General features: G+C 37.9%; 5 protein-coding genes across 8 annotated transcripts in view; 3 read left to right on the top strand and 2 right to left on the bottom strand.

Moving 5' to 3' along the window:
• Positions 1-73455: 73455 nt before the first annotated feature.
• Positions 73456-195773, bottom strand: OXCT1 (3-oxoacid CoA-transferase 1). Its single transcript, XM_032415250.1, has 17 exons — positions 195612-195773; positions 187355-187463; positions 186202-186292; positions 178188-178323; positions 174979-175128; positions 170520-170626; positions 168282-168342; positions 137690-137797; positions 136325-136439; positions 133810-133904; positions 132108-132156; positions 126040-126112; positions 125361-125436; positions 95071-95160; positions 85749-85829; positions 79358-79459; positions 73456-74691 (listed from the first exon to the last, which is right to left on the bottom strand). Exons 1-17 carry the CDS (start codon positions 195687-195689, stop codon positions 74650-74652), a joined length of 1563 nt encoding a protein of 520 aa, XP_032271141.1. The 5' UTR covers positions 195690-195773; the 3' UTR covers positions 73456-74649.
• Positions 195774-214174: 18401 nt separating this feature from the next.
• CUNH5orf51 (chromosome unknown C5orf51 homolog) lies at positions 214175-231677 on the top strand. Its single transcript, XM_032415204.1, has 6 exons — positions 214175-214459; positions 217981-218087; positions 220413-220556; positions 223718-223849; positions 224732-224846; positions 229796-231677. The coding sequence occupies exons 1-6, from the start codon at positions 214360-214362 to the stop codon at positions 230089-230091; spliced, it is 894 nt and encodes a 297-aa protein (XP_032271095.1). The 5' UTR covers positions 214175-214359; the 3' UTR covers positions 230092-231677.
• Positions 231678-238611: 6934 nt separating this feature from the next.
• Positions 238612-288358, top strand: part of FBXO4 (F-box protein 4) — a 509956-nt gene continuing 460209 nt past the window's right edge. Inside the window, exons 1-7 of one of the 4 annotated variants that reach the window (XM_032415200.1) lie at positions 238612-238909; positions 240179-240414; positions 242792-243012; positions 246455-246530; positions 246640-246815; positions 250173-250348; positions 283853-284069. In XM_032415200.1, coding sequence (XP_032271091.1) covers positions 238721-238909; positions 240179-240414; positions 242792-243012; positions 246455-246530; positions 246640-246815; positions 250173-250348; positions 283853-283987 — 1209 coding nt within the window. In that variant the 5' untranslated portion in view covers positions 238612-238720 and the 3' untranslated portion in view covers positions 283988-284069. Of the gene's footprint in view, positions 238910-240178; positions 240415-242791; positions 243013-246454; positions 246531-246639; positions 246816-250172; positions 250349-251302; positions 251672-283852; positions 285060-288358 lie in introns of those variants that run through there. The other 3 variants (XM_032415201.1, XM_032415203.1, XM_032415202.1) reach the window with 3 other exon arrangements.
• LOC116639093 (thymosin beta-4, Y-chromosomal-like) lies at positions 282896-283030 on the bottom strand. Its single transcript, XM_032415205.1, has one exon. It carries the CDS (start codon positions 283028-283030, stop codon positions 282896-282898), a length of 135 nt encoding a protein of 44 aa, XP_032271096.1.
• The window catches only part of GHR (growth hormone receptor), a 603240-nt gene continuing 598846 nt past the window's right edge, over positions 283965-288358 (top strand). Inside the window, exon 1 of the mRNA XM_032415198.1 lies at positions 283965-283983. The gene's annotated coding sequence lies outside the window, so the exon portion shown is untranslated. The remainder of the gene's footprint in view (positions 283984-288358) is intronic.

Here is a 288358-nt window from a genome sequence, read left to right on the forward strand (position 1 = left end):
ATGATACTAATAGCCCCATGAATGCGTAAAACATATTACAGTTTACCAAGAGCTCTTACAAACAGATTCCTGATTAGTCTAACCAGTAATGCTTTCAAGTCAATGTTAGCACTCCCATTTAAGAAGAGTGTCAGAGAAGTTTAGTAAACTGTTCAAGGTCACGGTTAATAAGTGGAAGAGCTGAAACTTCCACCCAGGACTTTTGACTGATCTTCAAAGTCAACTGCTCTTCCTCCACAACAGGGTATGATGGATAGTACAGACAGAGAATTTCCTAACACCTCATAAACCTACATTTACCTAGAACAATATTCTCAGGTCTCAAGTTGTGCTATTCTAAATCCGGAATATTGGGATATCATTTAAATCTTCATATTCTCCACTTTGATACTATTCAGGAAAAAATGTAAAAAACAGCATTATCTTATTAACCCAGGTAACCCTACATAAAATCTTACAGAAGATTTCAGAATCTTGAAATCTTAAAGCCAGAAGTGATTTTGATAATCAGCACGTAAAATTTCCTCATTTTACAAAGGCAGAAAATGAGATTAAATGATATCAAGTGATTTGCCCAAGGCCTTGTCAGTTAAGGGCAGAGCCGGCCTAAAATCAAATCTGTGAGTTTTCAATCCTTTCTTCAATCTACTCTCCCACAATACTTCTCTCAACTTGCATTCTGGTGATCTGTGAGAGGAAAGAGGAATAGATCAACCCGGAAGCTTATAAAAAGACAGTTACAAGTTGTCAAATTATCAAAGCATTAGTATCAAAATCATCAGGTTGGATTGTGTTCCTCTGTACTGGGGAGGAATTATCCCTAATCACATCTGTATCCTGTTAGGACTGGGGCAGGAACACGAAAGAGATTTCATCAGAAGGCCCCCTTTTCCCATTTGAATTTTTGACCTCCAAGAAGGCTGCTATCCTCCAGGACTGGGGGGCCCAGGATCTGCATCGCATTTAGAGAATGTGATGCCTTTGGGCAAAATAAAAAATGCATCCCTTCCTCAAGACTCTTTCCTCCCATCTTCTGGAAAACTGTCAAAGTAAATATAAAATCTATGTGCATGATGGGAAAGGCACCCCCTAGACTTGGCCAATGCACAGCATGCACAACCATACACAGTGCCCCTGTGCCCAGGAAAGTACTTGGTCCTTAAAGTGATCAATGATTTTCTTTAGGCTCATCCTATTCAGGAGCTCATAGCCCTCCTAGTAACCCTAACCTAGTGTTAACTTTGTCTAAGAAGTAAATGCTTTTTTTCTTTTTGAGGGTGATCTGTGGCCTCTCTCCAGGCTCAATCTTACCTAGGTGGTCACTGCATTAAATTGCCACAAAAACATACAAAATTGCATGAAAAGACCACCATTGTTATCAGGTAATTCCAGGTAGTAAAGAAGCCAAGAAAGTCAAGTAAGGGGTATTGTGGCATTCAGAGGTCCAAGCAGGGTAAATAAGCATTGAGTTGATAACTTAGGCTTTGTCTTGAGTTTTTTCTCCTCTTTATAAATACTCTCTAGGGGATCCCATTTGATTCCGTGGCTTTAAATCCTATGCACACACACTTTTATGTTCTGGACCAAACACTCCACTGAGTCCAAAGACTCCACTGCAGTCTCTTATACAAGTACTGATTCAAAGTAGAAACTGCATGTATAAAAAGCAAATCAAACTTATGTCCAAACTGAATGCTTTATTTCCCGCCTGCAAACCTCTTCCTCATATAATCAATCATTTCTCAGTAAATAAAATTCCAGCCTTCCAGTGTTTAAGTCAAATGACTAGAGGTCATCTCTGACCTCTATATTGATCTTCCACCTCATATGCAATTTCTCAGCAAATCCTACCTACTCTATTTCGAAATATACCTAGAATGTGACCACTTCGTGACATTTTTGCCCCTAACACCCTGAGTAGTTATCCTGTCTCCTCCAGGTTAGTACAAGGACTTCCTAAACGGTCTTTCTCCATCCACCCTTGCTCTCCCCAATTTATTCTTCACACATCAGCAGGAGCATGCAGGAGCATGTGAGTCAGATCATGTCACCCTTCTGCTCAACACATAAAATAGTTCTCCATTTAATCAGAATAAATTCCAAGTCCTTACCATGACCTACAAAAGGCTTACCTCTGAGCCCCAATACCTCTCTGATCTTGTCTTTATCACTCTCCTTCACTTAGGTTTATTCCATTCGTACTGGCTTCCTTGTTGTTTCTTGAGCACATCAAGCATGTCTCCAATCAGGGATTTTGCAATTAAAGTTCCTTCTGAAAAAATTTCTTTTTCTCTGTACAAATGCTGGCCTTGCTCCCTTATTTTGACAGGATTCTGTTCAAGTGCACCTTTTCAGGGAGGCTTTTCCTGAACATTCACATAAGAAGGCACCACACCTTCATCTCAACCTTCCTTCCAACCTCTTACCAGACTTTATTTTCCTTCACAGCATTTACCAACACTAGACAATTCTATTTGCTTATTGTCTGTTTTCATCCTCTACACTGGCACTATCCAATATTTAAGCCACTAGCACACTGCTACATAAATATATTAGTTAATTAAAATTAAATAAAATTTAAAAGCCAGTCCCTTAGTCATATTACCCACATTTTTATTGCTTAATAGCCACAGCAAGCCTTGAGATAACCTCAAGCTTCCCAAACTTTATGTGTAATTAGAGTCTCCATGACAGAGGAAAAACAAGTGACAAAAGAGAAACAATGAAAGAATATTTTTATATTTAATGCAAACTATAAATGCACAAGTCCAAAAAGTTCAATGAACCCTAAGTACAAGAAACATAAAGAAAACTACACGAAGGTACATCATAATCAAATTGCTTAAAAACAGTGATAAAGAAGAAACCTTAAAAGCAGCCAGAGAAAAAATACATGTTATATACATAAGAACAAAAATGATAATTACTCCAGATTTTCTATAAGAAAAGCCAGAAAATAGTAGAGCAACACCTTGAAGTACAGAAAGAAAGAAAACAAAAGCTATCAACCTTGAGCTCAAAAATGAAGGTGGAAAGAAGACTTTTTCAGATATTCAAAAGCTGAAAGAATTTATCACCAACAGACCTGTGTTACAAGAAATGTTAAAGGAGGTCATTCAAGAAGAAAAAAGATGATGCCAGTAGTAAATCTGTTCTATAAAATGAATGAACAACACTAGAAATGGTAACTCCATTGAAAAAGAGAAAAGGATGTTTTTCTTATTATTTAAATCTCTTTGAAAAATAGTTGTCCATTGAAAGCATAAATAACAATGTGTTGTGGAACTTATGTATATAAGTTAAATGTCTAATAACAATAGGAAAACATCTGGAAGTAGTGAATGGAAGCATTCTGCTGTAATGTCCTTATACTACATATAAAATACCACATGCAGGTAAACTGTGACAGGTTGAAGATCTATACTACAAGCTGAAACAAAACAAAAATATCAACACAAAGAGTTACAACAAAAAAGATAAAGCAGAATCATTAAAAAATTCTGTTAATCCAAAACAAAGCATAAATAGAGAAAAAAATAAAGATGGAATGAATAAAATAGAAATAACAAGACAGTATATTTAAATTCAAGCATATCAATCACATTAAATGTAACTGAAACTAGACTAATATTCTTCATGAACACAAATGCAAAAATTCTTAATAAAATGTTAGCAACTAAAATCCAATAATATATCAAAAAGATAATATATCATGACCAAGTAAAATTTATCCTAGGGTTGCAAGTTTGTTTTAACAAATGGAAAATCAGTATAATTTAAACTAATAGATTTTTTAAAAAATCAAATGATCATTCTAGTAGACACAGAAAAGTATTCAACAAAAATCTGACAATGATTAATAAAAATTCCCAGCATAGTAGCAATAAAAGCAACCTTCCTCAACCTGATAAAGGACATTCACAAAAATCTACATCCAATATTGCGCTTAATTGTGAAAGACCAAATGTCTTCTCTCTAATATTAGGAAGAAATTGAGGATGTTTACTGTCACCACTTCTATTCAACAACTTCTATTCTATTGAACCTAGCCAGTTTAATGAAGCAATAAAAATAAAAAGCTACTCAGATTGTAAAAGAAGTAATATTGTCCTTATTTACAGACAACATGATCCTCTACGTAATAAAGCTTATGGAAACTCAACAAATCTACTAGAATTAATCAGTGAGTTTGGGGAAGTTCACAGTACACAAAAGCCAACAGTACTTCTATGTATTAGCAACAAACAACTTGGAATTGAAATTAAAAAAACAATATGATTTATAATAGCATCAAAAATATGAAATACTTAGGAATACATCTGACAAAAGATGTGCAAGTCCTTTACATAAAAAATTATGAAATATTGTTAAGAGAAATGTCTTTAAAACTTAAAGGAAAGAGATATAGCACATTCACGAATCATAAGACAATATTGTTAAGATGTCAGTTCTCCTTAAGATGATCTATAAATACAATGCAAATACAATTAAAATCTTAAAAGGCCTTTTGTAGAAGTTGACAAGCTAATTCTAAAACTTGTATGGAAATGCAAAGAATTTGCTAAAGCCAAAACTTAAAAAAAAAAAAAAGGAAATTTTAAGGACTTATACTACCTGATTTTTTTTTAAGTGGGCTCCACACAGGGCTTGAACTCATGACCCTGAGATCAAGACCCAAGCTGAGATCAAGACTCAGACGCTTAACCAACTGAGCCACCCATGTACCTCTATACAACCTGATTTCGAGACTTACTATAAAGCTACAGCAATAAAGACCATGTGTTATTGGTATCAAAATGGATAAATACATAAGTGGAAGAGAATACAGAAATAGGCCCTTACATTTATAGTCAATTGATTTTTTTTTAATGTGCAAAGACAATTGGGTAAAAAATATTCTTTTTAACAAATGGTATTGGCACAACTGGATATAGAAAGGCAAACAAAGAAAAAAGAGCTTGAATCCATATTCATAGCACATACAAAAATTAACTCAAGACAGATCATAGACCTAAATGTAAAATCTGAATCTGTATAACTTCTAGAAAATAGGAGGAAATCATTTATGATTTTGAGCTAGACAAAGATTGCCTAGGTACAACATTAAAAGCATGAGTTTGATAAATCAAACTTCATCAAAATTAAGAATTTCTGATCATTAAAAGACATGTCACATATTGGAGAATATATTTGCAGTTGCATATCCAAGGACCTTATGTACAGAATATATAAAGAGTCTCTTATTATTATAATAAGAAAACACATGACCTAATTTTTTAAAGGGGGCAAAAGTTTTGAACATGCATGTTTCCAAAGAAGATATTTGAATGACAAATAAATGCATGAAAAGATGTTCAAACTCATTAGCTATCAGGAAGGTGCAAATTTAAACCCCAATGAGCTACTGCTACATATCTATTAAAATGTCTAAAATTTAAAAAGACTGATAACATCAAGATTTTTGAGGATATGCAGCAATTTGGAATTCTCACATGATATCAATGGGAATGTAAAATAGTACCACTATTTTGGAAAAACTCTGGAAGTTTCTTAGAAGTTAAATAGATCTACCATATGATGCAATGATTCCACTTCTAGGAATGTAGTGGTAGTGAAATAAAATAAAATAATATGTTTATATAAAGACTTGCTCACAAATGTTCATAGCCACTTTTGTAATAGTCAAAAACTGGGGACAAATGTCCATCAACAGGTGAATGGATAAATAAATTGTGATATATCCATACAATGGAGTACTGTTCAGCAATAAAAGGGAAATGAACTACTGATACAAGTGAATGACTGACACAATATCGATGAATCTCAAAAATATCCTGAGTTAAAGAAGCCAGACAGAACTGAGTACACACTATGCAATTCCTTCATATTAAATTCTAGAAAATATAAAACTAATCAATACTAACGAAAAGTAGATCCATGGTTGTCTAGGCACGTCAAGGTGGCTAGGGGTTGGAGGGAGTAATTACAAAGGGGTGATAAATATGTTCATTATCTTGAGTTTGATTATGGATTCGTGTGTGTGTGAAAACTATCAACTTGCACAATTTAAATATGTGAAGCTTATTGTATACAGTTGTAACTCACAAAGCTATTACAAAATAAATTTAGAGACCATATGCAGTATACAACTATGCCATTGAGAGTTTTGCCAGACAGTTTTAAGGCAGAGCAATAGAGGGACTATATATAATCACTTCAGGTCACTTCCAATTTCTTGCCTAGATGATCTGGTCTCCTATGCATTTTGGTGGACAGAAGTGGGTGATTTCCAGGGCTGACAAGATTAACTGATGAAGGTTGTTGAAAGAGGCTTATACAGGGTGCATGGGTGGCTCAGTCAGTTAAGTGTCTGCCTTCAGCTCAGGTCATAATCCCAAAGTCCTGGGATTGAGCCCTGAGTTGTGCTCCCTGCTCAGCAGGGGCTTGCTTGTCCCTCTCCCTCTGCCCTGTTCGTGCTCTGTTCGTGCTCTCTTACTCTCTCTCAGTCTCTCTGTCTCTCATAAAGTCTTTAAAAAAAAGAGGCTTATACATTATTTAAAGTAGGAAATAGCTGAGTCTGTGAATAAATGACAGGTTGAGAACCTCAGTGTAATCATTCTGGATCCTACAGCTTATCCTCCATCATGCCAAGAGTCAGCCACTGGGCAATGGAAAGACCATGGAGTTGTGAATCAGGTGTGGACTAAAATCCCAGTTCTGCTACCTACCATCTCTGTGATTTTATTTTAGGCAAGTTAATTAAACTCAATTTTTTATATCCATAAAATAAGGATAATGATAATGTTTACCTGTTAGGATTTTGATAATTAAATAAGATAGCAGACATAAAGACTTAGCTCAGTTCTTAACATGCAACATGTCATTTCCCTTCCTCCTTCCCCACCCCCTTCAGCAAGATCCATTTCCTTCCTATTCTCCAGATAAGCCATGCTCATCTCTGTCTCATCTGCTCATGACCATAGTTATTCATACAAGACACTTTGAACCTGACTTTAATAGGATAGAGTGTATAGATGACCAAAATATACATAGGCTAAATTGGGCATGCTATTCATATGACAAATTGGTGCTCACTTAACAAATAAATTGGTTAAAAGTTTTCTCAAGATATCCAAAATCCTCAGAGTATTTAAAATGCCAGTTGATTAACAAACTTTTATTTACATGTGAAATCAAATCTAATCAATATCTAATTTTTCCAGGAATCTCTCAATTTCTTAATCAGAATAATATTTTTAAAATGCAAAATTTGGGGACGCCTGGGTGGCTCAGTTGGTTAAGCGACTGCCTTCGGCTCAGGTCATGATTCCGGAGTCCCGGGATCGAGTCCCGCGTCGGGCTCCCTGCTCAGCGGGGAGTCTGCTTCTCCCTCTGACCCTCCCCTCTCTTATGTGCACTCTCTCTCACTCATTCTCTCTCTCTCAAATAAATAAAATCTTAAAAAAAAAAAAAAAAAAAATGCAAAATTTGCCCTCTGATATGTTGGAGGAACTAATAATTTGATGTGTCCCTGAAAATAACTCCACCATGGGACTCATGTACACTCTGAATGCAGAAAACCTGATCCAATGGGAAAAAATAATTTCCTCTCTCACTGAATTAAAATAGGAAAGAGAGATACAGAGACCAAGGCACAAAGAGACAGAGACAAACCTCTCAGGTTGGATAAAAAAGTCTTACTTAGTTCATAAGAATTCCATTTACATCCTAACCACTACCAACTATGTTTTATTCTGTAGGATTTTAATATGAGAAGGGTAAACATGATAAAGTTTTCTTTTCCTTTAAATTTTTGCTTAAATCCAATCTTTGTTGAAATGAAAGTTCTGGTTTAAAGTTGACTTTGTGCAGGAATGTTTAGATACATATTTTTACATCTTAAAAATTCACTCAATATAGTGATAAGATAGTGGCAAGATTTTCTGGCATTCTGCATTTAGTTTGCTTTGGTTTTGTTTTTTAAAATCCTAAAATGGAAAAAGTGAAATACATCAAAGCAATGAAGCTGAAAATGGATTCAGATATGATATAGTCACAGATAGCTCCTCAAAGTCGAGCAGCAAAGGCTAAAAGGTTTCTCTCAGACTATAGGCTGAGGACTCCTGCACCATAATTTTCTCTTATTAAAAATGCTAATTCTTGTACTTACTCCGGATCTTTTGAAGGTAGGTCCCGAGCATCATGATAGTTACCAAACACCCCATGTGATTCTTCACACTGGAAATTTTGAGAACTCTTGGACTTTACATTGGAACAGAGACCAGGAAGTAGGTAGGAAAGAGAAAGAAAAGAATTAAGAGAAAATTTCCTGTCACTAAATAAAAGAAAAATTAGATGAAGTCATATGAAGGACCCTTTTCCAGAACTCAGGAGATGCTATACTGAGCCCATTTTAAAGGAGCTAGGGAGCTGGCTTCGCAAAATGCTCCAGTGCCAACTGAAAAACAGTTCTCGAACACTATGGCACTGGATTACTGTCTCCCCAGGGTGGGTGTATCGTGTTTACTGTCCCACAGAAGCAGGAAGTCTGAAAGAGCCATCTTCGCTTCTGGGGAGGATGAGCGCTTCAGAGAGTAAGCCCAGGATACCTCTGTGGTCACAGCACCCTGAATGGGATGAAGAGGGGCAGAGGTGGTAACAGTGTTCCTAAGAACCAGTGGGTTCTTTGGACCACTTCTTAGTCATTCTTGGTTGACACTTTGTTCTTATCTACAAATGCCAATGTAAGTGACCGTGCATGGGAAAAGGGTAGACAGACACGGTAAAAAGGAAGGTCTTGCCCAATGGAGACCCCACTGTTTATTGCTGACTAACAATGTTTATTCAAATCTCCAGAATATAAACAGCGTTCCTGCTGATCTCCTTGTGCCCCTGACCTTGGCCACACTGCCCCAGGCCACTGCAGGCAGAGGCCCCCCTCCCCGGATGCCAGCTTCCCGCCCTGTGGATGAATCAGAGTGGGGTGTCTGGGGCAGTAGTCCCCACAGACACTGGTGTCCAGAGGCTGATAAACTCAAATTCCCTTGTAACTCATCTCTCTTCTTCCTGTTTGAGAGAATGAAGATATAAAGCAGGCACCTTTAAAAGGAAAAAAAAAAAAAAAGCCTGTTAACGTGATCGGTGCTTGCACTGTATGGGCAGGATGGATCACTGTTAGCGGGTTCTGGGAGGACTGCCCTTGTGATGGAGGCAGGGGAGGCGACCCGAATAACACATGAGCATGTGGGAGAGGCTGGTACGTGGGCACGTGGCCGGGATTGTGGAGGAGCCCCAGAAATTAGGGCCCCCTTCCCGGGGAACCAGGACAAAAAGTAAGAGTGGAAGAGTCAGAATCCACAAAGACTTTCCTCTTGCAGAGGTCCTTCATCTCCCCCCAATTTCACCTCTCCGGCCTAGAGAGGGTTTGAGGCACAGTCACTGCAGAACTTGGATCTTTCCTGCTGTCTCCCAGACTGGGTTACCTGTCCCCAAGGCTGAGAGGGGAAGGAAAACCGTTTGTGAGAAAGAGGCGTGGAGGCAACCAGAGGAAAGGGCCCTCAATCTCTCTGGAGGCCATAAACCCCATTTGTAGGCCAATTCTAAACAAGTACAAACCGTCCACAGCATCCCTGTTTCTTTCCCTTCCTCACTCTCCTCTTCCCGCCTGTTCCTTCCACAGAGCAGACTATTTCTAGGTCCCGGCACAAGGGGCAGAACACTGTCAGGTCCTCTGACAAGCTTCAGACCCTATCTGCCTGACTGCAGGGGCAGCTGTCATGAGCTTCCGAACATCTGAAGAAGAGCCTCAGGCAGGATGCAGACCCTGCGCCGCATGTTAGGAATTTTCTTCCTGTACAACACTAGACCATGTCTATGTCTAGCACTTGGAAACGGAGAAGTATGAGTAAGTATATACTCTCTCTATACACATATATTTATATATATAAACATATAAGTATATAAGAAACCCGTAAGTATGAATCAAAGAAGGTTAACCAATTTCAGTGGAAACGAGATTGATTCCTGTATTACAGTTCTCCAGAGAAACGGAACCAATAGGATATGCATATCCTCCGCTTTTCAAAGTTCACATTATACCACTTCACTTTTACAAAAGACCTATATTAGTACCTAGTTTTGCTAACTGAAAAAATCTGAAGATTTTCACTTTTACAAAAAAAAAAAAAAAAGCAAAAAGCGGCAATGTGCTCAGCGTGGGTTTTGTAGGGAGCCACGATGGTGGGGGAGCCCTTACAGAGGCAGCCTGCATCCGGAGCAGCCAGAGTGTGGCCAGGCTCCTCCCCCAGGAACTACACTCAGCATCTCGGCATTAAGCCCCAGAGCTCTGAACTGTGTCTTTGAGCATCTGTGTTTTATCTTGACTTTTCTGTGCATCCTTCAGCAAGATTTATCCTAAAGTATCAGAAAAGGCTAACAGAGGTTAGTTTTTGAGTTTGGGAACACTAAAAAAAAAAATTTCCGTATAAATTAATGGCAATTGCTTCTTTGCTCTACAACATTTTGGTTTACAAAAGATGTCCTAGGAATGCTCTACTTTTGGATAGTGGGAGAAACTCTATATGTCTATATATACACATAAAATAGGGAAAGAGAGAGTTTTATTTATTATAAGGAATTGACTCATGCAAATTATGCAAGCGGAAAGGTCCCCAGGTCTGCAGGGTAAGTCAGCAATCTGGAGCCCCAGGAAAATCAATGGTATAGTTCCCGCCAGAAGACAGGAAGAGCCAATGTTTCAGTTAACTCTGAATGCAGGAAAACCAATGTCTTAGTTCAAAGGCCATCTGGCAGGAGGAATTTTCTTTTACTCAGTGAAGAGTCAGACTTTTTGTTCTATAGAGTCCTTCAGTTGATTGGATGAAGCCCACCCACATTAGGGAAGGCAATCTGCTTTACTCAATCTACCACTTTAAATGTTAATCATCCAGATACACCCTCAGAGATACACCCAGAAGAATAATGTTTCCCCAAATGTCTGGGCACCCCATGGTGCAGTCAATTTGACCATAAAATTAACCATCACAGTTCCTAACAGCTGGGATCTCATAAACTTGACTCTTAGGAAATAATAAGTGCACCATTAGTAAAGATCCCAATAACCTTACTCTTTATCAGTATGAAATCCTATCTCAGGAGCTGTTCACTGGAATTGTAAGAAAAATAGTTGCCTGGGACACCACTGGTCCAGAGGTCATAGCCAGTGTGACATTCTTTTAGGAGAGGATTATTGGTTAAGTGGTAAAAGCTTCCCAACTATCATATAAATGGGAGGAGGGGCCTATTTTCTTCCTAGAGGTATTTGGAATTGAGGAGCTTTGCTATTAGAATGTCCTTCTAACCTCCAGAGAGCCCAGTGGCCTCCAAGGGTAAAGAATGGAGTGATAGGCCCATCTGTCCCTGTCATTCTTACATTCTATGGCTCCTAATTGGTTATGTTAGACTGGGAGTGTATCTCAGCTCAGGGTTATGCTAGTCCCACAGATTGTTTTGCTGGTGAAAGTCCTCAGGACTTTCCTATAATGGTCCTCTCTAGGGCATATTGATCTTCATGGGAACACTACTTACACGCTGATACACGCTGAATTTATGGTTTATTTTTATCAGTGCCCCTGGATCCCAAGCCAATCAACCTTCACTACGCAAACAGGACAAATACACTTAAGTTCTTTGACCATTAGCTTTTCCATGTCAGTCTTGGAGAAACTTTCAAAAAACGGGATCCACTTTCAGTGACTGAAGATAGAGGGAGGCCACTCGGGTGCTCCCTGGTCTCCACTTGGACCTGGAAAGGTCTAAGTCAGTTTGACAATTTTGCCTGCATGTATATCAAGGATGCCAGCAGTACAATGGGGGAAAAAAAGGAATCCCAGGCAGTGATAGGAGAAAGGGCATTATTAGACAAGCATGCAGCTGCCAGAACAACCCTATCTACCGGAGACCATGCTATTTATATACCCTAGTCAACCCAATAAAGGAGGAAGGCAATGAAATTGCTTAAAGCCACCTCCAAGAGTTAAGCTTGAGCTCCAGGGACATGCGAAGGCCTGGACTCTCTTACAATTGCATAATAAAGTGACAAATTGATTTATTTAAAAATTACCTCACTGGTAATAACTACTCTAATATTAAAAACATTAACCTGAAGAATGGCAATAAATTCCCTTCAGCGGGACATGTTGTGGCCTCTTTGTATCCTCAGTAAAACCATGCCATTTGCTGCTTAATGTAATAACACACACCCAGACGCCCCTCCCCAACCCCCGTACACTTAAACTACTTTTGGAGGATCTGAGGAGCTTATCTTCAGAACAATCAGTCGATAAGATTCCACTCTAAGGATCATCAGCATCCAGAGGAGCAGCTCATCCCTTTTGATTCAAGTTTTAGATATTTATAGAACAAGACAAAGATTCATTGCTTAGGTAGAGAGCTGTTTTTGGTTACTTTTTTCCCCTTTCCTTTTTACTCATTTAAACGAAAAGCAGCCATCCTTTGACAATACAAATTTTTTTTTATTTTTTAATTTAACTTAAAAAATAAAGGATTAAAAAAGCCAAGATTTTTTCAAGGATGTGGAGAAAAGGGAACCTTTGTGCACTGTTGGCGGGAATGTAAACTGGTACAGCCACTATGGAAAACAGTATAGTGGTTTCTCAAAAATTTAAAAATAGAACTACCCTATGACCCAGCAATCCCACTTCTGGGAATATATCCAAAGGAAATGAAAACTGAATCTTGAAGAGATATTTGCACCCCATCCAAAGGAAATGAAATCAGTATCTTGAAGAGATATCTTAACTCCCATGTTCAATGCAGCATTATTCACAATAACCAAGGTATGGAAACAACCAAAGTGTCTGTTCTTGGATGAATGGATAAAGAAAATAGATTAATTATATATATATACGTGTGTGTGTGTGTATGTGTGTGTGTGTATATATATAAATAAATATTTTTGTCCATAAAAAGAAGGAAATCCTGCCATTTGCAACAACACGGATGAATCTGGAGGACAGTATACTAAATAAAATAAGTTAGAGAAAAATACTATATGATCTCACTTATATGTAGAAGCAAAAAAAGTAGAACTCATCAAAATAGTAGAATGGTGGCTGCCAGGGGCAGGGTTTGGGAGAAAAGGGGGAATTTTGGCAAAAGAGTACAAACCTTCAGCTATAAGATGTTCTAGGGATATAATGTACAGCACAATGACTGTATTGGATACTTTCAATTTGCTAAGAGAGTAAATCTTAAATGTTCTCACAACACACACATACATACACACAAATGGTAACTATGTGAGGGGATGGATGTGTTAATTAACTTGATTGTGATAATCATTTCACCATATATATATATATATATATATATATCAAATCATCACATTGTCCACCTTAAATATATACAATTTTATTGATTATATCTTAGTAAAGCTAGAGAAAAAAAAAGCCAAGATGCTTTTAATGCCATTTTGTTATTGGGCATCAGGTAAGAAAACGGCAAACACGGAAGTCTGCTGAATAATGCAGAGAGCTGGTTGTGCAGTGAAGATGTGTGGTATGAGCATGAAAAGAAGGACCACTGCAAATGGATTGGCTAGAACATGTCTTTGGTGTGGTAGAGGAAGGCAGGGACACAGCAAAGGTTATAGAAAGAAGAAGGAAGAATTGTCTGGAAACTGAAGTAAAACGAAAACAACCAAGAACTCTAGGAAACACACACACATACACACACACAGAGTGGTTGCAAAGTAGGGGAAAAATGAGATGCAGAATGGTAAAATGACAGTTACTACTTGAACACCTCTGATAATAAAAATTTATTCAAAAACTTGAGTTAAGGGGTGCCTGGTGGCTCAGTCGGTTAAGGACCAACTCTTGATTTCACTCAGGTCATGATCTGGGGGTCATGGGATCAAGCCCCACGTGGGGTCCACACTCAGCAGGGAGTCGGCTCAAGATTCTTTTCTTCTCCCTCTCCCCATGCCCCTCCCCCCTCAAATAAATAAATAAATCTTTAAAAAAAAACTTGAGTGAAGATATCTAGTATTTGATCAAATCCATCAAAATATGAAACTGACTCTGGTTTTTTGTCAGTCAGAAACAGATGTAATTAAAAAAAAAAAATCTGTCCTTCAGGGATGCTACTATCCTAGCAATGTTGATCCACTAAAAAAAAAAAAAAAAAATCATTAATTAAACCCAAACTGAAAATGTCATTGGCAATGAAATCAGTCAAAAAACTTCATGGGTTGAAAACCACATAATATGTCTGTTTTAAGAATGTGTGCTATACTTAGACATGTTTGGAAAAATAAAATCTAAACATGGCTGAGATTTTACATCTCATATAAACATGAAACAGAAACATGTTGTAGAGAGGAGAGACATACTTCCACAGCTAGAAGGATTTTTATGTAAATTAAATGTAAACCCCAGGAAGGAGATGGGATGCTCTGAGAGGGAACAAAGCCATCTTGAGATCCTCTAACAATACAAGAAAGACCATATCAATAATTATTTCCAAAATCCTATTCTAAAAATTTATACACTTTAATGGTTACACAATATATATATTTTTTAAGTTAACTATTTCAATGAAGGATTTACTATATTTTTGTTGAGACTGCTCATGCTCTACTCATGAATGTGACTCTAACGCAGAATGATATCTGGTGGCCACATACCTAAGTTACAGGTTCCATATTTTGGAGAAATGAGTACATTAATTCCATAAACTGAAGTAATTAAAACAAGTAATAGGAAAGCAAATAAATATCCTAAAAATAAATGTTTGCATAATTGGTCTCATTGTAATGAAGGTTTTTTTTCTTCTAATTTTTTTAGCTTTATTGAGCTATAATTAACAAATACAATGGTAAGATATTTAGAGTGTACAACCTGATGATTACACACACACACACACACACACACATACACACACACACACTTGTGAGAATTCTCCCTGTGGAGTTAATTGACACATCTATCCCCTCACATGTATACCTTTGTGTGTGTGTGTTTGAGAACATTTAGCTACTACTTTCTCTAATTTTCATTATACAACACCATGTTATCAACTACAGTCATTATGTTATACATTAGATCCTTAGACCTTATTCATCTTATAACTGAAGTTTGTTCCCTTTTTACAAACCTCTCCCTATTTCACCAACCCCCAAGGTCCTGGTAACCAACTGGTTCTCTATTCTCGGCCTGTATGAGTTCAACTTTTTTTGTTTGTTTAATAAGTGATACCATGCAGTATTTGTCTTTCTCTGTCTGGCTTAGTTCACTTAGCCTTTGCCCTCCAAGTTGTAAGTTTGTGATCCACTCATCATAAACACATTTCCTTTGTAGTAATGGTGGGATTTCATAACCTTTCAGAATTTGAGGTATAACCAAGGATTGAATAAGCAATGCTTTTTGCCACTTCATCCTGATTCATATTGATCCACCAAAAACACGGAGATATTTGTCAGCCTCTCTTATAAAACCCATTTTAGTATTATCTTCAAGGCCTCCAGCATCAGCTGAGGCCTACATCCTGCCTGTTCAAAAGCTACCTAGTTCCTAAATTCCCATGATTAAAATCATTCCTCTGATATAAAGTATTGGTCACTAAAAGAAAGAGGTAAAATTCCAACAATTACATTGAAGACCATTAATATAAGGCACAGATCTGTTTATCATACTAGTATAACAGAAGGAGTATTAGACTTAAAGCCAAAGGCTGGGCTTTGGGTTCCTGCTCAGCCATGCACTCTGTAACTTGAAGTAAACCATTTAACTTCATTAGGCTTCCGACTTTTTCTGTAAAATAAACCTAACTGCTATAAGATTATTGTAAGGATTAAATGGGATGTTATGTTTTAAAGCATTTAGAACAGATTTTCTGATGCCTTTTAGGGACCAAATTAGTTGCTTTAAGAACAGAGCACTGAACAGTCAGATTTAATGAAGTGTGTGGCAGATGCTACTATTTGCCTAACCAATAGTTATTTTCCTTCTTTCTTTTTTTTTTAATTGATCCAATTTTGCTTGGGGTGACAATAGGCCTAGATTAAAATAATCCTTATCAGTCATGAACTCCTTTTCACTGGATGTGAGAAAATAGACCCATATTTGACCAACCTAGTAGAGTTGGGGTTCTATTACCTGCAATCAAATGCAGTCCTGACTGACGGAGAAATAGCAAGCAAAGAGAAGCATCTGGAGCACAAGTAGTTAGCTGGAGCATATAGAGTGATCAAGACAGGGTGCAAAAGGGGTAGGAAAAATGTAAAAAGGAAAAGGTTATTACAAAAAAAGAAAAATCTTGACTGTGTTCACACTTGTCCTAGACCCAGACCAACCCTTGGAAGGCCTGATGCCTACTGACCACAGTGGGGATTGAACACAGGCTATATTGTAAGAAGCCACTCCAAGTTGCCTTCCTTTGAAGGACAGACTTCCTATTTCTCTACATAAAAGTGTTCCTTGCTGCTATGTTTCTATTGTATTAGATGCAAATTCATTTAATAACTCTTAAATTAATTTTGAACCATTTATTATGTTTATGCTTCAAAAAGGCTTTTCATTGCCAAGCAAATGGAGGATGATAAAAATGACTAGATTCATTTCAATCCAAGAGCAATGGATTCCTATATTTTTAATGCTAAATTGACCCATGCCTGGGTCATGGAACATGACTGGGCTTGGTTTCCACTTTTAAAGAAATTCAATCGATTTTAACTAAATTTCATATATAAAAATGTCCTTGAGGAGATGGCTAATGCTTAACAGAAATCAAACTCACAGAAAATTGTTGATTTCTTACCATCTCATCTATGTTTTATGGCAGAAAGTGTCTGTCCCATACCACCTAAAGATACCGTTCCCTAAACTCCATGAGCACCCACTGGAGAAACATCAGTTTGGGCTGTTACTGTTTAAATCATACCTTAAGACAAAGCAAGAGTCAAAACATGAAACCAAGGGGATGTAAGTGAGGCATTCAGCTCAGGTACAAAATTTAATGATGTTCAATAAAACTCAGTAATCAGGATAATTTTAAATAATATTTTTATGCAATTGCTTTTAGAAAAGCAATTCCCCCAAATGCATGATGAATCAAATCTGAAATTTTACATAAAGACAAAGTCTGATTCTGCACTTGCATGATTCACCTTACTCGCTTCATTTTAACCCCAGCCCCAATGTCACTTTTTTTTTTTTTTTAATTTTTAAAGATGTTATTTATTTATTTGAGAGAGACAGAGATGGAGCACAAGCAGGGGGAGGGGCAGAGGCAGAGGTAGAGGGACAAGCAGGCTCCCCGCTGAGCAGGGAACCTGCCTCCCTGCTCTATCCCAGGAACTAGAGATCATGACCTGTACCAAAGGCAGACGCTTAACTAACTGAGCCACCCAGGCACCCCCCAATGTCACTTTAGATTAAAAAATCTTCTTTGGCTCAGATTTGATCCTGCCCTGACCCTGAGGGATGGGGCAATTGCAAAATAGAAGCACGGGGGAGATGACAACAGCCACTGGGGTGAGACCTTAGGAAGAACACTGACTGCTCATGTAGGTTCTGAAGCCCCTCATGGATCTTGATAATGGGCTTCCCCAGAAAACCAGTGTCTTCCCCCTCCCATGGTCACACCTCTAGAGCCATGATGATGCCCACTTGGCCTCTGAGTAGCCTGGGAGATTTTCACAATACTGCACTCTCTTTGGATGGGACATTCAGCTCCACTGGAATTGAGTTGATGTGTCCCCATGGATTCTGGGCCTGAATGACACCAGGTGGTCCTCTCTGAACCCAGGTTTTGCTCACATCCTATCATGCCTTGTGCTGAGGCCCTCCTGGTTCTAACAGAGTATGGTGGGGAAAAAAATCAAGTCAGTAAGCAACAGTAAGTCAATATTTTTCTATTTTTCTCTATTTGAAAAAAGTTAACACTATGTTTTTCTTTTCTGTTTTCATAAGAGTAACTGAGTAATACGACTTCCTGTTAATAGATGTTTCATTCCACCCTTAGGCGTGGCTAGAACTACCCAGGCAGTACTGGTCTTCATTGTGAAGCCCTCATTAGTGCAAATGGCAGAGTAAGTAAAAATGGAACTCAACTCCCAGGCCCTGTTTTAAATATCATTGCCATATGTGCTCATGAGTCATGCATTATGCTTTTAGGCAATTCTGCCAGTAACAATACTTGATTCAGGAAGGTGTCTGACCTGAGGCATTAACTACAGAAAATAATTTATTCCTTCAATTCTGTCCCAGCAGAGTACTACATTTTGAAAATGGAAACAACTCATGTGGATCATGCGGAGCAACATGCATTGCTACAGAAGCAAATGTTTCCAAAAAATCTTGCAGACCACATTGGAGATAGTCTTCATTACCTCCTGATAATAGTTCTAAATGACGCCATTTGATTGACACTAATGCCATTTTATTTAGGCAAAACTAATTCTCCCAGCCCAGGAGAGCCAAAAATATTTTTGAAGCTCCTTTTTTTGGAAGTGAGACACCATGATTTTTCATAAATTCAAGTTGAAATGGACCTTAATTTGTTGTTTTCCTCCAGTGTCTTTTTATATGAGGTTTCTTGGTGTCAATCATTGAACCATAGCCATATTTATAAGGACTCTGCACAATTGTCTCATAGCAGAATGGGTTCCAATGTTACAGTTTCCTTCACTTTTTTATGACAAACACAATGTCTATTTACTTTTTTCATATTTCAATCTTCTTCTTGCTTCTGAAAAATTAGACCAAATAGAGATGGAGAGTTTCATCCAATCTAGCCCATTCCTTCTTTTTCCCCATATTCTGTACCATTATTTTCTGCTACTAAAGTACTTCAAAGAGAGGCTGGCTCTGTCTATATGGTGGATATCAGATGGACAGTGACTCTGTGTATACTGTAAGGGTCATTTATTAGCACAGGAGGAGAGGAAAGCATGCCTTGAAGCTCAATGAGGGATGGGCACTTTGCTTTTCCATCAAGCACTTCTATGAACCGGACTGCCATCAGTAATAGTTCCAAGGACTAGAGGTAATGAGATCAATCTTGAGTGTGTGTTTGTGGATGAGTGCAAGGTCTTTACTGAAGGAAACTTTGTTGTCTGAGGTCAAGAATACAAAGGAAAGAAAAGAGTCTTCTGTTTGGCATGGGGCCTTGTTTTAATATTTGTTTTTGCCCCAGGTATACAAGCCACTCAGAAACCTGCCTCATTTCTCATCCTTCCTTCTGCCTCTGTGCACTGTTTCACTCTTCATTTCTTCATCTCTCTCCACCTTTATTTCTTCTCTTTCTTCTCTCAGTCAGTATGGCCAGTAGGAGAAAAGGCCAGTACTCTCAGGATCTAGGTGAGATGTGGTGGTGGGGATAAAGTTGGGGTGCGGTTGAAGCAATTCTGTTGTTTCAGACACTGAATCAGGTTCTGGGGTTTGTTATATGGTGCACTTGTTCTCTGTAACATTTTCAGCAGGAAGCTTGAGTATGGAACCTCAGTATGAACAAACCTCCTGCTTCAGAAAGCAGACCTGGCATTATGACTGTCTGGAACTCTAGACTCCCTGAGTATGCTCATTGAGGATACACAGGCAGTCATTCAAGGTTTAGCTAAGGTAAACGTCTGCGTTCCACTGCAATCAGCCTGGCAGAGGCTGATCGCCTCAGCTGGCATGAAACTGTCCTCACAGGCAGCGTCTGCTCTCACCATGACCCAACTCTGAGATCAAATATTCCCCTGAAGCCAGTTTCTCATTCTATTCTCTCACTCAGCCCTAGGATCCCCACTGATCTCAAAGGGTATTCCCACAGGGCATAGGGGAAAAGGCCAAGCTGGCCCCTCTAATTGAGCTAGCAGGACCACAGGAGTGTGGAAGTTAAGATTCCTTTGAAATGTGTTTGTAATATGAGGGAAAGCAGGGGAGGCAGGAGTCCCAGCAACAGTCATTTGTGCCTTGCCTTTGCCAGTTTTGTTCCAGAATTTCTGCTCCAAAGAAGAGAAATATAAATAAACTTATTTATTTCAGAAGATTTCAAATAAGTAAGGGCACATAACATATCTTTAATTTGGTATACCACACATTTGTAGGCATTTTCTGGTTTTCTCTACCCTTTAATGTGAGCAGCTTATCAATCTATTCATTACACATGATTGTCTTGATTAGATAGAGCCTGATGCTAATCAGGTTAAAGACTTCATTGCCAGAGGGACCAGTTAGTTTTACCTCATTTCAAGGCTTCCTCACTCATGAATCCCAAACAGCTTGGAAAAGGTCTGCCGTTGTCACATGAGGGGCAAGAAGATGAATAGTTTTGGGGCGCCTGGGTGGCTCAGTCGTTAAGCGTCTGCCTTCGGCTCAGGTCATGATCCCAGGACCTGGGATCGAGTCCCACATCGCGCTCCCTGCTCAGCGGGAAGCCTGCTTCTCCCTCTCCCACTCCCCCTGCTTGTGTTCCCTCTCTCACTGTGTCTCTGTCAAATAAATAAATAAAATCTTAAAAAAAAAAAAAAAAAAAAAAGAAGATGAATAGTTTTGCACCTATCTTTCATGGGATCCATACTATCACCTTCACATCTGAGGGAATGCATTGATTTGCTGTTGTTAATGTTGTTGTCATATTGCAGCTTCACATGATGCTCTAGAATGGCCGGGAGAGCCAGCAGCCAGAAATAGAAAGTATGGCAGACACAGAAGCCCTCAGTCCATTTTTCCTTCTGCCAATTCTTTATTTTTTTTTTAAGATTTACTTATTTATTTGAGAGAGAGAGAGCAGAGGGAGAGGGAGACAAGCAGACCCTCCACTGAGTGGGCCACAGGGCTCAATCCCAGGACCCTGAGTTCATGACCTAGGCCAAAATCAAGAGTCGGATGTTTAACCAACTGAGCCACCCAGGAGCCCCCTTTTTGCCAATTCTTAATTGTGTAACTTTGGATAAGTCACTTTTTTTTATCCAAGGCTTTAATTCTAGAAAATTTCTTTTTTTTAAATTTAAACTCAATTTAACATAGAGTGTATTTTTAGTTTCAGAGGTAGAATTTAGTGATTCATCAGTTGCATATAACATCCAGTGCTTGGGCATTAAGGAGGGCACTTGATGAAATGAGCACTGGATAAGTCACTTTCTTTCAATTTCTTCATCTGTAAAATAAGGATACAACGAATCCCTGTAGTACTTTCTACACACGATCATTTTAAACTTCACAATAGATCAAACATTTGAAAATGCATTAAACACTAATGTCTTAGAAAAATTATTCAGTAGTTATTTCCATGCACCATTTTGAGCTACAGTTCCCCCATCAATCATGGGTAAAAGCCAGCGGGGCACATTCTGAGGTAGTACACAATAATTTAAGTTCATTACTAGGACAATGAAGTCACTGACTTGGAGTGGGGAGGAGGCAGTCTCTTATTACAGAGAATTATATGGAAACTGGATTCCAAGAGCTTAGTCCCTCCCAAAGCAAGTGGACCAGATGTGGAAAAAGAAATGGGCTCTCCTCAATGGCATCAGAGCTAGAAAAAGAACTGATATAAAGGGAGGCCACTAAGGGAGGACCTAAAATCAAGGAGCACCCACTGAATTTGTGGCACACAGACAGGAGTAGGGTGGGATATCTCTGAGTGGAAAAATCTTTTTTCCATCAGCAAATTTTTGTCATAGCACTCCAGAGTCTTCCTTGACTTCTTAGAAGAGCTCAAGCTGTCATCACTAACTCATTCTTGCGTCACTACAGATACATATCATGCTGGACAGGTAGAGGATTCATGAAAGAGATGTGCAATGATTTAGACCCTGGGACTCTGAATAGCTTGTGCTAAGCTCCCCAAATTGAATAGATGAGACATTGCCTGTGCTCTACCAGCACCTTAGAGCCTCCATCATGGGCTGCGAGGTAGAGCAAACTCAAAACAATGTGTTCAGCAGACAAGAAGGATCATTCCCAGGAGTGAAATTTGGAAGCAGAAGTAAATGAGGAATCCTGAGAACTTCTGACTTTAGCTTAGAATATTTTTATTTTGTAGGTCTTTGGTCCATGGTGCTAATTCAGTGTGTCTGGAGGGATACTCAATTTGCCATGCTTCATTAAGTATCTACTTACAACCTTACAAATAATAGTTTTCAAATCTTTTACTAAGATATTTGAAAAACAAAACCATTAATCTGCTTCTCTCTGGATAATTTCAAAGCACTTATCTCCACAGTACCCAAGAAGCCAGACAAAGACAAATCTAGTAACAAGGAAAGAGAAAATATCCTTGGTGTCTCTTACAGAGAAACCTGGTGAATCTAAACCAATGCATGCTGCATTTGAGTACCTTTCTGTTTCCTAAATGCAATACTGAAATATGATAAGCCAAACTCTTTAGGATGCTAAGGTTTTCTTCCCCTGGTTTTGGTTGTTTAAATGCAATTCCTCTATTCTACTGAAAACATTTACTGAGTCATTTCAATCTGTTGTTAATCGTACTGTCTGAAGTTTACACAGATAGGAGAATTTATCTTTCCCATATCTTACAAATTGGAGGTAACGAGTCAGGTGCAAACATTTTGTATATAGGATAGAGACCTTTTTTTTTTTCTTTCTCTCTATCCCTAACCCCAACTCCGGGCATGTTAGAAACAGAGATAATATATTATTAAATTTTATTGAGGAAGTTTTATCTCATTAATATTTCAGTATGTCTATGAAATCAAGATTGTATTAGCTGTACTCTTCAACTCTTACCAGATAACTCACCTCATTTATTTGACATTATCACAAAGTATGGTGTTTCACATAAGTGAATTTTTCAGCTAACCATAACTTATCCATTAGAACCTTTGAATAACTATTTTCTTTGAAAATATTAACATATATTAAATACTTATCTGCCTCTTAAACAGAGGTTACCTGTCATGATTTTGTCTCTTTATTTTGCTTGACAATTCAGGGTCAACACCATGAACATCCTGTTATCCTGCATGGTTGTAATACAGCAATGCTTTCCAATATGAGTGGAAAGGCCCATGTTCCTGTACAAAATGGCCCTGGACTATTCTGGTGTTTGTTTATTTAAAGTTCTTGAATATGTCTTTTCTCATTTCTCTGCATCCTCCATCACAATATGGCCATCACCATGACTTCTTGCTCATTCTAATGGGTTTTCTTTTCTGATATATTGTTTCTAATATATTATGAACTGGGAAAACATACTCCTAAGCTTGTTAAAATTTTGTACACAGCAAGAATATACAGGGACAAAGTGAAGATCTTGACTATATAAATACTATATAAACTTAATATATGGGTATTGAGAAATCCATGTGGTTACTTACAGGCTTTTTAGAATATTACTTTCTGGTTATTAAATATCAGATAGAATAAGTGACCAGTGAGAAAGGGACGTGTTCCAACATTTAGACATGTGAGATAGCTTTGAGTCATGTTTTTTCACAGCATATTTTTTGTAAAAACATAGTTCACCAGCCAGCTTACAATTATGAGTGTAAGGCAGATGTTGGAAGGGACTTTTGTATTAGAAAAGGTCTCTTAAACTTTATTAACCAGTAAATATGCTGAGTCTTATTTTTTATCATTTGACCATTGACAATAGTAACTTGGCCATTTTTAGTTCCTACACAAAGAGTCCTGGTTAGGGAAGGCCTTATAGTTCCACAAACATCCAAAGGAGAAAGGGGCTAAGGAGCTTTGATCATGACAAGCTTTCTCATCTCCACAATCTAGATGGAATGAGCATGAATGGCTGTATGCTCTGTGGAGGCAGGATGGGTAGAGGAACTAGAGCCCTGAGTGTCTGGGTAGGATTGTCACCACCAGGGTCATCTCAGAAAGATGGAAACCTGCCCTGAAATAGATCAGAGGCAGTAATTTCAAAGCTATTAAAGTGGGGGTTTCTGAACTCACTGTTAAATAGAGGTCTCTAAAAACAGATTTTGCCTTTTCTCCCAAACATCTATACCATAGGAAGCTGGAAATGGGAGTGGCTGAGTACAGTCAAAGAATTCTCACAGAGAAACCCAACAGAAAAGGAAGAAATGTCCTTGGCTTAACTACCCACTTCTCTTCTTAAAAGTTAAGAGGCTCAGATCACAAAAAGGAAATGGAGGTACCTGGATGGTTCAGTTGGTTAAGCATCTAACTCTTGATCTCAGCTCAGGTCTTATCTCAGGGTTGTGAGTTTAAGCCCCGATTTAAGCACTTAAAAAAAAGAAAGAAAGAAAGAAAGAAATGTAGTTACACTTGTTTTACCTCCAGTACCTGGAAAGGCTTCTAGTGAAAATGTTTGTAGTTTAGTCCACTATATTTGTATTTTTGAGGAGAGACTAAAAAACTAAAAATAATAATTTTTAAAAACCCTTTTCTCAGCCTGTGATAAGTTGACAAGTTGCAAAAGTTTGAAGGGATATCTGAAACACACTCCAGTTCTCCTTTAGCTATTATGTGGCCATCAATTCCACTAAAGTCTATTTTGTCATCTGACCATAAGCTTCCATCCTCTCAGATTTCTATAAATCAGAAACAAATTAAAGCTCTAAAGAGGGCTATGACAGGTTAGAGCAAACCAATATATTTTTAAAACATGCCCTCAGAGGGGTGCCTGGGTGACTCAGTTGGTTGAGCGCCTAACTTTGGTTCAGGTCACAATCTCAGGGTCCTGGGATCGAGCCCCACATCGGGCTCCCTGCTCAGCGGGGAATCTGCTTGATCCTCTGCCTCTGCCCCTCCTCTTGATCCTGCTCTCTCTCTCTCAAATAAATAAATAAATAAAATCCTTTAAAAAAAAATGGCCACAGAGACCACAACATATTTCTTTTGATTATATACGTGGTTCTTACTTCAGGTCTAAAAAAAAATGTAGTCTTTAAAATATGTCACTGCTATAGCAAGTTAAGGGCTCTCTCATGGGGGCTGGGGGAGATAGCCATTCATCCATTTAGTCAATCAACAAACAATTTATCAAGTACCTAATACCTACTAGACTTTGCCTGGATTTGGGACCACAATGGGGAGCAAAATAAATCCAAACTGGACACTTGAAGAGTTTGTAGTCCAATGAGGCAGACAAGCATTAACAAAATATTACACAAATTAATAATTTAAATATCACTATGAAAAGTGCCCTGAAGAAGGTCAGGGAACTCTGTAACTGGGAGCATAATCAAGGTTGGGAGCCAATACGGTCTTCCTGAGGATAAGACATTTAAGTTAAGTCCTGAGGCTAAGCAGGCGTTAAAGGTAGCCATATGGGGAGGGGGAGAATATGTCAGTCACAGAGAAGGACAAACACAGAGGCCTGAGAGGATCTCAGTTTGCTCAGACCAAGCATGTGAATCATAAGTAGGCATATTTAGAATCTGCATGGTCATTAAGTTCTCTTGCTTGTGAGTCTGCAACGCCTGCCTCCTCCCCAACCCCCCTAAGTCCTGGGAACCTTATCCAACCACCACAGCTGCTTAGATGCCTTTCTCCTCTAAAATATTTATTGCGTCCTTCACTAAGTGCTAAGTACTTACTGCCTTAAACTACTTTTTAAAATTATCTTACTTGTATTAGTCTGCTTGGCCATGACAACAAAATACCATAGACTGGGTGGCTTAAAGAACAAAAATTTATTCCTCACAGTTCTGGAGGCTGGGAAGTCCAAGGTCAAGGTGCTGTCAAGGTAGGTTTCATTCAGAGGTCTCTTCTTTAGGCTTGTAGGCGGCTGCCATCTTGCTGTGTGCTTATTCGACCTCTTCTTTGAGGGCACAAGGGAAAGCGAGTGGGCACAAGAAAGCTCTCTGATATCTCTTCTTATAAGGGCACTAATCCCACCAGGAGGGCTTCACTTTCATGACCTCATCTAACGCTAATTATCTCCCAAAGGCCCCATCTCAAAATACTAGCACATTGGGGGTTAGGGACTTCAACATATGGATTTGGAGGGGACATAAACATTCAGTCCATAACACTCCTCTATGCAAATATATCTTACTTCTACAACTAGACCATGAGTACAAGAGTTTCGTGGACTTGTCCTACATATCCCTAAATCCCCAAAGCCTCTAGTACTTATCAAATGCCCATAGTTTACTGATTGCCAATGAATTATTTCTGCCTCCATTCAATTAATCAAACACGTAGGACCAATTAAATACACTGAGTCTTACTTAAGTAACTCATGTGAGGGTAACTAGATGTCAAATGATTCAATATTTGACTAAAAACATAAACTTTTTTCTTTTGGCTTCTTCAGTGTATGTGTGTGTGTGTCCGCATGTGTGCGTGTGTATGTGTTGGGGAGTACATTTTTTTTCCTAACTGATTTTTTAACTGCTTGTTACTAGCATGTTCTATTTCTGGCTGAAATATTATTTCCATACCTAGTTGGGATTAAAATAATCAAGAAAAATAACTACAACACTAATGAATGCTGAAGACATAGTTAGAAACAAAACAAAGGTAGAAAACAGGAATGTGTAACACAATTCCAACTCTGCAATCTATCTATATCTATATCCATAATCTGTATCTATCTCTATCTATCTATCTATCTATCTATCTATCTATCTATCTATCTATCTAAATCAGGGTCAGTAGAGCAGAATGGTTAAGAATGGGACTCAAACTAGAATGTCTGAATTTGAATCTGAACTCCACAATTCACTAGATATTTGACTCTAGACAAATTACTTAACCCCTCTCAGTTTGTTGTTTTTTTTGGGTGGGGTTAAACTTTTCAAGTTTTTATTTAAATTCTAGTTAGTTAACATATAGTGTAATATTGGTTTCAGGAATAGAATTTTGTGATTCATCACTTACATATAACACCCAGTGCTCATCACAGCAAGTACCTTCCTTAATCCCCATCACTCATTTAACCCATCCCCTCTACCCACCTCCCTCCATCAACCTTAATTTGTCCTCTATCATTAAGAGTCTCTTATGGTTTGCTTCCCTCTCTTTTTCCTCCCTTCCCCTATGTTCATCTGTTTTGTTTCTTAAATTCTACAAATGAGTGAAATCATATGGTATTTGTCTTTCTCCGACTTACTTCACTTGGCATAATACACTGTAGCTCCATCTACATCATTGCAAATGGCAAGATTTTATTCTTTTTGATGGCTGAGTAATATTCCATTGTGTGTGTGATCTTCTTTATCCATTCATCAATCAATGGACACCTGGACTCTTTCCATAATTTGGCTATTGTTGATAATGCTGCTATAAATATCAGGGTGCATGTATCTCTTCGAATTAGTATTTTTGTATCCTTTGGGTAAATACCTAGTACTGCAATTACTAGGTCATAGGGTAGTTCTATTTTTAACTTTTTGAGGAACCTCCATACTGTCTTCCAGAGTGGCTGTACCAGTTTGCATTCCTACCAACAGTAAAAGAGGGTTCCCCTTTCTCCACATCCTTAACAATATCTGTTGTTTCCTCTGTTGTTAATTTTAGCCATTCTGACAGGTGTGAGGTGGTATCTCATCATGGTTTTGATTTGTATTTCCCTGATGATGAGTGATGTTGAGCATCTTTTCATGTGGCTGTTAGCCATCTGTATGTCTTCTCTGGGAAAATGTCTGTTCATGTCTTTTGTCCATTTCTTAACTGGATTATTTGTTTTTTGGGTGTTGAGTTTGATAAGTTCTTTATAGATTTTGGATACCAACCCTTTATCAGATATGTCATTTGCAAATATCTTCTTCCATTCTGTAGGTTGCCTTCTAGTTTTGTTGATTGTTTCCTTTACCGTGAAGAAGCTTTTAATCTTGATGAAGTCACAATAGTTCATTTTTGCTTTTGTTTCCCTTGTTCTGGAGACGTGTCTACTAAGAAGTTGCTACGGCCGAGATCAAAGAAGTTGCTGCCTGTGTTCTCCTCTAGAATTTTGATGGTTTCCTGTCTCACATTTACGTCTTTCATCTATTTTGAATTTATTTTTGTGTGTGGTATAAGAAAGTGGTCCAGTTTCATTCTTCTGCATGTCGTTGTCCAGTTTTCCCAACACCATTTGTTGAAGAGACTATCTTTTTTCCATATGTACATAATATGTACATATTACATAAGTACCTCATAAGATTGTTATGAGAATTTCTGAGTTAATAATTGTAAAGCACATAGAACAGTGCATGACACATTGAAATCTTTTTTTTTTTTTTGAGGGGAAGCCCCTCTTTTTTTTTTTTAAAGATTTTATTTATTTATTTGAGAGAGAGAGAATGAGAGACAGAGAGCATGAGAGGGAGGAGGGTCAGAGGGAGAAGCAGACTCCCTGCTGAACAGGGAGCCCTATGCGGGACTCGATCCTGGGACTCCAGGATCATGACCTGAGCCGAAGGCAGTCGCTTAACCAACTGAGCCACCCAGGCGCCCCGACACATTGAAATCTTTACACATGCCTTCATACATCAAATGAAATAAACTGAAATACAACAAAATATAATAAAATTAAAATATGTCATAAAAGACAATGAATGGATATGGAAATATGTTGGTAGAGGTAATCTCTGATGATGAAGTTATTTGGTTAATACTTTTTTGGGGGGATGGAGGGGTCTGTATCTCCAAATTTTCTATAATAAACATGTATTTTTGAAATAAAACCAAGAATAAAAATATAATATTTAAGTATACAATATATGTGTATATAGGTATACCTTTAATACACATATACATATATATATAATTGTTGCATTGTTTACATATCAATTTCCTTTTATGAAAAACTGGAATAATAATTATCTTACAAGGATGTTGTAGAAATTAAATAGGTGAGCTATGCAAAGGTCTCTGTTTACCCTTCTGGATATACTCCCACCCTTCTGTACCTTGACCTGTATGGACTACAGCAAGGGACTCCCTTGGCCTCTGACTTCAGGTTGTGTTTGGTCACTGTGGAGCCCCAATACAAGGTCGTAAGGAGAGGAGAATGAGGTAATGTATTTCCTGAACCTCTCCCATCAAGGTCACTTCACAGGCTGGCCCAATGCCCTCCAGCTGGGGGCAAGCTTGATTCCTACAGCATTGGATAGCCTTCTCTCATCTTTCATTCCAGGGGTAATGGCCCCATTCTTACTAGCCCATGGGGTGTTGTCCTATTCCTCTGTGAGTTCCCTACACCCTGCCCACACTTTTGTGAATGTCCTTTTATTAGACCCTCCATGATTTATTCTAATTGAGCTTGCCATCTGTGTCCTGCTGGGGACTCTAAAATATAAGACAGACATCATCTGACACAGGGTGACTGCTCAGTAATTGCGAGGTTGGGTATTATTGTAGAAGTAAGAAAACAGTGAAAAGGCTAAGTGCCTAGGGCTGGAGCCTAACAATCTGCCAGGAGTGCAAATTCCTTGTCCTTCTGGAACCTGATGCCTTGTTCTAGAGAATAGAGGGTATATATATATATACATATATGGTTATATATATATATATGGTATGTATATACACACACACACACACAGTGTATAGAGTGCTTACTACATGCTGGGCAATAGCCTGAGTTGGCTGAGGACCCACCTATGAGGTACATAGTTTATGGATGAGAGAACAGTGGTTATAGGTAGTTAATTAACCAGGTTAATTAGGACTAAGTAGTATCTGAAGTGTCTGGCTCCAAAATGTAAGCTCTTAACACAAATTCAAGTGGCTCCCTGAGCCCAGGGCACACAAAGCCAGCAGGGGCTTCAGCCTTTGGGGGGAGGGGGGGCTTACAGCAACTTCCAAGAATTCTGGACAAGCCTGAACCTCATCAGCAGCAACTGACAAGGGCAATTCTGGTCTGGAAAGAGAGGGCCATGGAAAGAACATATTATAGGCTAATTTTCTTTCCATCATTCAGGGTGATAGAGACAGTCCTTTGCTGGTGGAGAAGGCTGATAATTTTTTGTCATTCTCCAAGCCTCGCTGGTCTTCCTTTCATAGCCTACATGTTGTTTTTTATGCCTTTAAGTTAGCAGGACTTGAGCTCTTTGTCTGACCTAATCCCATCTATTGTTGATCTGCTTGTTTAATCATGATGCTGTGAACAAATAAACTATGCTCATTATTAACATGATTTGTTAACAATATACCAAGTCTTCCTCCCCACATGTTTTGGCCAAGCCTCCCTTTTAACATGCACTATAATCTCATGAACTCAATAGTTTCCAAATAAAGAGGCAAGTGCTATAACCATCAGAGAGGCAGCTGGTCTAGTGATTAGGAACACAAACTCTGGGACGCCTGGGTGGCTTAGTAGGTTAAGCGCCTGCCTTCAGCTCAGGTCGTGATCCCAGGGTCCTGGGGTCGAATCCTGCACCATGCCCCTTGCTCAGTGGAGAGCCTGCTTCTCCCTCTGCTACTGCCCCTGCTTGTGCACGTGCTCTCTCTCTTTCTCTGACAAATAAATAAGTAAAATCTTAAAAAAAAAAAAAGAACACAAACTCTGAAGCTAGATTGCCTGAGTTCACATGCGATGCTATCACTTCACTACCTGTGCCTCTTTACTTACATGCAACAAAAGGATGACTGTAGCACGTGAGCATCGAAAAAGTGAATATATACAAAGTACTTACAACAGTCCATGACACATATGTGCACAAAAAACTACATTTGAGCAGGAAGCAGAGCAAGTGCTTTTAAAACTTTGACAATGCAGGGAGGGAGGTGTCAGGAAGTAGGGGGCATGATCAGGTTAAATTAACTAACTTTCTTGCTTGTTTTAAAATAAATAGACATTGGGTATTAAGGAGGGTCCTGTGATGAGCACTGGGTGTTATATATAAGTGATGAATCACTAAATTCTACTCCTGAAGCTAATATTACACTGTATACTAACTAACTAGAATTTAAATTAAAAAAAAAATAGATCCTAAGAGGAATAGAATATCATGGCCTCTCAGTCAATTCATTCATCAAATATTTTTGAGCACCAAATATGTGCAGGCAGTCTTTATTAAGCATTGGAGATACAGCAATAAGCATAATAGGCAAGAGATGACATGGACATTATATTCTAGAGGTGGAAGATCAACAGTGACTATATAAATATCACACTGACCATAGTCAGTCAAGGTAGTGTGCCAGTCCCTGGGATTAAGACATAAAGACTTACTTTATCAGGGATACCAGTCTCTTTAGGGAGCCTGGGCAGTTACATAAAACTGGCACTTTACTAAAGGTCAGTGAATGTTACTGATGAGTACTGTTGAGGGTAGAGGTGAAAAGCCTGAGAAGGAGGCCTGGATGCCATTCACTCACAAGGGCAGGACCCAGTGGGGCTACTCTGCCCCAAGGTGTGGGCCTCATGTGTATAGATTCAGAAGCTCAGTTTAGTTATGGTGGCCAAGGCTGATCAGAAAGTGGAGAACTGATTCCTAATAACCGTATTCACAAAAGAGCAATGGATAAATCAGTATATCAAAATATTTACAAGGGCATATTCTTTTCCTGTGACAAAACCCAACTGAACCAGGGAAGGTAACCTTCTGCTAGGACTCAAGATACCTGAGGGGGTAAGAGAGGAAGAGAGGAACCTGAATTCATAATCAGATGTAGTTAGTGAGGTGGGATCAAAGAGAAATGAGTTGGACAGTCATAGGCCAAAGGAGTTAAATAGTCTCAGATGAGATTGCTGTAGCATGGGCTATTCCCTTCTCAAGCATGCTGGTTTCCTGTGTCCATCACAACCAAGTTCTCTTTTCCTGGGCTGAGCTAGATATACGCCCTACTAATTTTAAGTCCTTCTTGTTTTTGTTCCATGCAGACCTCTCCTTTTTTATTAAAAGGCTCTTTCTTCAGTACCTTAGACTAAGCAGTTTTAGCCTGATCTTAAGTCTTTTTCCTTCCGGTTCTGCTGTGATCCTATTCTTCAGGATAATGTCTGCTAATGGCTAATACCACACCTTAGATGATTTTATAAATTCAACATTCAGAAGGGACTCTTAGAATAGCATACCATGTACCCTCCTGTGGACTACCTATCACCAAAGGGTTGGAAGGAATTGCTGATAACACCCTGAGATGAATAGAGAATCTTGCATGTAAGAACACCACTTTGAGTAAAGGATGGAGGCAGGAAAGAGCATTTGAAGAACTAAGTGAAGCAAATTTCTAGCAGAGATGGGATCATAATGGGAACATGACTCAGAATAAGAGAGATGGATAGGACTATAATATGGAAGGCCTTAAACTCCAAGCCAAGAGTTAGGAATATATTATACAAGCAGAAGGAGGACTAGTGAATATTGTTGAACAGGAAGGTGACATATACAAAGTAGAGTCCTTGGAAAATTAATTTGGCAATAATGCATAGGGAAAAGTAGAGAGGTGGATTTGGAAGAAAGAAGAGGTGGCAGTAAGTCATTCTTTGGGCTAGGACAAAGGAGAGGACAGTATATCAAACCTTGAGTCCATTCTTAAGTCCTAGAAAATTGGCCATTGATCAAAATGAGCCAGTCTTCCTTTCATCTCATTCTCAACTGTCTTTCCATAAAACCTGTTTCCCGGCTCCTTCCAAAAGCACCCAAACATACACTAATTCTTTTCTTTCCAGGCAATTTTATGTGGAGTAGACCAAGGTGCCTGGGGAAAAAAAGGCTCAGGAGGCTGAATGAAGAATCTGGAAACAGCGAGGAGTTCTGAATACTTTCAGCTAAACTAGCATACTAGAGCTAATCAGCATCAGGGCACAAGGCACAGTTGGGAATGTTAGCTCAGTCATCAAAGTGAGGATACTATTACTTTCTGCATCAGTACAATAAGAGAGTTGAGCTAAAAGGCCTATAAATCCACTTCTAGTGTCTATATTCTAGAGTCTAGATTCCCTTTATTTTAGGAATTCAGGTCAGTCCACACCAGCATACAAACTGAGGTCAGGAACAGACATTCATTTATCAGGATGAGAAGAAGCCAGCAATACAAAGAGCAGGGGAAAAGATTTCTTGGCAGAAAGAATAGCATCTCTTAAAGGCTAAAAGGAAAACATGCTGGCAAGGAGAAAGACAAACGAGGAGGAAGAGTTAAGAATGGTTTATATTTACTAGACACTGTCCACATGCTATATTCTAATTGTTTATATGTATTAGCTCTTTTAGACCTCAAAATTTTCCTATAAGGCAGGTGATATTATCATTCTCATTTTACAGAAGAAGAAACAGAGGCAGAGAAGTTAAGTTCTTCACCCGTGCTCATAAAGATAGTGGTGGTGGAGCTGGGATTGGCTCCCTGGAAGTCTGGTCTCCTACCCCACTCTTAACCGCAGTGCTTGAAGTATTTACGGAACTGGACAATGGTAGTGTGGCTGGAGTACACGGAGCCAGAAGAATGGCCCAAGGTAAAGTTGGAGAGGTAGGTAGGGGCCAACTCATGAAAAATCTATGATAAATAACTTGATTTAATTCAATGTGTAGTGGGAAGTACTGAGGAGTTCTGAGTAGGAGAGTGACGTGGTACAATTTACTTTCTAAAAGATCCCTCTGATCGCTGGGTATAGATGGCCTTGGATTAACAGTGTGATCATCACCTGGGAGCTCATTAGAGATGCAGAATCACAGGCTCCAACCCAGGCATACTGAATCACAATCTTCCTTTTAGCAAATCTCCTGCGTAAGTGTATACACATTAAAAAACTGAGAAGCGCAGGCTTAGAGATTCCACTTCATAATGGTTGGAGAGTGGAGAAGCCTGTAAATGAGACTGGAGAGGTGTGGCCATTAAGGAAAGAGAAGGATTGGGAATGAGTAGGGGCACAGAAACCAAAAGAGGAAAATATTTCAAGAGGAAAAGAGTTATGAGTTGCATCGATGTTGCATCAACGGCAAATAAGCTAGACAAGGATCAAGTGTATTTGGCAACAGGAAGGTCTTGGTGACTGAGAAAGAATAGGTCCAATGGATGGTGGTGATGAAATTAGAAATTTGACTGTAATCTTGGACAAAGCCGAACAGGCCTCTGCAAATCAAAGTCAGGGATGCATAAGGCTTGAGCCAAAAAGATGTATTAAGGTCAGAAGGAGCAGAGGTTTGAGGAGGAAAGAGAGAAACTCATCATGTCAGGGTCAAGATTTGGAAGAGAAGAAGTCAGAAAAACAAACCCCCCCATCCATGAAAAGATCATTTAAGGTTCTTAAACACCTGTTGCTCTGTCTACCTCTCATACATGACAATGTCAAGCATACCCACTCTTCAGGTAGGGTCCAGGTCAGAAAGTCACAATCAACATGGGAATGATCCAAAAAATTTATTTATTCAGCTACTACATTCCAGGCATTGGTCTAGATGCTGGGGCTACAACAGTGAAAAGACAGACTTATTTGGTTCCTGCCTTTGTGGTCTTATGATGGGGGTGGAGAGAAGAAACGGGGATGTCCAGCGAAGGAGAGCAGAAAATATGCAAATCAATACACAAAACGATGTCAAGTAACAGTACCATAAATCAAACTAGACCAGGGTAATGATATAGATAGCAATAATAGGGCCTGGTGTTTTCGACAAAATAATCTGAGAAGAGCCCCCCTGGGGAGGTGACATATGAACATTTGAAGAGAGATATAGGATAAATAGCAACCAGATTTATTTTAAAACACTGTATTTAGGACCTATATAGATTGTTCTGGAAATGTTGGGAATTCTGGAAAATGTTCAGCAAGCCTTCAGGTGGGGAAGTGTCTTCCAAATTGATAATTACTATAATAAATAATAAGGACCAGGCCTCTAAGAAATTGCAGCAAGTCCAGTGGGACAATGGCTTGGGGCTCTTTCTATGAATGTCTGGGGCAGGGTGAGACCACTGAATCTGTGAGGCCCAGGCAGGATAAAGGGGCCAAGCTATCAATCATTTCAGTCTAGACGGTGCTGAGTTGTAGGGCGTGGGGAGGCTGCAGGCTCTGGGTTATTCCTGCTCTCATAAACCTGTTTTTTCTTCTTCCCCTATAATACATTTCCTCCTAACTGGTTCCCAGGACCACAGCCCTGCTCCAGTTCTGTGCTAGCAATTCTCTCAGCAATGGCTTCCTCACTGCACCACCAACCCCACCAAAGAACCTATGAGGCTGAAGACAGGCATGATCCAGCTTCTGATAAAAGGACAGTCTTCTTTATATCTGTTGCTCCACTGCAAAAGTTCTTCCACCTGAAGACTCAGACCTAAATATATAAAAGCTTCCACTTAGTGGACGCTGAAAATTTCTTCATGGAATGTCTTTCCATGGATAATTTTGAGCATACCTGAAAACTCTTTCAGAAGCTAGAACTCTAAGTCAGTTGTTTCCTTCCTATTATGCCCCAGTGTGATTCTATTATAAGAAAATGTAGTCCCATTTTGTGGATGTTGAAAGCCAGTAAGGGAGTTTGGTTCTCTAAATTATATACCTCTATTTGGGTTTTTGAAAGCCATTCCTTTCCTGGATTATGCCTAATTTTGAACAGGTGGACTTTTTTAATTCAGTTCATTATAACCCTATTCCCAAATTGGCTAATAGAGCCCTTGATGCCTTTCTTAGATGTAACTGGCATAAATGTCTGCCTTAATAAAGCTGAATATCTAGAGGTGGGTTTTTTTCTCCCTTGAAAAATGCCATGTCTATGCTGAGTGCCACACATTTACTCCAAATTTCCTATTTCAGCCAGCAGAGATTTGTCACAATGTGACATGCTGTACATTTTCTTATAGCTTATCAAGACTATCTGGAAGATATATTACTTCAATTAGGTGTGTCAAACCATCTGCCACAGAAAATTCAAAATGCCCTCTCTGCCACCTGATGGAACACAGCTGATTTATTCAGAAGGTAGCTGGAAAGTTGGCAAAGGCTCAGTGCTTCATGGAGGGAAGAGGTGCTGTCACGAGACACAAAAACGAAAACCTCACTCATTAGAAAAAAGGAATGCCTGCTGAAGGCAAAGTGGAAGGAAACATAACAGATGCCCTTATTAAATTAGTTCAGTTTATAGTAGATTGAAGATCCCAGGTTGACTTAATATGAATGAGTCTTGACATAATCCTTGGAAGTCGATCAGTTATTCTGCAGCTGCTTTGCCACACCACCTGCATATTTTGTGTGCAGATGATGTGCAGCTCCTAGAAACCTCCTCATAAAGGTTGACGTGCAAGTTGCCCCATATGTACAATTTACAATCCTTTGTATATTTGGACTGGGGGTAGAGAGGAATATGATGGAAATGTGGCATGTCATTAATTGCTCTGGATTTCTTTCCTGCCTGAAAGATTATCAAGAAATGGGAAAGTAAACATTGAATGTTTTATTTTAGAGAATCAGCAGTGAAGTATAAGCAGCATTAACGTGGTCCCAAGAGGAAAATGGGGGCCTTATGTATTTCTCCTAACAGGAATGCTCCAAATCATACTTTATCACCAAACCTGGCTCTTTTTCATAGACAATGTGGAGTGGATCTTACCCAGGCTTGTGGTTCTTCCTCCCTGCCCCTGTCAGCTAACTGAAACCCTTTATCCTGAAACCCTTAAACACAGAATTTTTCAATCTCAGCACTATTGATATCTTGTACCTGATAATTCTTTGTTGCATGTTTATATGTGGGAGGAGGAGGTGTCTTGTGTATTGTAGGATATTTAGCCACATTTTTGGCCTCTACCTACCAGATGTCTGCAATACCTCCCCAGTCATGACAATCAAAAATGTCTCCAGACATTTCTTTTTTTTTTAAGATTTTATTAATTAATTAATTAATTTAAGAAAGAGAGAGAATGCATGGGGGCAGAAGCAGAGGGAGGGACAAGCAAACTCTGCACTGAGCACAGAGCCCCACACAGGGCTCAATCTCACAACCCTGAGATCATGACCTGAGCCAAAATCAAGAGTCAGACACTTAACCAACTGAGCCATCTGGCACCCCTGTCTCCAGATATTTCTAAGTGTCCCCTAGAGTGAGAGGGGTAAATCATCCTTGGTTAAGAACCACTCCATTAATGGTTTTGGGGAGTAGAGATGCCAGAGTTCCCCATGGCAAGTCACATGACAATTTGCAACCAATTGCAGATCACAGGAAGATGGTAGCTGTTTCAATTACTAAGGAGTACCCATTGTTTCTTCATGTGGATAATGGAACTACCAATGAGACCAAATTCTTGGCCATAGGCGATTTGTGGATATAACACTATTAAAATCCTGTTCCCTAGCAGTCATGAGAGAGATAAATATGCCATTTTCATGATCTGGAGTAAACTGTCCACGGTCATGAGATATCTTGTGGGTCTCCCAAGGAAACCAAGGCAGGGCAGATCAAGAACTCATAACCTTCATTTCTCATTGTCTAGTTAAGCACAACAAAAGCAAAGCACTATTCATCAAGACAAGAAGCAGTCATAGTTCAGACTTCAATTATGTCTCCTGTGTGAGTGTCAGGAAGCAGCATGATGGGCTTCCCATAAGCCCATGAAGGATGTGGGCTGAAATACTATCACACTCAGGATAAGAAGAAGTTCACACGGCCAAATGATAATGGCCAAATGATATTGTAAACTGACACGTGAAAAATGCTTTATGCTTTAAATCAAGAAATAAATGGTAAAGAATTTGGCATTGATTTTTTACAATCTCTCTCTCTCTCTCTCTCTCTCACACACACACACATAGTTGCTTATTTTAACCTAAAATTTGGATTCTACTTTATTCAATAAAGAATATGTCCCTAAATCACTGGTGTTCATTACGTAGAAGTTACCCTTTTACAATTATTCATAAAATTGATTTAAAACACTTTAAGGACTAAAATACATACATACAAACATACATAAAACCTTTTCTAAATTTTGCTCTTTATGAAGTTCAAGACGTATTTTTCCAATGTAGAGGGATCCCCTTCTTACATGCCTGTTGGAGCTTAATTTTTATAACACTGTTCATATAGCACTTAGCACTTGCCCGCATATCTCAAGTAATCATTACAAATACAACTGTCCTCATTTGACAATTGAGAAAACTGACGCTGAAGTTTTCTTCAACATCATCTGGGGAGGAAAACAGTGTGGAAGATTAAACACTGCTCCTCTGGTTTCGTCAAATACAGCTTTAACTACTTGCATTTGTTGGGATACAAAAGAGACACACTAGCTGCTAAAATGCTATAAACTTAGATGTTTGCATCTGAATGGTGGACAATAAAATGTTTAAAGAAGAAATGGTAACAAATTCGAATATGACATTCTAGACTGGCTCTTTGAGAAGGCAAAATGCTTGGTGGATCAGAGTCTTTAAGTAGAGCAGTATTAGCCGGCAGGTATAATTATAAGGGGATATAGACTCTAGGCATATCCCACACATGTCTTCCTCTTCCTCCTTCCTCCATGAATTTACTCAAGTTAAATCACAGTAACATGAACACCAAGGGTAGCCCTACAGTTAAAGGAAAATCATAAAGAGACAAAAGAAGATATGTTACATGACTAGAGAAGGAAGCAGTCTCCATTATTGTTATCTTGGAGATGATAAGAGGCTGTATAGGTAATTGATACCCATCACCTCTAGGTCTTTCTTTAGTGCTAATTCACAGCTACCTTGTCTTTTATCTCAAGCCAACTGCCTTTTCAGGTCATGGTCTTTTTAACTGAAAGTGTGGGCCAGCCACCCACACATCACCCTAGCTTCCTCCCAACCACTGGATCTATGGTAAGTGTTCTTACCTTGGAATAGTACTGACAGAGGGAGTAAAAAATTAAAAATTGCTTCCTAGTTCAGTGCTTAGGGGAGAATAAGCAATAAGAGTTTCATGGTGTCATACTCTCCTCTTAGGAACTAATTTATTCTAAGATATGTTTTCATGTTCAATGGCTTATAGGAAAATTGAGGGTCATAATATAAGCCAGCCTCCCTAAGGTGATATGAATAGCTCATAACAAAACAATTTTGACTCAGTCAATGTTCAGCACATAGTCATAAAGAATAGAGCCCAGGTGATGGGCACTGTATAAACCTGAAACAGAATAGATTTAGGAATTAAAGCATTCAGAGCTTGTCAGCTGCTCCCCATGTATTAACGTGTGTTCCTGCCAAATAGTGTTGTCCATGCTTGTTGTCCTTTTGCAGTCGCTATGCACCAATTATCTCTGCACATTTATCCTCATTATCTCTAATTATAATAATGAGAATCTAAATTTTTGTGGAGCCTTAAGTTACTTTCTGATACCAAGGGAGGAACATTAACTCTTTCAAGTCTTTAGGGTGTCATTAAAGCCACAGAAATAATAGCACGCTGAATGACACCTACTGGCCAGAAAAAATTAATCTACCTCTTTCAGTGTTTAGCAGAAAACCCTGAGCTCAGTGCAGGTGACAACACAAAATAATGATATAAATAGTGATCCTAATCTGTGCGTTGAGTTACAGTGAAAACTAGTCTTGGGGCACCTGGCTGGCTCAGCTGGTAGAGCGTGCAACTCTTGATCTCAGGGTTGTGAGTTCGAGCCTCACATTGGGTGTAGAGATTACTTAAAAATTTTTAAAAAAATAGTCTTGTTATCTGTGGTCCTCTCCTTGGGTGCAGCTAAGATTTTAATTTTTCCTGAAGAGTTCTGGCAGCACAGTCATAGTCAAGCTGGAACTCTGGTTCTTTGGTACTTAATTCAATGGCTCTTGCTAAATAATAAAGGCATAAGCCTTGTGAGTCAGAGTCTCTTGAATCTGATAACTCCAGAAAACACATTTTATTTTATATTTTTTTAAGATTTTATTTATTTATTTGACAGAGAGAGACACAGCGGGAGAGGGAACACAACCAGGGGGAGTGCGAGAGGGAAAAGCAGGCTCCCTGCTCCCTGTGGGACTCGATCCCAGGACCCTGAGATCATGACCTGAGCTGAAGGCAGACGCTTAATGACTGAGCCACCCAGGTGCCCCCAGAAAACACATTTTAAAGAACTCCAAGGCCTTTAAGAAGCCTGCCACAAGAAGTAAGTTCTCTAGCATTTACAGATTATTTAGAGACTATAGAAAGTTGTTATATCATGGGTCTAGGAACCAGCTTCTCAGTGAAAAGTTATTAAACAAATAGTCAAAACAACACCCCTGTCCTTCCAACAGGATCTCTGCCTTTTTCTAACCTATCTGACTTCTTTCTCAGTGCTGTGGGAATTCCAGTGTCTACATAAACCCACTGGTATCATGGAATATTTGTGTTCAAAGCATATTTCATTATACCCAATCCTTTCAACATAGCAGATGGCATTCTAATTTGTCTAGAAGACCATTTTAGAGACTATGTGTTTGCTCAGTAAAGTGATTTTGATTTAGACCCTGATATTTTGGCATATACACCATCCCTACACTGAATATTTATCAGTGACCCATTCCCACTCCTGTCCTAAAAAGGGACATGTGCTCATTTTCTTCCAAACTTGATGCTTATGTACTAACTGATTAAACACAAATAACATAATGGGAATTTTCAAATTTTTAATTCAGTTTCTGACGATACTTTTAATATAAATATAAATAAATAAATATAATGTCAGAGTTTCTTCAACACAAATAGTGTCCTTCTCATGTAGGTTAGTGGATTTTTTTTATACTATTAGTGCAGTTTAAACTTGTATTTCTTCTGAGACTACCTCACATTTCAAATCAAGACACTCACCTATCATATGTACATAGAATAATTTCCATAGCAACACTCTTTCTCTTTAAATTTTTAGTATTGTCATTTTTAAGTACTAATTATCTGGTTGTTTGGTTGCAAAAATCACAGGCCAAAAAAAATGGAATTCATTAAAAATGTGCAAAACATTGTGGTCTGATGTCTTTGGAAATAAAAGAATATACAATAAAAGTCCAGTTTTTCATTATCATGTAGCTTTGTGCTATTCTTTTCCACAGCTTTAACCTCTGTCCTATTGCCAAAAAAAACAACCCCAAAACAACACAAAACAAAACCAGGAGCCAGACGTAACAAATACTTTTAAAAGCTGAGCCTATCATCGAGGGAGTTAGCTTCCATTCCTTTTATCTTACCTTATTGTAACAGCTGAAATGGGGCTCTGGAGAGCTTTCCTGAAACTGCTTCTTAATAGATTCTAAAGAGTCTCGGGTTATTTGAAGAATCCTTGACAGACACCGATGAAGGAAAACACTCCATGACACATACCATACACTTCAAATCTAGAGGGTCACGTGAACAATTACAATTCTATTTCAAAGTTTGTTGGTGTGGAAACCTCACAAAAGAGTTGCACCTCCAAATAACTCCTTGCTCCTGTCCCTGATCCCATCCACAGCCCCTTCCGCACCCAAATCATCAGGGAACAAGCCCTCCTGAAGCTTTCTTCCTGGGTCCCCTGGGGCTACACTTGTGCCTGCCTCCACAGGTCATCTGTGAATGTTCTTTATGCAACGTGGGTGTGTTTCCCAGAGGCTTCTAAAAACAGATTCAATGATTCTGGAATTCTTAGACCTCTTTTGTCAAAAAAATTTTTAAGATGAATTAATTAATTTGTCAAATCCTTCCACTCAGGTATCATGAGATTCAGATAGCAATAGATTCCTGCAGAATAAAGCATCATTTCCCACTAGTGCTAAACATCTTTTTTCTTGCTCTTCTTTGCATTCCAATTCATGATTCTGAAAATATTCATGGATTGGTGTAATATTCACAACAGTTGTATTTGGCTAAGGAATATTTTGCAATATTAAACAATTCGTTTTTCCCTTAGATCTGTACAACTAGGTGGAACACCAAGAAGCAGGATACCGTTTCTTTACATTGGCAACTAGCTGGAACATGAATAATATAATTGTGAACACTTTTATAAGAATATTTAGTAAAATAGAGTTTAAAATATTTTAAAACTTCAGCTTCATTTATTTTTATTTAAAATGTGATACTTATTAAAGTACATATTTTTGCCTTTAAATTTAATTGGTAACTATGAATATTAAGTTTTATAAAGCTGTATAAAAACAATAGCTTTACACAAATGTTCTATTTGTCATTTTGAAGGCTGTAGGGGATGAAAACTACCTTTCTTCCCTTCCAGGCTCTTTGGCTGGTCTAATAATTAAATTGACATAAGACAGATTAACAGGAGAAAAAGAAATTTAATTTCATACATATGGGAGCTCATAAAAATATGAGACTCAAGGAAGGGACCAAAGCAGGCAGCTCTTTTACCTTTTAGACAAAGAATTTGTGAAGAATTGACAAGACAAATTTGTTTATCCAGCCTTCTTGGCCCTGAATTCCCTCTCTCTGGTGACGAGTATGCCTTTTGCCCTCTGGGTACAGGTAGAGTACCCCTCACATGGGAAATTTATTTCCTGCTTTCAGGGGGACAGCGGAGGGTCAGAGTATCCTTATTACACTGGCTGTTTCTTAAGTAACTTTAATTCAAATTCCATATATGCAATGGAATATTACTCAGCCATCAGAAAGGATGAATATCCAATATTTACATCAACATGGATGGAACTGGAGGAGATTATGCTAAGTAAAATAAGTCAAACAGAGAAAGACAATTATCATATGATTTCACTTATTTGTGGAACATACGGAATAGCATGGAGGACATTAGGAGAAGGAAGGGAAAAATGAAGAGAGGGGAATTGGAGGGAGAGACGAACCATGAGACACTATGGACTCTGAGAAACAAACAGGGTTCTAGAGGGGGGAGGGGTGGGGGGATGGGTGAGCCCAGTGATGGGTATTAAGGAGGGCATGTATTGCATGGAGCACTGGGTGTTACATGCAGTGAATCATGGAACACTACATCAAAAACGAATGATGTACTGTATGGTGACTAACACAATAAGAAAAAATTATTAAAAAACATCATCAGTATTCCAAAGTGACATATTTTGGGATGCCCTGCTCTGAACCCTATCATGGTACAATTTCAAGATAGGAAGATAAAACATGTTTTATTTAACAGTTTGTCAACTGATTTTTAACTTACAAATTCCCAGGCCACATAAATTTTAGGGGCAGGCCTGTTCACCTTTAGTCAAGAATTCCCAATTTTGTGTTCAGTTTCACTTTACCTGGATAGCCTCTTGCCAGGCTCCTCTCTGCATACTACTCTTCTGGAGTTTTCTTGGATTCTCAGAAGGACGTAAAGAGGGGCCAAAGTGATGAAGCTTCTCCAGTTTCCACCCAGGATTTTATCTTCCATGCTCTGCTCTTTCTTCCAGCACTCATCAATATATAAAGGCATGATCTCAAGGTTTAGTGGAATGAAAGCCATCAAATTCTCACCAGAAAGTTGGGGAACTATTCCCAAGTCTATCCCAGAAAATGTGTCCAAATGAAAAGAGTTTCCTTTTTCCCCTTCATCTTATGACATTATGACCCATTCCAAAGTCATAAAAGATTTATTCACATCAAGTATATAATGTATATTCTGTGAGTAAAGCAAAATTTTCTGATCAGTGAGTCATTCTCTCAAAAACAGAAAAGAAAAATTATTCATGTGGGCTACAATTATTTGGTGAAAATTTCTGGAACATTACCTCTTAACACTCCTCATATTTTTAGATCTTTGACTTATGGTCTAAATTTAAGAAGTTAAACACCATTTGAACTTTATTTGGAATAAACTACTCATATCATTATTTTAGGAATGCCTGAAATCTAGCTAATGGGGAGGGGGATACTTCCCCAATTTATGCTCTAAGGTCTGCATGGATCTCTCAAGATGTAATACATGTGTAAGCTGCTATTAATAATAATTTGTCATGATTAGGGAAAAAATTAGGTAGTCCTTGACTGTCAGGTTGTTATCCTAATGAAAAGCTGTCAAGATAATTTTATTTTACCCTGAAATGTCTCCATCAATTAACTTTAGCTGATTGCCAGAACATTAACCTTGGTTTGCCTTTCAGATCTGCTGTTCTCAGAATGCTGTGTAAATAAAGATATGGTATCAAATATGTCACCGTTTAAAGCTGATTTGTTGGATTTTTTCTATGCTATATAAATAAAATCTAATGTTCTAATCATGAAAAATGCATTGAGTATTTTCCTGGTATTAAAAAAGTATACCCGAAGTGTCAAGTGAACTCTAAATCTTATGGCAGGTGCAGGTCTGATACAGGTTTTTCAATGTCCATAGAACTATCTTATGATCACATGAAACCATAAAATAATGACCCCATAAGTGACACTCATTGTTACAGTTAGTACTGGAAGTGACACTTATCAGATCTCCTTGACAATTTTGGTGATAGTAGGCTCCCCAGGAAGGTTATACTCATGGTTCACATAAGGGAAGCAGGTCCAGATGTCAGGAAAGAAAAAAATATATTAGCGTTTTAATGGCCCCAACACAACAGAGTTTTGGCCAGTGATAACATCCTTAAAACCCCCATATCCACCCAGTTTTGTTCCTTGGTTTTCTTCTGTTGGAGTTCTGTTATCTCCAGAAAAAAATGAGGTGTTGGTACAGAGAGTAATGATTCATAGATCTCTTGCCACAGAGTTGAGTTCTTAATTACTCCAACTGCATTTGGGGAAAGCACAGGGATACTGCATTACAGATAATATTGAACTTTTCAACAATTCAGCAAAATTTTACATTAAATAGTCTTTATGTATTTCTTCCTTTACTTGACTGAAAACTCCTCAAGGACAGGAATAACATACAACACATGACTGCCTCCTCAAATTCCAGCATGATAGCAGAGGTTCAAATATTGTTCGTTGATTGAGAGAAAAAATGAATGGACTTGTGTTCTGATCAAATGTTTGGTCAGGTATCCAACTGAAAATAACTACGAAGACTGAGGAAAATACTTACTAAGCCTTATTAATTGTACAGAAGACCTTGTAAGAATGTGGGGATTCTTCAGGCCAAAATCTATCTGTAGGAGAAAACCTAGAAGTTGTTCCCTCATAAGAGGAAATCACTTTTACTCTGGGAGCATATGCTGAACCTGGCAAACTTGAACTTCAGTTTTCATGGCCTCACTGGAACAGGAACAGAAGCCACACTCAGAACCTGCTGATGGGGAACTTTAATAAGAGACCTTTCCCTCATAAAGTTCCATTCGCAGTTTAAGTCTGAACCAGATGCAAACCACCTCTTTTCCCAACATGAGGATACTTCAAGGAAAGTTGCTTTGGTGCTGAACAAAAATGGGGAAAATGTCCCTAAAAAGTTATTTTTATAAAGTTGGCCTGGGGCACCTGGGTGGTGCAGTCGGCTGAATGTCTGACGCCTGGTTTCAGCTTAGGTCATGATCTCAGGGTCATGAGATCAAGTCCCCTGCCAGGCTCTGCACTCAGCGTGGAGCCCCAACCCCCTTCCCTCAAATACATAAATCTTAAAAAAAATTGGCCATTATGACAGTTTGCAAGCTAAATTTAAATTCACTAAGAAAATATAACAAATGTACCACACGTGTACAGGATGTAGACGGTAGGGGAGGCGGTGTATGGTAGGAGAGTGGATATGTTAATTTAAAAAAGTTAACTACAGGAGTCCTCAAAAATCTGAAACTGAGTTTTTATCTTAAAAGGTTTCCAGGGGTGCCTGCGTGGCTCAATTGGTCATGTTCAACTCCTGGTTTCAGCTCAGGTCCTGATCTCAGGGTTATGAGGTTGAGTCCCATGGTGGGTTCTGTGCTCAGTGTGGAGTCTACTTGGGATTCTTTCCCCCTCCTTCTCCCTCCCCTCTTGCTCCTTCCCCTGCTCTCTCTCAATAAATAAATAAATGAATACAATCTTTAAAAAGGTTCCAAACTTTTAGTGTTTCATGATCCTCTCTTCAAGTCCCCTCTGAAAGAATGTACCAACATTCTAGGCCTTGAGAATTCCCACAAATATTTTTGTAAGGACATGCACACAGTCAAAACCCAAAAATGCCCAAGGAAACAAGTCTAAAGTAAAATCCAACAGAAATGGAGCTCTGAAAAATTTCAAATGTTGAAATAATAAAACTCATGATTTAAAATAAATCAAATACAAGCTTGAAAATATTTTCAGGAAATATGAAATATAAAATATGGTGTAAGAGATTTGAATGACAATGAGATAGTACTTTCAGAAATGATAAATATAATAATTGTAATAGAAAACTTAATAAGTGGATTTACCAGCAGATCAGATACACCTGAACAAAGTCACCGTAAATTGAAAAATAGGCCAAACAAAACAATTCAAAATGCAGCACAGACAAAAGATATACAGAGTCTGAATGTACAGCTATGAGACAGAGAAGATGAGGTAAGAAGGTGTAACGTACATATAACTGGAGTTCCACAAAGAGGAGAAGAAGAAAGAGACTTGGGCAATATTTGAAGATAATAATGGCTGGCATTTTCCATACCTGAAAAATGACATTGATTCATAGACATAGGAATCTTAAGGAATCCCAAGCAGGATAAATACAAAGAAATGCATATCTAGTCATATCATAGAGACACTGCCCAACAACAAAGACCACTGAGAGATTTAAGGCAGTCAGAGAGAAAAAGATGATTACCACAAAGGAGCAACATTTCAACTAACAGACACCAAGGAAGCTATAGGAGAATGGAATGCAAATCTTCAATTTGCAGAGAAAATACTTGCCAACCAAGATAAGGGAGGGAAAAAAAGATAAGGGAGAAATAAATTCATTTTCAGAAAAAAATGTTTGCCAACAGCAGACTCTCACACAAGGAAATTCTAAAGGAAGAAGTAAAGTGAACACATATCTATGATGCAAGAAGGAATAAAAAGCATAGAAACTGGTACGTATAAGCACACATAAGTGAACATATTTAAGCATAAGTGAGTGATAATAGAAATGCAAGCGCATCCTGTCCAGACCACATAGATATTTTGATCTCTTCTCGCTACTTCCATTACTGCCACCCTAAGCTAAACCAACATCATCTTTTGCTTGGATCGTTGCAATGATCTTTTCTAAAGTGTCCTTCTGGTTCTGCCCTCAGCCAGATTGATCAGTTTAAAATGTAAATCGGTTCATGACATTCCTCTGCTCAAAACTCTCCAATAGCTCCCAAATCAGTCAGAATAAAACATAAAGTCCTTATAGATCTACAAGGCCCACATGATCAGGCCCCACATAACCAAGCCCTCCATTTTGTCTCTGGCTTTATTTCATAATGCTCTTCCTCATTATCTTTATTCCAGTTGAACTGGACTTCCACTGTCCTTGAATCTGCCAGTTATTGTTGCCTCTGGGCCTTTAAAAGTTCTGCTCCCTCTGCCTAGAATGTTTTTCCCTTAGAAATACACAACTCTCTCCATTACTCGAAAGTGACCTTTTCAATGAGACCTGGTGGGAAAAAGACACTCAGAGTATATTCCTTCTATTACTTGGGTGTTTGACGTATAATCATTCTTTAAAGATTGTGGTTTATACACTCCTCTGTGTATTTCAACACTTTACCAGCTGCCTGACCACTATTTGTGACATTCTATTGGTGCAGCTGAGGATTAGCCAACTAAGGTGGTAGTTTTAATTATTTAAGGTGTATTAACTCCTACTCCTTTCCCAAGCTTATGGCAGGCTTTGGAAGTAAATATGTCTAGGGTCAAATTCTACCTTTGCCATTTACTAACCAGCCTTGAGCAATTCCATTAACTTTTCTGAGCCTCTGTAGGGTTGATGACAAACACAAAGTTGTTTTGTTTTGTTTTTAAACATAACAATAGCCATCCCTGGAAACTCATTCAATAGCATTTTTTTTTAAAGATTTTATTTATTTATTTGACAGAGAGAGACAAAGCTAGAGAGGGAACACAAGCAGGGGGAGTGGGAGAGGGAGAAGCAGACTCCTCGCTGAGTAGGGAGCCTGATGCGGGGCTCGATCCCAGGACCCTGGGATCATGACCTTAGCCGAAGGCAGACGCTTAAGGATTGAGCCACCCAGGCGCTCCTCAATAGCATTTTTAAACAATCATTCGTTCCTTTTTAAAAGCTTCTTATCTTCAAAGTCCTTGCTAAAGCTTTGGATTTTGTTTGCTTTTTGTTCCTAAGCCAGGCAATCTGCATAACAACAGTATTTCATTTGAAACTTCCATGCAGTGGTTAAAAACCAGCTGCCTGACCACTATTTGTGACATTCTATTGGTGCAGCTGAGGATTAGCCAACTAAGGTGATAGTTTTAATTATTTAAGGTGTATTAACTCCTAATCCTTTCCCAAGCTTATGGCAGGCTTTGGAAGTAAATATGTCTAGGCTCAAATTCTACCTTTGCCATTTACTAACCAGCCTTGAGCAATTCCATTAACTTTTATGAGCCTTTGTTTCTTCAACTTTGTAGGGTTGATGAAAAAAATATGAAATAAGACAGGTAAGACATCTCTCACCAGTATCTGATACATAATAGATACTCACTAAATGGAAATAATTATTACACCAGAGTACATTTGGCTGATCCAGAGGTGAAGAATATGAGAATGGGGATAGAGGAAGAGTCTAGGAGGGAGAACAGAATCCATTTCTTTCAACAAATACTTTCTTCAAAATGTAGGTAGGATTTAGGTCATTAGACAGTTTTTGTAGGTAGATTCATCTGTGATCACAGGAGCTAAGACAGGAATGTGAGTTTCCTGAGGGATCATTAGGCCAACAATCTTTCAAAGGAGGCTCAGTGCCTCTAGAAAATCTAGCTATATTCTAGAGCCCTCCTGAAGAAATGAGTTGTGTTTTATCTCAGTCTGAACCTACAGCTATGTCTGGCAGCTGAGGCCTTAAAGATCTCCTACATCCCTCAGGAAAGGAAGGCACCATTGGCTCTGTCTTTAAGCCTAGTTCTCTTTCTGACTCCAACAGCACTTCATGGTTGAAGTTTCCTAGGGAACCCTAAAGATCCCTTCAAATGAAGTCCCTGATGCCATGGTTCTCTCTGCTGCTAGAAGTTCCTCATTTTTTGGTCTTGTATTAGTCCTTTATTCTGTCACATACTTGTGAATTTACATACTGATACTGGCCTTGTATCAATTTACCTCAGAGCTAATCCAGGTTTCTCTGCAAGATTGTGCCCATAATTTTTCTTTGATCTTAGTTTTTGCCTAGTTTTTAAAAATCTGATTTTTACATTTTCCTAGAAGAAATAGGGCCATGAGCTATGTTTCACAATTTATATAGCTGATTATATGTCCTCTGATTTTGTGTGTTATTCCAACAGCTTCCTTCCAAAAGTTCCCTTCCCTACTTTCCATGCTTTGTGTTCTGTCCTTTCATCATGTAGTACTTGCTCTGCTATTATGAAGGATTGGGCATATTGTGATATGAGTAGTATGGATAAGGCAGTATTTTCTCTTTCCCCAAATATTCTGCTTACCTAGAATAGGACCTAATACAAACTTAGTACTATTTGTGTAGAACCTAGCAGATCTTTATAAGAGAAAGAGAAAATGGTATAATGTTGAAAAAGTACTGAGAAGCAAAAAGATGCTCCTTCTGCAACAAAAAGAGTAAATGACTTATTTCTGGAATTGCCTAAAATGAAGTAACTAATATCCAAATCATATTTTTTTCTCTATCCTACTACATACAAAAAAAATTTTCCCGTACAGATCTGAAAGAGTGATTTTTCTCTCCTGGCCCTTTCTATCCCCCCACTCCAAACAGATTTTGTTTTCCTTTCAACCTGTGAGAGGGGCATTATGTATGCCCTGCATAGTGCTATAGGGGACTTATCTTAATTTTTGTTTTTTATAATTTTTTTTAAGGATTTATTTATTTATTTGTCAGAGAGAGAGAGCACAAGCAGAGGGAGAAACTGGCAGAGGGAGAAGCAGGCTCCCCACTGAATAAGGAGCCGATGTGGGACTCAATCCCAGGACCCTGGGATCATGACCTGAGCTGAAAGCAGATGCTTAACCGACTGAGCCACCCAGGTGTCCTTCTTAATTTTTATTGTATTTATGTCATTTCCCTTGTAGGACTTCAGTAGAACAGATTTATAAGTGAACACACAATTTAAGATGATACTATTATTCTAAACACAGGAGGATGTACTCCATAATTTGAGGCAAAAAAAAATCACTTATTTATCTATGCCTTTAAGAAACTCATCATGTTACTGGAATAAGAAACAAACATGATGAGGATTCAGCAAAGAGATAACCCACTTTACTGAAGAGACACCATTGAGCTAGACCTTGATGAATGGGCAGGATTTAAACATGCAGAAAGACATTCCAGAGAGTTTTGTAAAGAGAGAACAGAATGAGCAAAAACTATTAAGTGGGAAGGGATCAAGACCATGTGAATACCAATAAGGTCTTAAGTGTTCTGCTATCTCTACAACTATTCACCAAGTGGTAACATAATAATTTCCAAAAGAACTTTTATTTCCCAAAGATTTACTTAAAACATCTAAGCCATATCACATTAGGAAATTACCATGTAAGATAAAATTATGAATGTCATTTCTATCAAGTAGTAAAAAAAAAAAAAAAAGACTTTTCCATCATTTCAGTACATTTCTTCTACTACCATTTACTTATCTTTCTTGTTAAAGTAGTGAATAAAGAGGCTGTGACAGAGTCCAACTTCCTTGCAGAATATTTCTGATTATCTGAACACTCCAGTGACTGAGAGTGCCTTATCCAGCCTAAGGCAACATCAGATTCTGTACTGTGGGAGGTGGGAATGGATTTGGAAGGAATCCAAGTTGGTTGTTGAGAGTCTTGACTATCTAGGATGTAATTTCCTTGGTCCAGCGGGACAGTTCTATGATAGTAGAGATTATGTCTCTCCTGTTCACTAAATATTTCCCAGTCCCTACCATAATGTCTGGTATATTTGTTGAACATAAAATGTTCACTGACCAGGTGGTCTCTTGCAGTTTGGGTCTCTGTACTTATAAAATGAGGAACTGAAGACAGAATCAGGTATGATGTCTTAATGTTCTTTTTTGATGAGACACTCTAAGGTAGAGTTCACATAGTGACCCACAAACAGGTTTTGTTTGATCTGCACAGTGACCAAAATTTTTAAATTAAATGCCAAAAATCTAAAGGTTCACATATCAAATATACATGAAAAATCAAATGACATTACAATATTGTGCCAAGCAATTTGCTTGCCTGATGCCAGTCAGGTTGTTTAAATTGGGCCTGCTCTCTCTAATATACTACACTCCATTTTACTTACTCCCTATTACTTACTACAGCTCATTTCTCTGGTCCCTATAGACATTTGACTTTGTGATACTCTTTCATAAAATTCTCTTCCCATTTAATACATGGGAGTATAGACACACCAAAAAATTGTGTAATTATATTCAGGCCTCCATTAAGTATCAAAACCCGAAAATGGCAGTCAAATCTACCGAGACTTTCATCTAAGCAATTATGTATTCCTCCTAGCTTTGAATTTCTCCTCACTGCCAAGGCTTTGCTGTCCCTAATGTCAAAGCCTTTTCAAGATTCATTTGGAAAAGAAAAAAATGTGAAATTCTATACAATTATAAAGTAGTTTTTGTAGAAACTGTAGCAGCATCTATATTTTACAATTCTGAATCCATGATTTTAAAGATTAATTTTTCCATGAAGCATTAGCTATACTCACTCATGCTATCAAATTAAATAATTTCCCTCACCCAGACCCTAGATTGTTTTTTGTGTTGTTTTGAATGACTAATGTTAAGAGTCTGAGAGGCTTTTGGTCCATTGTCAAAGGTCCATCTTCTATGGTCTATGAGGAGGCTGCTTTTAGAGGAGAGTGGAAGTCCATGCTTTTATTAACAGAAGAGGGAAACAGGCTTCCAAGATTTGGGCATGTGCTCATGGTCACAAAGTAGTTAAGTGGCAAAACTAGAAATAAAACCTATATCCCTTAGCTGCCATTTGAACTCCTTCTTCATTACCCCTTGCTGACCATGTCCCCCATCGCCACTCTTTCCTTTTCAGTGCTATAGGGAGAACCATTACTTTCCAGAACAATGGTGGTAATAAGTTTAATCAAGGCCCATTCTACTAAGGACAGAGATGTCAACACACTTGTGGAATTTCACAGTTTGCATAGCTTTTTGCTTATTTCTCTAGAATCCTTCCTATCTAAAAATTGAACTGTTACTCCTCGAAAAGACACTGGTTGAAAATGGAATTTCACAAAAACTAATGATGTAATGTATGGTGATTAACATAACAATAAAAAAATTAAAAAAAAAGAAAATGGAATTTCACTGGAAAATTCCACTGCTTTAATGTTGGCCATGGCTAAACTTTAGTCTGTATTGGAGAATGGCCAAAGCATCTGAGAAGTTAATTGTTCTGTTATCAGTCTATTAACCAATTAATTAAGATTGATCACCAAATTACGGACCCTCATTTTGTGTGTGTGTGTGTGTGTGTGTGTGTGTGTGTGTGTGTGTGGTGGGGGAGGGAGCATTATAGGGTCTCTAAAAGATAAACAAGGCCTAGGGAACAATTACTTTCCAATCTGTGTGAGACTAATTGAAAATACAGTACGAATTCAGTAATGAGACTAATAGAGTGCTCTGGCTTAAACTGAGCAGGCTGCTTGGAAGAGATGGGACTCCATCTGGGTCTTAAAGTAGAAGGAGATTACAGGTAAGTGCAAAGGAAGAAAGGTAGTGAAAATGCATGAGAATTTATACCAAAACAGGAGCAAGCATAGAGGGTCTACAGGCTGCAAACAAGTGGCCCTTAATTACTATAGGAGTGTGTGGGAAGTAGCAGAGAAAATAGTAGTAGGTAGGGTGGGACAAGACATAGTGTTTAGGACTGAATAACTTTCAAGGAAGTGACTGAGTATCTAAATCTAAAAATAACCAAATCAAAGATAAATAAAAATAAAATACATTTAATATATACATAAAAAATAAAAAATAAAGTGCACCTGGGTGGCTCAGATGGTTAAGCATCTACCTTTGGCTCAGGTCATGATCCTGGAATCGAGTCCTGTGTCGGGCTCCAGGGACCCACTTCTCCTTCTGCCTCTGCCTCTTTCTCTCTCTCTCATGAATAAATAAAATCTTTAAAATATATATATAAAATAAAATAACAAAATAGCCCAAACCTAAAATAAACATTATTTGTTCATCTTGTTTAATGATGGCATTCTCTACTAATAACACTGTATTCCATTCTAGGATAACCACTCCCTCCATCCCACCACTATATACATGTTGTATTTGTCATTATAGACCTCAGATGTGCCCACCTAAAAGAACCTGTTTCCTAAAGAAATTTGTTTACTTTCCAGGCTTTGAGATGCAAGACCCAGGTATTTACTCTGAGAGCTGAATTTCACTCAAATTCTTTCATGACATTTTGTGCCTTTCTGTAGACTGGGCAATGGTAAAATGGACCTTTGCCCCATTTTAAGTAAATCAGCTGCAACTTGCAGACTTGTTTCTAGGGCAAGTTTCTTTTTTGGTTTGTTTTTAAAGCCTTATGATTTATGTTTATCAGTACTGACATTTTTGGAAAGGAAGAAAAAACAAATTCTATATTTAAGAAGGAGAGTAATGGTGAAAGGAATAAGTGTATAGTCAGCTCTTTCTCCCTATTTCCTTCCCTCTCTTCCTTTCTGGCTTTTTCTTTCCTTTCTTCCTCCTTTCTTCTATCTATCTATCTATCTATCTATCTATCTATCTATCTATCTATCATCTATCTATGCATTACCTTATATTCGCTACTTAAACCATAATTGATTACAGCGGCTTTACTGACCCTTAGGGGAGAAGATGGCTTTTTGTTTGGTCAAATACCTTGATCAACTAGTTTGGGCACCCAGATAGCAATCTGGAAGGAGAGAGATAAGTAAAGAGAGAACAAACTGTTCCACAAACACAAAATAAAAAGGAATTTGCAGATACAAAAAAATGGGGGTGGGAAGGGAATGAAAAGAAGAAGGAGCTAATCATTAATATGGCAGGAGGGACCTCCAGAGCCGTATCACATACAGAGAGACTTCTGGGGGCAGGAATAGCCAGATGACCACTAAATATTGCTAAACACCTCTTCTCTATCATTCCAAACTTAAGCTAAATCTCTACCCATAAAAGTTACTTGTGTAACTTTTGGGGAAAGTTAGGAAAGCAAGTTGCATCCCATGAATATACCAATGGAAGAGAACAGCAGGTGGATATGAGGCATGAGTGAAATGAAGAACTCAGAAGGAATAAGAACTTACAGCAAGGTCTGATCATGAGAATGTCAACTCCCTGGAATTTGAAGAAATCTTGGAGAGTACATCAGCATTTCCATTTGATAGGAACAGGAGCTTAAAGCAAATTTAATACAACTCTCAGGTAAAGTAATGTCATTGTACATATAGAAGATATCTACACACTCATCTATATGTCCACATCTATATCTTTATCCAAAGATAGATATACCATCTCAGTGTTTATGTTCCTTGTAAGTTAGATCATGGTTTTAAGTGCTTGTTATGAAACTTAAGTTATTAATATATTAACCATCTCAGAGCCATTTACATTGCAACTTTCTTTAATTCTATGTTTTTAAATATCTACAGGTCACCTCTACCTTGGCAAACATAATATCCCATAATTCTCCCCTCTTCCTTCCTTTCTTATTTTGGTCTCTGGCCACATCATTCTTCCAGTTTCCTAATTAATAGATTGAAGACTTTCTTTGGCAACTCTTTCTTTTTCTGTACATTCCTCAAGCAAGCCTTTGGGTATTTCCTTTACAATATGTTCTATATGAGTGCCCTTGGTTTAGTAATCTTATTTACTAATAATTATAGGTTCCCATTACTTTTATTCTCAATTGTTAAAATTTGTTAATTAGTCTCCCCACCTTGAGTCTCCCTTCTTCAACAACCATCTCTGGTTCCAAACCATCTGTGTTGAGTTTCTATTTAGCTAAACTGGAAGTATATTTCCCGTAATTCCCTTCCCTGCACAGTTCTGCATTAGCAACTGGAGAAAATTGTGTGAGATTGGGAAAATGAATGAGGCAGATGACACCACATTCTGAAAGCTGGTGTACAGCATCAGGTGCTTTGTAGCTTGTAATGTGAGCCAGCAGATCAGTTGATCTGATATATTCTGTATGAGTGTAAGGTGTTGGGTGACCAAATGATGCAGCGATAGTGATTTGTACTACATTCCTATTCAACTTATTTGGCCTGTGCAGACAACAAACAGATCTTGGAGAAAGACAACAGATTATCTTAAACTTAATCAGGTAGTGACTCCAATTGTAGCTGTTGTTCCAGATGTGGTTTCATTGCTGGAGTAAATCAATACACCCCCTGGCACCTGGAATGTAGCTACTAATATGACAAACGCTTTTTCCTCTGTGTCTTTTGGTAAAGACCATCAGGAGCAGTTTTTTTGTAGTTCACAGAGCTTACTTTCTTATCTCAGGGAGTCTATCAATCAATTCTCCAGTCCTATATCATAATATAGTCTGTAGGGATCTTGACTACGTCCCCATTAAACAGGACATCACACTGGTCTATTACATTGATGATAATGTCCTGATTGAATCTGATGAGCAGGAAGCAGCAACTGGTTTAGATACCTTGGTAAGACATATGTATGCCTAAACCCCCCAAACATTCAGGGGCTTGTGACCTTGGTGAAATTTGTAGAGCCCCAGTTATCTGGGTATATCAAGATATTCCTTCCAAGGTGATAAATAAGGTGGCATCTGGTCCATCCTACCACTGGAAAAGGGGCACAACACATACTAAGTCTCTTTGGATTTCTGAGGCAGCATATAATTAATTTGGGCATGCTCCTCATACCTATTTACCAAGTAACCCAAAAGTTGGCCAGTTTTCAGTGGGGGCCAGAATAAAAAGGCTCTGTAACTTGTCCAGGCTGCTATGCAAGCTCTTCTGTGGCTTGAGTCTCATGACAAGGATTCAATGACATCTGATGTAATGGTAAGAGACAAGAATACTGTATGGTATCTTTTATAGGTCCCTTCTCTGTAAGTCAGTAACAGTACAAACCTTTAGGATTCTGAAGCAAGCTATCCCATCCTCTGCACAACTGCAGAGGATGAGAGAGCTTTTTTTTCTTTTTGAAAAATAGTGTCTGGTTTTCCACAGGCCCTAGCAGAGGCTGAGTACTTGAGCATGAGCACCAAGTTACCAAGGAACCTGATTTATGTTTGTCAGAACTGTCTCTGGGTTAGGGTTAGCCATAAAAGAAATTTCCATGTGATTTGGAAGCAGAAATGAAGCAAAAGTTATGGACATTGTTACTAATCTGTTGGCGCATTTGTTGGTATGGATCAATAGCCAGGATGGTAGCTCCTGCAGTTTCTGCCAGATGTCCTTCTTCAGCTTCTCCCAGTCCTGAACCAGGTGTGCATGTCCCTCCATGGGGAAGGATGCTGGCTTCTCCAGGCCATACTTGTGCTCAAAGTTGGAGGAGAAAACACAAACGGAGGTTCTAGTTTATCTGCATGGCTTCCCTTTTGTCCTCACTTCCCCAGCTTCACATTCAGCTTTTCTTCCCAAATGCCTACCCTGCTAGCCTACTTTAGGCCACCACCAGACACAGGTAATGTTCTCTCAGAAAATTCTACCCTAACTCCCTCACTAACTGTATAAATTCTAATTCCTATGGAAGCCTCTTACTCCTTTCTTCTAATAGTGGTTCTGCTTCATTAAATAAACCCTAACTAAAACACTACCATTGTACTTTCAAACTTACATACCTGTTTAAAAAAAATTATTTGATTCAAGTATAATTAACATACAGTGTTATATTACTTTTAGGTGTACAATATAATGATTCAACAATTTTATACATTACTCAGTGCTCATCATGGTAAGTGTACTCTATCCCCTTCACCTATTTCACCCATCCTCTGACCTGCCTCCCCTCTGGCAACCACCAGTTGGTTCTCCATATTTAAGAGTCTGGGTTTTTTTGTATCTTTTTTTTTCTTTTTTCATTTGTTTTGTTTCTTAAATTCCACATGAGTAAAATCATATAGTAGTTGTCTTTCTCTGACTTATTTGCTTAACATTATATACTCTAGATCCATCCATGCTGTTGCAAATGGCGATTTTATTCTTTCTCATGGTTAAGTAATATCCCATTGTATGTATGTATGTATGTATGTATCTATCTATCTATTTATATATCACATCTTCTTTATTCATTCACCTATAGATGGACACTTGGGTTGCTTCCATATCTTGGCTATTGTAAATAATGCTGCAGTAAACATAGGGGTGCATATATCTTTTCATATCTGTCTTTTTATTTTCTTTGGGTAAATACCCGGTAGTGGAATTACTGGATCATATGGTAATTCTATTTGAAATTTTTTGAGGAAATTCCGTACTGTCAACTTTCCATATTTTATATTTAAAGTGGTTCTCTTATAAGCTCATAAGTTGGGTTTTATATATTCACAACCACTAAAAAATCTTTTAATTGGAATATTTATTCTGTATTTATTGTTATTTCTGATACATTTGTATTTGTATACAACTTTTTCTTCAATTTGTTCCGCATGTTCAATATTCCTTTTACTTTACTTCCTTTTTCTTTTTTTGCCTTCTTTTGAATTAATCCAGTACTTTTGTTGTTAGTTTTACATTCTTTCACTATTTTTTTAGTGGTTACACTCATGAATCTTTAATTTACTCAAGTTTAACAAAACAAATATATTCACATTTCCTGCAGTTACTGATATATTTGGGCTTACATATGCCAATTTATGATTTTATTTCCATTTGTTCTAGTGTTTTATGTAACTTTTCCTTTATTATTTTTTGGGTCCCTCAATCCCTCACTGGTGACCCAAAGCCTTTTGCCCAAAAGTGGCTAAAATCACCAGGGGTTAGAGAAGTTTCCTCTTGATATAGGGGTCTCAGGAACCGTGCTACCAAAATCCACTGGTAAAGCCCTGATTTGGGCTACAATTAGAATGAGAAACTGTAAAAGTACATGAGCTGATAGAGTTATGAAAGTCAGAATATTTAAGCAGGTGTTATATAAGGAGGTTGTGTCAACTTTACTTGAAAGTTTTATGGGAATGGATATTATGTCTGGCCAGGGAACACTTCCCCTACCCAGCATTGTAAAACCAAAACCTGTTGATAAAGTCCTAATGGAGGCTACAGTTAGGAATATAAGAGTTGATGGAATCAAGGTAGAAGTTTGTAGGAGAATTTGTATGTTTGAACAGGCTTTTTGTGAAGTGGTTGCAACTCTTTTACCTGATTGTATTATGGGTATGGACATTTTATCTCACTGGGGAATGTTTCCCCTACCTAGTATTGTAAAACAGAAGACATGCAAATCTGCCCTTCAAGCAATATGAATTGGACTTGCTAACTGGGAAGGTAAAGAGTGAAGCTATATGAGACCACTTCTGCTTTTGAAACCCGACTGGATCAGATGGAGGCCTACAAACTTGAATGGCCTAGCTCTGGGAGACATTTTCATGTGATACAAGGCTAGACTGAATAGTTACCAATAACTGAATGAGATTTTAGTAGTATGCTGCTATCTTTTGACTTTTATGATTGTTTTCCTATAAGGGATTTATGTTTGAAGACCAGAGGGTAGACTGCAACATTGTGATTTATAAGAAATATATATTTGATTATTCAGATGACCAAAATATATTTTTCATATATATTTGGTCTTCATCCACAGTTCCTGGCTCACTGTTCCCCAAATCCCTGGAATTCCCTAAGTGTTGAGAGTGATCAAAGGGTCTTTTGTTATGTTAATAAGGTGATTTTTTTTGGATCCCACCTAGGGACCAAGAGAACCAATCCTGTGATTAGAGGGTTGGAATTTTCAGTTCCACACCCAGACTGCTGGGGAGGAGAAGAGGGCTGGAGGTTGAATCAATTGCCAATAGCCAATGATTTAATCAATCATGACTATGTAAGGAAGCCTCCATAAAAACCCAAAAGAACAGGGTTTGTAGAGCTTCCGGGTTGGTGAACACTTGGAGATGCTGGGAGAGTGGTGTACCTAAAAACGGCATGGAAGCTCTGATCCCTTACCCCATACATCTCTTCCTTCTGGCTGCTTTTGAGTTATATCCTTTTATAATAAACTGGTAATCGAGTAAATAAAATGTTTCTCCGAGTTCTGTGAGCTACTCCAGCAAATTAATTGAACCCGAAGAGGGGGTTCTTGGGAACCTCTGATTTACAGCCAGTCAGAAGTACAGGTAACCATTTGGGCTTGTGATTGGCATCTGAAGTAGGAGGGTAGAAGGAGCAGTCTTGTAGGAAGGAATCTTACTTAACCTGTAGAATCTGATGTTATATCCAGGTAGATAGTGTCAGAATTGGGTTGAATTGAATTCAATTCTTGGTGTTGTGTGGGAATACCGCCCCCCCAACACACACACACAACCCACCCCTTCCCCCCTACTAAACACATGCACACCCCACAGATGGTAGAACCTCATTTACCGTTTCAATGTCTTTTTTTAAAGAATTCACTCTCCAATTTATTCTTCCTCCTTTAAAATTAATGTGTCGTTTGTTCCTCTGGTTGCTTTTAAGATTTCTCTTTGTCTTTGACTTTTAGTGACTGGCTACTGATATGCCTGGGTTTCTGTTTTTGTTTTTAGTCCTGTTTAGGTTTGGTGGAGCTTCTTTAAATCTGTGGCTTAAGTTCTTTTGAAAGTCTTGGGAAATTCTTAGCCAATACCTTGCCCATTAAATTTTTAGTCCCATTCTCTTTCTTCTTCTCCAACATTTTTATAGATATTTGATATTTTTACTGTGTTCCATGTGTCTTTTTTTTTTTTATCCATTTATTCCTTCTCTGCTTCAGTCTGGATACTTCATCTTGTTCTATCTTCCAGTTTACTGATCCTCTCCTTCACTGTCTCATCTGCTCTTACACTCATCTATTGAATTCTTAATTTCAATTTATTATATGTTAGAATTTCTCTGGTTAAATTCTCTATTTCATCATCTACCTTTCTGAATATGTTAATCTTTTTTAAAACTTGTATCCAATGATTCCAACATCTGAATTACCTGTTAAAACTTGTGGCAATAATTTGAGGGTCTTTCTGAGGTCCTCTTGAGAGCTTTTTTCTTTCTGTTGAGTGGTCATATTATGGATAGATCACCTTATTTCACTCAGGGACTGAGAGGTTTTGAAGATGGATTTTTGTCCTTACAAAAGGATTCTCTATTTCTGGTCCACCCTTACTTCTTAGGTATAGACCTTCTGGGGAACTAAATTTTAAGATATTTACTAGGACCTTTCCTTTTCAGCTGGCCCTGATTTCTAATTTTTGTCTTCCCAGCTTCATGAGGCAATGTTAGCTCTTCAAAGCTTTTCGGACTCCTAGGCTGTCACTTTATATTTACTTTCCCAGTGCTCTGGATCCACAAATCTTATAAATTAACAAATACCTCAAGGGGAAAAATGCCATGGAATGTCAAGCTTAGGAATGTAAGACTAACTGCACTGTGTTGCTTTTTTGCTTCAGAAAATTAGGTGCATTGTATACTCTTTGATACTCAGCATTTTTTTGTGGGGTGGTGGTGATGGGTATTTTATTCAGCTTTTCTGGTTGCTTTCTGTGGCCAGATTTATCTATGGCAATCTATACCACCATTACTAGAAGTAGAATATTCCTTGCATGCTTGCTTTTTAAGAGTAATTTTTTTTCATTTTGCCTTCAAAAAAGGTCTTATTTTTCTTTTTCATTGTTTGCTGCACAAAAGTAGGTAGACTCAGAAATGCACATAATTACTGAAGGTGCAATGCTGGTTTTTCATAACTTCTTATTAGAAGGCCAGAATAAGCTCTGAGTACTTTTACATTTTTAAATCAACAGATGTCCTTGATGATGAATGAGAACTGAGAGACCACCATGAGAATTTACATTCATCTTTAATGGCTAAATTGTTCAACATTTTAAATTGCCAGTAATTCTTTTTTTTTTTTTTAAAGATTTTATTTATTTATTTGACAGAGAGAGACACAGCGAGAGAGGGAACACAAGCAGGGGGAGTGGGAGAGGGAGAAGCACGCTTCCCACAGAGCAGGGAGCCTGATGTGGGGCTTGGTCCCAGGATCCTGGGATCATGACCTGAGCCGAAGGCAGATGCTTAATGACTGAGCCACCCAGGTGCCCCAAATTGCTAGTAATTCTTGAATTCATATGCTACACTTGGCCAGGAAGAGAATAGATAATTGAAAACCACAGATAATTCAGTATCTCTTTTTGGGCACTGGTTTTAAAATTTCTCTCCAAACTCAATTTTCTTAAACAGAGAGTTTATTGTACATAAATATTTTTCATGTTCCAGAAGACACACAAACATATAAGAAAATTTCCAAAGACAAAAGAGAGCAAAAGTAGAAAAGCAGGGGTCCTAAAAACAATCTAAACATGAAAAAATTATTTCCAATGTGAAAGGGAATTTTTTGAGTGGCTACTATGTATCAGGCACTTAAGATACATTTTTAAAAACAGACCTGTGAGGAAAGATATTATATCCACTTACATATTAGAAAACAGACCCAATGAGTTTAAGGAACTTGTTCAGAGACATCCCACTAGTGGGTGACATTCCTAGATAAAACAACTACTTATTATTAATTAACAGGGAGATTACAACTTTTTTTAATTCCAAGTGGAAAAGAAATCGAGAACATCACCGTTTTGAGCAAATTAAAAAGGCAGTCTTTGAACTTTTAGTTATTTTCCCATTTTTTTCATTGAAATTTTTATTGAGATGATTTTAATTTCTTATTCAATTGGAAGAAATAATATTGAGATGTCCAATTCCCCAGTACATGTTTTCCTCCAATGACATTATCTTGCAAAACTATATTACAATATCATGTCCAGGCTAATGACGTTAATACAACCCACCATCTTACTCATATTTCTCCGTTTTTACTTGTGCTTATTTGTGTATATGTGTGAATGCACATCTGGTCCTATACCATTTTATCACATGTGTAGGTTTGTATAGCCACCACCACAGGTAAAATAAAGAAGAGCTCCATCACCACATGGACCCCTCAAGTAATCCTGTTATAACCACACCCACCTCCCTTCCACTCTTCCTCCCAGGTCCCCAACCCTTGGCAACTACTATTCTGTCCTACATTCCTAAAACTGTATCATTTCAAATATGTTACATAAGTGAAATCATATAGTCTATAATCTTTTGGTATTGACTTTTTCCACTCAGCATAATTTCCTGGAGATTCACATTCCTTTTTAATGCTAAGTAGTATTCCATGTTTTGGATTTACCACAGTTTGTTTTACCATTCACCCACTGAAGGACATCTGAGCTGTTTCCAGTTTTTGGCTTTTATGAAAAAAAACAGCTATAGACATTCATGTATGGGTTTCTGTATGAACATAAGTTTTAAATTTTCTGGGAAAAATGCCCAGTTGTATTTGCTAGGCCATATGGTAATTGCATGTTCAGTTTTAAAAGAAACTGCCCAACTGTTTTCCAGAGTGGCTATCTCATTTTACATTCCCAAAAAGAATGTAGGACTTATTTAATATGTCCACATCCTCAGCATTTGGTGTTGTCACTGTTTTTTATTGTAGTTATTCTGATACATGTGTAGTGGTATCTCATTGTGGTTTTAATTTGCATTTCTCTGATGGCTAATGATGTTGATTGTCTTTTCACGCTTCTTGCACTTGTTTTAATTCCATTTAGCACTGAAATTTGCATTATTGGTGATTGGAAGAATAAAACAATTTTTAAAAACCCATCCTCATATTCTCTCCTCCATTGAGACTCCAGTTCCTTTTGATTAAATTTCTCATCCAAAATCCAAGAGACCATTTCTCTACATTCATATTGCTATATCCCTAGAACCTAGCACACTGTTGGCTTACAGCAGGTGCTTATGTCAGCTATCAATTTATTGCCTTTCAACTCCAAATGCACCCTTCATTGTCTTCTCCAAGATAATGGGAGTGGACCCTGCAAACAACACTCCTTTGTATCTCCTTTAAATCTCCTTTTTCAGAACTGTAGTTATTATAAGGATGCTAAAATGGATATTCATTTATATATTTCCTTTGAAAACCTTTTTGGTATGAAAAATTTCATACACTAAAGTGAATAGTATAATGAACTCTCATGTACCAATCATCCCCAGCTTCAATAATTACCCAAATTTTGCCATTTATTATCTCTTCCCCAATTTTTATAGTGTTTTTTCCCCAGCGTTTTTTGTTTTTTTTTTAAGATTTTATTTATTTATTTGAGAGAGAGAGTGAGCAAGTGCACAAGCACGGGGAGGGACAGAGGGAGAGAGAGAAGCAGACTCTCCGCTGAGCAGGGAGCCCGATGCGTGGCTCCATCCCAGGGCCCTGAGATCATGACCTGAGCCGAAGGCAGACACTTTTGCCAGAGTATTTTAAACTAAATCCTTGTCATATAACTCCACCATGAATACCTTTCTTGATGAGGTCAAGTCATAAGCTGGAGGACATAAGTTGATTACAGGGCAAAGGTTCAAATGCTTTCTTCTTGTATTGTTGAAAAACAAATACATGCTTTCAGAACATGATCAATTAGGCAGGTGTACCTCTTGGAAAGTTTTATTATTTTTATTATTTTATTTTATTGAATTAATTACTCTTCTTCTGGACTACACACCCCTGTTCTATACATACAGTTGATAAATCTTTTTGCTATGGTCTTGATAAAATGAAAAAGATGTTTCCTTATTAAATGGAAAGTCATAGGAGATAAACATATGCATCTACTCTATGTATAGGACTCTGACTTTAAGCCCTCATTTTTCCCCTCCTCCCAATAGAACATGACTTCTAAGTTTATACCTGAGTTAAGTTTTGTAAAGATGTCCAGTTCTACCACAAACTCAGCTGTTCTTGGAATATATCTGCTTTTCCATGATAACTATACGACAACGAGGTCATTTCACAATTGCTTCTTTTCTGGAAAACACAGCTGGCTCAGTTTGGTCAGCAACGTTCTCATTGCTGTATTTCCTGAGTCACCACAGTATTTCACTGACCCCTCCCCAGAACAGATTACATCTATATAATATCCTTTCAAAATAAAACATCCCAAATCAAATGACTACAATAGCCATTGAGTGGTATGCTCCTTACTCTGGACCAGCATTGTTCTAGTTCGTATCTTTTCAATAACTATTATCTCACTGAAACTTTAAACTCAGATTTTCTTAAACCAAGCATAAGTGATGGTTAATTTTTGCCCTCCAACTGCTCCTTACCAGGAGTACTACATTGTTTGTGGCAGAATTCCTCCTGATTTTGTACAGATCACAATAATTCATGAATTACTTGATCTCTCTGTTTTGTGGGTTGTTTTGGTTTTGATTGTTAAGAGTCACTTTAGCTTTTTTCTAAACATGGTTACACATTTTACTGAACAACCTGTAGTATATTTAAGGATGTGCTGAACAGAGGCAAGTATGAAATCTAACTTCAAGACCCCTCTAAACAGTCTTTCATGGTCCACATACTTTTCCTTCATAGAAAAGGGAAACTCAGCACAATTATAAATTTACTCTTAAGTGTGATTATTTTATTAAAAGCTATTTCTCTACATTCATATTGCTATATCCCTAGAACCTAGCACACTGTTGGCTTACAGCAGATACTTATGTCAGCTATCAATTTATTGCCTTTCAACTCCAAATGCACCCTTCACTGTCTTCTCCAAGATAATGCGAGTGGACCCTGCAAACAGCACTCCTTTGCCAACTAGCATGACATTAAGCTTTGTCAACAGAACTTTCTGAGGAGACACTGGAGAGGAAGAGGTTTTTCCTCCCAGTGGATATACCTCTCTTGTCAGGGTCCTGCAGGTCACTGTTTTCTACTGTCCAGCCCCTGCAAACACAGCTTCTCCAGAATCCCGAAACTCCAAAAGAATTGGCTTACCTAGTTCCTGACTCCTGCAGTGCGGGGTGGCCAGTGGGGCCCCAGTGCCAGCAGTTGGCCCGCACTCCTTCAGGGAGCCTTGCAGTGGAGTGCCGCAAGACACTGCCCTGTGAATGACATCCCTGCATCTCTTCAGGTGGTTTTGTGGCTACCTCTGAAGTGTGGCATTCCCTTGGGTACAGCTTCCTCTGGCTCCTCAAAGACCGATTTCTAGCAAGTTTTGCTAGCATGGCGCCACAGTGACTTCTCTGCCATCTGTGAGCCAGAGCTATGCACTTTCCAACAAGGTCTGGATCTCAGTCCTATAAGCCTCTTCCTTGGATGTTCCATCTTAAACCCAGGGTTATGGCTGTTCCTTAAGTCTACTATTCATACGTTATTGAGACTTCTCTCTCCTTCTTACTAGCTAATTCCTCAATATTCAAATTCCATTACAGTTAACAATTCTTTACATTAAAATCTCTGTTCAGGGATGCCTGGGTGGCTCAGTGGTTAAGAGTTTGCCTTCGGCTCAGGTCATGGTCTCAGGGTCCTGAGATCGAGTCCTGTATCGGGGTTCCTGCTCAGTGGGGAGCCTGCTTCTCCCTCTGCCTGCCATTCCCCCGCTTGTGCTCCCTCTCTTTCTCTATGACAAATAAAATCTTTTAAAAAAATTTCTCTGTTCAATTTACCATGTAGTGTCTACTGATTGGACCCTGATAAAGTGCTCAAAAAATATGTTGAAATAAGAAGAGAAAAAAAATGAGGTAAGAAATAAAAAGAGACCCCTAAATTATTACTGTCATATCCCAAAACAGCTGTGTATTTATTTGCAATTATTTGGAATCAGAAAGTTATGATCCTGCGCCACTGGATTCTTTTTCAATAATTTATCCACTCTATTCATCCCATCACTAAAAATTTATTGAGCAATGAGTTTGCTGAGCATATGTCAGTAGGTTTCTTGGGATTTGAGAAAGCTGGTGAGTCTACAAAGAGAATCCAAACTATAAAGCACACAGAAATTTCCTTGAATATCAAGATTTCAGGAAACTAGATTTAAGATTGCCTTTAAATCAGACTATACTTCTTCTGTCCCTCTCCCTCCAACTCCTACCAATAAATAAATTAATAAATGAATGAGTAAATAGGTAAGTAATTTAATTCCTGTTCTTCAAAATCTCACTGTCAGGAAATGCTGCTTAATGTCTAAATTAAATTCCTTGCCCCTCCTTTTCTTCTTCTTTCCAGGACATAGGGCATTCTTCAGTAGTTATACACAGTACCTCTTTAAGTTCTTATTAAATCACTCCTTTAGCTTCTCTTGTTCAGTTAAATATGCCAGGTACTTTATTCTTTCCCTGTAGTTTGATTCTTTTAAATTCTGTCTTCCTGAGCATTCTCCATGTTGATCACATGTGTCTTAGTTCAGGCTGCTATAACAAATACCATAGACTGGGTGTTTTAAACATTAAACATTTATTTTTCACAGTTCTGGAGGCTGGGAAGTCCAAGATCAAGGTGCCGGCAGATTGTGTGTCTGGTGAGACCCTTCTCCTCATTTGCAGATGGCTGGTTTCATGCTGTATCCTCACTTGGTCCCCTTCTTAGGAGGGCACTCATCCCACCATGAAGGATCCACCTGCTTAACTTCCTCTAAACCTCATTACTGCCAAAAGGCCCTACCTCTATATACCATCATAATGGAGACTGGGGTTTCAACATATTGATTTGAGTGGGGGTGGGGAGGGGAGGAGACACAAACATTTATTTAGTAGCAATTTCATCTTAAATGCCACTGTTCTCTCTGTGACAAGCTCATATAGAGTTTGATACTACTGATCTAATGTAAGTCCCTCCTCAAATGCTTTGGCCTTCTATATGTTTGTTCATGTATTTGGGTATCTGTGATATATTAAACACCTTTAATTACAATAATGAAAACATTTCACATTTCGAGTAAACTTGTAATATACCTAAGATAGAAATTATGTTTATGGAAAGTTTAAGAGTTAGGGAGGGAGAAGGATAGAAGGACACAGAGAGTTAACTGGAAGGCAAATCATGATAGAAAGATTGAATAAGCACTCAGACTACTTGGAAGAACTGTTTTAAAGCACCATTTACATATATGCTAATATAATCATCAATTCTTTCCTATTCATAAAGCAGGTTCCTAAAGAATCTCTTCCTATGTAATCAGTTCTGTATATACTTAAAAATATAATAAAATGTTTCTTTAAAATATTCTTAAATAAGACATTATGCTAACTGAGAAAGGCCTTAGATGACCTCCTTCAATTTACTGATTCTAAGATGAACATTTTCCCACATTTTAACTCTGAAACTGTAATGTATTTCACAAATGACAGCATCCTACAAGTGACTTGGCTCCTTCACCTTGTGGCAGCCCTACTGCTCTGGAAGAGGCTGAGGCAGGCACCTCAGCTCCCTCCCATCCTTCTTCTGACCTGATTCCCACCTCTAACCTATCCCCTGGACAAATCGAACCCTTAACAGTGAGAAGCACCTAGACTGTAAATGTATACACTTCAAGACAGGTGGATTTCCTTGGGCCGTTAATGGCTCATGATGTCTATTAGCTGAATAAAACATCCATTAACAACTTTTTTGTTTTAAATACATAAAGGAAATACTAGGCAAACTCATCTGAGACTGAAAGCCTAAAAAATCTTAATATGTATACAATAAAATTTATAAATTATAAAAAGCAAATGCAGTCATAGTGCATTTTAAGTTTGATGGTGTCTTCAGATATAAAGACCAACAGAATAGAATATCCCAGAAATAAATCCATGCATATATAGTTAACTGATCTTCAACAAGAGTGTCAAAAATACACAATGGAGAAAGGATAGTCTCAACAAATGGGGTTGGGAAAACTTGATATCTGTATGCAAAAGAACAAATTTGGACCCTTATCTCAAATCATACATAAAGATCAACTCAAAGTGGATTAAAGATTTAAACTTAAGACGTGAATCTATAAAACTCCTAGAAGAAAACATAGGAGAAAATCTTCTGAACATTGGTCTTGGCAATGACTTTTTTTAGATATGACACCAAGAACACATGCAACAAAAGGAAAAATTGACTAGTGGGGCTACATATATATAAGGAACTCAAGTCAATAGCAAAAATTTAAATAACCCAATTAAAAAATGGGCAAAGAACTTGAACAGACGTCTTTCTAAAGAAAACATACAAATTGCCAACAGATGTATGAAAAGAGGCTCATCATCATCAACCAAGGAAATGCAAATCAAAACCACAATGAAGTATTGCCTCATACCTATTAGGATAGCTATTATGAAAGAAAAAAAAAGAACAAGGGGCACCTGGATGGCTCAGTCGGTTGAGTGTCCAACTCTTGATTTTGGCTCAGGTCATGATACTAGGGTCCTGGGATCAAGCCCTGTATTAGGCTTCATGCTCAGCAGGGAGTCTGCTTGGGATTCTCTCCCTCTGCCCCTCCCCCCACTCACATGTGCATGCTCTCTCTCTAAAATAAATAAATCTAAAAAGAAAAGAACAAGTATTGACGTGGATGTGAGTAAATTAGAACCCTTGTATACTATTGGTGGGAATGAAAATGGTGCAGCTGCTAGAGAAAGCAGTATGGAGATTCCTCAAAAAATTAAAAATAACATGATCCATCAATCTCACCTAAATGTCCATTGACAGATAAATGAATGAAGGAAATATGGTATATACATACAATGAAATATTAATCAGCCATAAAAAAAAAGAGGAAATCCTGCCATATGCAACAACATGTATAAACCTAGAGGACATTATGCTAAGTGAAATAAGTCAGTCACAGAAGAACAAATATTGCATGATTACATTTATATGAAGTATCTAAAACAATCAGACTCATAGAAAGAGAGAGTAGAATGGGGGCTGCCAGGGACTGGGGCAAGGGGGAAATGAAGAGTTGCTGTTCAATCAGTATAAGTTTCAATTTTGTAAGATAAGTTCTAGAGATCTGCTGTATTACACTGCACCTACAGTTAACAATAACTTGTTAAGAGGGTAGATCTCTTGTTAAATATTCTTACAATAAAAAATTGATGGCATCTAATATTCAAAGAGAGGGTAGTAACAGATATTCTCACAAGGTATGTGTCTTGATGGCCCTAATGCCTTCCCATCCCCACACCCACCCTCAATAGCTCCACAGGCTCCAGGACTCTGACCAATTTTCTTCTTTCCATGGACCTTTTCTTTTCCAGTGAAGGGAATGGCACTAGATCTCACTGAGTGATACTCTCCTCATGTCACCAATGACACTTATTTTCAGGCTGCCAATTTCAACCTCATCTCTGGAGTTCAACTGAATGGGTCTGAGCCACAACTCTGACTTTGAACATGGGTAAAGGTTAATGATAAGGAAAACAAATTTCAGAAAGGTGTTTAGTCACAGAAATGAAGCAATGCCCATCAGCCCCTCCTATTGACGTCAGCTGAGCATTCTTACCTGTGGTTGCCTACAGAGGGCCTTTCATATGAGCAAACTCAGTAATTTCAAGTCTTCCACAGGAACAGTTTACTTGGTGGGTGCCATTATCCTTTTTATTTTTACTTCTACCCATTTCCTTATAAACTGTGTTATACACAAGAGCTGTGTGGACAGGGAGAACAAAGCTCCAAGACCTGTCCCATTAGGTTTAAAGGTTTTGGACTCTGTTTTATAGCTTACCAGAGAGCAACAAATCTAGTTCTATTCAGGGGATTTAATTCACATCTCATTAACTACCTTGGCAAAACCCAACATTAGCTTTGATAGGCTAATCTGATTAAAGAATTGATGGACATTACTTCTCTCAGACTAATGAAGTTAATTTTAACGGCGGTAGTAATGTCTCCCTGGAAGATTACATTGAAAATGAAATTAGCTAGCTAGCATTTTTAGGTGATTTGTAAATTATGAAATGCTAAACAAATGTGATTATCACAGGCCTCTGTATTCCTTTGTTGCAGTTTCTAGATTCCACCTCTTGTGTCTTTCCCTTTCTTTTCCTATCTCTTCCTTAGAGGTCTTACCTAGTTACTTGCCTGAGGGAAATCCTCAAGGCTGGCCTACTATCACCTCATGTTTTCAACTAGTAAATTGATTCAATATACATATTTGGAAACCTACCATGGACAAATCATGGCGTTGTTATAGAAACATACAAGACATTAAACACACATACGCATGAGCAAGCACATGCATACACGCACACGTGTGCGCACACACACACGATGTATATTACATTCCAGTGAGGCCATTATGCACACATTTTGAAGCAATATTTGGCTGAGAACCAGTTAGACAACTCTTAAACTCTTAGCCACACTGAGTGCATACAAGGCTTGAAAACTGGAGATTAGAGGAGTATTTATGGAGAAAATCTGGAAGGAGATGTTGGACACTCTAATGCCAAGAAGGCTAGTTGGGAGATGCTACCTCCTGTGGCCAGATCAAGAGGGAAAGGCTTCAAAAGGAACATCAGAGTTTATGTGAGCTTCTGGACTGGTGTCTGATTTCCTCCTGAAAACTTTAAAGGGTGAGAGATAGAATGCCTAGGAATGAGCCAAAGAAATAAAATGACTACGTTGGGTACCAGGGCTCCTATAGTTTATCAGTGGAAACAGGAGTGTTTCCTATGGACTCAGTGTGGGTCATGCGATAGAAGGACCAGGAAAGCTGCCTGCGGTCATTTCTAAGTGGACCATCCAGAGTAACACCCCATTATATGTAATAATGACCATGATAATTAAGCATATTTAACCTCTAAAGCCAAATATCATTTTTGTTTGATTATGGTTTTTAGGGAAGGAACTATCTTATCAATTAGTTACCTGGACTGGTGTAGGCATCACTCTCATGGGACTTGCTGCATGGTCCAAAAAGGGTGTCTTTGGATGATTTTACACAGACATAATGGAAACAAGAGAATTCAAGTGTATGCCAAACAGACATGCATACAGATCACATGACATCTAGTGATATTTATGCTTAAACCCACTTTGATATTTAGCATGGTCTTAGGTGGGAAGGCACTGTAGATATTAACAAATAAAAGGACAGAAACAATTCTGTCCCAAGGTTATATTATGACACACAAAAAAATCTGTCAGTATTTTTGCAACATTTTTCAATGTATTAATTAATACATTGTTATGTGTTAATTTTACAGATATATTAACTATACCTTACAGAACCATGGTGAAAAGCAGTACATTCTGCCTATTTTAAAGATGGAGAATCTGAAAGTAAGTTTAAGAAACTGAAGATCACACCCTGGGTAAAAAAGATTAGTGCTAAGAAACCCATCCACTGAATAAATCTCTGCCTATACTTCCGCTGGAATAATTTTCAAAGTTGTGTTGAATATACTGACATTGTAAGAAAAAGAAAACCTCTACCCACAACCTTCCTACCACTGGTAACACCTATAAATGCTCTTATATGTGTTCTCTGGGCCCAGCTACAAGCAGTTTTACTAATATGCACTTCTTTTTTTTTAAAGATTTTATTTATTTGATAGAGAGAGACACAGCGAGAGAGGGAACACAAGCAGGGGGAGTGGGAGAGGGAGAAGCACGCTTCCCGCGGAGCAGGGAGCCCGATGTGGGGCTCGATCCCAGGACCCTGGGATCATGACCTGAGCCGAAGGCAGACGCTTAACGACTGAGCCACCCAGGTGCCGCCACTAATATGCACATCTGCTGACCAGATCCCTCCCAAGACTCAAGAGTTACAAAAAAGAGTTACAATTCATACTCTGGTTGCAGATGACAAAGACCCACAAAACCCAGTCCAAGTGAAATGAGAGACTTTGGGCTCGTATACAAGCATGGCTGGAGGGAAGCTGGCCTTAGGCATACTGAGAACCAAGAACCCAAATACCACTAGGATGCTCCTTACTTACAACTCCATGTGCTTGTGTTTCAGCTTCTTTCTGCCTAACTGGACCTCAGCTGGTAGGGGATGTGTGTGTGTGTGTTTGTGAGAGAGAGAGAGAGAGAGAGAAGGGGGAAAAGGGGGCGTTGGTTCCAGACTCACATTCTAATTGCTTAGTGACTAGAGAGGAATAAGAAAGTTAGCTTCTCTTTCATCTCCAGTTTTTAAACATGGGAGAAATAACCTTACTGGTATATCCTGGGTCATAAGCCCACCCTGGGTATAACTGTGGAGAAAGGACAACTATCAAAAAAGGCATAATCTGAGCACACACCCAACCTCTTGGCCAGCGGATGAGTCTGTTACCAGAGGAACAACACAGATGCTGGGCAGACTATACCAGAGCCACTTCAAAATGCAAGCAAACTCCACACACCATCGGGAAGCATTTAATGTATGTATATCCTAAAAGAATGTAAGATAAAAGCAAAAAAATACATATTAACACATGAAGCCTGGGGTAGTCCATTTTTATAGATAAATGATTGGCTCTGACAAGGAGTAAAATCAGAATTCACTCAGGTAAACATTTGTTCTTTCATGAAAAACCGTATCTGTTCTTTGGTAAGATAAAAAGGAAAGCAACAACTTGATTAGAAGCAGTAAAGTATGCGAACTATTTATTGTTGGTCTTTCTACCAATCTCTAGTATATTATTCCCATGACTGGTCACAACATTCCCAAACAAGAAAAAGGACAATCACAGCGATCTATAACAGTTTAGATTATTTACACTATTTCTTAATGTGTTTAATATCCATGGCACTCTTTAATCAAGAATATAAAGTCATCTACTTAGGTTTTGCCACTCAAAGTTGGGAACATTCTTAGAATCACATTATCCTAAAGTAATGGACTGGAATGATAAGTAACTAAGTCTGCAAATATAGCAACCATCAATAACATACATTTTTCCAAATTATAATTCTAACAGATATATACTATTCTCTGGGTCTCACAAATTCCAAGAAGAGTCCATTTTTTGTTTTTTGGGTTTTTTTTTTAAGATTTTATTTATTTGACAGAGAGACACACAGCGAGAGAGGGAACACAAGCAGGGAGCCCGATGCAGGGCTTGATCCCAGGACCCTGGGATCATGACCTGAGCTGAAGGTGGACGCTTAACGACTGAGCCACCCAGGTGCCCCAGAAGAGTCCTTTTTATCAGTACTGGGAAAATGTGCTTTCAATCCTGCAGCCAACCAGTTAAGACTATTTTAGATAGAGAATGTGATACCAAAAAAGCCTCTCTCCTCCCTCTAATACCACACCTGACACAATCGTAGTTGTACCTGAAGAGAACGTGAGTTTAAATGATAACTGTCACCTAAAAATATGCATAAATTCCTATATCTGGTGCCAGAGCAATGATATATTGCACTGTATTGTGTGCCTACCTCTGTCTGGAGGACAGCTGTCTGACCTGTCCTTGGGTGCCTGGACTTTTCTCCCATTTGATACCCAGGATGCTTAGTATATCCCCTGGGGCAACTGGGTGGTGAGGAGGACACCTCTGAGGACAAGTTCCTTACAAAACCTACTCCATCATGTTTCTTTTCTTTTTTTTTTTAAAGATTTTATTTATTTGACAGAGAGACACAGCGAGAGAAGGAACACAAGCAGGGGGAGTGGGAGAGGGAGAAGCAGGCTTCCCGCCGAGCAGGGAGCCCGATGCGGGGCTCGATCCTAGGACCCTGGGATCATGACCTGAGCCGAAGGCAGACACTTAATGACTGAGCCACCCAGGTGCCCCCATCATGTTTATTTTCTAATACTAAAAGTTCACTGCTCTTCAAATCCTGGACTTGCTCATCAGTATTTCCTCTATTTGGATAAAGCTGAATTAAAAGTACTTTATTCAAGGAAGTAGCCTGGGCAGAAGAAAGAACAGTGTTCTGTAGAAAAAAGCATTCAATATTTAGAAACTTTTCTGAACAGAAACAAGAGAGCCTGAAAAGAAAGAAAAAATTTAAATTTTGTTGTCATTGTGACTGGTTTCATGGTAAATTATCCCCACAGCCCCTTGTGGCCTAAGAGGAGGTCTTGTGCAAGTAGCCCACTGGGCCTCAGTAACATAGAGAAAGCCTCTTAGGGACCCCTCTGGATACAGAGAAATACTGCATTATTTTAAAATGAGAAAACTGACTAGGTCAATTAGGTTTACAACCCTCTTCTCATAATAAACCTTAGTCTTTGGCAAAGCACAGATGGTTGGTTTATAAAGGCAACTTCTTTGTGGGACGTCAGCACCAACAAACCCTACACCCCTTGGTCTCTCCCATGAACCACGTACTTCTCCCATACAGAGATGTTCCTGTTTGCCTTACTGAGCACCTATTTAGTTACAGAAAGTGTGGGAGGAGAAGGGGTGTTTTAGGGAAACAAGATACAATCACAAAATCAGAGGCTCTAAAAGAAAAGTCAAGGGAGGCCAAAAGAAAAGCTTAATCATTAAGACAGCATTTCTCCTACTCAAATTCATTTATCATTCAGGACTAGTACAATGCTGCCTTGGGCATACTCTGGGTGGAGTTATTTTTCTCCCTCATTCTTCAATGAAAGTCTTCCTAAGGGCCCATCTTGGTACAATTTAGTGTACCTATCACAAAAGATAAAGATAAATCCAATGTGAGCACCAATTGTAAAGATAAGCCTTCTCAGCACTTATAAAACAAATAAGATAATCATTTATATATTTTTTGTCTTTCACTAAAATGTCATAGCACACTTGAGAGAACAAAGTCTATAGGGCTGCATGCAGTGTAAAATGCTTGAAGAAAACTAGTCAAAAACTGCTCATGAGATACACAATTATGATTACTGATATCCTTTCAATGAACTATGTGATTAAAATGAAAAACGCACAGCCTGGGACAAATGTCTATTCCACATTTCAAGTTGTGATCTGCCGCATTGGCATGAGTTTTGGTGAAACCTGGTAAAAGAAAAAGAAGAAAAAAATGACCAAATTGTAAAAAAAAGAAAACAAAAAAACAAAACTCACGGCATAAACATCTCCAGACTTGAATGATGTTGGTACCAAACAGTCTTACCATGGACCTCACCTAGTTTCCTCATTATTTTCCATTCTAAACCAACAAGACAGAAAACTTTTCTGTTTACATTTTGTGTATTTAGTAGTTCTCAACCTTCTTGCACACGATAGCTCCTAAATTAAGGATCATTAAGACTCGCAACAGAGAGGGGGTGGAGGAAGAGCAGACAGAGACAGTAAAGGGTTCAGATAACCAAGCTCTCTACTGAACCGATCACTGAGCTCTGAGACTGATGCTTCTGAGACTACTCAAAACAGAGACACAGAGTAAGGCTCAAGTCTCAAAATGGTCAAAGTAAGTCTAGTCAATTCACAATTCTGTTAAGAGACAACGTAGTTTTGGATTAACTGGATACATATTAATGAAGGTAAGTATGATCAACGACAAATTTTATCAGAAATATCATAATCAGAAATGGAAATGATCTAAAGACAGTAAAAAGATTCCAAGTCATCTTTAAAAAGAAGGTAACAGCATTAAAAATATTAAAAATTGACCATAATCATGTTCAACGTACAGAACAGTACATGCATTCCTAGAAGTCTTGAAGCAGAGAAAAATGAGGACCGGTCTACATTTAATGGTAGAGCTGGTAGAAGAAGAAACCTAACCGAAATGTAAGTGGTTTGGCTTAATTTTGACTGATCTTTCAAGGTGTAATGCCAGGTACAGATGTCTTCATTCAATCTGGCAAATATCCATTAAGTCCTAGTAAGTAACAGTGCCCACGGAAAGCACAGTAGGGCATATTGAAATCTAGATGATTTTTTGAGCCCCTCAAGAATGAACCGATGGAAGTGGGCCTAGTTGTCATTTTGCCTTCCGGAATAAACAGTTCATATTTTGTTAAACTAATGAACAAATGAATGAATCAAAGATTAAATAAGCTTCAAAGAACTAGAAGAAAGGTTTTAATACAGGTTAAGACAGTATTAAAAATAGAAGGAGCAGGCAATTATTTGGCTTTGATGAGGTTAAATATTTTTAGTTCATTTATAAATTGTTTCTGTATTAACTCTTCATAATGTCAAGAGTTAATGCCCCCTTTTCCATTTTTCTACTAAAAGAATGACATGATCAGAATAAAAAGGATCAGTATGGCTTCATATATAGCTTAAAATAAATGACAGCTCATTCAGACTTGCCAGTTCCAAGAGCAGATACATAATAATAGACAAAATAATAAACATATAATAAATAGACAAAAATCACAGCCTACATGTGCATAGATCTTCAATTCTAATGAAAAGAATAAAAGACATATGGGCTCTGTGTATTTAGAAAGTGTGTCTCACAAACAACCCATTTTCTTTTTTTAAACAACAGAGCATCTGTAGAAATAATTTAATGAAATAAAACTTTTTTTGGGGGGAGATCACATTCAATAGAGACTTTGTAGCTTTTCCTTTAAAAGGAAATGTTATGCACTCACCTTAATTTTATAAACTAAACATATGATCATTTTCCTTGGCATATTGACCCTGTTTGGGGCTCTAACTACCATTTACATCCTCAATATGGACTCTGACTTCTATGAAAAAAGAAAAAGAAGCTTTATGCAGACTGACCTGGCCTATTTTTGTAATGAAAAATATCTACTAAACTACTATTTTTCATCCTGTTCTCTCACAGTCTCATCAACATCTTAAGCCCATGCAAGCTGAAGCAGATTATCCTGCCAAGGTGATCTACAGGGTGATACAAGATTATATGATTTAAGTGTAGAAGATAAGCCAACTATTTGTTTTCCCAGTCCACTGAAATCCCAGCTGTATACTGTTTAATTCTGTCATAATGCCAGTTCATAATAGATATTGAGTATACGTTTACTCAACTTAGCAAAGAATATCTACAGTTGGCTTCTTTCAGATTTCACTGCAAACATACAAAAAAGCAGTATTCTTATTTAATTTTTGCCACTGGTGGTTTAGATGTATTCCTGCCTGGAGAGTAAGACCAAGGTCCTTGGGAGTAGGAACTATACCAATTTGTTCTATTTTATTCACATTTCATAACTCAATATGGGACACAACTGGATGTTTAATAAATAGTCATGGATGACTAATGACCTCTGGAAGTTTATTTTACCACATGATGTTCAAATAGGGACTCAAATTTTTAAAAAATTTTAATTAAACAATAAAGACAGAAGGAAATATTCTGCTTCAAAAAAGGCCCACAGACATACATGGTAAAGAAAAAACTATTTTATGTAACATAAGCATGCATTAGAAAAGAAAGAAATGAATATAACTGTTTGAATTAACTACTCAGTGAAAAAAGAGACTTTGAAGATAATGCAATTTAAGTGGTGGGATTTCTCCTTTTCTTTCTACTTCGGCCCATCAAGTAACTGGCAGTAGCACACGGAGTGATATACAGAAATCTGACATTTTCATTAGCTGGTCACAGCTTTAATATGAGAAAATGTTAGCCAACACATTTTCCAAATTATTTTGACCTATGTTTTTATACCCTTTCTTATTATGCAACAACCTGGCTGTCTGACTATTCCCTTCTAGAATGCGTATTCCCAGATCTACAGTGAAGACTGAGTGGGCCTTTTCTCAAGAAGAAATTTTGACTAACTTACATGAAGTCACATACAGAGTAAAATGCGACCTATGCAGTAATAACCACATGGAATAGCTTCTAGAGTATGACATGAAATAACTTCTGAATGATCAAGAAATGTTATCCTCAATGTGCTTTTATGATTAAATGTATTTTATTGATAACCCAGCTATTAAACAGAACATGTTATTAATTAGAGCATTCCAGTCCCTAGCATTACAGAAAAAGAATCTGCTATATGTGATTTCATCTGTCAGGGTCTAAAGAGATGCCACTGATCACCAGATCCTCAAAAGTGAGTTCTTTTGTTGAGATGGTTCAGTTGCTACCACACCTTTTCATTTTCTGACAACACTAACATACAAATTAATATTTTATCTCAACACCCTAATTTGGAGGAAACAAGATCGATCACATGTTAATGTCAAAAGAGAAGGAGTGGATATGGTAATAAAACAAAAACCACAGAGGTATTTTTCAGTGCATTGAGACATGGAAACTATCACTTAAAAAAAAAAAAGGCAACAACAGTAAAACTCCACCTTTTTCATCCTGACTTACCTACATGAAAGAAAAAAAAATAGATAACTATAAGGGTCCTTTCTTTGCATATTCTCTTTTGTAGCAAAGAACTGAACATGATGTGGATCTCAAAACTGTTACCTGATGAAGAAGAGGTTAACTTATCCACATAGGGAAAAAATACAAAGAAGAGCTGATACATAAGAAGAATTGTTTGCTTTTATCACTGGAGTTGATAAAAGCAAATATACTAAATAGTTAAAGTATAAACAAATCTCATTTTTTCCCCGAGGTTATTGAAAAGCTAATTAAAGATGTGCTTTTTGTGCGAGGTACTGCTGACAGACTTCTTTTTTCCAAAGGGAAATTCAAAAAAGGTTAATAGACAAAGACCCTCATACAGTACCAGAAACAGTTATATGTGGATAATGAATTATGCAGCAAAATTGTTTTCACAGGCATTTGTTATGCACTCACAGGCATTTGTTATGCACTAATAGGTACCAGCCAAGATGTACCTAAGAAAGAAGTCTATGAAATATATGCATGAGTTATCGAATAAGTTTTGTTAAATTTCTTTCTCTAGGATGGGTAGCTTCAAATTTCTTCCCATTATAAATATATTTCATTTTAACTAGTAGATCCCTTCTTAAAAAGGTATGTGAGAGGCAAATTCTTTTCCTTCAGTTCTTCAGAGACATTTCCCCTTTACTTTTGATTAACTTCCAATGGATTGAGCCATCCTCTCAACTCCCATTAGGTAGGTGATCGGTGATTCATTAACAAGCACTTAACATTAAAGGGTGATTATTTATATTATAGTACTATTCTCCTTGTTTTAAAAAAGAGACTTGTGGGTTTCTTAAATGTATAGTCCCCTGATGTTTATGTCCTTTGTAAGTCTCAGTTTTTATGCACCAGGTTTTTCTTTAAATGCAGGATACACCTATTTTGTGACTATAACTCAGTGTCGAGCTCATCATTCTAATATGTTCCATGGATGGAATTACCAGGCATCAAAGTTAATCAAAGAGAAAGCCATAAGTCATAGCTGGGTTTAAAACAAGGCAGTATCATTTCTCCGCGTGTGGCTCACATTTTTGAGTCAATTTAGTCTAGCCACAGCTGACAGGTAACCAAGAACAAAGGATTGCTAGGGACTTTACAGGAAGTAGCTTAGAGTTCAAGCTCCACCTTCTGCTTCCAGCAGCTTCTGGGGGTTCCTCCCCCTCCTGCTTCTGACTCCTGAGCCAAATGCTGGCCATGAGTCAGAGCCCGCTCCTGCTCCCACCTGCTCTCATCTGAAGGCACCCTCCCTTTTCACTCCTGTTCTCTGTAAAGGTCAACTCCAAAAATGATCACAAATTAATGGTTCATGTCCTGTAAACACCCATTAATCAAGCTCATGATATAGGACAAGTGGCTGGATTTGTTCACAGAAACACTTACTGCAAAATCACACCCAGTGCTCTTTTTTATGTCATCCACGGTCAGGCCTTCCCAGAGTTCAATCAGAGTCAGTCCTTTCTTGCTGTCCACATCAAACACAGCCTGTCAGAATCAAGAAAACAACAATGACAATTTCTATCACAGTAATTATTTTATAACACGAAACAGAAATAACCTCTCAAGTTCTTAAAGGAGAGACAAGACCCAGGACAAAAGACTCCGAAAATCAACAATGAGAAAATGTCAACTCTAACGATTACATTTTGGTGAGAATAAATGCCAGCTCCCTAATTGGCAATTAGCTGTGGAGCATTGTTGATGCCAGAAAATAAATGAGTGTTGACTATTGATGGCACTTGCCACCTTTGTAACCAGTTGTTTTTTTTTTTTTTTAACTACTTTCCTTTAGTTAGGTCTAACACTTCTGGGTCAAAATTTCAATTAGATGAATAATGATGATTTGAAGAAAGAAAGGAATGCAGAAAAGTAGGGAAGGAGGAGAAATTTGGAAGGTGAATGCACAAGGACGGTAGGGAAAGCTGATCAACGCTGCTGGGTAAAGTTACAGGAAATAAAAGAAGGCAGGCACTCAGAAATGCCTACAAGTAACTATAAAGGGATCGTAGTCCTGATCCTGAAAGACCCCCAGGTAAGTATTAAAACTTTCCCTTTAAGTGCAGTGAAGACACACAGGTGGGAGAGAATAGCATGAGAATCTCCCTTTGGTATGCACTCAAATGAAGATGCTTGCGCTCGGGACAAGCATGAGAAGGCTAACCTCCCACTCTAAACATTCCTTTACAACACTCTGGTTGGTCACACCAGGTGATTGTAGTGCCAATTGGTATAGTGTGACCTCAGCAGGCAGACTCAACCTGTTGTATCTGATTTAGGACACCTGCTGTTACAACTGGCAATATGACAACCTGAGTGGAAGGGACCGACACAGTCATTTAACATAACCTCCCACTCAGGAAAACCTTCTGAGATGGTCACTGGGGCTCTGCTGGGAAGCTTCAGTGTCAGGAGGCTCACTTGGCTCATGGTTATTAGACTGTCTATGGATAGGACGCTCTAACCATAAGAGCCCCAAACTGCTTCCCTCTGACTGTCACTCGCTGGGTCTACAAGTCGTCCTCCAGAGCAACAACACTTTTCCCACTCTCAGCTTCCACGGCTAGTTTCCTTTTACCCAGACTTACGTTTCCTATATGCCTCCCATCCTCCAGATTTACCTTGCATTCAACTATTATTCGCAGGCTGATCTTGATTTTCAGCTAGCTTGGAAATCAAACCGTAAATTGCCATTTTAAATACACTCCGGCTTAGAAGGCTAATATGAAGATACAGCCACATGTAGAGGAAAAGAATCCTGGCTTTCAAGCTGGACTGGAATTCCAGCTCTGCAACATGCTAGCTAAGCGGTCTTTGGTGAACCTGTCTTTGCATGTATGCATGGATATCAAAAAAACCCACTTCCCAAGATTGTTATATAGGACAAATAAAATAAACATACTCTGAGCACCTGGCATCATGCCTAAGACACAGTAGGGGCACCACACCTTAAGTTCTTTCCCCTTAATAGCTTAACTTATTGTCACCTGTGTGTGAACTCAAATCAAAGACCTGAAATGCTTATTAGTTTCCAGTTAATTGATTTTTTCCCCCATGAGCAAAACATTAAGAGGACCAGTGATACCTGCATTCTCTGATAAATTCACAGATAACCTGGTTGATTTTACTGGAAAAGAGGATTTAAATTTTGGAGGAAATGTTCTGGCAAACTTGCTTTTTGTTTGCACAAAAAATGTTCCTAAAAAAACCTTTTTTCAGCAGAAATATGTGTTTTGAGAGGAAAGAAAAAGGTCATTTAGGAATGTCTGTATGCTGCATTAGATTATTTAATTCCAAAATGACAACTTAAAAATTTTTTTAAATGGATACTTTTGCTTTGCAGAAAATGTGTCAAGCATTATTCATACTGATTTTCTTTCCCCTGCAAAAATGGAACAACTATAAATTTATCAAAATGGAACGAATAAAAAACTCCAGATTGTGTTATTAAGAATAGGCAGGGAAGGGATCTGAGGAGAAGATAACTGTGATATCATGAATATAAGGCTTCAGTGATCAGGGAGAGAAGATCTATGACAAATTGACTTACTGCTTTTAGATACTTTTAACACCTTTATCAAACCCTAATTAGCTCTCAAGGTCATATACTAGAAAGCCAAGCATCTATTATTAAAATGAAGGAAATTTACTTTTGAAATATTTAGGAAGATTTCCATTTAGCGGTATAAAGTATAAACAAAACCTTGATAAAAACGGGAGACTACATTATAGATAAAGCAGTTAATCATAGCCCAGCTGCTGGCAAGGAAAGCATCTTTCACAATCTCATTCTAGCAGCACGAAACTAGGAAATCAGGGTCAAAACATCTCCAAAGCCTCTTTCAAATGGCAAACCAATGGAATTTTCCTTAGAAGTTGAAAACAGAATCTAGTCCCTTATCTGCCATGGCAGGGCGGAACACATTCATTGCCCTTCATGGCACTGCATTCTCATTCACTCTTGCAAAAAAGATTTATTGAGTACCTACTGTATCTAGAGCACAGGGGTAAACACGCACCATCCCCTTCCCTGACGTTCCACAGCTGCCTTTCACTTTGCCCATTTTTTGCTATCATCTACAGTAAAGGCTCCAATTATCCCCATATGCTAATGACTTCCACAAGTTTAGTCCAATACTGACTTCCCTCTGAGCTCCAGATCCACATCTCTAATTGTTTATCAGAAATCTCTGACTGGAGGGCGCCTGGGTGGCTCAGTCAGTTAAGCGTCTGCCTTCTGCTCAGACCCTGATCTCAGGGTCCTGGGATCCAGCCCAGCATAGTCATCACATCAGGTTCCCTGCTCAGCAAGGAATATGCTTCTCCCTCTGCATTCCCCCCCCCACTCCCGTTCATGCGCTCTCTCTCTCTCTCTCTCTCAAATAAATAAAATCTTAAAAAAAAAATCTCTGACCAGATGTTCAGGATGTTACCATATTCAGGAATATCAAACTGAGTGTGTCCAAACTGAACCCATTCTTTTCCTACCTCCCACTGCTCCTCCCGTCTCTTCCTACAGTCTAGGCTTCATTAGGAAATCTGAGGAAGCACCTCTGCTTTAGCAGTCATATCCATTTCATCATCTAGCTAGGTTGAGTCCATCTGGGTCTCTCAAATCTGTCCTTCTGTCCTGTGTGTCCTGATATTTCTGGCCTACGTCAGTCACCGCAGGAGTCTTCTAACTGGACTGTCTCATGCCTTCTCCCCCTACTCTGCATAAAAGCTACAGTGTTCTTTTTAAAATGCAAATCTAATCCATCTAAAATCATTGAAGGGCTCCCAACTACCTTCCAGATAAAACCCAATTTCTTAACAAGGCATTCACATTCATTCATTCATTCATTCATTAAGAGAGAGAGCAAGTGTGTGTGTGTGCATGCACACACGAGTAGGGGTGGGGGGACGGACAGAGAGGGAAGAGTATCTCAAAGCAGGCTCCACACTCAGGGAGGAGCCCTACCGGGGGCTCCATCTCACAGCCCTGATGAGATCATGACCTGAACCGAAATCAAGAGTTGGAGGTTCAACAGACAGAGCCACCCAGGAGCCCCCACATTCCTTTATGATTTAGCCCTTCACTGTCTTTTCAACTGTAGTCTTCGGAGTCTGGTCCTGCCCTCACTCTAAACTGTTCCACTGGCAGGTCCTTGGGTAGGCTGCTTATTTTATAATTCCACCATGACTCTGCCTATTTTTTTTCCTTTGCCTAGAAGGACCTCTTCGGTCTTATTCTCACTTGTACACCCCTACTTGCCTTTCAAGACTCATCACTCATCTATCAACTTTCTCATCAAGAGAAGTGCAGTACATTTATTTATTCAACAAGCATTCACTGTGTATGGGCAAACACCATGCAAAGTCCTGGATAAACAGTAATGAGTGAGACAGGCAGAGTTCAGAGGTTATTTCAATAAAGTGGTCAGTGTTGAGTTAGGGCATGTACTAGGGTTCAGAGAAGCACCCAGAAGACTTGTGGAGAGATAGGGAAGATCTGCCTGAGAAGGAAACATATAGCTGAGACATAAAAAAAATGAGTAGGTATTAGCCAGATGAAAATGGTGGAAAGAGTATTCCAGGGAGAGAAAAAGGATGTGCAAAGTCCCAGAAGAACATGGGGGGTGCGGAAGACAACATAATTCACAGCATTTCAATGCAGCTGAAGTGGGGAGAATGTAAAGGTGGAAAGAGAAACTGAGACTGGAGGAGAAAAGGTAGGGTCTGTGAAATGCCTTGCAAAACACAAAAAGTTTATATCTGGAATGCTTGGGTGGTGTAGTCAGTTAAGCATCCGACTCTTAGTTTCGGCTCAGGTTGAGATCTCGGTCATGAGATCAAGCCCTGCATCAGGCTCTGCATTCAGTGTAGAGTCTGCTTAAGTTTCTTTCTCCCTCTCCCTCTGCCCCTCCCTCCCCACCTGCTCTCTCTCTCTAAAAATAAATAAATAAATCTTAAAAACAAAAAGAAAGAAAGAAAGGTTTGTATTCGATACCGTTAGAAGCTTTCCTGACACTCTCCCCAGGCTGACAGGCAGCCTCTCTCTATGTTCCTAACTCACCATCCAGCATGTATCACTATCATGGTCTTTATCACATGTATTACTCTAACTGTGGGTCCTGCTGGAGGCTGGGTGTCTAGCCCTCCTGAATGTGCTCCCTTGGGGCAGAGACTGTTCTCCTCTTTTCTGTAACACACTATTGGGAATACTCTAATTCAGACAAAATGCTCACAAAATGCTTATTAAATGAATAAATGTATAAAACAATAATGTGAATAGGAAGAAAGGATATATAAGTTTTTAAAAATGGCAGTAAAGTTAAATAATATGTTCTATCATAAGGAAATGTAGGTGTAAGATGACAGGTGCCAAAAGGAATGGTGCATCACTCGAAGGATGAAGCCATGAGTGCTAAAATGACGAAAATGAAAACTGCATTAGGCTTAAGGGATGGATAGGATTTGGGGAGGCAGAATCACGTGGAAGGAACTGCAGGTAAGAGCACTGACCTGGTAACAGCAAGGACAGAGCGTGCATGGACCGGGGAAGGGGAGAGGGCTTACTTAGAAGAGGAAGATCAAGGGGGAAATGCTGCTGGAATTATCCTTCTAAGGTCTACCACTTTCTTAAAGAAAACAGGATCGAGGACTGCTTTGTCTTTATTTTCAAAGTAATGGATTCTTTTCAATAAGCCCTGTCACCACAGTTTTGGAGGGGTTCAAGAAGTGGTAAGACTCAGGGAATAAATGGTGAAATAAAATATTCTGCCCTTTTATCCAACTTCTATTCTTTACAAGTCATCTTAATGGAATTCCACATAAACGGTCCTAGGGGAAAGCACCATTTACAACAGAATGCTGTTTAAAATGTGGCTTTGTAAGGTATTATGAACCTCCCCCTCACAGGGCTGCTTTAGGGTGCTTCTTACCACACTCAGTGAGGGGCAACAAACCAGGTTAATGGCAGGATGCCATCCCTACAGCTCTCAGCAAAAGGAAGAGCATCCAAACAAACCAACCCTGATACAGGTAATTTTGTTTTTTGCTTTCACCAAGATATTGAATCAAAACGACACCCTCCTAGCTCACTTCTGAGACTTATGTCATTCCAACATTCTAGGTTCAAATCTGGGTCAGAAAAATGACTATAGACAACTGTCATTGAGGCTGCTCTCAGATCTGAGCAGTTTCCAGTTGTACCATTAGCCAAGATTTCCCATCTAAGAAAAAATCTAGGGAAGCATGAAAATGGCTGGTGTGTTCTGAAGTCCACTTTATAAAAAGAGAGCTGAAAGCATGCAAGAACCATAGAATAAATTTCTTGGCTCACTATGGGACTTTTACTGCAATCTGAACCCAAATGATTAAAACCCAATTTTGGCTGACTTTCCCAAAATGAAACCCAACAATTTGCACCTGTGATTTGGGAAAGCAAAGAAGAAAGGTAGGAATATTCTTAACTTTATATATATCATCTATCTTAGACATCTTAATAGTCCAGGTAAAAGGATGAATAAAACTTTTCTTTGATTACACACACTGTCAAAGTTACCAAGGACAGCAGTTCAAGTCTGTACATTTCCAGAGAGTTGCACATTAAGAATTCTACATTTAGAAACGTTAAACTGATGAATTTTCCTATTCAGTCTACCCACAGACTAAATTAATCCTATGACTACCAACACAACACAGTTTTAGAGGGTAACAAAAAAAATTCTAAAAATGCTTATAAATAAAAAAAAGGGGTGACAGGCATTAGAGGGAATAAAAACAGGCACCGTACCTTTTCAGTAATGATGCGGTTGACACACTGCTTTCCAGTCAGCGGCAATGTACATTTCTCCATGATTTTATGTACATTTCCCTGTTTTAAAGAAGGAACATCAAAAAGAGCAGTTAGGGACCAATTCTTGTTTAGAAGTAGAATAACGACAGGACAAACAGGAACCATCAGAGAAATTGTCTCTTAGGTACAGGCTGTTTTAAAATGTTTGCACAGTCACACTTTTGCTTTCTTTCTGGAGACAGCTTCTGTCCCTAAAATAATTTAGGGAGAATACCAAATGAATAGCCAAAGTCATAAATTATTTAGGTGGGAAACACCTTGCCACAAATTGGACTTGTCAAGTCTCAGTCCTCATATCCTGTAATGAGAAATTTCACTTCTAGTGTCCTGCTTATTTTTCTCTTCCAGGGAACGGTCTCCTTGACAAACATGAGCTATTATTCACCAAGGACAGGAAGCACACATAAAACACAAATGTCTAATACCCTCTTTTAAATTAATTTTGTTTGTTAGAGAAGTAAAACATACGTGAATACAGCAGTGCCTAGCCTCCCCTCCTTACTTTTAGACCTGTTCTCAACAGGAATCCATTTTATTTTACTTTTCTTAGCATTTTCTATCTCTACACATTTTTCCTGTTACCTCTTCATTTTTAAATATTGTGTTTATCATGCTATTTACTTCTTGATTAATCCATTTTTTACTCTATCTACTAACTTTTTATTATGGCACATGAAGACTTAACTGTCTTACAAAACCCCATCCTCCTTCATCATCTGCAGTTCTTCAGTAGAGAGGTGTCATAATTCGTAGTTAACTCCATGGTTAGAATGTACATTGTTCTGCCTAAATGACCATGTAAAACTGTTCACTGCAGGGCCAGGCAGTGTAGTACACCATGATTATATTCGTATTCTCATACAGCTATTTGCGCTTTTCCTAGAGTTTGTCTGAGCCTCAGTTTGCTCATCAGTAAAATGCGTGAGCTGGCTGAAATTCGTATTTTTTCAAAGTTTCTTTTAGCTACTGTACCCTTTCTTCAAACATAAAATAAAAAGGGATTTAGAGTAGAAAGCAGGTGGGGGGTTAAGCAAAGTCAGTAAAGAGGAGTGGGAGGTACCGGCTTCCAGTTACAGAATGAGTAAGTCATGGCAATAAAAGACACAGCATACGAAATATAAGGAATATAGTCAATGATACTGTACTAGTCATGTATCAATGTTTCAGGACAGATGGCAGCTACACCTCTGGGGAGTATAGCATAATGTACAAACTTGTTGAATCACTATGCTATACACCTGAAACTAACGTAACACTGTGTGTCAACTATACTCAAAAAAAAAAAAAAAAAAAAGTGGGGAAAGCAGGTTTTCCCCCCTTCTCCCCCATCCTCCAACCCCCATCCCTACATCCCAGGTGTCGAGGTGGCCTCTGGGACACGTATGGAACACAGCTGAAACATTAGCTCTGATTATGACTATGATTAAGCTTCTTTCTAAGTATCAAGCACCAGGAGCCTAAATTAATATTTCCCTCGAGGCTGAAGGCTATCCCATCATATTCTAAATCTTCTATTAAAAAATGGCAAAATGCTTCTACTGCTTCTTTTTGGATCTAAAAACACCACACATGATGTCATGTGCATTACCCAAGTATTTTCTGAATAAATGAATGGGGAGGAAAATGGAAGGTCTACTGGGAATCCCAGATGGATTTCAAGAAGACAAACTCTATTACTTTAATCAAAATGAGTGTGAAATACATATAGAATGGATAGACATTACACCTTTAATAACAAGTTATATGCTTCTGGATCTTACTGTATAAGAACATTTATAACTGTAGAAATAAAACCTCATTTTCACTTCATTTCTAATGCTCTATTTTCCTTTCCAGTTTCAAAGAAAGTTTGCACATGTCAGAGAAGCTTAATTAAAGAGCTGAAATTAATAATGAATATTCAAGCTTGTAGGTTGTCAGGTCTCCTTACATTTAATATAACTCAAATAAGGCATGTCACAATGAATTCCGGGCCTGCCTGGGAACAAAGTGAACAATCTGTGGGCCTCTGAAGAACATTTTTTGCAGGGAGCTCTTACTTTGTTCTCATTATTTGAGCAAGATCTGCGTCTGGTGTGAAAGAAACTACTTGGATTTTAATGAACAACCAACTCCGTTTTAGGAGAAATCAGGAATTTCAACAGACAGAACTGTGAGCTCCCAGAAGAGACCTTTTCTAGACTATTTGCTACATAAACAGTATAGCGTATGGTTAAGAGTGTGGGCTGGAGCCAAAGAACCAGGGGATAAAGTCTGGCTCTGCTCCACGGGCTGCGCAGAGTGTGTGGGCCTGTGCCCCGCCCCCATCAGCCTTACCCCATGGGGTTCTTGCAAAATGAGATGCAAGTGTCCGGCACTCAACAAGTGCTCTATAAATGTTAGTTACTATTGTTTATACAAAACATATTTAACATTTCTACCATTTACCGGGGAATTCTTTAGGAGCTCTATATGAAGTTAGACATGTAATTGTGCAGAAAATGGTCTAACCACAATTCCTGAGACCACAGAACTAATGAAACCACATATGGCTGGCCTAGGAAACTGCCACCAATGCCTTCTTGCAGTGAGAACAATGTCACTAGAGGACTCCATTCACATTTAGCTTTAAGACACAACACAGATCAAGGAAAGAAAATAAGGGGCAAAAAGATGAAAGAATGTCACAATTTCAATATTCAACAACAGGTTAGCTATGAAGCCAAAACAGGACTAACTCCCCCTTTAGCGCTCTATTCTAACCATGCTGGGCTGAGCCTTACAATGTGGTATGGCAGGGGCACAGATTAATGATTCACAAAGGAGGAACGAGCGCCTGGGTGGCTCAGTCGTTAAGCATCTGCCTTCAGCTCAGGTCATGATCCCAGGGTCCTGGGATCGAGCCCCGCATCGGGCTCCCTGCTCAGCGGGAAGCCTGCTTCTCCCTCTCCCACTCCCCCTGCTTGTCTTCCCTCTCTCGCTGTGTCTCTGTCAAATAAATAAATAAAATCTTAAAAAAAATAATAAAAATAAAAAAAATAATAAATCCTAAAAAAGAGATGGCAGTGTAGTGTGGTGGCAAAGAACACTGTGTTAAGAGTCCAAAGACCCATTTATTTTTCTCTTGCATCTGCCTTTGAACGGTCATTTGGTCCCTTCAATTCCCTGTGCTGTGGTTCCCCCTACAATGGCCTTGTCTACCTTACCTGATCACTGTAGAAATCGCACAAAATGCAGTAGTAGGAGGGGTGGAATCTACACACAAATATTTAGGGTCAGTGGGGTGTGGTTCATCCTGATCATTTTGCTTCTTTCTGTCTGTCTTTCTGTCTTTCCCCATGAAGAAATGCCACAAAAGTCAGAGGAACGGATACAACGTGTAGCATTAAACATGCTCTGACCAGGCTCAGGGGCTCCTGATTTCACTATGCCCTTACACTTGCTAACTTCATCATAACCTTGATGAAGAGCTAAATCTCTTTCTTCCACCTGCTTCTCCAGTTTTTCTTTTTCCCCCTTGGTCTCTTAAAGGTTTCATGTAAGACCTGGGAAGTCACGTTTTCTTTTTAAATAATTTAGGGACTCAGTACTTCCTATTACTTGCTTCATGGTGATCTCTCTTTAATTCTTTAGATACTTGTGTGAAATCCTGCATCTAAATTCTTCAGTAACAAACAACTCCGGTTAAATGATAATAAATCTCCCTTGTTATCATGATGGTAAGCTTCATGTTATCACAATGGACTTAATCCCAAACAACAAGCTCTCTTTTTCACAACATGATGATTTTTGCATTTGATATCAGCATTTTATTCACCTGAGGCAACGGAGCGTGCATGTAATAAGGTTTTGCTTTAAATAAAACGCCATTTTATGCCCATCTTTTCTGTTAAGTGCTTTTTAAATGTGGCTGCAACATATTTCTTCTTTCAGGAAACTTCTTTGGGAAAGCCCTAATGATCAAGTACAGAGAAGGCAAACTCTGCTCCTTAAGGGACCAAGTCTTAAAGCCTTTGATCATGCTACTTGAACCACACACCACCACAGACTCCATCACCCCACATTCAAATGGTAACACCCTCCCTATTCTTCAGGACTGGCTGTCTGAATATTGTAATTCAGACTGAAGGAACTCCAACAGAGCTAGAGCTGTAAAATACCACATGACAGAGTATCTAAGGGCCACCGGAGGCTGCTTTCTAATCCCAAGATATGTACTTGTATATTCCCAACATCTCTGAACTCACTAGGAGAAGCACAGCTAGCAGAAGTATGTGATGGGGCTTACAAGACTTTGGGGAGATAAATAAAGGTATGATCGAAGGGAGAAGCAAAGACATCTCAAGATGGCAGTATGAAACATACACATTTATAAGTCAAGAGAGAAGCTGAGTGAATTATGGTTATTCTACCTCTTCTGCCCACTCCGCCCTACAGCTTCAAGGCTTGCATTAACACACTGAAAAGAGGGGCTACATAAGCTGAATTTTACAAGAGAATATTCAGTACTTCATCTGGTGGCACAATGAAACCTAGGACGGATCTCTCTTTGGGTTTTTGCCAAAACATCATAAAAGGAGCCTGAATGTCACTGTCCCTTGTCTTTCCTTCTCCCCACTGGTCTCAATGCTTATACCAAGTGAAAAAGCGTCTATATACATACACACAAAAACATACCTCACAGGGAATGTCGTATTACAAAACCACTGACTGTCAAATCACTATGAAGACTGAAAAGAAAGAGAAAAGAAACATGGGATTGGCTAACTAAAGAAAATCAGGATATGCAGGGTAAAAGGACAAGATGATAATTACTCACACTGAGTTTATACTCATGGGGTATTTTTGGCCTTTACACAGTACCTATTTGGTAGGGATTCCAATAATCCACAAAGGACTTGAGCAGAAAGACTCAGCTAGCTCTGAAGTAGAGACAGTTGCTATTACAAAATGGTTTTTATATGTGGATGTAATAACAGTTTGTGGTTACAGGCACATTCTCAATGGGAAGGCTAACCAAATGAGAGAGTACATACAGCAAGGCATTTCCCTGAAAACAGTCTTCAGGGTTTAGAGATCTTAGAATAGAAGGCCATTTTTCTTACATATAACACAAAAATCTTTATCATGGCCTTTTATTTTCTCTCTAAAGATTGCATCCTATGATCTCTAGCCTAAGGATGGTACAGCCCAAGTGTGAACAGGAGTGATTTTCTCTTTCCATTCATGAATTGTTGTGGTACATCAGAAAGCTTCTCTGTGAGTTAGTTTTCCTTTTAAGAACCGTGGATATTCAAAGCCTCAGAATTTAGAGTTATTAGCTTAATTAAATTTCTATAAGACATTTTAAAGAGCTTTATTGGTTGTTGGACTGTATTCTGCTTTCTTTCTTTTCCATTATAAAATTTTTTTGGCAGGCATTTTCATCATTGATGGAGAAGTAAAAAGGCAAAACCATGTAAGGATTTCTATTTTTTAAAGGTAAATATTTTTTTCCCTAAACAGATCCTAGCCACGAAATAGTCTCATTAACAACTTACAAAATATTGACAAGCTTCTATGAATGAAAACAATTAAACCAGCTGAAACCATGTTAATTATAAATTATTCCAACAAAGAAATACTTTATTTACCTTGGAATACTTATCAATGCTGCTGAAAATTATTCCAAGAATGTTTCCCAGGAAAGAATTTTTTTAAAAAATCTTTCGCATTTGTTGGCCTTTGGTAACACATTTGGTCCAAAATAAATACGACTAATAAACCTCATTTACTTTATATAATTCCTCTCCATAGAAAGTAAAGACAATGTAAAACTGCATTCAAGATTTCTATAGGACACCTTTGCTATCAGATATAGATTAGATGTAATCAAAAACTTATTCATAAAGACTTATTCCCAATATCTTAACAATATAATTATGATTCTTTTCATCCTTTCAGAATACAGAACTCCTACTGTAATAAAAATAAAATCTAAACCTGTTTTAGAAAGAGATCTTTGAGAAACAAACAGGGTTTTAGAGGGGAGTGGGGAGGGGGGATTGGTTAGCCGGTTGATGGGTATTAAGGAGGGCACGTACTGCATGGAGCACTGGGTGTTATACGAAAACAATGGATCGTGGATCACCACATCAAAAACCAATGATGTATTGTATGGTGACTAACATAACATAATAAAATTTAAAAAAAAAGAAAGATCTTTCATTTATGTTCTCTAAAATAGGTACCCAAGCTTTGCTTGCTTCCAATAAATGACAACTATGACCGAATTTCTCTGCTCTTGTGCTCTGAAAGTTATACCCTTAGGAAATATTTCCAGTACACAATACTGAGAACAAAGCACTTTCTTTTATATTGTTAGTGGTAATGGTACCTGCCAGACAAAAAAGGTTATTAGAAAAAAATGGGGGCCCAAAGGCAGGATACATGGATTCTCAGCTTGCTTTTGCTCCTAATTTTGTACTTGACTTTTACCGGAATAATTAACCTCTATGGCACTGGGTTTGTTCTCCTTTGCAAAGGAAGCAACAAGACCTACCTCACAAGAGTATTGTAATGATGAGATATGGAGGCAGTCGTGAAACTGCTTCAAAAAAGTTAAAAGTGCTCTACATGTTCAAAGTCTCTTTATTATTTGAAGAATTAATGAATTCAACAGGTATTTACTGAGTCCTAATGGGCATCAGACAGGATTCGCTTCAGCTCTTACAATGGACAGAGCCCCTGCCCTCACAGAACTTATATTCTAGCGAAGGCGATGACGGTCCATCAGAAGAGGGGGTACTTCTGTTTTATAGAATAGTTGGGGGAAAGCTTCTCTGACACTTTGAACAGAGACCTGAGTGAACTGAGGGAGCAAGACAAGAAGGTATCTGAGGAAGAGCCTAGAGAAGAACAGGTATTTTTGCAGGTACCTGTCTCATCAAAGCAAGGAAAGTCTTAGGGGAAACTCAAAAAGGGAAAGTGATCATTCTGAAACCTGAAGCTTCCAGAAAAGGGCAGATTTGGGTGAAACACTGGTGCAGAGTTAGCTCTGATGAAGTTGCAGCCTGGTATGATATAATGAACACAAGCTTGACCAAACTGAGTGAAGCTCCTAGCTCTATCACATACCTAGACAAGTTTCTTAACCTGCTCACATCGCAGTCTTACTTAAGAGGGTCACTGAGAAGCTAACGAGATTCAGTATGTACAATGCCAAGCACAAGGCCTTGTACCTCATAAAGACTCAAACTGTTACTACTTTCCTTCGTTTTCTTGCCATTTTTAGAGGGCAGAAGAAGGACATGTTAAGAGATGAAAAGAAGCCTAAGAAAAAAGGTAGCTAGACACCAAAAAACTGCCTAGGAAGAAGAAAATAGTAAAAATATCTTGCTTCTGCAAAAAGCTTTAATTAGGGATTTCTAATCAAAAGTTTGAAGAACCATTTCTTTTCCTGTTTCAGAAATCCTGACTGAGACAAAAGAAAAGACTTTAAAAAAAAAAGAGAGAGAGAGAGAAAGAAAGAATTTGCTAAACACAGGCCTAATGTTTTGAAAACGAATGCACAAAAATAATCTAAAATGAGTTGGGCTTCAATACCTATGCATCAACATTAAAGTAACAACAAAAAGGAAGTCAGAAAGAGTTTTCTCCAAATTAGACATTATGTTCCAGAAAATATTTGGATTTGATTTGCACGCTTGGCATCCTTTTGCCTTTGAAATGAAGTATCCTGGATGCTTTTGCAAGGCATCTCTCAAAAGTCACCTGTGTTGGTTTCATTTCTATTGTTTCATATTTATGCTCTACTGCTTACTTTCCACTGTTTACAAAACAATTTATGATATTTTCATATTTATTACAGTTTTCACAACAAAACCATTTCATGGCACACATCACTCTGTAACAGAACTCCCTCATGGGAAGCAAGACAGATGCAAATCTTCCAGCTCCATGCTCTCCCAGGATGCTGCATCTCTAAATAAAAACAGGGCAAGGGACGCCTGGGTGGCTCAGTCGGTTAAGCTTCCGACTTGATTTTGGCTTGGGTCGTGATCTCAAGGTCCTGAAATCAAGCCCCGTGTCAGGCTCCATGCTGGGCGTGGAGCCTGCATGAGACTCTCTCTACCCCTCTGCCCCTCCTGGCAGCGCGTGCTTTCTGTCTCTCAAAAAACAAAAACAAAAAAACAAAACAAAACAAAAAAAACCAGGACAAATGAACTAACATTTCCATTCAAATTAGCAGGTCTCAAGGTGAGAACAGGTAGATTTTGTGTTAAAACTAAGAATTATAAAAAATAAAGGGCAATGAACAAACAGCACAGACAATGAAGAGTACCACCCAGTATCAATTTTGCAAACCATCAGAAACCCATGGATTCAGGTCAGGAAGGCAATTAGCTCAGCTGGTTCAAAAACACTGAGTTGGGAACAAGGAACAAAGTTATACTGATAGCTCTGTAGTTAGAAGACTGAACTGTGGAATCACAGACACCCAGTTCTAATCTCAGTTCCGCTAGTTATATGACCTCATGCAAGGAACTTAACCTCTCTGAAGCTGTTTTAGAAACCACAAAAAATATCTGTATCAGGTTCATGGGCTTATACATGCAAATACACACAGAGTGCTTAATATAGTGTCAATAACCGTAAGCTCAATAAATGGTAGCCGTCATTTTTGTAGGATGATGATGATACCATCATCATCACCATCATCATCACCACCACACCACCACCAAATGTAAGCTCCACGATTTTTGTGTAGTTTGTCATTCCAAATAATAGAAGTACTTAACACATAATCAGCAATCAAAATAAAAGTATCTTACGTTTCAGAATAAGGACACTTGCTATCACCAAGTCCACCATTTTCTCACCCTTCCCAAAATGGCACTTCACAGTCTTAGTAGAGGCCATATTGTCCACTTGAAAATAACTGTTGTTGAAAGGCCATATTCTGTTGTGTTTTTCATTTTGCATGCAGAGAGTAGCCACTCTAATCATCTTTAAACCTGAATTGCAACATCTGCCCTGACATCTTTTCACTGAGTTTGAAGACATTATAGTTTTTACTTTTATTGTGTATGCAAATAATTAAAGAATACCCCACTGTTTCTTTCGCTCAAAGTTAAAGAACCACTTAGCTGAATGAGTATAAATAACTGCTTTTATTTGCAACCTTTCTCTCTAAAATATAAATGCTATCAATTTGGACAAGCCTGAGAAAACAATAAAAACCATGACTGACATACAGGATTTCGGCATACTGGGAATTTCCAAACGTAGCACACGTTACCTTTGCAGAATGCTCCATGGTGACCACCACTTTGGTCTTCGCACTGGACACTAGATCCATAGCCCCTCCCATTCCTTTCACCATCTTCCCCTGCAAAACAGAAATGGAAAAGAAGATGTAATTCTTTTTCACTTCTTTTAGTATGTGGCAGAACAAAAGTAACTAGCAAGAATAAGTCACTGGAATAATGAGTGAGACTTTTATTGCTTAGTATTAGAACCTTTACAATATTAATATTCTGTCTCTGTTATTCTATGATTGAAGGGTAAGTTCAGGACAAATACTATGATGTCACTTTTATTACATGTGGCTAACATTATTTTGTTGATGATATATGAGCAATAAGACACAATCAGTGGATAAGAAAAATCTTAAGAACCATTTCAGAATTCTGGCACTTTATTGTTACAATAATAGGAGATTGAAATCCACATGCCCCTGACATCCACTTCCCTCTATTTAAACACATAATTGGCACCACTGAGTCTTCAATTACAAACACTTTCTAAAGCACTCTCTTGGATTTCCTGCAGATTAAAATACCATTAGGTAGTAGGCTAAGGCACTAATGGTGTTTCCCTCGAAATGATTAATATGAAAAGGTGGGTCTGTCTTTCTAAAACTTGGCATTTATATTGCTCTTAGAAAAATAAGCCAAACAAAACAAAAAGTATAGCGCTGTTAAGCAAAAACAGAAAACAGAAGCAGAGTTCTGGGCCCTTCACCATCACCATTCTATTTTTGTTCACCTGTCCATCTCCTCATTCATTAAACATTTACCAGCCACATTCTACAGGCCACACACTCTGAATAATTCCTACTGTCTGTTCTGTCTCCTGGTTACAGAGTCTTGAAAAAAGCAGGTGTTTCTAGAGATGATGAAATAAATTCTTACTCAAGTATACTGAAGAGAAATATCTTCTAACATTGAAACCTCCTTAAAATTTTATTTATTTTTTAATCCAAGTCCTCTTGCTGATTTGACAGTAAACTCTCAGCTCCTTCTCCATAATTTCATAGCTACAAGTAGACTAGCCAATGCACTCACACCTGGCTTTCAAACATAGAGGTCTCAAGTCCTCTGATTTCAGAAACATTTTAGAGGCCAATGCCAACACTGCACGAACATGAATTAGATGTGCATTATATAAAGGAAAGGAGCAAGTGGTCAGGATGTCTTCGTGGACCATCTCCGCTAAATGAAATGGGCAGCAGCTGGAAGTGGCTGAGGGGGAGCAGCGGGAGGGGAGCAGGGAGCAGGACAGAAATGGAAGGTACAAAGTAAGTCTGTCTTCAGGCATGTACATTTGATAAAGCAGAATATCTATGTAATTTTATACTTCTATGAGCCATGCCTTCATCCTTAGCTGCAATTTTAATAAGCTAGGTATATTATTTTCATATTTCTGTAGAGAAATATATTTTCTCTACCTTTATGGGATGAAATATGAGTAATTCAGAGATGGAAGCAATCAATGTCTATCATAAACTCCAATACTGAGGAAGTATGAGATTTTAGAGCATCAAAGGACATTAAAGCAAGTCCATTATAAAACGAATTAACCTGCTGCAGTAAGAACATCCATCCAGTCTCAGCTTTCACAGAACAGTGTCCTTGGGAAGACTCTAAGGGTAAAAGTGCTAGCAGAATGAAGAAGCCAAAGAAAAGCAGAAACCAAAGTAGCATTTTAAAAACTCCTTGAATTAAAAAAAAAAAAAATCCTTGAATTAGAATATACCAGAGGCAAATTTTTTCACCTGTGGCACAACAATGATAGGTAAAAGCTTATGCCAGTCTCTAATAAGAAGCTTGTCCAGTTCAGGCGAATCTGATTTATACCTTTTAAATCATTGTCAATTATTTAAGAAATATTTATAGAACATGTACTAGGTACAAAACCCTGTGCTGGCAGGAATATAAAGAGCTTCAGAACATGATAGAAGAACCGTCTTTTTGTTTCTGCTAAAAAGAACATTCTTGCCCATATACATAAGCTTAGGTGCAGAACACCTGAGATCTATTCCATTAACCCGCTGAAGGACATTGGGAAATTCTCTGAATTATCTCTGAATCCATTATCTATAAACCAAGAGTAAGAATAGCTGCCCTCTCATAAAGCTGTTATGAGAAGTGCATGAGATAATGTATAGAAAATTATGGAATAAATAAAATTTATAAATTCATTGACATATATCATCATCCAGTCTATCTGGTTTACTGCATGTCTAGTATGATGAGCCTGTCACTATACTGGGTGCTAGAGTTAGAGATGATCACAACAGGACTCCTTTCCTCATAAACTTCATCATCTGGGGGAGGAAAAGCATCCATGAGTAATCAAGGAGATTTGGACCAAACTTCCTCCCTCTAAAGACAGACAGACTGACTGACTGATTTATTTATTTATTTAGTTAGTTAGTTAGTTTTTTGAGAGAGAGAGTGAGAGAAGGGGCAGAGGAAGAGGGAGAATCAGATACCCCGCTGAGTGGGGAGCCTGACGCAGGGCTCGATCTCAAGACCCTGAGACCATGACCTTGGGCCAAAAATCAAGAGTCCGATGCCTAATCAACTGAGCCACCCAGGCGCCTGAAACTTCCTCCCTCTAAAAGAAGCATTGCCACAACTCCCTCTTCCCCAAGAGCCTTAGTGCTAAGTGCCTTTTCCCCCCGCATCCTTGCTAGTCTATAATTGTAACACAGTGAATTTCAACCTTTTTTCATCTTATAAGTGCTTGGATGAGTGAGGAGTGAGTGGATTAAACTAACTCATGCATGTTCACGTCCTAGCAGAGCAGGGAGGACGCCAGTGCTGCCTGTCCCTGGGGAAACGGGTGGGAAGAGGCGGCTCCCGGGGATCTCACGGAGGAGGTGCTTCACAACGGCAGTGTGCCAGATGGCCAAGAGAAAGAACACAGCATTGCCTAGGAGAAAGCATTTCTAGCAGGTTAACAGTAACACCTTCAAATATTTGGTTTTCCTGTTTTTTAAAGTAAGTTCACTGTATTGGAGAAAGAAAATAACCTATTTCCTTCCATTTCAGTTCCCAGATGATTTCTGAAACAGAATCAATTACTAAAGGAAAACAGTTCATTCTATCTATTCCAGCAGAAAGAAACAGGGTTAGATGAGACTTACTCTCCAATGCAGGTGGGAAATTCATCACTGCCCTTCAACCCACCTTAGCAGCCACTCTTTTGGGGCTCAACGACTTGTATTTCCCAGTTATGGACTGTAGTTATGGGTGGCCATGTGGCTGAGCTCTAGACAATGGAGAGAGGGAGGCGATACCTGTGATTTCCAGGCCCCTTATGCTCTTTTGCCTTCTGCAGTGTGGACACTGACATCCAAGGTGACCTTGGAGGATGACTGAGCTTCCTCCGGGGTTCTTCAGGGTCTTTAAATGACTGTGTGCAGCAGAACCCACTTACTCAGAAACACACTGCACTGTTCGATATGAGTGAAAAGTAAAAGTATGGGTGCTAAGCCACTGAAATTGGGGAGTCCTACTTGTTACAGCAGCTAGTGTGACTAATACAATGATGTGGTGCCCAAATAAGTTCTATGGAAGGGATAGAATTGGGTGTAGAATTAGAACTGTTAGAGCTGCACAAGAGAGGAGGGAACAGGCCTACGTTATACCTACTGCTCCTTGAGGGAGGGGACTATGCCAGATATGGAAATTTATCGCTCTACCCACACGTCCAACACAATGCTTGCCATTTTACAGAGACGTGAAACAGACCTCACAGCCATCTCTAACTCCCTCCCCAAAATCCAACATCCTATTCGACATACAAAACAAGAAGCTGATAAAACAGAGAGGTTACAAAGCTAAAAATATACCTTTACATAAATCACAAGAGGGAAAGTGATTCTCGGAGAAAAATAGGCCTGTGATGAAGAAGAGATTCTGGGCATGATTGAAACACTGGGCCAGGGTGACACAAAGTGTGGCTTTCTTTAAAATCTCATCAGCAAACATACATTTCTTGAATGGTGCAACTTTAGCTCTGAAATGTATTCTGGCTAGCATAATGGAGAGATGATTGCTGGATACTCATTTCACGGCCAACTCATCTTTTTGCAGTTAAGGACTGACTCTGGTATCAAGTATACAAAGAACACAGCAATAAGATGAACTAGAAATGTTGTGTGCTCTATTATGAAACACTTAAAAATTTTTCTAAAAAGATACTGACTCAAATATTATCCTCAATTCACAAATATTTTTTATTCAAGGTCAATTATGAACCAGGTAGCAAAATAGGAATTAAGAATAAAAGATGAATACGGTTATCTATCTTTTTTCTAGAAAGTAGATTTAAACTATTTTACTTTCTTTTAAGATTTTACTTATTTATTTGACAGAGAGACACAGTGAGAGAGGGAACACAAGGCGCCCCTGAATCAATATTTTAAAGATATTTTACTTATTACTTTGATCCTATTTCCTAATAGGAGAATCTGAAAGAAAGTAAAAGAAATTATGTTAATAACATGATAACATTAAAAAAAGAAAAAAAGAAAACCTCAGGGTGCCTGGGTGGCTCAGTTGTTAAGCATCTGCCTTCGGCTCAGGTTATGATCCTGGGGTCCTGGGATTGAGCCCCCGCATCGGGCTCCCTGCTCCGCGGGAAGCCTGCTTCTCCCTCTCCCATTCCCCCTGTTTGTGTTCCCTCTCTCACTGTCTCTGTCAAATAAATAAATAAAATCTTTAAAAAACAAAAAACAAAAAACCTCAATGTATCAAGTACAAATATTAAATTGCACTCCCAACGATGGTAATTCAAATTCTAAATATGACCTTTGGCGATGTTTTAAAGTTTTTACAGAAAGGTAAAATGAATACATTTGAACAGTTCTGTGAAATGCTGTTTAAAATACAATATAAAACATACTGAAAATGATTCTTGCCATCACCTTTATCATTAGTATATAGTAGTAATGGCTTATTTGCAGATTTGTTATCTATATTCTGGTCTTAAGTGAGAAACAATGTACAATATACAGAAACAATTTTTAAAGGATTTTAAATTAATGCTATATGACTTACTGGAAGAAAAAGGGAACGATAACTGTGGAGTGATTTAATAATAAATCTAGGTCTTATGGCTCAATATTAAACACCAGAACGTTAAGTACCCACCTCAATCCAAACGTCAGCCTCTTTATTTCTATCTCACTTCCCCATTATGAAAAAATACAAAAGAAAGGGCCTCTAAACATGCTCCTAGCTAAAGAATAGGAGTGAGGGAAAATAAATATAATGTCAATATTTGTTTAAATGTAAAGGAGAGGCTAGAACTCTGTTTTAGAGAAAATAAAAGATTTATAATTTGCCTTAGTTTTGCCAAGTTATAACAAAGTTACAGGAGTAGTATTTCTCTTTTCTGCGATAATTATACTTTATTCAAAACCAAGAAAAATGTGGTTTTCCTTTCAAAGATTAATTGTATTTCCCAGGATGGGTGGATTGATCATGTAAACCAGCTAATACAGAACCAGACATATAATTGAAGCCTTTATTACCAGGTAAGTTAGCAAAATTGCTTGTAACAAATCTCAGTTATCAATCATAATATGGGCAAAAAAAAAAAAAAAGAAGAAGAAAGAAAAGCATGTCATAAAGCAACACTTGGACAAACTCAAAACTCCTGTTCTCTCAGGGACCTTGTTTCATCAACTATCTCCTTGGCTCCAGTTTCTCCATCCTCCTCCCCTCTCTAGCTCCCTGTTGATTCCTCAATGCACTAAAGTCTGGTTTCTGCCTTGACCACGCCTTTGAAGTGAGAACTACTCTATCTGGTCTCTAACATTTAACTATCTGATTCAGTAGACATCTTGGGGTTTATTTTACTATATTCCTGTACCTTTCTATTACATTTTACACTATTTTTTACCAACTCCTTGAAATGCTCCATTCATGGGCTTCCAAGGTACAATACTGCCCTGGTCTTCTGACTTCAAAAGGCTTCCAAGCTCCTTCCTAGCATCCCTTTTCCCACCCCAGCTGTGTGTGTTGGCCAACTTAAAAGCTCTGTCCTTGACCCTCTGCTCTTGCCTCTACTTTTTCTCTGGGAGTGACTTCATCTGCTCTCATGATATAAACTGCCCCTGTCTCTGATGACTCCTAAAGCCATATTTCCAGCTCAGATCCTTCCTCCAAGTCTCAGACTTCAATATCCAAAAGTTTCCCAGGTGGCACAATCTGTAAGCTAATTCCCAAAATTGTTTCCTCTTGTTCCTGGGCAGTTAGACATTTTCCAGCCTTCTTTGAGATTAGGGCTGGTCATGTGAATAAGTTATGGCCAACAGATAGTGAGTGAGAGTGACATATAATAATTCCAGGGTTGGACTATAAAACCTTCCAGGCACTATGTTCCATGTTCTTCCCCTTTCTGCCAAATAAATGTTGAAAATGGTGGGGCCATGGATAGAAAGAATCTCAATTCCCAAATTAGTGCACAGAAGAGAGCTGCCTGCCAATCAGGGATACTCCTTTTGGTTCTGTGTGAGAAACAAAAACTTCTTTAAGTTAATTATGACATGCCTCCACTCAGTATGGTCCAAATTAAATGAAGTATCTTCACCAAGTCAAATCTCATCTACCTACTAACTCCGTCTCAGTTAGTGGCCAACCATCCACATCAAGGTCCAAACCAGAAACTTCCTTAGCTCTTGCCTCTCCTCATTATCTATGTGCAATCAGCCATTCAATCACAAAGAACTCCAGTTCTTCCAGTATTTCTTAAACTTTTCTCACCCAAGATCCTTGTGATTTCTCCCAAGAGTGCTGTAACAACATCCCTACTAGTCAACCTATGTCCAGCCTTGTCTCTCTCAAACCTTGTCTCTCTCAACCCACAGCCGTGAAAATAATCTCTCTAAAATGAGTATGTTATTCCCCTCCTTAAAACCTTTCAGTAGTTCCCCCGTGTGCCAGGCAGAGTCTAAGCACCTCAGTTGGGAGACGAGGCCGGGGACAACCTTGCTTCAACCCTCGTCGTTTCCTCATACCTCAGATCCCATTTCTTGTGCCCAGCATATGGCTTCACACTCATTCTAAAAGCTCCCACCCTCATTCTATTAAGTGTCCTCCAGCTCACTCTTTATGTATCAAATCAGGACTACTTCTTCCAGGAAGTTTCACAGGCCTCTGCCCCACCCCATCAAGATTTGATTAGGGACCTCTTTTGGTTGCTCTCACAGCATCCTTGCTTATCCCTATTGTAGAATCTGCCAAATGAGCTGCATGAAGATCAGGGTTGATATTCCACTGGCAGGTAGTGGCCAGGCCAGACAGGTGGTTATTACTGAAATTCTTCCTCATGAGAGGCACCCTAACCCCTCTCTGAGCGACCTCTTCCTAACTCCACCGCCATCTATCTAGCCACTGAAAATACAACTGTGGGCCTCCAAGACCCTATCCAGCTTTGACTACCCTCTCTTCTGACTGATCACATTTATTCGGATTAATCAGTGCCTGTACACTAAAGAAATCAATTAACTTCATATAGAAAAAGTGAGTTCTGTTCCTAGCTATTAACTACCCTGATTCTCTCATTTTGTAAAATTATAAATACCACTCAATATGTGTCTTCATAGTTCACTTATGAAACCTTCTCTCTCCAAGTAAAGAAAAAATTGCAACGCACATAAAATTGTGAATCATTAATTCCACCTTTGTACAGGAGATTAGTAAGCATTTATTAGGTGAATAGTTAGAAGTATGAAACTTTCACATTTTCTTTTCCTAAGTTATAATCAATGGGTGACTAGGTCTCTTTTGGTTATAAATGAGGCACTTTGGATAGATTAACTTCTTTGTACAAGATCAGATAGACTTGCACTCTGTTCTATTTTACTGGATTAATAACATGGACAGGAGAAAAACTCTGTTATTCTTAGCTCTGTTTTGAAGGTATAATTTCAGTTTTCAGAGTCAATTCATAATTCTGCAGAGATGAAAACAGACATCAAAGAACCTGGCTAAGGGACTTCACCTTGTTTTATCAGGCCTCCTACAGAAGACATCAACAGAAAGAGCTTGAGCAAGTGCTCCAGGATATATATAAGGGGGTTTATTTTTATTTAAAATGATTAAGGATTCTTATATTATATATTATTATATACTTATATACATATAAATAAGTAATATTTAATTGAATTTATTAAATACAACTAAGTACTGGAGCTTCTGGTCTTATAAATTATCCAGAAACAGAATAATTATAATATTTAAAATCCAAGGATAAGTTATTTTCTACATTAACAACCTCTTCCTTCCCTTGGGTCACTGAGAGAAATGTTTTAGAATCACAGGAAATTGCCATAGGTGAGCATGTGTGACCTACGAACAGGAATTTCATACGGTTGGTTCAAACTCATGTTCTAATGATGGGAAATCACACAGAATTTATTTTAAAGGCTTCTATTATTTTTAGGAGATCCCCAGATAATCACAACAAACATGCCAGCTAAAAATACAAATTAAAAGGTAACAATCATTTTTGTCTGCATGTATAAATGATAAAATATATTAATTCCTTCAACAACTCATTCACATGGAATACAAAATCACTACTACTTCTTTTAGAACTAGAAAATAGTTGTTTTTTAGAAATTTTATTTTCTGAGTCCTAAAACAGGACCCGGGTTGGTTGGGATGGAGGAGGAGGCGTGAGAACAAGAGCCATGCGCTGAAATACGCTTGCTCCATCACCTCCTCCCTCTGTCTGCAAGTTCTAAGGCGCACAGTCACAGAGTTATTATAATCACGCTGCCATCTCTGACAGCTGGACAGAATCCCCAGAGAGAGACACAGTGACCGAAGAAACATTATTAAGGAATACATGGAAATCATTACCAGCGTTTTTAATCCACAGTAGAAGAGATTTTAAAAAATAATGTAAAAGATCATTTAAAAGTAAAAAGACAAAAAACCACTTATGAGCAACCATGAGAGTATGCTATGTATATTAAGTGTGGGTGCCCTATTAAGCAAGTGTTAGAGGGTTAGGTGGAAGGACATAAGACCATTTTGACTCTACACTTAATAAGTACTGTTTATTCCCAAGATGTCCTCCAGAGTCAGCTGATGACCCAGTTTAATGACTGCCCCATACCTCCTGGGGGTTAACAGCTATGAACATTCATGTCAAATTGATAACCCTTTGGTCATTACTGAAGAGCCTTTTAAGTTTTTCCTCCTGTGCAAGTCCCGATCTGTAACATGTTGACCTGATGGCTCTGACATATGAAGAATAGTCTCACCTCTGGTTTTCTCGGAAAGCATACCCTATCTTCAGACCAGTATGTGGTTTGACCCCAAAAGGGAGAAGCACACCATCATTTTGAGAATAACCCGCCTCTGAGAACAACAGAGAAACCTAGGGAGCCATGTCACTGTGTGTGTGTTGAGGGGATGGGGGGCGCCTAACATCACAGGCATCAGAGAGGAGAGAGAGATGATGCTGAGAATAAAAGTGAAAAGTGAAGTCTTTACAGATTTATTTATTTATTTTTAGAGAGAGACATAGAGGGAGAGAGAAAACTCAGAGGGGAGGGGCAGAGGGAGAGTGAAAATCTCAAGCAGGCTCCACACCCAGCGCTGAGCCTGACACGGGGCTCGATCCCACAACCTTGAAATCATGACCTGAGCTGAAATCAAGAGTTGGACACTTAACCAACTGAGCCACCCAGGTGCCCCAAGTGAAGTGTCTTTAAAGACAAGTAACAAGAAAAAAAAAATTTTGTGGGGGGGAGGGGAAGATCTTGGTAATGTAGAAATTAAAATACTGAGAATAGAATAAAATATTAAAAATATTCTTTTGAAGTAAAATACAAAGAAAGATTAAAAGAGTAGAAATATAGAGAAACAAATAAACTTTAACTCATTTCTTGATATTCAAGGGTTTTAACTCCCTAAACTCCATCATAAGTTTCTGATCTTGATGTTGTGATACTTTATCTCTAACTTCCATAATACTAGAGATGGATATCACATACATGACAAAATAGTATTAAAAACCAATGTGTGAGTAAAAAAAGCTTGATTATTTCAGATACATTTTATATGGAGCCTAAGTTGAGGGGTATTTTAAATCTAGTACATCCTCAGGTGAGTAGCAAGAGTTGCAGTAAGTAAGAAGAATTTTATTGCTTTTATTGTTACAACACCTGGTGGGCAGACATGACTTCACATTCACCTGGAACTCATGCATGGCAAACACTTGGAGCTGGAGTGTACTTGCTAGAAATTATTTTTATTCCCAAGAAGGCTGTGTTCAGGCCTGGTATTTTGAAGGAAACAGTCTCTTGATAATCACTCTGCCACACTGCTGTTCAGGAAAGAGTTGCTTTTTTCCTCTAACCTCAGGAAAGTTCTTTATTATTCAAAGTTGTATGACTGTGGGTTAGTACAAGCATACTTTGTTTTACTGTACTTCGCACATACTGTATTTTTTACATATTGAAGGTACATGTCAACCCTGTATTGAACAAGTTTACTGGGGCCATTTTTCCAACAGCATTTGCTCAGCTCATACCTGTGTTATATTTTGGTAATTCTTGTAACACTTCAAACTTTTTTGTTCTTGTTATGGTGATCTGTAATCTTTGACTTTACTGTTGCAACTGTTTTGGGGTGCCATCAGTCATACCCACATAAGATAACCTTAATTAATGTTGTGGGTGTTCTGACTGTTCCACCAACTGGCCACTCCCTCATCTCTCTCCCTCTCTTCAGGTCTCCCTATTCCCTAAGACACAACAATATTGAAATTAAGACAATTGATAACCCCGCAATGGCCTCTTAGTGATCAAGTGAAATGAAGAGTCCCACATCTCTCACTCTAATTCAAAAGCTAGAAATGATTAAGCTTAGTGAGGAAAGTACATTGAAAGCTGAGATAGGCCCAAAGCTAGGCCTCTTGTGCCAGTTAGCCAAGCTGTGAATGCAAAGGAAAAGTTCTTGCAGGAAATTAAAAGTGCTAGTCCAGTGAACACACAAATAAATATGAAAGCAAAACAGCCTTACTGCTGATGTGGAGAAAGTTTGAGTGGTCTGGATAAAAGATCAAACCAGCCACAACAATCCTATTAAGCTAAAGCCTAATCCAGAACAAGGCCCTATCTCTACTCAATTCTATAAAGGCTGGGAGAGGTGATGAACTTGCAGGAGAAAAGTCCGAAGCTAACAGAGGTTGGTTCATGAGGCTTAAGGAAAGAAGCCATCTTCAAAACATAAAGTGCAAGGTGAAGCAGCCAGTGCTGATGTAGAAGGTGCATCAATCCAGATCTAGTTAAAGATAAATAATGGAGATGCTACACTAAACAGGTTTTCAATGGACATGAAACAGCCTTCTCTTGAAAGAAGATGCCATCTAGGACTTTCATAGCTAGAGAGGAGAAGTCAATGCCTGGATTCACAGCTTCACAGGACAGGCTGACTCTCTATTAGGGGTTAACATAGCTGGTGAATTTAAGTTGAAGCCAATGCTCATTTACCATTCCAAAAATCCTAGGGCCCTTAAGAATTATGCTAAATCTACTCTGCCTGTGCTCGATAAATGGAGCATAGCCTGGCTGGTAGCCCATCTGTTTACAACATGGTTTACTAAATATTGTAAGCCTACTATTGAGACCTATAACACACACACACACAAAAAGATTCCTTTCAAAATATTACTGCTCACTGACAATGCACCTGGTCACCCAGGAATTCTGATGGAAATGTATAACACAAGATGGGGGAACATTCTATAGGACATCTGAGTAGTACTTCCCAAACTATCAAAGTCATGAAAAACAAGGAAAGACAGAAACTGTCACAGAGAAGTCTTTTTCTCAGAAGAAACGTTCTTTTCCCAGAGAAGACTAGGGAGATACGACAAATATTATGTGGTATTCTAAACTGGATCCTGGAAAAGAGAGAGAAAATTAATGGAAAAATTGATATTAATAGTAATGTACCTGAAAGACTTTTACACTGAAAACTATAAAACATTGATGAAACAAAGAAGACACAAATAAATGGAAAGACATCCCATGTTCATGAATTGGAAGACCTAATATTGTTAAAATGTCCGTATTACCCAAAGTGATCTACAGATTCAAAGCAATGCCTGTCAAAATACCAATGGCATCTTTCTCACAAAAATAGAAAAAAACAATCCTGAAATTTATATAATAGTCAAAACAATCTTGAGAAAGAAGACAAAGCTGAACTTGTTTTCCTGAAATCACTCCCTGATTTCAAAATCCATTACAAAGCTACAGTAATTAAAACAATATGATATTGGCATAAAAACAAAGAGTAATGGAACAGAACAGAGAGCCCCAAATAAATCCAACCATGTACAGCCAACTGATTTTCAGCATGGGTGCCAAGAATACACAATGGGGAAAAGGTAGACTCTTCAACAAATGGTGTTGGAAAAACTAGATTATCTACATGGGAAAGAGTAAAATTGGAATCCTATAGGAGTAACAAAAGGGAACAAAAGCAAAAGTAGACAAGTGGGACTACCTAAAAAACTAGAAAGCTTCTGCAGAGCAAAGGAAACAACAAAATAAAAAGCAACCTAAGGAATGGGGGGAAATATCTGCAAGCCATACATCTGATTAGGGATTAATGCCCAAAATATATAAGGAACTCTTACAATAGCAAAAAACCGAACAGCTCAACTAAAAAATGGGCAAAGGACTTGGATATTTCTCCAAAGAAGACATACAAATGGTCAACAGTTGAATGAAAGGACGTTCCATACCACTAATCACCAAAAAAAATATTGCAAATTAAAACCACAATGAAGTATCACCTCATATCTATTATCAAAAAAAACAAAACAAAAACCAACCAAACAAACAAAAAAACAAACCCAAAAGATAAGTGTTGACAAGGATGTGAAGAAATTGGAACCCTTATATATTATTGGTGGGAATGTAAAATGGTACAGCTGCTCACAAAAAATAGTATGGTAGTTTCCCCCCAAAATTAAAAATAGAACAACCATGTGATTTAGCAATCCCACTCTTGGGTATATATCCAGAAAACCTGAAATCAGGATATCGAAGAGATGACCTGCACTCCCATGTTCACTGAAGCATTATTCACAATAGCCAAGATACAAAACAGCCTAAATGTCCATTGACAAATGAATGGATAAAGACAATGTGGTGTATAAATACAACAGAATATTATTCAGCCTTTAAAAAGAAGGAAATCCTGCCATATGCTGCAACATGGATAAACCTAGAAGACATTATACTAAGTCAAATAAGCCAGTCACAAAAGAACAAATACTGCATGATTCCATTTACATGAAGTTATCTAAATAATCAAACTCATAGTAGCAGAAATTAGAACCATGGTTGCCAGGGGCTAGGGGAGATTGGAAAATGCAAAGCTGTTCAATGGGTATAAAGTTCAGTTACACAAGATGAATAAATTCTAGAGATCTGCTGTACAATATTGTGCCTACAGCTATAATATTGTATTGTGCACCTAAAAATTGTAGTGTGTTGTGCACCTGAAAATTGAAAAGGGTTGATCTCATGTTAAGTGTTCTTACTACAATTAAACAAAAAAAAAGACCAACACCCCCCCCCCCCCCCCCAAACAAAAATACAACAAAGTGTGTCTCTTAGTTTTTATAAATGTACCGTGGTAATAGAAGATTGTAATAATGAGGGAAATTGGGTGAGAGAATATGAAAACTCTTTGTGCTAGCTCAGAAGCTTTTCTAAAAATCTAGTTATTCCAAAATACAATTTATTTTTTTTTTAAATGTCAGTATGTGGCTTGTTCCTGTGGTTTTTGTTTTTTCATCAAAATAACAAAACGGAGATTAGTTCTCTCATTTCCCTCTGTGAGGGCCTCTCCTAATAACTCTCCCAACTTATTGCTAAAGAACTCTGTGAACTCTAACTCCCTAAAAACAAGAAAATGTATGACAGTTAAATGAATCTGTGCTTTCTTTTTGGCTACAATGTTTTCTTGTCATAAGTAAACTTTATATTTTTGCAGGACCCACCATTTACCAATGCAGAGTACACTAACATAAAGTCACAAGTTAGTAGCTGGATAAAGAATAAGATAGTTCTGAAACCACTTACGTGGGTTTTTGTTGTTGTTACTATTTTTATTTTATTTTTTCTTTTTACCGTTTGACCCTCCTCACCCACTTCTCATAGCCCCATCACCCACCTCTGGCAACTACCAAACTGTTCTTTGCATCTATGAGTTTGCTTTCTGTTTTTTCTTTTCTTTTTTTTATATTCCACATATAAGAAAGATCATATGGTATGCCTTTTTCTGACTTATTTCATTCAGCAAAATGCCCTCAGGTCCACCCACGTGATTACAAACAGCAAGATTTCATATTTTATGCCTGAATAATATCCACTGTAGATACACCACAATTTCTTTATCCATTCATCCATCAATGGACATTTAGGCTGTTTCCGTATCTTCGCCATTGTAAACAAAGCTGCAATGAACATGGGGGTGCATATATGTTTTTGAGTTAGTGTTTTTGTTTTCTTCAGATAAATACCCAGAAAGGGATTTGCTCATTCATATGGTAGTTCCATTTTTAATTTTTTTTATTATATTATGTTAATCACCATAGAGTACATCATTAGTTTTTGATGTAGTGTTCCATGATTCATTGTTTGCGTATAACACCCAGTGCTCCATGCAGAATGTGCCCTCTTTAATACCCATTACCAGGCTAACCCATCCCCCCACCCTCTCCCCTCTAGAACCCTCAGTTTGTGAATTGTGTAAGACTGTTGAATCACAGACCTGTACCTCTGAAACAAATAATGCATTATATGTTAAAAAAAAAGAAGAAGAAGAAGAAGATAGGAGGGGAAGAATGAAGGGGGGGAAATCGGAGGCTGAGAATTTTTTTAATTAGTTTTTTAAGATTTTGTCTATTTATTTGAGAGAGGGAGACAGAGATAGCAATGGAGAGCACAAGCAGAGAGGAGAGGGAGAGGGAGAAGCAGGTTCCCCACCGAGCAGGGAGCCGGACATGGGACTTGATCCCATGACCCTGGGATTATGACTTGAACCAAAGGCAGATGCTTAAACCATCTGAGCCACCCAGGTGCCCCTCTTCTGCTCATTTTTTTTTCTTTTTTTGCTATTGAGTTGTAGAGGTTCTTTACATATTTTGGATACTAACCCCTTATCAGAATTATAATTTGCAAATATTTTCTCCCATTTGGTAGACTGCCTTTTCATTTTGTTGATATTTTCCCTTGCTATGTATTATTTTTCCCAATAAACTTTACTATCCAAGTTACTGTTACTTTGATTAGCTTGTCCTAATGATAGCTTAGATTTCTGAGAAAGTTTTTTTTTTTTTTTAAATCAAACATGGTAATGAGAACCTTTATAAAACAGTGTTCTGCAGCCATATTATTATAAGTTTGTGAAAACTAAAGACTGGACCTTTGTTCTATGACATATAAAATACCATTTTTATTTTCTGCTATTGTTACTTCATTTTTCTTGCTATGGTTTACTTTTTCCATATTGAGCATCTTTTAATAAACACAATTTTATGAACATAATTCCTCATTACCTGAACAGTACTTGCAGAAAGTAAATAGATTTAATTCAAGCTTTCCTTTACAAAAAAGAGAAAAATCGACAAGAAAATGTTAAATACATTACTTGAAGTTAAAGAACAAGTCAGAAAAAGAATCGGATAAAGTCTTTCCCTAGTTTCCAGAAAGAGGTAATTGAATCCCCAAAGATGCTTCCTATTTTAAAATATTCATTATGTTGAATTTATTGCACTATTTTTCTTTCTTACTGTTCCTAATCTGTTGGATGTTGTTAATAGATTTAGTTAAGAAGCAGACAGAAAACCTAGAGATGCCCTATGTAGCTTTAGTTTAAACAACTTCTAAAAATACAGTCAGATCCTTTACGACCTAAATCATAGTGACAACTCACCAACCAGAAATCCTTATCCAATACTGTTAACGTTAAAGGATGTAACTATAATCCAGAAATATGCAAAACAGATAATGAATGGCTAAAAAATCATGTCAAATCTCATGTTCCTGAATTAAAATGTATGAGTCTCCCTCAAAGGACTCTGTGCCAGGCCTTCATGCAAAACATTATTTACTTTTTATGCACAATTGTAACAAAATTAGTAATCTGTTCTCCATCCAAAAAAAATTTTTTTAGAAATTAGTACTTACACAGCTTAATTTGGATGATCTGAAAAAATCATGTATGGAATATCTTATTCTCTAATAGTTCTGTTTAAATAAAGTATTATTATAAATATTCTAATGATCTAATTGAGTTACCAAGTGATAAGATGAGCAAGGCTGAATTTACTGGTACAATAAAGTTCAAAAATGCTCTTTTACTTAGGAAAATTCAACTATATTGGCTTAGGAGGGAAAAGGAAAGGAGAAAGAAAGCTAAATGTAAAATGTTGATGATTATGCCTGGCATTCTATTTTGATAGTGAAGGTCTAGAAAGAGGATAAGATGTGATATGGGAAACTGATATTCACTCAGTCTCAACTCCATATGCCTCTCATAATGTGAATTTACCAAGATAACTCTAGGGTTGAAAGATAATGTTATTATACTTATGACCCCCAAATAGAAGCCAACCAACTGTTCTATCTGGTTCTTAACAACATAGCCATGATCTGATCTAGAACAGTTCCTGTGTGTCTTAGCAATACACATCCCAGTGCTAATATGATCAAATGCTGGAAGTCTTTCTAAAAAATTATGGAATCAAAAATGAAATCAAAACTAAAATTAAAAATTACCTAAGAAATGAATAAATAAAAGAACTTTATGTCTAAGTTTATAGAATGCAATTTAAAATTATGTAGAGACCTAAATGTTTTTATAACTAAAAGAGAAAGCTTGAAAATAAAGCATTCAATTTCTAAATCTAGAACTAGGATAAACAGAAGATAAATAAGAAAAAGGACATTAATAAATTACTTATTTTTTAAAGATTTTTTATTTATTTATTTGAGAGACAGAGCAGAGTGTGAAGGCACAAGCTGGGGGGGAGCAGAGGGAGAAGAAGAAGGAGACCCTCCCCCCTCACTGAGCAGGGAGCCCGACATGGGGCTGGGAGGGGGGTTGGGGCTCAATCCCAGGACCCTGAGATCATGACCTGAGCCAAAGGCAGCCACTTAATAACTGAGTCACCCAGGTGTCCCAAATTACGTATTTCTCAAAGTATACTTGAGTAACTTTAAAATAGGCAAATTTCTTACAAGCCTAATTAAAAGAGAGGAGAGAATATGAACACTTACAGAATTAGGAATAAAAAGTAGATAAGGTAATAGTTTTTGAGGATACTAAAGAAGTTAAACAAGAATATTGCACATTGTTCTGGACAAATAAATGTGAAAATCCAAAAGAAATGTTTTCTAGCAAAATAAAAATTAACAAAACTGCTACAAGAAAGGTTACAAAATTTGAGGTGACCAATAAGCATAAAAATATCTTACGGATTGTTAAAAATTGATCATTTGTATAAAAAAGTAATAACATCTATCAATATCAATTTAAATAATGATATTAACAAATTAAAGGTGAACTGTGTGATTAAATCAGTAGTTAAAAACACATTAAATAAGGGGTGCCAGGGTGGCTCAGTCAGTTAAGTGGCTGCCTTCAGCTCAAGGTCATGATCCCAGGGTCCTGGGATCCAGCCCTGCACGCTGGGCTTCTGGGTCATCAGGTCTGCTTATCCCTCTGCTCCCCCCCCCCCCCCCCCCCCCCCCCCCCCCCGCCCTGATTCATACTCTCTGGCTCACTCTCTCAAATAAATAAATAAAATCTTTAAAAAAAAAAAAATTGAATAAAATTCAACAGCCATTCACTTTTAAAACTATAAACAAAAAGAAACTTCTAAAACAATATAAAGGACATTTTATTAAAAATACAAGCAACAAGCATAATATTAAAAGTTAAAATTCTAAATGAATTCTTATCAAAATCAAGAAAATCCTTAATCACTACTACTTACTCATATTGTTTTGAATATTTTGTTAATTAAAGAAAAACTAAATGACATGCATTTTAGAAAAGAAAACTTGTTATTTATAGATAAAAACACTGTAGAATATCTAAGAGAAGTCTAAAAAAATTATACTAGCTAATAAGAGAATTTTAAGAGTGAATAAATACAAGATAAATATACAAAACCAATAGTTTTCCTTTATATTAGCAAGAACACTTAGAAACTGAAATGAAATATCCAGCTTGAAACACTGGCAAAAACTGAAAAATAATTAGGAATAAGTGTAATGAAGGACGTAAAATGAGACCTGTAATAAATGACAAAATATACCATATTCCTGGACCAGAAGACTTAACTCTTGTAAATCTGTTATTCCTAAATCAACATATTTAAAGTTTAGTGCACAAAATGTTTTACATAGTACCATCATTCACCCCTATTTTTACCATATTCACCACAGAAATAAGTTTGCCCACCACTCTACCCAAAGTGGTTAATATACTTAATACAACAACAAAAAAACAACAAAAAACAAAAACACCTAATAAATTTGTTGAATAAAACCCATCTCATTCACCACATTTAAAAAATAAAGAGCTGAGGTCTAGAAAGGTTAAGTAACTTCAAAGAGATAGAGAGACAATTCAAAGTATACTTGAAAGGAAAATGGAAGGTTCTTTGTATTGGGATGTTGCATTTTTCAAAAGTAAACTTTTCCTCATAATGGAAACAATATTCCTATTAGATTACAAGATAGGAGAGATGAGTTCCAGGATTAGCTTAGTTACTAACTAGTTTTGTGACCTGAGTCAGATCACTTCATTTTTCTGGATTCAAATTCTCCAATAAAATTAAGGTGCTGTATAGCTGGATGATGTTAAAATTATATCTATACAGAAGTACAGATGAAACAAGATTGGCCATGAATGGATAATTGTCTAAACTGAATGTATGCATTTTACTATTCTATATTTGTATATATTTGACATTTTCTCTAATAAAACTTTTTCTTGTTAATAAAAATGCTGACCAAAAATTATCTCTAAACCAAAAGAGTAAAGTGAGAAGATTTCATCAACTAGAAATGCCAAATCCAGTTATTTAATAAAATTTAGTCTTCAAGATTCATTACCTTTAGCAGCAGGGTCACATTGTCTTCAGCCCTTTAGATTTATTCCCTGCTAAATTATATCGGCATCATTATTTATGAAATAACTAATAATGGTTTTCTAAGAGACCTCATCTAGCATTTGTAATATTTCCTCCCTTTTTTTAGAGTGGGTTGTTTAATGAGAAGGGGCTACAGCAGTCATACAAATACATCACTAGCCAAAGGGTAATAATTGAATAATTGAAAATATCAAACTCACTCATTGCTCATTCTCTCTGTAAAGAGGGAGGAGGAGGGGGAAAGAGGAGGAGGAGGAAGGAGAGGGAAGGAGGAGGAGGAAGAAGAGGAGAAAGAAGGAGAAGATGAAGAAGACAACAACCAAATTCCCATTCCATGCACAGAAGTCTGCCTTCTGACACCAGAGAAAATGGAGGGTATACGATCAAAGACATTCTTACAATAGCTGCTGGGAGGCCAGGTAGCACCACAGCTTGGGATCAATCAGAAGTCTAGCTCACCTTTTTTCAGTCTCTGGTTTGAATACATGAGTTCCAGTACATGGTTGAAGTTCTTAGAACTAAGGAGTTGTTCACAAACACATCATATGCAACATAGCAAGGAGGGAAATATTTCCTTTCCTCCAGAGCCCAAAAAGACTCAGGTAGCAATTAAAAGACAAAATTTCTTTAAGATCACTGAAAATTGAGATTTCCAAAAAGAAAGTCTATTTCATATTCTCATGTCCCTTTGCCTACTTAGAAGATTAACACTGGTGGGGACCTAAGCTGAGTGAGCTAACTTGCCAATGAATTTGCTATTATTCGTTCCTGATCTTAAATTTTTTTAACTTCTATTTAGGATTCCCCTTTGCAATGATTCCCATATTTTTACAGTTCTGTTTCAATGTTTCTCATTTAAGAAATATTGAAAGCTATAATTATTTTAAAAATCCTGGCAGAAGACCTGAACTCTTCCAAAGAATTCTTCAATTGATAAATTATAAAAAACAATGGTAAATAAAATGGATAAAATACTTCATACATGAGATTTAAGCTATTTATATGTGATTAGGCAGTGAAGATTACAGAATCTGAGTGTGAGAGCTTTAAAAAATAAGATGCAGAAAAAAGCACATGCAAATGGTCACTCCAGCACCTTTCACAACCGTAGCTTGAACTAAGATCATACAGACAGCCTGTATCCTTCCAATTGCAATAGGTTGTATGCCACACAATGAAACAATAACTTCTTTATCAAGTTTACAGAAATGCTGTTAAGAATATTTATTTATTTTGCAGGAAGTTTTATCTCTATCATGAAAGGCATTAGTTAAGTGCTTCCCAAAAGGACGTTTAGGTGAATACAAAGTACGTAAGAGCAAAGGAAACTATGATTAAATTCCTACGTCATAACTGGGTTATATAAGTAAACTTGAATGGTTAACTCTTTTTTTTTTTTTAAAGATTTTATTTATTTATTTGACAGAGAGATAGAGAGCACAAGTAGGCAGAGGGAGAGGGAGAAACAGGCTCTCCGCTGAGCAGGGAGCCGGACGTGGGGCTCAATCCCAGGACCCCAGGATCATGACCTGAGCCGAAGGCAGCCACTTAACCGACTGAGCCACCCAGGCGCCCCTGAATGGTTAACTCTTGATCCGTCTCTTCATCTATAATAACAGAGATGATTATATTTAACTCACATCATCCTATAAGGATTAAATGACAATAAATATACAAATAAATAATACCTGGCCAATGGCATGTGCTTAATAGCTATTACTTCCCTCCTTGTAAAAATATTAGATTTATAATTTAGCTGTGGCTTTTAAACTTACTCATAGCTTTTAATCACCCACAAACAGTATCCTCTAAGTAAGAGGAAAATTCCTTATAAAACTAATGTATCAAATATGTTAGTCTATAAATATGCTTTTAGCCTGAAAAATACTGGATGTAAATAATAAAACTAAGAAGTTCAAACATGTTTTCCAGATAGTCACAGATAAAAGCACTTTTGAATAACTAAATATAGTCTCCAAGAGCAATAATAAACAGCTTATGTTTCTAATAAATTTCATAAATACTAACTTGTCTTTTTAAAAAATGTATGCTCATTTGTTAAACTGCTGTATAAGAAGGAATCATTCTTTGCTCTTGGAAATTTTGCAAGCATTAAATGGGTCTCTAAATTGGGACAGGAAATAAAGGTCCATCCATTGGGCCAGAGCAGTTTTGGGTTTTTTTTATTCTGACACTCCTCCCTCTCTCCCCTTCCTCTTCCTCCTCTTCTCCACCCCCTGCCAATTAGGGGTCAGTCAGCTTTTATTCCCCAGGTAGAATAAACAGAGCTTGGCTAGGTTCTTCCATGGTCCTCTCTTCTGTCTAGGGCAGCTGGGAAACAGACTGGGCTGGGGGATCGCCTTGATGTACAGAAACCATAGATGGAGACACCCCTACATGTATGAAGGCTTAGCTGAATATGAGCTCAGAGGAAGACTTTATGGCAGCAAGGAAACAGATGTTAAATCCAAACTCCTTTTATCTTGCTTTTGACGAATGTATAAGGATGACAGCTAGGAGACACCAGCATGTGAGACAGATCTCAGAAGCAGAATTTACAGAGAAAATGGTCAAAAACAAGTTCCAAGACCCAGGACGCTTGGCAAAATCAAAGAGTCTGGTAGGCACAGAGGATTGTGTGTGAAGGACTCTGAAGAAGAGCATGCTGTGGTCCTACTCCTTCTGCGCCAGCAACAAGGAGAGGGTAAGTGTATGCCTGCCCCTCACTCAAAGGACAGCAGAGCCTAGACGACAACTCCAGAGCATCCCGCCTCCAGGAGAGTCAGGACACAACTGGGGAACGGCGTGCCTGACTTCTACCTGAGAAAGCTGAAGTGACTGGGGGAAGCGGACAAGAAATGCATGAGTGCTTCCTAGGTGTGGGTCACAAGAAGGCCGGCCTAAAGATGCTTTAACATTTTCTCAATGGGATGCCGCGCAAATGAGAATCTCTGTGTGAAGCAGACCACAGGAAAACCGGAAGCTGCAGGAGAAACCCTCAGCCATTGTTCTCCAGGGCAGATGCTGCAGAAGGGGCCCAGAAGGGGGTCTCCAAAGACCCCACACATAGAAAAGGGATCAGCTTTCTCTGCAAGGACCAGAGAGCAGGGAAGCAGCTCATAGCACTTTGTAAGAACTCTTCCGCCCTATTTCCTTGCCTTCTGGTTCTCCTGAATTTTTACCCAGGTAGGTGCCGAACAGTGAATTGGGGGAGGAGGTGAATGAAGAAAAAAGCAGAAGAGAAGAACACCACACAAAACCTTTCCCAAATGCAGACAGCTGGCCTTGCCTCTAGTTGGGGAGTCATAGGGAGAGGAGATGCACTGCGTTTAAATGTATGTTGAAGCAATGTTCATTATTTTGAACTGGACTCTAAGTCTTGAATCAAAACAGAGTTTGTGAACTAAAGTGACCCAGTGACAGTTATTATATTATCGGATAATGAGCTGAAATGTCACGCAGAAGGAGAGCTTCCCTAACTAAATAAAGTTAAAGACACCATAGGAGATAAAAATAGCTGTGTTTTTATTTCATCCCACATGTAGAGCTTGTTCAACATACTGGATACAGGAAACACACACACATGCTTGTTACAGCTGGTCTGTTCAGACACATTCACTAACACAGAGAACAATCACCATGAATGTGATCTTTAAAATGACCAAAGACAGCAACACTGAACAATATTTGATAAGAGATAATTAACTGCTAACAGCTAAAAGGAAGGCCTCCAGAACAAAAGAGAAGAGGATTAAGTGAGGACTAAGGCAGCAGAGTAAGCCTGTGCTGGCTCTTTAAACAGTCTTAGATGGCCGTTTTTAAAGAAATGCAAAATAATAGAATAGAAAAAATACTGGCATTGGTAATAGAATGAAAACAGTTTGAGTATGAATTGGGATAATTCTTCTGGACAGTAATTCATTATGCATCAAAAACCCTAAAAAATTGACCAACATATTCTACTTCTAGGGATTTATACTAAGAAAATCATCCAAGAAATATATGAAAACATAAGTTCAAAAATGTTATTAATCGTATTAAACAATACAGAAAAAAAAGTAGCTTTCAGATATTATAAAACAGGCAGTAGAGGACTGTGATCTCTGAGGGAAGGAAAACCAGCAAGGTAGGCCGACCAATGCCCCAGCCTACTGCTTAGAAAGGGGAACCCAGTGCAGGGAGGGGAGCCCAGGGGGAACCCAGTAGCCCTGCTGGGTTCAGAGAGACCTAGTCAACTAGAATTTGACTAGAGATCTCAAAATACCAAAATAGAGGTATTCGTTGAGAAGCTAAAGTCTTCTCTCAACTAACCGTAACAAAGTTGAAAAGCAAATATTGAAAGAATCAGCCTGAGTGACATCTATAAGACTTGTACTGTAAGAAACATCAAAGGAGGTCCTTCAAGCAGGACAATCACATTAGATAGCAATCTGGGTCAATGTAAAGGAGAAGTGCAGGAAAGAGCAAATACATTGGGAAATACATAACTTTCAGATATAAATTATACTACATAATAAAAATATACAAAACATACACTTTTTTTCCTCATTTTCAATCTCTTTAAAAGAGAGTTGAATGCTTAGGACAAAAATAACAAAGTATCATGGGGTTTAGAACAAATGCAGAATAAAATGTATGACCAACAGGATAAGGGCAGGGAACAGAAGTTTACTGCTGTATGGTTCTTACATTATATGTAAAGTGATATGGTATTACTTAGACTGCGATCAATAAAAGGTGTGTATTGTAAACCCTTGAGGAACCACTGGAAAAAAAAATAAGAAAATAAGTCAATAAGTGAAGATAAAATGGAATCATAAAAAATGCTTAACTGACCCAAAAGAAAAGAGGGGAAAAAAAACTCAGATGGGCAAATGGCAAAAAAATCATATGCTGATAGATTTAAGCCCACATGTTGATAATCATATAAATATAAATGGCCTAAACCTCCAATTAAAGGTCAGAGATTATAAAACTGGATAAAATTTCAAGACCTAACTACCTATTAACTACAGAACTCACTTAATATAAAGACATTAATAGGTTGCAGGTAGAAGAATGGAAAAAAATACACCATGCAGAGTGACTATATTAATATCAGACAGCAGACTTTAGAATACAAAATATTACCAGAAATAAGGTGGGATATAATAATAGAGGTTAATTTGTTAAAAGAGCCTAACAACCTTAACTGCATACTAATACAACCAATAATGGAGCTCTAAAATATACAAAGCAAAAGGTAATACAACTGAAAGCAGAAAATGCCAAATGCACAATTAGAAGATTTCATTACTCCTGTCTCAATAACTGATAGGACATAGAAAACTGATAGATAGAATGCTATCTATCTACTTGACCTAACTGAGTTATAGGACATTCTACCCAACAAGAGCAGAATACATATTCTTTTCCAGTGCAGCTGGAACAGTCACTCCGAGAGACTGTATTCCAGGCCATAAATAAATTTCAAACTTAAAAAGGATGGAAACTATATAAAGTATGTTCTCTGACCTCAAGACCACTAAACTAGAAATTAATAAAGTTATGTGGAAAATCACCAAATATCTGGAGGTGAAGTGACATACTTCCAAAAAACCAACAAGTCACAGAAAAAAATCACAAAGGGAGATTAGCAAATATTTTGAAGAAAAAGGGAACTGAAAATGAAAACACAGTATGTAAAAATTTGTGGGATGTCACTAATACAGTGCATGGAGAGAAATTCATAGCATTACTTGCTTATATTAGAAATGAGGAAAGGTTTCAGACCAGTGACCTAAGGCAGGAGTCGTCAAGCTTTTCTGTGAAGTGCTACAAGGCAAGTATTTCAGTCTTTGCATTTCATACAGTCTCTGCTGCGACTACTCAGCTCTGCTGCCGCAGCACTCACAGGGCTATAGCTAATACATAAATGAACAGATGTGGCTGTGTTCCAGTAAAACTTTATTTCAAAAAGAGGCAGCAGGCCAGAGTCGGCACACGGGCCACATGCGCGGACCCCCGCTAGAACATCAGCTCCGTAACCGCAGAGAATTTCATCTGTTTTGTTAACTGCTGCATCTTTTGAGAGGCAAGAACTGTACATGGCCCTTAATACTTGCCTAATAAATATTTGTTGCGCGAACTAATTTAATCCCCAGAACAAGCATATGAGTTAAACACTATCATTTTATAAATGAGTATACTAAAACAAAACGATCTGCCGTACCACCAATAAGTGACAGAACTAGTATTTTTTTTTTAATATTTTTTTTAAAGATTTTATTTATTTATTTGAGAGAGAGAGAGAATGAGAGACAGAGAGCATGAGAAGGAGGAGGGTCAGAGGGAGAAGCAGACTCCCTGCCAAGCAGGGAGCCCGATGCGGGACTCGATCCCGGGACTCCAGGATCATGACCTGAGCTGAAGGCAGTCGCTTAACCAACTGAGCCACCCAGGAGCCCCAGAACTAGTATTTTAAGCATAGGTCTAATCCCTAAATTCTGTACACTTTCCACTACATTACACTGATATGGCAAAAGTATTACTGAATAACTGTAAAGACATAATACCACACATACATATTGTCTCCACCAGTTTCCTTACCTCTGGTTTGTAGAACAAGACAAATATGTTAAATCCATCTCTACATCTGTATGTTTATATCTTTATGCTTAAATCTTTATATTTCTATATCTGTATCTATGGATTTAATATTTAGACTATACTTGATGCAATTAAACCACTAGATTAAATCTTTTTTTAATTTTTAAATTTTTTCCCAGCTTTATTGAGATATCATTGACATAACATTGTTTAAATCTTGAACACAAACCTCTTTAGTTGTACAAACAGAAGACTAGAGAGTTAGCTTTATTTAAAAAAGACATAACTCGAATACCAAACCGATTTTATGCACCCATACATCTAGCATAACATGAGTGCACCAATTCGTATTTCTTCTTTTAAAATGCACAAAGAAATAAAAAAACTGTGAGGGAAAAAACAAACACAATACGTCCTGTTTTCCTTTGCCTTAAGACTCCCTCGTTTCAATTCTCCCCACACAGAGGGAGCAGACTCTTGACTGCTGTGTTGCTCACACGGAGCAGCCGTGTCCGGCGGGCCATGGTTGCACGCTTTCCATGACTAGCTTCTATTGCTGCTCATACACATCTGCTTCCCTTCACAAGTCAATAATCTACGGCAGCTGTTTTCCAAAAATAGGCATTAGGAAAGCCAGAGCAGTTCTGAATGCAGATTCAACGAGCTACACATCTGTCCACATTTTCATAGCTTGCCTGGGGTTTTACCGTCGTCACGATAATCAGGGAACTCGAAGGAGCCAATGACTATTTTGTCACATTTTCTCTCTTTGGACGCTCAGGGCAGAATTTTTAAAACTCTGTGTACAGGAGACCAGCACTGCATACTAAGAAGCTATGAAAGGATAAGACAAAGAGTATCCATACCATTTGCCTGCCTTAAAAGCGTAGTGTTTATTGTAATCTGACATCGTGATGATTGATGGGGATGCCATGATGCAGAGAAACTCAAGGCTTTACAACCATTGAAAGATTATTCAACTCAGTAAAAAGATAAAAAGTATATGAAAAATGATATAATAAAGCCAAACTTTTCAGCTTAACTGCCAGATCTGGCAATAAAATTATATCTAAATTTTAATAATCAACATAAATCTTTGGGACAAACAGAAATAGATTGCTCACTGAAACTTTATATAAAGAGGATAAGCTGTATATTATCCATAACCAATAAGAGCAAGAAATGTGTCCTCAAAGGGTTTAATTTTTGGTACTTGAATATGAGCTCATGATAAGCAGGTTGTACTAGCTACTGTAAAACATAATCTTGCTTACAAGAGTGTACTTTAAGGCAAATATTCCCTCTTTAATGTTAAGAAACAGAGCACTGAAGAAGATAAAAATAGCCACTATTTATGGAGTGCTTTTAGTGGCCACTTTTCATTTTCTTCTCAATTAATCCTAACAAAAACATGTGCTCGGGATTGTATGATTTGTTAGGGAGAGAACTGAAATTCAAATTTATTACTAACTAAAGCTCATGGTCTTGACTCTTAACCTATTCTGCATTCGAAAGAGTCAAAATATACACTATGCATCACATATGAAGAATCCAAGAAGTGATTATCAGTTACTAAAGGAACAAAAGAAAGGCTCACCAGAAATAACACTACTGAGGTGCCTGGGTGGCTCAGTCAGTTAAGTGCCCAATTCTTGGTTTCGGCTCAGGTCATGATCTCAGGGTTGTGAAATTGAGCCCTGTGTCGGGCTCCGAGGTAGGCATGGAGCCTGCTTAAGATTCTCTCTCTCTCTCTCCCTCTGCCCCTCCCCACGCCCCCTGCTCACGTTCTCTCTCTCAAAAAAAAAAAAAAAAGAAATGACACTACCAACTTCCACTACCAAAAGAGTGGAACCAGACACAAGTACACTTTTTATGCTTAGTTTTTGTTCCTTCAGAACTCCAGAGTTCTCCATCACCACCCCACCAGGTCCATTCATTTGGAAACACATGAGCGCTGACAGTATTAAGAAAATTATAAAGTAACAAACCACTGATATTTTAATCACTCACAGGAATCTCCACAGGATATGTAAAGATGTGATACATGTTGAAAAATCTTTCCTACACAGGACAACTACAGAATGTACATGAGAGCTTCCAGCCTCTCTGTGTGTTAAACCATAATATAAACAAAACATATACTGACTTTTTAAAGATGCCCGTGTTCCCCGAAGACAAAAATGTGTTGAACATGTTTCTGCTCCATGCTAATGACCACTGTGCAAATTGATTTCAAAACTGGTTAACAGTCCAAAGAAACAGACATATTTAAAACTCGATTGTTTCTGTTCATAGTAACTAATTCTATTCCCTTCTCTGCCAGGTACCCCCAACTTCTTTTTCTCGAGTTACCACACAATAATAAGCCATTTATTTAGCTGTACTGTGTGTCAAACTCATATACATCATATACAAAGTGATATGTACTTTGTATACATTACATCATTTATTCCTTTATATAACCCTATAAAGTAGGTAGTATCCTATCATTCCCATTTTACAGATGAAGAAAAGCAGGCAACTGCTTCAGGTACACTGCTAGCAAGGGACAAAACTGGGTTTCCACCCATGTCTGTCTCACTACAGGGCCCTTGCTCTTACCCACTAAGCTATGAGAGCCAGACAGGACACCTGAAATCATCTAATCTCAAATCCTCATTTTATCGATAGGGATGCTTAAACCTGAAGAGTTTAAGTGACATGTTCAAGGTGACACCTTGATTACTGGGTAGAGTCAGGGCTAGAACCCAGGGCTTACATTTTTATGTTCCTTCTACTACTCCATATGGCCTTTTTCTAAAATTTGAAAATAGAAATATATTCTGATTCTCTATACAAATAAGTATTCCCAGAAACTGTCAATCTGATTCACTGTACAACATTCAGGAGATCCTCCCTAATTTCTCTGAAGCCTCCAAAAGCTGCCAACTCTTACAACGATGGCTGATTTAGAATGATAAACATGTTTAAACTAAAATAACAATATATTCCATAATTTGCTAAGGGTTCTTATTAGTAATGGTTCAATGATATTTCTCCCTTACATTTTCTTTCTTTTATTATTTTTATTTTAAATAAACTCTATCCCCAATGTGGGGCTTGAACTCATAACCCTAAGATCAAGAGCAGCACACTCTCCCTTACATTTTAAATGTGATTTATGATTATTCTTTAATATACTGGTTCTCAAACTTGGCTACAAGGTTGCTTTTAAAATGCTCAGTGCCGGGGCACCTGGGTGGCTCAGTCAGTTGAGCGTCTGCTTTCATCATGATCCCGGGGTCCTGGGATCAAGTCCCGCATCGGGATCCCTGCTCAAGAGGGGAGCCTGCTTCTCCCTCTGCCTGCAGCTCCCCCTGCTTGTGCATTCTCTCTCTCTCTGTCAAATAAATAAATAAAAAATAATAAAATAAAACACTCAGTGCCTAGGCTACATCCCACATTAATTAAATTGGAAAACTCTGGGAATGGGACCCAGGCGTCAATATTTTTTAAAACTGTCAGGTGATTCTAATACGCAACCAAGTTTGAGAACCAATTAAATTATTAATAATTTAATAATTATTCAAACTTTAAAATAATATTTCATGGTTTATATTATAGATCAAAAGAGCTCTCTAACACTGTCATCAACTATATTAATTCACCTTCCTCAAAAAATTACCAGAGAAAAAAATCTAAGCGATTTCAGAAAAACTTTCAAATCATAGAACACCAGCATCAGTTGCTTAAACTCCTTATAGCTGACGATACAGAAAAACACATAGAAATCCTTAGGTATACACACAGAAAGAGTAACCTGAGCTACCAGCCAAAATGAGCTCATAATCATGGACATGCATTATTTGTTTCCATATACATATCAAAAAGCAACAACCTGGAATGTAACAAACCACACTCATAAATTAAGTCAACTGATTGCAGTCCTTTTTCCAAAGCTGATTCTAAGTGGTTTTTCCTTGATTTAGGCCATTAGTAAGTGAAAACTGTTTGCATTTCACAAGCATGTTTAAACATCACAAGTTTTGTACTCCATAACAGAAGACAATGTGATTGATTACAGATGAGGTCACATGACCAACCAATCAAGAGAGGTTTTTAATCACCATGAATAAGAAAATATAGCATCAACATAAAATTAATGAACTTGTTAACTGTTCTTTCTAGTTATAAAAAGAGCTATAACAAACATTGGTATTTCTTATTTTTATCAGAATTAACCCATTTATTTATAATCTTCCCCAGTTCTCTGTTCCTCATGGAAAATTATGTTTTGGTCCTGACCCTACCTTTTTAGTTCCAACTACACAGTAAACAGGCAAAGTCAAATAGTTCTCAGTAGCTGTTGTAACAAAATTTGACTAAAATATTAAATATTATTAAAATATTTCCTTATTTTTATAATAATTATATAGTGCTCTCATAGCAATTCAACAAGATTTTGCTTAAAAAATAATTATGGTGACCCAAGCATAAGTTAGAAGAAAAATGTCTACTTACAGGTATCATCCAGTTAGCCAGGTCACCATATTTGGAAACCTGCATTGCTCCTAGCATTGTTAGATTGACATGCCCCCTGAGAGAGAAAAAGGAAATATAAAGCAAACTTCACAAGCTTTATGTCCCATTTGCTTGAAATTGCCAGCAATTAAAATAATTCTATACCCTCCAAAATAAATTTGCTTTCTCCCACCCAACACCCGATTTTCCAAATCAATCAGCTCAAGCTGAAGTAGAGAAATAACCATTAAGAGTTCTTGAAAAAAAGTATAGCCTATATTGTCTCCAAAAACAAAAACAGGTATACACAGTGACTTTGTTTCCTTTGGTGAGGGGGAATGTGGCTTGATTTGAAGGCAAACACTAGCTAGAAAATGAAAACACAGTTTTGTAGAAAATGTGAGGATCCTCAGAAAGAACTTTAAAAATGTTTACTTCAGTATTCTCAGCACATAGATATATAGTCCATTTGGGGGGTTCTTTTAATAACAGTGAGTTCAATGTTCCAAATCCCAACATTCAATGTGAATAATTTCCTATCTTGGTGCAGCTGAATGAGCCCATGACCATTTTCTGGCTGGGAGACGTGGCTACGTTTCGGAGCCTTGCTAACACGTTCAGGGGGTGACTCAGTTCATTCCATGCCATGTGAAACATGAGGGGTTTCGTTGTTACATACCCTCTAATCATCGCAAATGATTCATCGCTGGAGAAATAAGAGGCTCCTGGAAGAACAGTAACTGTTTCCTTGCCTAAACACACATACACAAGAAAGGAAACAAAGGAAAGAAAAAGCTATTAGATTTCTAAGAGTGGAAATCATGCAGAGAGGTCTATACCTTCTCTGCTTCCTAAAGAACTGAGGCCCCTTTAGCCAAACTGCTGTGGCAATGGGGGTGTGGGAGACACAGTGGGAACTGTTGCCCTATGAGGAGGAGTATTTAGTCAGTGGCACTGTTCAGATTTGCCCCTGCACGGTGATAGCAGAAAGCAGACCAACTTTTAATTTTATTATTGTTTTTGAAATTCTCTACAAAGCACCCCCTGTTGCCTCTAACCATTCCCACCTCTCCCCAGCCCCACTCCCTCCACAAGCCCCTGCAAAATGCTGATGAGAGTGAGGGAAAAGGTGTCCCTGGGATGCACCTGTCAGAATCCAGTGCTACTGTAAGTCACTGGAGCAAAGAGATTGTGGAATAAGCATGAAGAAACACAACTTTGAAGGGAATGACACAGACGATACTCCTCAGATGTTTCTTAAAAATCAAGAAATGATCTAGAAAGTGAGGTGCCCCCTAATTCCTTAATATCATTAGGCCTGAATCTCTTCTTTTAATCTCTCTCAGCCTCATATTTCCTTTCTTGCTCCTGTTTCTGTTAAAACTCATAGGACTTTGATGAGATCAGGGAATAGCATCCTAATGCTGGCTCACATATTTAATGGTAACTTCCAAGGGGTCCTCTTGGAAAGACCTCTTCCAACACTTATACTTCATAATCAAAGTTCACAGCTGGAAAGGATCTTCAAGGTCATCCAGTCCCCACACAACCAATCATATCACCTGCCTCATATACTTCAGCTGTTTTCTTTTTGTGATCCATTTCCTGTGTGTCCAGTGCCCAGGAGGAAGCTTCTGGTCTTAACCAGAAAAGTGCTCACATGCCACTTTGCCAAACAGAAGTCAACTGTATGAGAACACCACATGCATTATCCTAGTGTAATAAAGCAGTCAAAAAGAAGGGGAAGAAAAGTTATGATTCGAGGGCTGGGCCAGAGAAAAGCTGGACCAGAGCGGTCATGGTCAGATCACGCCCAGGTGGAAATCATGCAGAGAGGTCTATACCTCTGCAGCTGTACCCTCACAGCTTCTCAGGCCTTGCCTGAAAGCTAAATTCTCTAATGACATCCCTCTCCATTTGAGCTCAAGTAGAGAGAAAGAGGCTATTTTTATCATGCTGAAATATTTATTCCCCAAGGGAGTTTGATTCTACACAGGGGAAACATTTTCACATCTTCCAAAGTACTATAAAGATGAAAGGTTTGGAAAATACTTTCTGGTGTGGTCAGTAGGGGCTTTTAGGTAGCACATAAGATTTGGATAATGCATGCAAAGTCCTTACTACAGCACCTGGCACAGAGAAAGGACTCCATAAACATAAGCTTTTATTATTGTCATGTTTATTATTCCTCACTCCAAACCAACTTTATAAAAGAGACAATGCCATCGCCCCTCTAGGGATAAATGCTACAGGACCCAGCAACTGGCTTATATGGTGGAGTTATATAGCCAGCCTGGGAGCTCTAGGTTTCAGGACAGGTGAAATACAACTAATCTTGATCCTAACGCAACTTCCATATCGAGCAAATTCGGTTCCTCACCAGTCCTGTGAGGTGGATATGCAAGGACCAAGAATGTGTAGGACAAAAAAGCAGAGAAACATAAAAATCTCAATTCTTTGTTCTGCAGGTGCTAAATCACAATGACTTCTAAAGGGCAATCTCCACCAGCTGACAGTACATAGAAAGCATTATTTACCACTCATGGGAAACCTGGAGATCAGTGCGAGGCTTTGGCTCAACCGGTATGATTTATGGAGCATAGTTTTATTTAAGAGCCCAGAAAACAACGCTCATAAAAAATAGTTATTGTCAGGCACCTGCTAATACATTCTGGCATGTTATAAATTACATTCTCTGGAAGCCAAGTTAGTTGTCAGTATTTTTAAATATCTAATATCTAAATAAAAATAGATATCCTGAAGTTGAATCCATGTTTTTCAAATACAATGTCCAAATTTGGTCAAGAAATAACTGTAATCAACATACAATCAATATCTTAATGAAAAAGAACTTTCTTATTTGACTATTCCTGATTAATTTCTGTTTCCTCCAGTTCTTCTCTGCATGTGTCTAGATCCTTTCATGATATTTGGGCAAACACAGTTCTTCAATTTCATAGTTACTGAGGCCTTTGGCTCATGATTTAACATGTCGTTTACTCAATATCAAGTAAATGGCTGCTTTGTGCCTTAAATAGTGTTACAAACCAAACACAGATGCCCTAAACTAATGGTTCTCCAACTTTAACACCCATCAGAATTACATGGAGGGTAGATCTCTGAGCTAAATTCCCAGAGTTTGTAATTCAGTAGGCTTGTGATGGGGCCTGAGAATCTCTATTTCTAATTAGTCCCTGGTGATGGTGATGCTGATGCTGTACCACACTTCGAGAACCACTGCCCTAAGCAAAAGGAATATACTATTCAGCTAGAGAGATAAATACACATGAATAGTTAATTACAAGGCAAAATGAGAGACACTAGATGTGTTATAGGTTCAAAGGAGGGGCATTTTGAACCACAGAAGATCAAATGAACTGGAGCTTGAAGAACACATTTCAACAGTAAATTACTGATAAGGAGATGGGGATGCAAAAAGAAGGGGACAGAACCAAAACTCTGATAGGCACAGGAAGAGCAAAGGCATGGAGGAAGCAAGGCATGAGTCACGATCAGAACAGATCCAGTAGTGCAGGATGGGTAGACAGGGGAGTCCTTGAAGGGTGTAGTGGAAGATGAAGCTGGAAAGGGCAGGTGCAACTATCAGATAGATCTTGAATGCTATACTATTTGTACCTTAGTCCGCAGGCCTGTGATTCTTCATCTGTGGCACAAGGGCCTCCAGAGAAGGCATTATTGACATTTGGAGCTGGATAACTCTTTGAAGGGGGCCTGTTTCAGTTATTGTAGAATAACTAACAGCATCCCTGACCTCTACCTACTACCTGACGATAACACTGGCAATCAAAAACGTCTCCAGACATTGTCAAATATCCCCACTTGCTTACTGAGAACCAGTGCCCTAGAGGCACATGGCAGGGGCCAGGGATATTTATAAGACATGAGGTTAACATGGTGGTTCTTTCTAAAGCAGTTTTAATCAAAGGTAAGTCATTTAAAACACTGTATATTAAAAGAAAACACAATTAAGAAGTAGAGAAGACAGATGGTTAAGTGTCTGCCTTCGGCTCAGGTCATGATCCCAGGGTCCTGAGATCGAGCCCCATGTAGGGCTCCTGGCTCAGCGGGGAGCCTGCTTCTCCCTCTCCTTCTGCCTCTCCCCCTGCTCATGATCTCTCTCTCTCTCTCTATCTCTGTGTCTCAAATAAATAAATAAATAAATCCTAAAAGAAATAGAGAAGAATGCAAAATGTACATTAATATGAAAGCTGAAATGTGAGACTCATTGGAAATTTCACAATTGCATCAGAATACTGCAACTCTTAACAGGAGCTCTGAAATGTTGCTGTAAGCACAGCCTTCTGCCCCTCTGTAAAACAGGTTAGCAGTGGGTGCAGTGCCACGTGTGGAAAAAAAGGCCAGGAGACTATGTGTGAGTCCAGTTCCTAGCAATGGGATCCTGGGGACATCACATCACTATTCTGGGCCTCAGTTTCCCAATCTGTACAATAAGTTTTCACGTGAGGCTCAAATGGTATATAAGTATGAAAAAGTATGCTGCAAACCAAATAGTGCTGTAAGGTGGTAATTCATTTTTTCATAACCTTGAGATTATTTAGAAGGGATCCCTAGAAATAGTTGCGATATTTTAAAATTTTAATATACTGATTATACCCAGAAATAGAGCTCTTTGTATTTATTTCAAGGGATTTCTATAAAAATCCTTTCAGGGACACCTGGGTGGCTCAGTCGGTTAAGCGTCTGCCTTCAGCTCAGGTCACGATCTCAGGGTCCTGGGATCAAGTCCTGCATCAGGCTCCTTGCTCAGGGGGGGGAGACTGCTTCTCCCTCTGCCTGCCACTCCCCCTGCTTGTGCACTCTCTCTCACTCACTCACTCTCTCTGATAAATAAATAAATAAATAAATAAATAAATAAATAAATAAATAAATTCTTTAATTAAAAAAATCCTTTCAAATTAATACAAGCAAGGGGCTGATCTTCCAGGTAACTTCCAAATTTGGGGAGTTGAGGAGACCACCAATATATATTCTGGGCTCTTTAGCTTGAAGTATTTCCTCCCTAATTTAGACAGCTCCAAAATCAAAAGTAACATAAATCCTAAGCAGAACTTGGATGAAAGAGTTAAAATATTAATAAGGTGATTTGCAGCTTGGTTTCCCAAAAGCAATGAATTATTGTTTTACAAAGCAGTCTAAGACTATGTATGGTATTTCAGGAGTTAAAATATAAAACTAGTGGCTTCATTACAATTGAGCTACTTTTAAGCTCATGGAATCAGAAATGCCTACTGTCCAATAATCACTGAAAAGATTAACTACTTTTCCAAGGAAAGTGGGTTCTATGAACTCAGGCCTAAAATTTGGAAAATGGAGTTATTCATTTTGCAAATAACTCACTAACATCATAAATTAATTAAACCAAGCAGCAAATATTTTCACAGATCAATGAGCTATTGCTAAAGGGTACAGTACAATTAAATTACAGCCTTAGTTAAATGTCATTGCTTTATCACAGTGGGCCTTTCAGGGTTGAGTCGTGTTAGCTAATTCAACTATTCAACCAGAAGCAGTTTTACTTCCAAAAATTCTAAGTTTCAAACATCAATTCTACTTGGCAGCTGGCCTTTATGTTCAGCTAATATTGCTGCTCTTCTGAGATTTTCATGTACTATTTTTGAATGTGAAGTACGAATAATACTTTTGTGGGGGTAGAGTGAATTCAAGAATAAAAGAGGGTAAAGAAAATCATGCTAAAGTATAAAAATTAGCTTCTTATGAGCAGCCTCAATGTAAGGATAACCTTCAGCCCCAAAAAAGCATGGGCAGTCACAATGGCCAAAGGGTCTGGCCTGGTTTTTTCTCCTCTAGGCTACTACTACATGCAACTGTATGTCACAGTCAAATAAAAGGCTTAATAATAAAAGGCAAAGCATATAAATGTGGGAATAAAGAAGACAGGCTAGAGTGACAGTTCAAAAATCTCTATTACTCACATCACTGGGTTGTACTTAGTGGCAGAGTACAACTCTAAATAACCTTGAACCTCTGAAGGATATGCTCTTCTACTCCAATGATGACTAGGGGACAGTAAGTATTGCTCAGAACAAAAACCCCTGTGTGCCAGATCTTTTCTTTTTGCCTCTACGGATCCACTTGTCATCCTTCTCATCACAAGAAGGCAGACATATTTCAACCTGGGATTGGCCAGTGGAAGGCACAAGAAGAAGATCCAGTAGAGAAGACCCCCACCCCTCGTCCAGGTTTCTGTAAGATGGCTGCATTCCTCTACCAAAGGCCATAGATCCTATTAGGTGGCCCTCTCCCACTGCTGTCCCTTAAGGCCTCAGCGTGACAATAACTCCCTGTGGTGCTTCACCATCCTTTCCTGGTTTCCCTCAATCTCAGTCATACCCTTGTAAATTGTCCTTTCCTTTAATTCTCATTACCCCATTTGGGGAGTGCTCTCTATGTATAGCCTGGACCCTGACTGATTGACCCACCAAAGCTCTTGCCATTATATGTAGCCCCACCTGCAATTTCTCCATTATCTGAGTCTTCCCTAAGTAAGAGATGATCTCTGAAGAGCAAGCCAGGCAAAGAAGAGACTGGGAAGTCTTCTCTCCCCCCTCCTCAGTGAAAAACACAATTGGAGCACTCTCCAGGAAAAGACAAAGAAATCAAGCCCAACTCCTTTCTCTTATTTGGCAAAGAACTAAATTAACAGCAAAGGAAAACACTGGAAAAACATGTAATGAGGGAGTTTACCTGCATTGATTAGATCTGCATCAACTTCATTTTGTAGTGGATATGGACCCTGTCAAAGCACACACGGGAATTAGTAAGTTTCTCACTGAATAACATATTAAAATCATAACAACAACAACTTCTCTAAGAACCCTAGGAAATTACTATCAAAAGACTTGAGATGAACCTTTTAAAAATAATTCCAGTATTTTCATGGCTGTTGCTCATATTGATTAGCCTTTCCTATACTAATAACTGTGATAAAAAGTATTTCCTAAAAATTACCAAAGTTTGAAAGAAATGTTACACTATTAGAAATATAGGTCAAATGAAACAAAAAGTTAATTATTTAGTACGTACTATGCAGTCAATGTTACTCATAAATCTTCCTGGTGGTATCAGTGACTACAAACAAAACAGCTGCCTTATTTGACTAGAAGGATGCAGAGGCAAAGTTTCATCTTTTTGGTATGCAGCATCTAAAGGCTCGAATTTGGAGTCCTATCCTTATCTCTCACAACACCTAAGTTTTGATGCCCTTATTTTCCCTTTGCCTGGTTACTCCCAGTTTTGCTTTTTAATTTTGTATGTATTTTTATAAGGCATCTCTACATTACTTGAATGGGGTGAGTAGTTTCATAACATAACATATAGTAAACAAAACAGGAAGAAATGGAAAAAGGAGTCGGGGAGGCAATAAGACAGAATCAAGAGTGAGGAAATCTGAGCTGGGAAATTCTAACATGCTTTCAAAAAGAGGGACCAAATAACGTATTGTTTAAATAAACTGAAGTGGGAACTAACGTTTTAGGACTATGTAAATTTTCCCTTTAAACACTGACCATGGATAATATACATCAATTCATTTCCCTTGTCTCCTAAATGAGGGAATTGGTCACTCTATAAATAATCACATTTTTAAGATATGTGAGTCTTTGACTGCAATATGAATCTTTTATCCAGACTCCTATCAGTTTTGTGCTTCTGAAGATGGTCATGATTACTGCCTCAATCAGTATCAACTATATGCTCATGATCACTATTTATGTCTTAAAGACGAGATATACACTTTCCATATATACAATTTTTATTGCATTAACAGTTAAGATCTACTGAGAACAACAGGAGGTTAGAAATCTTATAAATTGGCCAAACTATAAATAATCTCTGCCATAGTTAATATTACATTAAAAATGTCATCCAGAAAACAAAAGTATTTATTATTATAGTATTGAATTAAAAGTATATCCAAATTCTGTGAGAATGTTGAGCTCATCTGGAAGGTTAATCGTGAGGAAGAGAAAAATTCTTCCCTTTTGAACAACATGGTCTCAAAATGAGAATTAGGTAAGAAGAATTTTTTTGAATTAATCAAAAAATGTCCCTGTTCCTCAAGTAAAAACCTTACTTTTCAGTTTCTCATTCAGAGTCTTATTGATCATTATTTAAATACAGAATTTTTTATGACCTTCATTATCTTGTCCAACCACACAAAAATTAAAGAAGTTATCTGAATAGGACACTGTGAGGTCTCTCTGAGGCAGGTACACGAGGGGAGGGAGACACTGACAAACTGACACAGGACAAACAGAAAGCTCAGATAGTCAGGAAACTACCTTAAAAATAAGGCTGGGAACTTTAACAACTCATAGAAGATTTCACTAGATGGACTATCTCGTTTTCCACCGAGACTGGATAAATAAAACATTAATCTCTGTCTTACCAAACCCAGGATTCCATTTTCACTTTGCAGATGAACTGTGATATTTGGGCTGATAAAGTTGCTGGCCAGAAGTGGGATTCCTATGCCCAAATTAGCTGGGGAAAAAAGATGTTAAGGTCCACTATATAAAAGGTAAAAAGATTATGCCATAAATCTGCCACATATATAAATCTGAACTTCTGAACTTTAAGGGCACTTGCTCTGAATGTAATCACTGAATACATTCTCTCCTCACTCTCCAGGCACTATTTTGTAATCTCTTTAAAAAAGAAAATCTCTAATTTCAATAACATTAATATGCTTTCCTGTAAAGATATCAAAGGGGTGGCTTCAGAGGTCATTTTTATTGTAAGACATATTTTATTTTCATTAATGTGCTTAGCAAATTTGAACTGGTATATTACGACTTATTGTGACTGACATATTATTAAACATGTCTTGACCTTTGTTTAAAAGTAATTTTCACTATTCAAAACTCCAAAAAATAACAATGACTTAATATTCTCAAAAAGAGGTATCATTTTTAAATTAAAAAGAAAGTTTTCTGACAATACCAAAATGTCTGTCTAAAACCATAATGATTCCTTTGGGTCACTGGGATAACATTCATTGGTAACTGAATTCTTCAAGATACAAAGAAGAAGGAGGAGGTGACTAAGTTTCAGTGAATATAATTGAGACTATATAAAAAGTAGCTAAGCTAAAGCATTGAAGAGCTGAGAGTTTGACTCTTCTTCCTCAAATGATCAAAATTGGGTCCTGATTTGTCTGTAATGGTGTAGATTTAATCTTGTCTCCCAACACAAACAGGCTGATCAAATCAGAGATACCCACACCACCTGGAACTGCTGTCCATACTGTCCACTACGACCACACGCTGCAGGACTGGCCAGAATTAGAGAAATGATGGCACTCTGATGAGATTCCAGGAACAGTGAGATCTTTATGAATCAGAGCCAGAAAAAATAAGGTTTGTATGTGATGCACTATTACAGACTATGAAGGCTGGCAAGACGATTCAATGAACCAAAACACTGCTTGTAGACACAGTAACTAAGAAGCTCTGACAATAGCTACTTGGTTCGTTTCTTACCAAATCACAATCTAGTGTAGTGTAGTTGGTACTTCATTTCTCACAGTGATGTACAGATCACATTGAGATATTAATTTCATTATGAGCAAGTATTTTCAGATAAAGGGAACCCCAATGACAAGCTTCATACCTGAATTCTTTCACCATATTCTATAATTTTTTCAGTTCTTTAATGCTTTTTAGTGGGTCAAATGCCAGGGATAAAGAAGTCTGTGTACTCTGGGTTGAAAAAAAGTGGGTAGTATGGAGAGACCATTTATATGAACTAACTTGCAAATATTTTTCATATGCAATACAATAACAGCGAATAAAGAACACCTAGAAGCCATTATTAACTAAAATTAGTGGTATCATATAGTCAGTGTTTAAATGTCAGTGGGAAAACAATTGACTGGAGGTCAGAAGAAAACCCAGGACCTAGCTTTCACCTGCTAGGTTAACTGGTTGATGCTCTATCTTGCTGATATAGGAGCTGAAGAGGAGGTACCATTACATTCCCCTCCACCATGTGAATTCTCTCCATAACACAACGTATAAATTGGAAAACAAAGAAAAACGAGGTGGTGGAGGTAAAAATAAAGTAGAAAAAGAGAGTTTCCCCAGTCAGTATCAGTCTGAAAGATGATATTTATGGACAGGGGAAGCTCGCAGAACGTAGACCCTTGTCATGTTTCTAGATCCTCCTTTAGGAACTTTAAGTATGGCTTTACTGTATTTACCGCTCAACAAATATTTACTTTATCAAACACTATTTGTATTTATATGCAGTATTTGTTATTGTATAGTTCAATGTTTGATGTACTGAAAATCAGCAAAATGGCAAAGAGACTCACTGTTAAACACATTCGAAAACTGAATAGTAATGGTACTAAATTATCTCAATCTACCTTTTCTTTTTTTGACAAAGTATCTAAAGAAAATCTGAATCATTCATTGAATACCCTTACAAAGCATTAGACATAAAAGGGTACACTCATGGGATCCTTGTCAAAGGCAAGAGGGGTTGTTAAGAAGTTGGATCTTATGTTTCAATGAGTATGCAAATGTCAGAACATAGAGAAAGTAAATAGCACTGTTATAACTAGTACTTCTGAGATTTGAAACCCTCATCTTGGGTAATCTCTTTTCCCAATAACCTTTAGCAAAATGCCAAACTGTATATTAGAAATCCATTGTATAACAGAAAATAGCTAAGCAAATTTTGGTTGCCATTTTGTTTCAAGAAGGCAAACAGATTATAATTCCAATTTCATATACCTCGATATCTTTAGGTTATATGCCACATTTTTAAAAAATTGATCCATTGCTTTAAAAGTTAAAGTGAACTGGAAAAGAATCACTATGCAGGAGGCCTAGTAGCCTGATGAATATAGAAAAAGGGAGGACTATCTCTCTGCCCAGCCCCAGAAAGATAAAGGATACCATACATGCCATCCTCAAATTCAAGAGCTGCCCGCTTGATGATACGTTCCCTTACATTATCTCCAGGTTTACTGGATTTGGTTTTTACATCTTCCTCTTTTCGGACCGATAAACGCTTTAAAATAAACAGAAATAAATTATTCGTGGTTGAAGTATACCTTGAATTTTATTACTGCTGAAATATAAAATTTCACCAGAAAAAAATGTTAAGTCTCTCCCATTACTACTATGAGGCAAATCTATAATACAACAGAGAGTTCTTTTTTAAAGAATAACATCGGTGGTATTTGATGACAGAAATAATTTTTTAGAAAGTGAAAGAGGTCAGATTTGTTTGAAGAAGAAGATATACTTGTTCTGTTTTTTGAAGCAAATAATCCCTCTGTTACTGTCACACTGACTGCTACTACTATTACTCTTATTAAGACTTCTGCAATTGAATTCTCAGGTGCTCAAGGACTGAACCAGAACCAAGAAAAGGAACAGACCTTGGGACTCTGTTTTTGCAGGGCTGTCAGAATGCTTTTACCAGGTGTTGCTACTGCGAATTGCATATTTCCACCTGCAGAGTCTGGACTGGTTTTGCTACAAGTGCATCATGGGAATCATAAAAATATCCAGAAACCAGCCAGGAAACTATTTCCATTACTAAATCTCCTTGACATAGACTCTGGTTTCTATTTGCAAATGTCCCACATCCTTTCTCCCTAGCCCCCTAACATTAGTATTAGATTGCAAAATCTCTCTGTTTGACACACGGCTGATGGTATCTCTGATTGCCCAGTATCTCCTACTGGATGTCTATTCTGTTGCTGCTCCCTACACAGCTATGAATCTTGATATCAATTCTGGCCCAGCTGAACATTCTTTATGCTCTCAGTAGCCTTAGAATACTTCCACTGCTCCTGGTACCTACTCCTTGCCATGATCTCATATCTACTAGCTGCCCAGAGCCTGGTGCTAATGGGAATGACATTCTGGACTTTATAAAGTGCAAAGAAACTTCAAGAAAGACACTTCTGAATAATCAAACACTAAGTCCAACAGGGCTAAAACCTTCTCTACCCTAGGACAGCCAGTCAAAACTATGCATTATAAATTAGGATAGTTACAGAAGCCTGAAGACACAGCCCAGAGAATCACATAACTTGGTGATATACACTTGGTAAACACAAGTCACTGTTGGACTAGACAATAACACAGACGATCATGTCCCCTTAGGATGGACACATGAGAAGCTCCTACTAAGATCCAAAGCAAGACTTTCCATTCAGCTCTAATTCCTTATCATCTGGAATAGCCCCAGGGGCACATATCTCTGATAATCAGGTTTATAAATACTAACAAAGAAGCTAAGTCAATTACCTCAATTCTTTTCTCGTATTTTTCTCCCTTTATAAGGCGATGTACATAAATCTTAGGAATATGGATATCTTCTGGGGCAAATGATCCAATATCCACAATTTCTTCAACCTAGGCAAAAAGAAAAAAAAATTTAAATAGAGCTTAAACTGAACATTTTTTATTTTTAAAAAAGTAAAGTATATGCATTGTTACCTCCAATTTAGATTATATATACAATGTAAAAAAATACATATAAGGGTGCCTGGGTGGCTCAGTTGGTTTAGCATCCAACTCTTTATTTCGGCTCAGGTTGTGATCTCCAGGTTGTGAGATCGAGCCCAGAGTCTGGCTCCACATTCAGCAGGGAGTCTGGGATCCTCTCTCTTCTCTCTCCCCCTCCCTCTCTCAAATAAATGGCTCTTAAAAAAAATAATACATATACCCACACACATACACGTATATATATCAGAGAGACAGAATATATTACACACACACACATATACTTCTGGACCCACAAAAAAAGAAGAAATTCAAATTTCTTCATAAAATACAGAATATAAAGCTCCAAAACTTAGTCTTTGCCTAAAAGAGTCTCAGTTACAAATCTGTCAAATGGTTTCTCAGTACAGCTGCTTGAACTTTCACAAATTGCAGCTCAAAATTTGAAAGCACATCCCTTAAGCCCTGATTTTCAAAATGAATGGGAGATTTATCATATCAAAGACAAAAATCTGTAACAACATCTTGCTTGGTCAATTGAAGAGCTTTTTAAATATAGATACAAATGCTATTTGTAACAGTTATTAATTATTTCTGTTATTAGCTTCCTAGGATTGTGACAGAACTGCAGTTGCTGAAATAATTTTACTTAAAGACAGATCTTAATTTCAATATGGAAATTCAAAAAGGCAATATCAACTAATAACTAGAATACTCAATGTAATTAGAATTAAAGTCATTCACAGAGCAAAAGGGCATTTTACAGCAGTATGAAATGCTCCAAGTTAGTCTGCTATTTTGTAATTCATTAAAAAAAGACAACATAGCATTTTTATATCAATATAAAAAGAACCTCAGAATAACAATGATCAAGAAAAACTAAGGTTAATGCTGTTGGGGTCAAAGAATTATCTTTCTGGTACCAAGAAAAACTATTATCTTGAAGACTGCTGGGTGCTCAGTTCAATATATACCATACCCAAAGCAAAGAACTATTTGCTTAAATGAACTAACTTGTGCAAGGTGAGTTGCACATGCCTACTAAACTAATAACTGAACTCTCCAGAAGTTTCGAGGTCAAGTTGCACTTTTTATGCTATTTTACCCTGTATGCCCATACCATACTCCTCCTCCAATGAAAGAATACCAGGGGTTAACAAGAGTCATTTTAGTTATTTTGCACTGCTCCCACATAGCTGAAAAAAAAAAAAAAAAAAAAAAAGAATGTGGTAGATAAAAGCTATCTTCAATAATAATTAGAGGGTTCTTTTTTTTTTTTTAAAGATTTTATTTATTTGACAGAGAGAGACACAGTGAGAGAGGAAACACAAGCAGGGGGAGTGGGAGAGGGAGAAGCAGGCTTCCCGCCGAGCAGGGAGCCCGATGTGGGGCTCGATCCCAGGACCTGAGCCGAAGGCAGACGCTTAACGACTGAGCCACCCAGGCACCCCAATAATTAGAAGGATCTTAACCAAAATCAAACAAAAATTCCAAGTAAGAGTCAGTAAACATGGGGGGATCCAAGCTGAAATAGTGGGTAGAGATGCATACCTGCATTCATCTGAGAATGAGTTAGAGGGAGGCAAGGGATTCCCCATCACTGCAATCTGTATCTCCCCCCTAAGGCCTCTCTATGCTCTGGTATTTCCAACTCAGGGTGGTGACCAGGGAAAGAGGAGGTGGATATAGGAAATGCGGAGCAGCTAGGCATTATCACTACTTCTTCAAATAGTTGGAATTTTAGCCATCAGAGTTCATTCATATTTTTATACATATTTAATTCAAGCCTTCAAAGAGGCTCTGGACTTCAAAAACTTGTTTATCCATTAACCCATTATCCTGAGGATTTATATGAAGACTTATTATTCATGAAAATATTGGCCACAGCATTTGGTAAAATAATAATGAGTTGGAAACAACCTAAGTCGTCCACAATAGGCTAATGGTAAAATATATATGGTACATCCACATGATGGATCAATACTTTAGTTTCCATACTTATGACACATAATTTAATGTTTCATAAAAATGAAAGATTTTTGTACAAATAAATATTTACAGATATGTTCTTTGGCACAATTATCTCTACACCTACAAAAAACCTGAAAGCAAATACAAGGAAATGCTAATAATTATTGCCTCTGGGTAACAGTACAAGTTATTTTTCTTTCATTTCATTTCTATAATCAAGGGGTGAAAAACCTACAGAATTTTTTTTTTTTTAAGATGCAGCAGACGCGAAGTAAGGAGGTTCCCAAACTGGGGAATACATTAAGTGGAGGATGTCATAAATTCCTTAATTAGTTAGACATGTACCAAAGGACATGTTAAAAAGCAAACAGGAACTCAAAGAAAAACTGTGGTTTGTAAACTCTAACAGCGCTTACGACATTATGAAATGAATTAAGGAAACTCTTTTGCCTACGCTTTTTAAAGATAATACGAATTATTCTCCTGATGCTGTACCAAAAGTCCAGGCCCTCATATCTCTTGCCTGAATTACTATAGCAGCTTCCTAATCAGTCTCCTTGCCTTTGCCCTTCAGCAAGGACAAGAAACGTAATGGAAAAGAAAAAAAAATAGTAATACTTCTCACTTAAACCAGAAATGCTGATGGTAACCAATCACTATTGTCTTCTGATTCCAAAAAAATAAAGTTTTGCCCCAAAACACCAAATGAAGACAAAGTTTCTTTATCGAGGGCAATGACATCATGATTTCACAACAAATAGGGTGACAGAATGTGTCCTGACAAAAGAACTCTGATGGAAAGCAAGAATCTGGTTAAATGTAATCAGTTCTGTGCTTTGTCATCCTGATAGAAGTGATTTTCCTATTGTAGAAAACGCATGTGCAGCATTTGTCCAAACATCAACACTCAACAGTATTGAAAACTTCTATACAAAAATCAAAGCTTTCTCAGAGTCGGTTAGCAGAGTTAATAGCAAAGGAAGAAAATATTTGAAGTACAAACTGAAAGAAGAAAACATATGTTTTCAGACAATCTGTGAAAAGGGTTTAAAAAAACCGGAGAGGCAGAACTATCTTAATGCAAGCTACTGAAGGGACTGAAGCCTTCTCTGCTGGTCTTGTGTGATTTGGAGAAAGAACAGTAAGGAGGAAGCAACGTGGGGGGGTGGGGGGGTGGGCAGGAACAGTCTAGTGAGATCAGGCGATAACATAAGAGCTAAAGGAAATCTGAAAAGAAAAAGAGGAGTAAAATGAGCTTGTTAAGAAAAAAGTAAAAATAAAAGCTCACAAGAGCACTCACTAACCATGGCAGAAATGTGCCTCCTGGAATCAGAAGTGGGAAACAGTGGGTAGAGATGCATACCTGCATTCATCTGAGAATGAGTTAGAGGGAGGCAAGGGATTCCCCATCACTGCAATCTGTATCTCCCCCCCTAAGGCCTCTAACAGCGGCCTTGCTGTTACAAAGTAACTGTTTCTTTAGAAAGAAACAGTCTCAGTGCAAAGCAGTGAGCAGATTTAAATGTCCTCAGACAAGAGCAAGATGGAGGACAGGTAGCTAAGAACAACCCAGAGTCTTCCCGGGGCACCAGGCACAGTTGCTACGCAGCACCATCTGGTTCATCTAGAAACCCAGACACTTGAGGCATCTCTAATTAGTACTTGTCTTCAGTCATTAGCAGGAAAATAGAGGCTAGGAAATGTTAATTATTATTGATTTGAACTTTGTTTTAAAAAGGCTTTCTCTGCCCTGTACCCTTCTTAGTTTATCATTCCGAAAAGTTTTATTTTAAAGCTCAGAGAAGGATAAGAATTAATCCTTGGGCGACAATGCTTTTGTTTTTACTTGGCAAACAGTATTTATATCTCAGGTAAGGGAACAGAGGAGCTGCAAGGCAATAACTTTCTCATTTTTTTAATTTTGTTTTAGTGACAACCTGAATCCGCGATCGCCACAAAAAATGGGCCCAACCCTGCCAACCTCACTGTGACACAAGGTGAGGCCTGTTTTGGGAGCAAGGGGAGGAATCACACGGCAGGGTTCTTTCCTGAGTCATTTTAACGTTCAAAACAGGTTAGGATGAATGTAATTCTTTTGCCAAAAAATAAAAAAACCAACAACAACAAGCAGTAATGTCTGGAATCATGAAAAACACTGACCCCAAATTAGGAAAAGCTGTGGAAGACCAGAAAAATGGAAGAGGGAAGCATGAGCAATAACAGAAAACATTACAAATTAGATGCAGAGGTGCTCTGGATGGTAAGATGGTAAGATGAAGAGAAAATGTGGCGCAAAAGGGAGGTCAGCATGCAGGGTATCCTTCCTGAGAATCCAAAAAAGGGGGGAAAAAATTTCCAAAGGAGCAAGAAGGTGCATATTGTATTAAGCTTCATGCTAGGGATGATATGATTAGTACAAAAATAAAAGATACAATGGCATGGAAGCTAAAAGGGCCTGGAACAAATTATATATGGTCTTAGATGTCTATACACAAAAGTGCAAAGACTGAAAAGATGAGTGGCTATTAAAGAATTTGGAACCTTAACAACAGGGGTAAATATGATTGCACAGTCATTACTGAAACCTGAGATATTCTACAATGTTCAGTGAAAACAAGCTGACAGAAGAACATGCTATCTCAAGAAAAATATGCATGTGCCCAGGAAGCCACAGACCTAGTGATGAAATGTGGTGAAGTATATCTAATGTGAGTTCAAAAGGAGGAAGAACATCACACTAATGGCCATATAATGAGTGCTCACCAAACTAAAGATGTAGAGGACATACTTTTAATAGAATGTCAACATTTCTGAGAAATAAGATAGTCATATCATGAGAGGCACTAATTATCTGAATATCTTCTGTTCATCATATTCCTCTGATAAATTCTATATTGCCTTCTGACAAGTTCTATATTTCAGAAGGAAAACGTGAGAGAAATCATGATTCTGGACCTCTAACCAATAAGGATAAACTTGGTAAAGTAGAAATAATGGAAACCCTGAGAGAAAGTGACAATGTAAAATTGGAATTTGTACTAGACCAGGAACTGAATCCTGGACATACAAAGAAATGTATCCTGGTCTTTGAAGAAGAGCAGATTTCAAAAAGTTGAGAAAAAAAGAAGCAGGATCAAGTGGTCAGAAACTCTAAATGACAAACTTAAGAGACTTTCAAAACCCCCATTCTGACAATAGGAGAACGGACCACCTTGACAATGAACAGAAGAGCACATAAAGAAAAGTGTAAGAGGTGATAACATGGGTAACTATGTGGTTCTGCGTATCTCACAAGGGCTCACACAAAAGACAGACAAGTATGATCTAGGACAAAATGAGAGTCACATGAAACCTTCAGAGGTGTGTCAAAAGGCACAAAATTGGAATGAGAGGAGTCATATACAAAATGCTACAGATGATGAAAGAGTGGTTTCTGGGGTGATTTTGCTGTTGCTGACGGAGAATTCGGAAATGGTAATCAGCACTGCTTGACACAGATGATAGAAACAAGTACAGCAGTTCGACTCCATCTTGCTCCTGACTTCCCCATCAGCAAGAAGGAAAGGGCAGTACTAATATGGTTAAGGAGAAACTGAATTCCAAGAAGAGATGGATTCTCTAATACTAGGCCATAGACAAAATGATATACCAGGATTCTTTTTTTTTTCCTTCTTAAAGATTTTATTTATTTATTTGACGGAGAGATAGAGAGCACAAGCAGGGGGAGCGGCAGAGGGAGAAGCAAGCTCTCTGTTGAGCAGGGAACCCGATGTGGGGCTAGATCCCAGGACCCTGGGATCATGACCTGAGCCTAAGGCAGACGCTTAACCGACTGAGCCACCCAGGCGCTCCTGATATCCGAGGATTCCTAAAGAGCCTGATAATATGGTCACAGAATTATAATCAAGTGAAAAATGGTAGCGATGTCAGCAGATGGAGAGAGGGAAATAGACTCCTTTTCAAAATAGGGGCTCAGATCACAACATTATTCTAAAATGGATTATTAAACAGATAGTTTGTAAGGTCATGAAACAGAGAAAAGAATATTGTGAGGCACCAGTACAAGTTTCCCCCAGACCACACCATGCAGCATGGACTGCACTAATCTGCAGATCAGGCTAGCACACTGGCAGGCCCAGAGAAAAGCAGTGTGTGATTTCACAAAGAACCTGACCAAGTTCCTCATGAAAGAGCTGTACAGACTTAGCAGGGAAATGTGCCTTGGATACATTCACTTAAAATCAACAAATACAAATTAAGCACCTACTAGATATAGCAATGAAGAAAACAGACAGGGAGTCTGCTATGATAGGTAGCAGACAGGTAGATAAGTACTTGAAGAATCACAGAAGTACTTGATGGCTTGACAATCCTTAGAAGTCTCCAATGCTGTGCTTTTTAACCTTTTGGGGGGAAATGTGTAGTTCTTTACAAATCCGATGAAAGCTACACACAAAGGAGTTTCCTGATCTATAAAATCCTTCATGAGATTTCAGAACTTTGGTCCATAAACACCCCCCCTACTCTCCAGCCTCAGCTGGACCCCAGATTAGAAGAGAAGCCCACTCGAGTGGGGTAAGGTCTTTGGTCCTATCCTGTTCAACATCTTTATCAAGGCCTTAAATGAAGACAGGGAACACATTCTGAGTCCACTGTGGTTCAGAGGAAAGGGTCTGCGTGCAATGGGCAATTATGAACAGATATATTTCCATCTCTGTCAGAGAAGACAATCTCAGGCTCATGACCTCCCAAGTATTTAGCAAAAGTTCAAGTGACAAAAACAATATTCGAGGAGTCCAAACATCCTTTTAATGTTCCAAGAAGAGTCTGCCCCTGGAGAAAACCAGTATCTTTATACCATTGTTATAGAGAGTCAGTTTCTCCTTCTTACAATCAAATGAGTTCTTTCATGCAATTATAACAGGGTGCCAAGATAAAATTCTGTCTAGTTTTAATAGCAGAATTGTACTTCACTTGATCTGATCATTAGTTTCCTTTATATGATATGTACTATCAACTATGTGAGTACTTTCATTTTTACTTGACATCTTGTACTCACTCATGTTTGCCATGACAGTATGATTTTTCAGTCTAATTCCAGCTCCATTTTAAAGCCCTACTATTGCTTTTCTTTCTTCATATAGCCCTACTTTTAAATGATGTTGTTTTGTATATATTCTGTGTCTTGTAAGCTACTTTAGATCATCTCTGGAACAAAATGGGTAAAAATTAAACAGTGCATTTATTAAATTGGAGAATGATACAAGGCCAGAAAAAAAGAGCTGACACTATTAAGATAGAAATACTACCATCTGGGGACCCCTGGGTGTCTCAGTCGGTTAAGTGTCTGCCTTCGGCTCAGGTCATGACCCCAGGGTCCTGGGATCGAGCCCCACATCAGGCTCCCTGCTCAGTGGAGAGCCTGCTTCTCTCTCTCCCTCTGGTGCTCCCCCAGCTTATGCTCTCTCTCTCTGACAAATAAATAAAATCTTAAAAAAAAAAAAAATACTACCATCAGGTCTCTACTGGTTAGGAAAATAAAATGGGCCAATATTAACTGAATGAAATTCAGCAGGGAACAAATATTGTAAAATAATACCTGGCCTAATAATTTTTTTGAAGTGGAAATATAAAAGGGTTTACCTAAGCACCAGCACAAAGACTACATGTGACAGAAACACCCAAAAAAATGCCAGAAAAATTTTCCTTTCTCCATCTGCTGTCCAGCCTCAGAGTTCAGGATAAACACCTTAAACCTCATGTCCCTCATTACAAAATAAAAACAATCCTTCCTCTCTACAATGTCTCATCTGAAACATGGGATGAGAAGGAAAACAGATGAAGCAGTTTGAACTCATTAAAAGAAAAGCTTTACCTAAAAATAGCTTAATTTACTAAAACTATGATTAGCCACAAAATTAATAGGCCATATTGATAAAAAAAAAAGTAGGAATATTACTTACTTCATGGACTACCCCAATAGTTTTTGTAATGGACTGTATTTTTTTTTTTTTTTTTTTTTTTATTTGAGAGACAGAGAATGAGAGAGAGAGAGAACATGAGAGGGGTAGGGTCAGAGGGAGAAGCAGACTCCCCACCAAGCAGGGAGCCTGATACGGGACTCGATCCTGGGACTCCAGGATCATGACCTGAGCCAAAGGCAGTGGCCCAACCAACTGAGCCACCCAGGCACCCCTGAAGAGACTGTATTTTAAAAACAAACTGTAAAGCAGGGCGCCTGCGTGGTGCAGTCAGTTAAGTGTCTGACTCTTGGTTTGGGCCCAGGTCATGAACTCAGGGCTGTGGGATCAGGCCCCATGTTGGGCCCCATGCTCAGTGCAGAGTTTGCTTGAGATTCTCTCTCCCTCTCCGTCTGCCCCTCCTGCTCGTGCTCTCTCTCTCCAAAATAAATAAATCTTTAAAAAAAATAATAAAAACAAATTTAAAAGCAGTTTATAAGTATTATTTTCATTTCTGTGTACTCTTATATCCAAACAGTCTAGTCCATGATGGTTTTTTTGCTAGCATTTTTTTTTAATTTGACCAAAAATGCCAATCTTCGCTAAATATGTGATTTAATAACATTTAGGCAGTATTATAAATATCCAAATTTTGTCATATCTTCGTCTAATAGGAAATTTTATTAGGGCTGTAGCAAATCCAGAGAAGTAATTAAAAGGAGTACATCTACCCAAAGGAATTAAAACACTTCTAACACGTTCATTCAAAGCACCAGTCTTATCTACAATACTAAGGGAAAAAATTACACCATTATCACATACCCCAAGGAAAACAGGGAGACATGATATAATTAAAAGAATTAAACTGGGAACATTTTTCAATGAAGAGAGTTATAGAGAAACAGGAAGAGAAAGTCTGTGTTCAGCTTTTACAGTCACCAAAAAACTGCCTATTAGTGATGCCAACTGAAACTTTGAAAGGTTACTCTTTTAAGACTGTTTCCTTCCATTTGGGGTTGTTAATCATCCTTGGAGCTAAAAACCCAGTATTTAACACATAAACTGCAAAGTAGAATTGGGTTAAACTCTAGCATTTCCGGAACACGGTTCACGGTTGCTTAATCTAACAGAGATTGGAACTAGTATTCACCTTGTGAGACTCGATAATTCCTAAATTTAAAATCCTTCACCATGTGGGAAAGAACAAGAGCTTTCTTTTTTTATTTCACCTTTTCAATGTTCTCTATATGTTTTCATTCTATAAAGGAGTAAGCAAAGGCATCCTATTCATTTCATTTCATCCTATCTTATTTCATGAAGAACATTAAAATGCCATGTTTCTTTTTCCCTGATTTAGTATTAGGGGCGCCTGGGTGGCTCAGTTGGTTAAGTGTCTGCCTTCAGCTCAGGTCATGATCCCAGAGTCCTGGGATCAAGCCCCACATCAGGCTCCTTGCTCGGCGGAGAGTCTGCTTCTCTCTCTCTCCCTCTGTTGCTCCCCTCGCTTGTTGTCTCCCTCGCTCTCGCCCTCTCTCTCTGTCTAATAAATAAAATCTTTAAAAAAAAAAGGTAGACATAATATGTAAAAATAAACTTCAAGACAACATACCTTTCCCACCCCTCAGTGTACAATTCCCAAAACTAGATCTTTAAGTCCTAAAGAAATTCACATACTCATCACCTTCTCAGCTGTGATGTTAGCAGTAAGAACAAGGAAATGCCCATTCCCTCCCTACAAACAGCAGGTACACACAATCGGTTTTATGGCTGGCATCACTTGGTTCCCTTTTTTTCCCACAAAGAATTTCAGCCTCTAGTTATCACTAGGAAAGCAGAGCCAGTCCTGCCTCTGAGGTCATCGTTCACAGCAATGACTGAAAAACCTACGGTGAATGAAGCTGATGAACTCCCAAATCTAAAATGTCTTTTTGGCATATACAGCTCATCCCTGAAACTCAACACCACATTTGAAAAGTTAAGAATAATAATTAAAAGAAGCACCCTGATCTTTTAGACAGAATTTCCCTCCATTAAAGACAAGCAGCTATGGTTGATGGTAAACAGTAATTTGTTGATGCCAATACTTTTGTCCATATGATTCTAATGCCACGTATTTTATCCACCTCTCCTATACTTAAAAAATAAGGAGACGACAGAGTATGATATAGAGTACTGGGTCTGGGGTCAGAAGATGTAGATTCTGGTTTTAACCCTAATGTCATCTAGCACTGTGTTCTTATGTGAACCACTTAAAGTCATTTCATCTCTAAAATGTGGAAGTTGAGTTTTAAATGATGCCTAATATTCTTGCCAGTCCTTACATGCTGTAAGTCTACATTAGTTCTCGGATGTGCTATAAAAAGACCTTAAAGTATGCAAATTAATGTATCTTTTTAATTACTCTAGGTTGTTGAACACTAAATCATTCCCCTCTTACTGGGTGTACTTTGTTAAACGCAACACATGATTTTAATTCGATGCCACTTAGTTACCTTCCATACTCCTCTGGACTTACATGTCTGCTAGGCCAACTCTCACCTGAGTAAACAGTCAGTTGCATTTACAAGGCCAGTTTATTTGCCACCAGTTGATTACCCGCTACATATCTAGTTAACTACCATATGGTTTGTTCTACTTTAACTGCGTAATAAAAGCCTATTGAATGAGGCACACTATCTATTCCAGCCAGCATTAAAAGGCACATCTTGAGATAAAATGACCCCAGGGAAGTCAGAGGAAGCTAGTCACAGTAATAAGGAAAGGAATTACAGAACACCTGGTAGCAGATTATCAAGTCTCTCAGTTAGGGCCTGACAAAGGCCTCAAATATAAAGCTGTCAGGAAGAACCACTGAGGATAAGGCATTTTTGCTTCCTTAGACCACAGCAGGATAATGATGCCAATCAAGTGGAACGAGCAGAACATTTCTAAGCCTGCAAAGTATTGCTTATATTTTAAAATTGCTGGCTCAGTGACTCAAACATCATTTAATGAGCATCTATTATGTGCCAGGCATCAGGTCAGATGCTGGGGATACAAAGATGAGTAGGACAAGGTCCCACAAGGTGCTCCTGGTCGAATGAAGGAGATAGGTAAACAGCAAATCACAGTACAAGCGGTGATAAATGCTATCATAGAGGGAAAGCTCCACTCAGAATGCAGAAATGAACCACAAAAAGAAGGGTGGGGAGGGCATTTCAGGCAGAAGAAATGGCGAGAGCAAAGTCCTGGACTCAGGAAAGAATGTGATCTGGGGGAATGTGAAGAGATTTAGGGCATGCAGGAATGGGAGCAGCAGAAAGAAGTCTGAAAATTTCATTTTATGAAATGAGGAACCTAATTTTGGAAAAGCTATCAGAAATGGCAACAGCTATCCTGAACAAAAAAGAAATGTGATTTCCTTCATACTTCAAAAAAACTCACAAGAGAGTTCACCTTAAGTAATATGCTGCTAGAGCAGTTTCTTTTGACTATTGAGGCTTCTCTCCAGAAAAGAAATTTTTAACAACTTGGCAATTACATCCTCTCACTTTTATTAATTTTTGGTTGTGCACCTGGATTTTCTAGGGGCCTAGTAAAAGGACACTGGGAAATCTGAATATATTCTAATTTTAGAAAGCTGCCATATGCTATGTGCTAAAACTACAATAATGATACATGCTGAAATGTGTTTATAAGAAATATAACCAGTAACACAAAAGGGGTCAATGAGTAATGCTTATCACTTTTCCTCTCACACATTTCTTACTTAAATCATTTATGTAAGCCATGACTTTAAAATGCCTTCTTTTTTAAGCTATACTCTTGAACAAGAAAGATTTGGGAGAGTAACTCCTTAAAAAAAAAAAAAAAGCAGCCAATTTTTAAAATGAAACAATCTTGCATAAGCCCTAATTATCACTTCAGTATTTGTAGACGAGATCTATATTTGAAGTGGAAAAAATAACATTTTTTGACAAGGTCTCTGGAAGGAGTGAGGAAAGCCACTATTATTTTAATAGGAGTGACTTTAAAATCACAAGCTAAATTCTTAACACCAACATGGAATAAATCAATAAGTAGGTCAAAAGTTGTTAGGTAAACTAAAGGAGAAAGTAAAATGAGTAAAAGGAGTCTTTGTCCTTTTTTGCAATAAGACAGTTTTGTGAGAGAGTATCCCCTCGATTTATATCAGTCATACTGTGCCTTACTACTCAATAACCTTTTGGAGAGAATATCATAGGTAAAGATTCCAAAATCATTATATTATGTTAGAAATTCCCTCTGGCCTTTTCTTGCCTTCCCTTTCTCAACAGAATCTATGTCATTTGCAGTGAGATGATTTTGTGGGAAATCATGACCATAAGTTTTAGAGAGCTGTCTCAAAACAGTGAATCAACAAAGTACTTGACTCACACCTTATTTTAGGAATGGGTTCGTTCTGTGGGTATAGCTGCCAGTCACGGTTACGTCTCTCTGAGAGCCTTATCCATCTTTACTTCCATAACTAAGTTACTGCTATGGGTTCAAGATGCTGTTCCTTTTGGGAAAAATGAAACTAGACGAAACCAGAGAAGGAGACAAACCATAAGAGACTCTTAATCTCAGGAAACAAACTGAGGGTTGCTGGAGTGGAGGGGGGTGGGAGGGATGGGGTGGCTGGGTGATAGACATTGGGGAGGGTATGTGCTATGGTGAGTGCTGTGAATTGTGTAAGACTGATGAATCACAGATCTATACCCCTGAAACAAATAATACATTATATATATTTAAATAAAAAGAAACAAAATAAATGAAAAAAGGGGAAAAAAGAGAGAGAAATAGAGAGACAAACCAAGAAACACTTTTAACTACAGAGAACACACTGCTGGTTACCAGAGGGGATGTGGGTTGGGGGATGGGGGAAATAGGTGATGGGGATGAAGTAGTACATGTATCATGATGAAAAAATAAATAAAATGACTTAAAAAAAAAAAAAAAAGATGCTCTTCCTTTTCTAGTTTACTAGCTAGAGCCAATCTAAGTTCTTTCCCAGGGTGGAGCAGCTAGGAAGATAACCCCAGGAAGCTGGGTTCAAACCACAGAGCCTAGCTTCAGATCACACATCAACTACAATCCTGCACTTCCTCTTCCTCACTCATACAATTCTTCATCTGAGTGGGAGATTCTAGAACCTGGGAATGAAATACTAGAGACATTCCCTTTAAAAAGAACAACAGTCATACCAACAACACATAAAATCACAAAAGAAAAATAAATAGCCAATAAATATTCAATTTCCCTTGTCATCAAAGATCTATAAATTAGGGCGCCTGGGTGGCTCAGTTGGTTAAGCGACTGCCTTCGGCTCAGGTCATGATCCTGGAGTCCCGGGATCGAGTCCCACATCGGGCTCCCTGCTCAGCGGGGAGTCTGCTTCTCCCTCTGCCCTCTTCCCTCTCGTGCTCTCTGTCTCTCATTCTCTCTCTCTCAAATAAATAAATAAAATCTTTAAAAAAAAAAAGATCTATAAATTAAAACCATAGGGCAGCATTTTTTACATAGCAAATCATCAAAACAATTTTAAGTATAATATCCATGTTGTCAAGAATGGTTCAAAAGTGATACTTTTATATACCACTATGGGATAATTGAAATTACCTTCCTAGAGAATAATTTAGCAATATTTATCTAAAGTTTGTAAAATGTTTATGCACGCACACAAAAAAATTCACTTCTAGAAATTTTGTCAGGGGCGCCTGGGTGGCTCAGTCGTTAAGCGTCTGCCTTCGGCTCACGTCATGATCCCAGGGTCCTGGGATGGAGCCCCGCATCGGGCTCCCTGCTCAGCGGGAGGCCTGCTTCTCCCTCTCCCACTCCCCCTTGCTTGTGTTCCCTCTCTCGCTCTCTCTGTCAAATAAATAAATAAAATCTTTAAAAAAAAAAAGAAATTTTGTCAAAGAAAATAATCAGATGTGCACAGAAACAAGAACACTCACTAAAGCACTGTCAGTAATAGGGAAAGATGGAAAACAACATACAAGTCCAACAACAGAGATTTGTTAATATAAATTTGAGGATAACTATTGAAATAGCCTTTTTGGGGGGAATATTTAATGACCTGCAAAAACATTCTCAATGTTTTATGTCGTTAAATATATATATTTAACATATGTTATGGTCATATGGTCATAATTTCATAATATATATGAACAGGAATTAAAGAAATCAAGCCAAGAGATATCCAATTCCATCGTTCCTTCAAAGCCCTTGATTCCATGTAGGAAATGTCTCTACATCCCATTTTGGCCCATCCACAGCCAAATATCCTTAGACCCGTGAGCCAAGAAGGAGAGTGTCAAATGCCTAGAGTTCTAGCCCTCCTTTACAATACACCACTATAAATATATGCAGAAACAAGGCCAAGAAATAGAAAGGGGTCCTGTGGGGTTGGACGCACAAACCCATAGCCCACAACAGCAGGCAGGATCCCACAGCAATTACCACCTTTACCATTAAATTTAGCACCCATTGCTCCACATACAACTTCTAATTTCTAGGTGAGCCCTGTCTCATCAACTAGATTGTGAGACTAAGATAATCACTGTGTCATACAGAGCAGAGCCCTATCATCTGTGAACTTAACAGTCATGTTTTTTACTATATTCCCAAACACCTCTGATTTTTGTTGTTTTGGTAAGCCTAGAATGCACTTCTAGCCAACTGTCCACTTCCCACATTTAAGTGAAGTGTTGTTTTTATCTCTACGTGGTCACGTAGGACCTTTTAAAGAATAAAACTTTTATTTCTTTGTGAAAGTCTGCACACAATACCAGGAAAGTGGTACTTGGATATTTGGGACAAATACAAGAAACCAAGTATCAAATTCAACAATGGCTCAGACTGAGAGCATGAACAAGCCCACTACACATTCTATAGGGAAACAAATAAAAATAGGCAATTTATTAATCTTTCAGGAAGGGTTACAAGCAGCAGAGTCGGTTAGTACCAAGCAGCTCAGTTGGTGGATTATATGGTAAGAGCATGTTCAGTTTTGTTAGAAACTGCCAAGTTGTCTTTGAAAGCAGTTTTACCGTTTTGCATTCTTACCAGCAGTGAAGGAACATTCCCATATTTCCATTCTCTCTAGATTTTGGTGTTGTCAGTGTTTTGGATTTTAGCCACTCTAATGAGTGTATAGTTCTATCTCATTATTTGAATTTGAAATTCTCTAAAGACATATGATGTTGGCTTATCTGCCGTATGTATAGGTCTTTGTATATATATACTGTTATACAGATCTTCTGTCGTGGATTGTGCTTTTGATGTGTATCTAAAAAGGCATTGCCAAACCCAAGGTTACCTAGATATTCTCTTAGTTATATTCAAGGAGTTTTATAGTTTTGCATTTTATATTTAGGTCTGTGCTCCACTTTGAGTTCATTTTTATCAGTTATTTTACAAAAGAGAATTTAAATAAGAAATTGGAGAACTGAAAAGGCAGGAAAGCACTGAGGTGACACCAATTTAGTAAGTCCAAGAGGGAGCAAAAGGAAGTGACTGGAACTGGTACTTGGGAAAGGGGCTTCACAGAGCTGGGGTCCAAACAGCTAAAAGATGGCATGGGGCAGCTAGTGCTGGTGACTAAAAATCAAGACGAGGCTAGTACTGTGAGTATGGGGGGAAAAAATCAGGAACAAGAACCAAATGCCACTGCACACTCATTCAGGATTATTGTGTCTTCATAAAGAATTGGTCCCTTTATCATCATGGAATATCCCGATTCCTGATACTCTTCCTTGCTCTGAAGTCTGCTTGTCTGATGGTGATACAGCTACTCCAGGGTTATTGTGATTAGTGTTAGCGTTGTCTTTCTTTCTCTACCCCTTTACTTTTAATCTATCTGTGTCTTTATATTAAAAGTGGGTTTTTCTCTTCAAATGGTATTGTTTGCCTTTAATATGCCTTAAAATGTTTGTTGAAAGCCAGACATGATGTACTGGGTAAAAGAAACTGAGGTAAATAGGCCCTGAAAGTGAGGTTTTATGCTTAGCTAGCTGGAGTTTAGGTTGTGACTACTGTTTGCTGTAGCTATCGGTGTCAGAGGCCCAATTTTTCTGTGATGTCCTTGTTTTTTGTCTCCTCGTTTGGATTTCCCTAGAGACTTCTTCTTAAATAAGGTCTGAGATAGGAAAATCTTTTAGTTGTATTTCCCTATCATGATATAGGAGCTCTACTGTGTGGTGGCCATTGTGAAGGTGGGGAGGACAGGGAAGCATCCACAGTTTTGTGATTAGGTCTGTCTTCTAGGGAGACTTTGCCCCCCACTGGTGTGACCTTCACTAGTGCTTCTCAGTTTTGTGGTTTCTCCCTCCTTTAGGAAGATGAGAGGCAGGCAGGGCTGGGCATTCCCCTTCCCACACCTGGAAGGCTAGAGAGAGCTGGAGTTGGATATTTCCTTTTCCCCACGTCAGTTAGGCTCTGATGAAAAAGTTTCTCTTGAAGGCAGGCCTTGTTAAGAAGATAATGAGATGCTCTGGGTATATTTCAAAATGGCCACTTCCCCCTCCTCCTGCCAGAAGCACAAGGAGATTTTTCTCCAACCTTTATTGTGAGAATCTGCTAGAGATCCTGGAGGTAAAACCCAAGAAAGTATGCCCCCACCCACCCAAAATGGGGCCACCTCAAAGTTTTTAACTCTCAAGCTTGTCCACATTTAGCCTCCAGCAATTCATCAGTTAGTTTAGGGTTTCCTACCCGAGTGTCGGTTCCCACAGCAATTTCTCCTCCAGTATGCTCTGATTCTCTGTATCAGCCTGTTTGTCCCAATTCTGGAGGCAATGGTTTTCCTTGCAACCTCAATTCCCTGATGAATCTAAGAAACACTGTTGATTTTCAGTTTGTTCAGTTTTTTATTGTGAGGACAGGCTTGGTGACTTCCAGGCTCTTTAGATGCCAGACCAGAAACTGGAAGTGCCTACAGAAGTGCCCTCTTATCCAGGAGGGATATTTTCCAAGACCCCCGGTGGACGCATGAAATTGAGGACAGTACCAAACCCTATACATATTTTGTTTCTATACATGCTTACCTATGATAAAGTTTAATTTATAAATTAGGCATAGTAAGAGATTAATAACAACTAATAATCAAATAGAACTATAATAATATACTGTAATAAAGGTTATGTGAATGTGGCCTCTCTCTCTCTCTCAAAATATCTTACTGTACCATAGTCACCCTTCTTCTTGTGAGGATGTGAGATGATAAAATGCCTACATGATAACATGAAGTGAGGTGAATGATGTAAGCATTTTGATCAGTATCGTTAGGCTACTACTGACCATCAGAAGGTGGGTCATCTGCTTCTGGACCGCAATGGACCACTGGGAACTGAAACTGTGCAAAGTGAAACTATGGATGGGGCAGGGGATCTCTCTATTTTTTAAGTAGATAATCATTGCCAATATTTATTACATAGAATCCTAAAATTTCTTAGAATCAAACCATTGTATAACATATCCACCTCATTTTTAATTGGAGGAAAACCATTCTAGCTTCCCAAATGTGAAGGCTCTCATTTTATAGCTGTTAGGGGACTATCTTATTTTATAAGTTTTAAGAGGTTAATACACTGAATGATTTCTAATTTTGTGTTTATGGAAGCACTCACTTTGTCCTGCAGCTATACTTAGTCAACTGAAAAATTCAATTTGCTAAAGATCTATGACCCTGCCAGTAAGGAGGTAGTAAATTACAATAAAATGTTAATATTGCAAAGTATAAAACAAAATGCACCTTAAAATACACCTTGTATCCTTTACTTTTGCTTAAGCATGTAAGCTTTGGAGGCAGAAAGAAATGTGTTTGGATCTTAACTCTCCCCCTTTACTAGCTTTGCTATCATAAAATTTTTCCCTATCCTCATTTCTTTCCTCTGTAAAATAAGGATAATAAAACCTAACTCAATGGATAATTATAATGGATGACGTAAAGTACTTTGCACTTAAGTGCACGGTATAAATAGTACTTGTTGCCTCTGTTGTTGTTATTTTTATTATTACAAGGCTATAACTCCTTCACCTGCTATTGTCAGTGCTGAAAATATTTCAACGACACAGAGTCTACTGCACTCTGTGTAGGGCATACCTTAGCTGTATTTATTCTACTTAGACCATTCTACCGCCCCTTCTACTTCCTAGGAATGAATTTCATGAAGAAATGTTTTCCATTCTATTTTCCTACGTCCTTTTATAAAACCTAGTTCTCATCAATCTACATGTAAAATGCTACTTTGTACATTAAAAAATATGAACCAACAAAGAAGAAAAATAAACAAAAACTTTTTGGATGCAAACATAATGCCAAAAGCATTGGGGAAAAAATCTATTAACAACTCAGAAGCTAAAATACTTTTTGTTGCAGGAACGGATTTATAGAACTGCTTTTAAAATTCTATTTAATACTTCCTTTATTTCTAAAGGTCTAATTCCACTTCTGAGATGCCAATTCTCAAAATGAATGAGGGTTGTAAATTCCTCAAACTGAGAGAAATTTAAATTATACCAAAACTTTCAAATTCAACAGCCTTAATCCTGTAGCTTTTTATAGTCAACCTGTATTTGTCTGAGTTTGGTAATGATGAATTTTTCTTCCCCGAGTTTTGTCTATGCCAGCAAAGCTTTTCCAAAATTTAAAATGAAATTCGAAACTGAAAAGAACTTTTTCACAATACAAGGCAAAACTTGTATCTTTCTCCCCCCAATTATTAAGGAAACTAAAATAGCTTCTTTAAATGAATAATGCAGCTCCTTTTCACAGAAAGCATCAAAAAGATACTAGAGTTCTTCACATCCCTGTTTAACTTCCCACCCATAGGATTTGGATTTAAAATTCTCTTCAAAGCAATTAAACGTAGACTTAAGTTATTCAGTGACAGAAGCTATGTCCTAATGTTAAATTTCAGAAACTGAATGGAAGAGGTGACCTACATTCTTGGACATGAGTGGTCTTGGTTTCTTCATGGAATGAACCACAGAGTAGAAAACCATTGCTTTCTAGCAGTTAAGTTATTCTTGTTTTCTAATCTTTCATTATTTCTCCCAAATTAAGCAACTGTTTCAAACCTTTTCATCTAAAAACAAACGAAATAAGATATACTTTTCTCATGAGTTTGTAAAAATTCAATAAGGCAAAGCTTTCATAAGGAAGCAGTGAAAACACACCTGCAGTCTAATTTATTTATATGTAACAGTGTGCTTTATCCTAAGGAATATGGAAAGTATCTATTTTTGAACACTTAGTCCCTCTGATGTTTGCAGGCTGTGGTGTGCCCATGGTTGAACATAAATCATCCATGAATATCTGAGTCCCTCTTTATTCATTTTGTTTCTCTTGTTCCCAAAAGAGTAACATGTTACTTTCATTCAAAAGAAGTCAAGATGGATAGTCAGCACAAGCAAGTTTCCTCAGGGCACAAACTTTAGTTTTCAACCCAAACCAAAATATTTGAAATCTTTTGGACAAAAGTACCAAAAGAGATAAGTCATTAACTAATGCTTCATTTAAAACATGACAGCTAAAAGAGGTCATCAATTTTTGAGCATATACAACTTAGGTTAATGACAGATTTATTAAGAACCTTCCTTTCTTTAAGGTGTCCATGACATTCCCCTTAAAAGTCATCACACTTTTTGAAGGAAAGGATCAACATATTCAGGTTGATTTCAATGAGCCTTAAATATTAGGTAATTTACCGATTAAAGCTAACAATATATTTGAAGCACAATCTAGGTTAGTTTTTTGATAACTAGGTTACGATTTTAGAAATTGGGGATCTGGGGCACCGGGGTGGCTCAGTCGGTAAGCATCTGCCTTCGGCTCAGGTCATGATCCCAGGGTCCTGGGATTGAGGCCTGCATTGGGCTCCCTGCTCTGCGGGAAGCCTGCTTCTCCCTCTCCCTCTGCCCCTTCTTGTGTTCCCTCTTTCGCTGTCTCTCTGTCAAATAAATAAATTTTTAAAATCTTAAAAAAAAAAAAAAAAACAAAGAAATTGGGGCTCTTATGGAATTTTCATTCCCTTGGATCTCAAGAACTTTGGAAGACATGGAAAGAATAAGCAGGGTGAGCCTTGCCGGCTACCACACACGCACAGAGTTCCAAAACCATCCTCACTGGGTCAATGAGAACACTGGCAGTCATCTGAAGTTTAGTGACTAAAACAGCAGAAGGGATCAAGGTGAGCACATAGCACTTGAGAGCTTTAGAAAACATATTCAAATGCCCTTTCCCACTAGTGCTCAAAATAGACCCATGAAATGGGCAGACAGGAGATACTATAAAGAAGCTGGAATTTTAAAGTAATTTGTCCAAGGTCACGATGCTAGTGAGAGACAAAGATACAATTCTTAATCTCAGATTCTGTTCATAAAAAAAAAAAAAAAAAAGATAAAGAAATACACTGAGACTCCTAAGAGCTCCGTCCCAGAACTTCTTTCCCTAAACGGTCTTTTCCGTTCCATGACTAATTATCAAATATATGTAGATTATGCCCAATAGTATAACTCCCTTCCAGACCTCTCCACTGAGCACTGTACGTACATGTCCACATGCACCTGCAAAGTTACCACCTGAATGCCTAAAAAAGCCAACTCACGCCTAGCAGAACCCTTGTTTCCCCTTCGGCCAAGTTTCCTATTTCAGGAAGTGGCACACCATTGCTCGAGTCAGGTTGAGGAGTTATTTTAATCTCTGACTTTCCTCTCCCCAGCACCCATATCCAGTGTATCAGCAAGTCTGATAGATTCCTCTGCCACAATACTATCTACCTCAATTCTATCACCCTTCCCCACCTGCACTCCACCATTGCCTCTTGCCTGGATCACTGGTCACCCTGCCTTCCTTCATGCCATCGTAAAACCCATTCCACACACAGTATCCACGCTACAACCATGACCCTTTCATTTGTGCTTAAGTCCCACCTCTTGTAAAATCCCACATACCTACCTACCTACATTTTCAATTTTGCAATTCTTCTTATTGATGAGCATCTCAAAAATAAAGCCTTGGTACTCGTCATAGCCTGCCAGTGGCAGATGGAGCTTGGAAAGTCAGGACTTAAACCAAGTCTTCCAAGTGTCCTTTTCTTTAAACCATTCAACCTCCTAGTGATCTAGCCCCAGAAACCTACCCATATCTCAGTTTTCGCATTTGTAATACTGTAATAAAACTGCCTCTCCTCCTATGTCACCTGGTGATAGGTAAGAGGATCAAATGAGTGAATATATGTGAAAGTGCTTTGAAAAACATAAAGCATGACACAAACAGAAAATGATATAAAATGCATGTTACTGCAGAAATGCTGCTTAAGTATGGAGTTTTCTGAGCTTCTGTTTACAAGAATGAGGAGTTAAGTAAATCTAGCTAAGATAACTGACTTTTGCCTCTTGTCACTAGAATATATGTAGGCTGGTTCCAGCCTTTTCTATCACTTCAGAGGACAAGAAAGCACAGGGCTGCCCTGGTTAAGTCCCTGATCTCCCGATTTACCTTACCAACAAATACGAAATAACCAGACAGATCCTAAGTGTGTTTCTGACTAAAAACAAAACAGGAAGCTAAAAGCCACAGTTCGGAAGGCTGAGAAAATCAGCCTCACCATGCCCAAAGTCTCTCTACTCCTCTCCCTCCCTCTCTCCGGGATGCAGAGGGTACAGCTCCAGAGAAGATGAGAGCCCAGGGCTGTAGTGTCCCTCCCAACGCCAGGAACACAGGATGACTCCAACGCCAGCTGCAGCTGCATGCCAGACAAGGCTCAGGTTGCAGAAGTCCTGGGTTCCGACATTCACCTGGCTGTGCGCTGTGGACACAAGAAACTGGCCCTCAAGAATGATGAGACCAGTCAAACAGGCAGGAAAAGGCAAGATGCTTCTAATAGAATCAGTCCATTGATTCATGATAATTGAAAGTCAGATTTACTGACAAAGGCATTGAGATTTCAAAGAAATTGTAACAACTGTGGACGGACATGCAAGTTGTTGTATCTGATCTTCCTTTCATTATGGCTGCCCCCAAAAAAGGCTTGCCAAATTGCACATTCATTTCACTACCACACAAATTCTTATTATTTTGTTTAATTCTTCACTGATTTTTTTCAAACCAGTTATTATTCTATTTCAGTTCTACTTGAACCCATTGGTCTTTTAAGAAATAATACTGAGTGACATTTAAGATATTTAGACTACAGAAATGGAAATCATGCTGTAAATTAAGGGTCTGCAAACTTGTTCTGTGAAGTCCAGTTAGTATTTTAGGCTTTGTGGACTCTCACATATTCTTTTTTTAATAACCCTTTAACAATATAAAAACATTCTCAACTCTGATGTGGTACAAAAAGAGGCCATGGCCTATAGTTTTGCAACCCTTTTAAATAATAACTGTGAGCTAATAGTATACAGAACATACACAGTTACATATAATATAAATCAGTCTTTATTTAACATGAATCATACTGGTTCCACAGGTTTCTTTTTCCTGAAGTAGGTACTAAACTAGGAATGTTTTATATTACAGAAGGATGAGGAATACACCCTGATTATTTTTCATGAGGCAAAAAATTCTGCCCAGATATTTTTTCCCCTCCCTAGGTGGTCATGGATAAAAAATGTTCACTAAGAATTAATGAAGCATCCTTTACAATGTACATACTTAAAGTAAAATGTAAAAGCCTAAGTTTATACAGTGCAAGCTGATAAAATGCAAATTTGTGAAGCCTCAAAAATTATAAATAGACACAAAATCAAAAAGCCAAAAATAGAATAAAATTCACCAATCCATCAAAATAACACATCCATCCATGTGTTATTAAATGACTTTCAGGATTTCTGCACTAACAATAAAAAATAGCACCAAAATTTTATAAGGATAATGGCATACAAATGACTTGCTGTAATTGGTATTTCTACCCCACAATGCAATGAAGTCCATTGTACCTGAGATAATGGAACTCTCTCACATAGCTGCTGCATTGTAACCAAGCAACAAGAAATAAAATGTCAGGATTAGCACTTGATTTAATATATTTTATCATCAATAAACCATGTTTCTATTCTGCTATTCTTCTGGATGTAAATGGTCATTAGTCTAAGAATTATATTTAGTAATCTATAAGAGTATGCAAAAAAAAAAAAAGAAAAGAAAAGAAAGCAGTAAAGTTAACACCGGGCATTCACCAAGTCCATTCTTTTTTAATATTTACTGCTTCTTTGGTGGAAACAGCAGAATTAACATAATTGTAATTCTACTACTGAGGTTATTTTTGCCAAACACTCAACTACAATTTGTCTTCATTAAATACATCTTCATTAGCATTCAGGTATTTTCTTTTTTTTTTTTTTTTTTAAAGATTTTTTTTATTTATTTATTTGAGAGAGAGAATGAGAGAGAGAGAGCACATGAGAGGGGGGGAGGGTCAGAGGGAGAAGCAGACTCCCTGCTGAGCAGGGAGCCCGATGCGGGACTCCATCCCGGGACTCCAGGATCATGACCTGAGCCGAAGGCAGTCGCTTAACCAACTGAGCCACCCAGGCGCCCAGCATTCAGGTATTTTCAAACCAATGTAGCATTTCATGAAAATTCAATGGTCTTTAATGGTCATAAATGATCTTTAAATACTTTATTACTTTGAAATAAGTAGAGTCAATCAGTTCAGTCAGTTTAGCTGTGTAAGGAAATTATCATCTTTTCTGTCAAAAGATTATATATCCGGCTAAATTTGTAGCATAAGAAACTTACCAATCTCTCAGAGTGGTTTAGTAATAATTATAAAATGAAATACAAAGCATGAATAAAATCTTACAACTAAAAAACTATGAGAGAAAGAAATGTAAATTAAAAGGTATTATATAACAGGTCTAAAAACAAAAATCAATGTAAATGATAACCACTGCTTACCACAACTGTCCCAAAAGTTAACAGCTGGGCAAGTGACTGCATTCTGCCAGGACTCAAGTGGGTTGGAGGAAAGAGGGTATTTGATCTTTCTATGTTTCAAACAGCTCTCTTACCTCCCCCCACGCTTTTTTAAAAAAGAATTTGTGTCAAGTGTTCAACTCAACTGGCCTGGGTTGATAAAGTAAAGAAGATTGGAATAAATAGTTTCTTGCTGTCCTCATTCTAGTTAACTAAATGAAGTAGAGTTTTACCAGGTAAATACTTAAGGGCAGTAAGAGATATTTACATATCATGCATCACACAGTGAATGTCAAACTTGACATTCTAGTCAGATTCTCACAAATATCATGTTTCCACATGTCAATCAAATTTGTGTGTGTGAATGAATTCCATACAGGAGTGACCACTAGTTGCCTGGGTATAGATATGTGTGCTCCAAATTAAATCTGTCTAATGAGGTCTCTTAACTGGTTAGAAGTGCTTGTCTTATGTGGAGAGAAGCTTTAATTTTTTTTGTTTAACCTACGTTTTTTCTTTTTACGGTCTCTTGCAAAAATGATGAGTTTCACAGCTTTAGAAGTTGTAATATCATAAGGCATTAGCAATGTCAAGATTAAGAATAAAAGACACTTGGGGGAAAGGAATTATGTTTATCCCTCAGGCATTTTTGTGTTCTCTAAAGCAGGAAGGAAGATAACCAAAGTCTCTAGAAACATGGATACATTAATTGGCCTGCTTGGTGGAGATTAAATGTTCACAGAATCCACTGAAGTGATTAAGTCATGTCATTAAAATCCACTGTGTTCCCACCTTCTAAATGTAAAGTGAAATAACAACCAGTTTGATCACTTCTGATAAGATAATTCATGAGGAGTTACCAATGCAAAGTTCTCCAAACAGGGCCAGAGAGTCACAAGAGCCTGGAGGCTCCAATCTTAGAACTATTCTCCATTCATCTCAGAGTTTTAAAGTCAGATTTAGGCCTGATCATCTCTTGGGCACTATTACAAAGTGAACTAAAAATACAAATTCTATTTCCCAAAGCCTCAGAAGGAGACATTGCTGTTCCTCTCAAGAAAGCTACCCTCATGGGGGGCTCCTCAGCCTACCACCCTGTAATGAACAAGGGAGAGTAGGTCATCCCTATTCCTCAAACCCACCAGCAATGCTCTTGCCACACGCCTCCCCACCTGCTACCCCTACCGCCTAGACTCCTCCCCCTCCAAGAGCTGAAGAGCTGGTGTCCTGACTCCCTGGGGGTCTCTACTCAGAAGGCCTTTTATTGATCACCTTATCTAAAACTTCAGTTTCTTCTCCTGACATTTCATGTTCCTTTTCATGCTTTTTGTTTTTTCTCCTTCACACATATCAACGTACGGCATACTACATACTTCCCTTATGTATTGTATCTCATGTCTATCTTGAGCAGCAGAACGTAAGCTCCGCGAGAGCAGCGGTGTGTCTCTGTTTTGTTCACTGCTGGACTTCCAGAACCCAGAAAAGTGCCTCTCCTTAAAATGTGGTTGAGATATAATATCTGGGGTTTCTTTACAGATAATAAAGGAGGAGAGAAAGGGAGATGGGGATGTAGATGAGGCAAGCGTGACCATGGGCTAACAGTCATTGCAGCTGAGGGATGAGCTCCTGGGGCCCTACTATACTCTTCTGTTTACTGTTGCATAGGTTCATCATTCTTCATAATAAACATCAAAACCAAAAATTTTTAATATCATTTATACTGCAATGAATCTTCGCCCTTCCTCACCCACCAATCAGAAACGACACACGTCTGTTCAGCAGACTGACAGATGTGTCATCTTTTCCTCTAGTTAATCTCCTAAGGAGAGATGGCATGTGCCAGGCATGAGTACAGAACACAGAAGTCACAGTTCCCAAAGCTTGCCTCTTCTAACACAAGTCTTAGGATAGCAGTCTGGGAAGTAATTTTCAATATGTCCATAACTTATGACTTAGTGCATTTTTTTTTAAGGGGACTGATAAAACACCATATTCCTGATAATGGTTATGGCTGCATGGGATGCAGGCAGATGAGAAAGAGTATGAGCAATCTTCTAATTCTTACCTTATTGGGTTCACAGGTGTTCAATGTGTCATTATGCTTCATAACCCACAGAGGCTACATGTATACAATATTTGCATGCATCAAGTATCATATAAGCAATTCTTTCATACGCAAATATGCAAATATACCATAATGTGGTTATTATAAAAATAATCTTATTCAAGTCGGGATAATAAATATACTGTTTTAACTAAAAGCTGAAATTAGCTACAAGAGAAGAGGCTCGGTATAAACCGTGCTGTCCTCTAACACCAGCCATGGCACAACCCTGACAAAACCAGCTGGGCTATTTCCATCTCAGGCAGCCTCAACAGCCTTCGGCGGCTGAGTCAGACGACCTTTTCTGACAGAGCAGGCATGCCAGGCTGCTTGCAGGAGACCAAAGCTCAACAGTCTCCTGAGTGAAGCACTCCAACCCCTCCCCCTGGGTTTTCTATTATAAGTTGCTTTTTAAAAATGCAGAAACAGGTCACTTCTAAGGAAAACCCAAGGTGGTGGGATAGGCACCCAGGAGACTGGCAGAGGGGCTCACGGGGAACTGAGGGGGATAAGAAGACCCCTGCAAAAGCCGAGTGAGTTCCCTTAGGAAGACGGGACAGTCCTCACTCATTAAACACACAGAATGCAACGCCAAGAGTTGTTCCCTGGCTGGTTTTGCACTTAAACTTGTTAAGTTTATCAGGGAAGACGACTGCACCCACTCAAAGAGAAGGAGGTCCAGAAATATCACTGTCTGGGCCAAAAAGAGAAACATCTTTCTGGCATGTGTGCCAACATGCACACCCACTTGTACTATTTCTCCCAGTAGCCACTCAGTTCCTTAAGGGGATGGAGGCAGGTGGGTGGGGGCGGGGGGTACAGCCGCATTCACTGTATCACAACTTTGTGCTGAGGCATGCAACTGGCTGCAGGTTTTAAGAAATATGAATGCAATATTCATATCGATTTTATTAAAGGGGAAAACAGACACACTCGGTCACCTCATTGGCTTTATACAACTTGTAAGCTTATGGAGAGCACATCTGAAAGAGGAAACTCTTCTGGAAAGGAGGAATATTCCCCCTTTTAGAGAAACTAGAAATAACTCATATTGAGGGCAAATTTGATACTCTCTTTAATTCAAGATAAACATCCTGATTTACTTCTTGACAGAAAACATTTACTGTAAATTAATTAGAGAAGAAACTACGAACAACAACAAAAGCAAGAGGTGACTTGTATGTTCCTTTGCCACTCTGCTTCTAAGGCCAAAAACAATTTTGAGATGCCTAAGGGAACCACCGTTAATATTATAGATATTTATAGTTCTACTCTCCTTAAAACACGGATTAATAGTAGCTAAAAGGATGTACATGGGGCAAAAGGCTGCAAAGAAGCTGCACCGCAGAGCGGCACGGAGCTTTGGAAGACAGGCCCAAACCCAGGCTCTGCTTCAGAAAAGTCCTCTAGTTCCTCCTCTATAAGAGAAAGGAGATGAGCTAAGAGTTCTCAAAAGTATTTTTTGACTGTCTGAAAGTACTAGAACGACGTTCAGTCACCATATTTAAGGGAAATTTGTGGAGAGCTGCAAGGTTCCAAGAGGCTACAAGATAGAATGAACCGAGGTGAAGACTGAATGGACCCATCATAGAGCTACTGATCACAGGGTGAGGCTTTTCTCAAAGCCAGCTCCAAGGTATATGGTTGTGGAGGAGAAAAAGACCATGATCAGAATAACTGGCAAGGGAGAACAGGAGATAGGAATAAATTAGCCAAAAAGCTCTCTGCTTGATTCTAATAGTTACCATTGAAATGGACGACTTCCAGAGATTTGGTATCTTTCAAAAGTTTGAAAAATCATCCATTTATGATGATTTTGAAAGTATTTCATAAAATAATGGAAATGAGCAGACACCTGGAATCAATCTCTCTATGGTTCTGTCCTAGCTGTGTTAGCTGTGTGACCTCAGGTCCCATATTTAACCCTCTTCTGTAAAATAAGGATAATATTGGTTCCTACCTTATAAGATTATGAGGATTACAACAATAATGTACATAAAGAATACAGCAGTGACTAATACATAATAAATAAATAAATACTAACAGTAGCTATTATTATAATAAGTACCAGGCAGGAGAAAATGTGGGTAATTTATGATCTCTGAAGATTTCTGTTTAATACCACACTGCAGAGACCAGCTCATAATCATCCATCCCACTAGGATCACCATCAAATAAAGCAGGACAGGAACAGAAGAGAATTAAGAATCCAGGAGGTCCATGAAGGTAACAGAGTGCATAGAACATAGCGAAGAAGAGGAGCTGGAGGTCCAGAGTACTCACCAGACTCAGAATAATACAAAAGTCACAAAGTCAAATGGACTTTTCATATCAGAAAATACTCCCTCTACTCACCATCCCCAATTCCAAATGATTTTACTCTTTTGAGAACAAAGTTCTTATAAATCAACTTACGAGCATGAAGACCTCTTCTACTATGGAGCTTATAATAATCCATTATCTAAAAGCTGTTTTGCTTGGTTCCTAAGCTAGAATGACAAATTAGATTTCATCTTGATCACTGTAACTAAGCTCTGTCCAGCCAAACTTTTCACAGTGATGATGTTCTATACCTGTATTGAAGCTATTGTTGACAGTAGTCACTAGCCATATGCAACTACTAAAGAGAAAATTACCTTGTTTAATTTTCATTAATTTAAATTTTAAACGTTACATGTGACTAGTGGCCACCATGTTGGACAATTACAGGTACAGTCCATTGTGAGTGGCTGACAGAAGCACCGTATTGAAAAGGATCCCACAGTGAGTCTGCGTCTAGCAGGGAAGAGTGCAGGGATAGATAGAGATGTCTGTTCTCTGACAAGGCGGGCTAGCCTTCACCATATTTACAGGCTTGGTTAAAGGAATTGATCTCCCTATCCCTTACACCAGAAAACAAACAAACAAAAAAAACTCCTCTCTTTTCTAGTTATCTACAGTGATTCTCAGACACTAGAGGGTCATTTTCTGTTCTTAGAAGAAATAAGATTGGCTGAAAAGAACCGAATTATAAAAGAAGAAGAAGAAAAAAAAGAACTTCAGCCAGGACAATGCATAATGCCCTTGGTATTCAGAGAAGGAATATTAGTTCCAGAAAGTGTTACAGAAGCACATAAAATCAACAGTGCTAAACTACCAGTTATTTTAAGCTAGGTTATAGGCTTTTTTTCAGTGATACCGTATATATGCCATGGACAGGTCATTAAGATGATTCAATAAATAAAAAAAGAAAAAACAGATTATACAGTGAGAGTAAACCACATTGTCCATTTTGAATGCAGAAAATATACTTAAGCCATTGCAAAAGAAACCATTATGCCTGGGTTGAAAGTACCACATCCTCTAGAACTTTAAAAATAACTTCACTTTCCAAGAGAGGAACAGAATTCTAACATTTGGTTTTTCAAAAATACCACTGTGCTGCCTCCATGAAATACCATCTTGGACAAATGTATGCAGGAGTCCAAAGATGCCACATACGAAACTGCCATCACATGAGAAAAACCACGAACGTATATTCTCATTTCCAGATCCCACAATGGGTTCCTATAAAGCTCTCCCAAGGGAAAGCTATCTTAAACCTTCATGAAAATTTTGTTCCGGGGTGATTCTCAAAGTCTCAAGTTAAGAATCATTTTGAAGTCTCCTTTCAGGTTCATATATACATATAAACAAAATGGCAGGGTTTGAGTGTAAGCCAACTATTTCTGTCTCAGAGCTTTAACCCTAGAAAGGCTCTAGAATTAGTCAAGTCTCTCCCACACCATGAGACGTCCAAAGAAGAGTCAGTTAGTTCCTTAATTCAACTGCTCCAAACAGAACCACATCAAAGCAATTATTTGTACTACCCTCCTTCTTCCTTAAAGAATTCACAGTATCAAATACAGTAATGATATAACTTGCAACTTTTCTGGGGTTCTGTATATAAAAATTTATCTTGCAATTTTACCCAAGGAGGTCTATTTTACGCAAGTACCAAAGGACAGTTATAAGCTAGCCAGTCTCACGGCTTGATCCCAAAGAGAGCATTCCAGTGAGACCCTAGCCAACCAGAAAGCTAATGTTACAGTAAAATTTCAACTATTACATATTTATTTTTTTAAAGATTTTATTTATTTATTTGCCAGAGAGAGAGAGAGTACAGCAGGCAGAGGGAGAAGCAGGCTCCCCACTCAGCAAGGAGCCCGATGCAGGATTCGATCCCAGGACCCTGGGATCACAACCTGAGCTGAAGGCAGACACTTAACCAATTGAGCCACCCAGGTGTCCCTCAACTAATACATATTACGTAGAATCCTTCGATATCCAAAATTTAAAAGCAGTCATTGTTTATCCTCCAGAAAACAGATGAATTGTTGTACATTTGCTGAACTAATACATAACAGCAAGTTTAAAAAGCAACCTTTGGAAAGCAGAAATAACCTCTTCTCTTACCTCTACCACTGTGGTCTCTGCAGCTTTGCACATCGGCAAATTGAAATTTCTTGCACTTTTCCTATATTAGGAGTGGGGGGAAGTGGGAAAAGAAAACCAAAAATAAGAGTTTCTCTCAGCTTTAATTATAGATTAAAAGAATTTCTATAAACTAAAAATCTGTGAATCTTTTAAAAGAATGTATCATATTTTCCGTAACTGTTAAAACAATTTTATAAATAAAAACAATGGCCACTTCATTCAATTACAGTTTTTATGGGGTTGAAGGAAAGAGGAACTATTTTTCATGTTCAACATATAGATCATATACAGAAAGATAAAACAGATATTAATAAATCTACTCTATTTAAAACTAATTTGCCTAAGTCTTTTAGCTGGGATGCCACTTTGTTTCTACAGTTATATATTTCACTAAACTTGCTCTTATTAAAATATTAAGGAAAGTAGCAAGTGCTTTATATGAGAAGGTATAGTAATTATATTCTCTATTAAAAAGAGACCTATTGCTGAAATAAAATGAAACATTCATTGGTAATGTGTGAGTCATCTATAAAGATCATTCCGGGGGACCAATTTCTAATGAAATTTTTTGACGTACAACACCCACATTAGACCCTGAGGTGTAAAAATTTCCAGAAAGTGCCAATTTTGCTGATGGTTTTACACTCAAGTTCTTAAATTAATGCATCACCACCAACCATAAAAATTTTAATGTATTTTTTTGTTTCTGAGAGTGTAAGTTGACTAAAAAAAAAAACCTTATTTGATAGAGGGAAATGAGTTACATCTTTCTTTTACTAGCTCTTTTAGGCCACCAATGTTTATCTCACTTAGATTTAAGGATAAATATAAAGACAGGTGTGTCCCTGAGACAGAAGTCCTTCGGCACTTTCACAAATTGCTAAGTTGGAGTCCACCAGCCATCCAGCATGTTCAGTGTCAAAAGCTCCAAGGGCAGTGTGGCCAGAGGCAAAGGTGTGCAGGGCTGTCCTAACAATGGCCTAGGCAGACCTTTTACCAGCTGTCCCCCAGGGGAGGTCATCCTAGAAGTCAGCATCTTAAGAACCTAAGTCACTTGACCATTGCTGACGAGCAGTCTCATCTCCTATCAATAACCACAGGCATAAGTCAATGCTGAGAACAGCCCCTGTGCAATCTTTAGATATTAGAGCCAGGCAATGAAACACACGATAAACTCAAGGAAATAGTTTAAATAATTCATTTCCATTTGCTTCTATACAATTTCATTAATCTTTTTTAAAATGCAAAATGTGTAACTGCCAAGATCAGTTGTAATCAAAAACTGGATGAATTCAAGAAATCAAATATAGCATTAATATCATATAAGATCTTCAGAAATGAACAAAAACAGCATAAGAGTAATCACTGAGAATTTAACTGTGATCTCACCAAAGGCCCATTTGGTAAAGATAAAAATTATTACTAAAACAGTAAATGACCATATTATAAGAAAGAAAATTATTTCTGTAACCTAACAGGCAAAGTCTTCAAGACTTATAGGTGTATATTCAAAGATGGTACAATTTTCAAAACAACCATATAATTTATAATATATAAACACTTCGTATTTAGTATGCTCAGGGTAATCAAAAGATCTTGAAATCTATTAAGCCTTTGGCTTAATATCTGTGGCTATCCAAAGAACAAGAATGAAAGTTTAGCATTGTCAAGATTAATCAGCTTTTTCAGATAGAACCTACATAAGTATTTCCTAGCAGACACCAACAGGACTGGAAAAGAAGTGACCTAAATGGTTGTTAGCAAGCTCTTTCCAGAATATCCAAATAATTTAGGCATTTTAAGACAATGCATATTAATTATATAAAAATTAAATACAATTGTGTGCTTTTCTCACATTTGCTAAGTATGTCTCAACATTATAACTTGTCCTGGCAACTAAAATACACACAGAAAAAGTCTGTATGCGACTATATACAAGGGTATATCGATTCAAAACAGCTACCAAGCAGTGCAATGTGGGCACCGCCTAATCAGAACAGACCCTCACAAGTACACACCAGCAAGAATGCACAGCAGCAGCCTTGCACATGCATGCACACTGACCTGGGGGCTTGTACGACTGTAAGCCATTTTTTAAATGAATCTTTAAACACCAAACACATCAAGATACCATTTTGTAATCATAATTTAGGAAATGCAAAGTTGCTGAAATGCATTTCATTAATATTTAAAAAAAAAACAAAAACATCATACTACCTGAAAATCACATTTCCTGCTTGGTCTGCCTTCCAAGCTTTCACCAAAGCAAAATCTCCCGTAATTGCTTCCTCCAAAATAAAATGCTGACCATTAAACTCCCTCACCTGCAGGAGACAAAGAGGACATTGTCAGATATGTGCTGTGGTAGAAGCAGAGAATAAGGATACAAGCCTGGTCAGGGAAGGTTTCTCAGAGGGAGAACAATCTAAATGGAGATCTCAAGGGTGAGTAGTGGTAGGAAACTAGGATTTAGTCAAAGTGGTGGAGGGGAAACCAAGGGAACAGCATGTGCGAAGACTCAGCAGCGAGAGCTTGGTAAAGTTGAGGAACTGAAAGTTCTATATGCTTAAGGCATAGACTGCATGTTAGCACTCTTTTTATTATTTGTGTGCATAAGTTATATGTAGAGAACATGAAAAACAGCCCATCTTTCCCTCTACCCCGGGGGCGGGGGGAAACAAAACTATATAAGCTGCATAAAATGGGCAATGTATTTTGTACGTAAAATAGTTATAAAAATCCATTCATCTCTCCTGATTAATCTATAACCATCTGATGAAATTTTAATTGGAATTCCTAGAATTTGCAGATGAAACTGGAGAATTGACATGCCATAGCTTTCCACCTGTGAACATAATATATGCCTACATTTTCTGAAGTCTTCCTTTACCTCTTCGAATTGCTTTTAATTCCCCCCCCCCCAAAAAAAAGCTTTGTGTATGTTTTTTAGGTTTATTCATAGGTACTTCACAGTTTTTGATGCTACTATGAGTATTCTATGTTCTTCTATTACACCTCCTCTCTGTCATTACTGTCTAATGGAATGCTATTGATTTTTGTATGTCTATTACCTTTTAATTCTACTACAGATGGGGGGAGGGGGGAGGGGAAAAGAAGCATAAAGTAAAACTATGCCGTGGCATTTTGTTCCTTTTTTCTTATTGGGGATTTAGCTCTGCGAATTGAAACAAAGAAAGGAAAGAATGTCCGTGCTGGGCTCCATCCCACAGGATGGAGCCGTATAGGAAGGCAGAACTCCATCCTCGTTCGTACACCACCCCCTAGTGGACAAACCACGCGCATATTACATAAAGCTGCGGGACAAAGTTCAGTACATTTACTTTTCTTTAACTATGGTTTAAAGCTAAAGAACAGGGCACCTGGGTGGCTCAGTTGGTTAAGCCACTGCCTTCGGCTCAGGTCATGATCCTGGAGTCCCGGGATCGAGTCCCACATCAGGCTCCCTGCTCAGCAGGGAGTCTGCTTCTCCCTCTGATCCTCCCCCTCTCATGTTCTCTCTGTCTCATTCTCTCTCTCAAATGAATAAATAAAATCTTTAAAAAATAAAATAAAATAAAGCTAAAGAACAGCTTCCTTAAAGACCTTACCCCACTTTCCTGCTAGAGAATATTAATGAATTCAGGGCATCACTGAAGAAGGAGGATCTTATGAATGTGAAACTTAAGACGAATCATATGAAAGATATTTAAAAATTACACATCAATATACAGCTTTTTAAAGAGTTTCATGTATTTCAAAGTACCATAAACCCCAATGATGACAGCTGAGTTATGTTGCATATAGATCTAGAAAACTACATACAGATCTAAATATATGCTAATCCAAGGCAATGTGAAAAAATTGGCTTTTTTTCCCTATTCCAATTATATAATTTCCTGACGGGTCTATAAACCAGCAGCTGCTGATGCTAGCCATTCTAAATTTTTAAAACAGGAAGGGACTGGTTTTGCCATACTAGCTGTTACACTCACTGGAAAGAGTTGTGTGTTTCCCGGTTACCACTTCCTCTTTTTTCAGCCCTTTCTTGAATCCACTCCAATCAAATTTCCACCATTCCAGAAAAATCCTCTCTTCCAGAAAAATCATTCTTTAAGGTCACCAATGACCTCCATGTTTCTAAACCCAATGCTCAATGCCCTGTCCTGTTACCCCACGTCTTCTCACTCTGACACAACTGATCACTCCCTCCTTTGTAAAATTGCCCGTCTTCAAGTTACCATACTCCCCTTGGTCTTCACTTACTAGACACTTTCCCATTCTTCTTTGCGCTCCTTTTCCTCTTCCCACCCTTTAAATGCAAAAGAGGTATTCACTACCTGTACTCTAGCCCTAGACACTCAGCTAGCCCCACAGATTTAAATACTATATGCTGAAGACTCCAAAGCTCTTATCCCAGCACTAAACCCTCCCCAAGCTGGAGACGACTGAGCAACTTCTGTTGGAGCCTCAAGGACGTCTCAAATGCATCCAGTCCCAGACAAGGCTCTTTGATTACCTCCACACTTTGCCCATCTCAGTAAGCAGCATGCTTGGTTCTTGTCCTTCCTCACCCCGTAACCAATCCATTGGTAAATCCTGCTGGCTCTGCTATCAACATATGTCCTGATTCCAACCACCTCCCACAAGCTCCACTGTTAACCACCTCAGTCTAAACCACTTCCACTCCCTCCTGGATCAACAGCCTCTCAATCTCTCTCACTGATTCTGCTCTTGGAACCCTACCAAAAAACTCTCCACCCAGCAGCCACAGTGATCCTTCCAAAATGTAACTCAGACCACATCTCTCCCATGTCTGAATTCTCTGCTGTCCCCTCACCACTCAATAAAACCCAAACTCATGTGATCTGGTTCATGCCTCCCTTCAGCCTCCCATCCTACTGCTCTCTGCCTCGTTTACTCTGTTCCAGTCTCACTGCCCTGCTGTTCCACAAACAGAGCTGGCCTGACTCAGGACCGTGTCCTTCCCCTTCCTTCTGACCAGAGCACAACCCTATAATCTTCACCCACTCATTCTCCTGTTTTAGTCTTATCTCTACTAACTGTCACTTCCTCAGAGAGGGTTCCCCTGACCCAATCTGGAACACCCCTTCCCTGACCAGTGACCATTCTCTCTGCCCTTACCCTACTCGATTTTTCTTCATGACACTTTCTTTATTGACATTATGTGTTTATTAATTCATTCCTTGTCAGCTCCTCCACTAGCAGGGGGACTTAGTCTAGACCATCTCCTTTTCTACCGTACGCGGGCCAGTGCCCGGCAAATACCACTGAATTAGGAAATTTACTCACCTCCTCTTCCTACCATACGTAGGGGAAATAAAGAGCTAGCAAGAATCATTTCAAGAAATTATCTGTCACGTTCCTAGGTAATTCAGACCAAAGTACAAAACTACTAGATTTGTGCACCTAACTCCAGGCAAAAATGAACCGAGACATTCAGGACAGACTCCAGTCTATCCTATATTTTCCCAGGGCAAGTTAATGCTCTAGCTTCTAGCAAACTCTCCAAGTATTAACCCAATTTTTCTGGGCATCATTATCTATATTACTAAGATCCATTTTAATAATTAGGCTCCTGTCTTACTTTGTCAAAAATTTTTTAAACCTAATTAGGCAGTAAGGAAAGAAGATAGAATATAAAAAAAAAAATGTTAATCAAAACTTTGAGTCAATATAGGTCATTCTAAGCAAAAAAAGCAACGCTCCAGATGGAGGATGCTGCCAGAACACAAACACTGAGCAGCAAGGCGCATGTTCAATGACCTTTTATCTTCTCTCAAAACACGGAGGTGCAGAACATCCCTATGAGCAAAAAAAGAAAAAAAAATTATAAAATTCGCTATAGGCAAGTGTGGTAGGAGATCCCTCGATTTACTAGGCTGTCATTTCCTCAGAGCTAAGCTCAGCATTTCTGCAGCCTGAGTTAACGCTCTTGAGCCATGTGGCCAGGGAGAAGGGAGAGGGACTAAAAATACAGTAATGGATTACTGTCCTGTGTAATTTTTACAACTGCCTCAAACCTGAGTATCTCAAATATCTATATGTGGAGTCCTATTCTTTTCTAATATGTGAGTGAAGTTACCTAGTATGAAGGTACTCCATCTTACCCAGCACTTTAAATAAAACTATTCAGTCAGCTCAAATATGTCCAGTGTACAAAAAGAAGGATAAAGGAGACAGGATGAATGCTCTATCTTATTATGTAATTACAACTGTCCCCTCCTTTTCAAAATTGTAGACAAACTTGTGATGTCCTTGGCTTTTTTTTCTCCTTCATCCACATCCAGAAGGGGCTTGAGAATGAAAAGTTTAATACAATATATATCATACACCTACTCTCTTTTCCACATGAGCATGATCAGAAGTTATAAATGCTCCCACGTTTGTTAAAACCTACCATAAAACTAATCTTGACTCACACATCTTATATAGATTACAGTTTCTTCCCATTTATTTATTCTGGTTTCTCTATGTGATTTTAATTATTGGCAGATGCTCAGTTTTAGCAGAAATTTTACCTAGCATAGGCCACACAGATGAAGGACAGTGTCTCTTCTTACACAGAGCAGATTTTATCCTACCTACCCACTGAGTGCACCTGGATCCTTTGCTGGAAGAGGTACCCCGTGTTACCTGAATGAGAGCTACTTCTTACCTCTCTCGGCTTACTGGCAACGGCAATGCTGCCATCTTCGTTGTATTTGATCGGTGCCCCTCCTTGCTGCACCAGGGTCCCGTACCCGGTGCTGGTGTAAAATGCAGGAACTCCAGCCCCACCTGCACGAATCCGCTCTGCAAGCGTGCCCTACAAGTGAGCAACCACCACACCATAAGAAGTTCATTAAGCACACTTCTGTACATGGATACGGAAACATTTACAGACACAGTTCCTCTCTCTAGAGGTTTATCATTCTAAACAGTACCTAGCACTGTATATTGGTGTATTTCGCTAACACGGTATGCTAGATTAATTGAAAACAAGTATTGCCCCTCTAGACAACAATCTCTCAATTCTTAATTTGCATTCGAATGTAACTGCTTCTTTGTATCATCGTGCTCTCAGCTTTCTGGTCTCCCACTGCTCCCCTGACATCATATTCTCCAACAGTCTATTTGTAATATTTTAAAATCAATTTTCAAATCTGAAGTATATCACTTTAGCTATATATATATATATTTAAAAATATGTATTTAAATTTTGTGTTTTACTGTGTGCCCTATGTAGGTATAGCTTGAAGCTTATCATGAATAACAATGCCATTATTATATAATAATAATATGTTCATTTACTTAGAGTTCATTCTAAAACATTCTTAAAAGCATTTTATCTACTACATTATCTAACTAAGAAAAAATCCATAGTTAGGCAAAGAGTACAACATACAGGTAATTTGGTTTTTAAAAGCTAAGAGTACTTCAAATTTTATCTTAGAGTAGAAACAACTGTACGCAAAGTTTCTTTGTATCTTCTTTTGATCATCTTTATCCCCTTCCTAGGTACCAGTTGTTCAAACCTGATTTCCCTGGCAGCCCCCTGCCCCCAACTGCTTTCCAACCCAGTTCTCCCATAGGGGAATAACTCTGGCCCTAAATATTTCCTAACACCCACTCTAACCCTGAAATCTATTGTTACAGTCTAGCTACATCATATTCATACTACATAACTGATTGGTCACTCAGTAGTAAGAACTGGTTTAGGTCTTAGTAATACTATGTTAAAATTATTTCAGCCTGAAAACAATTTTCTACTTTAACTGGGTCCTTTAAATACTAAACTCAAAGTGGGGACTAAAAGTTGGGACTTCAGACACGGGTGTTTGAAGTAGGGTGGGATAATCTGGGGAAGGCAGGATCTGAAGCATAACTGACAATCTTCCAGGTAACAGTTTCTCTATTCTATCTAATAGTTAGAGATAAGTCCATTTTGTACTGTATTTTAAGTTAATAACATTCACAAGATTAAATCATCAAAACAACCATAACCTTCTCTACTCTAAGATATTTTTTACGTCTACCCTCCTTGAATACTTTATTCCTGCTCTCTGTCCAATTGGGCAAGGACCTAAAAGTGGACAACTTCTACAGACAGGCTCTCTGCAGCGACCACCGACCCCCCTACATCCAAATCCCAAAGGGAGTCCTAATCCCTACCACTTCATCAACACTTCTCTGGCTCACAGGCTGCAAAACAAGTTGCCCAAGCCAATGTTTATTTACCTGCCACTAAGTCGGGGAGAGAGACACTGACCTCTTTCAGCTTAAAGAAGGAATATAAAAGAAATACTAAGGAACTCCCATGTATATGCCCTCTGACAAAAGAAGGGATAATACAAAAGATAATAGAAGTAATTGAAAGGTTAATTTTCAAGGGCTCCACAACCCAAAGGAAAAGGTATCTCAATCTACAATGTGAAGAGGAAAAGTATATGCAATGGACTGAATTGTGTCCCCCACCAAATTCATATGCTGAAGCCCCAACACCCAATGTGATTGTATTTGAAGACAGGGCCTTTATGGAAGTCATTAAGGCTAAATGAGGTCATAAGGGTAGGGCCCTGATCCAGCAGGATTAGTGTCCTTATAATAAGAGACCCCAGAGTCCTCATTTGCACGTGTGCATCCTCTTTCTCTCTTCCTCCCCCTCCTCCCCTCTACCAAGAATCACATCAGCCTGTACTTGATCTTGTACTTCCCAGTTGCCAGAACAATGAGAAATCACTTCCTCTTGTCTGAGCCACCGAGTTTGTGGTATTTTGTTATAGCAGCACGAGTAGACTAAGACAGGATACCTTTTGTTATTTTCAAAAAACCTTAAATGAAAATGGATAAATACCAGGCACAGTGCAAGGCTTATGACAAGCACAGGTGCCAACACTGTGGGGTGATCGGGTGGGACGTGAGTAATGTTGTGAAGCCTCAGGTAGGAAAGTTCTCCCCTGCGCGCTCTCTCTAGACAAGCATATACTGGAAGTTCATTATTGATTTTTAAAATGTTGCTATCTCACGTTATCACCAATTTAGTGAAGTCAGTGGTAATAATAATTCTGTTGACAAAAATAAAGCAGAGTGGTGGGTTCAATTTCAGAGATGAAGGCAGATGATGTCAAATTGGAAGACCAATACATATCACCTGTAGGCACAAATGGCTTCAAAAAGTTTCCTCTATGTTCTACCCAAATGGCTTGTTTTACCCAAATGGCTTCAAAAAGTTTCCTCTCGTTTTACCCAAATGGCTTCAAAAAGTTTCCTCTATGTTCTACCCAAATGGCTTGTTTTACCCAAATGGCTTCAAAAAGTTTCCTCTATGACAAACTCTTTAGCCAGTGAAGACATAGTGTATGACATGAATGGAAACTTGCTAGATTCAATTGTGGTAATTGCTTACTTGGTAAGGAACATCTATTCCCTGGAGACCTGGGCTCTGATTCCAGCTCTTATTCTGTGACATGGCCAGTTGTACCCTCCAAGGACTTCACTTTCCTGATGTCTCAGCAAGAACATATTCCTCACACATTTCTAATTCTATGATTCACAGGAACAGACTCTTAGGACAATCCCCAAGCATTTCAGCAAGCCCTACTGCAAGCTGCCAGCACAAAATGGACACCACAGTGCCAAGCTTACACATTTGTCCTGTAGCCTAGATACTGTTTACTAGAAATACCTCCCTTTTTTGGGGCACGGCAACAGAGGCTTTTAGTCTTCTAGCAATCGACAGGTGTGACCTACAAACAAATTTCCTTGGCCTAGCAAAATTGCATCCTCTCTGCCTTACCTCTCTTGCAAAAGAAAATTGCTAGAGGGAAATAGGTAAATTTCAAACTAAGTTACTATTCTAAAAGAGGAGCAGAGAAATTTTCTTACCTGAGGTGTCAGCTCTACTTCTAATTCACCACTTAAGTACTGTCGTTCAAATTCTGCATTTTCTCCCACATATGAAGAGACCATGCGTTTTATCTGCTTGGATCGAAGTAAAAGGCCCAGGCCAAAGTTGTCAACCCTAGAAGAAAAATGCAATCAACTTGCAATCAAAGCAACATCGGTTAGAACACTAATATCCCTGACTTCCGAAAACATGCAATATTATTCATTTAAAGGAATCCTCTCTGCTGGGCATTGAACCCATATTCTCTCGTAGTCTCCCACCACCCAAAGAGCCTTGCAAGGTGGCTGTTCTTTTCTTATTTTACAGCTAAGGAAACTAAAGCTCAAGACCTTTCAGTGATTTCTGCCGACAGATATCTTGGGTAGTAACTGACGTAGCCAGTATTCAAACCCACACCAATCCTACAAGTCTGCCCTGCACCTTTCACTCTTTCCACTGCTCCCAAGTGATACTAGGGTAGAAGGCGAGCAGACTGGATCTTGCCCTACACTGTGAAGGCGTATGTAAATGCAAAGGCAATGCCACTCTCCTAACCTGCACTGGCTCCAAACAGAGAAATTCATTCTGTCCTAAAAAGTGAACACGCATTCTCATATTTAAAAGAGAGAACAGGGGCGCCTGGGTAGCTCAGTAGGTTAAGCACCTGACTCTTGATTTCGGCTCAGGTCATGATCCCAGGGTCCTGGGATCAAGCCCCATGTTGGGCTCCTCGCTCAGTGCGGAGCCTGCTTCTCCCTCTGCCTGCCACTCCCCCTGCTTGTGCGCACATGCTCTCTCTCTCTCACACACAAATAAATAAAATCTTTAAAAAAAAAAAAAAAAAAAAGAAGGAAATACCAAGTGTTGGCAAGAATGCGGAACACCCAGAGCTCTCATATATGAAGAGGAGAATGTCAACTGATTCAACCACTTCTGAAAAATTATTAGCAGTATCTATTGATGCTGAACATATGGATATGCTATGTCAGCAATTCCCCTCCTCGGTCTATGTCCAACAGGAATGCATACATATGTTCCCCAGAAGACAAGAATATTCATAGTCACACTGTCCATGATGGCCAAACACTGGGGCCTCCCCAGTACTACTCCACAGCAGAGCAGAAAAAATGAGCAGTAAGAAGGAATTAGTGACCACCCCTGCAACAATGGAGGGCTCTCACAGGTAAAATGCTAAGCAAAAGAACCATAAGAGAGTACTTACTGACCTATTCCTTTTATATGAAGTTCAAAGTCACACAAGACTAACGGATAAGATCAGAAGTGAGGATAATGGTTAAGTTCGGTGGTGGGAAAGGAAAACAGTGACTCGAAGGAGCACAAGAGGAGCTTTCTGGGGTACTGGTCATGTTCCACTGAAAGAATCTGGGGGCTGGTTACATGGGTCTGCAGCCTGTAAAGATCCTTCAAACTTCAAACCAGTGATATGATCACTTTTCTGTGTTACTCTGTATTATGCTATGATAAAAGTTTTTTTAAAAGACAGAAATACAGTGATAAAGCCAGAGCACCTCCCAGAAATAGAAGTCTTCATTTATGATCTCTCCCTCCTAATCCCCCGAGTGCTCTCATGGCCTCTCCCTTATGGAGCCTGGGTCATCTACACTGTTCACTCATCCCATAGTCCTTTACTAAGTTCTTACTGCCCCCCAGGGCTAATATGTCAGGTCCTGGGCCAGGGGGAGCTCTGAGATATCAAGGGATAAACATGTAAACCTATAATTACAACAGAGGATGAGATGTGCTAAGAGGTCTGAATCAGGTGCAATGAGAACACTGAAGGTCACCCAACAGAGAGGAGAAAGAGGTCCAGAAAAGGCTTACGGAAAATGACACTTGAACAGACTTGAAGAAAAAAGTCTTTGAGAGCAGAGTAGAGGTGTGGACACAATGAACCAAAAAGGCAGGTGGGCAGCTTTGCAAAGGTGCACAGTGGTGGGACGGGCTCCGTGCTGAGTGTAGCTGCAGTACGGACTGAAAGCAAAAGTGAGCAACAGAGGTAGAAGGCAGGCCAGCTTGTCACCTGTCACATGAGCCACACCACGAAATGAAGATTTCATCCTAAAGGATATGGGAGACCCTGTGAATAATTTTAAGTAGAAAATAACAGGGTATACAATTAATTGGAGAGGTTCAGTGACAAAAGGCCTGGAGATCAGTTAAGAGGCTTGAAATAATCCAGATAAGCAAAGACAACGGTCTGAACTAAGGCAGCCCCAAAAGGAGTGGAGAAAAAGGGGACCAGTCAAGGGATATTTGGGGGAAAATAAATCATAGGTTTGTTGCCCATCCTAATGTAGATACAGACACAGTCCAGAATTCTGGCTTTGGCAATGGAACAGAGTGGGAGAATGGACTGGTGGTTAATTAGTCTACAGTCCCTAGTGACATCCCCTTGCTTGACCCAAGGAGGGATAAGTACGGTACCTTGTGTGACAAACCACTGACGTTTCTCCTAACAAGCTCGTCTCCCCCTTCACTTCGCTCTCCATCCCCACACTCCTCATGCCCACAAGTGCCCATCCCCACTCAACTGACTCCTACTTCCCAGAATGCATCACTGCCAAGCCTCTAACCTAGACCAGGAGGTCTAGGCACACTGAATCCCTCCAAGTAGTCCAGGTAACTGTCAACCATTTGCTAAACTTGTTTATAGTTCTAGTCTTCCAATACTGAATCTGAGAACATTTCCCACTCACCACGAGTATAGAAGGAATAGCTACATGATTTATTCTTGCTTGTTTCAAAAGAAAACTAAAGCCTAAACAAGTATTTTCAAGAATGCACTTTTGAGATATGGAGAAATATGGAGAGAATGCCCTGAAGATTAATAATATGCTTGGCCACTAGAGGGATCTTGGAAAAACCAGTTCTTCCACACACTCACACACAATGCCCTCTCTCTGTTTTTTGTCTGTTTTTTACCTACTCCTAATTAATACTTAGCTGGGCCTTCCGTTCTTCAGGTTAACAATTCCATTCTCCTAAATTCAGCTGCACCTGCAGCCTGCCCCATCCTTGCAAATCTTTAGTACAAAAGTAATGGAGTGATCTGTCACTCCTCTCTCCTACTCTACATCAACAATATTGGAAAATCCTGACTCTACCTTCAAAATCTATCCAGAATCTGAGCATTTCTCACTTCCTCCTGTGTGACCTGCACCATCTCCTGCCTAAAGACAGCAACCTTCCCTACTTCTACTCCTGCCCCCTGCAATCCACTCATAAAATGGCGGCCAAAACCATAAGAATAAAACAAAATATGCCAGATCACGTCACTGCTCTGCCCAAAATGCTGCAATGGCATTCATGCAAAAGCAGGGGTCTCTAGAGTGGCCTGCAAGGCCCCGTAAGATGAGATGCCCTTGACATCTCAGACCTCATTCCTCCCACTTCCCTTTTGCTCACTTTTCTTCTGCTGACCTCCTCCCTGTCCCACAAACACACCAGGCATACTTCCCAGGCCCTTTGCACTGGCCTCTCCCTGTCTCTGAAACTCTTCCCCAGGTAATGCAAGGCTCACCCCTCATTTCTTTCAAGTCTCTGGTCAACCATCACCTCAATGAGTCTCTCCCTGATTGCCCGACTTTATACTGAAACCTGCCCCTCCATTTTCACATTTATGGAACATTTGTTGAATGAATTTATTGCTTGATTTCACTTTCTCCCTTCTCACTGGCTCAAAATGAAAATCAGCAAGTCCTCATGCTGGATATTTTCTATTTGCCCTTGCAGATCCATTCGCCAATCTCCAGCTTGCCCTGTGCCGGGATGGCTGACTGGATAGACAGACTCCCTTGCCCTCTGGCTTCTGACCAGGTGCAAGAAGGACGTCAGGATATTTATGTTACCCTGACTCCCTCCCTGGCAAGCTGCAGCACACTGGACAACCCTCTCCATAAAGCTTTCTTCCAGGTCCTGGCAGCTCCCTCATCTCATTCTTCAGGCCTAAGGCTGGCGGTAATAGTGCTCTCTGATACTAACTCCAGGGTACTTCAATACCCATATTGCTTTCCCTCAACTCTGACCATTCCTTTAAAGAGAGTCCCTTTGGTAAACTCTCTTCAGTTACCCAATATGAGAGTACTATTGATATATCCTCTGGAGCCCTGTCTAAATAGTCGTAACAATAAAATAATCCATGAAAGTGAATATAGTCCATTTGCTTTCTGTAGTCTTTAATACCTGAACCTCCCTCCAAGTATACAGGTCCATATGATAAACCAGAATGTACTTGCCCAATTCACTGACTTCAGAGATTTGTCCCATTACACACTCTTTCATGGATCTCTCTTTGGCTTTTCAACCCATTACACATTTGAACTTGGCTCTGTTTGGAGATGACCTCTCTGTATTTGTTGATCTTGGCTCTGGAAACTATGTATATTTGGCCTTTGCTTTCTTTTTGGACTAGCAACTGGCTTGGCAACCAAGCAGTGCTTAAGATGCTCAGCCCAGGCTACCCCCTGACCAGGTACAGAGTTAGTGTTTATGCCTCAAATAAGGCTGTTAGGTAGCTTATAATAAGTGTCTTTCTTGCCACATACTTTCCAACTCACGAATTCAGTAAACATGTATTCCTTCTTTACTGTGTATCAGACAATGATGATACAAAAATGAAAAAGGTAAAGCCCTTACAATAGGAAAAGAGAAGACAGACACAGGCCATCTTTTGCAAATGAGAAACATAACATTTCTAATAGAGAAACATGCATATTAAGGCATCTTGCAGCTCTTTGATATTAAAGGCAATTTTGATGGACTTTCAAAGAGATTATCTTGCTTGCCTTTAGGAGCCAACATTTCCCTAGCACACCTATGGAGGGAGAGATATGACCATTCTCTTATGGTACCACAACCTCAGGTTCCAAACATTTTAGTGGTAAAAGAAGTCTAAAGCCAAGAATTCAATAAAGAGATATATTTGTGTAAAGCAAAACAGTATTTCATGGAAGACATAAACGTTCCACAAATATTTGTCATGTTCTGAATCTGAAATTTCATTTTCTGAAATCTCATTAATTGGAAATTCTTGTCAAAACAAAACTCTAATCAAAATAAATTTGCAACCATTTACCAAACTGTATTTCTCTTGTTTCCTCTCATTTTAGGCATGCTTAAATCTCAGTTACAGTATATATTTACTCTGATAATATCAAGAATATCAAAAGAAAAGAACAAGCTATATTCGGATAGCACATTAACTTATGACACAGTTATATGGAACAAGTGAACACTCACTCCCTTCCATGAGCTGAGCAGAGAAGTTCAAGTACACATCGCAGGAAGTGGTTAGCCCTTCTCAGACAAAATAATCAACTCTTGGGGGAATGCTTATAATCAGACAAGATGGCCCACAGCTCTCCATTGAGACCTTCAGAGCTGCAGCAGCCTCAACTAATAATAAAGATGGCATAGCGAAGGAGCCACCCACCTTTATCTACTGGTTCAAAACCCCTGATGCAGAACCAGGAATTTTATTTAGCATGAAAAACTGCTCACTGGGTCCAGAATTCCTACAACTGACTAGTATAACACCACATATAGGTAATAGTACTGTAACCACAGGCACAGGAGCATATGTATGATCATATAGTACTTACAGGCTTCCACATGGAAGCTGGGCTGTCCCTAGAGTTGTTTAAATTCCCACCTTCAAGAACTGTAATCTAAAATAATCGTGTCATGAGGAAATGAGTGTGATTAATATAACACATCTATGCTTCCCTTACTTCTCTGATTTAATTGGTTGATATATAGTTTACTGTAAAACTTTTGGTTCTTACAGGCTGTAATTCACATGTCAAAGTCTTCTAAAAAATCAGTGAAATGCATATTTTCAATTTTCCCTACTTTCCTAATCAATCCATATCAAAGTCCTGATTCATCTGAGTGATCCTAAGGGGGAATGTTTATCTCATCAAGACTAACAGTTAAGGGGCGCCTGGGTGGCTCAGTCAGTTAAGCGGCTGCCTTCGGCTCAGGTCATGATCCCAGGGTCCTGCGATGGAGCCCCACATCAGGCTCCTTGCTCAGCAGGGAGCCTGCTTCTCCCTCTCCCTCTGCCTGCCACTTTGCCTACTTGTGAGCGCGCTCTCTCTCTGTCAAATAAATAAATAATCTTAAAAAATAAAAAATAAATTAAATAATATTTTAAAAAATAAAAAAGACTAACAGTTAATACTCCACACCAAGATAAGTGGTACTTCATGGCAACAGGTCTCACTGGTAACTAAAAACAAAACAAACACAGATCAAGAGCCCTGAGCTTTGGGAAGTCTTCCAATTCAGTTAGATCCTTCCATAAACAGCCTTTTCTAAACAAGAAAGCAGTTATTACTTCTTTTTTTAAAAAGATTTTATTTATTTATTTATTTATTTAGAGGAGAAGGGCAGAGGAAGAGGGATACACAGACTCCTGAGCATGGAGCTGACGAGGGGCTCTATCCCAGGACCCTGAGATCATGACCTGAGCTGAAATCAGGAGTTGGATGCTTAATTGACTAAGCCACCCACGTGCCCCAAGAAAGTAGTTATTACTTCTAAGTTCTCTCCATTTACTCAACAATCCAAACCATCTTTGTTTCTCCAACAAAGCAGTGCTAAGTTTTCCTCATTTATCTGACTCTAATGGCCAAAACAAAGCTGTCATTCCTGTAGATCTCTGGGATTAAACCCACCTAATTAAGAGAATCAACTGCCAATGAGGGTGTGCAAAGTGCTTTCTTTGTGTTCAATGATGGTTATCAGTATTTACTCTGTACCAAGAATTTACATTGATTTATACACCATCCCTTGTTAGCACTGAGCTATCTGGAAAACCCAACAAAGTACTGATAGTCAGAAGTATTTTTAATAAATACAAAGTAAGCTCAAATAGCACGAGATGCATTTAAGAAATATCAAGTGATCATGACATGTTACTTCTCTATTTATGTATGAGTTTCCTCTGTTAAATGAGGTAACTGGAACAGATGATCTCTACAATCCCATCCAGCTCCAGCACTGGTGGGGAAGAAAAAACTACTGTAAGCAAAAGGATCAGTCTGTAATATATACTGGAGAAGGACTACAATTCGGTATACAAAGAAAGACTAGAAGTCTCCAAAGGAACTCACAAAGGGGCAAGATCAATGAAGGCTAGAGAAGTTCTATAATTGGATAAGGCTTCTTTGAGGATGTGGAACTAAAATCTTAAAAAAAAAAAAATAGATTTTTTTTCTTCATAACAAAATATATTTTAATGTGCAGGTCATTATTAAAATGTTATGGCTATTGTTGACTATTTTGATATGAGATCCTACTGTCTTAAGTGCTGGCTGCATATCCTCCTCCTTCTACCAAGACCAGCAACATTTTTAATGGTTAGTGACCTCCTTATATATCATCTAGAATACGGCATAACCGAAAGAGAAGACTTGAAACAGATTTAAAACTGTTGGAGGGGCGCCTGGGTGGCTCAGTCCCTAAGCATCTGCCTTCGGCTTGGGTCGTGGTCCCAGAGTCCTGGGATCGAGCCCCGCATCTGACTCCGTGCTCAGCGGGGAGCCTGCTTCTCCCTCTCCCACTCCCTCTGCTTGTGTTCCCTCTCTCGCTGTGTCTTTCTCTGTCAAATGGATAGATAAAATCTTAAAAAAAAAAAAAAACTGTTTGAGATCTTCCTCTATACATAATGATCTACAATAACATAAAGGGACATCTCTAAATTATAAAATGCAAGATTCAATTTGAAAATCTGTATTTTAACAATGCATTTGGAATTTAGAAAAATAAAAGCACGTCGGATTAAGATATAAATCTATGCAAGTCTGCTTTACTTATGATTATGAAGGATGGTACCAAAAATATTTGAAGAAATGTAACCTCCAACTCTTGAGCTTGTTGAAAACTATCTTGTGATACTTGAGCATATTTTTCATTTTATTCATAAACTTTTTATAATTATAGAGAACTGTCATTTCTTTCAAGCCACTTGTTTTCAAAATGCACACTTACCCTGCATTGTTGCTGACTGCAGTCAGCCCTTTTACTCCAGTCTTCAGTAAGGCTCCTATAAGATTTTCTGGAATTCCACATAACCCAAAACCTATTAAGTGAAAAAGACAATTTGTGAAAATGGTAATCTCTCAGGGAAATATATGTTATCCTTTTCCATAAAAAAAATGCAAAACATGTTATTACATCTATTAAGCAAAATATACAGATATATCTCAGCAACTCGGGAAGTGGCTACATAGCTATACCCAAATGTTTTGCACCATTAGATAGCACCAGACATAACCGTCAAACCTTCGAATCATAAGAATAAAGCCGAGTGCAACCAGTTAATATTAGCTACACATCACACACCTTGCACTTAACTGCACATCTATTACTGTCCAACTTTATAATTCAAACTTTATACAGTTACTTTTCAAGCATGTTTGTTTTATATGCCTGAGTACATTTTGCAGAACCGGAAGCCTAGACCAATGACTTTTATTTCTTTATAACTTCCGCAATTTGTCAAATAGTATTGGGTTTAAAATGGACATTCAATGACTGGTCAGTTGAATGGATGAATGAATGAACAGCAGCCCTAAAAACAAGCCTAGATTCCTGTGACCAAGGCCTAGAAATAAGAAAAAATAAGAATAAATAAAAATTATAAGAATCAGGCAGTGAGTTTAATGAGTGTGAGACAATGATTCTAAAAGACATTCCAAACAAGGTGCAGCAATGAACCCAGAGGCTTCAACAACAGAGAGATGCGTATATGCTTTTTACCTCCTAAAATGAGGAATGACAAAAGGAATAGCTAGGTAGCTGATGAGAGCAATGCAAATGTTTTAAACAGAATTCCCAAGGATCTAGGAATGTTTTCAAAGCTACTAATAAGACATCACCATTTAAAACTTCAGCTTTTCAAAATAATAGAAACACAAAGGGAAAAAGTGAAACATTAAGTGCTAAACCCTGCTAAATTTTCAAGATGAGGACACTAATAAAATCATTACATAATGAAATAATTACATAATATGCAATAAATGACTAAAAATAAAATAAGTGGCATTTCTGATCTCCACAGCTTTGCCACTGTGATTTCCCTGCTTTGCTAAAAACATAAGGATGTTACCATCACCAAAAGGAAAACAATACTATTACTCACCACCAACCAGTATTGTTGCACCATCAGGGATGTCTTTTACAGCTTCCACTGGATCTGTATAAAATTTGGTATGGCGACGTGTGCTGGTTGAAAAGTAGCAAACACATCCCTAAAACATTTTTAAAAATTTTTAAGTGAATCATCATTTGGAGATACATCTTTATTTTGCATGTATACCAATGTATTCACTTTTCATACATACAAGGATAATTTCACTCTCTGCTCTTTGAAACAGAGTGGGGCCATAAGTAATTCATCTTAAGAGTAGGAAGGACATACTCTATCCATAGATTATCACCAGAATTCCCTTGTGATCATGATGGATATCTTCCATTGTATAAAGGAAAACTCTGTGTCATTTGTGGCCACCCAAAAGATTGAAAGTAGATAGCTCATACACTGGGACTCAAACTCACAATAATGATGCCATCAAGCATCAGTTTCTGATAGTGAGCTAACCTTGCATTCAGTCAACAAATATTCACTGAGAATGTACTATGTGCCAACTATTCTGGTGTTTACTCCCATCTAGTAAATATTAAGACATGACTGCCACTCTGCGGGAAATCAGGTATGGTGTCACCAGTATACAAATACATAGTTGGGCCCCTGACCCAATCTTACATCAGTGAATGCCTCCTAAGGGAACAAGTAAGGAACAGTACACAGAAGACCCATCCCCCTAAGGGGCTTGGAGTTTATAGATGCTGAGAAAAATAGCAAACTATTATCTGCAAGGAAGGCATGGCTAGTCTTACCACAGTGACCTATTTGGTGCAAAACAGGTTATCTAGTGAACATTCATCATCAGTTTTAAACAGTTTCCCTCTTTATACTTCATCCACAATATGGATAGGAGAAAATCAGAGTTGACTATGTTGTAATCATTCATGATAAATATCACCTCTCTTTATTCTTATTATATATTCAATCTAAAAAGGGAGGGAGAAAAGAGAAAGGCTCCTGACTCCTCATATGCTGCCACCTTAAGAAGTTCATAAATGTGGGGCTCCTGGGTGGTTCAGTCGTTAAGTGTCTGCCTTCAGCTCAGGTCATGATCCCGGGGTCCTGGGATCGAGCCCCACGTTGGGCTCTCTGCTCAGCGGGAAGCCTGCTTCTCCCTCTCCCACTCCCCCTGCTTATGTTCTCTCTCTCACTGTCTCGTTCTCTGTCAAATAAATAAATAAAGTCTAAAAAAAAAAAAGAAGTTCATAAATGTAAGCTCATACATGCTGCCTTATTGGTCTTTGACAGACATCCTATGGGGTCAAGGTAAAGCATTAATGAGTTTCTAGCATTCTTTTCTTCCTCTATAAACTTCTTTCATTGGAAGTGTCAAATAGTACAAAAGTTTATTTCCTTTAAGAGAATACTGAAAGTCAAATGAGATATGCAAAAGTAGAGGTTACCCAGATGACTTTTGTCCCTTTAAATTCAACCTTGGTTCAGGTCTGGTGAAGAGAGGGGTCTATCATAGCACACCACTGGGAAATACGTGGAGGCAAAGCTAGCAAAGAATGAGCTCGAGCTGCAGAGAGCTTACTTCTCTGTCCTATCCCCAGCAGCGAGGATTTACTGGATTTTGTTTAAACATGTACGTATACACACAAATATATTTTTTTTAAATCTTGGAAATTAAAAGTTTGATAGCCTCAAAAAAGAGGACAAAAGATGAATCATAAAATAAAGTTGAGGATATCTGCTCGAATATAGAAAAAAGAAAAATACAGATACTCTAATCCAACCAATTCATTTCACAGATCAAGTTTCTGAAGCTGAGCAAGATCTCGTAATGTACCCAACATTGTGTTACAGCAAAACCAGATCCCAGGTTTTAGCCTTCATCACAGCATCCTTCTACCACAAGCTGTTCCTCTCTGTGACTTTTAAAAGCCCACAGTCTTATTCTACTTCAATTTCATTATTTACAGGTAACAAATCCTTACGAGTGCCCTATTTTTTAATAAAGAACTCTATTATTATCTTGTCTAAAGAGTGAAGGAGAAGTCATTGCTCTGTTCACCTTAAACTGATACAGTACTGTTTTGTCAATTATAACTCAAAATTGGAAAAAAGTCAAAGATGCAAAAACATGCAATAAATACACAAATGCTAATCTCTATCTCTTACCAAATAAAAAGGGGTGAAAAGTCAGGGCCTCAGCAGGAGGAAGAAAATAAAAGAAATCATCTACACCTAAGTAGTCAGGGGGTAAAGTCACTCTGAACTACTTATCCGTAGACTGAGAAACATGAATCCTATAGAGAGGAAATCAAGAGAAAACTCATTTCTCCTACAGATCCAGGACACTTTTCAGATTCACAAGGGGAAACAAAAGTATATAAGCATAGACTTGTCAGGAATTCTGTCGTTTCAGTTAATAGTGTCTTCATGACAAACAGAAATTATTGAAATGCTTGCCCCACACCTTAAAAAAAATACCTCAGAAGGGGGCTCTTGGGTGGCTCAGTTCGTTGAGCATGTGACTCTTGTTTCAGTTCGGGTCATGATCTCAGGGTTAGGGTTAGGTGAGATCAAGCCCCACATCGGGCTCTGCACTCAGTGCAGAGTCTCCTTGTCCCTTCTCCCTCTACTCTTCCCCCGACTTGCTCACTCTCTCTCTCAAATAAATAAAATCTTTAAAAAAAATACTTCAGAAGCATTTTAGAAAAGACTCAAGTGTTTCATATTTATCTAGATAATCAAAAGCTAAAAGAAATGAGTGAAATGTTTGCAGGCAATGTGAGAATGGTTCAAGATAATGAAGAATTTACACCCAACTTTTTTTTTTTTCATTTTTCCACACATTCAGTTAATATTTGTTGACCTTTGATATCTATTTGTTATATTGACATTTGATATCTATTTGCTAAGAAGTCAATAGTGTGACATAATGGGCCACACTCCAGTAATCTCTGGGTCAAAATACCTTTGTTTCAAATTCCAGTTTAGCCACAATTGCGAGAAACAGAGAAAATTGCAAAATCTGACTGTAAGAGATGTTGATTTTAAGTTTACAAAAGGATGACAGTTGTTTCTTAAGGATGTAGTAAGGATTAAGTAATGGTGTATCAGACCCTGTGCTTATATGCTTCCTTTGGGCAATGTAACCCTCTCTCCATTCCCCACCAGGGCAGTAAGATTAACTTGCCATTGACTGGGCTTTAGTTTTCACATTTAACCTCCCCGCTCTACCTTACCTATACACACAGGCATGTATTACTGATTCTACAAAGAATTTTTTTTAGCATGACCTATGCTCTAGCAAATTAATCCATGCCGTCCTTGTTGAGGGTTTTGAAAAGTGGGTTCCAGCTTTAAGATTACTTTAACATGTTTATTTTGTTTGTAGTCAAGCTTACCATTCTAAGTATTCACAGATTACTGGGCATCTGGCTGTACGAATGCAGGTAGTGAGGCAAAGAGGAAGGAGAATGTCTGAAGCCAGTTGCACCAGAATGTTTCCTGTGGGTCTTTAGGGCTTAGAGCCTCGGACACAGCACCCCAGAGAAAGCCTCTCGGTTTGTTTACTGAACAGGCTTCCTCTCTGCCCACATTCTCTCCCATTCTCCCAGCCTCTGGGAGTCAAGGAGCATCCCTGCTGACATCCTGTAAGACTGAGCAGGGGAGGTGTCTTTTTTCTGTAAATAACTGAATTCAAACTGAAGCTCTACACTGCTCATAAATTGACTTTTACCTTCTAAAATGCTAAAACAATGAGGTGAAAAGATTCAAGCACCATCTGCTACACAAATAAATAAATAGCCTTCAAGTCTGCAGAGTCCTCCTTTACATCTGGGTAACATATTTCATTTTGTTTTCCACTCTCCAGCCTTCTGCAAAATTCCATTTTATGGCGCCCCTAGTTTCTGCTATTACTATTGGAGGAAGGAAATAATAATGACTATATTGCAAAACAACAGTCAAGGTCCTGAAGGGTAAGAAATAATCAAAATTCTTATATTGCCATATTTTTCTATTTAATCTATTTCTCCTTTTAAAATTCTCCCCCTCTTCACCCTTTGTCCTCTAGTTAAATTCTTACATTTAGAATTTGAGGTCTGATTCCACTCTTGAGCCTAAATTTTATCTGATAATTTCCCAATTCAGAATCTCCTTCCTTTCTTATTTTTTTATTTTTATTTTTTTTTAAGATTTTATTTATTTATTTGACAGAGAGAGAGACAGCGAGAGAGGGAACACAAGCAGGGGGAGTGGGAGAGAGAGAAGCAGAGCAGGGAGCCCGATGCGGGGCTCGACCCCAGGACCCCCGGACCATGACCTGAGCCGAAGGCAGACACTCAATGACTGAGCCACCCAGGCACTCCTGGAATCTCCTTCCTTTCTAACCACTTCTACCATTCTTTCTTTTGCCTAAATTTCTCTTTTTCTTGTCATTCAGTACTCCAGAACTTTGCCAAAAAATGCACTTCATTTTGAAGGTCTTTCAGGGAAAATCCATATAGCATACTGCTTTTTTATTTTTAAATTAATCTTATCTTAATGATATGGAACTGTACACCCAGGTGTTATTTACCATGTTACCTTGCAGTTAAAAAAATCAGGACACAGGAAGACTGATACTGCCCACCTCAGTACCAAAGTTTGATAAACAGAAGTGGAAAGGAGAAGCCATATGGAGAGAGATGAAGAGGACCCTGTTGGAAGGAAAAGGCAATAATATGCAGGTGGATACACACACATACACACTTGGCAAGGAGAATATGGCATCAGCGCTAAGTGGAGGTGGTGATATGTGTCGTACTGTTTACCAATGTCAGTGGTAAATTGACAGTACAGTATCTATCAAAAGTGGAATGTTCACCTTAAAGCAAACACTACCAGTTATGCACTTATGACACGAATAAATAAATCACAAGGATCCTACAGTGAGTTACCGACACTAGGCCAATTCTCTAAAGTAGTGGCATACTGTTTTTGAGGGAACATATATGTTCCTTTTATTCCAACAATGGAGTGATGCCCAGTACTTTACGGAGCACAGATGAAGGAATGATGCATTCTGCCTGTGTATCAGAAAGCTTGAGGAGTTTGCCAAGAGTTAAAATACGAATGAGGATGGGGAACCCAGAAAGAGAAGCATGAATAAAGGTACAGAGATGTGAAAAGGCTCATTGTGCTCAGGGACATGCAGGACCGGGTCTGATGGAGAGAAGCTCGTGAAGACTGGGCTGAAAAGGGAGACTGGGGCAGGCCTTAAGGACCACACTGAGGTTTTGACTTCTTCCTTCAATGAGGAAGGGACAGCAAAGCTTTTGAAACAGAGATGTCACAACTCATATGAAAGACTGAAACAGGAAAGTGGCAGAGGAAATCATTCTTTCATTCACCCATCCATTTGTTCAAAAATATCCATTTTGTATAAAATATACTAAATACTGGAATACAGAGTTAAGACAAACAAAAAACCACTCAAGCATAGTCCCTGCGCTGATAAAACTTGCAAACTAGCAAGGGTAATAGTCATTAAATAATTACAAAAATTTAAATACAAATGTTAATATCTCATAGGGAGCTATAAGGAAGAAATAGATAGCTGCTGGGAGAGAGTGCCAAGGACAACCCCAAGGAAATTTCAGGAAAAGATGCATACATGACACTGGTTATCCACTGGAGGTGGAGGGAAGAGGAGACGAAAGAAGGGGTCCAAGATTTCACTGGCAGGATATGGGTGCTATTAGCCATAATGAAAACAAAAACAAAACAAGGGAGGAAACAACAACTTTATGGCTGGTTCGCTGTGGGTCAGAAAGAGCTTGAAGCATCATCCAGGGGGACTGGACCAGTAAGTTATACCAGGGGAAAATGGAATTGGCAAGAGATCTGGGAAAAAACACGTTCAAGGAAGAAAGGTAGGTAAAGTGTTAATGGTAGTTTCAGGATCTTTTTCCAGTAATAATTTTCCAAAGTGAACGGAGAATTAGTATTAAATGCTCCTTCTGAAACAGTAATGGAGGAAGAATGATAACTTCGGATGGTGTATTCAAATCTAAGTTCATGCCAATGGCTCTGAAATGTAGTTCTCAGACTGGCAGCATTAACATCACCTGGGAACTCATTTACGTAAAGCATGGGGCCCCACACAGGACCTACTAAATCAAAAACTCTGGAGGTGGACCCAGAAACCAGTTTGCTAAAGCCTCCAGGTAATTCTGAGGCTCATTAAAGTTTGAGAGACTTAACTAACACACCCACACCCACACACACCCCATCTCATTTTGGCTGCTGGTTATGCTTAGCAGAAAAGTTCTCAAGATTACTACCTCTGTTTGTCCACAGGGTTCTTTCATCCATGTATTAAACATGTCTATACTATGCCTAATAGTGTGTAATGTTGAGAGGGATGGAGAATAAAGCATACAAGATTGTCCTTGACAACCAGAAACTTGAATCTTGTTAAGAAGTCATTTTAGGGGCACCTGGGTGGCTCAGTCGGTTAAGTGTCTGACTTCGGCTCAAATCACGATCGATCTCTGAGATAGAGCCCTGGGTTGGGCTCCACGCAGTGGGGATTCCACTTGTCCCTCTCCCTCTGCCTTTCTCCCTGCTCGAGCTAGCGCTCTCTAATAAAATCTTAAAAAAAAAAAGAAAAAGTAGTCAATGGATGCATTTGAAAAGTTAAACAAGCACACAAGTGTTCCAGTGTAAGGCAAGTCAGATGAGAATCTAAGGACTAAATAAGCAGTAGGAGCACCAAGTGCCAAGCATGAAGAAACCCCTGGAAGCAGGCATTGGACCTATGATAACCAAACCTCAAAGAGGGAAAGTTTGAAGCTTGATAGGAACTTTCAGCGAGGCACAGGGAAACCTCTGCCACCTAAGAGGTTTGCTGGGCTTCTGAAGCAGTTTAACGCCATGGGAAAGTGAGTAAATTACACTGAGGCAAATAGGTAACTGCCAATGTTTTTGACCTGGGCCCAAGGGTACGGGAGTGTCCTAGTCTGCATGTTTCAGCACCCGCAGCAGTGTGACTGAAGGTCACTCAAGTGCCCTTTTAATAATGCTTTATATATCCAAAGCTATCAGCAATTACCAAAATGCTTCCTAAGAGGCATTTATGAATAAAATGTTCTAGTTCTAAATCATCCCCTAGCATTTACCTAAGGGGCTTCTCAGAGATTGCATGCGGGAAAGAGAGCAATGGGGCGCGGCAGTTCTCTGTTGAGTACACACCTCGTGCAAGATATGCTTTCAAGCTCAAAACTATTATTTAATGCGCTACTAAGTACAAACATTGCTTTGTTTTTCCCTAGCAAGGAAGGAAGAGGCTCCCGCGGTTACGATGGTAGCCAAAGTAAACCGCCCTCCAGGACCCAGCGCTCTCGGCCTGTACTGGCCTCCGAGGGCTCCCGACAGGAACCCCACCTGAGCGTGGCCGTACAGGTAGGGGCAGAACCCAGCAAAAAAGAATAAAGAAGACAAGAGAAGAGAAGAGAGAAAAGCTTATCAACCCACAATCGCGGCGAAAAGTGCCTCGGAATACCACTTGGTGGAGAGCAGGCAGTAAGGGAGGCACAAGGTTTTCTAAGAGTTTGAAAATGGAAATCCTCCAACCCGGATGCCTGCGCCTCAAGAGCGCGAGCGAGCCACGGCCGGAGCAGCACAGGTTTCTCCGTCAGACGGGGAAGATGACCAGGCGAGCGCTCCAGTCCGGGTTCCCCTTCCCACCGCCACGGTGCGACGCGGCCAAATAAGGGAGGACAGGGAGGGCACGGCATACCACCCCGGCGACGCCCAGCATCCGCCCCCTCCACGGCCAACTCGCGCGGACCGGTGGCTAACCTGCCCCGAAATCCCCAACGCAAAGTGCAAACCTGTCCCCTGCTGCCGTCACCCCTACCCGTCCCTCGACCGGCGCGCCCTCCCGAGAGGCTGCTCGCCAGGCGGAGATGCCAGCCGGGAGGACGCGTGCCCCGGAGGACGCGAGCGAGCCCTGAAGGGCGCGGCGGCGGCGCTGCCAGACGCCCTCCTGCCCCGTTTCAGCTTCTCTCCGCGTGCTTCTACACCCGCTCTCGCCCGGCCGGGGGAAGCGGCTGCAGAACCGCGCAAAAGTAGTCACCCGAAGGAGCAGCGAGGCAAGACAGGCGTCGGCGCGTCTCGGTGCCCCGGAGACGGCGCCACGGACGCTAACTCGTAGGTTGGAGCGGGCGGGTGCAGGCAGGGGAGAGGACGCGGGCACCACGTGGGGTTTCGTCTGCGTTCTGCCGGTGCGTGGCCTTCTTCACTGGCACGTTACCTTGGACCAGACGCCCCGGGTGAGGCGGGCGGAGGCGCAGAGCGGGGGCCAGGCGGAGAGGAGTTTGAGAGCCGCCATGTTCCGGGCCGGGCGTGGAGGAGACAACGCGCTGAGGCGCGCGCGTGAGTGTATAGGGGCGCTGCCGGGCCGTAGCGGCGTCAACGCGAAGGGAGGGAAGGCAAGGCGCTCGAGGGGCGGGTTGGAGGCTCGACCGCCCGTCGATGACGTCCTCCCCTCGCTCGCCCACTGAGGCTGCAGGTTTGGAGAGACGCGTGGCTGGGAGGGGCCCGGCCGGTAGCGTAAGCCGGGTGCAGCTGGAGCGGATGGCGGGGAAGCTCCCCAGCCCCGTGGCGGCGGAGTCTTTCCCCGCGCCCGCGCGTTCCAGGCAGGTGCGTCGGCACGCACTTGCAAAGCACGCAAGGAAATTAAATGAGACCTTAGCTCCCTTAGCAAGTACACCTAATGCAATGAACAATCACAGCATTTGCCCTTTTACTGTATTCTTTTAGCTCTTTTTCCCTGATGAATATTATTTTAATCAAAATCAATGAGGGAATAGGATACCAAGTTAGACTATCCAATTACCTTAGGAGAAATTAGTAATGCTCTGAATTTTCAACACATCTTAAGAAGTTGGAAAGAGGTGAAACTCGGGTATTAGAACTTAAGTCCCATTACTAGTCCTAATACAGCAGCTATCTATTGTACTGTAGCTTACAGAATGTGAAAAAGCTAACATTCACAGTTGGGTCTGCTTTTCCACTTTCGCCCTTCCAGAGGGCATATGAAATGGAAAACAACTTTGTCTAACTGTGGTCATATGACTCACTCTTCTTGGCTGGTCTCACTCTGTTGCTTCTGGCTAAATTAAAGACACATATTTCAAGTCTTGTACTCTGTGTGACTCTAATTCTTGTGAGAAAAAAATCAGCCTCACTACTCTATGGTCAAGACACTACTGTTTTTTGGGTAGTTCACTGGCTGTGTTTTATACTTTTTAGATAAAATAGGAATAACTTGAACAAATTACGGAAAAGTTCTGTACAGATTTCCCTCCTGGTTCCACAAAGCCATTTCAATTCTAGTCTGTGTAAAAAACCTATTTTTTTGAATATCTGAATTTTTCTGAACTAATAAGAATAGTCCCCCCTTGCTTTGAAGGACAGTTTTTGACAAATATATTCTGGAAACTTTTCTTTCTGTAATCGTGTACAGCTTAATTTACCCATTCTTAAAAATTGGAAGAATTGAATTGAATTCAAATCTTTTAAACAAAAGGTCTGATTCCAGAGATGCAATAAGGAAAGTTTATTTTGTATTATGTCATTTTATGTATGTGTATATATATGTATCTCATGTATTATGTTATTTATGTACATATATACATTCATTTGTGTGTGTATATATATTTATATCTCCTCTCTATCAATTGAGTATAGATAATTTGTCAAAGTTAGATTGTAAATTGTCATTCTCTGCTTGAGGGATTTTTGTTTAAATTATCCTAAGATACTATTTATTAGCATATACTATTTATTAGCATCATGTCTCATTACTCATTAAGACATCCTGCCCTCAGATGGAGTATTTACTCCTCCAAGCTGTTAAACAGGGGCGGGGCATCTGAAGACTTGTTTTTCAAAAGTTGTTTGACTGGCATAACTAGTAATAGGAATTTTTTTTTTTTAAAGATTTTATTTATTAGAGAGAGAGAGAGAGAGCACAAGCAGGGAAATGGAGAAGCAGGCTCCCCACTGAGCAAGGAACCAGATGCCGGGCTTGATCCCAGGACCCTGGGATCATGACTTGAGCCGAAGGCAGACGCTTAACCGACTGAGCCACCCGGGCTCCCCAGTAACAGGAATTTTTAACTAGGTCATTTGAGTCAATTAAAAAAAAAGTATGCATGCTTCATTGCATACAATGGTTTGTTAATATATGGAAAAAAAATCCCTTCAGACAAATAATTTTCCTCCAGTGGATTTGAAAGACATAAATTTGAAATTTTACATAAATCTGTAAATGTATTGTTTTATAATGTAAATCATCTCCTAATTTACTTTTTTGTGTTATTTTCATAGATTCTTTGAAGCAGTGCCTTGTATTAACTAATGTGCATTTAATATTCAATGGATAAAAAGTGAATTAAATTTTACTCACAATGTAGGGGAAGAAAAAGTAAAATAAATACATAAGATGTTTGGAGAGAGGGGCGCCTGGGTGGCTCAGTCGTTAAGCGTCTGCCTTCAGCTCATGATCCCAGGGTCCTGCTCAGCGGGAAGCCTGCTTCTCCCTCTCCCACTCCCTCCCCCTCTGCTTGTGTTCCCTCTTTCACTGTGTCTCTATCTGTCAAATAAATAAATAAAAATCTTAAAAAAAAAAAATGTTTGGAGAGGGTTCAACTCCAGGAATGAAAATGAACATTACTACATTAAGGTGCTAAAGAAACTTAAAGGAGCAAAACACACCAGAGCGATTTTGTATGCATTCAATTCTGATTGTGTTACTTCTGCTTAAAACCCCTCAGTGATTTTCCCCACTGCCTGTAAGATCCAAAGTTTAAGGTTCCTACCCTGGCATAGAAGGGGATCATCTCCTCTGGTTTTTCTTCCTCCTGCATTATTTCCTTTATATTTCGAGCTATTCAGCACTTGCCTCTTAACTTCCACAGGATGAATTCACACCACAGACATTGGTAGCAAATGGTAAAGAACATGGACTGTGTGTGTAGCTAGGCTGCCTGGGTTCAGATATCGGCTCTGCTATTCTCTAACTGGGGTGGGGGGGGGGTCCCCGTGGTTAAGAGTTTGAAAAGAGCCTCAGAATGCAAGATGTAGGGTCATGTCCAGACCAGTGTCTGTTTGCAGTATTCAGGTGCTAGAAGATTAAACTTGTGAACTTATCTATTTTTCAGATGCTTTCTATATTTTCATAAACTGGAAAACATCAGGCAGGATTTAAACCCTGGACTATATGGTATTAAAGACTGCTTTAATCTTTACACCTCCGTCTTTTATGAGATGTCTTTGCAGCTGACCCTAACACCCACGTTTCCCTCATTCTGCCCAAGTACCCAACTTCAGTTTCAGTTTCTCTCTCTTATCTGTTTGATTGCAGTCACTTCCTAGATAAACTTCTTTTCTCTCTCAGAGTTAACCACCTCTTAAATGATCATTTCCAATACAGCTTCAGTCTTCTCACACACTCTCCTGAACTTTTCAGGAATCCTCATAGGCTACAAGATTAAAGTTCAACATCCATTTGTAGCCAAGATCTCTCTAATCCAGGCTCAGCAAACCATATAACCTTAACAGCTTTATAGAAGTACTTCAGAGGTTCCACGAACATTATGTTTTGAAATTAAATCTAAAATTATTTTCCAGCTACTCTATCAATCCTAACAAAGCAGTAGCATGTACACTCAGTTGTGATGTATCTCTGATTTCAACATCCTAAAGCTTACCAGATTGCAATTGGGAGGCAAACCTTAGAATAAAGTCTATCCTCTCGATGCCTATGCTTGAACTTAAAATATTAGTCAGTGATAACAAAGGCTGAGGCTCTGTACTTATCTTTTTATCATTTTCACTTCTGCATGTTGACACATAATTTTGTATAGATGTATAATACTTGTATGCCCTGCTCAGACAAATCTACTGCCTAGCATTATTTCTCATTACAGCACAGTAGTTTTTCAACAAGAACACCTAAAACACTTCATGATAATGTCGTACTATAGATAGCATTAGAAGTTGTTTTCAATTTTGGTCACTTCATATTCACCATTTGTATATGTAAACAAGAAGTAATCAATATTATTAGTGATTGACTATTGAAGCAAACACTGTCCGCTACTTTTCTTTCAAGCTTCTGATCTACTTTAACTGAAACAGATTTTAGGGATTTTAGGGCGAGCTGCAATATAAATCAGAATTTTCTTAGTATTGTGCACCCAAATAGAAAAACAAAAATAAGAAAACCATCAGGCCTAACCCCATGGTTGCAAAGTTTTTGTTCATCAAAAGAGCTTTGTTATCTTCATTGACTTCATTTATACCAGAAAAAATATTTCACAATTAAAATGAAAAAATCACATTTAAATTATAGAGTACCACTTTTATCTATTTTATATTATTTGGGTTATAAATACAATTTTATTTGAAAGTAAACATTTACTAATTATGTTTGGAAACTGTGGTTTTAGCTAACTCAGCCCATCTTCTGTTCCCCATATATACCAAGGGCCTTCCGAGATGGAGTCTTTGTTCAAGCCTTCTTTCCTATTATTAAAATAAAATGCAGGGGTGCCTGGGTGGCTCAGTTGTTTAAGCAACTGCCTTTGGCTCAGGTCATGATCCTGGAGACCTGCATCACCCGCATCGGGGCTCCCTGCTCAGCCAGAGTCTGCTTCTCCCTCTGGCCCTCCCGCCTCTCATGCTCTCTCTCTCTCAAATAAATAAATAAAATCTTAATAAATAAATGAATAAATAAATTGCAAAGGGGAGACCCTCCCCCCTCATGCTCTCTCTGTCTCTCATTCTCTCTCTCAAATAAATAAATAAAATCTTAATAAATAAATAAATAAATAAATAAATAAATAAATAAAGTGCAAAGGGGAGACCAAACTTGAAAATTCCCTAAGCAAACAAAATCATTTAAGCCATGTAAGCAAAACTAAATCTTATTTCATGAACGTAAGTGAAACTTAGGTTATTTCTTATAAATGCCTCTGATAATCATAAAATAAACAAGTCATCTTCCTAAAACGTTAAAAGATATACACTTAAAATTTTTTATTAAGGTGTAATTGACATATAACATTATATTAGTATCAGTCATACAACATAATGATTTGATAATTGTATATATTGTGAGATGATCACAACAATAAATCTAGTTAACAGCCATCACCACATATAAATACAATTTTTTTCTTGTGATGAGATCTTAAAAATTACATATAATACAGTATTACTAGTTATAGTCACCACGCTGTATATTACATCCCATGATTTATTTATTTTATAGCTGGAAGTTTGTAATTTTTGACCCCCTTAATCCATTTTGCCTAATCCCTGCCCCCTCTGGCAACCAGCATTCTGTTCTCTATGACTTTGGGGCTTTTTGTTTGTTTTTCATTTTTTTAGATTCCACATACAAGTGAGATGATACAGTATTTGTCTTTCTCTGTCTGACTTATTTCACTTAGCATAATGCCCTCAAGTTCCCTCCATGTTGTTGTAAATGGCAACAATGTCTTTTTTATGGCTGAATTTTGTATAGATCCATATACATAAAATGTATATATACACATATATATAAAACAATATATCACATTTTCTTTATCCATTCATCCATTGATGAACATATAGACACAGGTTGCTTCCTTGCCTTGGCTATTATAAATTATGCTGTAATGAACATGGAGATGCATATATCTTTTGAGTTAGTGTTTTCATTTCCTTTGGATAAATACACAGAAGTAGAATTGCTGGATCATATTATAGTTCTATTTTTAATTTTTTGAGGAAACTTCATCCTGTTTTCCACGGTGGCTGTACCAACTTATATTCCCACCAGCAGTGTACAAGGTTTCCCTTTTTTACACATCCTTGACAACACTTATTATTTTTTGTCTTTTTGATAGTAACCATACTGACAAGTATGAGGTGTTAGCTCACTGTCGTTTTGATTTGCATTTCCCTGATGATGAATGATGTTGAGCACCTTTTCATGTACCTGTTCACTGGGTGATTTTTTTTATTTTTATTTATTTATTTATTTATTTATTTATTTATTTGCAGCACAATCCCACTAGTTGTGCTCTAAGAAAACTATTAATGCCTGCGATAATATATTTCAAAAAAATGCTGCCAAGAGATTGTGACACTCTTTATTTATTTCTGTATCATGTTCCATGTTTATTATTTTAGCTGCTCAGTAGAGCAGAAGTCAGGGTCACTTATCCAGCCATAGGAACCAATTCATTACATTATAGTACATCATTTTGAAAGTTTTATTATGCCACCACTAAAAAGGAAAAATTTTAAGTATGTGTGGAAATGTTTAGGATAATTGTAAAAAGCAGAATTCAAACTGTATTCAATAATGATCACAGCTGTGTTATATAGTTTCACATAAGGCCAAAAACTGAAAAAGACCACTGAAAAAATGAAAAAAAAATACATATAATGAGAGCAGGACTTCAGGTATTTTCTGTCATTGTTTAAAATATTGTATAACTTTTAATTAACCTTTAATAGCACTATACGTGTAGTTTTGATGTGAGTTCAAAATACCCATTTCAGAATCTCGAGGTATTTGTACCCCCATATTCATCGCAGCATTATTCACCATAGCCAAGATGTGGAAGCAACCTAAATGTCCATTCACAGGTGAATGGATAAAGAAAATGTGATATATGCATACCTTACAAAAGAAGGAAATCCTGCCATATGTAACAACATGAATGAACCTGGAGGAATTATGCTAATTGAAGTAAGTCAACCACAGAAAGACGAATACTGTGTGATTCCACTTATATGAGGTATCTAAAAAGAGTCAAATTCATAGAAGCAGAGAGTAGAATGGTGGTTGCCAGGGACTTGGGGAGAGGGGATGTGGGATTTGCTGTGCAACAGGTACAAAGTTTCAGGTATACACAGTGAGTCTAGAGATCTGCTTTACAACGCTGTGCATGTAGTTAATATTACTGTATTGTGCATTCAAAAACGTGTTAAGAGGGTCTATCTCATGTGAAGGGTTCTTACAAAATTTACATGTTTAAGTATTTTATATGTATATATACGTATATACATACAAACACGTATTTCCGATTTGGTTACTAACTTTGCCTTCTCCAGCCTCAATCTGGGAATCCAAGGAGTGTTTCAGGAGACTGGACGTTGTGTTTCACATCACACACTAATCGTTCTGTGGCGGCCCACAATGGAATGGCAGTGATAATCTTCCAATATGTACTTCTCTGTAGATGAATGGGGGTGGCGGCCTTCAGTGAAAGGCATCTACATGTACTTCAATGAAATAAAGCTATTAAGTTGGAAAAATAAATGAATCAACAAGATAAACATCTCCCCACTTATAAACCATGAATGGACACTAGTCAGTGTCCAGTAGTCTTGAGCTGTGCTCCCCTCCAGGCACATCTACACTGTGGGTTTTCTGCCTACCTCAGAGTAACCTGCAGGCCCCTTTATTGATGTCTAACAAAACACTTCTGAATGCTTAAAGGATAGAATGGACAAATATACTGACTAGTCCTAGAACATAACCATTCTAAAAATATTGAAGTGCTATTCACTAGAATGCAGTTAGGAAAGTACTGGGAGGAACTCAAAGATATCTTTACCAGGAGATACTACACAGTAGTTAAAAAGAATAAGAGGGATCTACATGTACTTACAGGAAAACTTCACCAGGATATATTGTTAAAGAAATCAAGTTGCAGAATAATGTGTATGATGTGATTTCATTTGTGTGAAGAGGAATAAACCAAAATTATATATTTGTGGTATTTGTATGGAAAATCATAGAAAGATATCTGAAAGGAAACTAAACTCTTAACAGTGGTAATTCTAGAAGGTTAGAGAGAGTAGGAGTCCAAAGTGAAGGGGAATTTATAATTTTCCATCTATCTGCATTGCCTTGTTTTAATTTTTACTATATGTAATTACATACTATTTGTGTAATTTTTTAAATTAAGAATCAACAATTATCCAATAATTTCTTAACCTCTCAATTGTGTAGACCCTGAAATATTAAAAAGAATGACACATTTCAATATCTCCAAAACATTGACAAGTCAAAAAATCAGGGTAAAGCCCTATGACGGTATGATTCTATGAAAAAAAAATTGCTTTTGTTTATTCATAGATGCCTGGAAGAATATTTGTAGAAATTTCAATAGTAGCTACTTCTATTTCAGGTGATTTTGACTTTATTCCTTATGCTCTTATAATTAATGCTCTTTTATTTCATTGTGGATAAAAAGGTACATCACCTCCACCTTCTTTTTTAAATATCTATAGATATCTGTTCCTGAAGAGGTGATAAAAACAATTTTAAAATTTCAAGTCATCAGACATTTGTTCTAGAGCAGGTTCACTTCTACACAGCAGAAGTATAAGAAGGAATGAAATATATTCCTTTCTTTCAAGGGACTAGAAGTCCAGTTTTTTGTTTTTTGTTTTTTTCTGAAGATTTTATTTATTTGAGAGAGTGAGAAAGAAAGAGAAGGAGCAGGGGGAGGGGCAGAGAGAGAGGGAGAAGCAGACTCCCCACTGAGCAGGGAGGACAGACAGACAGATGTGGGGCTTGATCCCAGGACCCCAGGATCATGACCAGAGCCAAAGGTAGATGCTTAACTGAGCTGCCCAGGCACCCCTAGAAGTTTAGTTTTTGTAATAAATATTTTTTTGACATTGCTTAGAGAAGAGCTAGAATCTAATGATTTGGAAACAAGAGAGTCACATTCTTGTCATAGTTAAATGACTAGGTTAAAAAATTATGTCTTTTGTGTTTTAGAATAATCTGTGGCCCTCCTTTCTGACAATAATTGAATAGCTGTGCAATAATAATTGAATTATCTATTGAAAGTCAACCCTAGTAATAAAAAAACTAGATTCTCTGCATGTTAGAGAAGGCTTATTTTTACATCCTTTTAGTTGAGGGGTGGGGCAGGAAGAGGAACAGAGGTATTCCCCATAGCCAGACCTTTCATAAGTGTACCCATCAAATCATGATAAAAGAAAAATCCATCAGGAAAATATTACAACTATAAATATATATGTAGCTAGCATCAGAGTTTCAAATAAATGGAGTAAAAACACAGAAACAAAGAGAGAAATAGACCATTCAACAATAATAGAGACTCCAATATTCAACTTTCAATAATGGGTAGTATAACTAGGTAAAAAGATCAACAAACTTATCGAGTGATTTTCAAAAAGATGCCAAAACTATTCAATGGGCAAGAAATAGTCTTTCCAATAATTGGATATCCACATGCAGAATAAAGTTGGACCCTTTCTTCACACCATAAGCAAAAACTAACACAAAATGGATCAAAGACCTAAATGTAAAATGTGCTAAGCTGTAAAACCCTTAGAAGACACAGATGAATTTCATGACCTCAGATTTGGTGGTGGGTTCTTAGATATGACACGAAAAATATAAGCAGCAAAAGAAAAAGGACACCATTAAGAAAGTGAAAAATGACCCATGGAATAGGAGAAAATATTTACAAACCATACATCTCATAAACGATTTCTATTTGGAATATATAAAGAAATCTTACAAGTCAATAATAAAAATTTTAATAGCCCATTTAAAAATGCACAAAAGATCTGCATAGACATTTCTCCAAAGAAGATACACAAATGACCAATAAGTACATGAAAAGATACTCAACACAATTATTCCTTAGGGAAATCCACATCAAAAACAATACCACTTACACCCAGTAGGATGGCTAGAATCAAAAAGTGAAATAATAACAAGTGTTGGCGAGAATGTGAAGAAAATAGAACCCTTACATACTGGTAGGAAAGTAAAATGGAAAACAATCTGGCAGTTCGTCAATTAAACATAAAGTTGCCATATGACATAGCAGTCATTTCTTACCCTAAAAAAAGTGAAAACATATGGCCACACAAAAACTTGTACAGAAATGTTTATAACAATATTAATTGCCAGAGGTGAAAACAACCCAAATTTCCATCAACAGATGATTAGATAAACAAATGTGGTAAATCCAAACAATAGAATCTTATTTGGTAAGAAAAAGGAATGAAGTACTGATACGTGCTACAAAATGGATGAACTTGAAGATGTTATGTAAGCAAAAGGAACTAGTCACAAAGACCATATATGATTCAATTTGTATGAAATACAGCACAAGTATAAGCCATATCCATTATCACAGAAAGTTCTATTGGACCGCACCGGTCTGTCCAATAGTAATAAAAAAGCTGCTTGTCCTTTAGGCATGAATAATTTCTAACAAGTCTTTTAAGAGTTGGGAGCAAACAATTAGAAGTTGGATTCTTACAAGAATCTGGGACGTAAGGAGATTTGACTTCAGAAAGGAGAAGGTGATATGATAAAAGCACAAAAAGATTTGAATCTGCCACACTGCTAACTCTGAAGACAGATGAAAGGGCCGTGAGTTAGGGAATGTAAAAAATGCAGCTCTAGAAGCTGGAGAAAAACAGGAAATGGATTCTTCCCTAGAACTTCCAGAGGGAATATGCCCTGTTGATACCTGTTGAAACTGATTTTGGAATTCTGACCTCCAGAGCCATAAGAAAATAAATGTGTGCTGTTTTAAGCCACTGATTTTGTGGCAATCTGTGACAAACTAATATAAACCGAATGGAGACCTTAGACAAGTTTCCTTGCCTTTTCCAGCTTCTAGAGATTACTCACATTTCTTGGCTCATAACCCCCTTTCTCCATCTCTGAAGTTGGCAAAGGTGAGTCAAGTTCTTTTCATCGGGCGTCACTCTGACTTCTGCCTCCCTCTTCCACTTTTGACCCTTGTGATTACAGTGGGCTCACCCAGATAATCCAGGGTAACATCCCTATTTTAAGTTTAGCTGATTAGCAATGTCAATTCCATCTGCAACCTTAATTTTCCTTTGCCATGTAAGGTAACATTCACAGGTTCTAGAAATTAGGACGTAGATGTGTTTGTGGGACCATTGCTCTATCTACCACAATGGGTCAATCATCCTCTTAATAAAATTGAAGATATTATTCAAAACTTTGGTTGGATAGTTGCTCACCTCTCCCTGGAAAGGAAAGGAGGTAAAATATTCAGAACTTTGTGTCTGACTGGATGGAACTGGAATGGGGCTGAGTGAGTTATAGGATTCAAAAATGATTCCAAGATAGGAGCTGGGGGATCACAGATGAGGTAGGAAATGATAATCCCAGGTTTGGACATTTTAAATTTGAAATGCCTATGGCATTTGCAGCTGAAATACCCCGTAAGCAATTTCATGTAACAGCATATGGAAGTATGAAGCTCAATGAAGAGGTTTAGGTTGGAGATAGGAGAGATTTGGGTGTCATTGTATACATTGTATACATGGTAGCCAAATCGTGAGAGTGAGAAATGTTAAACAGGGCAGAAAGGATGTGAGAAGTAAGAAGAGGAGATGGTATTCGAACACAGGTCTCTCATAGTCTGAAGGCACAGTTGGTAACTAGTGTGATATAGAGCATCCCCAAAGGGCCAATGGTAAAGCAGCTGAGGTTTTGGAAAGTGGAGAGATGGGGAAGAAGGTGAGGGTGGTAGCACATATGTGGAATGATCAGAGATCTAGGAGCCAAGAGAAGGGAGGTTCTAATCTCTACCACTCGCTAGTTGTGCTAACTTAAGCGAGTCATTTAACTTTTTCTGAGCTTCAGGTTTTTACCTATGAAACGTGGAAAATAATATATCTACTTGCTTCACTGAGTTGTTGAGACTTAGAGATAAGGTGCAGGAATTCTCTGGGAAGTTAAAAGTGCTACACAAATATAATTTACTTGAACAGTAAAGTAATTCCTTTTTTTCTTTTTTAAAAAGATTTTTATTTATTCATTTGAGAGAGAGAGAAAGAACAAGCTGGGAGAGGGGCAGGGGGAGAAGGAGAAGCAGGCTCCCCTCAGGGCAGGGAGCCTGATATGGGGCTCGATCCAAGGACCCTGAGATCATGACCTGAGCAGAAGGCAGACGCTTAACTGACTGAGCCACCCAGGCACCCCAAGTAATTCTTTCCTGATACCACTACCACTCTGACTTACTATGTGAGCTGTAAGTCATGCTGTATGGACCAAAATGTATTTTTGCCTCAGAATCTGAATTGGAAAAAAATTACATGTTATATTAATATCATATACACACATAAGATATATTATGCAGGATATATGTGCAGGTATGGTGGAGGGGGTTTGGTAAGACTGAGAAAAACAATAGAGACTGCATAATACCACTGATGTTAAACTATAAAATGTGGTCAGATTGACTGAACAAGGGTGTATTGGCCCTTTGGATGATTTCCTGTTAGGGACTTGAAGAATCTGAAGTTTTTAATCTTCTGTATCTACTTAGGAAAACTGGTTAAAGCTCATTGGGAATAAGAGTAAAGGATTGATAAAAACCATGAGGACCATGTGGGACAGGAATGAGGAAGGAAAAGCCAGACAGAAGAGGTTGTTTAAAACCATATTACGGCATCACCTAGACCTCCTGTGCATCTGTTGGTTATGAAAGAGCAACGTTTTCTTTCTGGCCGTGGTCTCAATCTCTCTGCTTTTCAGATATCGTAGGCATTACAAAGGGATTAGGGACCATACAATGCCTTCTGTAGTGAACATTTGTGTTTTTGCTGCTCAGTAGCTAGCTCCAACCACCCTTTTCTCAGTCCCGCCAGTTTTTAAAATAAAATGTCCTTTCTTCGCTTTCAGGTCTAATAGTTTGGCAGGGAGAGATGGACCCACCTGCTCCAAGGGACAGTGATGCCCTGGGGACAGTAATGGGCTCAGGGATGAGCCGCTGATCAAATTCAGGCGCATGAGGACCAGGCTCTTAGATTTTGTTCTGATTGTTAGGAGATAAGGCTCTTCTTTTTGACTGGTTTCTAATTTAAAGTTGGGAGCCCAATGCTGCTGGCAGCCTTTTGCCACCATCCGTACCACCTGTTTGAAAATGGAGCCAACAGAGAGGCAAGGGGAATAGGCAGTTCGAGAGAGACCTGGTTCTAATGACTTTATTTGGGCCTCTGTTTTTCAGTTACATCATTCAATAAATTGTTGTTGTTGTTGTTTTTTCTGTTTTTAGCTTATGCCATTTTAGGTCTAATTTCTTATCTGTTACAACGAAAAAGCTTCCAGTTGATTGTGGCGTTGGAAAATATCCATTCTCCTCTCTTTCCAGAGTAATGGAACTGTGGTGACCAACTGTTTAGCATTGAAAACCTTGTGTCTCATGGAAGCCCTAAATTCCAGACAAACTAGGATCGTTGGTCACCCTAGGAGGCTCATGGGCTATTTGTAATAAAGCCCACATTTTCTTTTTTTTTTTTTCAAAGATTTTATTTATTTATTTGAGAGAGAGAGAGAGAGAGAGCACATGAGAGGGGGGAGGGTCAGAGGGAGAAGCAGACTCCCTGCTGAGCAGGGAGCCTGATGTGGGACTCGATCCCGGGACTCCAGGATCATGACCTGAGCCAAAGGCAGTCGCTCAACCAACTGAGTCACCCAGGCGCCCAAAGCCTACATTTTCTAGCTTCTTATACCATGTGATTAAGTTCTGGCTAGTTGGATATAAGTGGAAATGGTCAATGCAGCTTGCAGGAAATGCCCTTAAAAGGAAGGAACATGATCTGCCTTTCTTCCTTTCTATTGGCTGGAATATGAATATAATGGCTAGACTTCCACAGACCACCTCAGATCAAGAGATATTTCCTTCCCTAGGAAGGAAACACTTGTGGCAGAGCAATGAAACGAGATGGAAGAAATCTGGCACCCTGACACCACGGAGTGCTTATACAACTCTGGACTGAAAACTTCTAGACTTCTTGAATCTGAGAGAGCAATGAGCATCTATCTTAAGCCTCTGTGGTTTTGTCTATAACTCATAATTCTAATTCACTGATACAATTTCTAATTGAAAAAAGCCCCTTCTGGGGCACCTGGGTGGCTCATCCGGTTAAGCATCTCGTCTGCCTTCGGCTTGGGTCATGATCTCAGGGTCCTGGGATCAAGCCCCACCTTGGGCTCTCCGCTCAGCGGCAAATCTGCTTCTCCCTCTCCCTCTGTGATCTCTCTTGCTTTCACTCTTTCTCAAATAAAATAAAATCTTGAAAAGAAAGAAAGAAAAAAGCCCTTTGTTATGTGTGTCTGCCTCTCCAAACATTACACTGATTATAAATTCACTTACCAAACTTGACTCTCTAATATGGTCACAATTTCAACATGAGAAAATGCTCATCATTATAAATAGAAGTCATCAATTTGGGCGTTACTAGCAGAGATCACAGATGTAGTGGGACTTATTTATGATCCATGTCAGTTGCGGTTATTTTTGCTTGCCTAGTTGACATCCGCTCCTTTCCTCCTAACAGAACCCCAATTTTGTACAGGTTTTCATTTCTACCCTTCTTCAACACACTCCTCACAGGTTCAGAAATAGAACTTGTGATAGTTTTATGTGTCAACCTAGGTAGGCTAGAGTATTCAGGTATCTAATCAATTACTAATCTAGGTGTTGCTGTGAAGTATTTTGTAGATGTGATTAACAACTAATCGGTTGACTTTAAAGAGATTATCTTTGTGATAGATTTGTAGATGTAGATTCCCTCCCCCCCCACCATCAGTTCTGTTTCTCTGGAGAACCCTGACTGATACTGACCTGGTCAGTATAAGAGTAATTTTAACCCTTTGTCAGTAATTGGTTCTGGACCAGGCATGTGACCAGATTGAACCAATGAAATGTGAGGAAATATTTGATCTGAAATTCTGGAAAAGTTCTTCCTTATAATTCTGTGAGAGCTTTCAGTAGTAACTGCCTGTCTCTTCCTCTGATGGTAGTTTCTTTAGATATGTGGCCTGTAATGGCTGCAGCCTTTTGACAGTCAGGCTGAGGGTTAAGCCAACATACAAAAAAGGCAGAGCCAAGAGACTTGCAGAGAAATGGAGCTAGGGCTGCGGTTTAAGTCAGCACTGAAGCCTGTCCTACCTCTGGGTTTCAGTTTCCAAATCATATATTTCCTCATTGTTTAGATTGTAGTTGATTTTTCTGAGACCTGCGGTCAAAATTATTCTACCTAATGGTGCCTGGGTGGCTCAGTCGGTTAAGCATTCCACTTGTGATTCCGGCTCAGGTCGTAACCTCATGGTATTGAGAATGAGCCCCACATCTGGCTCTGTGCTGAGCGTGAAGCCTACTTAAGATTCCCTCTCTCTCTCTCTCTCTCCTTCTGCCCCTCCCCCTCCACAGTCTCTCTCTCTCTCTCTCTCTCTCTCTCTCTCTCAAAAAAAAAAAAAAAAAAGGTAAAGTCTACAATCTTTAACATGGCATCAGAAGCCTTGCCTGATATGCCCCTACTAACATATACCCATTCTGTATTTTGACTCTAATTAGTTTCAGGATAAAGATACGGGAAACCTGATAGTTTTTTTCCTTGATAGGAAAAGTTGAGCAACTAAGACTTAGGGAGGCAAAGAAACCAAGTCCTCCCCCAGAAACCTCTGTAGCAGCAGGTGGGTTTCTGTCTGGAGCGCTTACATTTGCATGATTAGTCTTGTCTCTGTGCTTCTCTCTTCAGTGTTTCAAAGTACCAGGAGAAAGAATCTGGTTGGCTTGGCTTCTGTCAAATTTTTACCCCCAGATCTATCTACTGTCTACCATTCGATCTATCTCCACAAAGGCCGCTCTGTCTTATTGCCATACACCTGTGCCTGACCGCCTAATTGAAGAAATGAATTGGCTATGGCCAGAAGACAGGGTCAATTAATATAGACATGGCCAACAGGAGCTCACTCCAGGGTTTGGAGTTTATTTCCATGGTTGTGAGTGAGGCATTCACCTCAAGAGATAGCCTTTAAGTCTCACCTTGTTCCACTTTCCCCCCTCACACCAGTGTTATAGTTTTGGAATATAGGTGAGGTTCACTGGGGTGGAGTCCAGAGCCGACGACCAAGAAAGAATTCTTGAGGCATCTTTGGTGCAAAATGGTGGTTTATTAAAGGACCCGTGGCCAGAAAGAGCTGCTGCACTGTGGTCTTGAGGAGTGGCTGATTATATACTCAGGAGCTGGGGAGGTGAGGACAAAGAGGGTGTCCAGAAGGACTGTCATATGCTAAAGACTGTCAGGATACTGGAGGCCTCGTTATTGTCAAGCCAACGTTGTTTTTCCCTCTAATGAGGCACTAACATGAAGACAGTTGGGAGTTTCCTGGAGAAATGTTACATTCCTCCTATCACATGTCCTTGTCAGTGGGCTTCAGGTTCAAAAGAAATTCAATTTTATTTACATTTCCTTCTGCCTAAGCCTCCCTCAATTTCATGTAGGGGAGGTTGATGTTAGGGCTTCAAGAACCTGAGTTATGGGTCTCTGGAAGTTAGGTTATTGATAAGAAAGCTTCTTCCTTGTAAATCACTAGGACATTTGTAAACTGAGGGAGACTCCTGTCCTGCAGGACTGTGATCTCTATCAGTTAACCATTTGTTTTTCCTTTAGGGCAGCCAGGAGTGCCCGAGGAATGTCACATATATCAGTGGGGGTGGGTGGTAGGGTGCCAGCTCTGGTTTGTCCTCAGCTTGCCTTCTGTTCCCTCATCACCAGGAGCTTTTGGCCTCCTTCCAATCTTCCAAACTGCCAAGCAATTTCCAAACTCAGAGTCATGGCATATGCTATGACTGTTCTGGTTATAGATTTATTGCCTATCAGCTCTAAATTTATCCTTTTTTTTGCTTCTTTTATGAAAAAATGTATGGGCCCTTTAAATATTTTTTTGTAAGCTGATACAGTGTTAAACATTGTCAGTAGAGGGAACTAGAGAGACATTCCAAGACCCAAAAAGTCTTCCTGGTTCTAAATTTGATTTAATTTAATTAAGTTCTTCTTAGCTAATTGGATTTTATCCAATTATATATTAGTGATGAGGACAATGGTACAAATAGATCAATTATTTATTTTAGAATATATTTTGGTAGATTCATAATGAGTTGATTTCTCTGAGAAGTTTTTAAAATCTAGCATTATATTTTTATAATATAGATTTGTTTGGTTTTTTTTAGATTTTTATTTATTTATTTGACAGAGAGAGAGAGCGAGAGCAGGAACACAAGCAGGGGGAGTGGGAGAGAGAGAAGCAGGCTTCCCGCCAAGCAGGGAGCCCGACGTGGGACTCGATCCTAGGACCCTGGGATCATGACCTGAGCCAAAGGCAGACGCTTAACGACTGAGCCACCCAGGTGCCCCTATAATATAGGTTTTTTAAAGTAAAAAATAACTTATAAAATTGGAGAAAATTACTCATATTTTCTTTTTTTATGACAGGGTCTCTTTGGCTTCAAGTATTTTCTTCAGTGCCTTTCTTGGTGAGGGCTGGCTGTTACCTGTTTATATCGATGGTGAGACACTCTTCTTCTGGTGCTTACTTTGGTATGATCTTGGACAAATCACAGAATCGTGTACTGTAAGGTTTAGAGAAATTCATAGTCAAATTCTGTCCAGTTTCTTCATCTGGAAATGAAGGGCTGTACTATCTGCTCTCACATCCCTTCCAACTCTCTCTGAAGACACACACACACTTGAGTTATCTGTTGAGCGATAATTCCCAGTGTCAAGTATGCTTCCTACTAAAAGTCCATGGTTGTTGAATGAATTATTGGAATTGTAAATTTATTTAAAATATACACTGAAGTGTCAAATGCTTATTAGAGTTTTGCTTCTTTAGCCACATTGATCATATAATGCAACCTTCCTGGCCTTTACATTCCTGATTAGACAGTAATATACTGACAAGATAACATGGAACTTTAAACTAATAAACATCTTCTCAATACTCATTATGTGCCAGGCACTGTAGAAGGCACCGAGGAAAGAAAATTAATACATGATTCCTGTCCATCCCCTATGTTTAGGGTCAACTGAAGAAGAAAGAAACTGTTGTTACAAAGGTCAGCCAGGAAGCCATTGTGATCAATCACATAAATCACAACACATTATTTCCCTATTTTTAGTATTGCCTATTAAATGAAAAACTACCTTTCATAAAAAGTAAGAGATTTTTCAAGATGTACTTTGTCAAATTGAGAAACAAAACTCTAGTTACGATTTGTTTGACAAGAGGCAAGAATATAGAGAATGAAAAGTAGAAATTAGACTCGTTTGACTAAGTGCTTTGAAATTCACTCTCGAGAGGATGAACTTCACACATGACGCATTGAGGGTTGAGATGTGTGGTGATGGAACTTTTCGTAAATGCAAAATTTTTGTACTACTGGACGCGAGACGGTTAAAGTACATTAATACGACCTAGCCAATGCAGTTCAGAAATAAAACAAACCCAGGTGCTAAAATTAAGATTTGGAAAAGCGACATTCCAACACGTAGACTAGGAACACCCACTAGTGTTTGGAGCTCCCCACCCAGACACACAATAACCTCTTGAAGACTTATATGTGCTTGCAAGGGGGCTGTCAGCCTTTCCATTTCTGACCAGTGGGTTATAATCATTTCATTTTAGGCAACGCCCTCACTCCAAGGCCAAAAGGGGACAATCCTAATTCCGGACCTTCCCGTCTGCCCTATAGACTACAGCTGCAGCGCGGGCCAGAGACCTAACAGCGAGGTCGGCCAGCCAAACACCACCAGCCAGTCGCATCCACCCAGCGCCCCGCCGAGAAAATGGGGCTTTCCATTGGACCAACGTGAGGGCGTGGAGAGCTCCCGATTGGTTTAGAGGAGGGGGCGGCAGAAAGGCGTGCCCTGACGTCATGCCCGCCCCCAACGTATCCCTATTGTTCCGGATTGTGGGAGGGAGGGGAAGACAGAGAGGAAGAAAATAAACAGTAACCACCTTTACCGGCCTATGCAAGCCCCCTTACGGAGCTGGGGTTCCCTCCCACCAACCGAACGAGCTCCGCCCTCACGCTCCGCCTGCGCCGGGGGATCAGCTGACCGCGGGCAGGCGCAGTCACGTGGCTGGGGCGCGCCCGCCCGTTGTGGCCATGGCGGCCGCGGGTTCCAGTGTGGTGAGGCGAGTGGAAGAGCTCGGGGACCTGGCTCAGGCCCACATACAGCAGCTTAGCGAAGCTGCCGGCGAAGATGGTGAGGGAGCGGAGGAGAGGGGGGCGGGCGGGCTGGCGGTATTTCAAAGCTGGCACTCTACGCCAGTAGGGGCTTGGAGGCTTCGGCCTGTGGTCCGTATAGCGCCCAGACCAGAGCTACCCAAGGTGTTGCGCTTCTGACCCTCGCTGCAGGGTAGGTTGTCCACCCCCAGGAACTCACGTTGCCTTATGCCAAGGCATGTGCGTCGAAACTGCATTTTTCATAACCTATGAAAACCTCTTACATCTCAGTCAAATCCGTGCCGCTCTTCTTTATCTTTTTTTTTTTAAAGATTTTTTATTTATTTATTTGAGAGACAGAGAGAATGAGAGACAGAGAGCATGAGAGGGGGGAGGGTCAGAGGGAGAAGCAGACTCCCTGCCAAGCAGGGAGCCCGATGCGGGACTCGATCCCGGGACTCCAGGATCATGACCTGAGCCGAAGGCAGTCGCTTAACCAGCTGAGCCACCCAGGCGCCCAGCTCTTCTTTATCTTGATAGCAACTGGGAAAAGGTTAAAATCTGGATAAAAGTACAAAAGTTTAAATGAGTGGTTGAAGCTGACTGATAGTACACAAATAAGTAATGGTGGTTTGGGGTGCAGTAAAGATAGGTAGGCATGCATAACAGTTACACTTTTTCATTGCTGCGTTATAAATTTCCATCTTCTGTTTTGGATTCTAAACCCAACTGTAAATAGTATTCTACAGCAGAGCTTTACACTGGTATAGTTTGGATGATTCTTCCATATACATCACCTCAATTCTCACAAGGGCTCTGTTAGTGTTAGAACACTTGTTTGGAAATGTCTAAGTGGTTTCCTTAGGACAGACTGGCTTAGAGAATTACCTGGACTTTTATTTTTTTATTATTTATTTATTTATTTACTTCGACTTTTAGTTTTAAGTCCAATTCTCTTTTATTACATTTCAGCTTCCTATTATTTTTGAGTTTTGAGCCTTTACTACAGATAGGTTTTTAAATTCTTGTGGACTGACTCATTGTCATCAGACTTAAGGAAAATAGTAGTGGAACATTTTGCCAGAGGATTGATTGTTGGTGAATTTATTGAGTAGGGTCCACAATGAAATGGCTCAAGTTCCAGTGAAGATTATTTGCTGGATTATCTTTTCTTAGGAGTATGTTCTTCAACCCACAGATCACCCTGAAGATTTCTTTTTCAATGTGTGGTAAGCAAATACCAGGATTCATGAGAATAGTTTATGGACTGTAGTGGCTATTACCTGGAAGTGTATCCAGGTTACCTTACCTTACACTACAGTGATCTCCACTCCACCCCAGCTCCATTTAAACCAGTCTAAAGAGATCGAAGAGTGTTTTTTATTCATTTATCACTGAACCCAAAAGCCCTTCTCATTTTCCCATGAAAGAGTTCTTTTATCCAGACTAGAATGAGGGGTGGAAGTAAAAGTAAAGTGCTACATATTTTTGTTGGGAGACTTTATTCATTTTTATTAAAGATTTTATTTTTAAGTAATCTCTACACACAACATGGGGCTCAAACCTACAACCATAAGATCAAGAGTCGCATGCTCTACCAGCCGAGCTAGCCAGGTGCTCCTTGTTGGAAGACTTTAAAGTTGTGAAAATTTACTAAAATTAAAATGGTAGTGGTCCATGTTATGAGCTGTTAATCAGTATTAATAGCAAGATTTTCTTATTTTATGAAGTTTAATTAAAACATGGTTTCATGTTTGAACTGAACTTGGCATTCTTTTTTTTTTAAGATTTTATTTGAGAGTGAGAAAGCAAGAGACAGAGCAAGAGTGGAGGGGGAGTGGCAGAGGGAGAGGGAGAAGCAGAGATCATGACCTGGGCGGAAGGCGGATGCTTAACTGACTGAGCCACCCAGGTGCCCCTGAACTTGGCATTCTTTTCCACACAACAAAAGTAATATTCACTCAAAATGTGCCCTTTAATGTAGCAACTATTATTTATATTAGGTTATAAGGATTGATAGTTCCTATTTTCTACTTCAAATTAGATCAGATGCAGCCACATATTCCATCTAAGAATGCTCTTTTTATTACTAAGTCAGTTTTTGTTTATTTCTCATTGTACAAACACAATGTGTTTACTATATGGAAGTATGCCATGAGAGGGACTTTTTTCAGGATAATGTAAGAATCACTTGTCTTTGCCTTGCCAATCATTTCTTTGACTGAATGGTTCCAGTAAAAGTATTGCATTTTATAAAAGTTTGCTAAAATGTGAGCCGTAACCCCCTCCCCTGTACTTATAAGTTTATGTGAGCTACTCTTTCAGCAATGGTTTACTGAATTCAGTGCAAGTCTTTACATTTAAAATAATCTTGCAATTTAAAGAAGAAAATATCAACTCAGTTTCTAAAGAAGCACATAAGGAGTGCCATATTCCATACAATTTCACTTCACAGTAGAATATTTTTTTCTGGGTTGTATAGATGCTACTTCGGGGCTGAGGAGTGATGGGAGGGCAGTTCAGGTGAATAGTGGACTTTAAAAGCAATCAGTCTGGTTTAGATACAGATTAGGCCTCCCCTAGGAAAACTTGAGGTCATAGTATGATTACCAGCAGACATAACTAAAGCTGGTCGTGCCTTTACTTCAACAGTGAACAGCTTATCTATTTGTGTAAGTGCTAAAGCTGGATCAGATGGGCCTGCACCAAGTATTACATTTTCTGTCCATTGGCTAGTGTTGGAAAGGGTATATATTTCAGAAGGGAAGCACAGAGGGGCAAACTCAAGGACTTTGGTGTCTAAATTTGACATGAGATGGTGCAGAAGGGTAGATAGATAGCACCTTGGTATGGACACTTTGTAGGTTATGGAGGAAAAATCCATAAGAAAAAGTGAAACCATAGAAGCAAAGGGAATATGACATTAGAGAAAGGGGAGAAATTAGACAATGTAGAGGGGAGGGAGGGTGAATTGTTTTTAGAGGACATATTAGAATACTCAGTTCCTTCTTTGAAGGAATTAGGTAATTTGTTCCATTTCTAGGTTTTTAAAGGAATAAAATATGCAGGTGGATTATAATTGTAACAGCTACTTACATACATAAATACATAAGCACAGGATAAAGTTATAATTGCTCAGAGCTTACATTTTATGAGGCATTTGATTTAATCATGTTTTAGAAAATACATTTATGAAATTGTAAGTTCAGTGGAAGACCTTTCTATAGATTTATGTGTATTGTTTGTACTATTCCAATAAAAGTTTTAAATTTATTACTTAAACATTGTGTGTGAACATCATAAAAGCAGCATTATGAAAATGAAAATACAAATTACATTTATGAAATGACAGCTGGACCTAGGAAGTTCATTCTAGCTTTTCAGAATAAAATACCATGATAAATTTGTTAAGAAGTATTAGGTATTATGACATACTTCATGTTTTACAAAAGATATTACTACAATGCTGCTTCTTCAATGCTGTAACATAATATTTCAGATACACCGTTTTTAACACTTTGAAACTATATGAAATAATCTTCACATTTTTATCTCTTACAGATCACTTTTTAATTCGGGCCTCTGCAGCTCTAGAAAAATTGAAACTTCTGTGTGGAGAAGACAAAGAATGTTCAAATCCATCAAATCTTCTAGAACTTTATACACAGGTACTGAAACAGATGTGGTTTCTGACATGTTATGGAGAAGATTGCTTATATAAGATGACTGACTCTAAAGTTTAGGTGTAGCGAAACCAGTTTATTCTCTATTTAAAGTGTTTGATTTTGGGGCACCTGGTTGACTCAGTAGAGCATGCAACTCTTCATCTCGGGGTTGTAAGTTAAGAGCACCAGGTTGGGTGTAGAGATTACTTAAAAACAAAAACTTTAAAATAAAAATAAAGTGTTTAATTTTCGTCAAAAAAACCTGTGTATATAAAACATAGAGACTTGAAACTTTGAGGCAATATACAGAAAAGTAAGATTTATTATCTAATGTGTTAAGGAAAAAAATCTTGCAGATAACAGAACTGCTTCCCTTTATATAGAATTAAGCAAAACACTAATATATGTAATTTCCAAGTTCTTGAAGGTTATTAAGAGGGAATGAAGGTCTCTGTGAAGTCCCTGATTGTTTTTTTTCCCCTGAAATTCATCTTTTCTTGGGATTCTCAACACGACTCTCCTGCTATTGTCATGTAGGTCTATAAGATTTTTCTGTGTCCCCACCCCCATTTTTTACTTTCCTTTCAAATTCAGGTCACTGTATGGACAAGACCTGTTTTCTTGGTTTTCTCAAACACTGCTGAGGCTAGATGACATTAAGAAACATAATTTCATTACGTAACTAACATTGCTATAGCACTTTATAGTTGACAGAGTGCTTCATATGCCCTTACATGATTGTGAAAGTATAATAAGATGAAGTGGTTATAGAAACTAAACTTAGGTAAGCTTCCAGAGTATACATGTATAACACTTAGGTGCCTGGCACTCTGCTTTCTGTAGGAAATACATAAAGCTGGGTTCTGCCTTCAGATATCATGGTTGAATGATATCTATAACAACTTGTACTCACAAGCCCTGAAGGGCCCGCTGTTACTTGGCAGAGCTTTGCCTGGCTTTCTTTCCCTTTGGAAGACTCCGTGCTTGTTCCATGTCTTTCACATGGGAGAGTTCTAAACATTTTATTTATATATATATATATTTTTAGTAGGCTCCATGCCCAACATGGGGCTTTAAACTCACGACCCTGAGATCAAGAGTCAATATGCTCTACTGACTGAGCCAGCTAGGTGCCCCTAAACATTTTAATTTATTTCTAAAGATAAGATGAAAAACCTAGAGATACAGATTTAAATTCCCCAGGCCTCCTTGGACCCTAATTTTGGTTCTGAATCAACAGGTAATTCTCCATAGGATAATGATCTTGCCCTTCCTGGCATAGGCCTTCCACACAAGAACACTTAGCACTTAAGTAACCCTATATGCTAGTTAGTTATATGCTTTACATATGTTAATTCATTTTATCCTCAAAGCAAGGAACTTTGAAAAGCCATTTCTTCATTTTTACCACTAAAAGAAAATTGACTTGTCCTTGGTTAGTTAGGTGATTTAGTGGTAGACCTCAGTTTACTTAGTCTTAGTCCAATAAATTAAAAAAAGAGAAAGGGTTGGGTAGTTTTAAGGTACTTGAACAGAGCATCTTATATTTAGGAATGCTGGGGATTTAGTGTTTAAATTACATAATGTTGGTGATAATGCTGCCTTTATTGGGTGGCAGGATACATATCCTCCAAATGCTGGTTCTGCGTTTGAGGAAACAAATCCTTTGAAGATTCAATATATAAAACTAGAGGTATTGACCTTAAATTGATATAGCAAGCATTTAGAAAATGTTCAAGAAGTATATATGTGTAAATTGCAAAGGACATAAAAATTATATTTTTCATAATTATATGTGATTAGCTTATCTAAAGTCTCCATTTTATTTACTTACCTTTTTGGGAGAAGCAAGATCATTAATTCAATATTTTAGTAAAATACCTATGAAGTTTCCTATGAAGTCCATCTCAGATTATATTTTTCTATATATTTACAGATACTGTACATATACAGATTATATTTTTCTAGACACTTTTCCTACTTTTCAAATTTAAATATTGTGCTGGAAGATTTAACTGTCTAATAAAGCATCTGTATATGTAAAGTTAAACTGTAAGAATTATTCATGTTTTTTTTTGTTTTGTTTTGTTTTTTAAGATTTTATTTATTTATTTATTTGAGAGAGAGAGAGAAACAGCATGAGAGGGGATAGGGTCAGAGGGAGAAGCAGGCTCCCCGCTGAGCCAGGAGCCCGATGCGGGACTCGATCCCAGGACTCCGGGATCACGACCTGAGCCGAAGGCAGTCGCTTAACCAACTGAGCCACCCAGGCGTCCTGAATTATTCATGTTTTTATGGATACTCTTTTTTTTTTTCCTTTTACTTCAGGCTATTTTGGACATGACATATTTTGAGGAGAACAAACTAGTAGATGAAGATTTTCCTGAAGACTCTTCACAGAAAGTAAAAGAGCTGATCAGTTTTCTTTCAGAACCAGAAATTTTAGTTAAAGAAAATAATATGCATCCAAAAGTAAGTTTTGCACTCCTATAAATTATAATGAAATGGTGCTGATTCTTGCTGTATTGCTCTTCAGAGTCTGTAATTTTTCCTCTGGAATGTGTCTTTGTCTCTGTTTTAAATTAAGATTAAAGGAAGGATATATGAGAGTTTAACACTTCAGAACAACATCATAACTAAAGTATTACATCTATGTTTCAGAATGTTTGCATGATGGAATTGTGTTGGAATTAATGGTGCCTGATCATTTTCTAAACACAGATTATTTACTGTTTCTGTTCCCTTTACTTTTGCAGGTACTGTTTTCTTGAAGGTCCCTAGTGATCTAATTACCACATCTCTTTTGTCCTTTTTACAGTTCTCATCCCCCTGGACATTTGCTGCCTTCCTTCCCATTGGTCACCTCATCCCTCTGAGGTCCTGCATGCTCCTCTTCATGTCTCAGAGCCTTGCTCTTGCTCTTTCCCAGGCATCTCCCTTCTCTCCCATCCTGGAAAGATAGGCCCTTGCCAAGGACATCTTCTTAATCCTCTGATCCTCTGTTCTGTCTTTGCTTCATAACTTGTTCACATGCTTTTTACTGTCCTCTCTGTTTAGATAATTCCAAGATTTTTATTTCTAGACCTGGCTACTCTTTCAAGCAAATAATTCTTCAGCTGCTGGCTCTCTTTACCTAGGTTTTTTTTTTTCTCTGTGTGTTTATCAGGGGATGCTAACTGTGGAAACACATAATCTCAAGTTTTAGATGGTACAACACAGTAAAAATTTGATTGATTGATTTTTTTTAGAGGGATAGAGAATGAAATCACAAAGGCCTCGTTTTAGGAAGCTTAACTCAGCGTCTGCCTTCGGCTCAGGTCGTGATCCCGGGGTCCTGGGATCAAGTTCAGAAGGAACCTGCTTCTCCCTCTCCCTGCCAATGCCCCTGCTTATACTCTCTCTCTGTCAAATAAATAAATAAAAACTTAAAAAAAAAAAAAAAAGGAAGCTTAACTCAGGAAGCAGCATTTTTTTTTTTTTAAAGATTTTATTTATTTATTTGACAGAGAGAGACACAGCGAGAGAGGGAACACAAGCAGGGGTGCGGAGAGGGAGAAGCAGGCCTCCTGCGGAACAGGGAGCCCGATGCGGGGCTCGATCCCCGGACCCTGGGATCATGACCTAAGCTGAAGGCAGACGCTTAACGACTGAGCCACCCAGGCGCCCCAGCAGCATTTTTTTTTAAGATTTTATTTATTTGAGAGACAGAAAGAGTGCTTGTGCGCATGAGGGAGCTACAGTGGGGGGGAGGGGCAGAGGAAGAGGGACAAGCAGGCTCCCCACTGAGCAGGGAGCCTAATGCGGGGCTCCATCCCAGGGCCCTGGGATCATGACCTGAGCCGAAGGCAGACACTTAATGGACTGAGCCACCCGGGGGCTGCTAAAAGTTTGATTTATTAAAACTGTTTTTATATATATCTTCATTATTTTATTCTAGCAATAGTACAAATAAGTGTGATCTTGTTTCAAGTAACATTTCTGAAAAGTTATCCTTTTTTTAAAATTATTTTTTTATTGAAGTATCGTTGACATACAATGTCACATTAGTTTCAAGTGTACAAGATAGTGATTCAACAACTCTGTATGTTATGCTATGCTTATAAGTGTAGCTACATCTTACAAGGCTATTACAATACCATTGTACCTTTTTTTCCCCTGTGACTTAACTGATTCCATAACTGGAAGCCTGTACTCACCTTCACCCATTTTGCCCATCCCTCTGGCAACCATCAATTTGTTCTCTGTATTTATGAGTCTGATTCTGCTTTTTGTTTATTCATTTGTTCTTTAGATTTCACATGTAAGTGAAATCATATGGTATTTGTCTTTCTCTGTGTGACTTATTTCACTTAGTATGAGATACTGTCTAAGTCTATCCGTGTTGTCACAAATGGCAAGATTTCATTCTTTTTTATGGCTGAATAATAATCCTTTGTATATATACACCACATCTTTACCCACTTATTTATTGATGGACATTTGGGTTGCTTCCATATCTTGGCTATTGTAAATAATGCTGCAATAAACATAGGGGTGCGTGTATTGTTTCAAATTAGTCTTTGTTTTGGGTAAATACCCACTAGTGGAATTACGCACTAGTGGATCCACTACTGGATCATATGGTACTTCTATTTTTAATTTTTTGAGGAACCTCCGAATTGTTTTCTACAGTGGCTGCACCAATTTACATTCCTACCTACAGTGTATGATGGTTCCTTTTTCTCCAAATCCTTACTAACACTTGTTATTTCTTGTCTTTTTGATTCTAGCCATTCTGACAGGTGCAAGGTGATATCTCGTTGTTTTGCTTTGCATTTCCCTGATGATTAGTGATGTTGAGCATCTTTTCAAATGTTCTTTGGCCATCTCTTTGTCGTCTTTTGAAAAGTATCTATTCAGGTCCTCTGTTCACTTTTTGATTGTATTATTTGGGGTTTTTTGGTGTTAAGTTGTAGAAGTTCTTTATGTGTTTTGGATATTAACCCCTTATCAGATACATCATTTGCACATACCTTCTCCCATTCAGTGGGTTGCATTTTCATTTTGGTGATGGTTTCCTTTGCTGTGCAGAAGCTTTTTATTTTGGTGTAGTCTCTGTAGTTTATCTTTGCTTTTGTTTCCCTTGCCTCAGGAGACATACCTGGAAAAGTGTTGCTAAGACCAATATCAGAGAAATTACTGCCTATGTTTTCTTCTAGGAGTTTTATGGTTTTAGGTCTTACATTTAGATCTTTAATCCATTTTGAGTTTATTTTTGTTTATGGTGTAAGAAAGTAGTCCATTTGCATTCTTTTGCATGTAGCTGTCCAGTTTTCCCACACCACTTATTGAATGAAAAGTTATCTTTTTAATCAGATTATGAAAAACTTATATTTTAGATATATTAGAATTGGCTACTAAAATACTGAAACGTTATTTTCTAAAAAATTGTAAATTGGAGTAGTTATTTTAATTTTCATGTAGCAATAGATTTCTATACTTCTGATTCAAAGTAAGGCATTCATGTGTAAGTAGCTAAGTAAAGGGCAAATTTTGTGAAATGAAAGTGTTTTGAATTGCTCAATATTTTGAAATTAATTTTGATTTTTACAGATGCAAGGTTTCTTTTTTTAGCTATGTCTTTGTTGTTTCAGCCCTGCGATTTGCTTGGGGATGAACTCCTAGAATGTCTCTCTTGGAGACGGGGAGCCCTACTTTATATGTATTGTCATTCTCTGACCAAAAGGAGAGAGTGGCTCACAAGAAAATCCAGTTTGCTTAAAAAGGTAAAAGGGCATTCCTTATACATTTTTGATCATTGACATTTATAGGTTTCAAAAAGCTGTCCTTGATGTAGTAAGAAAAGTAGTGGAGTCAACAGTCTGGGTTTACATTCCAGCTCTTTTACTTGCTAGCTATGTATTCTTAAACAAATTGGAATTATTGTGAAGATTAAATAAGATAACATGTGAAAGCCTTTGTAAACTGGTAAATTCTATGCTTTTTTTAAGTTTTGAATTTTTATTTTTTAAAATACAAGCTAGACAGTCTTTATTAATTTCTAAGCATATTTTTGGCCTGAAGAGAACAAACTTGGTTGTGAGCCTGTCTCTGTCAGCAGATCACTCATAAAGACCATCATGACCCTGCTGCTAGAACATTGTAGCCCTCTGATTCATCTTGACTCTGTAAATTAGTAAATCTTAGTGTTAAGTATCACTAAGGAGTCTAACTTGAGTTGATTGTACACATGGTTTATGTGGGCCTGGAAGTGAGAGGTCACACTTGATATAAAAGCTTGATCATACTACTTCTAAATTGTAATAAGTGCATACATATTTTAATAAATTGTTACTGAACTCATCTTTATTATCTTTATCCTTTTCTTCCTCTGATAACATTTTTGACAAGTATATTACTGAATTGTGTTCTTGGTTAATTTTTTTTCTCCCCATACGTTTTTGCTAATTGGAGCATTTGGAAGGTTACATTTATAAAAGTTTTGGGGGGGGATGGGTCCTTCTACCATTGTAATATAATAACCATAAGATATATCTACACATTAGCCAATTTTCTCTTGAGTAAAGAATGGGGAAAAAATTAACATTTGAAGTTTCTACAGTTCTGTATTTAATATTTGCAATTCTTTGGCTTTGACTTTCATTTAGTACCTTATTGATGGAATCAGTTACTTGCTACAGATGCTAAATTATCGGTGTCCTCTCCAGTTAAATGAAGGAGTTTCTTTCCAAGATTTAGACACAGCTAAACTACTGAGTGAAGGTAATGTGATCTCTTTTTGAAGTTTTCTGTTTTAAAGGTTTTTAAAAAATTTTAAGTTTATTAGACGTAACTCTGATTTAAATGAATTTCAAGTTATATACCAAAAAATAATAAAAGGGCTTTTAAAAAATTTAAATGTCTTCTCATGTAACACAGAAAAATACTGCTAATCTCTTTATAGCAATTCTGGGAGAATTATATATCATGTTGCTCTTTCACATAAAAACGGTCTGGAGCTGGTTATGGTGGCTCCAAGGCATCATCAGGTTCCTACATTTTTCCTCCATCCTCTTCAGAACTACAGCCTACAGCCTCAGAGGGAGGCACTTTATATAGACTAGCATGTAAATAGCACTTCCCAGAGTTGTGCAGCATGAATCTCCATTGAGGATACTGCATTCTCAGTGTCTTAGAATGCTTTTGGAGCTCCTTTCATCTCACTTATGTTTCAGTCTATAGGAATGGCAAAAGGATGTTTCTTTCAGCCAAATCTAAAAGAGCAACCTTCTTAGAAGTTTCTGACACTAAAAATTGCACCTACATTTCACTGGCAAGAATTTAACTTCATACAGGTACAAGGGAACTTGGGATGTACAGAATAGCCCTTTACCTGATACATTGCCATCCCAAATAAAATTGTCTCTTAACTAAGAAAGAAGGGAAGAACGAGTATCAGGTGGCAACTGTTAGTTCTTGTCATAAATATCTATGCACTTAAAAATGTTAGGAACTGGGGGCACCTGAGTGGCTCAGTCGTTAAGCGTCTGCCTTTGGCTCAGGTCATGATCCCAGAGTCCTGGGATTGAGCCCCACATTGGGCTCCCTGCTCAGTGGGAAGCCTGCTTCTCTCCCTGCTTGTGTTCCCACTCTCGCTGTCTCTCTCTCTGTCAAATAAATAAATAAAAAAATCTTTTAAAAAAAAAAAAATGTTAGGAACTGGATGAATATAGAGCATCATTTGGGGTTTAGATTGAGGTGTGGGAGGGAAGAACCACTTATTTTTACCATCTTTTTGTAAGTGGAGGAACTGAGGTCCTGATAAGCCAGATGACCTGTTAAAGGTCACATACCTGGCAAGTGACCTTCGATTATATGCGTAAACTTTGTTTTATACTTCATCTGAAGATTTGAAATTATACTTCATCTGAAATCAAATATGGAGAAGAAGAAGAAAACTTAGGGAAAATTCTGTAGTTTAATTTTATAAGTATTTTAATTATTTTTCTTTGTTAGCTTCTCTAGACTTTTCCATTTTATTTGAAAACATTGCTTAGAAAAAACAGCATGATTTAAGTGTCATTAACAGGTGACTGACTACTGAAAGTTACTACTTCAGTTAATTCAGGCAAGTAGCTTGTCCTAAAAATTGTGAATACCAAGTGCCATTCCAGTGGGCCTGATATTTTGACAAACATGGAGTATTTTGACTTATTTGTAGGAAGTATTTATTTCAGATAACTAATAAAGTGACTAGCTGCATTGAGAATGGCCTTTCTAAAATCTCACCCACCCACATGGATTGATACAAAAGAAAAAGCAGGGATGGGCACCAAAGCCTATTTAGAACCAAAGAAAGTAGGAAGATCAGCAATTTCCCTTATTCTCCTATTTCTAGTCATAGGGTAGGATACTTTTATGGCCTGGAATTTTCTCTAGGATATTTGTGGTATTGGTGTCTTCTCTTAAATCATAATTTGATTGCACTAGCCCCTGGCTTCCACTACTTCTTCCAACAGGACAATCAAAATGGACAGATCTTCTTTCCAAGAAAAAAGAACACATCTGCTCCCTAGCACTTTTGCCACAGGGCTAGATCCTCTTCTGGTGTTAGTTTCTTGTTCTCATCTAAAGCAGTTTGCTCTTCCCTACTTCTTCTCTCTCAAGATGTAGATTAGAAGCCCGCAAGCCTATTTTTCATAGGCTGAATTCCTCCTGAGACCCCATTAGAGAGGGGGAAGCATAATTCTGAATTATCCTTAATATTAATTTAAAAAGTTCTATATGAATTATCAAAATATTTTTGTGGCCAGATGTTAATGATAATTTACCCAACTTTAGGTAAAACTCAAAGCAGTGTATACTTAGTATGATTGTTATTTCTTTTTCCAAGGTGAGAATCATTTTGTCGTTCTCTGAACATTACTTATATGCCATTACATTTTCAGCTTTTAAAAATTACCAAATAATGTCTTCAGTAAGCCTCTTTATGTCATTTCTGAGCCTCATTCTTCTGTGGGCCCTTATAGAAATAGCCTTGTCAGAATAATCCTGGACTCAAGTGGGTTAAATCAAAGTACTATTGAGCTTTGCACACCTTGGTTTATGACCTTTTTTATACCATTGAGGACCTACCCTGCTGCCTTCTCAGCAGCATTTTGGCTCATAGCTTAACCCAGGACCTGGATTCTAGATCCCCAAAAGGAGCAGCTCTGAACTAACATCACTAATTGCCTAGGTAGCTTGTTAAAAATTAACAGATTTCCATGTACCACCTGTAGGGGTCAGTTCGATATATGGAGTCTGGTAATCTGTTTTTAATAAGCTCCCATATTATGACGCAGCCAGATTTTAGAATCACTGTTCCTAGTGGATATCAATCTGGCCACTTTTTTTTTTTTTTTTTTTCCTGTGGATGTCCTCTTTCTGCCCTCATTCTCACTTCATGGGTTATTCTCCCCCTTCCTACCTGCACCCCCCATTATCACATATGTTTCACCAAGTGCACTGATTTGCATAGTGCAGAGTGGAATATTTTATTGAAAACTATGCAGACCATTAAGAGAAAGAATATCAAGGAAAGTTCATAGCAGCAAAAAGACTATATAGCTAGAAAGTAGTAGAATCCTTGGGGAAGTTGAAAGGGAGAAGGTGCCTAATTTACATTGTTCATCTCTTCTGTTGATACTTAATTGCAGTAGTTTAGCATAGTCTCTGGATCAGCAGCATCACCCTAAGTGCTAGGACTTTGTGAAAAATGTAGATTCACAGACTCTACCCCATACTCGAATCTGAATCTCTAGAGTTGGGGGTGCAGCAATCAACATGTTAGCGTGTCCAGGTAATCCTAAAGTAGGCTCAAGTTTGAGAACCACTCTTTAGCATATAGCCATTCATTCTCTCTAGTAACATTTTCCCACAGGATATCTGTGTCCCCTGTTCAGCAATCACTCCTTGTTAATATAAAGACCGAGGCTTAGACTTGGGCACAAGTTGGATCCCAGATGTCCCCTAGGTAAACACTCCTCTCACCCTTCCCAAGTGGCTTCACTTTGTGGGATATATTTCTGCTCCTCCTCCCAAAGCTCTAGCCTGCTTAAAAGTTCATCCTTCTCTCCATTTCTGTTTCTTTTTATTCCCCTCCACCATTCTTTTTAGGAATAACTAGACAGGGTATAGGATCACAAAAATAAAAAGGATATGCATTCAACAAAATGCCATATCTAATACAAAATATAATTCTGAGTAACATCTAATGCTATAACCAGCTTCTTCTCTGAGGTTTATGATTTTTAAACTAAAAGAATAGTGAAAAATTATATTTATTAATATTTATATATTATGTTTATAACAATACTTTATACTTATATATGTACATAACACTTTTATAATACATATATAATGTTTTATTCATAGAAAGCATAATTAATGTAGTGTAGCCTATCATTTGCATGAATTCAGGTCTCAGATTCTGCTCTTAAGTGACTTTTTTATTGATGGTTTAATGAGTCATCTCTCCTGTAAAACCTGTTCTTTCTCTTGGTGGTACTAGAACCTGAATTTGAGGTGAAGTGAAGGAGATAACTGTAGGGACAAATTCTGAGACTATATAAAAAGCTTGCAGTAGATTCAAGACAATAGAAACTATGATAGATTTGAAAGTTGGATTTTTCTTTTATTTGTATATCTCTAATACCATCATAGTCATTTCTGATGAGCCATATTAAGTGAGCAGCTGAGATTATGATACTCATTGATTTGAGGTAAACTTTTCTAATCATATATTAAAATAAATCATTTATTTGTATTCTAGTGGCTTCAAGAAGTTAAATAATCATGTATCTTAATAGCATTTTATGGTTTCTAAAACTTTTATATATTTTTATTTATGTATTCCTTAAGACAACTTCATAAAATAAGAGGTTGTATGGAATGCTCATTTTTCAGATTTGCAAACCTAGGCTTAAAGTTGCCCAAAATCATAGTCAATAATTTATACCCAGATCTTTTGATTCTAGGTCTATATGTCTGTCTACCAAATTAATATATTTAGTGTGCCATAAATATTTAATTATATAATTACTTTATTTCATAACAAGAATGCTTTTAACTCTTGATGACAATCCTACATTGTATTCCTTTTTTTCTGGGAATATAAAGCATCTTGGTTATAATTTAACATCTTTCATAATTTAGAATTATATGGCCTCCTCGGGTCATATTTATGTATGATAATTTCTGTAGACTCTTGTAGAAATACAGGAGGTGTAGAATACTGGAACTGTATCACTGATCCTAGAATATACCCCAAAATAAAAGTTGGGTTCATGAGATTCAAGGAGTCTCTGAATACTCTAAAATTGTATGGAGAATTTGAGGTGTATATTCCGGGAGAGGTTCCATTGATTATATTAGCATCTCAAAGAGGTCCTGAAGAGAATTGCAAAAAAGTTAAGAACACAGTGGCCTAAATAATTATTAAAAAAAATTCTCTGACAGTACTCTGTTTTTTTGGGGGATGAGGGTGATGGACCTCTTTTATAGGTAAAATAGAGATAGAAATGCCAGTTACATGAAGAACGTATTAGTGATGATTCGGCTTTTCTAGTGTAACTGTTAAGTGAGAAGGAAAAATGCTTAATGACATAAAAGGAATTTATTAGAGTTTAAATAGCCAGGTTTTCTTTTTAAACATTTAAATTCTAATTTCTCAACCTAAATGATTTTCCCAGGAATATTTAGTGACATTCATTTGCTGGCTATGATGTACAGTGGAGAAATGTGTTACTGGGGATTGAAGCATTGTGCAGATCAACAGCCAGAAAATCACGAAGTGGATTCTGGTGTTTCTGGAGTTTCTGGAGCAAGCTACACGACACAAAAAGAACCCTTGGATTTCCGAGAAGTAGGAGAAAAAATTTTGAAAAAGTATGTATCTGTGTGTGAAGGACCCCTGAAAGAACAAGAATGGAATACAACAAATGCAAAACAAATTTTAAACTTCTTTCAGCATCACACTAACCAGTAAGTTCATCTGTTCCTTTTCAAACAGGAAAACAAAACAACCCATGAAATGGAAAAGTTCCAGAAAAGAAGACATATTGACACTGTTTAAGAATGTTACACTACATAAAGATATCCAGCCTGGTTACCTATTTTAATGCCATCGCCATTTTTCATTATATGTTTTTAAATCTATGAAAGAACGATTCTTTAATTTCTAAGATGGCATGTATGTTATTCTAACTCAGCCTGAACTGCAGATATTCTATAACTAATACTAAGTAGGAATCGAGTTTAGCTTTACAAGTTTTTTTTTTTATTAGGTTTTTTTTATTGTGACATAAAACTGACAATTTTAAATATCTTTAGGTTATTTTTAAATCTATCTTGAAGTTTATATGCTTCAGAGATTAAAATCAAGTCACCTTATTGCTTTAGATATATGCTAAGGATATAAAAATTGGCAAAGTAAAAAATTACAACTAGTATTCAGACTCCATTTCCAGAATAAGATAATGAAAGATGCCACAAAAGAAATGTTTCATTTTTGTTTTACCATTACTCATGGCATTTATAATTTTTATGCTTTTGGGCATTTTATAAAAATTTTCAAGTGATTTTCCTATTTTGTTTAAAAAAAATGGATGGTTTATCAAATGAAACCAAGTTAGGTTAGTCCATCATTAGCTCATATGTGTTTAGAGTGCACCTTTTCATATGTATTGAAATTTTACTATTTTTGTCTTTAATAGTAGAGATGAGTGATAAAGGCCAGAGAACCTGACTTGCTATCTTGCTTACAGTATTTCTGTCTACCTCAGCTCCTGTTGTCATGTTGGGATGATCTAATAACTTGCTGATATCCTTGACTTCTGCACCGGTGACTTCATCACATTCCAGGAACTTATTCCCATGGCTACACCTTGAATGAATATCACCATCTTGAGTTTCTCTTTCTGAAATCTTAAATTTCAGTAATTGATGACAATTCACATCTTTCCACCTTTGCACTTCCTCATTTTTACTAATTTTTCTTTCTCCTTTATTTCTATTCTGTCTCTTTAGCTTCTTCACAGCCCTCTTCTCTTGACTGTTCCTCTTTCTCCTAAACCATCAGCCCCTTTCAGATTTTCTTCCTTCCCTATCCAGCCTCAGCCTTATATGGGACACCAGATGAAGTGTTCTTCACAGTCCCTTCAAGTCCATTGTCCCATTGTCCTTCAGTCTAACCATTCTGCAAGTATCAGCATTGAATTAATCCTGTCACCCACCTTTTCTGGAACGCTGCATCCCATGTGAAGTACATGCAGCCCTTCAGAGTGTAATCCCTGTAAGTGTCTCAGCTTCAACTTTAGGAGAGCCCTCAATATAAGCCTTTTGTTTGTTTCTGGTGTTGCTCCTCTCCTTTTTCTATGGCGGCTAATCTAAACCTCTCACTTTCCTCATGAGGTCCTCTGTCCCCTCCCCTAGCATATGGCTCTTGGTCCTATCTTACAGAAAATTGAGACTATGAGGACTTAAACTTCTATTTCCCAGCTTTGCCCTACTCATTTTCCCCATTTTTTACTTTATTTTATTTTATTATGTTAATCACCATACATCATTAGTTTTTGATGTAGTGTTCCATGATTCATTGTTTGCGTATAACACCCAGTGCTCCATTCAGTTCGTGACCTCTTTAATACCCATCACCAGGCTAACCCATCCCCTCACCCCCTCCCCTCTAGAACCCTCAGTTTGTTTCTCAGAGTCCATAGTCTGTCATGGTTCGTCTCCCCTTCCGATTGCCCCCCTTCATTTTTCCCTTCCTACTATCTTCTTTTTTTTTTTAATCACATAATGTATTATTTGCTTCAGAGTTACAGATCTGTGATTCAACAGTCTTGCACAATTCACAGCGCTCACCATAGCACATACCCTCCCCAATGTCTATCACCCAGCCACCCCGTCCCTCCCACCCCCCACCGCTTCAGCAACCCTCAGTTTGTTTCCTGAGATTAAGAATTCCTCGTATCAGTGAGATCATATGATACATGTCTTTCTCTGATTGACTTACTTCTCTCAGCATAATACCCTCCAGTTCCATCCAAGTCATTGCAAATGGCAAGGTTTCATTCCTTTTGATGGCTGCATAACATTCCATTATATATATACACCACATCTTTTTTATCCATTCATCTGTTGATGGACAGCTTGGCTCTTTCCATAGTTTGGCTATTGTGGACATTGCTGCTATAAACATCGGGGTGCACATTTTCCCCATTTTTAGAACGAAAGAGGTTGCCTGCTCCCTGTTGAAAGCCAGTCTCTGCCTTTCCTCATTTCCCCTGGGGCTTCTTTTTTTTTCTGCCTACCCTTTAGGTGTTATTCTTCCCTGGAGGTCTATCCTTTTTCTCTTTATCCTCTTCTCCCCCTTTTCCTTTCTTCTTTCTTTCTCTCTCTCTTTTTTACTTACTCTTAGGTGATGTCATTCATAGCCATGGCTGCTTCTGACACCTATAATGTTAAGCTGACTTCTAGCCTTGCAACTTGAATCCCAGCTTCTGCTCTCTGAGCCTTCTTTCTAACTGCCTATTCAATGTCTTCACTTAGATAATTTTAGTAATTTTAAATTCAATATGTCCAAATAACTAACCCTTATCTTTCGTCTAAAATCTTTTTTTGGTTCATGTTTTGGTTGTTTCGATCTTTCACAGTGCAGGGCAACAAAGAGTGCCATAATCTAGTTTCTGTCTACCTTCCCTGTTTTATCTCTGCAATGCATCCTGTGTAATCATGTTCTAGTCTAGTGTTCCTCAAACATTAAAAACCCAGGCTCCTTTTTGATAAACATTCTGATAGAGCCTCTTGGTATAAGGAAAATCTATCCCTGGGCGCCTGGGTGGCTCAGTTGGTTAAGGAAAATCTATCCCTATCTCTGCCCCTGTCTCCTTGCTTAACCTTACACAACTAAGATTTTTATTTAACATAGCTTTTTAACAAGTTTTACTATAAACATACCTTTTGTGTTTTCTAAGTATAAAGATTTAAATCATTTTTAGTATGGTTTTAGAACCACAGACTGCCCTCCCCCACCCCTTTTGGAGCATCATGATCAATTGCAAGTACTTTGGTTCCTTTCCTGACATGCTATGTGTTTTTTCCCCTCAGTAGTCTTTGAAGATCTCATTACTTCTGCCCTTCTTTGTGGCCAAGTGAATACCTACTTATCCTTTGGGACTCAGCTCCAGTGACACTGTATCCCTAAGGCTTTTTCCAGCCCTTTCCACTCAAAGTTAGATGTTCCTTTGCTTCTGCTCCCTTAATCTTCCCTCTCATGTTATCAAACAGGTAACACTGCTTTATGGTTCTTTATGAGTTGGTGAACTCCATATTTAAAAAAAAATTTATCTTTATACATTGTGCTTAATAAATAGTAAGCCCTTAGTAATTTTTTTTTTTAAATTAATAAGAGACATGGTTCTTAAGTGCAGAACTCTGCACAAAAGGGTTGCTGCTATTGGATTCCAAACTGCCATGCCCTCTATACCAGTGGTAGACAAGGCAAATAAGGAATTACTCCTCAGAGGAGTTAAGTATTATATAGATTTGGAACCTGAGAAAACCATAACTTTCTCTTCAGAAATGGGAACTTCCGTTTTGCCTTCATGACCCTTGTGAACTACTTGGGTCCCTCACTGTTTGGTATAGTTCTGAGGGTGCTACTGGGTGCTTTTTGTACTTTTCCATCCCCCACACAATTGGAGAGTAATTTGTAGACCATAACAGTTATAATGATCTTTACTCTGGTGTATTACAAAACATGGAACAACAGATTTTTTTTTATGTATGTGTTAAAGCCTATGTAAATTCTATTTCATTTAGAATGAAGTGTCTTCAAGATAACAAATACTCTACATAAGGAAAGCAGTATAATTCCCTCATTAACAATTATTATGTGCCTACTACATGCCAGGTTTCATCTTAGGCATTGATGATATAGCTTTGTAAAACACCATTTTTTGGAGTTTATATTCTAGTGGAGGAAGTTACCACATTTTTAAAAAATAAATTTATAGTGTATTAAGTGGTTAGCGCTATAAAGAATAAAGCAGGGTAAAGTGCTTGTTATAATCTGGAAAGTAGTGCTATTTTATTTATGGTGGTTGGGCAGGCATTAGTGTTTTCAAATTTTATCCATTTGGTTAAATGCCTTGCACATTCAGTACATTCATAAAGTTTCTTTCTTATGGAAGTTCTGATACAGAATTAAGGAATGAGTCATTACTTAAGACCTTTTTACTTTGATTACATTTAAGGTCTTTTCTGCAGTGTGGGCTTTACTCATGAGTGAGTGATAACCTAAAGGCCTTGCTGTGTTTATTACACTGGGGGTTTCTCTACATTGAGTTCTTGAATGGTTACGAAAACTTAAACTCTGTTAAAGGATTTTTTCATAATCCTTACATTTGTGTGGTTCTTTCCCAATGCGATTTTTTCTTTTTATTTTAATGTTAAGTAGGCTTTGAAACTTAAAGGCCTATCTGCTTTGTGGCATTTATAGGGTTTCTGGCTACTGTGAATTGTGTGATGTTGATTAAGGTGTAAATCATGACAAGACTTTCCCTCATTCCTTTGCATACAGTAGAGTGAGGTGAGAGTTATGGCTAAAACCCTGCAATAAAATTACATTCCAACTTTTACACTCCCACTGTGGATTCTATGATGTTCCTTAATGTGGGAACTGTGTCTGATGGTATTCTCAGATTTATTTTAATGGCATTTTTAAAAACCCACAACTGGATGACATCCTAGTTTTGGATTGCTTGTCACTTTTCTCTTGCCATCTTCCAGGGCTCCATTTCTGATTCTAATAAGAATACCTTATCTGCAACAGAATCCAGGATTCTGTAGTTCTCTAGTGTCACTTCCTTGTATTATTTTTAACACAGTATGAGATAATATGTTATTGGAAGTATTATATTAAAATACATTTAATGTATCCGCAATTAAAGTATGTGTTATGTATTCATCCTGGTGTTCTTTACTGTTTTTCCTTTTCCTACTTCTAGTGAAGATTTCCAAGTAAAATGTTTTGGAGCATATAAAATTTTTTTTTTTAATAAAACCATAATCCCATATTTATATCTTGTTCATTTTCTTTTATATCTGAGTGTTGTATCAGAATGAAAACCTTAATTGTCTCAGTTTACTACTGACATCTGAATATTATTTCTTATGGTTCTAATAACTTTCAGACAGGGTAGTATAGTGGTTAGGAATATGGGCTCTGGAACCAGAGATCTGAGGTTGAATACTAGCCCTGTCATTTTCCTAGCTGTGTGACTCCACATAAATTATTTAACCTTTCTGTACCTTAATATCCTATTATTTAACAAAGGAATAATAATAGTACCTACCTCACAGGTTATTGACGATTAAATGAATTAATGTTCAAACTGCTTAATTCAATTGAATTAATTCTTGGGATGCTTAGCACATCCTAAGAGCTCAAAAGAGTTATTATTTTCCTTAAGTCTAGTTCTATATATCAGTTCATCATGCTGAAAAATATTACTCATCAGCCAGAATAATTGAGTGACAATGTGGATGTGTGTATTAGGTAGAGATGGTGATGGAACAAGACTGAGAAATTGGTAACTTGAATGAACTAGTGGATACCTGGGATTCCATGACATTATTAACTCTCCTATACATGTTAAAAATTTTCATAATAAAAAAATTATAACTCATACATTTATAAATGTTCACACTTCTTTGTAAAAGCTGAGAACCATTTCAGTACTTTATACTTGAATTGAAACACATTTTTTTCTTGTGCTAGTTCTTTCTTGCTCCTAGAGAGGGAGAAGAAATGCCATATGGTTAATTAATTCGTGATTCTTTTTCTTGTCTGAACAGCCTCACAGAAGTAAGCTTCAATTGGATTAGTTATTGGCCATTAGCAACAGCATGCAAGAAAAATAACGAAACTTTAAATTCAGATCTCATGGAACCTCAGTGTCAGGCTTTATTGGATTTCTGTTATTTGACATTTAGATCCCCAGATACTTAGGAAGTGTAGATTCAAGCCAGTAAGTACTGTGTTCACTATTAAGCATTAAGCACTCTGCTTAATATATATGAAGGGACAGTGTGTGCGAGATGTGTATGTATATTATGTTAAATATAATTATGTATTTATTTATATGCATACACACAACTTACATATATGTTCCCTGTAGCCTATCATGATCCTTATAGACAGTAATAGCTTTATGAAGCTTTATGAAGTTGCTGATCCTTTAGTCTTGAAGACTAAAAATGGGGGGATTAATTTTTCAACAGGTGATTTGGGTTATCTGTGAGAGACTGTTTTGACTAAGAGAGTCAACTAAACTAAAGAGGGACTAAATGAGATAATAAAACTATGGACAGAGGTTGAGTGTGAAATTTAGAATTTCCATATTTAATATCTTCACAAAAAGAAAGGATAATTGCAGGTTCTGGATATTGTAAGCAACTACTGGTTGACAATGAGTTTAAACCAGATTATGTAGAGATCTATTATGTCCATTCTCAAGAATGGAATTTTAAAGCCACTGGATTATTTTGAATGTATTTTTCTTGTTGCATGGTATAACCAATAATGCTGTCTTGCTCTTTATTGAATAATCCTAGAGACTTAAAATTTTATATTTATAACCTTAGAATGAAATATTCCTTTAAGGAACAGAGCTCTAGTTTTTGAGCATAGTATTCTTTGTATTGAGGTAATCTATTTGAAAATGAATGACACATAGTACTAAATAAGTATTTGTGTTGTGTCTGTCTTACCAGTAGAGACTATACCCAGTTCAAAATAATAGGTTACCTTTGTTGAAAAGAAAACTACAGGCCCCAAATGGAATCACTTATTTTAAGGGCCTCACTACAGCAAACCCAAGACTTCATACCTAACCTAACTGCAGTTTCAGCCCTCTCAGGAAAGTAACTTTTTTTTTTTTTAAAGTAGGCTCCATGCCCAGCATGGAGCCCAACCCCAAGACCCTGAGATCAAGACCTGAGCTGAAATCAAGTCCCAGGCTTTGTCAACCTACCCACCCAGGCACCTCAAGAAAGTACCCTTCAACATGGAATTCCTGGTTAGGCACGAGGAAATTTACTGATAGACCTCTCCCATTCCCCTTAGGAGGATGACTTTGTCTACAATAGTGTACTTTTTGCCAATAATTTCCTTTTTTCCCATTCCTTTCTGCCTTTAAAGATTTAATTTTTTTTTTTTTTTTTAAAGATTTTATTTATTTATTTGACAGAGAGCACAAGTAGGCAGAGTGACAGGCAGATGGAGAGGGAGAAACAGGCTCTCCGCTGAGCAGGGAGCCGGATGTGGGGCTCGATCCCAAGACCCCAGGATCATGACCTGAGCTGAAAGCAGCCGCTTAACGGACTGAGCCACCCAGGCGCCCCTAAAGATTTAATTTTTTTAAAGAAATATCTACACCCAATGTGGGGCTGAACTTAAAACCCTGAGATCAAAAGTCGCATGCTCCACCAACTGAATCAGCCAAGTGCCCCCATTTTCTGCCTTTATTTTCAATTTTTAAAAAAGATTTATTTATTTGGGGTAGGGCGTGTGGCAGAGAGAGAAGGAGAAAGAAACCCAAGCAGACTCTACTCTCACACTGATCCTGAGTTCAGGACCCTGTGATCACAACCTCCGCCCAAGGCAGGAATAGGAACCTTAACCCATTGCGCTACTCAGGTGACCCTCTACCTTTAAAAATCTTTCTTGTCCTGCAGCTCAATGGAGCTCCTTTTCATTTGCGAGACGGATGCTTCCAGATTTATGAATTGCTTAATAAAGCCAATTTGATCTTTTACATTACTCAATTTTTTGTTTTTAAATATCTTTTAATGTGGGCTATAGCATAGTTTCTTAAAGCCTTTTCAAAATGAGGCTGGACAAAGTGAGTAAAATGGATAACTGTAATGACAGATTAATAAACTAGCAGGATTTCAGCAGTACCATACCTGGTTTCTCCTCTTATTCTAGCCCTATTTTGCTGCCCTTTTATGGGATGCCTACGTTCGGGAATTTTTAAATGTACCTAAAATTATAGAGAGAATATAGACTCCTCACCTTGGCATGAGGTCCTTCGTCATTGGGCCCCTGGCCACCTCCCTGGTCCATTTTTGCTAATTCCCAAGAAAACAGTAAATCGGAGACTAAAAAACAATCAAAAAACTGCACACCCAGCACAGCGGTGCTGAGAAAGGAAGCAACTGGCTATTAAGCCTAAGGTAGCGGAAGAGGGCCAGCTACCGAATAAGTAGGGGCCACCTAGGCCCAGACGAAGTGGAAATGGGTCCCAGACAGAACGACTTTGGGAGAAGTAACGAAATTTTATAAAGGGGTGGGAGATTTCACGTGAGCGGGTGAGGTTCGCGGGCTTGAGGCCTGAAGTGAATGGGGCAGTTTCTTGGCGGGAGCCTCAAGCTCGGTTGGAGACAACACACGTGATTGGGCCACCTCTCCGTTCCCTTCCAGGTCCCGAGGCTGTGCGCGGGCAGACGTGGAAGGAGAGAGGCGCGGGGCGGGAGGCGGGAGGCGGGCCGCGGGGAGCGGAGAGCGCGCGTGACCCTGCGGCGCGTCACGTGAGGCGCCGGCGGCCATGGCGGGAAGCGAGCCACGCAGCGGAGGCAGCTCCCCTCAGCCGCACCACAGCGACTGGAGCCGGCTAGAGGCCGCCATCCTCAGCGGCTGGAGGAACTTCTGGCAGTCGGTGGGCAAAGAGAGGGCAGCGCCGAGGGCCCCTGAAGAGGAGGCGGGTGAGGAGGCTAGTACCCTGACGCGGCTGCCGGTGAGTGGCGGCCACCGGCTGCGGAGGACCGAGGGGCCGCGCTGGGAGGGGCGCCCCGCACCGGCGGCCTCTGAGGGCCTCAGCGCGCCCAGGTCTGTGTCTGCCGCAGTCTTGCGGCCATTCCGGGCAGTGTCGTCACCTGGGAACAACAGTTGACCAGAAACGCCGAGGCGTTGCCTTTAGTGCTCGAAGACGGACCGAAAGTCGAGACGCACCATCAGGGGCGCCCTGGTAACCGGCCAGGTCACCCTCAGGTCTTCTACCCCCCAAAACAAGTTTTGGCCCTAGAACACCCCGAACGTCAGGTTAAGGAAATGAGACCATTGCAGACTTTCTGGTTAGGCTGGGAAAGCCTTCAGCGACCGTGTGCTCAGCGCCTTTCATCTCAGGTTCAATGTACCAAAACACTGCGAGGAAATCATGGCTATTCTCTTAGTGTGTGTTTGAAGTCCCAAAACTCACACTTAACTGACAATGACTAAGAAGTGCCTCAAGTTACAACAGGCCACAAGAATTGTACACATCATTTATTGTTAAACTTTTCAGGCAGATGGGAAAATGGGAGAGAGGAGAAATTCTTAGAAATTATACAAATTCTGCAATAAAAAAAATTAAAAAAAAAAGAAATTATACAAATTCTGTATCTCAGCTGGACTGTTGACACCTCCCTCTGACGTCCATCAGAAATTAAAAACTGCAGGCTTAGAATGTTCTTCCAAGGTTCTTCCTTTTGGAGAAGTTCTTTGAAATATAGATTTTATGGAGAAACTCAGATGGCAGATTTACTCTTTGATTAGAACTAATGACAAAATCAGAAATGATTTGATAAAGGTTTTATTTTGAAGACTAGATTGTTTCCTTAAGTGATTTGTTAAGATATATGTTGTGGCAAAATACCATGAGGAGAAATTAAAGGACCTGGTTATTTGGCTTGAAAAATACCAGAACAATGACTGGTCTTTCATGACTGTTTCAGTGTGTCAACAAATTAAATGTTCAGATATGTTTCTCTTCTGATGGCAGGAAAATAACTTAAGAATTATAGATTCAATTATTAAAAATACTGTTACATTGATCTTTGGTTATCTACAATAATTCTTTATTAATTTTGTAATTCCTCATGATATAATTATTAAAAAGATGGACTGTCCAGTTGACCTTTGGATTCCTAGTATAATAAAATAATTATTTGTTTGTAATTTATTATCAGAAAACAATTTTTAAGATAAGTTTTTCATCCCTTTTACCTATTTGTTGTTTCTATTTCAGATTGATGTACAGCTATATATTTTGTCATTTCTTTCACCTCATGATCTGTGTCAGTTGGGAAGTACAAGCCATTATTGGAATGAAACTGTACGAGATCCAATTTTGTGGAGATATTTTCTGCTGCGGGATCTTCCTTCTTGGTCTTCTGTTGACTGGAAGTCTCTTCCAGATCTAGAAATCTTAAAAAAACCTATATCTGAGGTTACTGATGGTGCATTTTTTGACTACATGGCAGTGTAAGTATCTAGTTTTATGAATTAAAAAGAAGATACTAAATTTGACTGTATTACAAGTCAATAGTCTAAATTAGTCTTGGCTCCGCCACTAATTCATTTCTTGGAATTTAGTTGTGTTTGTAAAAGCTGGGGATTAACTTAAATTCCTTCATACGACCCTTTCAGTTTTCACATTTTGTTATTTACTTGTGGTGCCTGACTCTAGAGTATTTGAATAATTGTAGATAGTTCATATGCCAAGAAGTAAAACATGTCTTAAAACTTTCATCATCTTTAGAACACTTGTCATTTTGTTAAATAGTGAATACTTTTCCATATCCAAAAAAGGAATGATCAGTGATCAGAGACCAGTTCTTTAGCAGGGAAGAAGACCATTCTCAAGGTTCTGGGAAATGAGATTTTGTTACCACCCAAAAGCACTGACACTTTTAAATATCATGTAGCTGAGAGAATTAATGTTGTTGAGCAACTGTAGTATATTGGATTCTATGAGGGATGCTTTATGTATGTTTACTTATTTAGCCATCACTGAATAAGAAAGTATTATCCTTGTGTTCTAGATGTGGAATTGAGGTTCAGAATGGTTATGGATTTGCCTAAAGTCATATAGCTTATAAGGGACTGTTCAGATTGGAACCCTGTCATGCCACCTTAAAAATATATAATGCCATTGGATCTGGATATAACCTACTTTATTGAGGGCCCCAAATTTAAGGCATTGTAAATAAAATTTAAAAAATACTTACATTTTAGGTAAGAATTGTTTTACTCTGTTAGATTTAGTATCTAGATACAGGATTTTTTTTCATATTTTATTTGAGTTATTCAGATCTTTCCTTATTCTAATCTAAATGCCAAGTCTTGTGAGACTGCTTGATTAAAATGTATGTGATATGTTATATATAATTTCAGTAAGTGCTATTGTACTCTCACTTGCTGGTTGTTACTTCTACATTGTCCCACAAACAACCATAGCATCAAGTATATCATGCTGTGGAACCAACTTTTCCCTAGGAATAGAAGTAATCATAGTAACTACCATTTGTGATCATGTAAAGTATTTTTTTATTGAAGTATAATTAACATACAGTGTTCTATTAGTTTCAGATATACAGTATAATGATTGAACAATTCTATGCATTTCTCAATGCTAATCACGATAAGTGTAATCCCCTTTTATATCACCCACCCCCCTACTAACCTCCCCTCTGCCAACTACCAGTTTCTTTTTTTGTCTTTTTTTTCTTTGTTCATTGTTTTGTTTCTTAAATCATATAAATTAATTTCTGATCCTTCAACCCTGGGTTAATTGTTATTGCTCGAATAATGCAGATGAAAAAACTTAAGTTAATACTATAAGTGGCTTATATAAACAAAGTGGCCAGATCTACCTAGCCTCAAAGTTGATTTTTTTTTTCTTCTTGAATTATAAGTTTCATAAATAAAGATCATTGTCTTGTTAGGTTAGTAATTGTCTTAACCACCTTGATTTAGTCAAAGGGCTTTAGGTTTTATTTTGATTTGGGTACTGTGTTTTAACTTTTGATAATGTGTAGAATTGGTAATTTAGAAATTTATAGCTATTGAAAGAAACTGTGGTTTTTTTTTTTTTTTTCCACATGATTCTTAGTTTGCTAGGTTATCTTTAAGGAACATTAGAGCCTCCCTGTATGGTTAACACTTATTAAACTGTTACACTGGAGGCTGTTAACAGGAGTACTTAAGAAATTTGGTTATATTGGTGGCCTTACTAATTTCTGTCCTTTTTTTTTTTTTTTTTACCTCTAGAGACATTTATGCTAACTATCCATATAGGTTAGTGCAGTCTTGGCACTATTAACATTTTAGATCAAGTGTTTAGACCCAACTGTCCTGCGCATTGTAGGATGTTTAGCAGCATTCTTAACCTCTGTCCACTAGATGCCAGTAGCACACCACACACTGACCCCCAGTCATAATGACAAAAATGTCTGCAGACATTGCCAAATAAATGCTCCCTTGGGATGGGGAGGCAAAAATCTCCCCAGACTGAGAATCACTGTGCTATGTAGTGAGTTTTTATGACTGAACCAAGTGTTAGACCAAGTGTTCCATGAGAAAATCTAAATGAAAGATTAGAAAGTATGTAACTACTTCCTGGGGAGGACTTCCTTAGCATTTGGACCACTTCTACTCCCAGAGTGCCTTTGCTTTTTCATGTCATGGCATCCAGCATACATATCGTAATGTGTCTGTTCTCCACTTCCCTCCATGAGGATTGGAACTATTATTGTATCTCTTGTGTCTAGCAGGTTCTCAATAAACTATATATTGTTGAATGAATAACTGGCTACGTTTTTTTCTGTGTTAATTTTCTAATTGTGACAATTTTATACAGCTATAAAATGTGCTGTCCATATACAAGAAGATCCTTGAAATCTAGCCGTCCTATGTATGGAGCTGTCACATCATTTTTACACTCATTGATCATTCAGAATGAACCACGATTTGCTATGTTTGGACCAGGTTTGGAAGAACTGAATACATCTTTGGTGTTGAGCTTGATGTCTTCTGAGGAACTTTGCCCAACAGCTGGTTTGCCTCAGAGGCAGATTGATGGTAATTTTCATATTAGTGTGTAGTATATAATAGTTAAAACACTTTGAGCTTGACACTAATGTTAAATCTTAAGAAATTAATTTTTAATTAACTCTTTGATGTAATGAAATAGAGTAATTTTGTGAATAGGTGCCCCTCCTCCCCAGGTCCCAATGGACTGAAAGAGTTGATTTACTTTTTATGAGAAGTGAGCTTCCTCTTATTTCCTCAAATTTGTGTAATCCAGAATATAAGATTATGTGCAAGTAAATTATACGTTATCAAGATGTTTGTACAGTACTTACCATATTTTAAAAGAATGTTAACAGCAAAAACCATTCAGCATCTACTATGTGCAAAGTACTTTGATATATTTTGGAATTTTTAAAAAGAGCTAAATTAACACCTTCCTCCTCTTTCTATGAAAACAATAATCATGTAGTTAGTTGGCAAGCAGAAGATGTAATAAGTATAAGTAACAATATAATCTAGCTTATGCTTTGCTTATTCATTTATTGAGAGCACCTATTAGATGCTAGAGGTGTAGCTATTTAAAACAAACATCAAAAATTTTTGTCTGCCCTGAAGATACTTGGTCTTGGTAAGGACAAAGATAAATATATAGGTGATTAGAATATGCAGTAATTAGCTCCCAGATAGAAAGATAAGGGTCAAAGAAGGCTCTTTGTTGAACATGATGCCTTATTTGAGTCATTAGGATGAGTTAAAATAGACCATTAAAGGGACAGAAGTATTGTGAGCAGTGAGAACTACATTTCTAAAAGCACAAAGCTCTGGATACATATGACACATTTGAAGTAGTTCTATGTGTCTAGAGTGGGGCTAGGTGATAAGACACGTGTATGCCATGCTTAAGCATTTGGGAGCTGTTGAAAGATTTTAAACAGAGGAGTGAGATGATCAAGATTGCATTTGAGAAAGGTCTGGCTCCTGAGTGGAAAATTGATTAGAAGAGGCTATAAAACATGGAGACCCGTTAAGAAACCACTGTAATATTGTGAAAACATGAAGGATACAGTATTGACTGAATATGTATGAGCATTATTTCTGATGTGGTTTTCATATTGGATGATAGTGCCATTCGCTAGGATAAAGAGGAGGAAGAGAAAGTTTTCTGAGGGATCTTTATAGGGAGAAGGACAGCTACTCTTTGGAATATGCTGACTTTGATAACTCTGGGAGATATAAGCAGAGATGCCTGCTGTAAGCAATCCACTTGAATGGAAGCTCCATTAGGGCAGGAGTCTTACCAGCTTTGTTCATAGCTGTGTTTGATGTCAGGCGTGTAGTAGGCACTCAATATAGATTTGATGAATAAATGAACAAATGACTCAAGAGCAAGATCTGGATTAGAAATCAAGATTTGGGAATCATATGGTGTCCACATGGACTTGGAAGTTTCTGAGGATGGAGAGGAATATTGTGAACCAGGTGCTGAAATCTTCAGTGAATGTTTGGAGGAAGGGGTTATCAAAAGGAGATTCATAAATGATGAGGTTGAGGAAGGGGAGATGGTACTACATCTGAATGGTGTATCTCAAAGAGATGGAGTTTTGAAGAGGGTTGGTGAGTAACAGGACATGGCAGTGAGGAGTAAAGAGAACATTGACCCCACGTCTTTACCCTGAGATGTGAGAGAAGAAGCAGTTTTGTTACTTGAGAGTGTAGAGGAAGAGAAGTAGCCCCTAAGGGTAGGCCAGTTCAGGTAAGGCCATGAGGTGGAACACCTAAAGAAGAGGTTGGAGATATGGGGAAATTTGCTGATCATGAAATGTCAGTTTTATTCTCCAGACAGCAGCAGAAATGATTGTTTACAAATGCCAATCGAATTATGCATCAAACCCTGCAAGATCAGGGAAGAGTGGGGGGATGGGTTGTTGGCAATGTGGTACGGAATAGTATAGAGATCGTACTGGGTTGAGGTTAGATGTGTTGAGAAGGTAATCTCTGGAAATTAAACCGATGAAAACAAAGATCAGAAATAACAGTAGAATTTGTTTCTATGATCTCTTTGGGGAGTTTGTGCACCAAATCTGGTGGCCAGGGAACTAGGGTCACACTTGCAGTCCCAGCCACCAAGATTTCTGTATATGTGTTACCTGGAATGGTGACATAAGATGGCAAGACAGGTTAATTTAAACAACTAGATTGGTTATGATACAGGAATTAAAGATATGAAAAGTGGAGTTGTCCTAAAGTAGAGGTAATATTATATTAAGTTGTTTTTGAAGAGCAATGGTTTTGAAGGAAAGAGAAATAATGAGATAGGCATTTTTAAGCCATCTCTCCAGTTGCTGTCAGAAGAATGGACAGTGGGGGTCAAAAATGGATGTAGGAGACTGGTTAGACGTGATTGCAAAAGTCCAGATGAGGGTATGATAATTTAGACTAAAAGGAGGGATTGAGGATGGAGAGAAGTGGACAGATCTAAAAGGGCATATATATAGCAAAAAAGAAGTATAGCCATGAGAGAAAGAAGGATCTTTTCATGAGGCAAGAGGAGAATCAGCCTGAGTGTTAACACAGCCAAAGAAGGGAAGAGGTTAAGAAGGACAAGTAACAATATTGAATAATTCAGATAAAAGTAGTGAGAAGCTAGTATTTAGTACCTGTTATTTACCACTCTACTAGGAATTTTACATATGTAATCTCATTTAATGCTTACAACATTTCTAAGAAGTATGTATTATTTCTATATATATTTTTAAAGATTTATTTATTTGAAAGCAAGAGAGAGCATGTAGAGGGAGGGGCATCGGAGGAGGGAGAGGGAGATAATCTCCAGCAGACTCCCCACCAAGTGTGGAGCCCAATGGGGGGCTCCTTCTCACGACCCTGAGATCATGACCTGAGCTGATCAAGAATTGGACGCTTAACTGACTGAGCCACCAGGCACCCAGTATTATTTCTGTATTTTGATGTCAGAACTGAGGCTCACAAAAAATGGCAATGTGGCAAATTCAAGATTATAACCCAAGTTTAATGTCAAATTTCAGTGTCTGAATATTTCTTCAATTTTCTACAGTGCCATTGGTGACTCCCCATCAATTTAAAAACATTTTCAGAGGGAGAAAAAGCCATTTCACTGAATGTATACATGGAGTATATGACTAATGAGAAACAAAAAAGTTGGAAAATGAGTCTTAGTCTTGATAAATATTAGTAGCTGTTAATGATGCAGCTGCTAACATGATGATACAGAAAGGAATGCTATAAGCCTATTAGTTCATTCTTTATCCATATTTTTATTACCATGTAAATGAAAAGTGCATACAGCACCTTTTCTTCAACATAAACATTTCATTTTATTCCAAAGCTATATATAATTTGTCATGGACTTTTTGGTTGCTCTTTTTTTCTTGCACTGGATAATTTTTTTCAATGTGATCTTTTTCTATATTTATTAATGACTTGTTTTGATAACTGTAATTTTCTTCTCTAGGTATTGGATCTGGAGTCAGTTTTCAGTTGAGCAACCAACATAAATTCAACATCCTGATATTATATTCAACTACCAGGTAAGGCTGCCTACTTGGTGGCCCACCTGGGGCATCAGGACTTGGATACTTTGGGGGGGGGGTGGCGTCTGCTTAGTATTTATGTTTTATATTTTCATTTTTCTTATAGAAAGGAAAGAGATAGAGCAAGAGAAGAGCATACAAGTGCAGTTAACAAGATGTTCAGTGTACAGAATGAAGGAGATGATCAACAAGGAAGCCGGTATAGTGTAATTCCACAAATTCAGAAGGTGTGTGAAGTTGTTGATGGATTCATCTATGTTGCAAATGCTGAAGCTCATAAAAGTAAGCATTATTTTCTTTTTAAGAGAACTTTTTTGCACAGCAAATAAAATACATTTTAGGCTTTACTGTGGCTTCTTAAGAACATGATGGTTAATTTAATAAATGTGATTCTATGACCATTACTGTTAATAGTGAGTTCTCAAACTTTGATGTGCATTAGGATCACCTGGGGAGCTTATTAAAAACAGCTGCCTGATTCCTATTCTGATGGATTATAATTCATAGATTTGGGTTGTTTCTTGGGCATCTGTTTTTTTTTTAATAAGCACCTACAGAATTCTGATGCATATCAAAGTTTGATACTATAACTACATAGTATTTCTTTGTTGTATGCTTCTGCACTTATTATTGATGTTTTGTCTGCTTCTAGCTCTATTCAAATAATTTATGCAGATAACTGGAAAATTTTACCTTAGTTTTAATTACCCAGATAGTAGAGAGATGTGTATGGTGGAGTGTTAATTAAGTAGATTAGTTAAGAACATTCTCTACATATTCTGAATAATTGCCCTTCACAATGCTATTTAGGCATAAAATCAGAATATTATTGGGCCACAAACCAGTATTGTAATTTTTTTCCCAAATCTTTTGTGAATAAGTTAGGGCATATATTTATCTCACTCAGAACAAGGTAGCAACATTGCTGAAAGAAAGTTTGTGGTGCACTGAAGTTAACCAGAGCAACAAAAACTAAGTCCAGGTCAACTACTACTGACTAGTTGGAATCAACCCACTGCATTAGTGGTCTAACGGAAGAAGCATGCCCATTTCTGGGAATAGATTCTCTTACCTCATTCTCTACTGTTCTTTTACATAAAACATTTAACATTAAATTAAAAAGTATAAGACACAAAAAAGTCAAAATGAAATGACCCATTTCAGGAGATAAAGCAATCAGTGGAACCATACCCAGAGATGACTCAGATGTTGGCACTCTCAGATAGGGACATTAAAATAACTATGATTAATATGTTAAAGGATCTAGTGGAAAAGATGCAAAATATGTGTGAACAGATAGGGATTTTCAACAGAGAGAAGGAAGCTGTGAAAAAGTATGGGAATGCTAAATATGAAAATATAGGAGGTGAACACTTTAGTGGATTTATCAGCAAAAGAAACCTTTGGTGAACCTGACGATAAATTGAAATTATCCAGAGTAAAACACAGAAAAAAGAGTAGGAGTGAGGAACAGAGCATCCAAGAACTGGGGGAACCCATCAAGGGAAACAACTCAGGGGTCAGTGGACTTTTTCTTAAGGGGCCACATAGTAAATATTTTAGGTGTATAAGCTATATGATCTCTCACAGTTACTCAAGTCTGATGTTAGAGTGCAAAAGTAGCCATAGACAATTTATAAATGAATGGGCATGGATGTTTTAAAAATTTATTTGTAAAAATAGATCCATAGACCGTAGTATGCCAATACCTGGTCTAACTCGTGTGTAATTGGAGTCCCAAAACATGAAGAAAGAGAACAAGGAAAAAGAAATTTTTGAACAGATAATGACCAAAATTATTTCAAAATTACTGAAAGACAACAAACCACATATTCAAGATGCTCAGAGAACTCCAAATAAATTTTAAAAAATAATAATACATAAAAATAAATCTAGGTACATTATAGCCGAACTGATGAAAACCAAAGATAAAGAGATTATCTTGAAGACAGCAAAGCAGAAGGAAGAATACATATAGAGGGCCAAAGATAAGGACAGAATTCCTGAAAGAATTGCTGAAGGCAATGAAGGGAAATCTTTACAGTGTTGCAAAGTGGGGAAAATCTTGTATCCAAAGATATCTTTCAAAATGAAGGCAAAATAAGGACTTTCGGACAAAACCTGAGAAAGTTCATTATCAGCAGATTTGCGTTACAAGAAATATTAAAGAAAGCTCTTCAGGCAGAAGAATATGATACCAGATAGAAAAATGGATCTTCATTAAAAAAAAAATTAAGAGCCCTGGGATGGAAGCAATGTAGTATATATAAGATTTTTTTCCTAATTTAATTTTTTTTATAATATGTAAAGGAAAAATGGTAAGAATGTATTGTGAGTATATGATTCTTTTAAGTAAGATATATGATACCAATACAGACAAATGGAACAAATGGAACTACATTGTTATAAGGTTCTCCTATATGTGAAATTGTGTAATACTATCTAGAGGTAGACTGTTATAAGTTGAAAATGTACATTGTAAATCCTTGAGTAACCACTAAAAAAGTGTGAGAGAGGTACAATTAAACAAGCCAGTAGTGAAGATAAAACGGAACCATTACAAATCTCAGTCCAAAGAAGGGGGATAAAGGAACAAAGAACAGATGGGACAAGTCAAAATCTAAGAGGTATATGATTAGATTTAAATGCACCCTGTTGATAATGACATTAAATATTTATTCATTTTCTGTCAATATAGAACAGATTTCCTTCAACCTAGTGGCTTAAAACACCTATTAATTAGCTCATAGTTCTCTGTGTCAGAAGTCAGCACAGCATGACATCAGGTTAGATGGGTTGTGGCACTTTCTGGTGGCTCCTGGGAAAAATCTGCTTTCTAACACACTGAAGTTACTGGCTGAGTTCAGTTCCTTACAATTGTAGGATGGAGGTTTTGTTTTCTTACCAACTGTCAGCTGGGAGCTGATGTCATCTCTTAGAAGGTATCTTCATTTCTTGCCTTGTGACTCCCTCTTCTCTTCAAATCCAGCAATGGAGAATCTTTCTCACCAGGAGAACCTCATCTCTTTAAGGGCCTACCTGATTAGGTCAGCCTCACTGAGGATAATCGCTCATTCTTGAAGTCAGCTGTGTCTTATAATGTAGCCTACTCATGAAAATGATATCACTGATTCTAGATTCCTCCCACTCTCAGAGGGGAAGAGATTATACAAGGGTGTGAGTCACTGGGGGTCCTTTTAGAATTTTGACTACCTCACAATGTCAGTGATTTACACAGTCCAATGAAAGGCAGAGATTGTTTAAATAAAAGTGCTAGACCCAAGTCTATGTTTAAATTGTTTAAACTAAGGTCTTTGAAAGAAAGGGTAGTGATAGCTACAAAATTTATGAGAGGAAAATATATCAAAGTATTTTTTCCTTTAAAATATGGAGACATCTGAATGGTACTGTGACTTTTTTTCCTCTAATTTCACTGAAATTCCTACCTTGAAGGTTACCTAATGTAATTTTGTGACAGATCAGTAAATGAACAGCTGTAAATGAACAGCAGTAGAGGCAGTTTGTTATGTTTGGATCCTGGTAATTTTTTTATTTCCTTGTTTTGTTTTTAAGTTTGTTTTATTATTTTTAAAATCTTTATAAGTAATGCAAATTAAGGGTTTTGACTACATTCTCTAGGACATGAATGGCAAGATGAATTTTCTCGTATTATGGCAATGACAGATCCAGCTTTTGGATCTTCAGGAAGACCTATGCTGGTTTTATCTTGTATTTCTCAAGCAAATGTAAAAAGAATGCCCTGTTTTTATTTGGCTCATGAGCTGCGTCTAAATCATCTAAACCACCCATGGATGGTAAGGTCCTATCTTCTCTGGTGAGAAAAATCTTATTTTTCACTGTTCTCTATTTGATTTTATTCTTTCCTACTTATTCTCTTTAATGAAATAGCATTCAAAAAATAGTTTTAATAGCTTAATCAGTGGGAGATATTTGATTGGTATCAATAAGTTTCACCTGATCATTTGCTCGTTACTTTCCTATCATAGATACAGTGAGATAGCAATTGGGGATTTTTTTTTTTTTTAAATGCCAGTATCATGGTTTTTTCCAGCATTAAAATATTATGTTTTAAGGGTCATCAGAAATACAAATTTCATCTTATTGTTTCTTGCTTTCCAAATTTTATTTTAATCATGGAATCCTTTCTTCGAATGGAACCTTACATGAAAGCCCCTAAGTAAAATAAAGGAAAATAAAAATTGGAAATGCTTATGCTTAATAAGTTAGAGGATTTTCTTCCTTCCTCCCCATATACCTTCCATGGAGTTCTGAAGACTCTTTGGAACACAGTTGGAAAGCTACTGATAAAGGTGTACCTTCCTGAGTGGTGGGAGTTTTAGCTTACCATTAGGAAGAGTGGCAGTCTTAAAAAATACATTTTTGCAACTGGGTATCATGTTTATCAGCTGGCTAGCTGAATTACATTGAAAAATGTTTTAGTTTTCAAAGTGGATCCTTTAGAGGAATTTTTTTCTAATACATACAAGCAAGTCATAGAAATGGTAGTTCTTCCCATTCCCAAAACTGAGTTCCAAGAGAAGTAATAAGCCTCATATTGGTAATAATTATAAACAGAAGATCATATTTTTTTTTCTAAGTTCTCTAGAAGACAAAACTTGAATGACTCACCCAAAGTTTACTGGGATTTTTAAAATCCTGTTCTTTTTTTAGTATCTAGAAAAATGTTTCTTTTAATCATAAGATTTTGGACTCAGTTTCTTACAGTGGTCTCTCTTATCTGCTCATAGGTCCAGGATACAGAGGCTGAAACTCTAACTGGTTTTTTGAATGGCATTCAGTGGATTCTTGAAGAAGTAGAATCTAAGCATGCAAGATGATCCTCCTTTTAGATCTGGGGAACTGAAACCACTTTAAACTTGTTACTAAGGTCATGATGTGGATATTTGCTCAGTCAGCCAATTTTGTCCTGCCTTTTTGCAGGTGGGCTTTATATTGGGACAGCTGTAACTGCTGTGTTTTTTACATAATTTTTACTTTTTACCTTAAATCAATTACAAGAAAAAAGTTTCAGTGCTAGGATTTAGCACTGAATGAACCTTTTAAGACTTTTTTTTTTGATAACTTTTATATTTTCTTTTTAAAAATATTAAATTCTGGGAAGGACAAGTTTGTACTTCCCTCATCCTTTGTGATTTCTAATTTCAGTTCAAAGGTTGCCCTGGTGGAGAACAGAAAATTTGCTAAGCTTTTATAGGTTCTTTTCAAGGGTCCTTAACTGGTTATCAAAAAGAAGTTTTTATCTATTTTTAATAAATATACTGCTTAAAGACTGGAATATTCATTGGAATTGCACTTATTGTTATGGCCATACAACTTCTGGTTTTTTTTTTTCCTGAAACAGTAGAAATTAACTTTATATCCTATTTAATACTAATTCAGTGAAAATAACTTTCCTGGAACTTTTTGCTATTTCACATAACTGAAAGTTCATAAGATTCTAAAGCCAACTTCTATTCCATACTCATAGAGAAAACATTCCATAAGACATGATCATAAGACCTTCTCACAAATTGCAGAGGAACTGTTATAGCTTTCCTATGTCATTAGAACTGAGGACTTTTAACACTATAATAACAAGAGCACAGTATTTGGGTTAGGATTAGGGTTAGAGTTTAAAAAAAAAAAAGAAGCATAGTAGTGCCAAGATATAGCCCACAATCCCTGAGTGGGTGCTGCTCCAGAAAAGGGAGCTTCTACATCTTGGGTACACTCATTCAGAACTTGGCTTCAGCAACATGTAGTTGGGGGCAGGATGGGAAATGCTGACATCTCCCTCCTGGGATGATATTTCTCTAATTTAGAGAGGTAGTATGGTTCTGCTTCCTTGGCTGCCCCAGTCTAGATTGGAGTTTCCATCTTGCTGAGTTGAAGGAGGGATGGGAGTGAGTGAGTCTTGGCTCAAATCCTAGACACTTATGTTCTTACTGAGTTTTAGTAGATTTTTTTTGAAAATATTTCTTCATTTTCTATATGCTTTGGAATCATTTACAAATACTTGAAATGGCTGTTTTTTTTAAAAAATTATTTTCTCCAGTTTCTCTAGGGAGCCATTCCACAGAACCCCTCATGCTATTATGCCGAAAGTAGATCTCCCTATTTTCCTTTTAATATTTGTAGTACGTCACCATTCATTCCTGATATTGATAATTTATGTCTTTTTTCCTCTTGACCAGTCTAGCTAAAGTTTTACTGATTTTATTATTATTCTTAAAAAAACCCCACATTTTTGTTTTACTGATTTATTCTATATTTCATTGATTTATGCTCTAATCTTTTCTGCTTTAAAATTTGTTTTGAGTTTTTATTCCATTTTCTTTTTTCTAGTTTTTTAAAGTAGAAATTTAGATCATTGATTCTATTCTTTTTTAAAAAAAGTTATTTTAAGTAGGCTCCATGCCCAGTGTGGAGCCCAACACAGGCTTGAACTCACAACCCTGAGATCAAGACCTGAGCTGAGATCAAGAGTTAGGTGCTTAACTGATTGAGCCACCCAGGTGCCCCATTCCTTTTTTTAAAAATAAACATTTAAAGCTATTGATTGTCACCTGAGCCCTCTTTAGCTTCATGTAAACATTTTGAAATATTGTGTATTTATTATTATGCAGTTAAAATATTTTCTAATCCCTTGAGATTAATTTTCAATCCATGGATTATTTAGTATTATTGTTTTAGTGTTATTTAATCTGTTACCTACATATTTTACTGATTCAATGTCTCTTTTTATCAGAGAACACTTTAAAATTTCAATCTTTAAATTTGTTTAACCTTGCTTTCTGGCCCACCTTATGGTCTATTCTGGTGAATATACCACATGCACTTGAAAAGAGTTTATATTCTGTAGTTGTTAGGTGGAATATTTTATAGCTATCTATTAGGTCAAAGTAATTGATAATGTTCAGATATTCTATATTGGCTATATTGATTTTTTAAAAGATTTTATTTTTAAATAATCTCTATAGCCAGCGTGGGGTTGAACCCACAAACCCAAGATCAAGAGTCACTTACTCTGACTGAGCCAGCCAAGTGCCCCATATTGATTTTTATATAGTTGCTTTACCAATTACCAATAGGCATTAAAATCTTTAACTATGTAGAATTGCCTATTTTTCCTTTTTACTGTCAACTTTTGCTTAATGTGTTTTGATGACGTTTTTAGTTACACATACATATATGACTTTTATTTTTCTGATGAATCAACCCTTTTATCATTATTAATAATGTCCTTCTTTTTGTTGATAATAATTGTTGTGAAATCCATTCTCTAATATTAATATAACCCCTTCAGCATTTAAAAGAATACGGATCTCATGATACATCCATTCAACCTAAATCTGTCTTTATGTTTTAAGTGTATCTCTTGTAGATAGAATATAGCAAATTTTGCTTTTTTCTTTTTCCATTCTGGCAATACCTACATTTTAATCAGAATGTTTAGATCATTTACATTTAATGTGATTATTGATATGATTGGCTTCAGATCTGCCATTTTATTATTTTTTTATCCCCTCTTCACTATTGTTTCTCTATTCTTTCTATTTTGGATATTTCAGTATTATTTAGAAATTTTAAGTTTTTCTATTAGTTTTTTTTTTTTTTTAGCATGTGTCTTCATTTTTTTAGAGGTGGCTGTAGTGATTGCAACGTATTTCCTTAGCTTTTGAAAGTTTTCTTATAGTTAACCTTGTACGAATTTCTGTAATATGTACGAATGTTGTAACTGTGTGGGTTTCATTAGTCTTCTCACCACTCTTTACTATAGCTGTTAAATGTAGTATATCACCATATGTTATAAACCTCAGAGGACAGTTACAGTTTTTGCTGAAACCATTCACATATATTACAAAGAAGTTAAAAGAAGAAACATTTTACAAAATAATAAAAGTGGTCTTTTATTTTTTCAAGATACATAAAATCCTGGGTTGACAATTTTATTCTTTTAGCCCTTTCAATATGTTCTTTTGTTTTCTTCTAGCCTCTGTAATTTCTAATAAGAAGTTACTCACTAATTACATTTTGATTCTTTTGTATATAATCGGTCTTTTTTTTTTTTTTCTGCTTTCAAGTTTACTTTTTATCTTGGTTTTCAACCGTTTAACTACGGTGTGCCTTGGAAGGCCTTGTTTATAATTATCCAGCTTGGGAGTTACTAGTTTATTGAATATTCAAATTCATGTCATTTACCAGGTTTGTGAGATTTTGGGTCATTTCTTCAAATATATTTTCTTCCCCATTCTTTTCTTTCTTCCTCTTTGGGTCTATATTGTGTTAACAACACGTGTTACACCATTCGTTATTATTTAGCCTGTCTCTGAGGCTTTCCATATATTTTTCTCTCTGTTCTTCAGTTTGGATAATTTCAATTGATCTTAAGATTTTCAAACTCTTCTTTTTATCTATATTTCGTTAAATCAGTCTTGTGAATTTTTATAATTTATTATTGTATTGGTTCTATAATTTCCTTTTGGTTCTTTTTTTTTTAATTCTATTTTTCTTCTCAGATTTACTTTTTTTTTTTCATTGAGGGGATACATTTCTGTACATCACTGAGAATGGTTGTAATAGCTGCTTTAATATCCTTGTCTGCTGAGGCACCTGGGTGGCTCAGTCGGTTAAGTGTCTGCCTTCTGCTCAGGTCATGATCCCAGGGTCCTGGGATTGAGCCCTGCATAGGGTTCCCCGCTCAGCGGGGAGTCTGCTTCTCCCTCTGCAAACCCCCTCTCCCCCCGCCAGCTCATGCTTTCTCTCACCTGCTCTCTCAAATCAGTAAGTACAATCTTTAAAAAAATTAAAATAAAATAAAATCCTGTTTGCTAATTCCAAATCTGCAAGGGTTAATTTAAGTTTTGTTTTGTTTTTTTTTTATTAAAGTAATGAATGTCATTTTCTTTCTTTCTTTCTTTTTGTATCTTGCAGAATTCTCTATTGTATTCTGAAAAATATGAATGTTGAGTTGTGGAGACTCTGGCTTCTGCTATTTTTCTCCAATGAGTGATATTTTTTTCTTTTGTTTAAACAATTAACATGGTTAGACATAAATTGCAAACTCTGTTCCTTGAGCAACAGTTCTACATTCAGTTTGTCTTTGTTATTTAAGTGAGCACCTTGAGTTGGTTTTTCACACAAAGTTCAGCCAAAGGTATAGACAGAGAATTTAGTGATTCCCTTCCTGACTTTTTCTTTTCTGAAACTCCCTTTTTCCTCTCTAGTGGCTGCAGTTGTCATCAACAAAATCAAGACATTTTTTTGCTTTTCAGATCTGTTCTCTACCTTTTGTCAGAATTCCTGTTGGGGGCTCAACAATTTATTTTCACATTTGGAGTAGTTCTACTTTTTTCACATTTGGAGTTTGCAATCTAGTATAGCAATAATATTGTCATTGAAAACTTCAGTGGTCTTTTTCTTATCCCAGCAAAATCTCTCTTCTTGTGGCAGGTGTGATATTCCACACACAGATACCCAGACTAGGCAATTGGTCCTATAAAAGCAACAGCTCTTTGATCACCAAAAGAGCCTATTTATCCTTGGAATTTATTTATTTTTAAACCTACTGCTCTTTGATGGCCTAAAGTATAATTTTCATTTTATTCTGTGTTTTCTTGTTGTAGCAACAATCTTTTGTGACCTACACTCTATCTGAAAGCAAGCAAAATTCTTAGTGGTTTTTACACTGTCTTTTATACGCCTTATGATTTCCCAGATCAGTGTTCATTTGTCAAAAAATTTCTAGCATTTTATCTATACACAGTAGCTGAACTATATTGATCATTATGTTACACTGTGAAGAGTTCTCATGTCTCATTTTTCCCTTGATTTTCGGTATTATTTCATTTTTACTATATAGTGTGATGACTTTCTACTGTTCTTTTTTTCTCCTATTAGAATTATGTTTGCCTTCATATTCTTTGACCCTTGGAAGAAGTCCTAAGCAACTTTTCATAACATTTGAGGTCTGACCCTTGCTACAGTCTCAACAAATTAAATATCCTATATTTAAAATTTTCCAGTTGCTTATTCTTTCTACACATTTGTATAAGAACGTTAGAAGCAGCATAACTAAGTCATTAAGTGCAAGGATCCTAAAACCAGATTGGTCTGGGTTCACATCTTAACTTTATTCTGTGTGATCTTGGGCAAGTTTCTTATCTTCTATGTGACAGAGTTTCTCTAATTGTAAAATGAAGATAAATAATACCTCATAGAGTTCTTAAAAGGCTTAAGTAATAGGCTAATATTTTAAAACACTAAGGACAGCAATTTGTACAAAAAAGTGCTCTAAAATAGTTTGTTCGATAAATTTTGATGTACAGAACAACACCATTATCAAAATGAGTTTTTATTTTTAGTCTCATAAGAAAAACCTGATGTAAAAAGCCCCATTTACTTAAGAAAGCATATAAAAGGCTAACAGTAGATAGATCTGATGAAATAATTCAGGGGGACAATAGGCTCTTGATTTTTTCCACAGAAATATAGAAATTTTAGTTAAAAATTTGGCAAAGCAATATTTACTTTTTCTGTTTGCCATGAATAGCACTATCAGTTTTACACCAGAGTACATTGACGGTCATTTACTATTTTCTACCATGTAAAGTACAGTCTTAGCTTGTTTGTCAAATTGATATTATAACTAACAGAAGACTGTTCTTAAATTCTGAAAAACGTGACAGTGCTTTTCTAGATTTCCAGAAGGTGGTACTATTGCTACATACATACATAATTTGTTACCAAAAAAATAGCTATTTCAACTTAACTTTTACAATTTTGATTAGATTGGATTTTCAGTAGCATTTCCTAAAGTGTGTTTTGAAGTATAGTAATTTCCTTGATAACTGAATTAGCATAACATTAGTTCTTAGTGGGTTAAATAAAGTTAAGCAGATTACACAGGACTATTTACTGTGAGGCATTTTTCATTTTACTTTTTTCACAGAATATAGGTAGATACAGATTAGTTACAAATATAGATACATTTATAGAACAAACTTAGAGAAAATGGTCTTATAGGAATTCAAACTCAATAAAATATGATTTAAAAATATTAGGACAATCCACAGAACGGAAGAAAATTTTTTACAGATGGTATATATGATAAGGGAGTTGTCTCTAGAATATATAAAGAACTATTTCAAATCAATAACGGAAGACAAAAGGCAGCAAGGGATTGTTCATTGATAGGATGAATGTGTAAGGAAGGTGTGGTATATATACACAATGGAATATTAGCCATAAGAAAGAATGAAATCTTGTCATTTACAACAACATGGATAGACCTAGAAGGTATTATGCTAAGTGAAATAAGTCAGAGAAAGACAAATACCAGACAGATTTTACTTATAGGTGGAATCTAAAAAACCCCCACGGAAACCAATGGATAAACAATAACAAAAAAGAGAAACATGCATAAATATAGAGAACAAACTAGTGTTGCCAAAGGGGAGAGGGATAGAGAATAAGCAAAATAGGCTAAGGGGATTAAGAGGTACAAACTTCCAGTTATAAGTCATGAGGATGAAAAGTACAGCATAGGGATATAGTCAATAATATTATAATGACTCTGTATGGTGACACATGGTAACTACACTTAGCATTTTGTAATGTATATAATCACTCTATTGTGCATCTGAAACTAATATGTCAATTATACTTCAGTTAATAAAAAATCAGCAAAGAATCTAAAGACGTTTCTTCAAAAAGGATACACAAATGGCCAATATGTACATGAAAAAATACTCAACATCATTAGCCATCAAAGAAATACAAATCAAAATCACAATGAGGTACAATTTCACACCCACTTAAATGACTATGATAAAAAAGATAGATAATAAATGTTAAGGAGGTTGTGTAAAAATAGAAAAACACCTTGGTCAGAATGTAATTATTTTGGAAAATGATTTGGCAGTTTCTCAAAATGTTAAAGATAGTGTTCCCATATGACCCACTAATTCCAATCTTAGGTATATATCTAAGAGAAATGAAAACGTGCATACAAAACTTGTATATAAATGTTCATAGCAACATTATTCATAATAGCCAAAAAATGAAAACAATCCAAAGGTCTATCAACTGATGAATGGATAAATAAAATTCTGTATATTATACAATGGAATATTATTCAGCAATAAAAAAGTGCTGACATGCTATATTAAGGATGAACCTTGAAAACATTTTAAGTGAAAGAAGCCACTCACAAAAGACCACATATTATATGACTCCATATTTATGAAATATTCAGAATAGACACAAAGTAGATTATTGGTTACCAATAGTGAGGGAGAGGGTGATGGAAGCATGGGGGTAGATGGCAATAAAATTTATTTCAAACATCTATCTAGACACTGGATTTTTTCTTGAATAGTTACACTGTATATTGCTGAGTTTCAGTAGCCAGTTCTGGGTCATGTGTGCTTTTTTTTTTTCATGTGAAGACAATCTGTTACAAAGTCAAAAATCTAGGCTAATAATTTCCTAAATAAAATAGAAAGTATAGTAGCTAGCAATAAATTGCTTGATTCATTGTAACTGTATAGACCAGTATTACTTCAGCCTCATTTTTCTAGGTTATTGTGAACATTATTATATTCAATAACCATTTAAATATTTTTTCTGTGAGCTTTGTGATCATCCATTTTGCCCATTTTCTATTGGATTTTTTCCCCTCAAATTTTAAAGGACTCTTCAGGTGTCAGGGAGACTAGTCTTTATGATGCAAATGTTTTTTCCTCAGTTTATCACTTGTTTTCTGACTTTACTTGTTATATTTGCCATGCAAAACTTTTTAAAATGTCTAATTTATCAACTTTTTTTGTTGCATCATAGTTAAAAATGCCTTACCCACCCACAGGTTATAAAGGAATATACCCATATTTCTTCTTGTACTTGTGTGATTTCATTTTTTACATAAAAATCTTAGATCTATTTGGAGTTTATTCAGGTGTATTGTGAAGTGTAAATCCAGTTTTATCTTTTTTCCAAATTGATATAATTGTTTCATTATAATTTATAAAATGTTCATATTTCCCCCAGTGTTTTGAGATACCATACTCTTTAAACACTAAATTTCTCTATGTAATTGAGTCTGGCCTTTCTGTTTTCTTTGGTCTGTTTCTCTGTATGCTCTAATGCCATATTATTAAACCTATTAAGGGGTTTTAATGTCTTCTAATATCTGATAGAGCATGGCTTCATCATTCCTCTTTTGAAAGGTTTTCCAAAATATTCTTTACTACTTATTGTTCAATATGACCTTTAATATTAGCTTTGTTAAGAAAACATATTTTTATTGGAATGCTATGTATATATACATATGCATATAAATACATATGTTACATATGTATGTAATATCTTGGAGAGAAATTATGTAGTCAGGATATTGAGTTCTTTCCTAGAAAATGAATATGTTTCCATTTATTCAAGACAGGTGTGTTTTTAAGTTTTCCTTATATACATTTTGCATATTTGCACTTTCCTTATATCCTCTGGTTGATTATTTGTATATATGAAAGTTACCGATTTTGTGTATTAAATTTATATCCTTCTACTTTATTGTTTGACTTAGTTTTTTATTAATAATCCCTTGGGAAAATTGGGCAGCTATATACAGAAGAATGAAACTTGACTATTCTCTAACACCATACACAAAGATAAACTCAAAATGGATGAAAGACCTCAACGTGAGACAGGAATCCATCAAAATCCTAGAGGAGAACATAGGCAGTAACCTCTTCGACATCAGCCATGGCAACTTCTTTCAGGATACCTCTCCAAAGGCAAGTGAAACAAAAGCAAAAATGAACTTTTGGGACTTCATCAAGATAAAAAGCTTCTGCACAGCAAGGGAAACAGTCAACAAAACAAAGAGGCAACCCACAGAATGGAAAAAGATATTTGCAAATGGCACTACGGACAAATGGCTGATATCCAAGCTCTATAAAGAACTTCTCAAACTCAACACCCAAAAAACAAATAATCAAGTCAAAAAATGGGCAGAAGACATGAACAGACACTTTTCAAAAGAAGACATAAAAATGGCTAACAGACACATGAAAAAATGTTAGCCATTTTTTTTTTTTTTAAAGATTTTATTTATTCATTTATTTGAGAGAGTGAGAGAGAGAGCACATGAGAGGGGGGAAGGTCAGAGGGAGAAGCAGACTCCCTGCCGAGCAGGGAGCCCGATGCGGGACTCGATCCCGGGACTCCAGGATCATGACCTGAGCCGAAGGCAGTCGCTTAACCAACTGAGCCACCCAGGCGCCCAATGTTAGCCATTTTTTGTCATTATCATTAGCCATCAGGGAAATTCACCAAATCAAAACCACACTGAGATACCACCTTACACCAGTTAGAATGGCAAAAACTGACAAGGCAAGAAAAATTTGTTGGAAAGGTTGTGGAGAAAGGGGAACCCTCTTACACTGTTGGTGGGAATGCAAGTTGGTACAGCCACTTTGGAAAACAGTGTGGAGGTTCCTCAAAAAATTAAAAATAGAGCTACCCTATGACCCAGCAATTGCACAGATGTAGTGAAAAGAAGGGACATATGCACCCCAATGTTCATGGCAGCAATGTCCACAATAGCCAAACTGTGGAAAGAGCCGAGATGCCCTTCAACAGACACAGATGTAGTGAAAGGAAGGGCCCCAAAGACACAAGATGTAGTGAATTGGGGTATTTACCCCAAAGACACAGATGTAGTGAAAAGAAGGGCCATATGCACCCAGTATTCATAGCAGCAATGTCTGCAATAGCAAAACTGTGGAAAGAGCCGAGATGCCCTTCAACAGATGAATGGATAAAGATGATGTGGTCCATACATACAATGGAATATTACTCAGCCATCAGAAAGGATGAATACCCAACTTTTACATCAACATGGATGGGACTGGAGGAGATTATGCTAAGTGAAATAAGTCAAGCAGAGAAAGTCAATTATCATACGGTTTCACTTATTTGTGGAACATAAGGAATAGCATGGAGGATTTCAGGAGAAGGAAGGGAAAATGAAGGGGGGGAAATCGGAGGGGGAGACAAACCATGAGAGACTATGGACTCCGAGAAACAGACTGAAGGTTTTGGAGGGGTGGGGGGTGGGGGGTTGGGTTAGCCCGGTGATGGGTATTAAGGAGGGCACGTATTGAATGGAGCACTGGGTATTATATGCAAACAATGAATCATGGAACACTACATCAAAAACTAATGATGTACTGTATGGTGACTAACGTAACAATTAAAATTAAATAAAATAATTCCTTGGATTTTCCAGATTTATAGTCATATGATCTGCAAATAGGGAGTTCTACTTTCTTCTTTTACAGTGCTTAATCTTCTATTTGATTTTGCTTTGCTAATACTGCCAATGTCAAAAAGTACTGAGACAATGGAACTCCTTCCTTGCCTTGTTCCTCATCCTGGTGGGAATGCCTCTTGTCAGAAGTTTCCCATTATGTAAGATATTAGCTTTAGGAGTGATGTTTAGTAATCATGTTAAGGACATATGCATTAAATACTATTTTATTAAGTATTTTTTAAAAATGAGGGATAGTTGTCAAATTTTGTCAGAGGCCTTTTTAGCTTCTATGGTGATAATATGATTCTTCTTAAATTATTAGTAGAGTAAAATATATTAAATTAATATTAAACCATCCTTATAATTTTGGAATAAATCTCTCTTGCCTCATACTGTATTATTTTCATATAGTGTTGATATTTTTTGCTAATATATGTTTAGGATTATTTTTTGCATTAGTATTTAGAAATGAATTCATAAGAATTTTAAAAATGTATGATACCTTTATTAAGTTGATGCATCAGTATTATACTTGCTTCATAAAAATAATTATAAGGTTTTTCTCCTTTTTTGCATTCCCTGAAACAGTTTAGGTAGTATTGGGAACATGTGGTTTTGATACTTTGACAGAATTATTCTATGAAGACATCTGATTCTGATTCCTTTATTACAGTACAGTTTTTTAAATAACTTTCTCTACTTATTCCATGGAAATTGGTCTGTTTAATTTGCCTATCTCTATAGGATTCAGTTTTTCCTAAGAAATTATTTATTTCATCTAGAATTTTCTAGGTTATTTGCATAGATGTTTATAAACTACTGTCTTATGATTTTAAAATCCTGTTTCAAGATAAATTTCTCTTTATTATGTCTTACTTTCTATTTGTATGCTTTCTCCTTTTTTCCCTCTTGACTAGTTAAGCTAGTACTTTGTATTATTGCTTATTTTTTAAGAACTAGTATTTTGATTTATTTAGCATTTTGTTTTTCTTTTTTATAACTCAATATATGCTGTTATTATTGTTCTTTATTACACTTTAAATTTATTTTACTGTACTTTTTCTAACTTTCTTTGTTGGGAATTTGATTATATTTTCATTTTATTGATATAAGTGTTTAAGCCTATACATTTTCTTCTGACCACCACTTTTATTGTATTCCATAGATTCTTTGATTTTTATTTTTTTATTATCACGATTCTTTAGAAATTTAGAAATTTTGATTTTATTTCTTCATTTCCAAAGAATTGTATAGCAAGTTTAAAATTTTTTTATTGAAGGGCCTTTCACTTAAGGGTCTTTGTTTTCTGTTTTTAATTAATTTCTAGTTATTGTTTTATAGTCAGAGAATGTGGCATTAATTTTACTTTATGAAACAACAGATTTTGGTAACCTCATAGATGGTCAGATTTACTGAATGCTTCATGTACACTTGAGAAAAAAGTATGTTCTTTTTTTGTATGTGTCAATAAGATCTACCTTATTGATTATATTATGTAGGTTATATATATATATCTTTACTTAATGTTTTTTCTTCTTCTTTTTTTTTAAGCAAGAGTGAAGTATTAAGCTTCCCTGTAGTTCTGTCTGTTTTTCTGTGTTTTCTGTAATTTATGCTTTGTTAAGGAAGTTACTGGATTATATGGTGAATATGTGTTCATAGCCATTACTTCTTCACTGTGAATTGGATCCCTTAGCATTATGAAATAAACTTTTTGTCTAATTTGATATTTCCAAGCCATGGAATGTCAAGATTTCTTATTCATTTGCATTTACCTTGTCTAGCTTTTCTGAATCATTTTGTTTTAAGTGGGTCTGTTTATTTAACAGTTGGGTTTTGCTACATGAGGCAATATGAAAATGTTTTTTAATAGGTGAGGTAAATTCATTTTTATTTATTGATATAATTATATGTTTAATATTTACATATTTACTGTGTATTATATATTTGTTGCATTTCTTTTTCTATGTTGTTTATATATTTTTATGTTCCTTATCTTAATACCTTTAATATATATATACATATATAAAATAGTTATGTATTTATTTATAAATACTTAATAAAATAAATATTTATGTATTTATTATGTATTTATATATTTATTTATAAATATATATGTTTACTATATTTATTATATATATATACATATATAAAATATATATTTTACATGTTCTGTTTGTTTTTGTTCTTATAGTTATCTTTGTGCTAATACCTTCATTAATGACCATTTCCTTATTTAGATTTTTTCCCCCATCTTCTCTATTATCTTCTTGCTGATCTTTTTTACCTCTCTATTTTATTTAAATTATTTTGTTATTTTAATTTTTGCTTATGTCCCATATTATATTCTCAGTCTAATGTGTTGTTCCTTGGATGTCTTCCAGTTTTGTGTTTGTTTTGTTGATGATTTTTTCCTTATTTTCAGTTTTGTTCCTGAGTTAGTCAACTCTCATTTTACATCTTCTTGTTTTTATGTTAATTTTTATTTTGAACTTTTAAATATATTCTTTGAGTTTTTTCATATCACCAAATACTTGTTTAAGGATATTTAATTTAAATGGCATATTTTTCTGTGCTTTGTGGTTGTTTTTTGGGGAATAATTTTCATCATCTGAAATGTTTTGCTTTTCACTTTTTGGTTTTCTAATACAATACCTTTAGTATGGATGGTGTCTTCCTTTTTCTGTTAATTTTGGAATATCTTATATTTTCCTATGCCAGCAATAACAATTGTAAGGAGAAAAGGAAGTTTGGTGGCTTTTTAGATTTCTTAGTGCAAGAGTCCCCTCTTCTGTTGGTATGATGAAGTGCAGGTTCTTTAATTAATGTCTACATTTTTTTGTGGGCAGAGGAGAGAGGATAATGGTGTCTTCTGATGTTTCTATATTCTTTTGTTTTTGTAAAATCTTTTATTTTCTACTACTTATTCCTCCTTTCCCCTTATCCCTCAAATCCATGGAGATCCAAAGCCATTCTTCCTTCCAAGTCTTTCTGCTCTTCTGGAGAAGGGGTACAACTCCCAATATGATTGCATCCACTTTCAAGGCCCTCCCTCTCACTTCCCCATAACCCGAACTCTGAACATCCAGATATCAGATTTATTTACTATCAAAAGATAGCAGGACTCTATCTTTTGGAAGATGATTATATCTGCATTGCACACCCCAAGTGCCACTTCCTGCTCTGAGGGGGATCCAGAGGTGGTTCTTCTGGTTTCTGAATGTTTATCTTAGTCACATGTAAATTTAAGTGTTATTCTGTTTTAGTCGTGTTGTAGGCATGAGCTATTGGGCAGTTTTATTCATTGTCTCTGATCTGTATGGTATTCAGAATATATATGGAGATTCTAAATTTGGTGGCCCCATTATCCTGTGGAATTCCAAAGTCAGATTATGTTATTTTTGAACAAATATAATTATTAATGAGGTCTTCCATTTTTGAGCTACAATTTCTTTCCTTATAATTTCTACATATCAATCCTGGTTGTATCTTTTGAGACAACATAGAATAAAACAAATTTCTCTCTTATGTTCTAGCAAAAGCTGTTCCCCAGCCCATAAAATCTTTCCTCTGAAATAATCATCTATCAACCCTTCAACCAATACTCAGGTGTTGGAGCTTCAAGTCACCCTCCCGTCATCTGATCACTTTCTTTATCAAAGGTGCAAACTTCTCAGGTTCATAGTTTTCTGTAATACATTTACCAGCATAACTTGAGGACATTATTACCATAGGAAGAAGCTAACAATACCAATTCAAGGGGCACCTGGGTGGCTCAGTCGTTAAGCGTCTGCCTTCGGCTCAGGTCATGATCCCAGGGTCCTGGGATCGAGCCCCACATCGGGCTCCCTGCTCTGCGGGAAGTCTGCTTCTCCCTCTCCCAACTCCCCCTGCTTGTGTTCCCTCTCTCACTGTGTCTCTCTCTGTCAAAAAAAAAAAAAAAAAAAAAAAACAATTCAAAAGTTCACTCTTAGAACAATTTACTTTCCTTTGTCCAAATACAATGACTTATGTAAAGAAATAAAGGAAAATTGAAAATGGGAACAAAACACGTTTTTATATTTTGCTTTTGATAGTGGACAATTATCAGTTGGCTTATTCACAAACACAGGAAGTATTTGTTCTGACTGGAAGAACAGTTAATGTGTCTAAATATTTCTAACCAAATGTAGCAAATAAAATGTAGAATAGCCTGAGTGAATATGAATACTTATGAATCTTAATTAGGAGTCCAGTGCTGCAAAGTGAATGCTAATGAATTAAGAGAGCACTGCTTTGCTTGTTCTCATTTATGTGGCACTGACAGGGTTATGCCTTTTTTATGCAATGATGCAAGTAAATCCGGGGGTTGCTAAAAATTCTCAGTACAGAGCACAGTATTCTTAGAGGGTTCAGACAGAAAGATAGGAGAATGTGGCGAAATGGAGTGGGCCAGTGAAGTTCCTTACATGACTTTACCACCGCCACTTCCATGTGTTCTCATATATTTATTGAAGAGCAAAGAAATAAAACTGAAGATTTGGGTACAGAAAGAAATATAAACTTAAGCCTAGAGGATAAAGTTTAAGCAAAAAAAAAAAAGTCTACCCTACTAGTTTGGGACCGTAGGAGCAAAATCACTACTAAATATCAATAAATAACACTCCTGCTTACTTCACAAATCAAGGTAATAATATAGAAAATACCTTATATTTGTGCATGATTTTCTAGTGTATCTACCACATTCCTCATATATCTCACTAAGTCTTTAGAGAAACTGAATACACACAAGGCAAGATTCATCAAGATTAGGTGATTTGTCCATAGACACTCAGATAGTGACAGAGCCAGTACTAACACTCATGTTTTTAATAGTCAATGGACCACAGCATATTGAGAAAGTGTAATGTAATTCATTGTTATCTTCAATACGCAAATGCTTCTTAGACTTGTGGTTTTATACTTGTTGAACTAGCTTAATAAAAATTTATGTGCAATACATACATGCTTGCATATACAAGTGTTCACACATACATGTATGTGAATACATATGCAGATATCCATACCCACACACATGTGATGTATTTCTTAACTACACAGCTTCCACTAAAATGTAAGCTCTAAAGGGTAAGGATTTTAGTTTCTTTTAGTCATTGTCCTGTCTCCAACACCCAAAGGAGTCACTAGTACATGATGGGTGATCAATTAACATGTTTTAAATACAAGAATAATCCACTGGTATGTTAATAATTATAGCCATTTTGCAAATCATGTTTATGTATATTTGCTACATTATTTAAGAATAGTCTTTCTTAAATAAAACTAAAGCATGTAACCTGTGGGACAGGTTAGGCATACATAAATTAGGTAGTGCATATGCTGAACAAATATAGGGAGGGATGGAAGGAAGAGATAGGCACTTGACATTCATGAGGCATGAAATATTCAAGACAGTTATACACTTAAATTGGCAACCTATTATTGACATCCAGTCTGGCCACAAGTGTCCTTTGCTGGGGCTGGTCAAGGGGTCAAGCTCCTGACCAGGAATATTTGCTCCTACAACTCTAATTGATCAAATGCGTGCAGGCTCTAGGTACCTGCCATCTGCTGAGTTGCCCTTCTCACCTTTAACTCCGGTCCTTATAACTACATTGTAAGCAGAGAAGGCTGATGTAACAGAGAATAAGAGGGAAGAACAAGCCAGCAAGTGAGAGGGGAGGGAGGGGGAGAAAGAGAGGTTGGGAGAGGGAGATGAGGGGAGAGAGAGAAAAAAAGAGAACATATGAACATTGTGCAACACAGGATTCAGGCAGCATGGTACCTTTATCTTGCTTGAACCCTATTCTAGGTATATTAACCAACTTCATTTCTTTCCCCTTGCTTATTTTTTAAAAATTTCAATTTTAATTCCTATGTAGTTAACATACAGCGTTCTATTAGTTTTGGGTGTACAATATAGTGATTCAACAGCTCCATATATTAATCACTGCTCATCAGTTGTGCTCTTAATCCCCTTTACCTATTTGACCCATCCCCCCACCCATCTGCCTCTGGTAACCATCTGTTTGTTCTCTATAGTTAAGAGTCTGTTTTTTTGGTTTCTCTCTCTCTTTTTCCCCCCCATTGTTCACCGTTCTGTTTCTTAAATTCCACGTATAAGTGAAATCATATGGTATTTGTCTTTCTCTGACTGGCTTATTTTGCTTAGCATTATGCTCTCTAGTTCCATGCATATTGTTGCAGATGGCAGGATTCACTATTTTTTATGGCTTAATAATATTCTATTGTATATATGTATACAATATCTTTATCCATTCATCAACTGATGGACACTTGAGCTGCTTCCATAGTTTGGCTATTGTAAGTAATGTTGCAATAAACATAGGGGTGCACATATCCTTTCAAATTAGTGTTTTTGTATTCTTTGGGTAAATACCCAGTAGTACAATTACTAGATCGTAAGGTAGTTCTATTTTTAATTTTTTGAGGAACCTCCATACTATTTTCCACAGTGGCTGCAACGGTTTATTTTTGTTTATTTATTGTTTATTTTTTTGGTGTTGAGTTTGATAATTTCTTTATATATTTTGGATACTAACCCTTTAACAGATATGTCCTTTGCAAATATCTTCTCCCATTCTGTAGGTTGCCTTTTAGCTTTGTTGATTGTTTCCTTCACTGAGCAGAAGCTTTTCATTTTGATGAAGTGCCAATAGTTTATTTTTGCTTTTGTTTCCTTGCCTTAGCAGATATATCTAGAAAGTAGTTTCTATGGCTGGTGTCAAAGAGGTTACTACTGCCTGTGTTCTCTTCTAGGATTTTTATGGTTTCAGGTTTCACAATTACGTCTTTAATCCATTTTGAATTTATTTTTGTGTATGGTGTAAGAAAGTGGTCCAGTTTCATTTCTTTGCATGTTGCTGTCCAGTTTTCCCAGCACCATTTCTTGAAGAGACTCTTTTTTTCCATTGGATATTCTTTCCCGCTTTGTCAAAGATTAATTGACTATATAGTTGTGGGTTCATTTCTCGGTTTTCTATTCTGTTCTATTGATCTATGTGTCTATTTTTGTACCAGTACCATACTGATTTGATCACTACAGCTTTGAAATATAATTTGAAGTCTGGAATTGTGATGCCTCCAACTTTGCTTTTCATTTTCAAGATTGCTTTGGGTATCTGCGTCTTTTGTGGTTCCATGCAAATTTTAGGACTATTTATTCTAGCTCTGTGAAAAATGCTGTTGGTAGTTTGATAGGGATTACTTTAAATGTGTCCCTTTTACAATTGCACCAGAAACAGTAAGATACTTAGGAATAAACCTAACCAAAGAGGTGAAAGACCTGCAGTCTGAAAACTATAAAACACTGATTAAAGAAACTGAAGATGACACAAAGAATTGGAAAGACATTCCATGCTCATGGATTGGAAGAACAAATATTTTAAAATGCCAAAGCATCTAGTGTATTTTTAATTTCATTTATTGTGTTCTCCATTTCTCACTGGTTCTTTTTTATGTTTTCTTTTTTTTTTTTTTAAGTTTTTTTAAAAATTTTTAAAAATTTTTTATTAACATATAATGTATTATTTGTTGCAGGGGTACAGGTCTGTGATTCATCAGTCTTACACAATTCAGAGCACTCACCATAGTACATACCCTCCCCAATGTCCATCACCCTGCCACCCATCCCTCCCACTCCCCTCTATTCCAGCAACCCTCAGTTTGTTTCCTGAGATTAAGAGTCTCTTATGGTTTGTCTCCCTCTCCGGTTTTGTCTTGTTTCATTTTTCCCTCCCTTCTCCTATGATCCACTGTCTTGTTTCTCAAAATCCTCATATCAGTGAGATCATATGATACTTATCTTTCTCTGATTGACTTATTTCACTTAGCAAAATATCCTCTAGTTCCATCCACGTCGTTGCAAATGGCAAGATTTCCCCTTTTTGATGGCTGCATAATATTCCATTATATATATACCACCTCTTCTTTATCCATTCATCTGTTGATGGACATCTATGCTGTTTCCATAGTTTGGCTATTGTGGACCTTGCTGCTATAAACATTGGGGTGCATGTGCCCCTTTTGATCCCTACATTTGTATCTTTGGGGTAAATACCTAGTAGTGCAATTGCTGGTTCATAGGGTAGCTCTATTTTCAACTTTTTGAGGAACCTCCATACTGTTTTCCAGACGGGCTGCACAAGCTTGCATTCCCACCAACAGTGTAGGAGGGTTCCCCTTTCTCTGCATCCTCGCCAACAACTGTCATTTCCTAACTTGTTAATTTTAGCCATTCTGACTGGTGTCAGGTGGTATCTCATTGAGGTTTTGATTTGTATCTCCCTGATGCCGAGTGATGTTGAGCACTTTTTCATGTGTCTGTTGGCCATTTGGTTTTGGTAGTTTGATAGGGATTACTTTAAATATGTTCATGTCTGTTCATGTCTTCTGCCCATTTCTTGATTGGATTATTTGTTCTTTGGGTGTTGAGTTTGATAAGTTCTTTATAGATTTTGGATACTACCCCTTTATCTCATATGTTATTTGCAAATATCTTCTCCCGTTCTGTCAGTTGTCTTTTGGTTTTGTTGACTGTTTCCTTTGCTGTGCAAAAGCTTTTTATCTTGATGAAGTCCCAATAGTTCATTTTTGCCCTTGCTTCCCTTGCCTTTGGCGATGTGTCTAGGAAGAAGTTGCTGCGGCTGAGGTCGAAGAGGTTGCTGCCTGTGTTCTCCTCTGGGATTTTGATGGATTCCTGTCTCATGTTTAGGTCTTTCATCCATTTTGAGTCTATTTTTGTGTATGGTATAAGGTAATGGTCCAGTTTCATTCTTCTGCATGTGGTTGTCCAATTTTCCCAACACCATTTGTTGAAGAGGCTGTCTTTTTTCCATTGGATATTCTTTTCTGCTTTGTCGAAGATTAGTTGACCATATAGTTGAGGATCCATTTCTGGGCTGTCTATTCTGTTACATTGATCTATGTGTCTGTTTTTGTGCCAGTACCATACTGTCTTGATGATTACAGCTTTGTAATAGAGCTTGAAGTCCGGCATTGTGATGCCACCAGCTTTGCTTTTCTTTTTCAACATTCCTCTGGCTATTCGGGGTCTTTTCTGGTTCCATCCAAATTCTAGGATTATTTGTTCCATTTCTTTGAAAAAAGTTGATGGTATTTTCATAGGGATTGCATTAAATGTGTAGATTGCTCTAGGTAGCATAGACATTTTCACAATATTTGTTCTTCCAATCCATGAGCATGGAACGTTTTTCCATTTCTTTGTGTCTTCCTCAATTTCTTTCATGAGTATTTTATAGTTTTCTGAGTACAGATCCTTTGCCTCTTTGGTTAGATTTATTCCTAGGTACCTTATGGTTTTGGGTACAATTGTAAATGGGATCAGTTCCTTAATTTCTCTTTCTTCTGTCTTGTTGTTGGTGTATAGAAATGCAATGATTTCTGTGCATTGATTTTATATCCTGCCACTTCACTGAATTCCTGTATGAGTTCTAGCAGTTTTGGGATGGAGTCTTTTGGGTTTTCCACATAAAGTATCATATCATCTGCAAAGAGTGCAAGTTTGACTTCTTCTTTGCCGATCCGGTTGGCTTTTATTTCTTTTTGTTGTCTGATTGCTGAGGCTAGGACTTCTAGTACTATGTTGAATAGCAGTGGTGATAGTGGACATCCCTGCCGTATTCCTGACCTTAGGGGAAAAGCTCTCAGTTTTTCCCCATTGCATATATTATTCACTGTGGGTTTTTCATAGATGGCTTTTATGATATTGAGGTATGTACCCTCTATCCCTACACTGTGAAGAGTTTTAATCAAGAAAGGATGCTATACTTTGTCAAATGCTTTTTCTGCATCTATTGAGAGGATCATGTGGTTCTTGTTCTTTCTTTTATTAATGTATTGTATCACATTGATTGATTTGTGGATGTTGAACCAACCTTGCAGCCCAGGAATAAATCCCACTTGGTCATGGTGAATGATCCTTTTAATGTACTGTTGGATCCTATTGGTGAGTATTTTGGTGAGAATTTTTGCATCCATGTTCATCAGGGATATTGGTCTGTAATTCTCCTTTTTGATGGGGTCTTTATCTGGTTTTAGGATCAAGGTAATGCTGACATCATAAAACGAGTTTGGAAGTTTTCCTTCTGTTTCTATTTTTTGGAACAGTTTCAGAAGAATAAGTATTAATTCTTCTTTAAATGTTTGGTAGAATTCCCCTGGGAAGCCATCTGGCCCTGGGCTCTTGTTTGTTGGGAGATTTTTGATTACTGCTTCAATTTCCTTGCTGGTTATGGATCTGTTCAGGTTTTCTATTTCTTCCTGGTTCAGTTTTGGTAGTTTATACATCTCTAGGAATGCATCCATTTCTTCCAAATTGTCTAATTTGCTGTCATATAGTTGCTCATAATATGTTCTTATAAGTGTTTGTATTTCTTTGGTGTTGGTTGTGATCTCTCCTCTTTCATTCATGATTTTATTTATTTGGGTCCTTTCTCTTTTTTTTGGTAAGTCTGGCCAGGGGGTTATCAATATTATTAATTCTTTCAAAGAACCAGCTCCTAGTTTCGTTGATCTGTTCTACTGTTCTTTTGGTTTCTCTTTCATTGATTTCTGCTTTGATCTTTATTATTTCTCTTCCCCTGCTGGGTTTAGGCTTTATTTGTTGTTCTTTCTCCAGCTCCTTTAGGTGTAGGTTTAGGTTGTGTATTTGAGACCTTTCTTGTTTCTTGAGAAAGGCTTTTATTGCTATATACTTTCCTCTTAGGACCACCTTTGTTGTATCCCAAAGATTTTGAGCAGTTGTGTTTTATTTTCATGAATTTTTAAAATTCTTCTTTAATTTCCTGGTTGACCCATTCATTCTTTAGTAGGATGCTCTTTAGCCTCCATGCATTTGAGTTCTTTCCAACTTTCATCTTGTGATTGAGTTCTAGTTTCAAAGCATTGTGGTATGAAAATAGGCAGGGAATTATCCTAATCTTTTGATACTGGTTGAGACCTGATTTGTGACCCAGGACGTGATCTATTCTGGAGAATGTTCCATGTGCACTAGAGAAGACTGTGTATTCCGTTGGTTTGGGATGGTATGTTCTGAATATATCTGTGAAGTCCATCTGGTCCAGTGTGTCATTTAAAGCCTTTATTTCCTTTTTGATCTTTTGCTTATATGATCTGTCTATTTCAGTGAGGGGAGTGTTAAAGTCCCCTACTATTATTGTATTATTGTCGATGTGTTTCTTTGATTTTGTTATTAATTGGCTTATATAACTGGCTGCTCCCATGTTAGGGGCATAAATATTTACAATTGTTAGATCTTCTTGTTGGATAGACCCTTTAAGTATGATGTAGTGTCCTTCCTCATCTCTTATTATAGTCTTTGGTTTAAAATCTAATTTGTCTGATAGAAGGATTGCCACCCCAGCTTTCTTTTGATGTCCATTAGCATGGTAAATGGTTTTCCACCCCCTCACTTTAAATCAGGAGGTGTCTTTGGGTCTAAAATGAGTCTCTTGCAGACAGCATATTGATGGGTCTTGTTTTTTTTTATACAATCTGATAGCCTGTGTCTTTTGATTGGGGCATTTAGCCCATTTTCATTCAGGGTAACTATTGAAAGATATGAATTTAGTGCCATTGTATTGCCTGTAAGGTGACTGTTACTGTATATTGTCTCTGTTCCTTTCTGGTCTATGTTACTTTTAGGCTCTTTCTTTGCTCAGAGGACCCCTTTCAATATTTCTTGTAGGGCTGGTTTGGTGTTCACAAATTCTTTTAGTTTTTGTTTGTCCTGGAAACTTTTTATCTCTCCTTCTATTTTCAGTGGAAGCCTACCTGGATATAGTATTCTTGGCTGCATACTTTTCTCATTTAGTGCTCTGAATATATCATGCCACTCCTTTCTGGCCTGCCAGGTCTCTGTGGATAGGTCTGTTGCCAATCTAATGTTTCTACCATTGTAGGTTACAGACTTCTTGTCCTGAACTCCTTTCAGGATTTTCTCTTTGTCTCTGAGAATTGTGAGTTTTACTGTTAGATGTTGGGGTGTTGACCTATTTTTATTGATTTTGAGGAGTGTTCTCTGTGCCTCCTGGATTTTGATGCCTGTTTCCTTCCCCAAATTAGGGAAGTTCTCTGCTATAATTTGCTCCAATATACCTTCTGCTCCTCTCTCTCTTTTTTCTTCTTCTGGGATCCCAATTATTCTAATGTTGTTTCGCTTTATGGTATCACTTATCTCTCGAATTCTCCGCTCGTGATCCAGTAGTTGTTTATCTCTCTTTTTCTCAGTTTCTTTATTCTCCATTATTTGGTCTTCTATATCACTAATTCTCTCTTCTGCCTCATTTATCCAAGCAGTTAGAGCCTCCATTTTTTATTACACCTCATTTGCGCCTTTTTGATTTCGACTTGGTTAGATTTTAGTTCTTTTATTTCTCCAGAAGGGATTCTCTAGTATCTTCTATGCTTTTTTCAAGCCCAGCTAGTATCTTTATAATCGTCATTCTGAACTCTAGTTCCGACATCTTACTAATGTCTGTGTTGATTAGGTCGCTGGCAGTCAGTACTGCCTCTTGGTCTTTTTTTTTGAGGTGAGTTTTTCTGTCTTGTCATTTTGTCCAGAGGAGAATAGATGAATGAGAGAACAAAATGCTAACAGGATAACAACGACCCCAGTAAAATATACACTAAACAAATCAGAAGACACCTTCCAGAAAGTGGTTGCTTTTCTGTTCACAGAGTTGCTTGCTATTCTTTTCTTCGATCTCCTGTTAAGTTTGTTGGTGTTCTGGATGGTTTGATAACTATCTAGCTGAGTTCCTGGGACCAGATGAAATTTAGGTCTCCTACTCCTCCACCATCTTGCTCTCACCCTTCCAAGATCTTGGCAGCTGGGAAGTGAAAGGCAGAGGGAGGGAGCATGGGGCAGGAGCGGTGCCTGGGCGTGTGTTCACTGGAATGGCCGCCTGAGGGACCCACAAACCTCGTTTTTATGTTTTCTGTCTCTTTGTTAAGTGTCTCACTGATGTCTCCACTTTTTTCTAAAGTCCAGTGAATGTTTTAATGATCATTACTGTAAGTTCTCTATCAGGCATATTACTCATATCTGTTTCACTTAGCTCTTTTGCTGTCCTTTTGTCCTGTTCTTTCATTTGGGACATAGTCCTATGTCTTCTCATTTTGTCTAACACTCTGTCTGTCTCTGTGTGTTAGGGACGTCAGCTACATTTCCTGCTCTTAAAAGTAATGACCTTCTAAAGAAGAGTGCCTTGCATTGCAATTTCCTCTGTTCAGTATAACCTAGCACTTTAGCTAAAGCTATATATGTTGCTTGCACCCAGCTGTTGTGTCCTGGCTGCTTTTTCTTTCAGGCCAGTGTCTTTAGAGGCTCTCTTTGCCTGTTGTGGGTAGTGTCTGGTCCCCAACCAGGGTGGGGTGCACAATTTTAACAAGGTGCACCTTGGGCTTCCACAGGACCCACCACTGCCACCACCGCCACTGGGATGGAGGCTCTGGAAAACACGTGGGTCAGGAGAGGCGATGATGGCAAGGTTTGCAGCAGTCTTCTGCTGGACAGTACCCACAGAGGCTGGACTGAGGCAAGGGTTACTGGGGGGGGAGGGCAGGGCTTGGTGTAAGCCAGCTAGGTAGTGAATGTGGGTGCTGTGCTTGTTCCTGCAGGTGGCCATGTGTTTATGCTGGGGGGTGGAAAGGCAGATGGCACCTGCCAGCTTCTTTGTTCCTGAAAAAGTCCCTCCATGAACATTGCCTCTTTGGGACACGTTCTGAGATGCATTAGATAACTCCCTTTGGTGTGCCCCCAGTATTTTGCAAACTGTTGCTTCTATGCTGTAACTCCACAGGGTGTTTTTTGTGCTGTCTAGGAGCAGGGACTCAGCTGCTTATCACCCTCTGGGCTCTCCCAGAGCTGAGCCCTCTGATTTTTAAAATTTCAGTCTTTAAGTCACACTGGTTGTTAGAACTCACCAAATTCAGCCTCTCTAGTTTTGTAAGCCAGATGTTGTGGGGATTCCTCTTCCTCTGTGGGCTCCTTGGTGTGATGTTTTGTTTCTTACTCTTTTCCACACCTGCAACTCCCTTCCCCCACCTTGTGAATAGCCACAGTTTCACTCCCCACCATGTGTCTGCCCTTCCTACTCTCTTCCATGTGGCCTCTTCCCGACCTTTGGTTGTGGAGTTTGTTATGCCAGTCTTCCGTCATTTTCTATGTTATTTACACCGATGTGAGTATTATCTAGTTTTATCTGTGGGATGAGGTGAGCTTAGGGTCCTCTTACTCTGCCATCTTGGCCCCTTGATTTTGCTTCACTAGACTCAAACATAGTTGAGAGAAACAAAATTAAACTGCTTGACTTTAAAAAATATTTAAGGGAATATTTAAAATGTGCTGTTATTTTTCAAAAGTGGGAAATTTAAACATTTTTTGAGGAGTAAACACTTCATGAATGCTGTTAATATATTTTTATTATGAGAAATGGAAGCAATAGAAAAATATTCTATCATAAATGTCATGAAATCCCCTTTTTCTTTCTATTTCATTGGTGTGCAACATGTAATATGAGTTTCAAATTAAGATGTTTTGTCATTGGAGCTTTACAATCATTCTCCTCAAAGCAACAACCCCTGAACATAGCACTGAATCATATAATCATAATGCCTCATCCACATCTGGCCAATCCCTCTATTCTGAATTTTCAGTAAAATGATTTAGTTACTTGAACACCAGCTGGTAGCCTATCCTCTATACTGCAAGTAATAGAAAGATTTATAGGTTACTCGTGTTGCCTTTTTTCACTGTGCTTAGGAAGACAGGATGTTACTTTACATTTTAATCACTTCGTAATCATTGATTGTGACAAATATGTTGGTCTGAATTGAAGGAGGAATGTCCAAAAGAGAGACATCAGAGATTAATTTTAGTTAAAAGTATATTTCCAGCTGAAAGCTAAAATATAGACACTAACTTAGTATGAAATTGATAGATGTGTGTGTGTGTGTATGTGTTGCATATGTTTGTGTTTCTTCAGTTGTAGAGAAATTCTAGAGAAAGTAGGCAAGGCTACCTTACCTAGATGAAAGAGAGTTTGCAAATTTAACACAAGTTTGGTATATAAAAGGGCTTTTAGACATTTTATGCTATTCCCTCCCTCCCCAGAGTAGAAAGTAATCACAGGGAATGCAGGAACATCTGGTCCTAAAGGTAAGTCAGGTCAGAGAAGAATTTCAAAATGGAGAAGGAAGTAGGTAAACAGGGGTGACTATCATAGGGTCAATGTCTTTTCATATGCCTTTCTTTTTATGTGTGAGCCCCTACTTATGGGTAGTTTCATTCCCTCCACAGTTCATATTATATTCTAAATTTGACATCATACAGGAATGAAAAGGATTTTTACTTGATTGGGTCTCAAAGGAAAAGAATTTCAGTCATAAAATACAGAATACGTGGATTTAGAACATTTAAAAAAGCATGATACAAAGATTTCTGTTACTAGCCAAGATGGAGGGTAAATTTAGAGAGACGAGATTTACTTTCCTGTCTAAATAACAAAAAACTGAATAAAATATGTGAAAGAACAGTTTTCAAGACATTGAACATTAAGCAATGACGGGTAGTGATTCCCTTCACTATATAAACAAAGGAGATGAGATCTATTATTTCCCCAGCTTATTGGCTGCAGATTTCCCAGACCACAAGGGAGAGAGAACCTAGACAAAGCCTGTGGTTTCCCTGAGTTGAGAAGATAAAGCAGGGAAAGTGGGAAGGCCAACCAAGCCAGAGTTCATAGGAAGAGTGTCACAGAGGAATGAGTTATGCAGAAAGAGGGAGAAAAATCACTGGAGATCGGCAGAGTCCTCTATGTGTTTTCAGCTCTGTACTGATCAGTTTATGAGGGTGAAGAAACTACTTGAGGCTGGAGAAAGAACCACCAGAAAGGATTAGAGGGAATAAAACCCAAGGCTTACAGAAGACATCAGCCAATGTGGGAAACCCATAATTCTGGAATCAGGGTAGAGTTCTCAGAAGTGTTTTTTGTCTCAGTAGTAGCAAAATCAACCCTAAATTAAATGCTGCTCTGGTTCCTTCTAACAACACTCATAAGTAAGACCTTACTGTTTCTAAGTAACTTAACAGCACTCCAGAATAAAGCTGAAGAATATTTACAGAAATGCAAAAATATACAGCATCCAACAAGATAAAATTCATAATGTCTAGCATCCAATAAAAAATTATCAGCATGCAAAGAAGCAAGGTATTATCCATATGAAGGTGAAAAATAATCTATTAAACCAACCCAGATTTGGCACAGAGGACAGAATTAGTAAACCAGGACAGTAAACAATTACTATAATTAAACCCCCTATTTCAATAAGCTGGAATAAATATTGTGCATGTTAAGTAAAGACAAAAAACATGTTAAAAAGCCTAAATTGGACTTCCAGGGATGAAATCTACAGTGTGTGAAATGAAAAATATAATAGGTGGGATTCATGATAGATTAGACATTGCAGAAGTGATTACTGAACTTGAAGACACAGCGATTGAAACTATGCAAATGAAACACAGAAAAATTACTGAAAAAGCCCCATAGAGCATTAGTGTTTAATACTTCTTGCAGTGCAGGTCTATGGGAGGTAAGATGAATCCTTTCAGTTTTTGCCTGCTTCCAAGTGTGTTTATTTTGACTTCATTTTTATTTTTTATTTACTTGACAGAAAGAGACACAGAGAGAGAGGGAACACAAGCAGGGGGAGTGGGAGAAGGAGAAGCAGGCTTCCCGCTGAGCAAGGAGCCTGATGTGGGGCTTGATCCCAGGACCCTGGGATCATGACCTGAGCCAAAGGCAGATGCTTAACTACTGAGTCACCGAGGTGCCCCTTGACTTCATTTTTAAAGAACATTTCTCCTGGATATACAATTCTAAATTAACAGTTTCTTTTTTCTCTAAGAACTTTAAGATGCCATTCCATTGCTCACCCCCTTCATTTTTTTTCTGTTAAGAGGTCAGCCATCACTCTCATCATTGTTCATTGTATGCAATATTTCCTTTCTTCCTCTGATTTTGGGGTTTATCTTTATTCTTTAGATTTCAGCAGTATGATTATGATAAGCCTAGGTGTGGTTTTCTTTGTATTTACTTTTCTTGGGTTTCTCTGAACTTCTCAGGTGCATATGTTGACATCCTCCATCAATTTTGGAAAATTGTCACTCATTACCTCTTCTGATATTACTTCTCTGCTTTTGTTGTTGTTTTTGTTGTGGGACTCCAGATACACAAATGTTAGCCTATTTGATATTGTTTCACAGTTATTGGATGTTCTTGTCACCCTTCTTTTAAAAATGTTTTCTCTTTGTGTTTTAAATTGGGTAATTTCAATTTCAATTTTCAATCCAAATTCACTGATTCATGCGATATGTTCAGTATGGTAATGAGCCCATCTGCCTTCCACAGATCCTGGTTGTCTGCATCTCAGAGGGATGTGTCTCAGCATTCTTGCCTCTACCCCAGCCCAAATCAGTCACTGTATGGTACTCACTGAAGACCCCAAGTACCTAAGGAGTTCAGTTCATTTCTCCTTTGCTGCCTCCAGACTGCAATAAACTCCCTATGCTTACACTTCAGAGGAGAGTCCCTTTCTGTCCCTCTCCAAATATAGGTTATTACTGCCTCTTACTCAGTGTTGGCCGGGAGAACTTATAGAACTTGTCTCAGTTCTCCTTTCCTGCCCTCAGTGTTCATGAGGTCCTGTACACTGTACCTCGGAGGAGCAGATCTCTCTCAGCATTCCTGCCCCTCTTCCACTGAAGTTAGGTGCCTGCTGCCTTGTATCACTGTAAAGCCCTAGTGTTTGAAAGTTTCTCTTAATTCTTAGCCTAGCCCCAGTATTTCTCATGACCACTCTGTAGGCCCATGAGAAAATGTTGGTAGGTGGGCATGCTCTATGTCCTGAGGATTCTCAACCAACATGACAGCCCACACTTGGTCCACAAAATATTTTTTAGAAGTTCAGCAGTTTTCTTCTTAACTATTTCTCTGACAGCTTTCTCCTTTTCCACTGCTTCACCAAGGATGAAAGAAACTGTTGGGTCTCTTCACTGTAGAGAGGTTTGTAACTTTCTAGATTTTATTCATTAGATGTTTTCCCCCCTTATTTAACTCTCTGATGAATTTTTAATAAACTATGATTTCATTGGTTATCTGGCTTGTTATTGTTAAGATAGGAATGGCATTCTTTTGTAATTTTCTACATTCTAAGCAGAAGCTGACACCTGGCATTTACACATATGTGATTATTTTCCCTTCATATATATATATATATAAATAGTTTTGGCAAAGTTATTGTTATTCCTCTTTCAGAATTTCTTAAAATCATTCATCATAGTCCTTTGAATACCCTCAGTGATAGAAGACCTTTATCTCTAAAAATCATAGCTGCTCTAAAATAAAAATGACATTAAAAATTAAGTTTGGGGGCGCCTGGGTGGCTCAGATGGTTAAGCGTCTGCCTTCGGCTCAGGTCATGATCCCAGGGTCCTGGGATCGAGTCCCACATCGGGCTCCCTGCTCCTTGGGAGTCTGCTTCTCCCTCTGCCTCTCTCTCTCTCTGTCTCTCATGAATAAATAAATAAAATCTTTTAAAAAAAATTGAGTTTGCAAATAATGCTAATAATGAAATTTAGCAATGGTTTAGTAAAAACAATGTAATTATAAAATAATTAGACTGACTTTCTTATGTCTCTTTTAAACAACTTTGAAGACAGTTTTATACAAGTAGTTCAAAACTGGTTTTGAGTGATAACAGCATCATTGAAATATGAAAGCTGTTTCTAATGATGGCTGCTTAATTATAGAATACTAATTTAAACCAAGAATTGAGGAACATGTAATTTTTAAATTCATTTTTATTGCTCATATATCTAGCCTTGAACCTGTTTTTAAAATTACTTTGAAATATTTCAAACTTTAGTTCTTCTTGTACTCTGAATAATGCAATTCAATAGATAACATATAGCTTACAATTTTATGGTTTTCTTTTTAAATACAAAAATAGGTTAATTTTAGGTTTACTTGAAAACATATCATAACACATTTTTAGTTTGTTTACAACTAATTTCAAATGAAGTGTTTCAAGGGGAAGATAGATACACTTCATTCATGAAAACAAAAGTGGAAATGGAGTACCACAGAAAAGTACTCATTTATGGGATCAGATGTGGCCACAGTTCCCAGCAGAGGGCAGCACTCTACGGGAAATCACAGGTCGCTAGGGGAATGCTTCTGAACTTTTGCCTCAAGTGCCAGAGCCTTGTCAAACTGTTGAGAAACATTTATTGGATTTTATTTGTTGAATTTTAAACAGTTATGAAATTATGAAACACTTACTTTGAGGCTGAATATTCTGACTAGGTGCTTATTTGATTTTTTTTCCTGTCACATACCAAAATTTAAGGACATGTAATAATAATAATGACTTATTGTAAATTTACTGACTTCTGTGTAAAATACAGTTTCTTTTAATTGTTGAAAATGACTTCTACAATGAATCATGGAACACTACATCAAAAACTAATGGTGTACTGTATGGTGACTAACATAACATAATAAAATTAAATTAAATTAAAAAAAAGAAAATGACTTCTTTTGAAGTTCATTGGCATCTTCATGTTATGAAAATTGCAGGATTTATTGCACAAAACCATGTTCACAGCATTTTTACATTTTATGATTTTATGAATGTCTATTATGTCCCCGGTAAGGTGTTCACTTTTTTCTTCTTCTACACTGTTTTTTTAAGATTTTTATTCTTATGCAAGATTTTTCATCTGTCAGTTTCCAGTCCAAAAAATGTATTATTTTTGAGCATTTTAACTAATTAATTAATTAATTTGAGAGAAAGAGTGAGAGAGAGAGAGAGAACAAGCAGGGGGGAGTGGGAGCAGGAGAGGAAGAAGCAGACTTCCTACTGAGCAGGGAGCCCGATGCGGGGCTCGATCCCAGGTCCCCAGGACCATGACCTGAGCCAAAGGCAGATGCTTAAAGACTGAGCCACCCAGGTGCCCCTATTTTTGAGCATTTTCTAAGTGTGGGCTCCTTTGCAAATGCTTTTGCTCCTGACTTATTTTAGTTATCTTTTTCTCTCCTGTAGTTCAATTATATATGTGTTGACACGTGCTCAGATACAGCAAGAAGAGGTCGGTGCCCTTCAACAGCATCCTGCAGTCATGTCTTCTACATTAATGCCTAACCTAACTTCTTCCTTTCATTTCTTTTCCTTTTTTATTATAAAATATACATTTATTTATAGACGGGTCTATAAAATATATTTGTACTGTTTAATGTACAATAACAAAATAAAACAAATGGTAGTGTAACCCAAGTCAAAAAATAGAACTTTGGCAGCTTCCAAGCACACCCACTTAGTTTTTGGCTTCCTCCCCAATTATAATCCTATCCCTCCACCCTGGAGGTATCTACTGTTCTGGCTTTGTGATAATCATACCTTTCTCTTTATGCTTATACAACCTATATATACATCCTTAAACAATGGTCTGATTTTGCCTGTTTTGAATTTAATATGAATGGAATCATACTGTTGGAATTTTTTTTCCTATTTTAAACTTTTAATTTGCATATTAAAAATTGTGCATTCCAATAATTAAAATCATTTGAACAAAAAAATGGCACTCTGATTAAACTGCATTTTACAGTTTGCAGGACACCTTGGACCAATTGGTTTTTACTCTAGATTTCACTGTCGAACCCCCCAGCTTCTTCCTTCACCAACATGCAAGTTCTTTTCCTTCCCTGCCAGCCAGCCAGGCAAATGGGAGGCAGGCCCGGCATTTATTGTGGGTAGTTCTGATTCTTTGATGAGAAAAGGGCAGCAGTCATTTAAACTTGATCCAACCTCTTTGCATCTTAAAAGTTAAACAGCTAAAAGAAGTAGAATAAGTAAAATAAGAAGGCAGTACTTGTGGAATGTACGGTGCATGTTGGTGGTGCACACATCGTTATGATTTGCCTGCTTGCTTCTCCTCTTCAGTCATTTCTTTTGAAGACAGTGGATTTTTCTCTTGCTTTTCTACCTTCTTTAATTTCAACTTATCGAATTTCTTAACCTCAGCCTTTTGGGGTTTGTCAGACATAATTGCAGAGGAAGCAGAGTGAGGTACTCCAGAGAGCGGACTCCAATCTGCATGGTGGCCGCCTCCAAGTGCCCTATTGGAATTATTTTTTTCCTTCTTCTTTTGATCAATATTGTGTTTGCAATGCCATCCATACTCTAGCATTTGGCTATATCATTTTCTCAGTGATATACTGTTTCATTGTATGAATATTTCACAACTCATTCATGCAACTGTAAGTGGACATTCAGGTTGTTTGCAGTTTTTGGTTACTGTAAATAACTCCTGCAAATATTCTTACACACCTATGCTGGTGCGTATGTTTACATGTTTTTAGGGTAGGTACTGGCATACTTTATTATTTTTCTAGTGCAACACGTCTTGGGTTTTGATATTCAAACTTTAGAATATAGGTATCTTTGTAATACACTTGTCAGCTGATGTTTTGCATGAAAAATTTGTATTTATGCCCAAATGCAGTACTACATTTTCAAGAAAACTCTGTGTGTGTGTTGGGGGTGTGTGTTGTGGGGGAAGTCTTGAATTATAGTCTAAGTAGAATTGTTAAGTGTTAATGTTTTGAAAGGTGCAGTCAGAATCAGCAAAGGGCATTGTGATGGTTAATTTTACATGTCAACTTGGCTGGAGGTGGATGCCCAGATATTTGGTTAAACATTATTTGTGCATCTGTGAGGATATTTCTGGATGAGATTAACATTTGAATAGAGTGAATTAAACAGATTGTCCTCTACAATGTGGGTGAGCCTCATCTAACTCACTGCTGGTCTCAATAGGACAAAAGGCTGAGTAAAGGAGTATTTGCTTTTTCTGCCTATCTTCTAGGTGGAACATTGGTCTTCTCCTGTCTTCAGACTTGGGCTTGGACTAGAACTATACCATTGGCTTTCCTGGGTTGTCAGCATATTCCTGGGTCTGGACGGCAGATCTCAGGAATTCTCAGTCTCCATAATCATGTGAGCCAACTTCTTACAATGAATCGTAAGTCGTACATATATCCAGTTGATTGTGTTTCTTTAGAGAACCCAGACTAAAACAGCATGTTGCTCTATACAAAGCAATTGTTTGAAATGAGCATATTAATCATTTAATGAACATTTCAGTCATTTTACATCTTAACATGACAGCTTGTCACTTATATATATAGGTGTTTACTGTGAATTAGTTATGTTTTAGGAAATTGGTTGAGGTTCTGAGTTGACATATAAAATGTTATGTTTTCTTATTTAAAATATTGATAAGTAGACTCTAAATTAGCATTTATTTTTTAAATGTCTAATTTATAAAAACAGATTTCTGATTTTAAGTGGAGAATACCTCAAGTGGGGAAATGCTATACCTAAAATGGAAATGCTAGGTCAGAGATTGTGTGTATCTTCAACTTGGCTAGATAATGCCAAATTATATTCCATAAATATGGTACAAATATTCCCACCAGGTGTCTGTGGGAATTCTCTTGCTTATATCCTCACAGAGAAGGTAACCAAATATCCCAATTTTTAAGGAAATGGACTGTTTTACAGAAAAATTCCAGTTAAAAAACATAGAAGAAAATATAGAATTAGGAAAGAATAATTTTACAGACCCGAATGATATTATAGATTAAGGGAAGGATTATTAATTGGTGTCAAAAATCATTAAGTAAGTGGTTAATGGGAAACTTGGTTAATTGCTAAAAGAAAATCTCTATTGTTATTTTTTAATAGCAAGGGGAAAACTTATCTGTTCAGTGGAGGGGAAAACAAAGTAACTTAGTATAAGAATCAATCAATTGTAGCATCAGTATTGGTTGTTAATCAAATAATATGTGCCTTTTGATATAATGCCACATGAAGTTACACACCATCGCCTATGAATTATTCTAGGCAACAATATTTAAATTGGATTTATTAAGGCTCTAATATGATGTGCAATTTACAAGAAATGTAGAATATAGACAAACAAGTTAAATGAGAGCATAGCAATGAAATTAGACAAATTCAGGGATATTCTGTGGGAGGTAAATGGGCTGGATTCTTTAAAAAGTTACTATTGTGGGCGCCTGGGTGGCTCAGTCATTAAGCGTCTGCCTTCGGCTCAGGTCATGATCCCAGGGTCCTGGGATCGAGTCCCACATCGGGCTCTCTGCTCTGCGGGAAGCCTGCTTCTCCCTCTCCCACTCCCCCTGCTTGTGTTCATGCTCTCGCTATGTCTCTCTCTGTCAAATAAATAAATAAAATCTTTAAAAAAAAAATAAAAAAAAAAATAAAAAGTTACTATTGTGAAAAAGACATTGTGGTTGATTATGAGAAACTAAGGGACATAGAAACCAGAGACAAATGATCCTACATTTGATATTTGAATGGACAAACCACCTGTGTGCAATATTTGGGGATTAAATGGGGAATTTTGAAAATACTCTCATATCAGAGGAGATAAAATGTACTGAAAGAGAAAGTAGAGATCATTTACTAAAAAAAGTAGGCTGAGGAAAAATATGTGCAATATGATTTTATACTGAGGTACTGAGGTGAAACTGCAAAGGGATGTGTGTGAGTGTGTGAGTGTGTGAGTGTGTGTGTGTGTGTGTGTGTGTAAAGACCTGGAGATATAGAATTAAGATAATTAGTAGTGGTGGTCTCTGGTGGTGAAGGATTGATTTAATTCTGTTTTTCTAATTTTCTACAATGCACATATGCTGCTTTTGTAATAATAATTTTTAAAAGACACAACGTAGATGAGAGAGGGATAGTCCAAGATAATACAGGAGTAGGAGACATTAGTTAAGTCTGGTCCCAGGAATTCAACTAGATAGCTATCAGATCATTCTGAACACCTGCAAACTCAACCAGAGATCTAAGAAAAGAATAGTGGCAACTCTACAAATAGAAAAGCAACCACTTTCTGCAAGGTAGGGGGTGTGGAGAAGTGAATCTGAGGTAATATATGGGAAGATAAACACGGGAGGAGGGAGCGTCCGTAAGCTGGCTATCATCTGCAAGTGATATAGCAGTGGAGCACAAACCAGAACTTTTAGAAGTCTGCTCCAGTGAGGGACATCCCTGTGCCTGAGCGGTGCCCAGGTGGTGAAGCAGGGTGGAATCCTAGATGGGACAGTGTGGTCTGAGGATCCTTGGGGCACAGGAAGACTGGGGGTGCCTGAGTGCGGCAGAGGTCCCAGGCATCAGAGCGGGGAAGCCAGCTGCAATCAGTGAGCCCAGGAGTGGGCTCTCAGCTTGGGGTTGCCATATACCATGAACCATGGTAGGGTAGGTTGACCCTTCCCTAAGCAGGGGCCCAGGAAACGGCAGAACCATGGCCAGACCCCTCTTCCTCCCCTGGGGGGAGCAGGGCCAGTGCATGCTGCAGGAGTTTGCAGGGTTTGGAGACACAAAACAGGGTCACGTGCCTGAGATAGAAATGCTCGGTCACTGGCTGGGTAAGCATGGAGTGTGGATGGAGACCAGGGAGACAGGAGTGATTGACTGCTTTTCCCTGAGAGTGCATTGAGGAGGAGTGGGGCCCCAAGATTTCAGCTCTGGGGCTGGAGCGTGGGAGGCCACCATTTTCATTCTTATCCTCTAAAGTGGTGCAGAAAGCCTTCAGGGAACAAAAGCCACATATAGCAATCAGGAGCATCTTACTTAGCCTGGCCCCTGGCAAGGGCAATGCAATTACGCCCAGGGCAAATATAGCGGAGAATCAGTGCAACAGGCCCCTTCCGCAGAAGATCAGCAAGAACATCCTGCTAAGACCAAGTTTACTGACCACAGAGAACTGCAAAACTCCAGTGCTACATGAAAATAATATATAGAATTCATGGCTTTCTCCTCATGATTCTTCAGTTGTTCAATTTTAATTTTTTTTCTCTTTCCTTTTTCAACCAATTTCTTATTTTATCAATCTTTTTAAAAATCTTTTTTAATTTTCAATTTTACAGTTACATTCTATCCTTTCATTGTATTTAATTTTAGTTTTGTGTATACACACACACGTTTTTCTTTCTTTACAATTTTGGGATGCAATTTCTTCTAACAAACAAACCAAAATACACCCACAATCTAGTGTATGGCTCTATTCTCTTCACCTGTCTGATCATATTCTCTCTCTCTCTTTTTTTTCTTCTTCTTTTTTTAATTAAAGCCTTTAAATTTTCATCTTTACAGTTACATTCCATGCTTTCATTGTCTTTAATTTTATTTTTCTACATGTTTTTCTTTCTTTACAATTTTGAGATGTAGTTTCTTCTAACAAACCTACCAGAATACTCAGGGTAGTGTATTGCTCTGTTCTGTTCACCTGTCTAATTCCTTCTTATTTTCTTTTCGTCTTTTAATTTTCATTTTTCCAGTTACCTCCTATCCTTCCATTGTATTCAATTTTATTTTTGTACATATGTAAGTTTTTCTTCACATTTTTGGGATCTAGTTTCCTAATAAACAGACCAGAATACACACAGGATCCCATGTATTGCTCTGTTCTGTTCACCTGTCTGATTATATTATATTATATATTTATTTATTGGTTTCAGGTCTCTTCTGATTTGATTTGTGTATATTTCTCTGGGGTCCTTGTTGCCATTTTAGTATTTTGTTCTCTTGTTCATCTATTCTTCTCTGGACAGAATGACAAGATGGAAAAACTCACCTCAAAAAAGAGAAGAAGAGGCAGTACTGACTGCCATGGACCTAATCAGTATGGATATAAATAAGATGTCAGAACTAGAGTTCAGAATAAGAATTATAAGATACTAGCTGGGCTTGAAAAAAGCATAGAAGACACTAGAGAATCCCTTTCTGGAGAAATAAAAGAACTAACATCTAATCAAGTAGAAAAAAAAGGCTATTAATGAGCTGCAATAAATAATGGAGGCTCTAACTGCTAGAATAAATTTAGAGATATAGAAGACAAAATGATGGAGAATAAAGAAGCTGAGAAAAAGAGAGAGAAACAACTACTGGATCACGAGGGGGAAAATTTGAGAGATAAGTGATACCATAAAGCAAAACAATATTGGAATAATTGGGATCCCAGAAGAAGAAGAAAGAGAGAGAGGGGCTGAAGGTATATTGGAGCAAATTGTAACTGAGAACGTTCCTAATCTGGGGAAGGAAACAGGCATTCAAGTCCAGGAGGCACAGAGAACCCCCTTCAAAATCAATAAAAATAGGTCAATACCTCAAGTGAAACTTGCAAATCTCAGAGACAAAGAGAAAATCCTGAACGCAGCTTGGGACAAGCTGGGGTTATGGGACATAACCTGTAAGGGTAGAAACATCAGACTGGCAGCAGACCTATCCACAAAGACCTGGCAGACCAGAAAGTACTGGTGTTATACATCCAGGTGCTAAA

This window comes from Phoca vitulina, unplaced genomic scaffold (assembly GCF_004348235.1).
Source record: "Phoca vitulina isolate PV1807 unplaced genomic scaffold, GSC_HSeal_1.0 scaffold17, whole genome shotgun sequence".
Classification (NCBI taxonomy): Eukaryota; Metazoa; Chordata; class Mammalia; order Carnivora; family Phocidae; genus Phoca; species Phoca vitulina.

Bases quoted from the DNA above. Each gene is read 5' to 3' on its own strand.
- OXCT1 (XM_032415250.1), bottom strand. From the start codon at position 195,689: ATGGCGGCTCTCAAACTCCTCTCCGCCTGGCCCCCGCTCTGCGCCTCC. The intron at 168,343-170,519 runs GTAGTATGATGT...CTCCTAATATAG, and splicing joins GCAGGAAATGTGATTTTCAG to GAAAAGTGCAAGAAATTTCA. The intron at 125,437-126,039 runs GTATGTAACAAC...TTTCTCTCTCAG, and splicing joins TCATTTGCGATGATTAGAGG to GGGGCATGTCAATCTAACAA.
- CUNH5orf51 (XM_032415204.1), top strand. From the start codon at position 214,360: ATGGCGGCCGCGGGTTCCAGTGTGGTGAGGCGAGTGGAAGAGCTCGGG. The intron at 218,088-220,412 runs GTACTGAAACAG...CTTTTACTTCAG, and splicing joins TTCTAGAACTTTATACACAG to GCTATTTTGGACATGACATA. The intron at 223,850-224,731 runs GTAAAAGGGCAT...ACTTTCATTTAG, and splicing joins AATCCAGTTTGCTTAAAAAG to TACCTTATTGATGGAATCAG.
- LOC116639093 (XM_032415205.1), bottom strand. From the start codon at position 283,030: ATGTCTGACAAACCCCAAAAGGCTGAGGTTAAGAAATTCGATAAGTTG.